This window comes from Cryptomeria japonica, chromosome 2, assembly GCF_030272615.1.
Source record: "Cryptomeria japonica chromosome 2, Sugi_1.0, whole genome shotgun sequence".
Taxonomy (NCBI): Eukaryota; Viridiplantae; Streptophyta; class Pinopsida; order Cupressales; family Cupressaceae; genus Cryptomeria; species Cryptomeria japonica.
In genome coordinates, this window is record NC_081406.1 from 587008794 (window position 1) to 587297151 (window position 288358).

Genomic DNA, 288358 nt, shown 5'->3' on the forward strand with positions numbered 1-288358 from the left:
ATATCCATAGACAATTATATCTTGCACAACCAATTATGATGCATAATTGGCTGGAGCCTGAATAGCTACAACCAATTAGGTAGCAAAATTATAGGCCTGCTGGTGCCTCCTATTGATTTTGAAGTGGATTTACACCCTCTCGTACAATATTCAACCAATTATGCATATTTTTATGTGTATATGTGTGTGTGTGTGTGTGTGTGTGTGTGTCATTCTCTCTCTTTATATATATATATATATATATATCATACACACACATAAACATACATATATACACATAAATGTCAAAATATTCAAGCCTCCTGCCCATCTATGCAACACAATCTTTTATTGCTACATGCAAGTAACTCTCATGTTAACAACCTACTTAGTAAACTTGAAAGCTTGAGACAAAAATGAAACAACCTACTTAGTAAACCCAAAAGCTTGAGACAAAATTGAAACATCCTACTTGGTATCCTTGTTGCAATGTGTCGCATTTTTTAGTATTTTGTTTCTATAGTCAACCAATTATGCATATGTTTGTGAGTATATGTGTGTGTTTGTGTGTTTGTCATTCTCTCTCTATATATATCATGCACACACACACACACACACACACACACACACACACACACACACACACACACACACACACACACACACACACACACACACACACACACATAGTCAATTATATCATGGACAACCAATTATGCCACATAATTGGTTAGAGTGTGAGTAGCTACAACCATGCATGTCATCGATACGGGACTACCATTTCAGAGCTAGAATAGTTGTGTCCACGCAATCCCTCATCCCTACATGCAAGTAACTCTCATGTTAACAACCTACTTAGTAAACCCTAATGCTTGAGACAAAAATGAAACAGACTACTTAGTAGCCTTGTCTTTTGTGGAGGCAGCCTACTCTTGCCACCCTTGCAAAGGACATACACATTGTTTGCCATTCTGTTTCTGCCATTGTGGTGTGTATTATGAAACTTTGTTGATTTATTTGATTTGATTTCTATTATGGAAATCAATGCGACTCAATAGGAATCAAAATTCAGCAGGGATGATCCTTTATGCTAACCACCTCACCGAGGCATTGGAAATAAATGACATTCCTATTATATGTAAATCAATCCATCTATAAACAAACACTCTGAAGGTAATGGCCTTGATGAGTATCCTTGTGTTGAAATTTTGGCCTTGTAAGATAATCATTTTAGTTAAAAGCTTCTTAAAAGATAATCATGTAAGTGAAATAAAAGGATAATAAATAAGTTATAGGAAATGATAGAATTTCTGAAGTTAGATGAAAGACATAATATGTGAAGTAGAAACTATCATGTTAACAATAAAGGAATTAAATGATGGGTTCAAAGTTAAAAGAAATGAATAAATGAGGTATCGTGGAATGTTAAGTGCATATATATACCTCCTTGCAATAGTTAGGTTGAGCAATATATAACAACTCTACATTTTACAAAGAAGTGTGTTTAATATCCATTTTATAAAATGAACATAGAAAATATATTAGTCTATTGATAAGTATTAGATAACTTCATCAGTATTTTATTTGTCTATTCCTTGAAATATTGTATCATTTAGATAAATATATATCCATAATTTTCCCCAACATTAATACCCAATGCATCCAACCTTACCTTAAATGAATAAAAGCGAGATTTGATTGGTAATTTAGAGTAGTTTGTGCCCATCCTAGTCTCTTGTAGGAGACCTTGCACTATCTTAAAAAAAGAGAAGATACTTGAAAATTGTTAACGATGTTAGTCTGAATTCTATAGACTAATGATGTTGTGAATGTATATTCAATCTGTATGGTCCAAGGCCCTTGTTTACGCTTTTATGTGATACAATGCAACATTTGTGTATATCGTTTTGGAGCTAGAATAGTTGCATATGATCTCTGTTATTGACTTTCTTGTTGTATGAATAGTGGGAGACAACTGCCTCCCAGACGCGGATAAACTAGCTCAAAAAAGTTCATGTTATGGACTTATTCGGAAAATCAAATCATCAACTTGTTATGTCGATCATGATCAAGGGCTTGCAATTTTTGACTAACACGAAGGTTATGCAAAAATTATACTTTACAAGGGTAACGAGGCAACTTGGGGAATTTCCACTTGATTTAGAATTTGGTTCTTCAAGAAAATATCCCCTCATATATATTTGAATTTATTCTATGTAGTCAACAAATTTTCATGAGTTAATAAAATGGCGGATGGTGGCTACAACAGAAAGGACCTAATGGCTCCCTGGGCGGATATGACCGAATTCATTATGAGGTACATTACGCTTGATGGCAGATATGCCAGTATCTTTTCTTATCATTTTACCATCTTAAATCACTTTAGGCATGGCAAAGTTATTTCGAATCCTTTCTATCTGGTTTCTTCTTTGGAGAATAGTCTAGAAAAACATGTTGAGAATCTTAATAATCTTGTCCTCCATGAAGGGCTTATTGTGCTCATTATGGAGTACGCCAAAGCCCATGAAGTTGGGCCCTCTCTCTCTGAGAAAGGACAAATACCTATTATTGATGTTCAAGATGTCTCTGATATAGATATGGAGATGGAGGATAGTGGGAGCGCCAAACCTCTTGTTGACCCTGATTACAAGCTTGTTGAAGAGGGTGAGATATTGGTAAATCTTGGAATCCATAGTAGCAAGAACCCCCTCATATGGGCTTCAAGGAAATATAAATTGACTAGCAAGATGGTGTCTCAAACTGAGCCTTATTCCAAAAAGAAGAAGTTGGTTGCTAAAGACTATGGTCCCAAGACCTTGGACCAAGAAATCAAACTGGACATTCCTCTTCATGTCCTGAAGGAGAAGTAGGGGACTTAGCCTAAAGATGTGGATAGTGGCTTACAGAAGGAAAGTACTCTGATGAATCTAGTGATGGAAGCAACTAGAAGTTGGCCAAGAAAACTGCTCGAAGTGGGTGGGGATGGAGATTGATACCCTCAAAGAGGGAATTAAGGAGATAATTGGTATCTTCACTGATTCCCCTGAGCCTAACAAAACAAAGAAGCTCATGATCATGACCCAAAAGATCTCCCATGATGTGGACGTTATGAAATGTAATCATGAGCAAAAAATTGAGAAGGTTGAGCAGTTTATGGAGGAGATCAAGAATAACTTTAAGAATCTAGTTGACATAAGCAAAGAGGCCATGAGAAATAGTATGGAGGGGCTAGAAAAGATCAATGCCATGGTGGCGGAGTATAGATCCAATCCTATTGACAGTGATTATCGTGGTGATAGTAACAAAAAAAATAAATGGGAGGTGAAGACTCTGTTGTGGGTGGCAATAAAACTACAGGCCCTAGTTCCAGGAGCAGCAAGAAGGGTACCTCCAGGTTCATTATGGAGGACTTGGAGGAAATCAACAAGGTTACCATCCAGAAGAACAAGGAGCTGGTGCACTCGCTTAATTGAGTGTTTATATGTGCTTTGTTTTGTTTCTTGTTGTTTCTTTTTGCTTTTGAGCTCGGTCTGGGGTGTTCCCCTGTTTTGCTATTGGTTTTTGTTTGGTTGGCTGATGGTCAATTTCTATAAAACTCTTGGTTTTGGGTCCATGTAAAACCCGTTTATCTTTATCAAAAACAATTTTTTTGTGTAAACCTTAGAGGGGTCCCTTGGCTAGCATGAAATTTGATGTTTGGATGGTACCATTGTAAGAACAATGTAATAAGGAGGGTAATATTGGCATATTGCATTCTGTTATATGTGATTATGTAGACAATTATATTTATGCAATTGAAATAACTACATTGCTTATTGTATAAATGTCCCTGCATCTTTGGAATAAGATGAATCAAACATTTACCATCCTCCTCTACATCATACTTTCATTTGGGCCCTTAATTTTAGGTGTGCCCTTTATCTTTTACTCATCCTAATTTATCAAAGATCCTACCCTATTTTAAATCTCAAGACACGTTTCCCTTACCTAAACATTATATATTATCGCACAAAATTAGTTTTGACTTTAGATCCCTATTGTCTTGCATCCCTAAAATAATACACTGAAATTGTCTAGACCCCATCGTAAATGCATTGCAGTCCCCGCTTTTCATCAAATTTTCTGTGGATAATAAGATGTTCCTATCCTATTCAAATCTAGCTCCATGTGAAGAATAACAAGTCTAAGTTGGCTATTCATCAAATCAAGCCTAGAATCTCATATATAAGGGAATTTTTTTCCTCATTTGTGATATCTAGAAAGCATATACAATATTGATGCGAAATTGGAGATATCCTTATGAAGTAACGGTATTTATTTTAGGATAATTCTAGATCTATAACTTATTCATCACCAAATCTTCATCAAACTTCATCGACATTCATCAATCATGGAAGCTTCAAGAGATATTGGAGGATAATAGGGAATTACGACTAATGATTGGCTTGTACCTCTTCCCAAGGAATGGGTATGATTCATGTTTTTCTCATATTTCTAGAATTAAGCTTCAAATCTTACATTTTATTATTCAAATTAAATATGATTCATATGTTGTTACATTGAAATCATATCATTTAAGATTTTTCTCTAACACATTTAGGTAGAGTCTACTTTACATTTATGCATTTTATCTCATAGCAATCTTAGACGCACTTAAGGTTCAAGAGCATATACATTATTCCAATTTCAAAACTAGCTATTGTGGAGGTAGGAAACACCAAAACAAGGAGTTGACCAAGGAAAACCCCTATATACCCACCACCCTACCCTCATTATATTTTTTAAATGCTGTTACAAGTTTCCGTTGGAGATAAGGAGAACTATCTAGGATAATCAACAGAGTGGAATAGATCCACATCTAGAAGTAGAGCTAGAAATGTTAGGACCAAGGCATTATGGGCGACCTGGTCCATGACCAAGGCACTCTGAGCATCCTGGTCCGATAAAATTTGCACCAGATTTGTGCAGGGAAAAGTGCATTGTCTCAAGAAGGTTTAGTTAACTTTGTGTAAATAGGTCAAAGGATCATAACACTCTAGGCCCACTAGTCTACTAAATTCAGCCCCAAATTGTATTCATAAGTGCACCTTTTTATTTTTTATTCATTTCTATGCCTATTACTAAGTTTATGTTTACATATCAATCAATTATAACATTTTTAATTTACATTTACATTGTACCTAGATCTTAATTTGACATGATCTCAAATCGATACACTTTCCAAAGTAGCAAAGGAATAGAAGCCCTAATGTACTATTTGACTCTCTTTGACAATAGTTGAAGTCAAATTGAATCACATCTTTATGGCTTCCAATTCCAATGTTTGTGTGAAATTGGATCTTGGTCCTAATTCTACCTTCCTCCATTTTTTACAGTAAAGACTTATGAAGGATACATGACTATCAAATAGGGACAAAGTGATATTTGCCTAAAGATATAGATAACTTCAAAAAAAGAGGTGATATTTAATAATTATGTCAAGGATACACACTTTCCTTATTTTTTATGAAGAATTGCACGCTTTCAACACTAAGAAGGGATCATCTATAAAGACATAAGCTTTTAATCAAGGAAGAGATCTTGAACAAGAATACACACCTCCAAGCAAAGATAAAAATGCCATGAATGATAAAAAATCTATGCAAGAAAGGATATCCTCGTAAAACATACAACTCTATGAAGGGAAAGTGGATTCTTAGAAAGGAAGGAATTAATTGAAAAAAATACTTGTCCCTCAGTGTATAAACAATAATAATTAATCTATTATATGTGAATCTATCTTGACATGAATCCATGTAATGTGAAACACTCAAATCAAGAACATAATTAGACAATGCACAAGAAAAATCTATTAGGGCCTTTCCGTTTCCTTTCCCATTGCTATCTTCTTCCTTGTTAGAACACTCATGTGAACTATGTTGCTAGTTAAGCATGATTGCACATTAAATTGTACCACCATGAATAAAATTGATCTCCCAAAAGGTAAGGTATTAGTGTCACATAGTCAGGAGAAACATAATAAAGCTAAGGAGTGCTAAGATATTATATGAAAATCTGGGTTTAGAAAACTGGATCAACATTAGATGTTATATGAATGAGAGCTTTATCATATATTTCTAATTTCTTTAAATTCTTTACAAGAAGAAAGAGACCGAGTACAAACATGAGGTATGAAACAAAGTGTTACAATAAATTGGTTCAAAGTTAGACCTATATATATCTTATAAAACAAAAGTAATCTTCCTATCATATTTAAGTCTACAAAAGATTATTTCTGCTAGAGTAGAAGTTCTTTGTGAGATGGGAAGGTTTAGCATTGCTAAGGAAGAATTATGAAATCATATGCATTTTCTAGTGTATTGGGATGAGGGTTCTATCATGACCTTGATTCCTTGTTCCATATGTCCAAGGCCATTTCCATTATATCCTTCTTTAGAAATCATGTCAAAGCCATGTTTATAATAATTTTGTTTTGAATGTGATGTTGAAAGACTTTCATCATAGACCTCTTTGAAATTTCTAGTGTAAGTATACTTTGGAACACAAAAAGGATTAATAGATGAAGGATGGATACTTATAGGACCATATAAAATAAAATTAGCATCATTGATGTCCACTTCATAGGTAAGAGATTACTTTTTCTTTAACTTGTTTGGTTGGGAAGAAGTGTTTTCATTATCTAAATTTTCACTCCTTCTCAATGTAATGTTAGGTGATATATCATTACCGAAATACATAACATAATTTTCCCTCAAAAAAAGATGGTTAAGATAATCTCTAGGAGTATAAGGAGGATCTAAGGTGATAGACATGTTGAGATTTGGATTGCTAATGTCTGAAACATGTCCCTCTTCAACAAAAGTAACCTTAATGCTTTGGATTGAGATGGGGAACCTTTTCACCTCGACAACTTAAACTAGTAATATATGAAATGGTCTCCTCAAAAACCTCAATTTTTATACTTCTGACTTTGACTCTACCATCATTTCAACTATTCATAAATTGGGATGACAACTCCTCAGCCTTTCATTTGATCACCCAAAAGTAATGATTAATCCCTCGCCTCGTGAAAATATCCTAGACCTTTGTGTTCTTCTTAACGGAAACAAATGAATTAGGATCTACTTTCAATTATTGTCCCCCATGGCAACTCTCTTATTGTTTGCAGACATAGATACCATAAAAGAACAGGGTTCTAGAGGAGAAAGACAATAAAAATTGCTTTTAGAAATTTTTTCTAGGACTTTAATATTTAATAAATAATTCAATAATTATGATATCTCTTTTCTTGACACATGAGAAAGATAGATGAAAATCTAATCTATCTTTGTGCTTATATATTTTTCCATTTCCATAAATGTGTTGTCGATTGGGAATTGTCATATCAAAATTGGATTTTTAATGATTAATTTATTGAAATTATCAAGAAGACAATCAATATTACCTTCCCATTTAATATTATTCTTTCCTTCTTCGCTTCTCATGTGCATCCTTTAATTTCCCACTCTTTCTATCCTACTCAACGAAATGATTGTATCTTTATTATAATTAAACAACCCAATACATCTTTATTACCCAAATAGCATGAACACCTTTCTAAATATTTAAAAAATTAATTCCTTGCATAACTAATATATACCACTTGTCTATCTTCAACCAAGATATTCTTGATTAAGAGGAGAATATTCTCATCATTCACCCAGTATTTTTATTCATAAAATTTTAGACCTGTATTAGCTAGGGCATCTGCCAACTTGTTTCCTTATTTGTAAGTATGATTTTTTCTCCGTTGTGGTAAGAGAGTGAGGAGACAACTACTATCCCCAATGAAATTCCTTATTTTCATGGGATGGGAGTCATTGAATTTATAAGGTCAACAATCATTTTAGAAAATTGGGGCTTGTTCTCCAAACTTCGTGACATCTTATCTCTATTTCTCTCTATCTCTCTATACTTTATCATGAGTATAAATTCACACTTCACTAAAGTGGGGTCTAAGTATAGTATAGTAAATTGTAACCCCTTTACAATTTCACAATCCGTTTTGGGCCCTTTATTTAGTGCACCCCTCTCATAGCTCACTTTAAGCTTATTACTAGCCTTATCACAACCAAATTATCCTCATATGCTCATGAGATGACCAAATCCTATGTCCTAGGACCTTCTACTCTAGCAGTTCCATCCTTTTCTACTCTTGTTTTGGATGGACTAGGACACTATCACGACTCTATTTCCTAAATTACAAAATAATTTACATATATTTCATTTATTAGTTTTTCTTTTAATTCTAATATATATATAAAATAAAATATAATTTTTATTTATTTATTTTAAATAAATATTATTATTATAAATCTTTATTAATAATATATTTAGAAAAAAAAAAATAGCTATATATACCAATTAAATATCATTAATTATAAAAAAAATTTAACAAAAAATTCTATTATATTTTCTATTAATCAAAATAATAAAAAAATACACTTTTAGTTTTAAAAAAAACAAAAAACTATCAAATTATCTTTTAAGAAAAAGTAAACTTAGATAGAAAAGTAAGAAGCTTAAAAAGTTATATTAAAATCATATATAGAAAACTTCACTTAAATATGAGAAAGTTTTATTAAGAAAAGCTATCGAATAGCTTTAGGAGAGATAAGAACTTAATATAGAAATATTAAGTTTTGTTACCCGCACTTTCTTTTAAAAAAACTAATATTATCTTGCAATTATCTTGATTTCCATGGAATCGAATTTATTTATTTTATTTCTTTTAAGTATGAGAACTTTGCTTTAAAGCAAGTAAAAAGTGGTTGTTTAATGAGAAGAAACTAATGTTCAAACAGAGCGATGCATGAGATGAGGCAGAGAGAAGAGTGAGCATAGGATGTCTTATAATAGGATGTAGCTTCAAGATTGAAAAAAAGAATTGGACATTATTGTTAGTTATAAGTGAGTAAAGAAAGATTAATACAAAACAGTAGAAAGTTAATAACATAAACACAAAACACAAGTTTAATGTGGTTCATCACTAAGTAGCTACGTCTACCAAAAATGCAGGGAGCTCTTATATTAATCAATAATGCAAATACAACACTCTACAATACATGACTATACATGTCTATATATACATTCACATTCAGGTTTAGAATGAAGAGTCTGGAGAAGACAAAAGGTCGTGACCATTGGACTTCACATCCCAACAATCTCCCCCGTGAAGATCAATCGACACATCCATGCATTATAGCATCCCCTGCTCTCCATTTCGATCCTTACAGAACCAGGCCCATAGAAGATTTTAACTTCGCCAAATGTTGTTCACGAACACTGTGAACAAGCCTTCTCCATGCCGGGTCAGAAATAATAATTCTCTTATCAAAACCATCATCAAATGCTACCTTGCCAAGCACAAACTTGTGCAATAATCCACAGTGTGGAACACCACTTTATGCAGATTCAAGGTATACTATTCCTCCATCCATAACATCCATAAATTCAACAACATCAACCACTTTTACAACCCGATCATCTACACATTTATCATCCTCACCTACACTTTCAACAATGTCATTTATCATATCCCTACATACTCCCTGCTCTAAATCAATGCCAACGTTGATATTGGCAGTAACATGTTCTACATAAAGTGAGGAGGTAATCTCAGTTGCATTTAATCCAACATTTTGAAGTAGAGTCCTTGTAACCATCTCCAACCTCTCATCAAACTTTTTGATTGCATGTTGATCCAATCCTGTCTCTTTGTTTGCAAAGAAATCTAATAAACCCTCAACAAAGGCCACATGACATCCGGAGGCAACACAAAATAGAGTAGTGGTGCCATGAAAACTAGCAGCGTTCTCATTGCCACCGCCTCTAAGTAGGGCCTCCATGCAGCGACCATGCCCTTGTTCTCTATGTAATTGGATGTCACTGGTAATGTGTTCACACAAATCTGGACCTAGCTGAAAGACCTCCAACATTCTCTGCCTCGCCGCTAGCATGCTCTGCTCCACCCCTTTGGCTTCATCCCCAATCTCAGGGGTCGTTGCCTTTGGCGGTTGTGCTACCGCAATATGTAGGGCATTCCACCCATGGGAGTCCTTGAGCTCAGAAACTCTTTCTCTCCTTGGATCTCCCATCGCCAGGCACCACAGTTCCTCCAATCATGATAAATCATCATTCATTCAAGCCTCATTGGAAATCTCCTCACGCTTCTTCTTAGCACGCTTGTGGGTACCAAATTTCTTCTCCTCGCTTGGACAATCTCTACCGCATCTAAAATATTCAAGGGGTTATCAATTTTGGTTCTTATCCTCTTATGGGCTTGTTCATCAATTCCCATTGCTCGATTTTCCCTTAGCAGGTGCTATAACCTCTTCAACTGCCATGACTTCTTGTCTCCACAAAGGGTCCTTCGAATCATTTCCTGACCAACATAGCGGTCAACCAAATTCATTGTTCTGGTCACTCTGCATTTATTCAACTATGGTGATGTTTTACACAACCATCGTTTGGACACCTCACCAGGCTCTAGCACCATTTTCATTGCCAAAACGTTTCTCACATCTGTAGTATGGAATGGCCTCTCTTGAGAAACTTGACACAACGCCACACCATCTGCAAAGCCCTCTGAAGCCTCAATTACTTCTGAGCTCTATGGCTCTGCTCCCTCACTCCAATCTGCATCCTCGTCCTCACCTCGGGAGGCAAAATAAACAACAGATTCGGTTTGGGTCTCCGATGGTGTCCACTCTTCTTCTTCAGCTAAATTTTCTTCATTTCTCCAACCATTAGGGAATCGACCTAGCAACCTCGGCCCTTGACCTGAATGCGACATGCACTTGAATGCATTAACCTTTTCCATTCTATCAAACAACAAAGTCTCACCATGGTCATAAATTCTCACCAAGCCATTATTCCCCGAATCATCACCTCTGCTCATCCCGCCATTAGTAAGACATGCACAATTTTCAACCTTTGTCATATTCATCACTCCACTCGAATCTGTGTCTCTAGTAGTGGAATTTGAAACGTACTAACTCGTGCTCTCTTCCAACTCCCTATCCATGGGAATTTGAATATCCACAACCTCTATTGGCCCTCAAAATTGGCAGGTTTCCTCATTAAGTGGGATTGCTATCTCTATTCCACCTAGCTCCTTGTCAAGTTCTACAATAGATTTCTTTGGGCCATGACTTCTTCCCCTACCACGATGTCCTCTTCCTCTACCACAGAAAATTCTTGAGCCAGAGGCGTGGCCAGGATTCCAACCATTGTGACTCCTTTGCTAAAAGGAAGTATCAGCTGATGCTTGACTAAATCTAGGAGTCATCACCACAATCTTTTGCCCTCTTCTAGGAAAATTCACATGGACAGAACGTTGCTTGGTCTTGAAGCCAAGCCCTCGGGCCTTATCATGCCTTTTGTTCACCTGACTTTCCCTCTCTATTTGTTGTGATTTTTCTGCAAGGACGTCTCTATTGTACTCCATAGAATTATAAGGCCCATCATCTTTTGTCATTGCCACTGTCCAACAATTCTCTTTCTTGTCATCCCCATCTTCGCTTTCTTGTCACTTGTTCGCCTCTTCGACTTCCAAAGTTTTAACTCGGCACAGTTTGTCCTTATCCTCTGTATTCATTTCTACTAGCATGTCCACAGAACCTGAAACATTGTCTAATATGGTAAAAATTGTATTGAGGGCAGCCAATTCCTTTTTCAGCTCTTCATTTCTTTTTTCTACAGAAAACTCCCACTCTCTGGTAAATTTCTCTTTCAATTCTACCATTTCATCTTCCATACAGCATATTCGCTCTACGAGAATAAAATTTTCCTCTCGCAGTTTCTCGATTCATTCGTATACGTAATCTTTCGAGCTATAGGCCTCACCTTGTTTAGGGTCATCTTCATTCACCAGTTCTGAGACTGCATCCTCCTCACCCTGGGAGGCATTTTGCTCATCTTGGAAGGCAAACAAACCAATCTCTTCTTCTTCAAACAACGAATATAACAAACCCTCTTCTTCTTCAGACGAAGTATCCTCCTTTTCCTAGTCATCCCACCAATGTCGTTTGGTTTCAACCTTCACTTGGACATCACTCTCTACTGAGTCTAGACTGCCAAGAAATTTTTCGATGACTGATTCGACTTTATCATCTAAATCGGCTTCATCATCTAAATCTTCAGCCTGTTTGTTGATAACATAAAAGCACCTAGCTCCGGGATCAAACATAAAGCAAGGGCACCCATATCCAAGATCAACTACCTAATCGAATCCCATCTCTGCTCAACATTTCACCATAGCTTTGATACCAATGGTTAGTTATAAATGAGCAAAGACAAATTAATACAAAATAGTAGAAAGCTAATCACATAAACGCAAAACACAAGTTTAACGTGTTTCACCACTAAGTGGCTACATCCACCAGAAACACAGGGAGTTCTCTATTAATCAATAATGCAAATACAACACTCTACAATACATGACTGTACACGTCTATATATACATTCACATTCAGGTTTGGAATGAAGAGTCTGTAGAAGACGAAAGGTTATGACCATTGGGCTTCACATCCCAACAATTATTGGGGAACAAGAGTGTTGACATTATGCAACTGATCGACTTGAGGAAGAAAAATATTGCTAGAGAAATTGTATTGAGCTTAAATCATGTCAAATTCCAAAACAAGAATAAGATTTAAGTATGAACCGATTTTAATTGAGGGAGAGGAATGGATTGCAAAAGGGAGAAAATCCTTAGAGTAAGGATCATATTTGTAGATTTGACTTTCCTCCTCATATGTTATTGTTGGAATACAATGAACCCAAGAACACTAATAGGGGGGATGAATCAGTGTTCTACTGGTAACACAAGATTTTAACCTTTTATAACACACACATATAAACCAGTAAATGAAGAAACATATAACATGACCCAAATAAACCATCCACATGAATGAACACCATTACACATAGAATTTGTATGTGGAAAACTTCAAAGAGGAAAAACCATGGTGGGATTTGTGACCCACAATATCAATTCACTGGCCATATGAAAGATATTATGTAGCATGGGGGCTTGCACATGCAGAAAGGCACACTGCCTAAAGCACACTGCTCAACACAAGAGAGTCTCACTGACTACAAGCTTCTACTGAAATAAAACAATATTGATGAACTCACAAAATACATCTGTAATGCCAAAGAGAGTTCCGATTAAATCTCTGTTATGTACCGGTTCATAAACCCTGAACCTTCTACCGGTATCTCCTTCCTTCCAAGAATGTCTTACAAAACATCTAAAGATCATTGCATGATATTACATTTGCATACAAATGATCTACATACATATACTTCACATATACCCATAATCCTCTTCTCATCTATACCATATCTCTATCATATCATTATGAACTAACAAAATGACCTATATACCCTTTACAAAAAATATGCCTTATGTCGGCTTACAATACAAAAGATATACAATGTCGGCCTTATACAAAAATTACAAAATGATTTTACAAATAAAGCTTTCTTGATGTCGGCTTTCTAGAAGTGCTTAATGTCGGCGTCGGTGTCGATGTTGACCTTGATTTCTCCAATGTCAGTGTCTGCCAGTGAATGCATCCAAATGTTGGTATATGACTTCTATGGAATCTTGTTGCCATATAGAGTCTTGTTGACATCAATGACAACATATGAATCCAATGAGTGTCAATTGCCAACAATCTCCCCCTTTGGCATTGATGTCAACACTCATGTGAAAAATGGATTACCTGTCGGTTCAACTGAATTATGACACATGCTCCCCTTGAGAAATACTTTCTATCTGATATCCTTCTCATATTATCATGTCTGATATTTTTCTGATATTTTTCACATATATAAACTCCCCCATTGGCATCAATGCCAAAGACCGGTGAAAGAATTGAAAGAATCTGTGCAAAAGAATTTACTGGAGCTTGACCAATTTCAAAATTTTTGAGTAAGCCTTGTCCAGCAACTGCAAATATGTATCCCAGCTGGATTTGAAAGTTTTAGATATGGATACTAGTCCACTTAGTAAGTGTCCAAGTTCTTCCTTCTTAAAGACTTATGTCAGTGTGGGCTTAGCAATCATATCCATACATTCTCTCTTATGTACACCTAGTGAATCCAATCGTGGACTCACCAATCCTCTAAGACTCCTTGCTCTCCGAATGATATTTTCTCTCTCCTTTTTAAAAGAAAAAATTTGGTTCTCCAAAGACAAAATTTGACCATCAACAAATGTTGTTAGTGAAGTCAATCCATCAAAATAATTTACAATGTTAGCAATCTTATCATGTAATTCCTTTAATCTGCTATCTACATTTGTTGTAAGAGTTTCAATGTTACAACAAACCTTGTAGATATTTGTACACTGTTTCAAACAATTATCAATAAGAATCAATTTTCCTTCAATTTTCTTCTTCTCTATTTCATAATCTAATCAAAAGAGGCTCTCTTAGCCATAGTAAATCTCTCAAGTTCCTGTCGGTCTAAAATTTGCCTCAAAGATTGAAAGTTGTTAGATATATGCTCAACTAATGCCTTAAGCTTGCCGGAAGGGCTTGCTTCATTTTCAATCTTACAATCAGGAATTAATCTGTGTAAAATTATGATTGAGTAATCTATTATTCCTTTATCTGTCGATTCCTCCTTTATTAGTTTCAGGGTAGCCATCATCATTAACTCAGTGGGACTCATCTCAGTGATTGATTTATTCTCCGCTTGAGAAGTGTCAATTACCAAAACCTTTGTCAGGGAATCAATATTAACTGCCGGTATAGTCTCAGTTCCCTTTACCTTATCCTCCTTAGCACTGGTGGTTTCACCATGCGGTGCAGTATCAATTACTATCGGTGGAGTATTATCTACAATATTCTCAGTAACCTGTGCATTGCCTTGCTCACAAATAGTTTATGCCAGTATAAACTATACACTCTCCTTTACTGCCGGTGGTTTCTGTATACTTAGAGTTATTGTCATTTTATTCAAAATTGGATCTGAACTATCCAAAATACCTTTCCCTTTATATCTGTCCGGGATGGTGGAAGTTGTTGCTTTTACAAATTCTTCTTTGGAGGTGAGAAAGTCAAGATTATTTTGGAAGAATTTGGTCCAACCATCTCTGGTCTCATTTACAACCTCATTAACTCTGTCCATCATTAGGCTTATTTTCCGGGGTTTACTAGGGTAAGTGCACAAAGATGGTGGTGAAAAAGGGGGGCATAAGTGGACACTTTTTTCTAAAATCAAGTGAACCTAAACTTGGAGGCAAAATTTGAAATCATCCACTCAAGATATGATGATAATCAAAGAACAAATATTGTAGTACTCTGAATCTAGTTTCCAAACTACTAAACTTTTTCAAAATTGGATAATATTAGGGGGGTCAAATCTTTCCCGCACAAAAAATAGACCCTGATTTTTTCTGAAAAACATAACATAGTGTTTGATGTGCGCATCAAAAGAGTCATTGTTAGATTTAGTATTTTGACAAATCCTTTGGTAGAAAAATATTTAAGAGTGAGCACTAGAAGATGTGTTTTTTTGTAATTTTTTGTTAAGTATTGTTTTTTTAATGATTTTTCCAATCAAGCACATCCTGAAAATTAAGTACATGTTCGTGCATGAAGCATAAGTTGCACTAAAAAAATCGAAAATACAATTTATTTTTTTTAAATTGTAAAGAATCAAGTGCACTACAATAATATATAAATTTTTTTAAATTTGGATAAGTATATCAAAAGTTATTAAAAAAATGGTGCACCTATGTCTGTGAGAACTATGGAGATACTGGTAAAAGAAATTCAATAATAATATGTTATTGTTGTTCAAATTTTTTTTTAAATATATGGTCCTCCTCCATACCCCTTCCTCCATACCCCATCCCTCTTTCTCTTCTTCTCTCCCTCCCTCCCTCCATACCCCAATGCAACTGTGTCTGCACTTCTATAGAAGTAAGTGAATTTATTTCTTATCTACAACTTCTTCTTTGATTTTTATCATGTATGCTCTCCTAAGAAAATTGACTGATGGATTTGTGTGTGTATATTGAATAAGAAGATTAGGGTTTGAAATTGAACCACAGGTGCATTACCGTGACAAACAAGGAAACCTGCAGCAATATTCTTCTCGAATGTGTTTTTAATGAGCATAGCAGATGTGGAAAATGGTGTCAACAAAGCAACACGATGAGTCAGAGTACCTGCAATATGCTTTTCAGAAGGAAACAATCGGTAGGAAGAGAAAGAGGGAGAGAAACACAAATGATGTCCTGGAGAATAATAGTGGTGGGTATGCAAGAGTTCCCATGTTGTTACACAACGCCTGTCACCTAAAGAAATTAAAGTTTGTTGTATGCATGGCAGTGGTAGTATATGATGATCATCACTTGTTAAACGACTTGGAATGGTACATACCCATGAAATAAATCAAGTGTGTAATTACTAAAGTCACAATTGAGATCAGTCCTATAACCTTGCAAATTTAATAGCATCATATGTTTTAGAACTTAGGCAATACTCTTAGGGTTAGGTTAAGCTCTTACACTTGCTTTCTAGCGAAGCCTTGTTGTTTGTTTTCTTGGAGTCTCTCTTATGTTGATAATGGTCTAACTTGGCTATATCAAAACTAAACTACTGATGTTCTATTGTATGATGTTTTATTCATAGCTTTAAATTTAATATATCATTTTATTAGCCCACCATATGACCCCTTAGGTTTCATTAGAGGTTGTATTGTTTCCTAAGAAGTCATATGGTGTTCTGTGACCCCCTAGTATACCATATGACCCCTTAAGACACCATATGACCCATAACAACACCAAATGGTGTCCTAAGGGGTCATAGGAACATCCTATGACCCCTCGGGACACAAATGACCCATAACAACACTATATGGTATTCTAAAGGGTCACATGGTGTTCTATGACCCCTTAGGACACTATTTGGTATCGTTATAGGTCCTATGGTGTGCTGAGGGATAATATAGTGTCATATGACCCCTTAGGACACCCTATGACCCCTTAGATGTTGTTAGGATCCATACTATGTTTTAAGGGTCATATTGTGTCCTGGATTTGATCTCTCTTCCTCTCCCTCCCCCTTCCTCTCCCTCTCTCCCTCTCCCTCTCCTCTCTCCCATTCTCCTTTCCTCCATACCCCATCCCTCTCTCTCTCTTTCGCTCTCTCCCCTTCTCCCTTCATCCATAACCCATCCCTCTTTCTCTTCTTCTCTCCCTCCTTGTTTCTCTTCTTCGGTAATTCCTATAGTCACAACCAAGATCAATCCTATAACCTTGCAAATTTAATAGTATCATATATTTTAGAACTTAGGCAGTACTCTTAGGGTTAGGTCAAGCTCTTACACTATCTTTCTAGTGAAGCCTCATTTTTGTTCTCTTGGAGCCTCTGTTATGCTGACAATGGTTTAACTTAGCTATATCAAAAATAAACCACTCATGTTCTATTGTATGATGTTCTATTCATAACTTTAAATTTAATATATCATTGTATTATCCCACCATGTGACCCCTTAGGTCTCATTAGAGGTCGTATTGTTTCCTAAGAGGTCATATGGTGTCCTGTGACCCCTTAGGACACCATATGACCCCTTAAGACACCATACGACTCATAACAACACTATATGGTGTCCTAAGGGGTAATAGGATGCCATATGACCCATCAGGACACCAATGACCCATAACAACACCATATGGCCCCCCTCCCCCCTCCTTCTCTCTCTCTCTCTCTCTCTCTCTCTCTCTACCTTCCCTCCCCCTCTTTCTCCCTCTCTCTCCTTCCCTCTCACTCTCTTCCTCTCCCTCCTCCCCTCCTTTCTTTGTCCCTCTCCCTCCTTCCCTCTCTCTCTCTCTCTCTCTTCCTCTCCCTCCCTCCCCACTCTCCTCTCCCTCCCTCCTCCTTCTTCTCTACCTCTCTCCCTCTCTCCCTCCTTCCCTTCCACCCCCCCTCCTCTCTCCCTCACCTCTACTCTCTCTCTCTCTCTCTCTCTCTCTCTCTCTCTCTCTCTCTCTCTCTCTCTCTCTCTCTCTCTCTCTCTCTCTCTCTCTCTCTCCCTCTCCCTTTTCATTCATATTTTTTCTACTACCAATAGCACGTACGGGGTACTGAACCTATTAGTTCACTGCCTTGCCATAAGTTTTTTAAGTTGTAGGAGTGCGTACACAGTACTGAGCCTATTATTCACTACCCTGCAATAACATTTTTTAGGCTTAGGAGCGTGTATGTGCTACTTATTAGTACAAAATGGGAAAAGAATATTGTTGGGCTTGCCAACATTTTATGGACTAACAGCATGTACGCTATTATTAATGTAGCACGTACATGGTACATAGACATAGTTTTAGTTGCCCAAGAGCGTCAACGACCTCAAAAGAAGTTTTTGAGGTCATTGAAGGGCCCAATGGAACTATGTCTTCACTTCTATCACTATTTTATACATAGAAGTAAGTGAATTTTTTGTTTTTACATGATTTCAAATAATTGAATTGTTGCTCTTATTAGTTTTGTCAATGGTATTGTGATTGTTTAATAGTTTGATTCCAAAAAATAGTGATAAGATGCATATTTATGGTTATTTTTTTGTTTATGAACTTTTGCTTACATATATATGTAATATGATTCTATTTAGGACAACCAATATCAACCATGGGAAAGAACAAGCGAGGAACAATGGAACAATAAAAGGTTGAAAAGAAAAGACAAAGGCAACGTATGAAGAAAATACGTGACATAAGAACAATGGGAGAAGAAGATATGTCATCATCAACATCTCAATTCGATTTACCAAATGAACATAATGCACCTAATGCAATTGAAGAAGATACCACATTGAATAATCAGTTAAATGATGAACACACACCTTCTCTATTTGATGAATTGAATGTACATAATACACCGATGTTAATACCCCCTAGAATCATTCATAGGAAACCAAAGTATCTAATTGACATTGATGAGAATATATTGAACCCAATGCCCAATAAAATGAATGAATGAACTTGTACAAGAATGGTTAAAATAATATGGAAAAACTATTTTGAAAACTTAAATCAAACCGCGAGATGTCAATTAATTGTTGAAATGATTAAAAATTTGAATTTTAGAGAGAATGAAAATTCTAGGCATAAGATCATCTAAAAGTAACAGTGAAAGAACTATTGTGAGAAATCTATTTGATGCATATCAAGCTATTGGTTCAAAATCATGTACTAAAGATTCTAATGCTACTCGATGTGTCATTACATCAACCATAATGAGCAAGAAAATAAAAAAAAGATCGTTTGATAAGCAAAACAAGTCATTAAATGCTAGTAGAACAATATTAAGTAAAGCATTCAAGAGGCGGGAAAAAATAGAGGAACCTAACAATAATACTCTTTGGGCATTCTCGAGTAGACTACCACGTAAAGACAGGATTGTTGTTGATGCACTAAAAATATTAATTGAATATTTTTGGCATGACAACACAAGAGTTTCGCCCAACCAAAGAGATGTTGTTAGAAGGCGAATTGGGTCTGCAAATCGTGAGCCACATCCAAAACGCTATCTGGATATGACTCAAACTAAATTTTATTAAAGATTCCTTCAAAAGTTTCCTCAAATAAGAATTTCTCAAAGATTTTTTGAATTGGCAAAAACCTTTTTATATTAAGATTAATCATGTACGCACCACGTGTTGTTGTAGGATGCATATTGAATTTTCCATGCACTATGATATTTTTCATCATATTTGTTCTACTTTGCACACTAACGATGTTTTGCAAGAATGCAATATACAAGCACCTCCTAAGTCTGTAAGAGAATTTATTTCAAGTGTGCTATGTAATAGACATGATGGTTGCATTTATTATAAGACGCCTTGTTTGGAAGGTTCTTGTGCTATATGTGGTGGTTTGCAACGTTTACCAAGATGCGTACATTTGGAGAGCACACATGAAATTGGTATGAAACTAGTTTCTTTCGAAAAATACAAGACAGTTACATATGGAGTTAAAGAAGGAAAAGATTTGAAGATATGTGAGCTAGTGAAAAATGATATATGTTTAGCTGAATTTATGAAAAAATTTCAAGAGAAACTAGTTTATGAGTACATAATACCTACACATAGAGCTCGATGGTTAGATGAGCAATTCAAGTTATGTAAGGACACATTTCCTCTTGGCACCATTGTCTCTATCATTGATTTCACCGAAAATTATACATTACAACCTCAAAATGGAGTGCAATCTATGTATTATCACTCTACACAAGTTTCTATATGTCTACACATAGCATTCATGCATGCAGATGATAGCACAGAGGAGGATAGAAAGGTTGTAAGAGAGTATCACTTCTACATAAGTGATGATCGTACTCATTCATCGAAGTTTGTACAAGGATGCTTTAAAGTTTTACATTGTAGTTTAAGGGAAAGGAACATACGATACAACCAACACTTAATATGGTCAGATAATTGCATTGCACAATTCAAGAATGCAAGGATGTTTTATTGGTTGACAAGGATGCATATGACAAGTGGTGTACAACATTTTTGGAATTTCAATGAGGCTGAACATGGTAAGGGAGAGCACGATGGTGTAGGAGCATGTGTGAAAAGAGCCCTAGCTAGAGAAGAATTGAAGTACGAAGGTGGTGCTGAGTTGATAGATGTAGAAACAATTGTGCGATGGTGTAAGTCTACAATGGGTCTAGGTACATCAATGGTTCATAGATTTTTTTGGTTGATCACTAAATCTAACATTGAAAACTATTTAGATTGTTTTACAGTTGTGGGATCGAGTGGCATTCACTCATTTATGAGTTCAAATTCAAGTTCACTGGTAATTTATACGAGACATATGGTCTTTTTTTTCTCTTCATGCATGTATTGTTTGTGGGAAGAATGTGAATCACAAGAGTGGGTTGAAAAATGATCTTGTAGACCGTTGGTTCCCATTGATTCATATAAAATTCACAAAGCACTACAATTGAGCCAGATGGAGACATAAGTGGATTTTGACCATGTAGCCGACCTAGTGGATTCAGGTGATTTTTTGAGTTAATTTTTTTGCAAGTATTCTTTTTGGTTCATTTTGTTGTACATCATATATTATTTTTGGTATTAATTAACACTATATAAAATGCAGGTCATGTGTGTGTAGTTGTTGCAGAAGAGAACAATGAAGAAGGAACATATTACTATTTGTGTCGTTGTGTTGAGCCAAAAAGAAAATTGACAACCACAATCATTGACGGAGAGGGTATTGAGTACCCAATAGGGTTTGTTGTCATGACAAGAACATGGCTTCAAAGATACCCTATCAAGAATTTTGATGTTTGGTTGTTCGTAGACTTTGAAACACACAGACATATTCTTCATTTCTCTAACCTTATTGTTGCAACAAATATTCATTTGATGAAGTATCGTGGTAGACCTCATAACAAGATTTTATGGAAAATTTGTGAATCTGACCACGAGGCAATACTTGACCCAATACGGGTTAGAGTCGATCCTGAAGGCTCACTTGATTGATTCTACAGTTCAAAGTAGAATGATTTAGAGAATTTTGTATAAATCATCGACGAATTGTTCTATATTCATTTTTTGAATATATAAATGCCCATGAGTTGCTTTTTACATGTTTAGGGGCATAATTTTGTATATTTAAATGGCAATGAGCTTATTTGTACATATGTACATGCCAAATTTTGTATATTAAAATGGCAATGAGATGAATCGCACATATTGTAATGCCAAATTTTGTATAAAAGCCCATGAGATGATTTGTATATTAGAATGGCGATGAGCTAAATCACACATATTGTAATGCCAAATTTTGTATAAAATCCCATGAGATGATTTTTAAGACATTTTTTTGTATAAATCAAATAGCCAAGAGCTAATTTGACCATATTTAGAGGCAACTTTTTTAATAATATGTGACAATATTTTGTGACTATTTTGTGTGTCAATGTTTTGTGACTATGTTTTGAGTATATGTGATGAGTCCTTGGTCAATCATGAGAATTCTTGATTCTTGTATAAACATGGAGAATTATTTGAGTCAATATCGGGTCATAGGGGTCATAGATTGAGACTAGATACAATTTGAGCAAAAATTTCATTGTTGTCAAAAAATTGTCAAGCAATTTTTACATTGCGTCGGTAGGGTATGACTCTTGATGTTTTGATGCTTTGGGATGCACGACAAGGGCATGAATAGCATAAAAATTCCCACCCGGATGCACTCGTGACGTCGGTTTGTGCACACGATGAACCAAATCAATTCTAGCCAATCCTACAACTTTGCATTGCATGCAACTGACGGATTTTGCAATAGCCAAAAAAATGCTACTAATTGAAAATGGCTCCATATCATCAAAAACCGAGATAGGAAATTTTAAAGGAGCCTCACGCAACCCCATAGGTTCAAACGGATTGAACATATGTATCCTGGATTTGAAGAAACAATCTGTCAAATTTTGACATTTTTTTGGACTCATGGTACTTGAGAGATTGCCCCTATACGGTATGACTCTCGATGTTCTGGTGCTTTGGGATACACAAGAGGAGAATGCATAGCATAAAACTTACCACCCGGACGTGCTCATGACGTTGGATTGTGCACACGATGAACCGAATCAATTCTAACCAATCCTACAACTTTGCATTGCATGTAACTGACGGTTTTTGCAGCAGGTGAAAAAATGCTACTAATTAAAAATGGATTTGAGTCATCAAAAACTATATAGGACATTGTAGAGGAGCCTCAAGTGACCCCAGTGGTTCAAACAGATTGACCATATGTATCCTAGATTTGAAGAAACAATCCGCCAAATTTTGACATTTTTTGGACTCATGGCACTTGAGAGATCGCCCCAATACGGTATAACTCTCAACGTTCCAACACTTTGGGATGCACGAGAGGGGCATTCCTAGTGTAAACCAACCCACCCAGACATGCTCGTGACGTCGGTTTGTACACACAATGAACCAAATCAATTCTAGCCAATCATGCAACTTTGCATTGCATGCAACTGACGATTTTTGCAACAATTGAAAATGGCTCCAAGTCATCAAAAAATGAGATAGGCCAATGTAGAGGAGTCTCACCCGACCGCACAAGCTCAAACATACCAACAATATGTGTCCTGGATTGGAAGAAACAGTCTGTCAAATTTTGACAATTTTTTGGATTCATGGCACTTGAGAGATTGCTCCGATATGGTATGACTCTCGATGTTCCCGCGCTTTGAGATACATTATAGGGGCATGCCTAGCGTAAACCCTAGGCATGGACGCACTCATGACGTCGATTTGTGCACACGACGAACCGAATCAATTCTAGCCAATCTTACAACTTTGCATTGCATGCAACTGACGGTTTTTGTAGTAGGCGAAAAAATGCTGCCAATTGAAAATGGCTCTATGTCGTCAAAAACTGAGATAGGCCATTGTAGAGGAGCTTCAGGAAACCCCATGGGTTTAAACAGATTGACCATATGTGTCCAGGATTGGAAGAAACAGTCCGTCAAATTTTGACTTTTTTTTGGACTCATGGCACTTGAGAGATTGCCCCGGTATAGTATGACTCTTGATGTTCCAGTGCTTTGGGATACATGATAGAGGCATGCCTGGTGTAAAACTGCCCACTGAGATGCGCTCATGACATCGGTTTGTGCACACGATGAACCGAAACAATTCTAGTCAATCTTGCAACTTTGCATTGCATGCAATTGACAGTTTTTGCAGTAGGTAAAAAAATGCTACCAATTGAAAATTGCTCCGATTCATCAAAAATCGAGATAGGCCATTGTAGAAGACCCTCACACAACCCCACGTATTCAAACGGATCGACCATATGTGTCCTGGATTTGAAGAAACAGTCCATCAAATTTTGACAATTTTTTGGACTCAAGGCACTTGAGAGATCGGACGGGTATGGTATGACTGTCGATGTTCCGATGCTTTGGGATGCATGATAGGGGCATGCCTAGCATAAACCTACCCACCTGGACGCGCTCGTTATGTCGGTTTGTGCACATGACAAACCAAATCAATTCTATCCAATCTTGCAACTTTGGATTGCATGCAATTGACGGTTTTTGCAACAAGCGAAAAATGCTACCAATTGAAAATGGCTCCAATTTGTCAAAAACTGAGATAGGCCATTGCAGAGGAGCCTCATGCGAACCCATAGGTTCAAATGGATTGACCATATGTCCTGGATTTGAAGAAACAGTCTATCAAATTGTGACAATTTTTTGTACTCAAGGCTCTTGAGAGATCGCACGGGTACAGTATGACTCTTGGCATTCCAACGATTTGGGATGCATGACAGGGGCATGCCTAGCATAAACTTTCCCACCTGAATGCACTCGTGACGTCGGTTTGTGCACATGATGAACCAAATCAATTCTAGCCAATCTTGCAACTTTGCATTACATACAACTGACGGTTTTTGCAATAGGCAAAAAAATCTACCAATTGAAAATGGCTTTGAGTCATCAAAAACAAAGATAGTCCATTGTAGAGGAGCCTCATGTGACCCCACGGGTTCAAACAGATCAACCATATGTGTCCTGGATTTGAAGAAACAGTCCATCAAATTTTGACAATTTTTTGGACTTAGGGCACTTGAGAGATCGCACGAGTACAGTATGACTCTTGACGTTCTGATGCTTTGGGATGCATGATAGGGGCATGTTTAGCATAAATATTCCCACACAAACACGCTCGTGACGTCGGTTTTTGCACACGATGAGCCGAATCAATTATAGCCAATCCTGCAACTTTGCTTTGCATGCAACTAACAGTTTTTGCAACAGGCAAAAAAATGCTACCAATTGAAAATGGCTCCGAGTCGTCAAAAACGGAGATAGGCTATTGTAGAGGAGCCTCACGTGACCCAAAGGGTTCAAACGGATAGACCATATGTGTCCTATATTTGAGGAAATAGTCTGTCAAATTTTGACAATTTTTTGGACTCAAGGAACTTGAGAGATCGCACTGGTATGGTATGACTCTCGACGTTCTGGTACTTTGGGATGCACGACAGGGGCATGCCTAGCATAAACCTGCCCACCCGAACGCACTCGCTATGTTGGTTTGTGCGCACAACGAACAAAATTTGACCATTGCGAGCGTGAGGGTGCTCTCGCACCAAATACATATTGTTGTTTATATTCATATTGTCATTTTTTGTTGTTTATATTCATATTGTTGATTACATGTGCAAATATTCATTTAAATTTATAAAAGGGCAGCCACCAAATACAACGAATACACAATAATGAACTGAATACAAGGAGTTTTGTAGGGTTAATTCAACATTTTAGAAATTTTATCAAATCATATTCCACGATTGCAATTATTTATATCATATATTTTTATTGTTTATATTCATATTGTTGATTACATAGGCAAATGATCAATTAAATTCATAAAAGGATAACCACAAAATACAATGAATACAAAATAATAAACTCAGTACACATTTATTGGATCGAATATCGACATTTATAGATATAAAAAAAGGCATGTCTGCCAAGTCAATACAAGTATTGTAAAAATGTGGCATTTGCCATGTCCAAATCGATATACAATAAAAATGTATAATATATCTACATGTATTGGTCATTCTATGACCAAAAATAACACTATATGATCCTAAAATTGTAGTGGATCATCAAAATCAAGCCTCTTTGATGCAGTACACGACCTTGTAGATGGCTGTAAAACCACAATTCAAAAGCCAAGTTAGAATTCTTTTGTAGACAATAGTTCACAATTAACAACATAACTATGCATTTAACTATAATTCCTTTGCAATTTAAATGTAGATTACCTCATCGACTGATCTAGGAGCTAATGTCTTCGCTCTCCTCTCCTTGTCACTCTTAGGAGTTTTCTTGAAGACATACTTAAATGGATCCACGTTATGACCATACCGCGAAGGGGTCTATTGTAGATTAAATGTACAATTAATACAATGTACTAATATAAATATATCAAAAACACTTAAAAGCTATAATATAGAGAACAATGACGTACCCGTGCCTGAGATGCTTCTCCAATGGACTAAGGATGGCTCACCATCGATGGAGAAATTGTCGCTATTACCTATACAAAAAATGGTCAAAGATTAAATACAGTTAATATAATGATAAGTATTGTAGGTTAAAAACAATTAATTTTACATATCAAACAAAAGTGTATCGGATCCTTAGATGCTTCTCCAATGCACGGAGGAGGGTTTGTCATTGATGAAATAGGTATGGATATTTATTGTATGAAAAAAAAAATAAGATTATAATATATCACAAGTTCACATGTACACTTGCATATAATCATGAAAGCAAGAAAATAAAGTAGAGATACATACCTCCACCCTCTCTTGATCCATGGGCGAATCAAGTGAATTCAACAAATCCACATAGCTCAATGGCCATTGTTCATGTAAAACAGACAAAAAACACTAATCAATCTACAAACCCCAACTAATACTTGATTTCAACATTTTGAAATAGTTGTACAACTAAAAATGTGTTCAATTACCTTCTTCCCACGTTTTGGCATCTTCGAGGAATTCTTTTTCTTAGGACGAGTCCTAGACGCAGAGGGGGTACCCTAAAAAAACAAAATTAACATGAGATATTAGTACAAATAATAAATTAAACATAATTTTAAAAATCTAAAATGAAATGACTTGCATTTTCCATCAAAACAATACATAAAAAGGGTTGTACAAAATATGATACCGTATAGCCTTGTAGGCCAAAATCGGTCGCTAAGAGTGTGATGTCATCAATTTGGGACATTTGGTCCCCTATCAACACCTACAAACCAAAAATTGGACCAAGCATTAAAGATAGTTAGTATATATTATATATTTTTGAGTTCAAAGTGTACTATTCTATTTTAACATGTAACAAAATTTATACCTCAGGCATCAAATTTGCAACTGTAGTAACTGGGGGAGGAGTATGGGATACCACTGCTGCATCTTGAAATGCATATTATTTGTCTCAATTTAAATCGATGTATAAATGAAAATTCATTTATGTAATTACAAATTTAAAGTGACTAATAAATAAAATGCCATGAATTCAAATCAACACACCTGTGTTTGTCGCTCATGGGCAAACACCATGTCCATCAACTCATCTCTCAGCATGAAATCCTTAGCCGTGCGACCCTGACATCTACTCCCACAAATCATGCATAGATGAGATGAGGATCCATCTGCACCGGATGCATCATCTATCCCCGAGCATATCCCCGAGCAACTGACACACATATGTTGGTTGGGCTCTTTGTTGCCACCTGGAGCAACTAATGGCTAATCATCCAATACAATAGGGTGTGCTAACGATGTCCCATGTTGGATGATGGCACCAGTCAACGTTGTGGCCACCTGAAGAGTTTGTATCTCCATCGACTCTTTCAGCTCTATTGGGATAGCTTGATGCACCTTGGGTTTGGGTGCTAGGGGGCAGCGAATCTCTGAGGGCAATCGCCTACGGGCTCCAGGTCTTTCTTGGGAAGAGCCACCACCTCTACCATGGAACTATCTCATGTCAAAATAGTTTGGGCACACATTGAGCACAAACTCACAATATACTTTTCTCAAAAAATATAATGGCACCTCATAATTATTACAAGGTGGATCATCAAAGACCATCCACCACCTCTGCCAAAAAATATTCTTCATCTGCACATTGGTACACCAATGTATGAGAAACCTCTTTGCATTTAGAGGTAATGATTGATCGGTTTTGGGATCAATGAAAAGGGCACATATTTGTTGTTTACTAATATTATTGTTTTTTACTCCCTCGTATGATAGCCCATCAACATAGAATTGACGACACCTATCCCTAAAGCTTCCCCATTCGGTAATTTGTGTGGAAACAACTATGGCACCACTAGCTAATGTTTCTAGGCTAGTGGCGAGGGATTGATGATGCTCAAGTTCGGATGTTTTCAATTTAACAATCAGTCTATTGATTTTAGACGTATTTTGTCCTAACTGTTTAATTAATTGCTCCTATGTTTCAGGTGTGTGGTCAAAAGGAGGAATTTGGGGTGTATCTTGTGGGTTTTTAGGAGGTGCATTTAGTCATTCTTGTTGTGGATTAGAAGAATCTGGTTTTTGAAACAAAAAGTGAAAAAACTAATCAAAATTAATGAAACTAAATTCAAAATGTAAAACAAATTGAACAAATGGGAAAGAAAGAAAAAAATAAACAAAAACTAACCTTCATCCATAGTGTTTGGAGGAGATATATAGCATCCCGTTCGTGGTTTAGGAGAGAAAATGAAGAAAAAATAAATGAAAAACGCGCTATTCACGAAAAAATAAGACCTAGTTTTTTTTTTTAACTTTTTTTGACAGGCACCACGTACACAGTTCTTTTGGGATTATTAGCATGTACGCACTCATTTTCCTATAAGTAGCGTGTATGCGCTCATTTTCCTCGGGGTAGCGCATGCGTGCTACTTTCCCTAAAAGCACTATGTACGCGCTACCTTCTTTAGGCTCGAGAACAACAAACCTAAGCGCGTATGCGGTCATTTCAAATTTTAGAACCACGTACGCACTGCTTGTTTTTCCTTATTTTTTTGGGTGGTGTCCACTTTTCTAACCACCATCTTTGTGCACATACCCACTACTAAAAACTATCATGTTTGCAACATCAATGCATTATTTCATTTCCTCATTGTTTATTGAATCACACATACTCAAAAGTTCTACTTAATTTCTCTATCCCTCTTGACTATGTCAAGTCTTCTAGCATCTAACTTATTGTACAGTGATAGAGGAATTTCCTTTAAAATTTCTACTAAGGCTTTCTTATATAAATCTATGTGTAACAAAATTACCTCTTCAATTTCATTCTGCTCATTACCCTCTAAATCTTCATAATAAATGGATACATTCTTCAAAATTCCATCCTTGGTTATTTCATCAATCAATTCAACATAGGTCATTTTAGCCTTACTAGATTCAGTAGTATCATCACTCTTCTTCTTTTTGCTGGGGGGTGCCAGAGTGGATGGAGCAGGTTGCCTTTTTTGAATAGGTTTACTTGTCAGAGGTGGGGGTGTCATAGATTTTGTTTCCTTTCTTACAAGCTTCCTCCTTGGCTCCACCTTCTTTTCCTCTACCGGAGACTAGTCTACTTTCTTCCTCTGTACCCTTCTTAATACTAGAGGTTGGTTGTCCTCTAGATCAGAATAAGAAGTGATAGGAGAAATGAAAGTTCTAGGCCTCATCTCCTTTGGATCACTAGCTACTATCGGTTCTACTGTCGGTTTGGATCCAGAACCCAATTTTGTGTCTATCCTATGAATTACATTTTGTATCTATGAAAACATCTTATCTATTTTCTTCTCTCTTCTCTTCCTGTTGAAGCCAATCTTGACTTCAAGAGCCTTTTCTTCTACAGTGCCAAAATGTCCAATTTTATCATCCAATGGAGCTTCTAGCAACATCTTTGCATAAAGTTCCAGAATGTTATCATCCACCTCATATCCAAGATCAATGACCCATATGGTCCTAGGTTCTACTGCCTCCATAAGTGTTTCATCAGTCTTTACCATAAAACAGATATTAGTGGAGTATTGTTCCACAATGTGCTTTGATATTCTCTCCCTCTGTCTCATATTTTCCTGAAATGTTTTGAAATAACCCCAAAGTTTTTCATCTCTTCTGGTACCAAGACCAGTGATTGCTTCCTTGATTTGCATACCTACTGGTATGTCATGAGCCCAACGCTTCTTCCCTAGACCGGGTAGCTCATTTATGAAGTAAATCATTAGACAAACAATGAGATTACCAAACCTAAAGGTTCCTTTCTGAACACCCTTAATATTTCAAAGATTCAACATCAGTTCACTTCTCATCCATTCACACAAGTCATATTTACCATCATTCCTTAGCATCGTATGTGCAGCATGGATGCAAGAACTAGCAACAAAATTCAATCGGCTAGATTGAGTTACTTTGTAACTGATTATCATGCTTACAAATTTCACATATGTGTCTTTGATTGTGTCGATCCTCATCGATCTTCCATCATGGGTTGCGTCGGTGAGCTTCTCAATCGCAGTTTTGGAGATCTTCTTACCAGGTTCTTGTCCGAATTTGGGTAAGCAGGTGACTGCTTGAATACCTTCCTTTGTGATCATGTAGGGCTAATCCATCCAGATGAACTCATTATGAACCCTTCTTAGAACATATCTGATTACCTCACCTTTGAATTCCGATATGTATAGGATACTGGTTAACCCTAGATCCTCAATAGATTTTTATTTTGGCTTGATTGTTATAGAGCTTCCCAGTATCACAGATTGATAGATACACTTTATTTCCTCTGTGCCTAGATCCTCCAAGCTGCAATGAATATATGCCCTTACATCTTCAACATACATCACGTCATCGAAACCCTAGAGAATGCTCCCGTAGAGTCTTCCTTCTTAGCTATTTGGGGAACTTCCTTCAAAAATGAGTCTCAACCTATCCTTAACTTCAACAATGGTGGGATTTGCAACGAAAGTAGGAGCAAATGATTCAGATGCCATTGTAAAGAAATAACCAAAAGTAATCGCCGGTTGGAAGATTGAGTGCTTTGGAAATCCTCACAGAATGCTTTTGCTTGCTCTTAATCACCTAAGATTCACCTCTACTTCGCTCTGGATGCTTGAATGATGGGTGAATGAAAATGAATCCATATATCCCTTTTTATCAGTGAGTAAACCCTAATTCTTCACTATCATAAATGCTCCGCGATGAATTCTATCAGATATCAATTTCACAGTCTTCTGTCAGGTAAACCTTCATCAATGATTAACACAAGTTTCTAGATCTCCTCCGGGGAATACACAAGATTTGCAATGAGTTTGCCAACCCCTAAGGCATATGCCTTAGTTACTAGTTGAATTTCCTGTCAGTGCAAGATTGCTCTGGTCTACCGGTGCAGTTACCGGTGTAGTTGCATCTCCACTTGCTTCTTCAGATTTTCTAACCCATCTCTTGGTGTGATCTTGTTGTATTTCATCTACCTTCTTCTTTCCCTTCTCATTTGCTTTATCATTGCTAATCGGTGTAGTTTTGCTTCTGAAGTACTTAACAATATGACCTATCTTGTTGCATGCATAACATGTAACATTGTTCTTTTGAATTTCTTTGACATATCTAGTGTCATTCCTTGAACTACAATGATTAGCCAAATGTCCAAAATTTCCACATGCATGACATTTAACATTCATTCTACAATCTTCTGACTTATGACCATATTTCTTGCAATTTGTACATTGATCGGGAACAAAATTGTAGTTTTGATTTGCTCTATTTTTACAATGTCTAGCCATATGCCCAAATTTATTACACTCAAAACATATACCATTAAATTTATAAGAATTAGATTGCCTTACTGGTTTCCCCTATTCTGATGAGTTCTACATACTGATTGTCTGATCTTCATTTGCAGTAATGGAGCTTTCACCTTGTACAAATCCAAGTCCTCTAGAATCTTCATTCTGTCTTTATCTTCTCAATAAATCATCCAACGGCGTAGTACGAATCTTGAAATTTTCTTTATAATCACTTGCAGTAGTCAGATCATCTCTCAGAGTAGGTATTTGTCTTTCAATCTCTTGTTCATTATTCCGGGAATGTGCCAAATCAGTTCTCAACAGATTATTTTCATGAGTCAATCTTCCACATTCATCAAATTGGTTCTTCAAAGATATAGCAAGATTTACTTCCTTCTTCTTTTTGTCCTTAGTATCTTTTGATAACCTCATAGTCAGGTCTTGCATTTCATTCTTCATAAGCATGTTTGCTTGACTCATTTTTTTGACATTGTTCCTTAAGTGCATTTTTCTCTTCATCATCCTGGTTTTGCAAAAGTTCCTTTCTCTTAGCTTGAGCTGATTATAACCTTTCTTGCAGAATTCAATTCATCTTGCAGTTGCAAGCTCTTCATCCTTTTAGCATCATAGTCCTCAAGTGCCATTTCAAGTTGATTCTCAATAGCCATGTTCAAGGATTTCGGTTCCAGGATCTTCCTCAAGTTATTAAACTTCTTCCGAGATACCAAGCTCTTATACCAATTGTTGGAATACAATGAACCCAAGAACACTGAGAGGGGGGGGGTGTGAATCACTGTTCTACCGGTAACACAAGATTTTAACCTTTTATAACATAGACATATAAACCGGTAAATGAAGAAACATATAACATGAACCAAATAAACCGGCCACATGAATGAACACCATAACACACATAATTTGTATGTGGAAAACCTCAAAGAGGAAAAACCAAGGTCTGATTTGTGACCCACAATATCAATTCATTGGCCATATGAAAGATATTACATAGCATGGGGGCCTGCACATGCAGGAAGACACACTGCTCAACACAAAAGAGTCTCACTGACTACAAGCTTCTACTGAAATAAAATAGTACTGATGAACTCACAAAATGCATCTATAATGCCAAAAAGAGTTCTAGTTAAAGCTATGTTCTATATCGGTTCATAAACCCTGAACCTTCTGTCGGTATCTCTTCCTTCCAAGAATGCCCTACAAAACATCTACAAATCATTTCATGATATAACATTCGCATACAAATGATCTACATACATATCCTTTGCATATACTCATAATCCTCTTCTCATCTATACCATATATCTCTATCATATCATAATGACCTAACTAACTAACCTGTATACCCTTTACAAACAATATGTCTTATGTTGACATACAATACAAAAGATATGCAATGTCGGCCTTATACAATAATTAAAAAATGATTTTACAAATAAAGCTTTCTTGATGTCAGCTTCCCAGAAGTGTTGGATGTCAGTGTCAGTGTTGGTGTCTGTCGGTGAATGCCTCCAAATATCTGTATATGACTTCTATGGAATCTTATTACCATCAATGACAACATATGAATCCAATGAGTGTCAATTGCCAACAGTTTTATAAGTGATTCTCTTCATTCTTCTTTCAAATGTACTATCTTGAAAGTTTAAATATGAAGTGTTTGTTTGTAATGATAGTGCTAGAAAATATGGTTGAAAGAGATATGAATTTGCAGGGCAAGTTATTGTTGACCTCTTGGTAGTAATATGCCATGCATGCAATATTTCCATTATAGAACCCTTCTAGTTATGGGTTTTTATCTTCAATATGAATCTCCTCCTACCATTAATAATATCATGCAAATCATTTTGGTGATGATTTTAACATAACCATGGAAATTGAAAAGCATACCTGAATGGATAGGTTTTCATATTTTACATGCATGTCTACATTGATTTCTAATTTGAGAGCACAGGTCATATACTTGAACATTATAGTCTTGGTGTTCATCGTATAGTTTATACTAGAGTAGATCAAATCTGTTTGCAATAACCAATGTCTAGTTGCATGATTATAGTGTATTCATACAACTATCATAGCCTTAGAATTGGTGCTAATTTAAGTGAAGGTTTGAGTTTATCCTTTGACTTACACTTATATTTTTAACTCTTATATATATTATCTTCACGACTATGGAATGAAGATTTTTTGGTCTAAAGCTTCCTCATGGCTTAGGATAGTTGTTCATACTTCATTTATAGTCCATTAAATTCTTTTGAGTACATACTTGTGTTGTTCTATGTGTGTGTGAAAAGTAGACCTGTATCTGTATCTGGAATACACAACACTTTAATTGAGGCATTAGATGCATGGTTAGTAAATCAATAATCATTGAATAAAAGCGACCCATTGCCTTCTAGTAGATGCGAGTTTAGATTGCTCTCAGATTGCTAAGCTATCTAGCGACTAGAAAACACCTAGACGAAGGATTTTTAAATCTATATGAGCATGAATATGAGCTAAATGGATGCAAGATGTAAGCTAGATATGCAAAATTAATCTAACGTGATTTAAGCAATATATGAATATTTAAACTCAATAATTTAGCAATATGAAATAACTAATATGCAATATCTCAATGCAAATTCTCAATGAACCTAGAGCAAAAACAACACAATAACAATATATTCTCCAAGATCTTTGAATGAGAGATGAGAGCCTGAATTTATAGAAAATTTAGAAAGAAACCAACGGTTGAGATCAAATGATGATGAGTGGTCAATCTTTTCCAAGAGGAAGCACAATCCAGGTGAATTGATGTGATTGGATGTTTTTCTCAGTTTTAAAGGAAAATGAACTAAAATTAAGATAAAATCAGGAAAAACTGATTTATTCTCTCTTTCATTCAATTTTAATATTTAATTGTTTTAATTGCTTTTTTTGAGATTATTTATCAATTTTTAATTTGTTTTTCAAGATTATCTCCAATTGATTTCTTTTCTCAATTTTTAATTTTTTTTTGTTAATTAATTCATTTTTTGATGATTTAATGGCAAATTGAATTATTTAATTAAATATGCTAGGATATTCGATAAAATAAATAGGATAATTGTTTAAAAATGATTTACTTGGAATGATTTAATTAATTAAATAAATATTTAATTAATATTGGTTGATTAATTTGCCATGTGATATTTAATGATTTTAGAAATTAATAATGTGCTCAAGATTGATTTAGTTACCTTTGGTTAGGACCTTGGTGATGTTGTCGAGATTAGGGTATTACATTTTCCCCTCTTTGAATTAATGTGTGACCAGTGCGTTGGTTCAAAGAAAATTTGATGTCTAGGAGATACTAGTTCTGAACTTGATTGATCATGAACCAGATGAAGAGCGAGGTATTCAGCTTGTTTTGAGGCAATGAAACTGAACAGAGTTTGATTAAAGCAAAACTGATCTCGAACTTGATTGAACTAGGATCGATGAAGAACAAAGATACCAAACTTGAACTTGATTGATCAAGAAGCGAATCTTACTAATCTATAACTTGATTGAACTAGACTCAGTGAGCGAAGAGAAAATTGATCTTGAACTTGATTGATCAAGATACGATGAGCGAAGATAAACTATCTAGCTTGATTTGATGCAATGAAACTGAACACCTACTTAGATTGAGTGTGACCAAAGATACTCTTTAAACCCTTTATTAAGTTTAAATGAATAATCAGCTTGATGAAAAGCTATGAAACTGATTAATGTTAAGAGACTGATTCAGACAAACACAATGTTAGCTTGATATGAAGCGATAAAACTCATATGCCCCTAGCGATTGATTTTACGAAGCTTAGCTGCTCGACTTGTAACGAATATTTTTGAAAGAAATTATTGACTTTGAGATCATGAGAATGCCCCCTCGGGAGCGAAATCAAAAGATAGCGAGGGTTGCGCAGTGATTGTAGACAAAAAAAAAAATTGTAGCGATGATAAGTTATTTGAGCACAAATATTAATGTTGAAGATTAAAATCAAAGTAAATGTGAGAATTAAATTGAGATTTAGCATTGATTAACGAGAAATTGAGCGCAAATTGAAGAAGAGAATAAGCAGTTGATGAAAGTGCTAAGTGGTCAACGTCGTGAAATTTTGATGAGAGAATTGATGTCAGATTTTGATTTCGATCCTGAAAATGGACTCGGGATAGTCGATTTACGAGCTCTTAATTTGATTTCATCGTACTTATGTTGATTTATTATGAGATGTTGTTCTATATGATTTATTCTATATGTATGCATATCTTTTCAATATAGATGAATGAATGCAAATGGAATATGAATGTTTATTTTTGTTTCTTTTTATGCAAATAAGTGAGGAGAATGAGTAACTAGTAATGCAAATGTTTATTTTTCTTCGTGCAATAATATGAATGTAAATAAGTATCAAATGAAATGTATGGATCTATATAAGATGCTCATGTATGCAACTAACATCTCAATACACAAGTACTCGATCAAATAAATGATGATGAAAAAGAGACCACTTAGCTGAGAAATGACGATGCTTCAAACTCTCATTCAAAAGATAAAGAGATCATTGTTATCATGCCGAAATTACTTTTAAATGCATAAAATTTAGAATCAATGCAACCTAAACCTAGTCACTGGATTTGGAATGCTTAATTTTCATCACTGAGAATTTTACAAACACAACAAGAAGACTAGAGTTCATTTCTTTGTATATGCAATATTAACTATCTTGTCTATAATGACCCTTTGTTCATTCATATCCTTTGACATATTACGCATGCATTCGGATTGCACATTAAAGAAATTCCCTCAAAATAGATAAAGAAATGACTCCAACCTCCCTATAGCATACAAATAAGCGGAGTCGAGGTATGTGTGGCGATTTCACCTTGATGTGAAGGCACTTATCACAGACACCCAGCTGATTAGATGTTTCCATATCATTGGATTCATTCCTACAAATAGAAAACAAAGAAAAGTATTATGCCCCCAATCCTTGCTCCTCTTAGTCAAGATAGACTTCCTCAAGTTACTCAGAGGGAATAATAAGCAAAAGCCAATGTACAAGATAGCACATAAAGAAAATTTCATGCATATCTCAAAAAATTTAGTGATTGTTTTCAGTAGTCTTGTTTTTCTTATGTACTCAATGATAAAAATCTACAATAGTCAGGACACAGGTGACTAACTCGAAGTGGACAACCGGGTATCACTGACAGAATGATGACTTGGTTGATACTGCTTAGGACATGTAATATGCTTTGTCAATTAACCTAAGACTAGGACATTGATCAGTTTCAACCCATGAGGGTTCCAACAAACCAAGATGTCACAAAAGTGAATGAAATATATGTACAAGCAAAAGCAATTATGCATGAAAATGGGAAATGCCAACATTGCACTGATAGATGGAGTGCTTGAGTACAAGAGGTGCTTGTTTGCCAGGTTTTCACCTACATGGCAAAGATTTTTTTTTTTTTTACCAAGGTACCTGTTTACCAGGTTTTCACCAAGCCATTTTCTCTCTTGTCTTTTCTCTAATTGATTTCTTGATAATTATTTACCAGGTTTTCACCTGCTTGGCAAAGAATTAAAAATTGAGAAAAGAAATCAATTTGAGCTATTCTGTAGTCTTCATCAGTAACAAGACCTTGCAAAGAAACTCTTAAAGATGGTATTTCCACATCAATACGTAATACTACTTCGGACCCATACACCAAAGAAAAAGGTGTAGTCCGAGTAGGTGTTCTAATACTTGTTCTAAAAGCCCACAAGTTAGGATTGAGCTACAGATGCCAATTCTTTCTAGATTTATTTACTGTTTTGTGTAAGATAGTCAACAAATTCTTGTTAGATGCTTCAGCTTGTCCATTACCTTGAGGGTAGTAGTACATAGATGACCAGTCTTATTTTATTTTGAATTTTTCATAGAGTTTATTTAGATCTTTGTTCTTGAACTGTCCTCCATTGTCAGTTATAATGGATGAAGGTATACCATACCTGCAGATGATATAATTAAGGATGAACATAGCTACTTGTTTACTAGTTGCTTTGATGAGCGGAACCGCTTCTACCCACTTAGTGAAGTACTCGGTGGCGGTTATAATAAACTTGTGTCCGTTAGATGATGTAGGATATATTTGGCCAATTAGATCAAACGCCCACTATTGAAAGGACCAATGTGTAACAAAGGGTATGAGATCCCTTGCTGGAGCGTGTATAAGGTTCCCATGTAGCTGACACTTTTCATGGGTTTTAGCAAATTTTATAGCTTCTTTCTCCATATCTGGCCAGTAGTAGCCAACCCTTAGTAGTTTTCGTGCTAAAGTTAGATCGTTTGAATGGGATCCACAATCACCTTCATGAACCTCGGATAATGCACGTTGGGACTCCTCAATTTCTAGGAATCTAAGCAAAGTACTATCTAAACCTCACCTAAATAGGTCATTAGCAATGATGACGTACCGTGACGCATTTCAGATTAGGTTCCTTTTTTCATTTCGGGAAAGATTAGCAGGGACAACTTGGTCACGCAGGTAAGAGTAAATGTGGCTATAGTGAGATGAGTCGTGTCCAATAATAGAACAGACCATCTGGGACTCGGGAGAGTCATAGGTAGGATAATGTAACTCTTCCCCTAGGAATTCAAGGCAAAAATTATATTCTTGTATCTATGGTATAGACGCCAAGGTGGCCATTGCATCCGCTGCTCTATTTGTTGATTTGGGGATCTACTGAAATGATACAAAGGTAAAGTATTTTTTGAGATCATCTATCATTCTCTTATAAGGCACCTATTTCTCATCTCTTGTCTGATATAGATCATTGGTTTGGCTGATGATAAGTTGAGAATCTCCATAGATGTGTAATTCAACAATCTTCCACTCAATGGCCAGCTTGATCCTATTTACCAAAGCTTCATATTCTGCAATGTTGTTTGGGAAAGGGAAGAGAATCTTGTAAGATTTTGGGATTGAACATTTTTGAGGAGTAATAAAAAGTATTCCTGGACCAGAACCATGTTGAGTGAAAGACCCATCAAAGAACATCTTCCATGATTGTTGAGTAAGGTGCATGATTAATTCATCCAGAAATTTTATATGTAGAGGTTGATTGTCTTCAAGTGGAGCATTAGCAAGTTGGTCTGCAATAACCTATCCTTTGATGGATTTACGTTCCACATATTCAATATCAAATTTCGTAAGAAACATGACCCATTTAGCCAGTCTTCCTATAAGTGTTGCTTTACTGAGAAGATATTTGAGTGGATCAATCTTAGCCACCAACTTAATAGACTAGTTGTTGTGCCAGAAGTGCCAGAAGTGCCCCCAGTGAAGTATCTGTAGCTGATATGTATAGAATCAATAGTTTACCTTGAAATGGTGGCATCAATATGGGTGGATTAGAAAGATAATCTTTGTTTTGTTTTAGATGTTGTTCACAATCTTCATCCCAGTTGTATTGAACTCATTTCCTTAATACCTTTGTGAAGGGTTAAGCTTTGTCTGCTAGCTGAGATATAAAGTGCCTTATTGATTGAAGATGTCCTTGTAAACCTCTCATTTGACTGATATTCTTGGGTGGAGGCATTTTCATTATAGCTTGGACCTTTTCAGGGTCAACCTCAATTCCTTTCTTTGAAATTATGTAACCAAGCAATTTTCCTGATGTTACTCCAAATGCACACTTTTTTCAAATTTAGCCAGAGCTTGAATCTTTCCATTCTATCCAGTATGAGGCCTAGCTCTTGAATATGCATAGATCTCTTCATAGTTTCTACTATGGTGTCATCAACATAATCTTCCATGTTTTTGTGCATCATATCATGGAAGATAGTGGTTACTGCTCTCTAGTAAGTTGCTCCTGCATTCTTTAGCCCAAATGGCATAACATTCTAGCAAAAGGATCCCCATGCACATGTGAAGGCTGTCTTTTCTTGATCTTCAGGATCTATCTTGATCTAATTATAACCAGAGAATCTGTCCATTAATGAGTACATCTCATATCCAATAGTCATATCTACTATCATATCAATATTGGGCAATGGAAAATCGTCTTTCAGACATGCTTTGTTGAGATCGCTGAATTCTGTGCAAACTCTAATAGATTTGTCTACCTTTGACACATGTACTATGTTTGATATCCATTCTGCATAGTCTATAGCTTTGATGAATCTAGCTTTTAGCAATTTTTCTAGCTCAACCTTGACTAGAAGTGCCACATGAGGATGCATCTTACAAAGTTTTTGCTTGACTGGCTTAACTCTTGGTGTAATAGAGAGATGATACATGATGAGATCAGGATATAGTCCTGGCATATCAGAGTATCTCCACGCAAAGTTGAACTTCTTTTCTGAAAAGAGGTTGCTGAATTTTTTTAACTCTTCTGTTAATAGTGATTGAGCTAAATGAATCATATGTGGTGTCTCTTGACATCCAATATTGACTGGTTGAGTTGGTTCAATCAATATTGAAGACCTTTCTTGGAAGTGACTTGGCAGCATATCAAGTATCTCATCTTCAGGTGCCTTAGAGAGGTTTTCACCCTTACGTACGTCCTTTATTTTCACTATTTTTTTATTCTGACGCTGCCACAATATGGTTTTCCCCATCAGATCTCTTATTTTTTTATTTTTTATTTTTGTGACCGAGATACTTGATGTCTATTTCAATCATGTTCTTGATTTTCTCACTGGTGCAAGAGTTCATTAGTTCCACTGCATTAAGATAGTAGGCTACTGTGTAGTCATTGGCGAAGATGGGTATATTCAAAGGTTGGTTATAAAGAGTACAGTCAATTAGTTCAGGATATATCAAAGATAAAGTTTGAACAGGTTCAAGGGAGTTCACAGTACTATCATCATGACTTCAGACCAACCAGTCCAGTTCCAAAAGACTACCTTGCGTATGTGTCTCGAGACCAGGAAGAGTTACAACACAATTATCAAAGTTCATGTTATTATTTATTGGACCTAACCCAGCCAACCTACTCCTAGCATCGTCCCCTACTTTATACTGGACTGCATACCATGGTGTGACAGTAACAGGGTCAATAGACAACATCTCAACATTCATGATAGAGTAGTCACAATATGTTGTTGAATAGTTGTTATAAAAAAAGCTTTTGTCTGAGTTATCAGAGTCATAAGATGAAGTTTCCAACTCGTCTTCAATTGATTTAGTATAAGTATGTATAGTATCAATACCTACATCTTTGATGCTACAAGTTCCTTCGTGAGTTAGTTCATTGATCACTTGCATTTGACACACTTGTGGACATAACCTTGATGGTTATGTTAATCCTTGTCATCTTTTCCATGTAGCTTCCTCTGGATTGATGACTGGTCCTGCTTCTGTAGCTTCTAATTCTTCTTTTGTATCTCCATACCTAATTTGTCCTATCTCATTAGAGGGAGAGTTAGTAGGTGAAGAATTTTCTTGTGTCCTTTCTTCCTTCAGTTGTTGTTCATAGTCTTCTTATCTTTTTAGTCTGATTTCTTCTATTTCCTTTTGCATTTTTAAGCGTATCAGGGCTTGTGCGCCATCTGTGATATCACTAGATTCCTCAGGGGCTTCTATAGTAGATGTATTTGAGAGATAGCCTAGACCCTATTCATACTCATTTGAATCAGTTTCTGAATCATCTACTTGTTGTCTACAAGTATATGTGACCGTAATGTTCAGTGGTGCAAACAATTCTCTGATTCTGTCTACTTCTTCTCTCATATCCTTTGGGACTTCTACTTCCTGTAGTGTTATATCTGATACAATCGGAACTTGATTACCATATGCTTTCTCTCTCTGGGTTAGCAATTCTTCTTGTTCATCGTCATAGTCTTTCTGCGTTTGTTGAGTATTAATTTCCTGTGATGTTGAAGGTAGTACCTTTTTCCTCCACTTAGGTTGATGGTGGGAAGTATGTTTCTAATTTGATGACTTTCTTGGATCGTATCCTAGTCCAACTTTATCAATTTCAGACTTAGTTTGTAACCAAATAGGTTCAACAATACCTTATTGACGCTTGCCTAGAGGACCGGTACCTGAATATCCCATGCGTTGTAGTATCTTATAGCCTAGACCATATTATGTCGGGTAAATCTCACAATATCGTATTTCTTTGTTTGCACTATCTTCTTTGAAAAGATATTTGAGAACAACATCTTCTATTTCATCTGCAAGGGAAGTAGAGGACTGTATAAAGAGACCATCATAAATGACTTTTGGAGTTTAAGTTTGTGGCTTCATAACCTCTGATGGTTTTCCCGACTGTCTTGGTGATGGAGGAAGAGACATTAGTAAGAGTATAGGTTCTATTTTGTATCCATCCATGTCAGTGTTTGTGATTTTCAATTTCTTCTCTAAATCTTTTAGCAAAGAATATGAACTTTCAGCTGTAGAGGCTGCTCTATTATGAGGAACAAAAACATCAACACTCTGCGTTAATGCATTGAAAGTATAGCTTGTATCAGCAGGAATACTGACTTCAACTCCATTATAAGGAAATTTCAAGCACTGATGATGCATAGATGGTACTTCTTTCATTTCGTGAATCCATGGCCTGCCCAGTAAGATGTTGTATGAAAGAGGAAGGTCAAGGACCTGAAAGATGACATCTCTTTCCATAGGTCCTACCCTGATTGGTAATAGTACCAGACCTTTAGAGGTTCTTTCTTCTTCATCATAGGATTTGATTATTATTTTCTTTGTTGGATCAATAACATATTTAGAAAATCACAGCTGTGTTAGTAGATTGTAGGTACAGATATTCAACCCAGCGCCTCCATCTATCAAAACATGTTTAACTCGGTGTTTATAGATCATAGCTTCGATGTGTAATGGATGGTTATGCGGGTGGTTCAGTGAGTTATCATCTTCTTCAGAGAAAGTGAGGTAATGAGGCAAAGTCAGGTGACCCACCGTAGATTGAAATCGATCTACGTCTAAATCTTTAGGGACACTAGTGGTGAGCAAAGCCTTGTCCAGGATCTCTCTATGAGAAGAAGAGATCTTAAGCAGTTCCAAAATGGAGATTTGAGTGTTAGTTCTTTTCAATTGTTCGACAATGCTATAACAAGGAGAGGATGATGAAGCCAATTATTTTGGTTTGGCCATGATTGTGTTTGTTTGTATGTTTGAAGGAGTTGGTAGGTTTGATGTTGTTTGAGTGAAAGTTGAGGAACTATCTCCTTGGAGAGTAGCCTTCTTTTGAGCATGGGTCATAGCATTAGTAGTTTGTGCTTGATTTTGTTTATCTTTGATTATGATCACATTGCAATATTCAGGCTGGGAAGATTCAATCATGTTGATCACGTTGTCGTTGTTAGTGTAGGTATAATTGACTCTAGCACCTCCCTTGGATTTTGAGGAATCTCCTTGTTCATAAGTTGGTCAGAGATCTTTAAAGGCCTTATGATTAGCATTAGTCATGTGATTTCCAACAATGATTTTGCCAACGTCAATGAGATCTTGAATTTCATGTTTGAGTTTCATGCAGTTGTTTGTGTTATGTTTCTTATTCTGATGGTAGTCACAGTATTCATTTTCTCTCCACCATTTGGGTTTAATTTCTGGATCATATGGTATAGAATTGTTTGGAAATGTTATCAAATCATTTTCCAATAAAGTTTTAAAAGTTGATTCATATGATTCATCTAGAGGAGTAAAATCACGCTTAGGCTTCGAAATCCAAGGTTTCTCTTTAAACCATTCTCTTGATTTTTTTGGCGGATTTTCTGCTGCAGTTTCAGTTGCCTTGAGTGCTTGCATGCCACTAGCCAAGTTAAATATTGTGGATTTGGTTTTTGCTTTAACAATGTCTACCAGTCCATCATTAACAACGTTTCTATTGTTATATTTGTCGTATTTTGAGTATTTGTTCTTTTCTTTAGAAATAGAACCTTGCGATGTTTCTTTCCAAAGTTATAGGTCTCCCTTTTTTATAAGCACATCTTCCATTCTGAGGGCATTATCTACCATTTTGTTGAATGAAGGATGTACTTGCATGTGGATACTATATTTCAATGCAGGGATTAGGTTGCTGACAAAGATATCCATCTTCTCAAAATCTGGAATAGGTCGTGAATATCCAGAGAACATCTTTCTCCATTGTTGGAGAAAAGTGAGAAAGGGCTCTCATGTTTTTTGTTTGGTATCACAAAGCTCTATCATAGTGACTGGGTGACGAATGTTATAGGAGTATTGTTGTAGAAATAGTTGGATTAATTCTTCAAAAGATTTTATTCCCATAGGTAGACTTGAGAACCATTCCATAGCTTGCCCCCCAAAACTTCTCGGGAAAAGGCGCACGAGATACGTTTGGTCATACATGAACTCCATACATAAAGCACAAAATTATTTGATATGATCTTGAGGATCTGCATTCCCGTCATATTTGTCAAACTTAGGCATTTCTACTTTTGAGGGAAATGGAGGCATGTAAAGTTTTTTGTCAAATGGAAATGGGCATATTGTGTCTAGGGAATATTGTTTTGGTGATTTATCCTTATTTTTCAGTTTTGTGATCTCAGTTCGTAATGCTTGTAATTGTTTGTTTACCATTCCTAATGGTGTCTCTTCCTCTTTCATGTCGAGGGTCTCCACATCATAACCAGTAGGAAGTTTAGCGCCTTGTTTTGCTAGTTCAAGAAAATAGTCTTTTTTTTCTCTAGCCATAATAACCTTCATCATTTTTCAGAAATCTTTATCCTTTTGACATTTATGTATATCAATTTCTAGAGGTTTAGAGGGTTCAGATTCACTTGATGAGGAATCACTGTTGGTATCATGGATATTGATATCGTCATAAGTTTTGTGTTTATCAGCTTGTTTTTCTTGCCTTTCTCCAGACACGGTGGGAGATAGGGGCTGACCAAATATTGGTAGATCATAAACTAGTATTTGTTTCGATGACAGTCTATTTGGGATGAGTTTTTCTACAAAAAATGGATTGTTGTTTGATGAAAAGGATGTTGCTTTTCCTTTGTCTGTTTTGCTGTGAGAACTTCTGGTTTGAATAGGCATTTACAACCGACGGGACCGAGAGCTAGATGTGTTGTAGAATTCAAGATCAAATTGTAGCTAGTTGTTCGTTTAACATAGTGATTGAGTGAAGTAACTAAGATCTGGTCTAGTTTCAGGAATGATCTATCCTGTGTAAGACGTTATGTAAGTTAACTTAGGTTTGATAAGATGTTGATTTAACTAGCTTAGAGATGATCAACAAAATAGTGCAACACAACGGTGGGGGTACACTATCAAGACTGCTTATTCTCAGGAGGATGACAACCAGTTTTATGCTTGCTGTAGACTATTTTAGGCAAGTTTGACTGTTCTGGACTGACAAAATCAAAGATTTGTATGACAGGTTTTACAGTACCAGACGACAGTGTAATAGCTTGAAGATGATAACAATAGTATTTCGTACGAGTTGCTGCCTAAGACCATATGACAGATGGGTATGTCTAAAGCGACAAACTGATAAATGCAATGTTTTATCGTATGACACAGGATTCAAGCTAAAATGACAATTGTCTGAACCAAACAACAGAAAATAAGGGCTCGTACGACACAGGATGAAGGCTCAAACGATAGACTGTTAGGACTGATGGAATATCGTATGACACAAAAAATGAAATAGGACGATAAATCAAAAGACTCATACGACTGTTTATTGGACATAGGCTAAATTCTGCGTTTTCAATGACTGAGTATGACCAGTTTTAAAACAGACTAAATTTTCACTAACTAATGATGACCAGTTTAGAGGCGAACTGAGTTTTTGACAGCTAAGGTATACCAGTTTGTGACACTGATAGAGTTTTGATCACTGAGTTGCTGATTGTTATCTCCAATTTTGGTATTCGAGTTTTAGTTTTAGGGATGAAAACACAAAAATTAAATAATATGAATAATAACTCCAATCACAGCATGCAAACCCTATGGAAATTGGTGAGAGAATAAAACCTTTGCTTGTAGACTCAGGTACACACCCAATAGCTAATTAGAATACGACCGTTGAGTCTCACACAATGGATTCTCAACAGTGTATTAGCCGACTCCAAAAGCTAATGGGGAAATGACAAGTATCTTGGGAGAGTTACTATCTCTCTTGCACAAAGATTATCCCCCTTTCGGAGGTGAACCGGGTAGCTTCTATTTTGAATTGGAACTAGTAAGGGGTCTGTTCGGCACGTCGAGGTATAAACTCAATTAAGAGGTCTCCCAGCCTTGAAAACCAAGGTTTAATATACCCAAAGGTACAGAGGAGAGCTATTCCCGAGCACTGTTGTTGACTTTATTTTCATCAAATCATGTTTTTTTATAGTGGGTTGGAGTACTTGGCGTTTAGCCATTCCCACTTGGGTCGTTCCTCTCTCACTGGTCGTAATGACTATAGAGTTATTAGCTCCTCGGGAGGGCAGGCCCACTAAAGATATACAAATCTCAAACTTAAAGAAAACGCCTCAAGGGTCTGGATTTTTTATTGTCTATACAGACAAGAGCATACTCTCCTACATCTCATAATTTTATTAAAACACGAAATACAAATTTGTTCTTTAACCAGATAGCAAGTTAGGTGCCTAAAAAATGAATTTAATAAATACACAATTTTTTCTCGAATCTCCTCAAGCAACCTGCAAAGATAATGAATCAGTAGTCATATTGTCTTTGTTCTTTGACAAGCGTCAGTGTGATTGATAAATTCTTTGAAAAACGTTCTGCAAGAAACTAGTTAGGCTGTAAAAATTCTTCAGATAAATACATAACCACCCAGGGTTAGCGTCAGTGTAATCAAAATTGAACAGAAAACCTAAAGAATGAAACTTGCTTTTAACCTAACAGAATACAGACTCGTACGACAATTCTCACTGACTCGTACGATAATTAGTACAGCATCGTACTATAATTGTAGTTTGTCATTCTGTCATATAGGAAATGTTGTACGATATTATGCAGAAACTGTACGAAAAAAATCCGAAAAGTCAAAAATCTGAAAATAAAAATAAAATTAAACAGTTAGTCTTGGAGGCCGAAAAAAAAGTAGTCTTATGCCCCACGGTGGGTGCCAAAAATGTGTGTGAAAAGTGGACCTGTATCTGCATCTGTAATACACAACACTTCAATTAAGTCATTAGATGCATGGTTAGTAAATCAATAATCAATAAATAATAAATCATTACAAAGTGACCCATTGCCTTCTAGTAGATGTGAGTTTAGATTGCTCTCAGATTGCTAAGCTATCCAGTGACTAGACAACACCTAAACGAAGGATTTTAAAATCTATATGAGCATGAATATGAGCTAAATGGATGCACGATATAAGCTTGATATGCAAGATTAATCTAACATGATTTAAGCAATATATGAATATTTAAGCTAAATGATATAAGCGATATGAAATAACTAATATGCAATATATAAATTTAAATTCTCAATGAACTTAGAGCAAAAGAAGCATAATAACAGTATATTCTTCAGGATCTTTGAATGAGACATGAGAGCTTGAATTTATAGAAAATTCAGAAAGAAACCAACGGTTGAGATCAAATAATGATGAGCGGTCAAGATTTTCCAAGAGGAAGCACAATCCAGGTGAATTGATGTGATTGGATTCTTTTCTCAGTTTTAAAGGAAATTAAACTAAAATTAAGATAAAATTAGGAAAAACTAATTTATTCTCTCTTTCATTCAATTTTAATATTTAATTGTTTTAATTGTTTTCTTTGAGATTATTTATCAAATTTTAATTTGTTTTTCAAGATTATCTCCAATTGCTTTCTTTTCTGAAATTTCAATTCTTTTTTTGTCAATTAATTCCTTTTTTAATGATTTAATGGCAAATTGATTTATTTAATTAAATATGCTAGGATATACAATAAAATAAATAGGATAATTGTTTTTAAATGATTTACTTGGAATGATTTAATTAATTAAACAAATATTTAATTAATACTGGTTGATTAATTTGCCATGTGACATTTAATGATTTTAGAAATTAATAATGTGCTCAAGATTGATTTAATTGCCTTTAGTTAGGACCTTGGTGATGTTGTCAAGATTAGGGGCCCATGGTTTAGATGACCAATTTTAGGGTATTACACTAGACTATATTTTTTTTATTTTTACCATGTAGTCAAATAGATGATGAGACATGTCTAAATCCAATTTTTTATATGTATTTGTGCAAACTAATTTATATATAAACAACCTAAAGAAAGTGCATGTGTGAATAGATTTCATATTGTTTCATGTCAAATGATTTAGCTTATCCATTTGAAAAAAAAAAAAAAAAAAACATATAAACTTAAAACCAGCAGCCTTATTTAGATACTAATGATTTTGCATAATTCTAATGCCTTGTTTAGAGTGTAACTGAAGAGATATCATTTCAAGTGCTTCATTAAGTAAAGTTGAGTGATATTCATAGTATGAATGTTATTATTTATCTTTTCTTAATGCTTATGGATATAGAGATGAATGAAAACAATTTTAGTTACGAAGATATACAAAAAAAAAGCTGATTTAGAAAGGCAAGATGAATTAATTGTCAAATTATAGAAAATTGAACATTTTCATTGTGTGGCTTTCAATGCATATCGTAGCCTAAGTACTTAAATGTGTGTCATTATTCTAGATGTGTGGACATATTCTTTATTGACTCTTGACTTGATGATAAAGACATCATTTAGAATAATTGATAGTGAAGTTGTTTTAAATTCTTGATAAGTAGGTCAATGTTTATGAATAAACGAAATCATTTATGTCTGATCTTGCAAATATTCTTATATGTTATTTTGTACCTCTTATGCTTATAAATGCATGGTTGCATACATATGTCTTGTTTCATTATGATTGAAAATTAATAAGAAGTCATTACCTCTTTCCTTACAATTGAGATGAGACTAAGATCTTGTCAAGATGTTACATAGATAAGAAAAGGTTGTTTCTCCTATCTTCATAAAAATGTGAAAGCTTGTGGTTCATTATTTGATTAAAATATGTCTTTTATTCAATTAGATATTAAAATATATTTTCTCCTATTTGATTATGTATACACTTATGTGTCTTGCAAGTGTATGTATGCTTTTGCAAGCTTTGTATACATCATAGATTTTCATTGTATAAATATATGCTAGTGTACATGACTGGCTAATGTTTGTGAGTAATTTTTAAATAGGAAATGCATGGATTGATGCTTTGTCTACTATGTATGTTGTATACATGGTGTGTGCCCATGATGTTGTTGCATTAGTGTTAGAATGTGGATATATCATGCTAGTTGCACAAGTTCCATTACTCTTGCCAGTATTGCATTGCTAGCCTACCTCGTGCTGGGTTGGATATCTTTCGTGTCATGAAAGATTCCAGGGAAGTGTAACTACTTCATGGTAGGGTGGAAACGCGCTCCGACAATGTTGTCGCCCATGATGTGCTCGATGGAGAGATGTGTTGGGAGTTCATGTCAGGGTGGTCTTCATGTTTGTACAATATGTATTCATTGTATTTGACCTTGTGGTTTAGTGTAAAGGTATATGTTTCCTTATGTTTATCTTCTTGTCAACCTATGTAATTTGACTTTATATGTTGAAATGTAATTTATTGTCTCTAACCTTGTATATCTAGACACGTGGCAATGATATATTCTTAATTATGTGTATATTATAAATTATGTTATTTCGAAATTATGATGGTCCTTAGAGACACCTAGCACCATAGTTTTAGTGGACTAGGGTGTCTAGCAACATAGTCCTACTTAGGGTTTGACTTAGCCAAGCCCCTATACAACAAAATAATTTTCTTCTTTTCTGTGTGTAGGTTATAGATCTAACAATCGAAAGTTATGTAGTTGAAAAGAGTAGACTAAGACATACAGTTCTAAATTTTAAACAAGCAAAAACAACTAGTATATGCCAATTTGCACATACAGTGACAAATAATTTTTGGTTGAATTTTTAAAGGAGTGATCTACAGAGCATCCCAATTTGAAATTTGAAGTTTTATTTGATGAAAGCACCTCCAAGTCTAGGGCGCCTAGCATACATTATCAACATTTTCAAGCTAAGATTTCAGTGATAGATTCCTCTTTATATCTCATTTCTAGATCTATCCTTCTATGCTTGTTTTATGATCTGTTTATGTTGAATCTTGTCAACTTCCTAACATTTTGCCTAGTTCTTGCATCCTCATATCTAATCAACAAAGAAATAAAACAAAAGAGGAAATACTCATATCCTACTTTCCTTTGGGAGTGAAGCTAGATCTTGTTGATTATCTTCCTTGAATGAAAAGTGGAAATAGTGATTAAATTTCTGAGTAAGCCCTGTCCAACAACTGCAAATTTGTATCCCATATGGATTTGAAGGTTTCAGATATGGAGACCAATCCACTCAATAAGTGTGCAAGTGTTTCCTTCTCTGAGACTTCTGTCGATGTGGTCTTAGCAATCATATCCATACATTCTCTCTTATGTACACCGAGTGAATCCAATCATGGACTCACCAACCCTCTAAGACTCCTTGCTCTCTGAATGATCTTTTCTCTAACCTTTTCAAAAGCAAAAATTTCGTTCTCCAAAGACAAAATTTGACCATCAACAGATGTTGCTAGTGAGGTCAATCCATCAAAAGAATTTGCAATGTTAGCTATCTTATCATGTAATTCCTTTAATCTCCTATCAACATTTATTGTAAGAGTTTCAATGTTACAACAAACGCTGTAGATATTTGTACACTATTTCAAACAATTATCAATAAGAACCAATTTTCCTTCAATTTTCTTCTTCTCTGTTTCAATAATCTGATCAAAAGCGGCTCTCTTAGCCATAGTAAATCTCTCAAGTGCCTGTCGGTCTGAAATTTGCCTCAAAGATTGAAATTTGTTAGATATATGCTCAGTTAATGCCTTAAGCTTGCCAAAAGGGCTTGCTTCATTTTAAATCTTACAATCAGGAATTAATCTATGTAAAACTATGATCGAGTGATCTATTATTCCTTTATCTGTCGATCCCTTCTTTATTAGTTTCTAAGTAGCCATCATCATTAACTCAGTGGGACTCATCTTAATGATTGATTTCTTCTCAACTTTAAAAGTGTCAATTACCAAAACCTTTGCTAGGAAATCAATATTAACTATCTGTATAGTCTCAATTCGCTTTACCTTGTCCTCCTTAGCACCGGTGGCTTCGCCACATGGTGCAGTATCAAGTACTATCGGTGAAGTATTATCCACAATATTCTCAGTGCCTTGTACATTGCCTTGCTCAAAAATAGTTTTTACCAGTATAAACTGTACACTCTTCTTTACTATTGGTGGTGTCTGTATACATATAGTTACTGTCGATTTATTCAAAATTGGAGCTGAACTATCCAAAGTACCTTTTCCTTTAGATCTGTCTGGGATGGTGGAAGTTGTTGCTTTTACAAATTCTTCTTGGGAGGTGAGAAAGTCAAGATTCTTTTGGAAGAATTTGGTCCAACCATCTTTGGTCTCATTTACAAGCTCATTAATTATGCCCATCATTAGGCTTATTTGTCGGGGTTTACTACTAAAAACTATCACGTTTGCAACATCAATGCATCGTTTCATTTCCTCATTATTTATTGAACCATGCATACTCAAAAGTTCTACTTCCTTAATTTCTCTATCCCTCTTGACTACGTCAAGTCTTCTAGCATCTAATTTATTGTACAGTGAGAGGAATTTCCTTCAAAATTTCTACTAAGCCTTTCTTATATATATATCTATGTGTAACAAAATTGCCTCTTCAATCTCATTCTTCTCATTATCCTCTAAATCTTCATAATAAATAGATACATCCTTCAAAATTCCATCATTGGTTATTTCATCAATCAATTCAGCACAGGTCATTTTAGCCTTACCAGATTTAGTAGCATCATCACTCTTCTTCTTTTTGTTGAGGGGTGCCGGAGTGGATGGAGCAGGCTGCCTCTTTTGAATAGGTTTTCTTGCGGGAGGTGGGGATGAAGTAGGTTTTGTTGTCTTTCTTACAAGCTTCCTTCTTGGCTCCACCTTATTTTCCTCTATCGGAGACTGGTCTACTTTCTTCCTCTGTACCCTTATGAATGCTAGATGTTGGTTGTCCTCTGGATCAGAATCAGAAGTGATAGGAGAAACGAAAGTTTCAGGCCTCATATCCTCAGGAGCACTAACTATTGCTGGTTCTGCTGCTAGTTTGGATCCAAAACCCAATTCTATGTTTATCCTATGAATTACATTTTGTATATATGCAGACATCTTATCTATTTTCTTCTCTCTTCTCTTCTCTTCTTGTTGAAGCCAGTCTTGACCAAGATATTCTGGCATGATTAATATATACCACTTGTCTATCTTTGACCAAGATATTCTTGATTAAGAGGAGAATATTATCATCATTCAACCAGTCTTTTTATTCATAAAATTATAGACTTGTATTATCTAGGGCTTCCGCCAACTTGTTTCCTTCTTTGTAAGTATGATTTTCTCTCCATTGTGGTAAGAGAGTGAGGAGACAACTACTATCCCCAATGAAATCCTTTATTTTCATGGGATGGGAGTCATTGAATTTATAAGGTCAACAATAATTTTGGAATATTGGGGCTTCTTCTCCAAACTTGGTGACATCTCTCTCTCTCTCTCTCTCTCTCTCTCTCTCTCTCTCTCTCTCTCTCTCTCTCTCTCTCTCTCTCTCTCTCTCTCTATATATATATATATATATATATATATATATATATATATATATATATATATATATTCACACTTCACTAAAGTGGGGTCTAAGTATAGTATAGTAAATTGTAACCCCTTTACAATTTCACAATACTTTTTGGACCCTTTATTTAGTGTGCCCTCTCATAGCTCACTTTAAGCTTATTACTAGCCTTATCACAACCAAATTATCCCCATATGCTTATGAGATGACCAAATCCTATGTCCTAGGACCTTCTACTCTAGCAGTTCCATCCTTTTCTATTCTTGTTTTGGGTGGACTAGGAAACCTAGCACCATACTCCCTCAAAAAAGAGCCCAAAATCAAACATGTGTGAGTGTTGATTTGTGCCATATGTTATCTAATTTTATTATTTCGATATGGCTATTGAAATTTGGTCTACAATAGGAAATACCTTGAGATACTTATATAAATGCATGATATCTATGTCATTTTATCATCTAGAAAGTTCATGAATTCCAAATCTTTGACAATGGACTTCAGATCTAAGTATTATGGAGAAGCAACCTACAACTTCACGTACATACAAATGTCTTTTCATGATTGATTCTTTTATGTCTTGTCATTCCAAGTTATTACATAAACCCTTGAACGACTTATCCAAAGAGCATTGCATCACCATCATCATCAAGCCTAAGGTGATATCATTTCAACTCAACATTTCCTTAATGTTTTTAACCTCTTCCCTAAGAGGGGTGAGATCTCTTTTAAACATTATTGATGTAGCGAAGGTTAATTACTACTTAGGGTTTGACTTAGCCAAGCCCCTATACAACACAATAATTTTCTTCTTTTTTGTGTCTAGGTTATAGATCGAATAGTCGAAAGTTGTGTAGTTGTAAAGGGTAGACTAAGACATACAATTCCAGATTTTAAACATGCAAAAATAACTAGTCTATGCCAATTTGCACATACAATGACAAATAATTTTTGGTTGAATTTTTAAAGGAGTGATCTACAGAGCATGACTAGCATATATTATCAACATTTTCAAGCTAAGATTTCAATGATAGATTCCTCTCTATATCTCATTTCTAGATCTATACTTCTATGCTTGTTTTATGATCTGTTTATGTTGAATCTTGTCAACTTCCTAACATTTTACCTAATTCTTGCATCCTCACATCCAATCAACAAATAAATAATACAAAAGAGGAAATAATCATATACAACATCCAACTTTCCTTTGGGAGCGGAGTTAGATCTCGTTGATTATCTTCCTTGAACGAAAAGTAGAAATAGTGATTGATTAAATTCTTAGTTTACATTTCTAAGCTAAGACTCTTGTTCCCATTATTTCACGTGTTTTGTTCAAGTGGAGACTAGACATGTCGCTTTCATTAACTTACGCTTAGACTAATGAAACCAATAGATTTATGATTATCAGAAAACCATCCTACAAACATCACTATTATTTTATGGTTTCATCCCTCATTTAAATCACTGTACATAACTAAACTAACATGTCAAAATTGGATCCCCTGAGTGTAACAAAAAAGAGAGAAAAACTTACAAAATCTTCAACTTGAAATCATTTGACGTTCCTTTTACTATTTTATGTTTGTTTTAGTTTCAAACTTTAGCAATTTCTTGCATGCATGCCTTCACCAAAATTCTAACATTTTGTATAATATTTTAGATTTCCCCAATTCCCCAAATTCGCGAGAAATCCTATAAGAAATTCTTGATTAAGAGGAGAATATTCTCATCATTCAGCCAGTCTTTTTATTCGTAAAATTATAGACTTGTATTATCTAGGGCTTCCGCCAACTTGTTTCCTTCTTTGTAAGTATGATTTTCTCTCCGTTGTGGTAAGAGAGTGAGGAGACAACTACTATCCCCAATGAAATTCCTTATTTTCATGAGATGGGAGTCATTGAATTTATAAGGTCAACAATAATTTTGGAATATTGGGGCTTGCTCTCTCTCTCTCTCTCTACTTTATCATGAGTATAAGTTCACACTTCACTAAAGTGGGGTCTAAGTATAGTATAGTAAATTGTAACTCCTTTACAATTTCACAATCCTTTTTAGATCCTTTATTTAGTGTCCCCTCTCATAGCTCACTTTAAGCTTAATACTAGCCTTATCACAACCAAATTATCCCCATATACTGATGAGATGACCAAATCCTATGTCCTAGGACCTTCTACTCTAGTAGTTCCAAATTAAAATAGCTAAAAGGAATATCATATCGATAAGTTCGTGATTTAACGAACTTTCTCAGATGTTGACATGGTTTGTATGTTGTCCATCTTGGCAAAAATGCCACACACCAAAAGCAAGAGAGAGGAAGAAAGAAGATTTAAAAGTGCCCACGTTCTAAATGTCGATAATTCAGAGGAAAGGCGGAGGTCCACTGGATGTTCTTTCCACATTTGTAAATGGCCTGATCAGAATTTGAAATGACATTCTTTTGTAGAACACTGATCAAAGTGACGCCTAAACCATTGACACGATTTCTTCACTATACCTGCAATGGATCAAAAATCGATTGCACCTTTGATGCTCTGCTCTATGGGTATTAAGGACCCAACTGTCCTCATTTTCAGGAGGTAGTTCTCAATTCCAACATAAGACAGACAATGGAGAAATTACCTTCGAAACCTATATTTTACCCTTTCTAAAGATGTTAAAAACTTGCTCAATGCCTTGAAGCTAATAAAAGGTTATTTTATTTTCATCTTTTCTCATCATTCTTGTATGTTCCACATTCTTTCATTTGACGTATGAATGTGTTTTTACTATTTTCTGACAAATCACCATAAGTCATGGTATATCACCATCTTTCCTTTTGCATAATTTTGTTCTACCTTTTCTCTACGAATCATTAGAGTAAGTTCTACCTTTTTCTCTACGAACCTTTAGTTTTAAACTCTGTTCAATTAGATCAACCCATGCTTTTAGACTTGGAAAGGAACCAACCTTCTTTGATAGTCTGATTTCAAGTTAGCAAGGTCTTACACTTGAAAGAACATTTCTATTGTCTTTAAAATATTGAACCGAGTTTAATAAAAATGCATTTTCCAGTGACAACAGCTTCATAATTAACTTAAAAAATGTCATATTTTTAACAAATGAACATATACAAAATCTTAAAAAAAAATAATTTCATCTAATAAAACAAGAACAGCTTCTATATAGATATCAAAAAATATTTGAAACGTTAGGATTATCTATCCATGACCTTTTGGCTCCTCGAGCATTTAAAACTAATTCCTTTATTACATCAAATAGTTGCAATGAAATATGACCACATTGTTTCGTATATAAATAGTTTGGATCACCGCCATCCTTGCAGTACGGTGAGACGGTGCTCCTGCTCAGGTAGACATACCAACGAATGATTTCTGCGAACATTCATACAATTCGATGATAAGTTTCATTTAAGGTGATAGTAAATCTATATGTGCTTTTCATAGACAAAATACCAAGAAAAAGGAATCAAAGTAAATAGGATCCAAAGCAAACAATCAGCACTACATTTGTTAAACTCCAAATAATGGAAGAAAAGAATTTACCTCTGCCATGGTTGTTGAAAGTTTTGCTGCCAAAGGTTGCTAGCTATTCCAGTTGATGGCATTCTAACATTATCATTGACAATTCTCTCTGCATATCTCCGCTCTTCAGAGAGCTGCATCTATAAGGTAGATAATTACATTCTGTAGAATGATAAATACAGTACTAGACGACATTAATTTCTGGACGTACCATTTTGTGTAGTTCATCATTATCTTTTTGCAAGTCATTGGCCTGAATTATTACAGCAGTAAGTCATTAGAGAGTCGATTCACATAGAAGAATTACTTTAACCAATGAATTAACAAAGAAAAAACTAGATTATATATTGCTCGTACCGTCCTTTGGATCTCCTCCACAAGTTGGTTCTGTCACATAGCCTAACAGTTATCAATTAAGCTGAAGAAAGGAAATTCCAGATGCCACAATCGGCATCATGTCTTACATACAATTTCTTATATTTATAGGTGGAATCAAAGTTATTTAATATTTTTCTATTTTTTATTATTTATGTTTATTACTGTAAGAAAAAATATAAGTGTAAACAATTATAGAGAAGAACAATAACACATAATATTCAGATTTATGTAGAAAAATTTGGCAAAATTAGACCAAGAAAAAAACTACGGACAAAATATATATGATATTGATTTTCAGGAATCTACACAGTTACAACAATCTCAAAACTGTACTTCAAAACATGACTTCGAACAGCATAGAACAATTGATTGCAAACTTGTAATTGAAAATAACTTACTAAATATGATAAGTATGAATCGCACAATTACATGTATGACATATATGAGAGTTACTAGATGAGATCCATATTGACTTCACAATCCAACAACCACCACATACAATTCTTTTTACATTAGTACCATTAATTTGTTAAAATTCACTTCTATAACTCAAAAAAAAATCAATATGCAACATGAAAAAGAGTTACCTTTCTCGCTCTTACTCTATTCATTCCTAGTTGAATCTGGCGCTCCACTTGCTCCAAGTCATTAGGACCCAAAGAAGAAAGTTCCTCGCCCTTTAAATTCCTGACAAGAAAAGTAGAACGAAATTGTGTTCTTCGTAAAAATTAGATCATGTAAGATACTAAGACGCTAAGAGACAATACTAGGCATGCAGCCGTTGTAAGCTTACCTAACCATTTTCTCCGTGACCTGTATCTTTTGCATCAATTCTGCCACCTTTTCTGACTGAGATGATGACTACACAATGACAGCAGAATTAAGCACGATCATCTCCATCATACTACAAGAGTAAGCTGGCCAAGGGTGTTTCCCTATCCTTGGCTTAATAGACACATCCAAAATAATTATTTGTTGAACCGATTTGCTTTGAAATGTATAAAGAAGCAACATAGAAAATTTAATTAGAGTTATAATTGTCAGCCTGGTAGAGAGGTCCTAGTTTTCAACCATCTTCTCCAATGTATCAACGTCAGGAGTGCATGTAAATGTCATACAGACGTGTCAAACGAAGGGTGGTCTATGATTAGAAGAAGTTATAGAAGAAAATCACCCCTGAAATCCTAAAAGGAAAAAATTGAAAGACAATTAAAATAGCTATTAAGCCTTTGAGGAATTTAATATGTGAATCTAAGATGTTTAAACTTTGGACAATGGTCTCATTGATTTTGTTGGGCAAGGGTGAGAAGACCAAGCTAATTTTCAGGGTAGTTCCAAAACAATGGGATGAGACAGATTTTAATGTCAATTAAGCTAAAGTCGTATATATATAACTTATTAAGATGTGATTATTAGTTTTCTTTAATTCAAGAGTAATTTTATGGATTTATTTTGACAGTGACATAACTGAACTGGCTTGGATCAACCAATCCTAATTTACAGCATTTTATACTATATTTTTTCTGTCATTTTTTAATCTTAATGTCATTTGAATATTGTTTTTATAAAATAAGACTGATAATTTGATAAAACCTGACCAATACAAAGAAACACAAGACTGCAAAGCAACAACAAACAATGAACACCACATCAAAAGATGCTAAATACATCAGATGCAGGCATAAAATCGAAGGAACAAAAGAGACAAGAAAATTCCATTTCTAGTTGTTGTCTCTCTTTCAATTCCAACTTTAGAATCATAAGAACATAAAGCAATATGAAGCCTCTCTCCCAACTTTTTCTTTTTTTAATTCAGTTGGACAACTTCCCCTTATAATCGAAGGCCTCACTTGAGTCTTCCCCAAACCCCTAGTTTCAACTAGATTCAACTAATTTCTTCTCGATTCTAAAGGTTGCTTTCTCCCATTGCTCATGCACAACCAACAATGAGGCGATTATGGCAAAGTAGTGGGGGAATCCTTATAGACAATCAGTCATACCCTTTTACCTAATTTAAGAGATAAGGTAATCATAGTAGGGAGTGCTTTATCCCCTTCCAATAAAACAATAAATCTGACAAATACAATAGTGTAGGTGATCCACAGGTGATGTGGATCAAGACCTCCTAACATTCCAACAGCAACCCAGGAAGTCCATTAATCGATGCCAAAACATTACCAATGCATTGTGTCTCAAAATAAAAGCTCAATAGCCATTTAAGAGGAGACCCTCCATAATCTTCATTTTTCATGAAAAAATGAAAAGTCATAACACTTCAATATCTAACCTAACCCAATGGAATTTCCAACAAGCAAACTCCCCACCTTTCATGGTACCTAACAACTCCCCAACATTCAAGCTACCCTATCTAAAAATACCATCCACAAAACCAAAGATTATGGAGCAGAAGATTCTTAACATCCACAAAACCAAAGATTATGGAACACCTCCAAACATTTTAAGCTTAACTTCCCATTTAGCTAAAGTTAAAGTGATTAATAAACACTTTGTATTGGCTAATACAAAAGTGAAGCTAGGTCAATTGAACAAATACATTCAATGATGCATGATACTTTTGTTTCCTTCGGCAATTATTTAGGGCATTGTATGTTCTTGAAATTATATTTTACTCATGGAAGATCAATGAATTCAGTCGTAAATCTTACATAATGTTATAATGGAGATGAAGAGCAATTAACTCCCCTCGTTTTTTTCCGTATTAAGTTTCACCAAGATAAATTATTATGTTAATGCTTCATTTTATTCTGATTTTGCATATTTTCATTCTTTACAGCACCTTTATAGATTTTAGTATTGAAAGTGTCAGTATTCAAAAGTATAACAATTGCTTTACAATGTCAACATTCATGATGAGAAATCAGGAACAAGATGCTTATCTTAATTAAAAAGAACCACCACACTCCATGATTAAACCATTTCTGTTGTGAATGAGATACATCACATATTATTGGTAGTGAACGATTGCTTAAAATCAAATTCACATTGTACGAATATATTTAAGAATAGGGATATTGCAAGTTGGGTGAAATATGTGGATTGTTGGTGGGCAGGGACAGAAGAAAAACAATCAATACCAATGTCCTATGGCAAACAATAAAACTGGTTTTTGTATTGCTGGCATAAATATGATTTACAATATGGTTTTATATAATATTATAAAGGCAATAAGAAAACTCTAGAACCTATGAGAGAGCTGACATATACAAAACAAAATAAAAATATATTTACAATAATCCATCATAAGGAATATTCTAGAAACGTAGGCCAACATCTATAGTTGAAATTATATTTATATTTCTAACACTCTCCCCTGATTTCTACTATCAACAACTAATTACATCAATATTTACAATGCCCAATATGTCTCTTAAATACTCAAATAGTTCTTGTGCTAATGCTTTGGTGAATATATCTATAAGTTGCTCTTTTGATCTATAATGTTGTAGGATGATCTCTCCATTGTTCACCAACTCACGAATGAAGTGATATCTAGTGTCGACGTGCTTTGTCCTTTTGTGAAAAACATGATTCTTTGATAGTGCAATGGTGGAATTGTTGTCACAATAGATTGTAGTAGGCTCCTCTTGCTCGAGCATTAGATCATTCAAGATTCTTCACATCAATACTACTTGACATGTTGTCGATGTTCCTGCCACATACTTTTCTTTTGCTGATGAAATTGTTACTATTGGCTTCTTCTTTGATGTCTATGCTACAACACCTATTCCAAGATGAAATGCATATCCAGATGTGCTCTTTCTATCATCAATACTTCTTGCAAAATCACTATTTGTATATCCAACCAACTAAAAATTATTTGAAGTAGAATACAATATCTCATGATTCATAATTCCTACAATATACCTCAATAATCTTTTTCCTACTTGCCAATGTGAATTATTTGGTGCATCCATGAATCTAGAAATGAATCTTTGGCCAAGTTGCAGTGAGATGCATCAAACTACCAACCAGTTTTTTGAATATAATTGAATCAAAATAGGTCTCATTATCTTCTCTACTTATAGTTTTGTGCCTATTGTCACAGGTGTAAGGGTAAAGTACAAATTTGTGTCACACTTTTATAAAGGAAATGGTCAATGTTGATTCAAATTTTTAAAGTAAACCAATCGAAATTGAAATATATGTTTTGAATTTTGAAATGATGTAAACTAATAAAATTTATATTCTTTTGTCTATTTTATGTTTGTAATTTTAACAAAAATATTTGAATGTAGTTTTTTATAAAGTAAACACTATAATTTAGTTGTTGATAAAATGTTGAAATTGAAGTTACACAAGCCACCACACTTTAATTAGTAAATTTTCATTTTTTTCATCAATTTTTTTGTGTATATTGATAACTTGAAACTTTAGTGCATGGATATATTTTTTACTATTTTTTAATAAATTTGAAAAGTTGTGCGAGTTGAAATATAACTCTTTCAAATTCCCACCAACTTTTTTATTAATTATTTATCCAAATTAGAAAAGAATTATATCATCTTGACATAGATTCTTTTCTCTACTGCATCATATTTTTTTCAAATATCTTTAACAAATTTTAGTATTTTTCCTTGACAAGATAATCAACCTTATATTTTAGTGTTGATGACCTACTTTCAATAAAAATGAAATATAAACTATAAAAACTAATTAAAATATTAAAAGATATATATTTTGAAAATTTCACTTATAGATCTATAAAAGGGTATTTTTCCATTTCAAAGAAATTATTATCTATAAGAGTAGGAGTTGTTTTTTATAAAGATAAATGGGTTTTACAAGGACCTGAAACCTAAAGATACAATAGCCGGTCAACAACCAAACCGACAAGAAATAGCAGCAAAACAAGGGACCAACCCCGAACAGAAACTAAAATAAAGGAAACGCAGACAAACAAGCCAAAGCAAAAGAAAAATCTCTCAGTTAAGCGAGAGCACCAGATCCTTATTCTTTTGGATGGAAATCCTGTTGATTTCCTCAAGCTCCTCCATGATGAATCTGGAGGTACCCTTGTTGTTGCTTTTGCTCCTGGTTCTGGAACTGGGTCCAGTGGTTTTGTTATCTCCAGCAGCCATATTATCTCCTCCAAGATCTTTCACTGGATCACTGTGATAGGATCTATAATCAGCAACCATATTATTAATCTTTTCAAGTCCCTCAATGTTATTGTTCTTGAGATTTTTCTCAATCTGAGCCATGGATTGTTCCACCTTATCAATCCTTTGTTCATGGTTGCATTTCATTACCTCAACATTCTCGGAAAGTTTTTGCGTCATGATCATGAGTTTCTCTGGTTTGCTGGGTTCAGGGGAAGCAGTGAAAATGTCAATTATTTCTTTAATAAGAGTAGGAGTTGTTGAAACATCAAGTTTTTTAATTTTTTTTTTTTTTTTACAATTAGATCCAAAGTGGGTATAAAATATACATTTAGTAGACACTTCAAATTGGAAAAGTTATGGTCCATATATAACTTGGCTATAATGAATCTATATAGACCATATGTTTGACTAAAATTAATTTTTAGTTAGAAATACTTAAATTCACTTTTGCTGATAAGTTAGCCTGAAACATGACACAACTTTGTATTTATCTTTTCTTCAAAACATCTTTTGCATATTTACTTTGACAAATGAAAAATGCCCTTATCATTTTGTGTAACTTCAATGCCAATAAAATATTTCATCAAACTCAAATCTGTCATCTCAAATTCTCATAACCTGGTGCCTGCTCCACATAAACTTCTTCTTTCAAATACCCATTTAAAAAAGTTGATTGACGTCCATTTGATAAACCTTCCAATTGTTTTGAGATGCAATAGCTAGTACCATTCTAATAAAATCAAGTCTTGCTACATGTGCAAATGTTTTATTATAATCAACTCAATATTCTTGTGCAAATCCCTTAGCTACTAATCTTGCCTTAAATTTGCCAACTTCTCCATTTGCCTTATACTTAGTTTTATAAACCCATTTTACACCTATGCATTCTTTATCTTTAGGCAAATCAACTAATTCCCATGTATCAATTTTCTCAATTGATTCCATTTCATCATTCATTGCATAATTTATCCAATGTTTTTTCGTAATTGTATCTTCAAAATATATGGGATCTTGAGCAAATAAAGCAAAGTTTGATTGCAAATCTATTGTATCTCCTTGATCATAAATTTCTTGCAAACTTCTAGTCTTCTTGCTTCTAATCTGTGGTCTCACTGATGCAAGTGTAGGATTTGAGTCATTACTTAATTGTGGACTTGATGATTCTCTTTGCTCAACTTGCCTTTGTGATTTTTCTCCTTGTGGACTTCCTCCTTGTTCATTTGATTGTTCTCCTTGTTCTCCTTGGTCTTTTTCTTCTTGTTTATTATATGGTATTGGTGTTGCATCTGTAATTGTCTTGTTTATATGGTCATTCCAAGGTTCTTCTTTGAATACAACATCTCTGCATACAATGACTTTCATGGTTATAGGATTAAACAACTTATATGCCTTAGATTGTTCATCATAGCCAATAAAAATGCATTTTTCACTCTTATCATCCAACTTCCCTCTTGTTTCTTTAGGCACATGTGCATATGCAATACAACCAAATACTCTAAAATGAGAAACCCTATGATGCTCACCATTCCATGCATGTTGTGGAATCATGTCCCTTACAACTTTTTTTGGACTTCTATTCAAAATATAAATTGCAAAAGCAATTGCTTCAGCCCAATACTTATTAGCTAGATTTTTGTCTTTCAACATGCTCCTTGCCATCTCCATTATTGTTTGATTCTTTCTTTTTATAACACCATTCTACTGAGGTGTATAACTTGTAGTGAACTACTTCTTTATTCCATGATACCTGCAATAATCCAAAAACTTATTTGACTTATATTCTTCTCCTCTATCTGATCTCAATATCTTGATGGACAATCCACTATGTTTCTCAATCGGTGCCTTGAACTCCTTGAACTTGTCAAATGTCTCAGATTTATATTTGAGAAAGTAAGCCCGTGTTTTTCTACTAAAATTATCAATAAATGTTAGAAAATAAATTTCCCCCCTAATGATGGTGTTTGCATTGGACCACATAAATCTATATGCACAATTTCTAAAGGTGCCCATGCTCTATATGACATTCCTTTTGGAAAACTTCCTCTATGTTGCTTAGCCAAAATACAACTTTCACATGAACTCATTGGTGCTTCAATGGTGGGTAAATCTCTTACCATATTCTTCCTTTTCAATAAACACAATCCTTTGAAATTTAGATGACCATACCTCTAATGTCGTACCCATGCTTGATCTTGACTATCAATGCTTTCAAAGTTGCTCCAATATCCTCCATCATTTAACTTTTCATGCGAAGTGGGAACATTCTATTATTTGTCATTTCAACTTTTGCAATCACCATGTTACTTGGAGAAATATCAAATATAGTGCAAACATTATTCTCAAAAGCAATCCTATAATATCAAATATAGTGCAAACATTATTCTCAAAAGCAATCCTATAACCCTTTTGAATAAGTTGTCCCACACTTACGAGATTATGCTTCAAACCAGATGCAAAATAAACAACAGGAATAGTTTTCTTACCAAACTTTATTGTCAAATTAATTGCACCTTTGCCCATGACTTAAACAATGTTATCATTACCCAGTTTGATTTTTGATTTGATTGAAGTATCCAGATTCTCAAACAAATCTTTATTTCAAGTCATGTGATTACTACACCCACTATCTAGAAACCAAATATCACTTGAAATTTCTTGAGCTACATGACATGTAATGAATAAAGATCCTGAACTACTACCAAAAAAAAATTGCATTTTGCTTTCCCATATCTACTTGTTTCTTTCGGCATTGATTTGCAAAGCGACCATACTTCTTGCAGTAGTAACATTGGACATTTGATTTGTCATACCTTTGTGATGCTTGATTGTTATTGCATCCCCTTGAACTGAAATTTTGTTTTCTCCTTCCTCCTTGATCTGGACTCCTCCATTCTTCTCTTTGATAATTGTTTCTTCCTCTTCCTCTTCGTCTGCCTCTAACAAATGTCATTTGTGTTTTAAATGCATTCTCCAATGAGGTATTGTCATTCTTGTTCAGTCTATCTTCCTAATTTTTTAAAGAACCAACCAACTCATCTATAAAATATGTAGCCAAATACTTAGACTCCTCATTTACTACAACAATAGCAGCATCAAATTTTCTAGGCAAGCTTCTTAAAACTTTTTCTACAACCTTTTGATCTGTTAGCCCATCACAATTCTGTCTTATTTGATTAACCAAAACTGTAACACGATATGTGAATTGGTCTACTGATTCAGAATCTTACTGTGACAGCGTTCTTCAGCTATCTTTCTGGCAAGCGATCATTTGGTTTTCTTCAAAATTAATTTCTGCATCTTACTTTTAAAATTCTTCCTTCAAACTTTTTCTGTAGATCTCTTCAACTTGAACTCCTCATTGGCTTTGACAGCTTTCTTTATCAACAGCTGCGACTTACCAAAAAAAAAAAAAAAAAATTTACTCTTCATTATCGGCGATCTTATTTGGATTTATTATGACCCTTGGCAGTGATTTGTGTCTTTGAGTGGTGCTTCTTTCTGTCCAGAGAACTATTTTAATCCATGATTTGGTGTCTGAATAGAGTGATCTGAACCAGCGGCAATCTAAACTAACAAATTCTGCTTTCTCTCCATAATCTGCACTGACAATCTATTCTTTTGACTAAGACAATAGCTTTTCAATCTCCTATCAAACCCGCTCTGATACCACTTGTAGGTGGGTAGGGACATAAGAAAAAAAATCAACAACAATGTGCTACGCTACACAATAAAACTGGTTTTGTATTGCTTGCATAAAAATGATTTTCAATATGTCTTTATATAGAAGCAATAAGAAAACTCTAGAATCTATGAGAGAGCCGACATATATAAAACAAAATAAATATATATTTACCATAATCTATCACAAGGAATATTCTAGAATCATAGGCTGACATCTATAGTAGAAATTATATTTATAAATCATGGATATCATCCCATAGGTATATGTATCAATTATAAAATTTCCGTGCTGTATGTTGATTGAAGTAGCATATATAATCACAATCCATGTAATATCACACTGAAATATCCAAGTTAATTTTGGATCAGACAGTATTAGATTATATTTTTCCTTGTATTATATTTTTCCTTGTGATTTTCATAAGGATGTTGCTAGCAATTTTTAGTTTTCTACTGGTACTCTTCCATATTTGGAAACTGACAGGGAAAAGTAGAAAATTGGTGGCACAGTTTAACCATTATAGGGAAAACTATCAAAAGGATTGAGGTGTTAATAAACCAACTCAGACAAAAAGGGAAAAATTAATAACTACGATACAACGCATGTAAAAAAGAAAGTCCAGAATTGCAAGAATTGCAAGATAACCTGCAACATGAATTCGCAAAAGAGATGTTGGAAGAGATCCCAAAATATAACGAGGAAAGAAAACCCTACCGAGCAAAGGAGACTAACCTCTAAATAAATTTGGTCAGTTTATTTAGAAGAACAGTTATAAGATGAGGAACCTTGTAGAAGTTGAGAAAACAATCAATGATTGAATATAAGTTATAATCCATTGACAATCAGTTGATCAAAGAGGGGTGAATAGTTTAATTGGTAGAGTATGCCAGCAGTAACTGAAATGTCTTAGGTTGGATTCCTAACTGATCGATATGAGCTATAGCTCAACATTTGATATCAAAGCCAAGCTAGAAAATCTAAACACCTCAGTGTAACTTAAAGGGTGTTGGAAATAAGCTCCATTCAAAATGATAATGGATTGATCAAAGAGGGGTCAATAGCCTTCTGCAACCCCAAGAACAAATTATATAGGCCTAAAATCTATTGGATTCCTCCCCCTCAAGGGAAATTAAAGTTAAGTTTTGATGGAGTAGTGAAAAACAATCCTAGAAAAGGGAGTTGGTTGCATAATTAGAGATTACAGAGGGGAAATCATTGCTCCAAGAGCCCTAAAATTCCCTGGTGGGACAAACAATCTGATAGAAGCCCATGCTCTTACTCAAGGAATCTTAATGGTTAAAGCCCTCTGTATTTCAAACAACATAATTGAAGGGGATTCTTTGCTCATTATCAATGCCTGCAAAAAGAAGTATGCTCTCAATCGGAGCATTCAATATATTTGACAACATATCTGGTCCCTTTTGGACACTCTAGATAGCTTTGATTTATGCCTTTGTTACAGGGAAGGTAATCGTCTTGCAGATTGGTTGGCGAACAGAGGATGAACACAATCTGAGCCTATTGTCAATTATTCTAAGGATTCTACACCAATTTTTGGGGGGCTTCACATATAATCCAACGTAAAATGACATAATTTTGACTTTAAACATTCTTGTTTTTTTGCAGGGCTGCATTCCTTTTCTCTTTTCCAGTCATGGATTTCCTTCATCTTGGAGGGGGTTGCATGGCCTCGTCTTGGTCCTTCTCTTCCTTGACATGCTGAGTATTGCAATACTCAGTTTATTTCAGCTCATTAGTTGCATATATATCCTCTTTTCACATCTTCAGAATAAATTCAGGGCTCTCTCACTCCTTATAAACCATGAGCCTTGGATGAGGAAACGATCCCTGAGGAGGAAGTGCCCATTCTCCAGTATTGCTCGGCTGTGACTTCAACATTGCCACTTTGCTTGTGTGTCCCAAGGTAAGTCTCCTTCTCACCACATCCAGGTCAAATTCAAGCCTAGTCCAAATGTGGGCAAGGATGATGGCAATGCCATTGATCTTGGCTCCTTCGCGATCCCTTGCAAGATTTGTTGTCTAATTAGTATATAGGGTTGAGCTATGATTCCCTTCTTTATAAAATTGGGACATCATTTCATTAGGAAATAGTTGATTAGGCTTAACTTTAGTCCTTTAGGAAAGCTGAGCACTTTGATCAATTATTTCACTTTTTGATTTGATATGGCCGGTATGATTATGATGAGAAATGATGCAAAATAGACAATAATCATCATAAACAGATAAATATAGAACTAGAAATCAAAATATAATCTCAAATATTGAAATGAGATACAAAGAGGAGCCTGTCACTGTAATTTAAGCCTAAAATGATGGACTATGAAGCTAGGTGTCTTGGTCCTGCAAGTGTCCATGTCAACTCAAGTTCCAAATTTTGAATCATGATTCTCTATAAACTACTTCCTCAAAAAATTCAACCAAGAAGCGTTGGACTAAGATGCTAATTGGATTAGACCTAGGGTTTTGCTTGTTTGAAATCTAGAACTGTGTCTTAGTCTTCTTTGCACAATTTAATCACTTTCAGTTGTCAAAGCTATAAATTGCACAAAGAGAGAGAGAGAGAGAGATGTGTTATATAGGGTCTTGCGTAACTCAAACCCCATGTGGGTATTTCCACTTCCACAATAGCGATGATGGATGAAAGAGAGCTTACCCCTGGTAGGGAAAAGGCTGAAAACCTTAAGAAAATGCTTGAATTGACAAATGATACATTTGATATGAACTTATCGCCATGAAGACTCACACAAAGCTTGATGTTGCTTGATAGGTATTAATGGATGCCTTCACTCATGGAGGAACACATAACTCAATCATAATTGTTGAATTGGAATGCTTAAATGGTTGGCTTCAGATTTCTCCTTAAGTGACTTGAAGATACATGATTGAAATGTACAATTAGATTGATAGGAAAGTGATTTCATAGAGATGGATGTTCAAATGAGGGAAGGAGTTGTATTTATACACAATTTAAACCTTATCAAGATTAAATTATAAAAAAGGCCAACATCGAGGAGGACATTCTTGCTCCTTAAATTATCGATCGTTATGATTTCAAATCTGGGCCCAAATGGTTGGAGTATTATTGTTAGTGCTATAGTCCAAGAGCGTTAAGAGTCATAGTCCTAGCTTTTTGAGCTAAAATCAAGGTCAATGAGCTTAGGATTGTGTTGGGCTTTCCATAAATGGCCATGGACTAAAGGCAATCAAATATGAATCAAGGGCATGAGGGACAACCACCAAAGTGAGCCCAAAACAATTAAAATTGTAGAGGGATACAATTTATGACAATACATTTAGCCCCCACTTTAGCGGGAGTATGACTTTATTCTTGTACTCTTGATAAAGGTTTAGGATAGCATATAAAGAGTTTCACCAACACATTTTGAGAGATAAGACAACACCAAGCCCTTAGGACTTAGGATCTTATCAGTCTAAAATATCAAAATATAAGGAGAAACATGATCAACATAGGTTACACATACACATGGAGCTTTGCAAGAACACATAAGGATATGAAATTGTAGGGCTAGAAAGGAATCCATAGGAAACTTACTAGGCATCATAAGAGAAGAGACATGACATCTAGGTTGGGTAAGGGATGTTGACTAGGAGTTGTGTTAGAAAAAGGGAATCAAACATGTCTAGCAATGGTATTATGCTAGTTGACTCATGCTAAGGAAGATTACAAAACAAAAAATTTGTTTGATAGATAATTTGAAAATGGGTGTTGCAGTGTGCACCAAGCAAATCATGGTGTGTGATCAAAGTGTACTAACCAATATTGTGTTGTGTGCAAAAAATGTAAATTACAATGGAGTGTATGCTCCCACATTAAACTAATTGCATATGCCTTACTAGGAGAAATTGCTTAAAGTAGCATACATACATCCAAAAGACAAGCACATCGCAACAGTGAAATGCTCCCAAACATAGGCAAAGTCAAAGGTGATGACCACAAGACATGAAAGAGCACATAAGGGATTCACTATGTGGGGTTAGTATGAGCAATAGATAAATCATGTATATCAAGTATGATTATTTTGAATTTTCCTCATCTCCCAAATGTAGTACAAGAACAATAAAATAAGAGCACATAAGATAAATAACAAGTATATTTGGGTCAAGATGGAAGAGACCAAAAATATCTCAATGCCACACATTGCCCCCAAAAAGGACAACATAAAAACATATTTACGTTGTTGGGCAAGGTTGGCAAAGGTAATGATCCTCTCCAGGTTTAGAAGATGGCAAGGAAAGCTAAGAAGAAGGGATCAAATCAGCATTTGACTGCTTAGGAGAATTATTACTTTCGGCAGAAAGCTCACAAGACTTACAATGACAACTTCACTATCATTCTCTTACACTTTGATGTTTTTGATTATAATTAAAAGCTTTTATAGGAGGAGGTTGGGATCACTCAACATCGATTCATTTTCTTCCTTTGTTGTAGGAATGAAAGGAGTAATGAAATGAACCTCTAAAGTTTGAGACCTGTAAGAGGTGTCACGTTTTTTTATCTTTATCCTTTATAGGATTATGTAGGTGGTACCGTGGCATATATAGGAGGAATATTAGGTGTAGACAAGATTCTTGATCCAGGATGTGGTTCACTCATTACCTATAGGGGTAAGTGCACCAAGTTGTGGTACCAAAAAGGTGCCACTTCTTACTTTTTCATAAAAATGTGTCATTGGCATGAAAAGGTCGTTCAAACCTACGAGTTGGATGCCCAAGGCAAATTCAACCCAAAGGGTTGGTATTCTCCCAAGTAAACCATTTGGCCAGCGCCAAGTATGGCGCTCGTCAAATGGAAAATTTTGAATTTTCACATTTGGCGCTCGCCAAATGCAAAATTTGAATTTTCACATTTGGCGCATGCCAAATTTGGCGCTCCCCAAATGTGAAAAGTCAATTTTTTGCATTTGGCGAGCACCAAATTTGGTGCACGCACGCCAAATGTTCTGCATTGTCCAATGTGAAGGTTTTGTGAGTGTTTAGATTTTTCAATTTTGACACATGTTAAATCCACCCCCGAAGGAGAATATATACATGAAATATAAAATTTAAGTATAGCTCTATAGGACTTATAATGTAGATTCTAGTTTTTAGAGGATCATATAAAATTTCAAACTTAGTCAAGTTTCAATAATCGACATGTCAAATTTAAGTAATCAACATGATCCCATTAGCATTCTTTAGCTATATATCTCACTCTCTTTATCTTCCCTAAACTCTAGACCTATCTCTCTCCCTCTCTTGTCTCTCTCACTTCCTTATCCTTGACTCTCTCCCTCTCTCTTCTCTCTCACTCCCTTATTGTTTCTCTCCCCTCCCACTCCTTTCTCTTGGTCACTACCTATCCCTTTTATCCTCTCTCTCCCCATATCTAGGGTTATCCCTCCCTCACTATTCACCTCACTGTCTCTCCCTCCCTATATTATTACCCACCTTTCTCTCCCCCTCTAGGTTTCTCACTTATCTAATTGTCCACCCTCTAGTTCTCTCCCGCCCTCTCCACCTTTCTCTCCCTTCTCCTTACCTCTATCTATTTATGAACTCTCTCCCTCTCTTATCTCTCTCTCTCCAAACCTTTCTATCTCCTCATTCTCTAGGTCTCACAGTCCCTCCATGTCTACCTCTCTATCCATCTCCTCTTACTCATCTCTTTGTTCTTCTATCTCTTCTATTCTCCCTCCCTCCCCTCTCCAGGTCTCTACCTTCCTTTCTTCCTCTCTCCCTCTCTATCTCCCTCTCCCACTCTCTCGTCTTCTCTCTTCCTCTCTTATTCTCTATCTTCATTGTCTAGGTCATTACCTCTCCATCCCACCCTATCTCCACTCTGTATGTTTCTCCCTCCCTTCCTCTCCACCTATCTACCTCTGCATATAGGTCGCATTACCCACCTCTCTTTATCCCCCTCTATCTATCTCACTCCTCTCTGGCCATCTAGGTCTCTCACATATATATATGCCCCCTCTATAGTTCTCTTTGTCCCTCTCTACCTCTCTCTTCCTCCTCCTTAACCCTATCCCTTTATGAACTCCCTCCTTTTCTCTTCCTCCCCTAACCTCTTTATCTCCTCTTTCCATAGGTATCTCACTCTCTCCATGTCTACCTCTCCATCCATCCCCTACTCCTCTCTTTGTTCTTCTATCTCTTCTATTCTCCCTCCCTCCCTTCTCTAGGTCTCTCCCTTCATTTCTTCCCCTCTCCCTCTCTACCTCCCCATCCATACATACCCCATATATATCTCACTTCCCCACTTTTTAATTCTCTCTTCCTCTTTTATTCTCTCTCTCTACATTCTAGGTCATCAACTCTCTCTCACCTCTCTAGGTTTACCACTTCCTTCTTCTCCACCTATCTACCTCTGCATCTTGTCTCATTACTCACCTCTCTCTCCCCCCCTCTATCTATCTCATTCCTCTCTCTTGTCATCTAGGTATCTCATCTCTCTTTCCCAATATAGTTCTCTCCCTCTCTCTTCCCCTATATCTCCCTCCTCATTTACCCCTATTTATTTTTAAACTCTCATCCTCTTCTCGCTTTCCCCCCACCTCTGCATCATCTCCTTCCCTAGGTCTTGTAGTCCCTCCATGTCTACCTCTCCCTCAATCCCCTCATACTCTTCTCTCTCTTTATTCTTTCATCTCTCCTCTTATCCCTCCCTCCCATTTATAAGCATCTCTATTATTTTCTTCCCCTCTCCCTCTCTATCTCCCTCCCCCTACTTATCCCATCTCTCTCTCCCTTCCCTACTAATTCTTATTCTCTCTTTATCATCTACATCATCAACTTTCCATCACACCCTCTCTAACCCTCTCTAGGTTTCTCCCTCATTCCCTCTCCACCTCTCTACATCTCCATCCATATCTCATTACCAATCTCTCTCTACCCCCTCCATCTATCTCAACCCTCTCTCTCTCACCCTACCTAGGTCTCTCACGCCTCTCTCCCCCTCTAGGTATCTTATATCTCTATATAACCCATCTGGGTATGTGCAGGAGCATGCTGGGCCATATAACCCTTTAGGAAACCATTACTATCTATCTTAGGAAACCATACGACCTCTTAGGACAACATATGGTGTCGTTACAAGTCATATGGTGTCCTAAGGGGTCATATGGTGTTATCTGACCCCTTAGGATACCATATGATCTCTTAGAACACCATATGAGCCCTAACCACACCATATGGTGTCCTAAGGGGTCATATGGTGTCCTAAGGGGTCATTTGGTGTTACATGACCCCTATGGACATCATATGACCCGTTAGGATACCATATGATCCCTAATGACACCATATGACCCCTAACAACACCATATAGTGTCCTCAGGGGTCATATAGTATCCTATGACCCCTTATGACACCATATGCCCCATAACAACACCATATAGTGTCATTAGGGGTCATATGGTGCCTAAGGGGTCATATGGTGTCGTTAGCGGTCATATGATATCCTAAGGGGTCATATGGTGCCCAAATGGGTCATAGAATACCATATGACCCCTTAAGACACCATATGATCCCTTAGGACACCATATGACCCCTAACGACACCATATTGTGTCTTGAGGGGTCATATGGTGTCACAAGTGGTGATGTCATGTACTAGGATGTTAAAAGGGATCATATGGTGTCCTAGGGGGTCACGGAACACCATATGACCCCTCAAGACACCACATGACCTCTTAAAACACCATATCGTGTCGTTAGGGGTCATATGGTATCGTTAGGGGTCATATGGTGTCCTAAGTGGTCATATGGTATTCTATGACCCATTAGGATGCCATATGACCCCTTAGGACACCATATGACACTATATGGTGTCGTTAGGGGTCATATGGTGTCCTAAGGGTCATATGGTGTCATAAGGGATTATATGGTGTTCTATGACCCCTTAGGACACCATATGACCCCTAAGACCACCATATGGTATCCTGAGGGGTATATGGTGTCGTTAGGAGTCATATGGTGTCATTAGGGATCATATGATGTTCTATGACCCCTTAGGACACCATATGACCCCTAGAAACACCATATGGTGTCCTAAGGGATCATATTGTGTCCTTAGGGGTCATACGGTGTTCTATGACCCCTTGAGACACCGTATGAACCCTTAGGATATGTCATATGATGTCCTAAGGGGTCATATAGTGTTCTAAGGGGTCATATGGTATTCTATGACCCCTTAGGACGCCATATAACCCCTAACATCACCATATGGTGTCTTAAGGGGTCATATGATTTCCTAAGGGGTCATATGGTGTCAGAAGGGGTCATATGTTATTCTATGACCCCTTAGGACACCATATGACCCCATACACCATATAATTCCTAACGCCACCATATAGTGTCCTAAGAGGTCATATGGTGTTCTATGACCCCTTGGGACACCATATGACCCCTAATGACAACATATGGTGTCCTAAGGGATCATATGGTGTTCTATGACCCCTTGGGATGCCATATGAGCCCTCAGGACACCATATGACCCCATACGACACCTTATGACCCCTCACGACACCATATTATGTCCTAAGGGGTCATATGGTATCCTAAGGGGTCATAGAACACCATATCACTCCTTAGGACACTATATGACCCCTAATCATGTCAAATGACCCCTTAATGACCCCTTAAGACACCATATGGTGTTGTTAGGGGTCATATGGTGTCCTAAAGGGTCATAGAACACCATATGACCCCTAACAACACCATATGACCCCTTAGGACACCATATAGTGTTCTTAGAGGTCATATGGTGTCCTAAGGGGTCAGATAGTATCCCAAGGGGTCACAAAACATCATATAACCCCTTAGGACACAATATGGTGTCATGTGGGGTCATGTGGTGTCCTAAGGGGTCATAGAACACCATATGACCCCTTAGGACATCATATGACCCCTTAGGAAACCATATAACCCCTTTGGACACCATATGGTGTAGTTAGGGGTCATATGGTGTTCTAAGGGGTCATAAAACACCATATGACTCTCTCATATATATTCCTTACTCTCTTATTGTCTCTCTCAATTCTCAAGGTCACCATGAACCCCTAGGACACCATATGACCCCTTAGGTATTGTTAGGGATCATATTATGTCCTAAGGGGTCATAGGGTGTCCTATGACCCCTTAGAACACCATATGATCCCATAGGACACCATATGGTGTCTTTATGGGTCATATGGTGTCCTAAGGAGTCATATGGTGTCAAATGAAGGATACCATATGGTGTCCTTTATGGGTCGTATGGTGTGCTAAGGGGTCATATGGTGTTGTATGACCCCTTAGGACACCATATTGTGTTGTTATGGGCTATATAGTGTTTTAAGGGGTCATATGGTGTCCTATGACCCCCTAAAGGGTCGTTAGAGGTCATATTGTGTCCTATGACCCTTTACCATATGACCCCTTAGGATACAATATGGTGATGTTATGAGTCGTATGGTGTCCTAAGGGATCATATGGTGTCCGATGACCCCTTGGGGCACCATATGACCCCTTAGGATACAATATGGTGTCGTTATGGGTCATATGATGTCCTAAGGGGTCATATGGTGTAGGACACAATATGAGCCCTCATATGGTGTTGTTATGGGTCATATGGTGTCCTATTACCCCTTAGGACACCATATGGTGTCATTATGGGTCTTATGGTGTGCTAAGGGGTCATATGATGTTATATGAGCCATTAGGACACTATATGACCCCTTAGGACACCATATGGTGTCATTATAGGTTGTATAGTGTGCTAAGGGGTCATATGGTGTCATATAACCCCTTAAGGGGTTGTTAGGGGTCATATTGTGTCCTAGGGAGTCATATTGTATCCTATGACCCCTTAGGACACCATATGACCCCTTACGACACAATATGGTATTGTTATGCATTGTATTGTGTCCTAAGAGGTCATATGGTGCCCTATGACCCCATACGATACCATATGACCCCTTAAGTGTCATTAGGGATCATATTGTGTAATAATTGGTCATATGGTATCCTATGACCCCTTAAGACACCATATGTTATCGTTATGGGTCGTATGGTGTCCTAAGGGGTCATATGGTGTCCTATGATCCCTTAGGACACCATGTGACCCCTTAGGATACCATATAGTGTCGTTCTAGATTATATGGTGTCCTAAGGGGTCATATAGTGCTCTATGACCCCTTAGGACACCATATAACCCCTTACATGTTGTTAGGGTTCATATTGTGGCCTAAGGGGTCATATGGTGTCCTATGACCCCTTAGGACACCATATGATCCCTTCGGTGTCATTAGGGGTCATATTGTGTTCTAAAGGGTCATATGGTGTCCTATGATCCCTTAGCACACCATATGACCCCTTAGCACACCATATAGTGTCAATATGGGTCATATGGTGTCCGTAGGGATCATCTGGTGTCTTGTGACCCCTTAGGACACCATATGGTGTTGTTATGGGTTATATGGTGTCCTAAGGGGTCATGTGGTGTCCTATGACACCTTAGGACACCATATGGTATCCTTATGGGTTGTATGGTGTCCTAAGAGGTCATATGGTGTCCTATGATCCCTTAGGACACCATATGACCCCTTAGATGTCGTTAAGGGTCATATTATGTCCTAAGGGGTCATATGGTGTCATATGACCCCTTAGGACAACATATGACCCCTTAGGTGTCATTAGGGGTCATATTGTATCCTAAGGAGTCATATGGTGTCCTATGACCATTTAGGACACCATATGACCCCCGAGGACATCATATGGTGTCCTATGACCATTTAGGACACCATATGACCCCCGAGGACATCATATGGTCTCGTTATGGGTTGTATTGTGTCCTAAGGTGTCATATGGTGTGCCCTTAGGGCACCATATGACTCCTTAGGTATTGTCAGGGGTCATATGGTGTCTTATGACCCCTTAGGACACCACTTGGTGTTGTTATGGGTCATATGTTAAGGAAGAGGGGAAGAGAGATAGAGAGGGAGAGAGAGAACTATAGAGGGGACATATAGATAGGCAAGAGACCTAGATTTCAAGAGAGGAGTGAGATAGATAGAGGGGGATAAAGAGAGGTGGGTAACGAGACCTATATGCAAAGGTAGATAGGTGGAGAGGAAGGGAGGGAGAAACCTAGAGAGGGGAGAGAGGGGGGGTTGGAGAGTTAATGAACTAGACAATGAAGAGAGAGAATAAGAGAGATAGAGAGATAATGAGATAGTGGGGGAATGATATATAAATGGAGAGGGGAAGAAAGGAAGGGAGAGATCTAGAGAGGGAAGGGAGAGAGAAGAGAAGAGACAGAAGAAAAAAGATATGAATAAGAGGGGATAGATGGAGAGGTAGAAATGGAGGGAGCGAGATACCTAGAGAATGAGGAGATGGATCTAGGTTTGTAGAGAGAGAAGAGAGGGAGAGTTTTCATAAATAGATAGGGGCAAGGGAAAGGGGGAGAAAGGTGGAGAGGGAGGGAGATAACTAGAGGGTGGACAATTAGATAAGTGAGAAACCTAGAGGGGGAGAGAGAGGTGGGTAATAATATAGGGAGGGAGAGGTAGTGAGGTGAATAGGGAGGGAAGGAGAGCCCTAGATATGGGGAGAGAGAGGATAGAAGGGATCGGTAGTGAACAAGAGAAACGAGTGGGAGGGGAGAGAAATAATAAGAGAGTGAGAGAGAAGAGAGAGGAAGGGAGTCAAGGATATAAATTAGGGTACAAGGAAGGGATGAAAGGTAGAGAGCATAGGATATACCTAGAGAGGGGAGGAAGAAGTGAGAGAGACACAAGAGGGAGAGAGATAGGTGTAGAGTTTAGGGAAGATAAAGATAGTGAGATACGGATCTAACGAGTGCTAATAGGAGAATGTTGATTATTGAAATTTGACTAAGTATGAAAGTCAATATGATCCTCTAAAAACAAGAATATACATTATAACTCCTATAGAGTTGAAACCACTCTCAAACATCCTACCAATATATACATGAAATATAACTTAAAGTGACTTATACTTAAATATTACATTTCATGTATATATTTGCATCACAAAACCTTCAAATTGGATAATGCAAGACATTTGGCGTGCGCCAAATGAAAAAAGTTGACTTTTCTCATTTGGCGAGAGTTGAAACCACTCTCAAACATCCTACCAATATATACATGAAATATAACTTAAAGTGAGTTATACTTAAATATTACATTTCATGTATATATTTGCATCACAAAACCTTCAAATTGGACAATGCGTGCCAAATTTGGCATACGCCAAATGAAAAAAGTTGACTTTTCTCATTTGGCGTGTGCCAAATGGGAAAAGTCAATTTTTTTCATTTGGCGAGCGCCAAATAGGGCAAGAGCCATATTTGGCGCTCGCCAAATGGTCTGCATTGGGAACTACCAACCCTTTGGGTTGGATTGTACTTGGGCATCCAACCCAAAGGGTTGGACGACCATTTCAGCCCTAAGACGTGTATTTAACAGAGGATTAGAAAATTTTCACATATTTTTAGCCGTGCTCTCCATCAAGTTTGCACGTGTTTCAATAAAACTGAAAAAAAATACCATAGAGACCTCGATCTCTCTCTTAGCTATCCAAACATGTAATTTTTTTCACATTTTGATTTCGTTAAGGCTTTCATCTTGTAGCGTCCTAAAGTTGCGACACTTGCAATTTCGACTGCATTTGGGTCTTCACAATGACGACGCAACACTGAACCTGAATGGAGACCCCAAAACTTGTTCATAACACCAAAAACTGCATTTTCCAGCACCCTGGCCTGATCCTCCTTGCACCCTGCTGTCCCTAGAGGTGGGACCATGGCGCCCAGCGCCCTGGTCCTTCACGACTAGGGCGTCCAGCGCCCTGGTCCCCCAGGACCATGGCGCCCAGCGCCCTGGTCCCTGGCCCTATTTTTGGGCCCGGTCTCTTTTGGGTCTCGGGTCTTTATGTTTGCAAATTGGAAAATAATCTTCCCAGGTCGGCCTAAGGTCGAAAAAATCAATCTTTTAACCCTAATTGACAAGTATATAAACTACATTTCCTCTCCCATTTTGGTAAGATGGAAAAAAGGCAGAAACGATATACAAGCAATATTCAAACATTCAAGCATTCAAGCATTCCTTCAAGCAATTGATCATTCTAAGTCTCCATTCAAGGCTAGGTGTTGCATTCAAGACAAGGATTCAACCATTGAAGAGGAGATCACATACCACATACAACATACAACATACAACAACATTTACACCTTCGCATGTAAGAATACAAACATTCTTACAACAAGGTATCAGTACTTGTTTACATTACAAACATTTACATTTACAGCATTCTCATTTCTTGGTTAATTCCAAAACTGGGGTTTGACCTAAAGGCAAACCCCTAATCCCTAACCCCCCAATCGTCCTCTCTTTTCTGTGTGTAGGTTGTAGGTACGCGGCTGTAATTGAAGATCTGGAATCCTTGTGCAGAGACGAACAGATCCCCCTTCGTTTCGTGGATTTTTCGGAGGACCGTGTGCACGCCGGGCGCCATCGTCCTGTCAACTTTCGCCCGAATTTGCAGAACAGTATCATCTTGACATTTTACTGCTAATTCCAGGTCCGCAGCTTCATCCTATATTCCTATCTCTGTTTATAAGCGAATCTTTCTTGCTTCTACATACATTCCTAGTTCAATCTTCTATCTACATTCTTTACAAAAGAGGGTATCCTTGATGTCACAACCCTCGAAACCCATTTAGAATCCAATCTTGCATTGTGTGGGATTGGATCTTGTGGGCTTCAACCCCTCTTTTGAATGTAAAGTCCCTCCTAAGTGAAAACCGTCAATCCTAGTGACCCCCTTTCTCCTTGGAGTGGGGGAGAACACCTAGGGTTCGATTTTCCGCTTTACATTTTGGTGAACCCGACGTGAACATCCTTTCTGATTATTCATGGTTAGATCTGAAAATTTGCTTCCTTAATTACATTTTCATGTTTGATCTTTTGCAAATTTTAGAGGTTAATTGCATAAAAACCCTAAAATTTTCTTTTTAATAATTGAGCTTGCGAAATGTTTAATTGTTAATGCTTGTTTCAGATCTACCCTTCTACTGCAAATTATCAAATCATATATGTGCTTTAATTTTGAAAATTAAGTGGTTAAGTGTCAAAACCCTAATTTTTAAAACCCTCTTGATTCAGCCTTTGACTGATGATTTCACTGATTAAAACATCTCCAAATCAGCTGTAACTTTGGATTCCGCAACAAAATCATAATATCTTTCATCCCTGAAAATTTGGAAAAAAGTTGCGAGGACCGTGTGCACCCCGAGCGCCATCGTCCCCGACATTTTTTCCGAAATTTTGGGAGCTAGATCTTACTGTATTTTTCTGCTAAAATCCAGAATCTTGGCTGATTTCATCAATTCTAACACTTTCAAAATTAAGGTCAAAGTTGGTCTAGGGATTGCTTGGATTAAGGCTTCTAATCATTCAAAAATTGTTGAAATTAAAATTCATGTCAAAATTGTGTTTCTTACTATCCTAAATCTGAAAAGTGTGTTGGCATTCATTCGAAATTTCAGTGCTTTATTCAAATTTTTGCAATTTGTGACTTTTGAAATTAAATGTTTAATTACAACAACCTTGATTTCCACTTTCAAAATTGAATTTTGCGTGAAATTGAGTCAATTTTTTAATTTCAAAACCTGCATTGCTTTTAGTATTCCCTATATAAACATAAAATTCAAAATTTCAGTTTCCCTCTCTTTTTCAAAATTCAAAATTTTGCATTTTTCGACAATCTTGGTAGGGTTCAATTTTGAGATTGCAACTTTAATTTGGCCTATCTACAGATCGTAAAATCACTCAATTTTTTTAGGTTATCTGTAAAATCATCATAACTTTCATCCTTGAAAATTTCGAAAAAAGTTGTGAGGACCGTGTGCACTCCGTTCACCACGGTCCCGGACATTTTTTCCGAAATTTCGGGAGATTGTCCTGATTGTATTCAAAAGCTTAAATCTAGGAGATTGGCTGATTTTACTGAAATTTGCTACCTCTAAAATTCAAAATCTTCTCTCTCTCTTTAGTGCATGAGTTTTACAACAATAAGCCCTACTTACACTATTCCCGTTAGACGAAGCCTTAGAATTAAGTCTTTCCAAGGTTTAATTACTGAGGAGATGGAACCTAATTTGAATGGCCTTTTTAACGAGGACATGGGTAATTCCTCTAATCCTCCTAATGATGAAGAAGCTCTCCATGAGGTTTCTGAAGAACAACTTTCGAAATTGGATAACCAATTTGATGATTTTCGACAATGGATGTCTCAAGAATACCCCGATAGTCAAGCTCTTCCTTTAATTGAGGGTCTAAAACGAATGCTTCAAAGTGATAAGAATGGAATTGATATTTTGCGTGGTATTGCACACATTGTGGATTCAAATGTGATGCCTATGAAGAGTTGTGCTGAAACTTTGGGTTATACACAACCTCCTACTCAAGTCAATCATTCTATTCCTTTGACAACTTCTATTGCTAGTATACCTACTTTTACATCAAACATAATGACTACTTCAATACAAGACATTCCACCTATGATCACTAGTCATGGGAGCAATCCTTCTTCTTCAATTAACCCTCTTCCTTCATTCAATCCGACTTCTTCATTCATTCCTTCAATAAGTGTTCCTATTGCATCTCCGCAAATGAACCTAGCGCAAGGGGGCAATTCATTTAATCATTCCATTCCCCCTTGTAGTGTTCCTCCTTTCCAATCATCTCCTATGACTAACTATCATAGTGTCCCACCACCTTACTCTCAATCAATACCTTCTTTCAATAACATAATACCTCCAACACAATCTAACACGTCTAATATGAACTCTCCGACTGAAGCGACCATTAACAATCTTGCACAAACTGTCTCTTCTTTACAGCAACAAATTGCCTCTATGAATCAATCTAAGTTTAGTGTGCCCACATTTGATGTTGCGAGCCCACTTTCTCTTGACATTGTTCGAGCTATTCCCCCTAAACATGTTGAAATTCCGCATTTGGAGCTTTACAATGGTAAAGGTGATCCTCTAACACATGTTAAGACTTTTCAAACAATATGTACTGATTTTGCTTATGACCAAAGGTTGCTTGCAAAACTGTTTAGTAGAATATTAAGAGACAAAGCCCTACAATGGTATTGCTCGTTGCCTTCTTATTCTATTACTTCTTTCGAACAACTTGCAAATGCTTTCATTCAACAATTTCAAAACAATATAAGTCCTAAAGTTACTTTGATTGATTTAATGCATTGTAAACAAGGTGTTAAAGAAAAAGTGACTGATTTCATTGGTAGATATAAGCATTTGTATGCTCAAATTTCTTTTCCAGTGCCTGACAATGATATTCAAAGAATCTTTATTGCTAATTTACAAAAAGACATTAGAGAAAAACTCCTGTTTTCTGAGTTTACTTCTTTCCACCAGTTGTGTGCAACTCTTCACATTTATCAACTGACTGTGAGTCAAATGGAACAAGCAAATCCTATGGCTCCGAGTGATAAGGGTGATAGTAGTCAACAACCATTTGGGAAGTTTAAACCGAACAGAGAGTCCATTAAATTCAATGAAAACATCATCAACAACAATGTGAATGCAGCATCAGGTCTGCCTCCTATTTCTAAGTTTTTCAAGAAAGAAAGAAAGTTTACTCCTTTGAATGAATCATTGCATAGTATTATGAATAAGTTATTAGAACAAAATGTGCTTACTCTTCCTCCTATAAGGCAAATAGATCCTACAAAGATTAATTCACCCTATTTTGATAACAAATCTTTTTGTCAATTTCATCGTCAACCTGGGCATGATACTGAAAAATGTTTTGCTTTAAAGGGTAAAATTCAAGATTTGATTGATAATAATACTATCTTTGTTTCTGGTATGAATGATAAAGGCAATACATCTGTAGCTCCTCCTAATCAAAATCTTCAGATTTTCACTGATCCATTACCTTCTCATACCTCTAATGCGATTGATACTAATGATTCCTCTGTCTCACCTGATGATCTTGTGTCTATGACTCTGAATGTGATTAACTTTGTAGAGCAATAGAAAATCCCTAAAGAACCTTCCATCACCTTTGATTCCAGTGAAACTATCAGGGCACCTGATGGTCCTTTATATATAGTTGCAAAAGTCAAGAATACACCTTGTCGTGGAGTGCTTATTGATCCTTCTTGCATGGTTAATATCATTACCGAAGAATTTATTTTTACTTTGCAATTAAATCAAGTGATCTATGACGAAACAAATGTGGTTGTGAAACTATTTGATGCATTTTCTTCTCCTGCAATTGGTTCTATTACATTACCTATTGAGGTCCATAACAAATCCCTTGATGTGAACTTTGCTATTATTCCTTCATCTGAACAATTTCGTGTGAAGCTTGGCTATCCTTGGCTATCTTCCATGAAAGCTATTGCTTCTCCTATTCATAAGTGTTTGAAATTTCCCCATAATGGTGAAGTTGTTACTGTCAATCATAGTCTCTTGAAACCGGCTGAAAGAACTTCTAGCGTTCCTATTGATTATTTCTGGCCTAAACAATTCCAATCTCTTCCTCCGCGAAGTGATCATCTTTTCAAATCTTATCAAAAGTGGAAAAAAGATATGATCCTATCTCTAAGTGAACCTAGAACACCCAAACTTGATATTCCTATCATTCTTGAGAAGGAAGTTCTTCCTTTGAAAGATAAAACTAATGTCTTTCCTCAAGAAGATTCCCAACCCATCCCCATGGATGTGACTATGTCTATGCCTAATAAACTTTCTAAAAGTAGACCTATACCTACTCGTCATGATGGACTTGGTCTCCTTCCTAAACCAAATATTCTTCCTTTATATGGAGCAGTTCCTCCTCCTTCTTTTTATAGAGAGAAGAGACCTTCTTCTTCTCCTATTATCCAACCTAAGAGACCACAACCTAAACACCCAAGTGATAAGGATGAGAACATTCCTCCTCCTCAATCTTCTCAACTTCCTACTAAGACTAGACGAAATCGTTCTGCACGTGAACGCCGACGAAAGCGTCGTCTTAGAGCTCAGGCAACTGCTTCTCAAACTTTGCAATCCCCAAAAACACCTTCAGCTAGCATTATTCCATTTTCTCCTCAACCAGAAATTGAGCCAAAATCTCCTAAACATAAGATGCATGATGGTCTTGATCCTGTGCGAGTTAAAGATCCTATTTTTATAAATCTTGATGATGATATAGATGAAAATGTTATTCATGATGAAAATGTTACTTCTTTTCATTCTGATAGTGAACATGAATATGTCGATGTTGATAACCATTTATCTAATGAATTTTCTAAAGCACTTATCCTAGCTCCTAGACAAGAACAACGTGGCTTGGAACATGAACATAGCCCTTGTTTGGACCTTGTGATAGCTCCATCTGCTATGTTGGATGTTCCTCCTCTAGCGTGTTCCCTACCTTCCCGAAACATTGATCAACAAGATTGGGGGGTAGATGACGTGCTAGACTAGTTTCATTAGCATAGCAGACTCTTTCCTCCTCTCTTTTGTTACTTCTTCTATGTGTTATTTTCATTCTTCTATTTGTTGTCCTTAGTGTTGTCTACTTGAGGATGATGTAAAGCATTGAGATCTCTTTTGGTCTCTCTCATGTTGACTCAAAAGACACATGTGTTCCCTTCTTCTAGGTGACCTTCCTTGATTGGGGAATGAAGAACAATTATGCATACATACATATGATTTACATGAATTATCATACAGCATACTGACCTCAAGGAAAGCGAAGTCACCTTGTGCTTTGTGTTTTGTGTCTATTATCCTTGGGCTTATCTCACACTTGGGGGCTAAATCCTTGTGATAACGTGCTCCTTTCCTTCTCATTTCCTATATGTATCACTACCTTAAAGCAATCACCCCTGATAAGGCGTGTGCGATCGCTTTAACGTAGGGGGGCATACACTCTGTTCATATCTCTTCAAGATACTTGAAAATTTCTTGACAAATTTAGCTTTGCCTTGAAAATTTTTGATATTTTTCTTGCATGACTCATAGTGAGGGAACCTTACTACTGACAATCATGGTTCTCCCTCGTGATCTTCCCTTTTACTTTGTCAATCGAAGTCATAAGATCCTTAGTCCACTGGGGGCTTGGTATATCTTGCCTTCTTGACATGGTGAAAGTCTTTCAATGTTGTTTCCTTGTACTTTACCAGAAGTATTGGCATATGCTTATACTCTCGCTAAAGTAGGGGCTAAATGTAGCGTCCTAAAATTGCGACACTTGCAATTTCGACTGCATTTGGGTCTTCACGATGGCGACGCAACACTGAACCTGAATGGAGACCCCGAAACTTGTTCATAACACCAAAAACTGCATTTTCCAGCACCCTGGCCTGATCCTCCTTGCACCCTGCTGTCCCTGGAGGTGGGACCATGGCGCCCAGCGCCCTGGTCCTTCAGGACTAGGGCGCCCAGCGCCCTGGTCCCCCAAGACCATGGCGCCCAACGCCCTGGTCCCTGGCCCTATTTTTGGGCCCGGTCTCTTTTGGGTCTCGGGTCTTTATGTTTGCAAATTGGAAAATAATCTTCCCAAGTTGGCCTAAGGTCGGAAAAATCAGTCTTTTAACCCTAATTGACAAGTATATAAACTACATTTCCTCTCCCATTTTGGTAAGATGGAAAAAAGGCGGAAACGATATACAAGCAATATTCAAACATTCAAGCATTCAAGCATTCCTTCAAGCAATTGATCATTCTAAGTCTCCATTCAAGGCTAGGTGTTGCATTCAAGACAAGGATTCAACCATTGAAGAGGAGATCACATACCACATACAACATACAACATACAACAACATTTACACCTTCGCATGTAAGAATACAAACATTCTTACAACAAGGTATCAGTACTTGTTTACATTACAAACATTTACATTTACAGCATTCTCATTTCTTGGTTAATTCCAAAACCGGGGTTTGACCTAAAAGCAAACCCCTAATCCCTAACCCCCCAATCGTCCTCTCTTTTCTGTGTGTAGGTTGCAGGTACACAGCTGTAATTAAAGATCTGGAATCCTTGTGCAGAGACGAACAGATCCCCCTTCGTTTCACGGATTTTTCGGAGGACCGTGTGCACGCCGGGCACCATCGTCCCGTCAACTTTCGCCCGAATTTGCAGAACAGCATCATCTCGACATTTTACTGCTAATTCCAGGTCTGCAGCTTCATCCTATATTCCTATCTCTGTTTATAAGCGAATCTTTCTTGCTTCTACATACATTCCTAGTTCAATCTTCTATCTACATTCTTTACAAAAGAGGGTATCCTTGATGTCACAACCCTTGAAACCCATTTAGAATCCAATCTTGCATTGTGTGGGATTGGATCTTGTGGGCTTCAACCCCTCTTTTGAATGTAAAGTCCCTCCTAAGTGAAAACCGTCAATCCTAGTGACCCCCTTTCTCCTTGGAGTGGGGGAGAACACCTAGGGTTCGATTTTCCGCTTTACACATCTATAATTTCTTTTGTTAGTGTGTTCATTTTTTGTCAAAAACCAACATGCACTATTTTGGGTATAGTTTTTTACATGTTCATCGGATTTTGAAGAAACTTACATTTTTAGAAACTAGACTCCATTCTACACAATTTTTAAAAAAAAGTTTTAAAAAATTTTCATTTTTTATTAGTTATCAATGATTTTAGGGGGGAGCACACTCAAATTTCTGTTTTTCAGGATGTGTCCACTTCAAAAATTAGTAAAAAAATCATATACTCATTAAAAAATTAGCTGAAAAATCTGGCATAAACTACAAGGTGTTAGCTAATTTCTCACTGAAACGATTTTAAAATTTCAAAAAAAAAGTTAACATTTTATGGTAGCCACAACAGATGCTATGTTATGTTTTTTGCATAAAAACAGGACCACTTTTTGTGGCCCCCCTTTTTGAAGCCCTCAATCTCCACCATTTTAAAAAAAAATTAGTAGTTTAGAAAGTAGACTCAAAGCACTCTGACTCTTGTTCTTGTTGCATCTTCAAATTTGGAGTCTAACTATCTTCAATTTGTCGTTGAATTTCAAACTTTGTTGATTTCAGAAAAAAGTGGCATCTTAAGACCCCCTTTTGGTACCACAACTTGGTGCACATACCCATAGGGTAAGAAGAGCTTCTTCTATATCCATAAATGATGAAAGATCCTTAGGGTAGTAGTTGAAGCAGACCCCAAAGGATTACCTAAGGATAAGTTAGTTATCCTATAGGCTTTTAAATTTTGATTGGAAAGCAATATGATATCTTATATTAAGCTAAGGGTGACCAAACTTCACACAAAATTTCTTTGTAGTAGGGATAATGGTAAAAGGAACATCCAAGCACATGGAGCCAACTTCAATAGGAACTATGATAAAACGCAGTGTAGGAATAGTGAAACCATCAAGCACCTTAATCAAGACTTTAGATTTATTATGTGCCTTAATATAATTCATGTGTATATAGATATTTCTTTGTAATCACATTCACCATACATACCATATCAATAATCACTACACATAAGAGTTTATTTTTTATTTTTGCAGTAATGTGTAATGGATCATCAGGTGCATTTGTGATATTATGTGATTTAAAAATGATATTAGGATCATGATGAGGCTTATCTTTCTATTGGTCTATCAAATTCACAACATTGTTTTGGTCAAGTAAGTCATTAGTAGTTATATGGCTATCATCTTTAAGCTCGATGTATTTGTGGAATGCGGAGGCAAAGGATTGGTAATGATTTACAAGTTTTGATTAGATGATGCTACAAATTTATTACCTTTATCATTCATGCACTATCCACCAGAATAACATTAGAGTTAGTGAGGTCTTGTATTTCATTTTTTAGACAAATACATCTCTCTATGTCACATATGGGTTGACGATGAGATTGACAAGCATCTTTTGAATTAAAGGAAGGAGGTGAAGGTTTTGAGATATCTATGGATTGGATAGGGGGAAGCTTAATCAAGTTATTGTTAATCAATTAAAGGATAATGGTGTGCAAGGACTCAAAAATTAGTGTGAAGTTGTGATGTTTGAATGGTTTAGAAAAAAAGTGAGCTATAATAGGAGTTGTTGTGGCTCCAACTTGAGTATCAATATTGTTGGACGAATTGTTGTTGGCTATCTTAATGAAGTTTTTGTTTTATTTTATAAAGCCTTGGTAAGTCTGATGAGCATCTTCAAACTTATCAACTAGAGTCAAAGATGAAGAACCTTCATATGCCTGACCTAAAGTTGATATTCATGAACTGCCATGCACAAGTGTGTGAAAGATTGGTATTTCAAAAGAAAAATCTTTTCTCTAATATGTGGTTGTAAATTATCAATACAAACTCTTTGAATATTAGCATCAAGAAAATCATAAGTAATTTTTTAATACAAATGTTTATATCTACTAATTAAATCAATCTATTTTTCCTTAACACTTGGTTTGCAATGCAATAAATTAGTCAATATAACTTGTGGCCTAATGATGTTTTCAATTTTTTCCAATAATGCATCTACCAATCGTTAGAAGGATTTGAGAGGGGTTTTGTAAGGAAAATGAAAATATTATTGGGTTTTTTTTGTTTTGTTTTTTTGTCTTGGAGAGGGGGGCGCTGCAACTTTCTGGGAAAAAAAGCTTTGGGAGAAGGATTTGAGAGGGTTTTTGTAAGGAAAATCTTGCTTGTTGAGTGCGGATTTTGGAGGGCTTCGTGGTGATTGATTTAGCATGTTGGATTGAGGATTGGTTGGAGTTTTGATTGTTGATGCTGGTTGGAATTTCTTGCCATTCGTGGGAGTGATTTTGTACAATCTTCATCCTTCTTTCTCCTTCATTCATCTTGTTTTCGCAAGATTTCAGGTAGGGTTTATCACCTTGGAATTTCTTCTTGCCATTCGTGGGAGTCATTTTGTACAATCTTCATCCTTCTTTCTCCTTCATTCTCCTTGTTTTCACAAGATTTGAGGTAGGGTTTATCACCCTCTTTGTTTGAACCTTTCTGAAATGGAAAAATGTTGTATTTAGTGTCTTTGCCTGCCAACCAAAGTGAAGTATGCGCATTTTGGCGACTTGTATTGAAATAAGGTATTTGTGGAAGGAAGAAATGGCGGCATTACCCATTTGATTGAGTCAAGTGAGGAATGAAAGCACAGACAGATGGTGGGAGGGCACTATTACTACTCTAAGTGATCTAACTCTATATAAACTAACTACCATATAGTTTGACAGTGCATTGATTGAAAGCGTCATACGAGAACAGGTTGGTAGATCAAAGCTGACTTCTTAGTCAAGCAATTTGTCCTTTTTCTTGCGTATCTATCTCAGCCCCCAACATTTGTATCTCAGCCTCGACTATTCACCTCGTGTAGTTCATCGGAAGCAACCGCTTCGGTGAAGCAGAGGCCAGATCAATTAAAAAGGCAAGCACATAGGCAACAAAGGCACCAAGAGTCAAGGTATCACCACCATTTCTCTCTACATCCCTTTAAGGTTGCCTGAAGCCTTAAAAACTAGTCCCGCCAGAAGCAATTGATGGGAATAAGGTCTCCCATCCACAACCCATGAATAGTTCCCATCTCGAGAGCCACGATGAAGGCCACCAGTTCGAAGGTTTCAATTGCTCGAGTCTATGACGCATACAAGCCTGCCTATTTACCTTGTTTCAGTCCCATCCCCGATGAACTACCGTAGCGGAGTATTTAGTGCCCCCCCCGGGCTCAATTGTAATAGGCCCAAGTAAAACTCTTTATCTGCACCCCGATCTTTTGTTCGCCCCATAGAATTGTAGGGGCTCCAATCGGATATGGAACGGGAAAAAATTCTAGGCATGGCTAATAAACTGGAAAGCATCTCGATCTGGATGAACCTGCAGGGTAGCAAACTGCCTTTGTCTCTACAGGAACTATAACTCCCACCTTATTCTAGTGTGTGTGGGGGACTAAAGGGAAGCAGGCAAATTAATTCACTAATTAACTAACCATATTATTCCAAGGGCCCTACTATTCCAATGGGCTCCTGCCCATGCAATAATAAGAGGGAGAGGGGGGCCGCTTCCTTTGGTGGGTCCACTGCGAGATGAACCATGGTTCCCTTCCTTTCTTGGTTGGCTCTGCAATTAAGATGGTAGGAGATCCTTAAAGGGATTTTACTAATATGCTCGCTTCAGTGCTAGAACCAGTCGATTTTGTTGATTGGGCCTAATTACTAATCATAAATGTTCTTCGACCTTTCGGATCATTATTACTGCAATAGCGGCAATTGGAATGATATTAACTCTCATTTATTTGTTATCTATGTTACGCCAAATGTTCTATGGATATAAGGTTTTGAATGTCCCGAATCCTTACGGGACCACGCGAACTTTTTATTTTGATCTGTCTCTTTCTACCAATCATAAGTATTGGTCTTTACCCCGATCTAGTTCTTATTTTATATAATGCTAAGGTAGAAGCTATTTTCTCTCAATCTTTCTATTAAGAAATAATCATTTTTTTTTTACTTTCCAGATGGATTGGAAACTATCTAATAGGCCTAGTTATGCCCTTTTCTTTACGAGAAATAAATAGAATGAAATAGAGAAAATTGCTCTCTAGTTTGAGTTATTTCAAGTAGTTTTTCGATAGTAAGTTTTTATCTCTGGTGGTAGGAAATTAAGTTTTGATCATACACTTTGAAAAAAATCTATAGTTATAATAAGTTTCAGCTGTTGAACTTATATGATTGCCTAGGCTTGTAAAATGTTAGTCGTCGCTCAAATGTACTGTTCCTTGATATATTTTTCTGAATGTTGAACATATTAAGTTAGAAAGGGGGTCTTCAGTAGGATATTTGAATAGGCCGGTGCCGTTTGAATGAGATTAGATTGCGGGGAGGTCTTCAATGGGCAATTTGAAATGACAGGGTTGTTGTATGAGGAGTCGTGATACAACTGATGACTTTGACCAATGATATGAGTGATGATTGATATCATGTCACATAGGGAATGGATGATGCCACCATCTATATAGTAGATATAACATGGCCCCGTTACAAAGGTGCATAGCTAGTTATAAGTTATAGGGTAGGGCTAGCAACTAGAATTGTTATTCTCATTGGGATTTGGAAATGGTTTTAATTTTTGGTTATGTATGTTAAGTTATACGTTGAAACGCTATCTTTTTCTTTGTATTTTTGGGGGTTGTTTTTAGGGTTTCAAGTCTTGTTTTCCATTTCTAAGACTTGGGATTGAATTGATGGGTGTTTTGGTAACGAAATAGGCACCCCTCAAATGGTTCCTCATCTGATTTTTCTTTTGGGGCCCAATTGATGCTCGATTGGATGTCCTCTCAATTTCATAGCTTTAGCTCTCAATTGCACAACTTTAGCTCTCAATTACACAACTTCATCTTTCAAATGCGTAGCTTAAGCCCTCAATTGCGCAGGACTCAAGTCAATTACGCAGTTATTGTTTTTTGGCCTTATTTGACCTAGTTTGCTTAGTTAGGGTTCCTAAGGGTGTTCTAGAGGCTTCAGTTGAGTTTGTACCCCATTGATTCAGAATTTTGGGGTATGTATGGTATGATTTGGATTAAATCATGTTTACATATGATCCTTTATGCTTATATGTGAAAGAACCCTATTGTTATTGCATTGGGAATAGTTTCATTGATGAATCCCTTATGGTTAAGGTCTAGAGAGGCCTTGTGTATGATTATGATTCGGTTTTCAAATTATAGATTCATGTATGATTCATTTGAGATATCTATGCTATTGATTCTTTTGTGTTGGGAAAATGGTGTCTCAACCTTGCATTTACATAAGGTTACTATTTATAGTAATTTTTCATTTGGGCACAAAATGGTACAAAATTCTCCCCAAAGCTTCTGGTTGGCTAGATAAGCATTTTGGTAAAGTAACGTCGCAACATCATAGCTAGTTTTGAAGCTATTAAATTTTCCATTTTGGAGAGGTCCAATGAAAGGTTTAAATTTAATTTTGAGGAATTTGTAAGCCCCGACACACCCTGAAAAATGGGCATAAACAGTGTAGTGGTTTACAAGGCAATAGAGCACTTTGTGAGTTTTCCGGTTCTTCAAACGACTCATCAATCAAACACACAGTTCACAAGTTATGGCCTTCGGAAGTTTGTACTCTTGAAATAGGAAATACAAAATGCATCGAACACATAAATGAGCTATAAAAGGAAGGGACGCGTGTTGATGTGTGTTTTAACATGTCATGGGGCATCTAGAAGGGAGATAAGGTTGGCTACACCTTATTGGGTGGTTTTAGCCCATGGTTTTGTAATACCGTTTGGTAGTTTCTTGTATTCTATCTCCTTTATATGAGGTGAATGAAATAGAGCTTGTGTGTAAAAGTCTTATGGCTATTGAGTTACCTCTGAATCTCTGATTAGTGGTACTCTTGCGAAGAGCTTTCTCTGCAAGTATATTGTAATTTGTTTTTTTAAATTGTTGAATAATATATTGGGCATCTTTTGGAGTGTCGGGTTTTTCTCCCGAAAGGGTTTTCCCCACGTAAATCACCGTGTTATGGTTTGAATGTTATTATATCTATTTCTGTTTTCTGTAATTGTTGTGATCTTTATAAGTTTTTGCATTATCCTCCTCTCAAGGTTAGTGTAGGAACTTGTTCTGCTACTTAACTTCCTTACAAGTGGTATCAAAGTTTGATCACCTTTGGTTTTAGTTGTGGATTGTTGGGTTTTTTGAACTAATCCAGATTTGACTGGGAGATTGTCCAGAAGACATTTTTTGATCTTGTTGCAGGAATTTTCAAATGGCAAGTTCATCAGGGAAAATAGAGGTGGAGAAATTTAAAGGAACGAATTTTGAGATGTGGAAGCTGAAGATGGAAGATTTGTTAATAGATCGAGATCTATGGGATGTTGTTGATGCGAATGTCCAAAGGCCCTCAAATCCTATTGCAACGACTCAATATGATGTTATTGGCAGAAAAGTCTAGGTTCTAATCAAACTATGCCTAACAGACTCTGTTTAGATAAATGTCCACGAAGAAAACAATGCAAAGAAGCTATGGACTAAGATTGGTGAAATACATCAAGCAAAATCTTCATTAAATAAGATTTTCTTGAAGAAGAAATTGTATTCCTTGAAGATGGAAGAGGGTGGAAGAATTGCAAACCACTTGGAAGCATTCAATATGTTGGTGGCTCAATTAGTATTTGTCGGTGTTAAGATGAAAAAAGTGGAGAAATGTTAGATCTTGCTTTTTTCTTTGCTTGATTTGTGGGAATCTCTCATTATGGCTATCGGTAGTACTTCTATTGTTTTGAAGTCTGAAGATGTGGTGGGTGCTCTACTTGGCAAAGAGATGCGAAGGAAGGTATCCCTCAATTCAAAGGAAGTCCTAAGTGTTCGTGGAAGACCTAAAGAGAAAAGCAAGAAGAATGAGAAGCGTGATAAGTCCAAATCAAGAGGGAGATCAAAATCTCCTAGAAAGTCCACAGTCATTTGTTGGAATTGAGGTAAACAAGGTCACATCCGCAAGGACTGCAAAGAAGAAAAGAAGAAATTGAAGAAGTTTGATTATGATTCTAAGTCTGAGAAGGAATATGGAAATGCATTTATTGCAGCTTTGGCGACTCATGCAGGTAAGGATGTTTGGTTAATTGACTCAGGTGCATCTTTTCATATGACTCTCAATAGAGATTGGTTTTATAAATATGAAGAATTTAATGGAGATAAGTTGTACTTGGGTGATAATTCACATTTAGACATTGTTGATCGAGGTAAAGTTAGAATTAGGTTTTCTGATGGTAGAATAAAAAGGATTAATGGTGTGCTTCATATCCCTTGATTAAAATGAAATCTGGTATTTGTGACCAAACTGATAGACGCAGGTGTGCAATTAGTCTTTTCTGAAGCAAGATGTAAGATGATTAAGGGTGTTATGGTAACTGCTAGAGGTGTTAGTTTTGACACTTTGTATAAGCTATATGCATACACTATTGAGTGTAATAGCAATTGTGTAAAAATTATATATGTGGAAGATTTGAGGGTTTCACCTTCAGTAGATGGAAATGGCTTTTGGGTGCCTAAGGGTGCCCTTTCTTTTGAAGGAAAGTTACCTGCAGAGAAGAATATGTTATGGTACCAGAGGCTTGGCTACATTGGAGTTGTTGAAGGTTTGAATGATTGTAATCTTGACTTTGATTTATGTGGGCATTGCATTTATGGAAAACAAAACCACGTTCAGTTTTACTCGAGTTCTCATAAAACTTATGGTGTTTTGGATCTTATTCATTCCGATGTGTTTGGTTTTGTAGATGTTCCTTCGATTGGAAAATCCACATATTTTGTTTCATTTATTGATGATTTTAGTAGAAGGACATGGGTATATTTTCTAAAGAGTAAATCTTAAGTTTTTAATCGATTTAAAGAATTTAAAACAATGGTTGAGTTGTAGACTAGAAAGAAAATTAAATGTTTGAAGACAGATAATGGCGGTGAATTTTACTCTAATGATTTTGATAGATTATGTAAAAATTGTGGCATTAACAGACAAAAGACAAATCCATATTCTTGATAGTAGAATGGAGTTACAGAAAGAATGAATGGAACACTCATGGATAAGGCTAGGAGTACGCTGAGTGGTGTTGGTCTAGAACAAAAGTTTTGGGCTAAAGTTATTGCCACTGCTTGCTACTTGATTAGCAGGTCTCCTACATCAACCCTTGTTGATAATATGCCTATGGAAGCATGGTCAGGTCACAAGCCTTCATTGAGACATCTTAGAGTTTTTGGTTGTGAGGCATATGCAAATGTGCCAAAGGAGAAGCAGACGAAGTTGGAGAACAAGGTTCTGAAATGTATCTTCATCGGGTATAGTTATGGTGTGAAAGGATACAAGCTTTGGGACCCTGTTGCACAAAAGGTAATTCATAGGAGAAGTGTTATTTTCAGAGAAATTAAGTCTCCTTATGTTACATTGCAGCTAGAACATACTAAAAAGGAAGATGTGATTCAATCTCCTTATACAACTGAAAGAGTTGAATCAAGACCCCTAGATAGGCAAGAAGTTGAGGAGATTTTGTCTAGCTTTGAATCTTCAAAAGAGGAGGAAGAACCTCCAACTCAGCTTGTTCGAGGGTGTACAAGACATAGACAACCACCTGAAAGGTATTCACTTGATGATTGGAAATGTATTTTTGCTTTGAATACTATTGTGGATGAACTGAAATCTTTAGAAGAGGCATTAGGTATGAATGATGCAAAATCCTAGAAGATTGTTATGGAAGAAGAAATGGCAACTTTAAGAAAGAATGACACATGAGATCTTTTACCATTGCTTGAAGGATAGAAACCTGTTGGTTGTAAATGGGTGTTCAAGAAAAAGATTGGTTCAGATGGGAGCATTGAGAAGAATAAAGAGAGCTTGGTTGCAAAAGGCTACTCTCCGGTTGAGGTGGTTGATTATGGTGAGATATTTTCCCCTGTTGCAAAAATGACATTCATTAGATTTTTGCTTTCTATTGTTGCTGCTTATGATTTAGAGGTTGACCAAATGGATGTGAAAACTGCTTTCCTTCATAGTGATTTGGAGGAGGATATTTATATGACACATCCAAAGCACTATGCAGTGAAAGGTAAAGGTAATTTAGTCTGTAAATTAAAGAAATCTTTGTATGGCCTCAAACAGAGTCCTAGGATGTGGTACCAGAAATTTGATACATGTGTTAGTTTTGGATTTGAGCATTCTCAATCAGATCACTGTGTTTATTATAAATCTAATGGTGATCATTTCCTGTACATTGCATTGTATGTTGATGATATGTTATTGATTGGTAAAGGGAAAGGTATGATTTCAGAACTAAAGTCTCAGGTTGCTACTAAATTTGAAATGAAAGATCTTGGTGTAGCGAAACACATTCTTGGGATGGAAATTAGAAGAGATAAAGTGAACAGAATGCTATGGCTAGGCAGAGTAAGTATGTGAATTTAGTGTTACAGAGGTTCAACATGTAGGTTTGTGGACCATTGTGTGTTCCTTTTACAGTTAGAACGAAATTATCTATTGCAAATTGTCCAACATCCCCATCGAAGATGAAAGACATGAGCAGAGTGACTTACCAAAGTGAAGTTGGAAGTTTTATGTATTCTATGGTCTGTACTAGACCAAACATTGCCCAAGCAGTGGGAGTTTTCTCCAAATATATGTCTAATCCTGGTAGAGTTCATTGGGATGCAGTCAAAAGAGTCTTTAGATATTTGAAGAGTACCTCAGAGTATTCTTTGGGTTATCATGGTAATTTAGTTGGAGACATGATTTCCCTTAATATTCATAATTATGTGGATTCATACTAGGTAGGTGATATTGATAGCAGAAGATCCACCAGTGCTTATGTGTTTACTTTATTTGGTGGTGCAATTAGTTGGATGACTAAGCAACAAGTTGTGGTTGCTTTGTTCACTACTGAAGCAAAGTATATAACAGCTACTCATGCTTGTAAAGAATCCATTTGTCTTAAGAGACTGTGTTCAGACATTGGAATAAAACATGGAGCCGTGATAGTTTATTGTGACAGTCAGAGTGTAATCTGCCTAGCTAAGAACCTGACATTTCATGCCCAGACCAAGCACATTGATGTTCAGTATCATTTTGTCAGAGATATGGTCGAAGATGGAAGGGTGAAGCTGGTTAAGGTAGAAACTTTGATGAATGTTGCACATACTTTAACTAAGGTGTGAGCACAGAGAAGTTAAGATGGTGTTCGAAGTCTATTGGCCTTATGGACCCTAGCAATTGATTTATTATGTTGAAACTCCATTTTCTCTTGCAAGGTGTTCGACAAGTGGGAGATTTGTTGGGAAAACGGTGTCTCAACCTTGCATTTACATAAGGTTATTATTTATAGTAATTTTTCATTTGGGCATGAAATGGTGTGAAATTCTCGTCGAAGCTTCTGTTGGCTAGATAAGCATTTCGGTAAAGTTGCGTTGCAAGATCACAACTAATCTTGAAGATATTAAATTTTATGTTTTGGAGGGGTCCAATGAAAGGTTTAAATTTGATTTTCAAGACTTTAGAGGCCCTTAAATGCACTGAAAAGTAGGCATTAACAGTGTAGTAGTTTTCTAGGCAATAGAAAACTTCGTGAGCTTTATGATGCTTCAAATGGTTTGTCAATCAAACACACGGTTCACAAGTTATGGCCTCTGAAAGTTTGTACTTCTGAAATAGAAAATGCAAAATACATCGAACACATAAATGAGCTAAAAAAGGAAGGGACATGCATTGATGTGTGTTTTAACACGTCATAGGGCATCTAGAAGGGAGATATACATCTTATTGGGTGGTTTTAGCCCATGGTTTTGTAATACCTTTTGACAGTTTCTTGTATTTTATCTCCTTTATATGAGGTGTGTGAGATAGAGGTCATGTGTAAGAGTCTTATGGCTATTGAGTTACCTTTGAATCTCTGATTAGTAGTGCTCCTGCGAAGAGCTTTCTCTGCAAGTATGTTGTAATTTGTTTTTTATTGTTGAATAATATGTTGGGTGGTTTTTGGAGTGTGGGGTTTTTCTCCTAAAAGGGTTTTCCCCATGTAAATCATTGTGTTATAGTTTGAATGTTATTATATCTATTTATGTTTTTTGTAACTGTTGTGACAATCTGTAAAAGTTTTTGCATTACCCTCCTCTCAAGGTTAGTGTAGAAAGTTGTTCTGCTACTTAACTTCCTTACATTTTGATTCCTTGGAATTGAACCCTAGGTTAGAGGTGTCTAGGTGCAATTTAAGGGGAGTGGCTCTCAATGGGGGTAGAGGCCCTAAAGAGGCTACCAAGGTAACTCATTGTGATTTTATTAATCAAGTGATAGCCAGATAACTAAATTGGGGTAGAACACACATTAACAAGATAATTTGATACCCCATCCATATCCTTGAGTGCTCATATAGACTAAGGACGACATTGGAAAGAATCGGTTGTCCTAGGGGTGTTGATCTAGCATGATTGAACCTCCTTGTCTTCATGAAAGGATTGTTCGGTTACACATGAGCCGTCAAATGGGGGTCGAGGCATAGAAAAGTTGCTAGGCTAACCCATAAATGAAAAGATCATAAACTGAAGACAATACCATATCAAGCAATAAAATAAGATGTCATTAAAGAAAAAAACCATGCCAAACCATGCCTCCTAAAATAATATTTCCCTTTGAAGAGATACAATACATTTACCAAGAGTCATCCCATGTGCCATCTAAATCACAAAGAGTTTCAACAAATAATATATTGGAACAAATAAGTGAGAATTGATTTAGAAAAAAAAAAATTATGTGAGACTGATAAATACTTGAGAATGGATTCTTTGATATACAACTATTTTGATATAAAGGAAGTAACAAAAAAATTAATAAATCACAAACCACATTTGCAACAAAATGAGGATCATTTATGTATGTAGCCATGCCTTTGGCTTGAAGAATAAACTAGTTGTATGAAAAAACGTCATGGTCTACATATTTAAATATTATATTCATAATTTCTTGTAAGTCTACCTAAATAATTGGATAGTCTATGGGTTACTAAAATACCATGTCCAGGCACTTCAGCTAATGTTAGAGAAATGCAAAAAATTTCAAATCTTATTGAACGTAAAGAATGTGTCTTTTTAGCGTCATTTGGAACAATATTAGGACACATCATTTGCAAAGAGAGGCTCATAGTGGAACCCTTAAAAATAGAACTCGTTATGAGCTTGATGCCTCCCAAGACAACTTTAGATGTGAAAAAATTCTTGGGTTATACCAAAATTATCATAGAAAATTTATTAGAATTTATGCCACAATTGTTGCTCAAATAGAAAAGCTAATGAAAAGAAAGTGACTAAGACAATTAATTGGACCAACTAGTGCCAACAGACTTTTGACACACTAAAACAAGAAATAGTAGAAGCACCAACCTTTATATTCCATTATTGGACTATACCATTCCATGTACATGTAGATCCTTCAGGAACCACAATAGGAGTAATCCTATCCCAACCAAGAGGAAAAAATAACCATCAAATCAGTTCTGCCAATCACCAAATTTCTGAAGAACAAAATAATTACACAACTATATCTCACAAAAAAGGTAAAGAGATCAAAAGATAGATTTATCGCACTGGGGTAGAATTTCTCACAAAATGGGCAAAGACATAAATAAATAAGAATTAAATTTCCAAAACCATAACAAAGTACATTGATACCAATATTATAACAATAATTGGCTACCCATTAAGTATGACCAGTAGTTAAGGAAAATATTTTGTGAATAAAATGATTAAAGAACTATTGAGAAGCTTTATGATCATTGTGACACTTTGCCAAGATCAAGGGCACAATGAAAAGTATAAAAGAGAGACAAAAGAATGACAAGAACAAACTGTATTCTCATCAATATGCAAATGATTAACTGGATTAACCAATACAATGATAATGGGCCTGCTTATATAGGCAAGGCCATATGGATGTACAAGCACACAATCATGACATGTGGCTCAATGAGAAATAAGGGTAGGTAAGAAATACTAGGGGTAGGTAGGAAAAATAATATAATATTCCACAAGAGGTGGATGATCCACCGAATGTGGAGTGTAATAGAAAAATAAGACCACAAAAGGTGGAATTTATCCTACAAGCTATATCCCTATGTGCACACTTCCCTAAGTGTCTCAAATCCAAACTATGAAGAGATGCATTATCCTAAGCTAACCTAAGTAAAGTGTAATAATATCCATAATGAATATTTATTTACACCAACACCCCCCTTAAGTGCAACTTAGGAGAATGAAGACTCAAGTCAACAATGCAAGATGGGTTCCAACTACTAGGCCATGATAGGTACCCATGTACAATATTCAAATGCAAGCAAAACTATGCAATGCAATCTCTCACAAACGGAGAAAGGGAGAAAATCCAATGAGAAAAAACTCTCCCCCAAAAGAGAGATGAATGTACAAGAGACTCCCAAAGAAGAAGGACAAAACCTCAAAGAGGAAAAAGTCCCCCCCCCCCCAATAAGAAAGGAAGGAGAAGTCAGCTGACCCCCCCTAATGAGACATCCCGCACCCCCAAGAGAGCTCGCAACTGCTAGAACTTACTCTCGGTGAAAGGTATGGTGAATATGTCAGCAACCTACTCCATCATAGGACAATACTGCAAATCAATGACCTACTCCTGAATCAGCTCTCGGATATAGTGCATATGGATCTCAATGTGTTTGGTCTGTTGGTACTGGACCGGGATCTTTGAGATGGCAAGAGCACTTTGATTGTCACAATGTAGAACTGTCGGTCGAGGAGTGGTGAACCCAAACTCTATGAGAATATACTGAAGCCAAATGGTCTCAATCGTTGCGTTAGCAACTCCTTGATACTCAGCTTCGGTCGAAGAGAGAGAAATAGCATGCTACTTCTTACTCTACCAAAAACTGGGGCTTGAACCAACGTGAAAACTATAACCTGAAGTAGACTTACGATCATCAAGATCACCAGCCCAATCGGAGTCTGTGTAACCAACCAAGCGAAGTCCTGTCCCTGTTGCATAGTGAAACCCATAATGATGTGTACCCTGGATGTAATGAAGGATGTGTTTGACAGCTTTCCAATGAAGCTCATGTGGTTCCTACATGAAGCGGGAAACCATGCCAACTGCAGATGAAATATCAGGGCGTGTGTGAGTCAAGTAAATGAGACCACCCACAAGTTGACGATACAATGTGGCATCAACTGGTGGAGAAGAACACTGAACCTCAAGCTTGACTCCTGAAAAAAAGGGAGTCGGTGCACGCTTACAATCAGCCATATGAAAGCGTGTAAGTAGATCAAGAGCATACTTGGGCTAAGATAGTGTAATCCCGGAAGGTGACTGTGAAATCTCTATCTCGAGGAAGTAGTGCAAAAGACCCAAGTTAGTCATAGCAAATCTATCATGCAAAGCAGATTTGACCCTGCTAATGATGGATGTGGTGCTCCCTGTAATGATCAAATCATCAACATAAAGCACAAGTATCAAGTGAGAATCATCCTGTCACAAAATGTAGACATTCGAATCGGAATAACACCTGGTGAACCCTACTGAGAGAAGAAAGGAATCCATCTTGGTGTACCAGGCCCTGGGGGCCTGCTTGAGGCCATAGAGAGATTTCCTTAGTCTGCAAACCAAGGAAGTATCCTGGATGAAACCTTGTGGCTGCTCCATATAAATCTCCTCATCAAGATCACCTTGAAGAAAAGCACTGTTCACATCCATCTGATGTACATCCCAACCATGAGTTGCAGCAATAACAAGTGTCAAGCGAATGGAGTTCATCTTGGCTACGGGCGCAAAGGTCTTAGTATAGTCAACACCTGGAACCTGAGAGAAACCTTTCGCAACAAGTCGTGCCTTATACTTATCCACACTACCATCCGCTGCAAACTTGGTTCGATAGATACACTTACATCGAATCATCTTTCTCCCCTTAGGGAGATGGACTAAATCCCATGTGTTGTTCCTCATCAAGGAACTATACTCTTCCTCCATAGATTGGTCCCACTCAGGAACCCCCCGATGCTTCCCAAAATGTCTGTGGATTGGAAGCGGTAGCAATGAAAGCATGTGGAAGATACTGATGTTGTGATCGAGTCCCCTGTGTATCTAAGGATCCCCAAAAAGAGAACTCACGAACTCAAGTGTCTGTCGAGCCCAACAAGGTCTAAGTGGAGGTGGAGAACGAGGCTCCTCAACTACAAGTGGACCCTGCGGAGGTGTAACCCTACGAGTCGGAGTTGAAGGAGTCTCATCATCTGAATCACTAGCATCACTATCCACAATGGAGGAAGGTGGAGGAGGTAGAGAAGCTAAGCTAAGAGAGCTTTCCTCAAAGTGAACACTCCTCTTAATGAGAACCTAATGTGTCTCAGGATCCATCAATCTATATGCCTTAACACTCTCAGGATATCCAACAAAAATGCAAGGCCTACTATAAGGTTCCAATGCCTTGCGTTTCTGTAGAGGTATGCAAGCCCATGCTGGACACCCAAAGATGTTGAAATGTCTCACTATCGGTTTCCTACCAGCCTAGGCCTCTAAGGAGTAATACCTTGCAAAGCTTTGTGAGGAACTCAATTCTAGATGTGTGTGGCACAACTGATAGCCTTTGCCCAAAAGGCAGGATCAAGAGAATGTGCATGTATCATACAACTAGCCATTTCTTTGAGAGTTCTATTCTTGTGTTATGCAACTCCATTCTATTGTGAAGTGTATGCAACAGAATGCTGAAGATAAATCCCCTCAAATATACAAAAATCCTCAAGTCTTTTGTTCACATATTCCCTTCTATTATCTGTACGAAGAATCTTGACCACTTTCCCGGATTGCTTCTCCACACAAGTCTTGAAGTCCTGAAATCTGTCAAATACTTCACTCTTATAAATGAGAAAGTAGACCCAAGTGAATCGGGAGTAGTCATCAATGAAAGTGAGGACATAGCAGGCCTTGCTAAATGAAGGTGTTGGAAATGAACCTGCTACATCGTTGTGAACAAGTTGAAGAACTTCCAAAGCTCTCCAAGCTTTCCCCTTATCAAACTTCTCCTCGGGATGCTTGCCCATGGAACAACCTGAACAGACACACTCTAAAAAACTGATTCGAGGTAGACCCATGACCATGTCTTTAGTGCTGAGTTGTTGAAGATAGTGGTAGTTGAGGTGACCAAACCGCTCATGCCATAGCTTACTTTCTGAATTTGAATGAGTAAGCAAGGCCCTAGAAGGAGAACTTGGCACAAACTGGAAGAATGAATAAAGCCTTTAGTTGTCATTGACTTGTCCCACTGCTACCAAGGCATCATCATCAAGTTCCTTTACCACAACTAAATCTGGTGTAAACTCAACCTTTTTCCCATTCCCATAGTGAGTGATTTGGTAGATAGAGAGAAGGTTAGTAGACAAGTTAGGAACATAAAGAACATTCTCAAATGTTCCATCATGCATGTCAACTGAACCTTTCCCTTCAACCTCTACTTGTGTATCATCACCTATGTAAATGTGAGGTACTTTAGATGGCTCCAATGAAGAAAACTGCTCCTTTGTAGAACCCATGTGATAAGAGGCACCTGAGTCAAGTATCCACTGTTGTGAAGAACCTGTTGTAGCCACAAATGCTTGCCCTTTTCCCTTAGACTGTGAGGAAGAGGAAGGAGATGAATCCTTCTTTGTGTAGGCAAATGGCAAGTTGATGTTGTTTTTCTTAAGAAGATTTGTCAACTCATCAACTTGCTTGGTGTTGTATCGATGCTCATCATGACCATACTTCTTGAAATATGCACAAGTTGGTTTATCCTTCTTAGGTGGAGTCCCCTTCTTGGAAGAGGATGAAAAATCGCCTTGTGATGGAGAGAATGATTGCCCTTTTTCCTATTGTGGCTTTGACTTAGATTTCTTCTTCTTGTTGTTGGAATCTTTGCCTTGACTCCCTTGACTCCCTTGATTAGCCACCAAGGCCTTGGACTTTGAAGACTTGAGAAGCCCCATGTTCAACAACTTAGATTGTTCCAATATTAACATTTCGGTGAAAGCATCAAATGAAGGCATAATATAGGAACTCCCCACTGTCAAACGATGAGTTTGGAAGGTAGACACAAACGTTACATATTCTGGTGCAAGCTTGTCCAACAAGTTGAATATCAACTGAGCATCCTTTTTGTCAATTCCACAATCCTTAAGCTTTGCTCTTAGCTTATTTGCTTTGGTGACATAATCTTGGATTGTATCAAAACTCTTGGGATCTAAGTTGGTGAGCTCATTGTCAATCTTGTAACCTCTGATTTCATGAACTTGACCATACAATTTCAAAACCATATCCCAATCATCTTTGATTGTAGTACACTTCTCAATATGAAAGATGAGGTCATCTGATACATACTTACGCAAAGTTCCAAGAGCCATGCAATTCTTAGTGAGCCATTCTAAGTGAGCATTAGGATCAGCCTTAGGATCAGGTGGTGTTGCTTTAATTCCATCTATGTAATGCGTGAGACCTTTTTCCATTAATTTGCTCCATACTTTAATTTTTCATGATGCATAATTATGTGGAGTTAAAGGTGGAAATTTATGAGGACTCATTGCAACAAAAATGAAAGAGAATAAGGAAAGAGAGGCAAAATCACACAAGACACCCCCCCCCCAAATTCACTCAATCAAAAAACCCCCCACAAAATGATAATTTGGCACTTTATACTTAGTATGTGTACAATGGGCCACTTGCAAAAAATGGCAAAGTGGACTTTTGATTTCAACTTTGCAACTACCTCAATAAGGCCAAAAGAGACTCAAACTAATAATGCAAGAGATCTAAACTAAGATCCAAGCAATTTTACAAGTACCAAATAGGTCAAATAAGACCAATATCTAAAATTACAATTTCCACTCAAATTCTCTAAAACGGATCAAAGATTATGAAAGTAGACAAAAAAACATGCACTTTCAAAAAAAACAGCACCTGAAAAGGAGGTCGTATGAGCTCAAATGAAGTCTTTGAAGTTGCAAAATTGAGGATTGGACAGGTACAGCTGAGAGAATCCAAAATTTTTGAAAAACCTATGCACCAAAATCAGAAAATACAAACACCACTGCGAAGAGCACGAAAAATTGGCCCAAATCAAAAACAATTACACCCAAAAAGGAGCAAAATTGAGCAAGTTATGAGCCTCCAAAGTTGACTCAAAAAATCAAACTGCTAAACTGAGAGGGGTCTAGAAAATTTCCAAAAAACGCTGACTAGGCGCTAACTGGGCAAATCTGCTGACATGGTAGGTGATTGGACATGTTGCTGATGTGTCAGGCAGAGGTGGCAAGCGGTGGGCCCAGCTGCCTGCGTGGCACTCGGAGGTGGGCCCGGTGCTGACTGGGGGGGCAGGTCCGGCTGTCGGGTGACGTAGCTTGCCAGTGGCAAGCTGAGCTGGCGAGTCGGACGGCGGGCTGGGCCAGCTGGCCGAGCAGTGGTGTTGTCGACGAGCCGGTCGGCGGTGTTGGCCTGGCAGTCCTGCCAGCGAGCGAGGCAGCGAAGGCGCTGGCAGTGTAGCAGCAGTCGAGGGGGTCTGCAAAGAACGCCAGAGGGGCAACACTACACGAGGTTGTTGCTGCTAGAGGTGGCGTGACAGCTGCGACCGCTAGAGGAGGTTGTGGAGACCGCTGGAGGGGGCTGCTAGTGGCAAAGCGGGGAGTTGTCGGTGGCCGACAACATGCAACCTGCAAGTACGGTGGGGCAGGGGGGCGAGTCTATGAACCCCAAAAAAAACCTCTTTATTTTTTTTTCTTTTTTCTTTTTTTTGAAAAATAAAACCCCCCTTTCTCAAAAAAAATAAATTTCTTTCTAAATTTTCTTTTTTAAACTGAAAAAAGAAGAAATTTTCAGAAATTTTCAGAAATTTTGAAAAAATCCTCTAACACCCAAAAATCAATTTCCGCCAAAATAGGTTGAGTTTATACTTGATTTTTATGGAAACGGCCTCCCGAACGCAATGGTGAGGTCGAAAATGCTCTAAGATACCTCCAAAAAGCATTGTTTCTCAGATCCGAAAATAGAAGCCTTCCAAAATGTCTCCCAAAAACCAATGAATGAAGCCCCAATGGCTCTAATACCATGCGATATTTTGCCAAGATCAAAGGCATAATGAAAAGTATAAAAGAGAGACAAAAGAATGACAAGAACAAACCATATTCTCATCAATATGCAAATGATCAACTAGATTAACCAATACAATTAATATGGGTCTGCTTATATAAGCAAGGCCATATGGATGTATGAGCACACAATCATGACATTTGGCTTAATGTTAAACAAGGGTAGGTAAGAGATACTAGGGGTAGGTAGGAGAAATAATATAATATTCCACAAGAGGTGGATGATCCACCGAATGTGGAGTGTAACAGCAAAATAAGACCACAAAAGATGGAATTTCTCCTACAAGCTATATCTCTATGTGCACACTTCCCTAAGTGTCTCAAATCTAAACTACAAAGAGATGCATTATCCTAAGTTAACTTAAGTAAAGTGTAATAATATCCATAATGAATATTTATTTACACCAACAATCACTCATAAAGAAAGCACTCTATATGATCATCCATAGGAAAATAAAGCCAATAAATCTCTAAATAAACTTATAGGTACCATTCTTGTAAGGAAGTTAAGATAGCAAACTTCTTGCTCTAATGAAAATTCATTTTAGATTTTTACAATAAGGCTATAAATTAAACAAAAATAAACACAAATATCATGCATACCACAACATAGTGATTTACGTGGGGAAAATCGTTTCGAGATTAAAAATCCACACTCCAAAAGCCACATAATATATTCCTCAGAAATCACAAAGATTATAATATACTTTCAGAGCGAGCTTCTCGTAGGATTGTCACCAACCAAAGATCTAGATGCAACTTAAAACAGCTATCGCACTCTTATAATACATAACAATACCTAGCCATAGTACAATGCCCTCATAAAATAGGGTTTCCTTCTAGGGAAAACAAAGACAACATAATATCTACTATCACATATGTGAACTTATGATAAGTAATCAAGATATACAATGATAAATTATACACACATTGTGGCTTTTGGGGGCATTGCCCCTAAAACCCCATTAGGGAACACAACCCAAACCCCTTCACTAGTTGGATAAGCCACTTAGACCTCGCATGGGGGTATAACCTATCCTAGACCCCCTTGCACTAACCTATTAACACTAACCTTTATTTATTGCAAGGTTGAGACACCATTTCTTAACAATGCTAACAAAGATGTATAGTAGAAATATATCGAATTGTGATTTCAAAATACATGCAATACTACAAGCCTATATGACCACCTACAAAAGAGATGGGCCAATGTACATCCTGAGTTGGCCTCGTGGTGGATAACTTGTGCTCTTGAAAGAGAGGTCACAAGTTCAAATCCCACAAGGGGGTAAGGCATGTACGCCTTGTTTGTAGTGCAGTTAGGCACCTCAATCCCATAGGACTCTAACCCATTTGTAGACCCATACATAGATGGCTGACATCGTGAACTATAACAGACACTTTACACTTTACTACCAATGAAGCTCATTATATAAAATTTAAGAATGCTTTGTGGTTCATCATTTTGATTCGGCAAACTTTATATCCATGGGCCTTAATTATTTAGGCATTCAAATATGCCATGAGGTGAGCCACGTGGCAGAACAACATGGTTTCTAGTGAGACTATCGATAGAAATTACGCTAAACTTCTACTTTGAATAGCGGAAAAGGAAACCACAATTAAAAGAAAAGAGCTTTCATCTAAACAAAGGGTAGGAATATTAATGATACAAAACCAAATATAGAAATCCAACTCAAACATTCCATATAATCATTTGAAATATGGATTCAACAACATAAGATACCAATGGAACTTTCAAACATTCTAAATAGATATGAAATCAAGTGAATCAAATAAATTGACAATCGAGATGTCAAAACGGGTTCCATATTTTCGACTTTAGAATTCATTGAGACCTTTGCATCAGTTGCAAAGATGAACTCCATCTTAAATCCAACTTTTTATTGCCACAACGTCAAGAGTTCTTTTCTTCAAGGTGTAAGATAAAATTTAAAATTATTTTATGTTTTAATATTATATTAAGATGAGCTGGAATAAAAATGTTAATTTATTAGAAATCTACACATTAGAAGATCAAGAACACTATCCACTGGGATCATATATCTTCAACACATTCTCACCAAGTTTTTTGTCTAGCTTCATTAGTACATTTGACAAAGTGCTAATAATGTTTACCATAAACAAACCAAGCATATAGAGATTTATATGCACTATTTTAGTGATATTATCCACAGATAGATCATTTCTCTCCACTACTACAAAAGTACCAAGTAGATCATTGACATCTTCACTAAATGAAACTTATAGAAAGAAAGTTTTTCATCTTAAGAGTGTAGGAGGATACTTCATATGGGAATACCTAGTTATCTCTCTACTTGAAGTAATACCCTCTCTCTCCCCTCTTCATTTAAGGAGCTTCTTATTTATGAGGGATTAATATCTATACGATACTTTAATATGTCTTCATTTGTCAAGGTCCATCTCTTCACGCACATTAATTACACTTGATGAACTATTTTGTAGGGTTTTGTTTCATTTCATTTAATTATTGCATACATTTCCTACACTTAGTTTTATCTTGCATATTTTATTAAAAGTGTCCCCTCTCTTTCTCTTTCTTTGGAACTTCTTATTTATGAAGTAATGAATATTTATATGATTATTTAATACATCTTCATTTGTAAAGGACCATCTCCTCACCCACATAAGTTACACACGAGAGGGTATTTTATAAGTTTCTATTTCATCTCATTGCATACGTTTCCTACACTCAGATTTAGCTTGCATAGTATATTAAAAGTAGTTCATAGAATGAGTTGATAGTATGTTTGATAGGAGTTACTCCTTCCCACTTTATCATATTTACAAGTTACATTTTCATTGAGCATATCTACCACTTACATGATTTTAAATAATATTGTGACATTTTTATTTAATTAGATTGTTTTTTTCACTATTATCTTATAAGCATTGGCATATTATATCTTATTCACAGTAATATTTTATTCTATTATTTTAACATAATCATTTGTCAAATAATTTCTTGAGTCTATTTCATAGACTAAGTATTGATTCTTCTTATTTTTTAAATAATCTAACAAAGATGAAACTTTGCATAATAAAAAGAAACTGGACTGCTAACAGAATTAAAACAGATTATATGTGATATATGTGGCTCTTATTGAATCCGAATGTGATATAAACCAATCCTTTCTAAACCATGGGAAAGAGGCCATACCTGGACTTTGGGTGGCAATTTACCCCTTCTTTTAACATGCTCATGATATTCTTGAATGACCACATTCATGTCCCTACCCACAAAATTCCATGACCATTAGGTCGTGATAGTTGTGACTATATTATTTAATATATGCTAAGAGGACAAAATATATATTTTATTTAAGTTACTCTAACCTTAGAGCTATTTAGAAGAAAAAATTAGCAAGATTCTTGCATCATTCATTACTATATACTTATATTGAAAAACATTCAATTTGTATTCATTTATGATGAAGGATATTTCACGAATTATTCACATTCTTCAAACATTAAAGGAATAATAATTAGAGGAACATTTCAACTGATGCACTAGAAATAATTTTTATTAGAATTATCATATGAATGCAAAGTTACTTATTACGTAGCAATCTTTAGTATAGATCTATAAAAATTGGTATCTAAGATTTTAACCTAGGAGAACATGTCACTATGATTTAACAACCTCCTTAAGGTATTTCTAAATACCACAAATCATTTAAACCTTTAAGGGCCATATATTTTGATAAAGTAGAAAGCAAAATTGCACAACTGCAAGGATCAAATATATGGACCACAAAATAAATATATTCTTATTGGACTAACTTTGATCTAGAGATTTGTCATAAAAATGTCAAGGTTCTACACAAAACTTAAAACAAAAGATATTCATAACATCTATTTTTATGTATAAAATTACCAAAATTATCCATACCATCTATTTTTATATACAAAATTATCGTAGTACCTTATCATCAAGTTCACTCACTCACATCAGCTCTAGAGTTATGTCCTTATTTTACTTTGTAATTACTTTTCTAGTTTAGAAGTTAAATAAAAATTATCACTATTGAAAGTGTGATTTATCAATCTAAGTTAATATTTGCTCATGTGTATATATCTATTTTATTTAACTTAGATTAGGGTAATGAAACGTTTTTATATTTACATTTTGATGTACCCACCCATTCTTACATGTGACCTAGTTTGTAAGGCCACCTAGCCCAATCCCTATAGTACATCTAAGGATCTCCTTGTATGTGGTAGCAATGTAGCATAGATCTCATATTCCCATGGTACAAATGAGTATAGTTATGTGAAGCTTACTTCCCATTTGTAACTCGTAATGTTGTCAAAAAACATTATAAATGGACAATATATGATCAAGTCATAGTTCATCTTAATGATACTTTTCAACATTTGACTCTAAGAGTGAATTATATAAATTTGTAATGTGATTTCTTTTGTATAATAATGTTGGTTATTAAAAGGCCCCAAAGTTTATAATTTAAGAGATACTTGATCTTATTAGAACTAGCTAACACTAGTGCAAGTATTTGATGTTTATTTATGCCTAAGAATCATGTCAAACACTTTGTCAACAATTCCTAGCAACATGCTCAATAATGAAGTTATAGGGGTATAATAAGTGCATGTATAAATTTTGCAATTATTATGATGCATATATATTATGGTTATTTTATATATATAAAGGAATGGACAGGAAGTCACTAAGGGTGTGTAGACACCTAAAAATATCTCATTAATCACATACTAATTATTCCTCTAATTAATTAAATAATTATTTAATTATTTAATTAATCTTATTCTTCTAAATTCATATTCCTTCATCATCTTACTAATTATTCTATTTCTATTTCTATTTCTAGTCATTTAATCATTAACCCTTTTTTAAATATTAATTATGTAATTAATTGTGATTTTATTCCTTCAATTTAAATAATCTTTATTATTTAATTAAATTCAATTTATAAATAATTAAATAATTTCTTTAAATTATTTAATTAACTAATTTATTCTTCTAATTCAAATTCAAATTTCAAATCCTCAAATTTTAATTTCATTCAAATTCTTATTCTTCTTATTTCATTTAATTCTTCTAATTTCATTCAAATTCATATTTCTTCTAATTTCCTCTAATTTTAAATACATGTGCATGATTTCAAAAATCAAATTGAAAATCAAAGTTAAATTCTAAATATATTCAAATACCAAATTGAATTTAAAATAAATTCAATATTTGAATTAAATATTATGCAAAGATTAAATTGAAAATCAAAGTAAAAAAGAAAGCACATGCTTAATTAAGTAATTAATTAAATCATTATCTTTTCAATCTCTATTTCTATCTTCCACTTTGCTTTTATCCAAAAAAAATTTCAATCAGTTAACTATTCAATCTATTTTAAGTGATTATTTCAATTAATTGATTAGTTACATCATTCTTTAATTATTCTCCAGTCATTCTTTTTCATCTTTCAATCAGTTAACTCAATTAACAATTCAATCTATTTTGTTCCATCTCCAAATGAGCAGTTTAACTATCAATCAACATGTGAGCTCATGTGAGTTCCACCTCTCAATCAATCCTCTCTAAAAATCTATAAATTGAGCATTCAATCTCCATTTTCAACAATCATGATATAATCACAAACAATCGATAGAATCACGACCTTCAAATCTTTGTGTCACTTGCAAGTTACCAATGCGATATCTGAGAGTCATCACACCACAGAGAAGTGACGAACACTAAAAGCCATATGCAATCATAGAATGGGGAGTTTTGATTGAATATTTAATATTCTTATTACTTTGTTTTGCATTATTTCATTGGTTTATTTAGTATTCTTTGGTTAGATAAGGATTTGTGATTTCCCTTTGATTCTAATTAAATAATGATGAATTTTACATACAATATTTTGTTGAACTCGACGTGAATCAATAACACTCTTATTTAGAATTTTATGTATGCCTGCAGGCATAGGTATTGGATCTTGCAACTACACCTCTCTTTTAAATTCATATTCTGAGAGGTTTTCTAATTTTAATTGGTGTTTTATTCAAAAATTTCAAGACTAACATTGTGCAAATCAGGGTCCAAACAAGATTGTAGGTTGTTCAAAAAATTTATCATATCTTCCAAAACATTAAGAATTAGCCTTAGATCGTAATTTTTTAGTGAGATATGGTATTTTTTATATTTTTCATAAATCTTTGATTTTTGGTGCAAATAAATGAATTTCTGTGAGATTTGTTTGCAACAGGTTAAGGATCTTGAGACACACCTACAATAAAAAAAAATTGGATTTGTACCATTTGTTTGGCCGAGATATGATCATTTTAATTTTTTTAATAAATTCTAAATTCTAGGCACAAACTAAAAAAAAAAAAAATCTTACATTTCTCGAAATCTATTGAAATTTCACAGGGGGTATCTTCTTTACACTTTTGATTTTGATGTCAAATAATTAACGTAAAGCTAGATTTTAAAAAATTCATGTTTTTCCATAAATCTCCTCTCTAAAGTGCAAATTAATGTCTTTTTCTAAAATTATTACATTTTTGGAAAGCTCTCAGAAATTTATCAGGGGCATCTTCTTTGTAATTTTATTTTGGGGTTGAAAAAAAAAAAAACAAACCTTTTTAGTGTTGTCATTTTGATTTCTGATACAAATTGTTTGTAAAATTACAGAGAAGGCTTGATCATCCTAGACTATTTTGAGATTACTGATAATTTGATTGCAGGATCCTTTAGGGTTAACTCACTTTAGATTTTGGGTTTAAAATTGACATGCATGATCTCATACTTCATTTTGGTGCTTAAAATTGATTTTGGGTTTAAAATTGACATGCATGATCTCACACTTCAGCTTGGTGCTTAAAATTGATTTTGGGATTAAAATTGACATGCATGATCTCACACTTCAGCTTGGTGCTTTAAAATAGACATGCACATGTGTATTTCACACCCCAGTTTGGGCATTAAAATGAACATGAATCTTCCTTATGAATAAAATAAATCACACATTGTAATATATAAGGGAAAAAATAATTTTTTTTGTGGCTTGGGTGGAACTATTATTGCATTAAGTACCTTTCCACCCGCCTTCGGGGTCTTGGGAGAGAGGGAAAGGTGATAATGACACCCACTTTTTCTTTTCAGTAGTGAGGGGTATCTTTGACTGGGGATTTCATCACCCCACAGAGGTACTTCAAATTGGGATGTGTTGGGGATATCATCTCTCCCAGTGTACTCTCGAGTGGGTTTTCAAGCCGCTATATAAATATACTGGTCAGACGGCTAGAGTGTTGAGTGAATTCGACGTATGTGGGGGCCTTCCCTGCACCGATAACCTTAACTAAAGCCTTAAGTGGCTTTCTCTATGAATCCCTGGCTAGATCGGGACCCCTTGAAATTTACAATAAGAACCACAACTTAGTAGCCCAAATCTCACATTCATTGATTCCGGGAGTACGGATCTGAAGCAAACACCGGTGAGGAGAGACCTCAAAGAGATCAATCAGGACCGGTCAGTAAGAGTAAATACAATGGAAACACAGAGATATGATGGAGGCAATGCATAACAGATTATTTTATTGCATAAAATTTGATTATATCCAACCGGGTTACAACATATCGGCACACAGGCCTGATAGAATTGGTCACAATTAGGACCTTGAATTGAAAGATCTATTTTCTATGCATACTCTAGCTACTTGATTCTCCGATTCGTTAGATTCTAATGCATCATTACAAATATATATATCGATCCGAAGGATCCAATCGGCCCAAAAGGGATCAAAACCCAAAGAACTAGACCTAACATGAAAATAACAAGGTCGGCTTCCGCCAAGAGATTCCTCCGAAAAATCCAAAGGATGAAACGTAGATCACAGGAAAAGGTCGATCACACGCCAAGGAACATTGAAATCAACACCCAAGGCTCGACAAGCTTCAGAATGGATTCTGGTAGATCACCAAAATAGGTCCAAGCAACAGGTAACAAAGGAAACCGGTAACTGGAAATTGTCATGAAAACCGGTAGTGATATCTTATCGGGAAGTGATCCAAATGAGATGCAGTTTGGAACCAAGAAAGACGATCAAGTCTTCAAGTATAATCCAACTCCACAAGATTCAGTGAGCCAAAATCAGAACACACAGAAAGCAAAACTAAAAATACAAACAAAAAACAAAACAGAAAGGAAAATGTTTTTTTTTTTAATGCAAGATTGCAAAGAACCGGGGATGCTCCTGCATCAGACATCTGGGGTTATTGAAAAAGTGAGCCTCTCACTTTGCTGGGGTCAGAGGGAAACCAAGGCGGTCTAACTCTGCTTGAGAAATCCAAGATGAATCTTTAACTGGTTTGTCATTTCACTTCACAAGATATTCCTTATACTGATTGCTACGGGTACTACACTCAATCCTACTCTCCAAAATCTCTTCAATTTGATCGGGTTCCTTCCGGGGCAACTGTTTCTCCAAGTCGTCAACACTGTCCTCACTGAATTCTAGTTCATGATACTCATGAAGATCTGCAATGTTGAATATAGGTGAAATACTTAGACTATCCGGTAACTCCACTTCATATGCATTTCCAGAACCGAACTTCCTCAAAATCTTGCAAGGTCCAAACTTGTTCATCTCCAACTTATTATAAGTTCCAACTGAGAATCTCTCTTTCCTCAGATATACCATCACTTCATAGTAAACTTCAAATTCCTTGTCTCCTCTTCTCATCTTCCTTCTCCATATACTTGTTGTTCATGTCTTCCAAATGTTGTTGCACTATCCCACATTAATGGTTCCCACTTTTTCCAACAAAAAAAATTGGCGAATGTGGAGAATTTTGTTTTGGGGGGGTTTGAGCGAAGTGGGGGAGTTTGAACAAACTACCCTTTGGGGTTCGAGCAAAGCCCCCACTTCGCTCGAACCCCCTCTTTCGAGCGAAGCACCTTTAATTCTTGTTTATGTCATTTTTCAATTATATTGGGGAGCTTTGATCGAACCCCCCTAAAAATGGGGGGTTCGCTCGAACCCCCCTTCGTTCGAACTCCTTTTTTAACACTTCTCTGAAGCTTTCTATATTTTTTTGCAGATTTTTTACCTTCAAACCTCTGGTTGAAGGCTCAAATGGAATGATCTTGACAACCCAAAATGTAGTATTGTAGTCCTCGAATCAAGATTTCCAATTACTATAATTTTATTACATATTGAGTTTATTATGAACTTGTTTTTTTAATTTTACCAAACATAGTTTTTCTCCGAACAAGAATTTCTCTATTCAATGCACTGGGAAAAATAGTAAACTAATTCAAAAAAATTCTGAAAAATATCTGTCCTAAGTATTGATGTCTTCTTTCTAACAAAAAAAAAATTGAATTTCGATATATATAGAACAAGTTATGTGTTCAAACGTACACCTATGTCTAAAATATAATTAGTCGGACTTCAAAACTTAATAAAGTAAAAAATATTTAACATATCACTATCAAACCCACTGCAAGCTCTGGATATTGATGTTACAAACCAAAATTTGAAAGAATTGAGTTTTTATCATTTATAAAAAAAGTTATGTGTTTCGAGAGGCACATCATTCTTAAAAAATGTAATTTTCTGGAAAAAACTACTTTTCGAGGGAGATGAAAAAATTTAAAAAAAAATCCTTTAAAAAATATATATAGAATCTACAGACAAAATGCTACAAATCAGTAATTTACATCATCTTCAAATTCTTAATAGTTTAAAAGTTAGAATTATCGAAAGTTGAAGAATATTTTAAAGTTGTGCATCTTAGTGTCAAAAGTGGCAAAAAAGTGGGAACCATTATTGTGAGTTCACCCTGTTTAACCTGAATATGCAATGCTGCCATGTGGTCTACAAAGTCTTCTGCTTCTGAACTTCTCTGGTCTTCACTGCTAATGTTTCTCAATTTTGATATACCTCTAGGATGCACACTGGTAACAATCTCAAAAAGTGTTTTTCTGGTACTTCTATTCACTGAATTGTTGTAGGCAACCTTTGCTTGTGCAAGGATCAAATCTCAACTTCTGGTTTTATCTCCCACTAAACATCTCAAAAATTTTCCCAACGATTTTCCCAAGCTCCGATTAACAGAGTTTGTCTATCCATCAATCTGGGGATGAAAAGTAGAACTGAACTTCAAATCTGTTTTCATCTTCTTCCAAAACATTTTTTTTCCAAAAATAGCCAACAAACTTAGTATCTTTGTCTTAAACTATGCTCTTAGGTAATCCATTTAATCTCACTTCTTTGAATCCTTCCCTCTCAGTGCCTTAGGCAATCCAAGTACAAAATCCATGCTTATATCCTCCCAAGGTCTTACCGATACTATCAAACGTTTATACAAGATCCCACATTCTGACTACTACCTTTTGCAACTTGACAAACTCTACAACTTTGCACATATCTCTTAACATCCTTATGAACCTGGGGCTAAAAGTATTGCTCACTCACCAATGAAATTGTTTTGTCAATGCCAAACTGTCCACCTAGTCCTCCATTGTCTTTCCTCTTTATCTGATTCTCCCTCATAGAACTCTTAGGTATGCACAACTGAACTCCTTTGAATAACATCCCATCCTGAATGAAGTAATCCAACCATTTGCTTCTATCAACCATAATCAGTTCTCTACATGCTTTCCAAGTTTCTGCAAAATCTGGGTCTTCATCACACAAGGTCTTCAAATATTCAAATCCTAATACTATCACTCTCATCTTTGTCAGCAAATTCCTTCTCCTATTCAATGCATCAACAACTTTGTTAAATTTCCCACTTCTATGCTTCAACACAAAAGTGTAACTCTGCAAGAATTCTACCCATCTCATATGTCTCTAATTCAACTTACTCTGACTGTTCAAATATTGCAAAGTTTGATGATCTGTATACAACACAAACTCCTTAGGCAATGAGTAATGTCTCCACTTCTTCAAGGCTTGAACTATGGCATAAAATTCTTGATCATACACGAAATATCTCCTCCGGGCATCATTCAATTTCTCACTGAAATAGGCTACTGCTCTCCCTTCTTGACTCAAGACTACTTCTATTTCTCTTCCACTTGCATCACAATCCACTTGAAATACTTAATTGAAATTCGGTAAATATAATACAGGCTGCTCAGCCACTTTCTGCTTCAACAGTTCAAAACTTTTGTTTTCTCTAATGGTCCACTTGAATTCCTTCGAATCTCCTCTCATGGTCTCAGTCATAGGGTTACAAACTGAACTGAAATTTTTGATAAACTTCCGATAAAAACTAGCCAATCCATGAAATGATCTTACCTCTCAAATGCTTTTCAGTGCAGGCCACTCAACAATTGCTTTCACTTTCTCGAGGTCCATCTTCAAACCATCCGCATTTATCACAAATCCCAAATAGACTAACTCATCCTTCATGAAAGTACACTTCTTGATATTGATCAACTTCTCTTCTCTCAATCTTTGCAAAATTTGTCTTACCTGCAAGAAATGCTCTTTTGTCTTACTAAAAATATGAATGTCATCCAAATATATAATAAAAAACCTACCCAAGAAATTATTCCATACCTCATTCATCAGCCTCATGAAAGTACTTGGTGCATTAGTCAATCCAAAAGGCATCACCAACCATTCATGCAGTCCTTCATTTGTCTTGAATGTTGTCTTCCACTCCTCACCTTCTCTAATTTTAATATGATGATATCCACTCTTCAAATATATCTTTGTAAAGTATTTTGCTCCACTCAAACAGTCTATTATGTCATCCATATTAGGCAAAGGAAACTGGTATTTCACTATGATCTTGTTTATTGCTCTTGAATCGGTACACATTCTCCACTCTCCATTCATCTTAGGTACTAATTCTATTAGTATTGCACAAGGGCTCATACTCTCCTTGATCAAACCTTTCTTCAACAGCTCATGCACTTGTCTATTCAGTTATTCATTCTCTGCCAATGTCAACCAGTGTGCAGCTTTGTTACGAAAACTAGCTCCGAGAGCCAAGTCCATGCAATGATTGATACTTCTCACACGTGGCAATCCATCAGGTACATTATCTGAAATGATGTCCTCATATTCTGTCAACAAATCTCTTATCTTTTTCGGGTTCTCTCCTTCTGGTTCCAGTCTCTTAGTCTTCTTAGGATTTAAGGCAAAACACACATTCTCATGTCTCAGTCCATCCATGAATTTCCTTCCATCTACCAAACAGATTCTAGCATTCGTACAAACTTCAATCTTCAAAAGTTACTCCAAAGGTAACAAGGTTTGCTTCACTCCATTGGCCACAATAGTGTATGTATTCTTCCTCCCATCATGTACTTCCTGTCTATCAAACTACCAAGGTCTACCCAACAAAAGATGACAAATATCCATAGGCATAATATCACACAAAACTTCATCATGATAATTCTAAATTTTCAATTTCACCAAAAATTGTTCACTCACTAACAACTTTGTTCATCTTGAATCCATGCTATTTGATAAGGCTTAAGGTGTTTCAATCTCTCTAATTTCAACTTATTCACCATTTCTTCTGAAATAACATTATCTGAACTACCGCTATCAATAACAACTTTACAACACTTATCGGATACCTTACATTTGGTCTTGAACAGATTCTTCCTCTGCAAGGGCTCTTCATCTCCTCCGATATGACACAAAGCTCTCCTCATCATCAACAGTTCTCCATCTTCCAGTTTATTGTCAGATCCAGTGGGGTTTTATTCCACCACTGCTACTCTTCTGGTATTCTTTTCCTTCTTACACTCGAATGCACGATGTCCTTCTCCTCTACACTTATAGTAAGTTCCTCTAAATATCCTCTTGTCTTGTCTTCCAAAGTTCTCATTCCGGTAACCATCCAGTTCTCTCCTTCGGTAGGGATTTCTATCATCCTTAAGGTATGCATTACCATCTTTAGTCACTTCCTTGTCCTTGTTCTAATCTGTGCTGGTTCCTCTTCTTCCGATATATCAGATTCCTCCTTGAAATATTCCTCCAGTAAACCTTCCACCTCTACCTCTATGTCTCTGCTCATGTCTTTTATTTAACTTATCTTCTTCCTTTAGGGCATACTAGTAAGCCTCTTCAAAAATCCCTAATTTGATCATACTCAATTCACCTTGTATAGATATCCGCAATCAATTCAAATATCTTGCAACTTGCTCAACCTCATCATCAACATGTCTGGAACTGATGTTCATCTTGTAAAATGCTTCGGTGTACTCCTTCACACTAGATTCCTTCTGCCTCAAATTTTGCAATTTCCGAAACAAATCCACTTGATAATTCGTCGACACAAACTTCTATTTTAACTTAGCAATCATTTGATCCCATATCTTAATTATTTATTTACCTCTTCTTTATATATCAACCTACAAATGTTCCCACCAAAGAGATGCATGACCTTTGAACCGAGTACATGAATACTTCACCTTCCTCTCTTCTGTGGTATTTTCAAAATCAAAATACTTCTCCATCTCCGAGATCCAATCCATCAATTCATATGAATCTAATTTCCCATCATATTTCGGTGGAGTAAAATGAGGTTTAGTGTTCGCCCTACTCAAAACCCTTAAAAACCTTTCCTCATCTAGATCGACCGCTGGTAGGTTTGCTTGTTCTGTCGGGGCTTCTTCTCCTTCATCTTCACTTGCATATTCAATGTGTCGGCCTCTTCTCTGGGCTGTCTCCACATCTTCTAATCGGGCTACTATTCCTTGTAACATATCCATCACAGCAGGGCCTACATTCCCACGCGCTCCACCATTCCTACTTTCTATTTGCACCATTGTTCACGCTAGTCCTCTGCAGCTACAGATCGGATCCGCAATCCGCCAACCTACAAAAAAAATTCAGGACACGAAACCTAGCTTTGATACCACTTCAAGTAGTCACTGGTGAGGAGGGACCTCAAAGAGATCAATCCAAATTGGTCAGCAAGAGTAAACACAACAGAAACACATAGATATGATGGAGGCAATGCATAATAGATTATTTTATTCCATGAAATTTGATTACATCCAATTGGTAACAACCAGGTTACAACATACTGACACACAAGCCTGGTAGAATAGGTCACAACCGAGACCTTGAATCGAAAGATCTATCTTCTATGCACAGTCTAGCTACTTGATTCGCTAATTCATTACATTCTAATACATCATTACAAATATATATCGATCCAAAAGATCCAGTCGGCCCAGAAGGGATCAAAACCCGAAGAACAAGACCTAACATGAAAATTACAAGGTTGGCCTCTGCCAAGAGATTCCTTTGGAAAATCCAAAGGATGAAATGTAGATCATGGGAAAACGTTGGCCACATGCCAAGGAACATCATAATCAACGTCCAAGGCTTCACAAGCTTCAGAATAGATTATAGTAGATCACCAAAATAGGTCCATGCCACTAGTAACAAAGGAAACCGGTAACAAGCAACTGTCATGGAAACCGGTAGTGATATCTTTTCAGAAAGTGATCTAAATGTGATGCATTCTGGAAGAAAGAAAGATGATCAAGTCTTCAAGTACAATCCAACTCCACAGGATCCAGTGAGCCAAAACTAGGACACACAGAAAGGAAAACTGAAACTGCAAATAGAAAACAAAACAGAAAGGAAAATGTTTTTGGTTGATGCAAGATTGCAAATAATCGGGGATGCTCCTACATCAGGATCGTATCCCATAGATACCCTTCATGTACCTTGCTTTATGAGACAGAAATCCCTCGGTGATAAGATCTTTGTATCATCGAGGTACGAGAGATTGGCATGTCCGAAAAGTGTGTGTCGTGGAGTGGAGCCAGTGTTGCCAGACTCTCTAATTGTTCATCTTGTTTCCGTATTTTATTGTAAGGGCCTCTTTGAATGGTTTCCAATATCCAGCCTAAGATTGTTTTCTTTGTTTTTGTATGTATCATTGTGCTAGACCAGTATTGAGTGAGTATTTGAGTTATTTTAGGCCCTACCTTGCATGGATCTGAATTATCGTAGTTCGTCAAAACACAACTCATCCAACTATACTTATCTTCAGATAGTGTTCTTAGAATTGAAAAACATACTTGTACCACAAACAAAGTTACTTGAAACAAAGTCTATCTTGAAACATCAGACAGTCCAACAAAGTCCAAAATTTTGCATACTTGTGACCATAGGTTTTCTTAGAGTCCTTAGGGTTTGCATCATCCTCATTATAGTCCTCATTTACATAAGTCCTTCCATCGTCCTAATTATAGTCCTCATTTACGTCCTTACTTTTCATAAGTCCTTGCATAGTCCTCATTATCATCCTTATTATAGTCCCCATTTACGTCCTTAATTTGTATAAGTCTTTGCATAGTCCTCATTATTGTCCCCATTTATGTCCTTTCTTTGCAAAAGTCCTTGCATAGTCCTCATTATCATCCTCATTATCGTCCCCATTTAAGTCCTTACTTTGCATAAGTCCTTGCATAGTCTCCATATACGTCCTTATAGAGTTCCCATATACATCATCATAATCTTCACATAAGTCCTTGCATTGTCTCTCATAGTCCTTATACAGTCCTCATTTACATCCCATTAGCGTCCTCATAATCTTTGCATCGGTCCTTGCATTATAGTCCCCATTTATGTCCTTACATTGCATCAACACTTGCATTATAGTCCTTGCATAGTCCTCATTATCGTCCTTATTATAGTCTTCATTTACGTCCTTACTTTGCATAGGTCCTTGCATAGTCTTCATCTGCGTCCCCATAAAGTTCCCCTATACGTCGTCATAATCTTCACATAAGTCCTTACATTGTCTTGCATAGTTCTTATAAAATCCTCATTTGTATCCCATTAGTGTCCTCATAATATTTGCATATAGTCCTTGCACAGTCATCATAATATTCACATAACTCCTTGCATAGTCATCATAATTTTTACATATAGTCCTTCCATAGTCATCATAATCTTCACATAACTCCTTGCATAGTCGTTTTAATCTTTGCATAGGTCCTTGCACAATCGTCATAATCCCATTTTTTAGTCATTGCATAGTCTTGATCCTCATAAGACATAGGGTCAAATCATTGTCTCTATTTTGCATTATCTTCAAAATTAGGGCGTTCCCTAATCCAAGTCCAAAGTTGCATTGTCATTCTTTAGGATTTCATCTTGTTATTCCTTAATCCAATTTGTCGAAAAATTCAAAAACATAGGTTGCATTTGTCATCCTCAGTTGCATTTGTCCGTTTTCAAAATTCTCAAAATTCTCAAAATTAGGTTTGTACTTTCATCCCTTAGTTGCATTGCATTTCATCCCTAAACTTCAAAAATCCCCCCCCCCCCCCAAAAAAAAAAAATGGCATATAGTGCAATGGTTGAAACAATCTCTCAAACTTCTAGGAGACAACATTATCCTTATCAAATTTCCAACTTTCGTGGGACCATGTCATTGCAACCAAACAATTAATCATCTCAATCCAACATTTACATGTCTCAAAACATGCATCAAACTTATCAGGAATAAACAAGTGTCATACCTATTTCTCCACCACTTCAAGAGAAACTAGCTCGAGAAATAGATATATTGGAACAAAATGTTAAAAAAAGTGAAGAGAGTAGATCCCAGATGTTCAAACTATTTCTAAAATTCGGATATCCCAATATGAACTTAGAGCCAATTGATGTGCAAGCTCTTATTATGAGATTAGACATACCAGCTATTCCCACACAAATAAACATGAGAAACCAATATCAATAGCAAACACATCCAAAGATACAAATCCAACAACCAATACAACAAACAACACAACTCTCAACACCACAAATTGTGTAAACAAGTCAACCACTACCAAGGTCACACATAATCACACATTCAATTTTGTCTTTAGTCGCATCACATGTCTGTGAATATCCTCCTATATCTTCAAATACACCACCAAGGGTGTCCCAAATGAATGCAAGTGTATTTACAAACATGTCACCCTTTGGACATCAATTGAACATGGTCAATGTGTCACCTATCATGTAACAAGGTCATCTGCCCATGTCTAGCAATGACTATTCCCATCAAGACTTTGCACCTCAAGTAGCCTCCATATCTTCAATCATTTCCTTATACCCTGAAGTCACACAAGAGAAGTTCACAATATCTTTATCCAATAACACAACCTCCCAAGGGCTATCCATAATACAAATCCAATCTAATCCAAGTCATGATGCTAGTCCTTCCCATGCTTCAAAAATTCAGGACCCAATCACATCATATACTCCTATTATAGAGTCTCATTCAAAATCCTTTCTCATCAGGCCAAAGGGTTGAAACCCTCCAAAAATGTCCCATGCGTATCCAAACTCCTTCCCCGTGTCAAGAGGATGATCCAAAATCAGAAGAAATGAGTTCTAAAACATATAAAGATCAAGAACAAACCCTTCCATCCTACCCAAATTTTGATCAATATCCCACCAACCAAGAATCTTATGATGATCCCCTCGCTCTCTTCTATCCCATTCATAATGATACCCTTTTATTTCAAGAACAAAGTGTCCTTTCAAGTCCCATCCAACATCCACCTCCTAAGCAAGATCCCATTATTTCTCCAAATCCTGATCAAGATCCCTTCATCCCTTCATCTCCATGCCATAATCCTCCATGTTTCTCACAAGATTCCCTCTCAAATGAACTTACCATTTCTCCTAGTCCCCTCATGATCCCAATCGCTCTACACAAGTTTTTCATGAACCCCTTATCAATTAAATCACCAATCTTGATCATACTGCAGAGAACAACTTGTCAACAATTTTATGTGCATCATCATCAAATGCCAATGTAGTGACAAAAACAAGCATAATTCCAGCTAATGAGATCAAGACATAGTTGATTTCATCATCATCTTCAAGTGCATCAATAAAAACAAACATAACACCCACTCATGTCACAACTTCGAAACTCGAATCTATTTGCCTCATATACCTGCACTTGAAAGAATGGGGGCAAGAAGATCTATCACAATTGAATTGGTTTGAAAATGATGAGGCTATAACTGAATTCATGGGTTCCAGAGTTGGATTTCCCTTTGATGATCCACATAATCCAAAAACTAAGGAAATCAGCATTGGAGATGTCGAACATGTACACTCAGTTGAGTCCTTATATCCTATTGGAAAAGACATTTTTATCTGACTCTTCAAACAAAGACCAATGAACTACCTACACAAAACTCACTGACCGTATGAACAACATGAACCTTAAACAATACTATATCTAAGGGATGGGTTAGTTTAGGTTTTTCTTTCCGCATTACATCTCATTTTATTCAAAGCACTGCATCACATATAGTTTCTTTTTCAAATGCATCACATTCGCAAAAATTTTGCATTGGCATATATCAGCATCAATAAAACAAGGCAATTGTCCAAGTTTATCATTTGTTTGCATTCAAGATAAACAAATGACGTCTCCTTTCTTAGATATTCAGACATGAAGTATTTGAGATCCTAAGGTCATTCATTTTTAAGATTACCCTATGACAACACTTTACTTATGGTTGGGTAGTGATTTCACTATTTGAAACTTGTTAACCCAAAATCTATCAATTGCTATATCTCAAACGCATTAACAAAATCTCTAATTCATTCGAGACACCTAGTTGATCATATGACTAGTGAAAAATCTAAAATTCTACTTCAGCACCACTGTAATTGTCACACCCAAGTAAGTTTCATTACTTACAAGTCAAGACAAGAAAATAAAAAAGATAAAGTGTTATGCCAAATATTCATTTCAAGGCAAAAGAACAATGATATATAACTGAATATCATGCATACAAAGTGCGACAAAATATTGACTAGGGGAACATACGAGTAACTCCATCAGGGCTATGGACGCCTGCTAGAAATGAAGCGATATTCGAGAAATTACAGTCTATAACCTTGTTGGATGGTGCAGGAGCACCTAGTTTTGCTTATACTCTCCATTTTTGGTATTTTTCACGCTTAAGTGTCTTGTTAGTTTCAAAATGTTTTCATAGGTTGTGTTTAGTCATTTCATAAGTGTTTGATCTCATTTTGTGCTTGAGAGATCAAGTTTTGCTTCTTGGGGCTTGAATTTTCAATTTTGTGCTTCTAGGCCAAAATGGCTAAAAAGTGGAAAATTGCCTTAAAGGCTTAACCATGCTTTGAAAATCATTTAAACATGTTTAGAAAGTGTTTTTAATTAGTCCTAGGTGGTTTTGGAAGGTTGGTTGAGTTAGGTTGCTCAAATTGTCACTTGGAGCAACAAAAATTGTCATTTTTGCTTGTAAAAGTTGTCATTTTGGACACTTTTTGTAAAAAGAAGACAAAAAAATGTCTTTTGTCCATACAGGACTTGATAACCACTTTTCAAATGCTATATATATGCCTCCCTCTTGTTGTTATAGGGTTGTCTTTTGTACTTTCTATCATAATTAATAAAAAGGGCAGCAATTTTTTTATTTTTCTCATGTTTTGGGCTTCATTTGTACAGCAGTCCGTATTGTAGCTTATCATTTATGTACTGTACCTTTTAGGCAGTGATCTTGGTGTATATTCAATAAATTTTATGTAATTTCTTTGCAAGTTGTGCATTTTGAAGTTGGTTTTATAAAATTGTTTCATTTTTGCTCTTTGGCTGCCTTGTCAAGGGTTTTGGCCTTCAAAATGCATCAACTTGTCTAATCCAAGTTTGGGCTCCCATGGATGGACTTAGACAAGTTGTATTGCTCATGTACAATGTAAATAATTCATCTTTTGATCAAGGTTGTGCAAAATAAATGCTCTTGAGCATATGCTAGGCAAGTTGGATATGGATTTGGCTAGCAATATGAATAAAACTCAAACTTGTTTGTGCTCAAAGACCAATTTGAATGAGAAAACTTGAGGCAGAGGTCTACTCTAGTCTTCTTGGAGTTGTAGATGTATTTAGAGCTCCAAACAATGTGCATTTCATCTTGCAAATGTGTTGTAGTTGTGGCTGGCAACACGTACCCAGTTTTGGGAAATTAATGTCTTTTGAATCCAAAAATTGTTTTATGGAAGTGTTCATGCTTGGGGATCTTATAACAGGTGCTAACAATGTTATTTAGAGTTTTATACATGCATTGGTGAAGTTTCCATGAAATTCTAACCTTCCAAATTGCAGAAAAATAGTGAATTAGCAGTGAAAGTGAATAAAACAGTCATGTTTTAGTTTGCAAACCAAGTGTTTGATGAAATGTCATGCAGGGATGTGTTGAGGAAGTGTTCTACAAGATGTGGCAGAGGTCCTACAAGAGTTTAGAAACTTGGTGTGGAGTTTAGAAGTGGTCTCCTTTGTTACATGGACAAAACCCTCTCAAAACCCTACTTATTTGCCTAAAAACATGGACAATCATTATTCCAACTTCTCAGGGGCTAAAACCATGAAAATCCTTGAGTTTATACCTTGGTTACACCTCCTAATTCAAGTTTCATGATGGCTATGATCATCATTTCCCTATGCAAGCAAAACTCACTCAATTAGGCCTTCACGGGCTAGTAGCCTTTTAGCCCTGTTTTCCTCAAAAAGTTGAACCCGATTGCCTAAATGATGCTATAACCTTCCAAACTTGTGTAAAATAGTTGAAATACACACAAAGGGCCTAATTAAACCAATAATGACAGTCAAGACACCATTTTGGAGTTTGGACCTCTAGTGGAGGACTTGAGTAACTTGAGGAACCAAGCTAGAACAAAGTTGTATAACACATAATGGGGTGGTTGTTTGAGAAGAGGTGTGGGTGTTGAAGTTTGTCATTGCAAACACTAATTGAAAACAAAGAAAAAAAACATATCCTTGGGTCCACTTGAAAAATTAAACCAATTTAGGCTTATTGAGTAACTTCTCATTCAATCTCCCTATCATTGGAGCTCTAAAAGATTGCTGGCAGCGACTCTATTTGGGATGTTTTTGAAGTTAGAATAATCCACGTAGCTATTCATATACGATGCTAAGGATCATTAGTGAATACGAGCAGGAATTAACTCATTTGCACACACATGGGAAAAAGACGATCAAAGTTTCAAGAACCAATGGGAAAATTTGTCACGTCTCCATTTGTAAATCCTAGTCACTAAGTGTGTTAAATTGGATCTTTTAACGGACCTTAAGGATCGATTGATCGCTTATCTATGAAATATTCTATACCTCTAATTCAATTGGTGTATTATAAAATGCTAAACAAACACAGTCATCCTTGTTCGAATAGGAAATGCATCTTCATCATGTCTATTGCATTAATATAGGTCATGTCAAAAATTCATTGTCTCCACATGTATTTCTATAGATCATCATGTCATATAGGTCTCCATACTAGGGGCTTAATTAAAAAATCTCAAAAAGCATATAAAGTCTTGAAAAAATATCAAAAAAATTGAAAAAAAAATAAATCCAAAAACATTGAAAAACACATAATCCTAAAAATCATATAAAGTCTTGAAAAAATTCAAAAAAAAAAACATTGAAATAAAACAAAATCAACCAAAAACATCCATATACGATCTTGAAAAAATCAACCAAAAATATTTAAATATCAATCCACAAAATCCAAAAATAATTAATAATCAATCAAAAAAAACTTGCAATAAAATATCTCGCAAGAATCAAACACCCTAGCAAATATCAAGCAAACACTTCGCATGAAGTTAAAAAAGGATACAACTATCTAATAAAAAATCTACAATCAAACCGATCAAGTTGTCTTATCAATCGTCAAACAACCATATCAAGTGATCATTATCTTGTCTTAAATAGAAGAGGATACACTCGAAATCAGACAGGTCAGTCTTAAACGGGGTCCAAACTTTTTAAGATCAGACATTATCAACTATCACATCAAGCAATCAAAATGAAGACACATACTAGTATGGCTGCTGAATTTTATCTTAGTTAGTCTTTATATTTTATCATTTTGCGACATATTATGTTCCTATGCTACTCAAGGATGTCCACAAGTGACTAGAGGAGCCATGATGGGCATCATCTTTTTCTTTGCTTGTTGGTTGTGGTGTGAACCAATGAAGTTTTGAGGCAATAGTTTCAGTGGGTATCTGTGATTGGTACGTTCATTCGAAAAGTATCCCATGAAGGATAACTATGCTTGTGACTATCGCACATACCTTGACCCTTGACATTATTCCCAGAATGGAGGATTCACTCCTTGTCTGCTACATGTTTGTTTCTTCAAAGATACATTTTGGTTCCTTACCTGATGTGCAAAGCTCCATTGCTACATAATAAGGCTCAGTGATGAATATATATTACGCTATGAATAAAGGCACAAAAGTTCGTGAAAGCCATCATCTTCATTTTAAGTCTATCGTTATCAATCTATCATCTCATATCAATCATCCTCAATTGCTTCTAATTCTCATCTTTCACTCTATTTCATTCTAAGGTTCATTCTCTCATTTTATCTCAATATCATCTTCACATCACCTATCTCTATCTCTTATCAACTAACTATTCTTCTATCTCACATTCTTCTTCTTTCGAGAGATCATTCATACCTTTAATGCATAAACAATCTCTCGATGGGGCATCCTACCTCCATCTCTCCATATATTTACACGTTAAGCATTACTAGGACAATTTTTTTTTTGTTTTCTTTGAAACATCGTTTTGACATTGTCTCAAAGAGGGGCAAATGTAGATACCTAAAAAATGTATCATTAATCGCATACTAATCATTCCTCTAATTAATTAAATAATTATTTAATTATTCAATTACTTTAATTAATCTTATTCTTCTAAATTCATATTCCTTCATCATCTTACTAATTATTCAATTTCTATTTCTATTAATAATCATTTAATCATTAACCATTTTCTAAATATTATTTATTTAATTAATTGTGATTTTAATCCTTCAATTTAAATAATTTTTATTATTTAATTAAATTCAATTTCTATATAATTAAATAATGTATTTCAATTATTTAATTAACTAATTTATTCTTCTAATTCAAATTCAAATTCCAAATCCCCAAATTCTAATTTCATTCAAATTCATATTCTTCTAATTTTATTTAATTCTTCTAATTTCATTCAAACTCATATTTCTTCTAATTTCATTAAAATTTGTATTTCTTCTAATTTCTTCTAGTTTCTAATACATGTGCATGATTTCAAAAATCAAATTGAAAATCAAAGTCAAGTTCTAAATATATTCAAATAACAAATTGAATTTAAAATAAATTCGATATTTAAATTAAATCTCATGTAAAGATTAAATTGAAAATCAAAGTCAAAATGCACGCACATGCTAAATTAATTAATTCAATTAATTAATTAACTCAATCATTATCTTTTCAATCTCTATGTCTATCTTCTACTTTGTTTTTTTCCAAAAAAACTTTCAATCAGTTAACTATTCCATCTATTTTAAGTGATTATTTCAATTAATTGATTAATTACATCATTCTTTAATTATTCTCCAATCATTCTTTTTCATCTTTCGGTCAGTTTTTTTCTCAATCAATTAACTCAATTAACAATTCAATCTATTCTGTTTCATCTCCCAATCAACAGTTTAACTATCAATCAGCATGTAAGCTCACCTGTGTTCCACTTTTTAATCATTTTGTTCCACCTCTCAATCAGTCCTCTCCAAAAAACTATAAATTGAGCATTCAATATCCATTTTCAACAATCACAACACAATCACGAACAATCGGTACAATCACAAACTTTGAATCTTTGTGTCACTTGCAGGTTACCAGAGCGATATTTGAGAGCCATCATACCATAGAGAAGAGAACAACAATGGAAGCCATATACGATCATGGAATAAGTAGTTCGGTCAGTTTTTTTCTCAATCAATTAACTCAATTAACAATTCAATCTATTCTGTTTCATCTCCCAATCAACAGTTTAACTATCAATCAGCATGTAAGCTCACCTGTGTTCCACTTTTTAATCATTTTGTTCCACCTCTCAATCAGTCCTCTCCAAAAAACTATAAATTGAGCATTCAATATCCATTTTCAACAATCACAACACAATCACGAACAATCGGTACAATCACAAACTTTGAATCTTTGTGTCACTTGCAGGTTACCAGAGCGATATTTGAGAGCCATCATACCATAGAGAAGAGAACAACAATGGAAGCCATATACGATCATGGAATAAGTAGTTTTAATTTAATATTTTATATTCTTATTACTTTGTTTTGCATTATTTCATTGGTTTATTTAAAATTCTTTGGTTACATAGGGATTCATGATTTCCCTTTGATTCTAATTAAATAATGATGAATTTTACATACGACAGGGTGTATAAAGGGTTACACAATATGTCAATGGGTGTTTTTGGTAACTTTGATTAGTGGGATTTGTATTAGAAGTGGGGTTTCATTTCTACTCTTTATGTAACTAGAGATAGAGATTTGAAGGGTATAAACTTTTTTATCAATTTCCAGACGTCAACTGCATTTTTTTCATACTTACAAGTGATATGGGTCCTCCTAAAAAGGGCATGTTAAAGTCAATATATTCGAAATAAAATATTTATAAAGAAGAGTAGAGCATAACGTTTCTATGATATCTATGGAGAATTTATTATCTACTTCTACTTGAAATTTATGCCTTATCGATACACCTTTGGCATCTCTTTCTCCTATGAATATAATACATCATGATAATTTTTATACACAATATTATGTAGCTTCTCTATTATTGTCATATTCGAATCTTTGTGTGTATGTTTTAATTTTCAGGAAAAAACTATCATCAACTGCGAAGCTGATTCAGAAAATCGAGGTTGCTATTTCAGAAATAGCAATGGCATCTCTTTTGCTCAATTCCAATAAGGAAGACTTTCACATCATGGGATAATCTCATTTTGGAATCCTAGAGTTTGTTGTGGCATCCACCTAATCTAGGTTCATGTGTTGTTTCAAACAAAAAGACTCTTAAGGTTGTAGAGCTCATGGAAACCACCTCTTCCATCCTTCATAAAGCTCAATTTTGATGGAGCCTCAAGGCGAAATCTTGGAAAATCTGGGAATATACGGAGCAGTGGGTGTGCTATGCAATGATAAATGTCAGATTATGGGTTCAGTCTATAGCATTTATCTGAAGGCTCGAATAACATAGTTGAAATCTCTGCATTGTTACTGGGTATTCAACTGGCATTGAAGAAAGGCATCAATAAAATCTAGATCGAAGGAGACTTGATGGTGGTAATTAACATATTAGCTAAGAGAAGTGTGACCAATTGGTTCCTTAATTATCACTTCCGGCACGTGAATTTGTTGTTGAATAAATTTCAAGAGTTTGAAACCATGCACTATTGATAACAATGTACAGAATGCAGAGTATGATGAGGTGGATCTTAAAAGATTATTAGGATAAGTAAATATTCATGTGTAATGAGGTTGTCATAAAAAAAGGTGCATTGGGTTTAAAAAGATCAAATCCTGATAAAAATATTTAAACACGGCGGTAGTCAAGGACTTCAGGCGTGGGAGATAATGTGTCATAGTTTGCCATTTGCATCCAAATCTGTGTTAATCTCACACCACATCTTTCCTTTCATCATGGTTGCGTTGGATTGACTCTACAGGGTGATGTGGTGAGATTTTGTGCGATGGAAACGAGTCGACCTTGGACTCCTCAGCCTGAAGTCTGATGAGATGATTAAGGATTTTCATAGCAAGTATATAGTGGATCAGATCATTTCTATGGATAAACTTGAAGTCGCTTTGGCCAATTTCATTTCCCTATCTGGGGTGAATTTGGCGGTGGGTATTTTTCCAGCAAAGTTTGTTTGTTCTTCCCCAGGTATCAAATGTCTCTTCAATGGGTTCTATGCAAGTTTGGACACTGATTGCCCAATGGTTTACATGAATTCTCTGCTCAACCATGAGGATGAAATTGATGACTGGATACTTCTCAGGGCTAATGGATTTTACAAAGCCATGAAGGTGGTGATCAAACACACTCCTCCAGTCCCTGTCCAACTGGATTTGAACAAGTCGAACATCACACTGGTGTGCGATGAGTTCGGTGACGAGGAAGATACAATGGTTATAAGTGGAGAGGGCACTAACTCACCACCATCCTCTCTGACAGTGGAATAATGGAACGGCTTAATTCACATATATTTAGCTTACATTTCTATGCTTAAAAGTGTTAAACACTCAAAGTTGACTAACATTCTTTAGACTTAATATGTTGCTTAGTGAGTGTGATTTAAAGCTGGCCTTTTGATTATGACAGGGGCTTATGCGAATGACTTTATAAGTTGCTCCTTTTTGTTTGAGATTACTTGTAGTTTCATCATTGAAACCCTGATTTCCAAATTTGAACCATTACAAAGATGTAGTGAAGTTACCAATTCAGTGAATTGGAATGTCTACAAGCTTCTAGTATGTTCAAAGAGTCACCCTCTATATAGATTTTTTTATTCTTTCATGTTTTACTAGATGTAGTTTTGCAAGTAGTACAAGAGCTTAGAGCTTATGCCTATTTGTTGGTACTTTCTTACAGTTTAATAGCAAGGGCTGATATAATTTGGCTTGAGTGATCACCTATGATACACCCTGCCCCCGAGGGTCTTAGGTTGCCTTGGGAGGTTCCATCAAAGTTGAGTTTATAATCTCGTTGAGGGGAGGGGCCCAGATAAAAGGGGAGTTGTTAACTTTATTTTTGGGTTATCATGAACTCGCTTCTAGTGGATGAAGTAATTTCCAATTCTGAAGGCAAATGGAGTCCCAATTTATGAAAGATTTGCTAGAGTCTTGCCTTATGACTTTGGCCATGACCACCTCTGAAATTGATCTCTCAATCTTGGTAACAATTTCTAAGGTGTGAAGATTTTTATTTCTGAAGATGTATCTATTCCTTTCCCACCATATGTTCCAATTAGGACGGACGATCTGACTATGTATTTTGCAGAGAACATGGCTTCATTGTGGAGGTGTGCCTATGAGTTAAACATTTACTTCAATGTCCTTAGAAGTGTTGAATGTCATTCTAGTCTGTTTTGTAGCCAGGCCCAACATCGCTGAGAAGAATTACATGTTAGGAGGAGATGATATGTTGACTCTTCTTGCATCCCACACATTGGAAAATTAAAAGGATTGGCTATGTCTAGTTTGGTTACTGTTTCACTTGTGAGTATGTGATTATTGATGGCTACCTAGGCAAAAGTACCTATTTTTTTTGTAGGATGCTTCATCCCAACATAGTTTATAAGGCCACTGTTCTGTCGAAATTGAATTTGTCCTATGAGTTAAGGATACATAACTTATTTTGACAGTGTATTTGCCCCAATTTATAAGGAGCCCAAGCTAGAGTGTCTAGTTGTTGAGACATGAAAACTTTCCTTTGACTGATATATTGTGTGAGGAGGGATATCTGACTTTCTGGGAGATTGCAATCCCTCATACTTCTTATTTGGGCTCTGAAAAGAACGTGATCCAACTGAAAAAAATAGTCTTCGACTTTAGAGCTTCGATGTTGTTTGAGGTATGTACGAGTTTTTTTGTAAGACCTACTTTTTCAAGGAGTGGGAAGTCATCACATGAGGATTTATTATTTCTCTACAAATTACTCTGAAGTCCCACATTTTTTAACTATTTGGGGTATTTGATATTGTGAAACTTAGCTTGTAGCATACATACCCATTTGGATGATGATATGTCATACGTGTTTGATGCTAATTTGGCACCCAATGTTAGATTCCACATATCCAAATCCTCTAGAACTCTAGAATACTCCAAGGATAACTACCCCCAATCCCCAACTCTCCATCGAACCATCTACTCAAAAGCCCATCTAGCCAAACAATTTGCCACCTTATTTCATTTCCAAGGAATGTAGCAAAGCACAACAAATTCCAAGGAACTGCAAAATCTTAAAATGTGTCTTGCCACTAGGGCCAATTGCTAGCTCACTCCCTCCAACTATTGTCTATTTAACACATCAATAATAATCTGCGAATCAGATTCCCAGATGATACTTCTCCACCCCAAAGAACAACATCTCTCTAGCGCATAAAGAATCGCAAGAGCCTCCATAAATTTATTAGTATGGTGACCTTTATACATAGAGAAAAAGAACTAAACTACTCTAGAATTGTCTCTACCAACTCCCCCAATTCCAACATGCCCAAGATTTCCTCTAAATGAACCATCAATATTTATCTTCAAAACACAAGGAGGAGGGTGTGACCAGAATCCTTCCTGTCAAACCTTAGCCCTGAAACAAACACCTCCCTTTGAAGAGGAAGGCCTCTGCTGACACCCTTCCAAACCAAGTCTCTAGATAACAACTTGATCACTATGATCCACATGGGATGACAAATCACATTCCGTTAATAATATCTCCTGCAAGCCACTAATAATGTGCATCCAAAGTTAGTGACTAAACATTCTCTTGTCATGGAAGATCCTTCAATTCCTCTCTAATCAAATTTGCCAGAGAAAGAAGGATGGGCCAATGTCCCAAGCAATGTGGAGAAAAGGACTCTTGGTGAGAGAATTCCCCACACGATCATAGAACTAAACTAATGGGGAAACATGGATGCAAGCCTTTGATGCAGGAGCATCCCTGGTCTATGAGCAATCTTGCATCAACCAAAAAACAATTTCCTTTCAATTTAATTCTTGTTCAATTCATTGTGCAGTTTTATGAGTTCATGCCGGTAGGTGTCGGTAGTTGCTTGCTTTTCATTCTAGACCTTATTTTCAGTTTCCAGCTTGGTCCATGTGCTTAATTCCAAAATTTCAATCCATTTGGGTTATTTTCTGACTAGTTATCGCTCTCGGTTGACTATTTCTAGGTTCTGGGACAGTTCTTGTGCTTACCAGTTGGTTTTCCTTCATTTCCGAAGCGGTTTCTTGGCGTGTGGATCTATTTGGGGTCTTGTCCGATGTTTCGCGTGTGGCCGACCTTCTGGCTGATCCACACTTCTTGGTTGATATTTTCTAGAAGAATTTCTTTCATTCTTAGGGCCGACCTAGTTACACATTTCATTTTCCTGCATTAGTAAATGTAATCTTTTGTGGCCGACCCGGATATGTTCCGAAGGATACATATAGGGTATTATGTAATAATTTGTAAGACATAGGAGGTACAAATCAAAATAAAGATTTAGATCGGTGATTAGTGATGCGGTTGATTCTGAGAGTCCCGGATGGATTGTATGTGGCTTGTAGCCTACATGTAACTGATTAACTGTCGGATGTTCTATGATGACTATATGATGATAACCGGTTGGTTGCCGGAAGTTCTAAGACAATAATATGATCTATTTTTGTAAACTTGCTATGTTTTCTTATTGCTTTCGTTGTGTTACTCTTGCTGCATAAGCTGATCAGTTCTCTTTTGAGGGTTTACCAGTTATGGCTGCATCAGCTTTACTCCAAACACCCCACCAATAGTGCCAAATTTTCTTGGTGAAAGGACAGTCAAAGAAAATATGAGAAAACTCTCCTTACATTGATTGCACAAAACACACATAGAAGGGCCTTGAAATCCGTGCTTCTTCAAATTATCCCAAGTAAGACTCTAATTCTGAACAACTAACCACATAAAAAAGTTGCATTTAGGCCAAGCTTGAACTTATTCTACACCTACTTCCACCAAGAAACTCCAACTAGCCCATGGACTTGTCTATTTAACACCGAATAACCCAAGGCCACCGAAAATTTACCTTTTGGGTTAGTTCCCCAATCAAGAGTATCTCCCTCTTCCAAAGTACTGCAAGGTCTGCTAGATAAAATATTGCTAAGCTCCTAGTGATCATGAAATGATCCACTCGGGGGCCACTTGTGAGGTTCTTTCCATCTAAACACTTCTACCTGGCCACTTGCAACGAGGAAGCTTTTAAATCTTGCACTTTTCTCCACCTAGCGTCTAATAAAATATTACATAAGGAACACAAATGTGGATATAAAGAAATGATAGGAGAGACTACATCCCGTGAATCAAACGAAAATAGAGCCTCTAAACCTCTATTGTATGTCCAAAATAATTTATAATTAAATTGGCTAGTCTTTTTAGGGTATTCCCAGATTATAGAACCCTTGCCCTCCAGGTTACATGTAGAAACATCATTAAACTTTACTCCATTTAGGTACTTCGCATTGAGAATTCTGGCCCAGTCTTTATCTTGATGACAACATCACCTCCAATAGAACTTAGTTGCTAAAGCTTGACCATTAAGACTTGTATGTGGAAGGCCAAAACCCCCTTCTTGCTTCGGTTTACAAACTATGTCCTACTTAACTAGGCTCCATTTCTTTGATACCAAATTACCCGCCCATAAGAATTGACAAGACAAAGAATCAAACTCCTAGATGAAACTGAATGGGGCAACTTGAATAAAATATATGTAAAGAGGAAGAGCCTAAATCACTAACTTAAGGAGAATCACCCTCCCAACTGAAGACAACCACCTATTTGTCCAATGAGAAACTCTCCTATGAAGCCTATCCAAGACATCCTACCAGAAAGTGTTAGGTAAAGAGCCTATAACAATATGAATACCAAGATGAACTAGAGGAAGGGCACCAATCTGAACTCTGAGAATTCTAGCAATCTTGATCTGAATAGACTTGGGGGTGTTGAAAAAAAAAATTGAGGACTTGTCCTCATTGATCCTTTGACCCGAAGAAGCCAAATAAGTATCCAAGGATTAACACAAATTAATTGCTTCATTGACTCTAGCTAGACTCATCAAGGCAGTGTCATCAACAAATTGAAAATGCAAATGAGGGAGGACTTGGTTTCCCTAATTCTAGCCTTGAATAAGCCTCTGCCTTACATAAGAAGTTATAAATATCCCCAACCATTTAGCCATTAGAATGAAAAGATAAGGGGATAAACGATCACCTTGGTGAAGACCCTAGGAGACCCCAAAAAGCTCAAATGGCTCACCACTGATAAGAACTAAAGAAGAGGAAGAGGTAACACAACTCATAACCCCACCTGGTCCATTCTTTAACGAAACCAAAGGCTTCCAAAACCGTAATCAAAAAGGTCTAGTTGACTCGATCATAAGCTTTGGTCATATCAAGATTGATAAACATAGCTTTCTCCTAAGAAGTAGCCATGGAATGTATAGCCTCTATTGCCACAACTACCCCATCAAATATGTGTCTACTAGCATCAAAACCTCCTTGTTCCTCTAATATAAGAAGGCTAAGACAGCCCTCAAGTCTCTCAGTAATCAACTTAGTAATAATTTTATAGACTACATTGCATAAAGCTATAGACCTAAAAAGATCTAAAGTGTCAGCTCCTTCTCGTTTTGGAATGAGAGCTAGGAAAGTAGCATTCATGGATTTCAGCATCTATTTATTTCTTTGAGATTTCACTGCCATCTCCAAGAGATCCATCTTAACAATTTCCAGGAATTCCTAAAAAAGCTTAATTGGAAAGCCATCAAGACCAAGAGCCTTCCCTTTCTTCATTTGAAACACAATCCTGTCTAACTCATCCAGGGTAACAAGCTTAATTAACAAATCATTCATTTCGTTATAAATCAAAGGAGGAATGTAGTCAATAATAAGAGCCTCGTCCAACTTAGCAACATGGTTATCTGTAAATAGAGAAGAAGAATAACAAGTAATCTCTCTTGAATTCATCTTGAGAGAGAATAGTTGGCTCCCATCAGAGGACCTAACATAAGTAATGGAATTCCCTTGCGTCCTATCCAGAGTTGAGTGATGAAAAAAAATAGTATTTTTATCTCCTTACAACCAATCAACCGAGATTTCTACTTCCAAAATACTTCCTCCCTTAATTCCCATTCTTCCATATTTTGAGATCATGCTCTCAATAATCCTCATTGAGAGCATGATCTTGAATATCGCAAGTGATGTCATTTGCTAGGTGCAATTGGGCTACACTCTTAGCTAAGAAAATAGTGCCAAAACACTATCTATTCCACCTTTTCAAATGATACTTAACAAATTGAAGCTACTTAGTAAAGGAGAACATTACAATCCCAAATGTAGGCTTCCCTTTAAGCCACCATTTAGCAATCAAAATTTGTAATAGGAGTCACTAAAGCCACATTGGTTGAAACTTGAATGGAGGATTTTTGGAGGTTTTGAAAGGGAGAGCAAAGAGTTTGATCAGCCAATGATCTGACCCTCCCCAATCAAGAATCTCTAAACAAGTGGTCCAATTATCACGAACCCAATAACTAGACACCAGGAATCTATCAAGCCTCTGAGAGATAGCATCTTCACCCCACCTCCTATTGTTCCAAGTGAACCTTCCATTTCCTGGTTTAATGTCCACCAAGTTTAGAAGACCAATATGTTCCCTCAAGAGCCTAGATGAATTCTCAAGCCTAATAGAATCACCCCTCCTCTCATCCATACTTGAGATAGCATTAAAATATCTTGCAAGGATCCAAGGAAGAAGTAGGGAAAGAAAACAAATCATCCTAATATGAGACCAAAGCAAAGACTTTCCCTATGAGATCAGCTGGGGCATACACATTAGAAAGAAGATACACTTCCCCTGATTCCAAACTTGGTGCAACCACTAACAATGAGCATCTACTAGTAATCCATCATAGAGGTACAATCCTTCTAGGGTCCCAAAGGCAAGCCACACCACTTCAGTTGCCTTGATCCCCAATACACTAACACTGGCCTCTAGTCCAAATTCTAGGAAACCAAACCAAGCATACCTTCCACAAACATTTTGATCTCCTGAATGAAAATAATATCAACATTATGAGCCCAAATCAACTCTCAAATAGTCTTTTATCTAGGGATTATATTCAACCCCCTTACATTCCATGAAACCACAATCATTTCAAAGAGGGAGAAAAGTAGGAGTCAACAGTTTTTACAACACCAGACTCCACCAATGTCTCACTAATCATTTTCACCTTCACCTGATCCTTATTCCTACCCTTAGGAAGCTTCTCAAGCCCCAACTTTTTTAGGGCCTTTTTATGCACCCCCAAGACAAGCTAAGAACCCTTACTTTTACCATTATCCTAGGAGTTGTTCTCCTAAGCAGTCACTAAATCAATCAAATCTAGGGAATTATTCCCTTCTTCTCCCACACAAGGAACCACCTCACCTGTAGGAAGAGACAAAGAATTTGTATCCATCTAAACAGATTTGCTTCCAATAAGTGGAATAACATGAGGATTATTATCTATCCCATCGATAGTTTGCCCAAAAGGCCTAAGATCTTGTCTTGAAGGTAGCCCGACAAGTGCCTTATCCACCTTATCTAAATTATCTAGAGCATCAAATCTGTTAAATACCTCATCAATTTGTCTATCTTTAAGAACTCTTTTGTCCCCTTCCCTTGTTTTTATTTCTAACGGGGATAAAGCCCTCTTTGTCCTTCATCATAGGAGCTTTCCATTTATCCTACTTGGGGGGAGGCTTGACTAACCCTTTATTAGAATACTTTGCATGGTTATATTTTGGGCACGTTCTTTGCAAATGAACATATTCATGACAAATTTGATATCTAAAAGGGAGCATTTCATAATCAATTTATTGAATCCAAGACCAAGTTGGATTTCATAATCAAGTTATTGAATCCAAGACCAAGGTAGCACCCAATTGGATTTCCAAAGAATCTAGAAGAGGCTTGCTCAAATCAATTTCAACACACACATGGGCATATGAAATTACCTTCTTGTCCATAGTACAATCCAACAAGCTTGCCAAGAAGCAGAGAAATTGAATAAAAAATGTCTTGTCTCCTGAATTCTAACATGAACCAAGTCACACCCACACCAAAACCCTTAAGAACATCTCTTCCGTAGAGTTGAACCCAACATGTCATGGCTTAATGAAAAGCCCAACTTGGTTGTAAATATAAGGCCCTCCTTTGAAAGACTTGTTTCTATCCATTGTGCTAGAGAAAATCACCATAAAATAGTTGTTAGCAGCTACCAATACCTCCATTTCACCCTTTAGGTTCCATGTACGTTGGGCCCATGATTCTAAATAGGGTAAAAAGACCCAAATACCCATGAATTTGAAAATCAAGGCATGATTTATCCTGTAGTTGATATCCTCTTCCACAATGGCCTACTGAACCACAAGCATGGGCTTGTGTGCGCTTCTTGCAAGACACCCATTTACCCTTGGGGGTCAAAAACCACCCTTTTGGGAAGATCCAACACCAAAACCAATATTATTAAACCCCATAGAAGACGTCGTTTGCATGCATGGAGAGGGCATTCCCCCCAATCACCGCGTCCTTGAAAGGAAGACTCTGGCAAAAGGAATCACCTCCATGCAAGGCCATGCAAACCTAAAAGAGAGAAAAGCACAAAGAAAAAAACCAAAACCCTACCATAAGCTGCAAAGAACAAGACCAAACCACCACAAACCACTAAAACACCAAGAAGCCAAGCACCAAGAAATAGCCCTAGAAGAAACCACCCACCCACGGCCCAACACAAACCCAAAAGGGGTTGTAGTAGGAAAACACAGCCAAACAATAGGAACAAGGAAGGAGAGACCGCTATCTCCACGTGCAGCACCCTACAAAACCCAAGAGACACCTCCGAACAAACACCCATAGCCACTAGAGAGAAAAAGAAGACACGACTAGTGCACGAAAGCCCTAGCCCAAACGTAGATTGCAGAGCTCCATCATTCACACATCTTATCCTAGGAGATTAATGATATTTTATTTTTATTTTGGAGCCCCATGTTATCTTGCCATAGGAATTTCCTAAGTCCTATTCAATGCTCTGTTAAACTAAGGATGGAATCCTGAGGACTGACATTATGTCATTCGAGATGACTGATATTAGTTCTTTGATCATGGCATCTTGCCTACTAGTGTTAGCTATCTACCTTCCCATGAACTAATTCTCCTTTGAATTTGATTTAGGACTTTGTTCCAAAATTCCACTTTGTTAGAGCCTTAGAAAAAGGGGATAACTAGGTACTAACTAGAAAGGTGTCCTATTTTGAAGTCAAGGAGTGACTCAATTTGATTTAGCACTTTTCGAGTTGTATTGAAGAAAAAGATGTTCTATTTACTAGCATTAATTTTTTTGCCTAATGGCAAAGAGTAATCATTTAGGACTTGCTTGATAGTTTTTTCTTTTGAAATTGAGGCCTTTCCTAAGAGAAGTGTGTCATTTGAAGGAAATGAGTCATTAACAACCTTGTGCTTGGAATCTGAACACCCAACCATAAATCTTGATTACAGTGACCAATGATGATTCTTCTCAAAGATTCAACCATTATGAATAAATAAGAATGGAGATAACAGGTCCCCTTCCCTTACTTCCTAAGATGTAGCAAAGAATCCTTAAGTTGTGTCATTTACTAGCACTAAGAACTTGGTCTAAGATATATAGGATTTGATCCATTTACACCACTTTTGATCAAACCCTAGTTTGTTGAGGATTCTGATAAAAAATTCTCACTAAAGTTTGTCATGAGCCTTCATCATATCCAATTTGATGACCCTTGCAGGGATTTTTTTTCATAGATGAAATGAATAGTTTCATGTGCAAGTATAACTACCTCATATGTTTCTTTTCCAAGAACGAAACCACCCTTCTCTTTTGAAATTATCTAAGTTGGTATTATGTTTGCAAGTCTTAGGGCCACTACCTTTGAGAAGATTTTGTAAATAGTATTGCATAGTGATATTGGCTTCAAATCTATGAATATTGAGGGGTCTTGCTTTTTAGTAATGAGTGCAATAAAAGATTTATTGATCTCTTTAATGATGTTAGTGTTTCGTCTTGATTCAAGAGCTAACTAAATTTCTTTGCCCATTAAATCCCAACCTCTCTAGAAGAACATTGCAGTGAAAGCATTAGGATTGGGGGCTTTCTCTGGAGGCATAGTAAAAACCACCTACTTAACCTCTTCCATTGAAAAAGGTTGAAGTAAGAGGTTATTATCCTCAGTAACCAGAGGACGCGTAAAATTTAGCAATTTATCCACTACCTCGTCCTAGCAAGGAAGGTGGTGTGGACACCTGAAGAGACTTGAGAAAGAATTAACTGCCTCTTGCCCTATTTGTTTTTCATGATGAAGGTTCTCTATATTTGATGATTGGATGGAGAAAACTGCATTCCCTTGCTATTTGATTTTAGCTGAGAGGTGGAACAATTTTGTGTTTTTTCACCCTCTTTTAACCAAAGCTCTCTTGATTTTTGTCTTCAAAAGACTTCTTCCCTTGAAAGAACCTCATGCAATTCTTTTTGAAGCTTAGACTATAAGTTTAGGATAGAGCTATGCATTCCTGATTTGGTTATCTAGTTATTGACATCATCCAAATTAGACTGAATTTTAACTTTTTCGAGAAAGATGTTCTTAAAGTGATTGGCATTCCATTGTTTAATTGTTTGTTCCATAAACACCAACTATTTTTCCAATTGGAACATCCTGGAACTTGATACAAAAGGTGCATTTTCCCACCAAATTCTCAACAGGGCAAGAATTCTAGATCTCTAAACCATATTTCTTGGAATTTGAATGATGATTTGGTGTGAAAAGGTTGTTCGTTGAATTCTAATTGTATGGGGGAATTATCTAAACCTGAGAAGGACAAAATTTTGGATTGGGAGAGATTTTAGTTGACCAATCCTCTTTTAAGAGGAATCTCTCTAGACTTTCTACAAGAGGAAGTGTCGTTCCTTGGCCATATTGTTGGATGTGGTCAGATCCGCCCAAATCCGGAGAAGTTGCAAGCCATTCGAGATTAGGAGCCACTTTGTAATGTTCACGAGGTAAGGCAGTTCCTCGGCCTGTCCAACTACTACAGGAAGTTCGTTGCAGGCTATTCCAGTATCTCAAGTCCCCTCACTGATTTGCTGAAGAAAGACAGAAGTTAGAATGGGGGGAGAAGCAACAGAGTGCATTTGATTCATTGAAGGAGAAGCTGACTAAGGAGCCAGTCTTAGCCTTGCCAAAATATGACAAACCATTTGAAGTCCAAACTGATGCGTCCAACTACGCTATGGGAGGTGTCCTTATGTAGTATGGACATTCGATTGCCTTCGAGTCTAGGAAGCTCAATGACAGAGAGAGGAACTACCCAGCGCATGAGAAGGAGACAACTGCTATTGTGCATTGTTTGAGAACTTGGAGACATTACTTGTTGGGCTTCCTGTTTGTGGTCAAAACAAATAATGTCAGGTCAACTTACTTCAAGACCCAGTCAAAGCTTCATATTATCTTATTATTATATTATCTTCTATTATCTTTATTATAATACATATAACAATTAATATATTATATTTTATTAAATTATTATTATTATTTCTATTATATTTTACAATGGTAGTAAGGGGTGGAGTGAAATGGTGTGAGTGTGTTAATGTTAACTTTTCTCTTTTAGTTTAAATTTGACAACCATCCACATGTCAAAATATTAATATTAACAATAAACTTAATATTTTAAAAATAAACACCATATAAAAGAAAATATACTCTCATCAAAATTATAAGTTTTAGATAGATACATAAACATAAATCGACCATTTCATAATTAAAATATTCCTTTAAAAAATATATATTTAATTAATTTTTATGTTTATTGATTTTTTTGAAAAATGATAAGAATTTAAAATTTAAATATAAAAAATTATATTTCAAAAATAATTTTAAGGTAAATAAAATAATTTCAATTGATCTTTATCCGCATTTCTTTAGATAGATGTATTTAAGATATCTTTACTAGTTATATTATCATTAATATTATCTTATTACTATATTATTTTATATATTTTTAGCTTTTTGTCCCCCAAAAAATTAATACTTTTATTATATTATAATAAACATAATTTTTTATTATATATTATATTGACATTTTTATTTTTTATTTTTTACGAGTGAAAGCACTAGGGGTTTTAGCCTAGCCCTAGCTCCAAGTGAGTCCACAGGGGCCTCATCCCTAGCATTAACAATCTGTCGTCCACCACTAGCACGTCCTTCTCTTACATATCCCTTATATCTTCTGTCACTAGCAATACGTCCCCAATGATAATTTATAACTAGCATGAACTTCGTGTGAGCCAAACAGAGATTTCAACTTTGGTTGCACCATTAAACCACTTAACCAGACTCCAAATATTTTAATATTATTATTATATAATTAATATTATAAAATTATTATTCTACCTTTAATTATTAGAATTTAACCTAGCTTTTATAGGTTTTATGCTTTAAACAAATTATTGGAATGGATTGTAATATAAATATAAAGTAAGAGGTGAACATTCATATTATTTGTTGTTATTTTAAAAAATTACAAAATTTAAAAAATAATTATTAAAATTTAAACTATTTGAAAATTAATTTGTAATAATAAATGATAAGAAAATTTATAAAATTATTTGTTTTATTACAATATGTGAAATACCATTTTTATGAATTGAATTACCTACAATCCTTAATCTAAATTTTCAAATTTTCCCAATCCTCTCCACTGCTTCTCGGTGTTCACTCTCTGCTTTCTTTTCTCTAGTGGCTTCTTCGATTCTGGTGACAACTTCTCAAGTGAGGATTTTTCATTAGGGTTAGGATTAAAGTTAACGTAAACTTATGGTGTTCACTCTCTACGCTTTCTTTTCTCCAATTTGATCCATAACTCCATCCACATTCCATTTTCATGCATCCTATCATAGATTCATTTTTCAATTCTTTGTTCCAACACATTTTTTCACAATGATTCTTCAATCCACATAAAGTACAAAGATGTAGATTCCAAAATATATCTTCTTATGCCCTTTTGTGTTACAATGAGAACGCTGCACTCCTTGAACAAATTTCATTGAACCCGTAACACCTATATCATTATTTCCTTTATTTGAGACATACCCAAGAATTTCATGCTTTGGCCTTGTAACTAGCTGAATTGAATTTCTTATTCCTTATTCATACTTCCCGAAACCTTTTCCTTCATAACCCACTTTTTTCGTTATCTTGAAACCAACATGTTTTGGACTTCTTGAGTCATTATTATCACAGCTTGTAATATTTACTGATTCATACAAATTAACATCTTCTTTCTTAAATCTTTACCAAAATAAGCTTCACTTATATCACACAAGTCATTTTTGTCAAATGAAACATTATGAAGTACAAGCTTCAACCTTAAACTATTTTCTTCTTCCAATTTCTTCATCTTTTCTTCTAAATCTTCATTCATCTTTTTAACCTTATCAAACAACTTCAACTTAAATCTTCTAATTCTTCCTTTTTTCTCTTAAAACCATTTCATTTTTTTTGAAATCTTTATTATTATTGTTAATCTTTAATAGTTGTTTTCAAAAATATCATTTTCACGTAAATTTAATAAACATCCTTTCCTAGCTCTTTTATCTTTTCAATCAATTCTGAATTACACTTTTTAAATTTTATTGATTCATCTTTTGAAAAACCCTTTTTCATATATTAAACTTGCATTTTCTTTCTTTCACCTTTGTACCAATGAAATACTTCTTCTGCACTTGACTGTGATTATCTCTGCTAGAGTGATCTTCCTCGATTATCGCAGCTGACAGCTTCTCTAATTGCTGCAATCTATCCTCTGAGGGATTACTTTCTTCAATCCCTTCCTCCAAATTCTGCTGTGGTGGTCTTTCTCTATAGATTTGCAATCTCCAAGCCAATTTAACTTTATAAACAGGCCAATTTGAAAACAGAGAAGAATATTTGTTACAGCAAACAATAAAACTGAAAACGATTTTTCTTTTTTTTTTGTATTCGATCCCCTTTAACTTGTTAGTGTTAATTCCTAACATGCAACTCCAGTCTTACCGTGATTTACAACAATCCTTCAATTGCATGCTTTATCCGCTCCATGCAATAATCTAACTAATGCAACAAGATGTTAGGCTAGTTATTACCGCCTCCCTTCACTTTAATTTCAGTTTATGCGGTGGCCAACATTGTATTTATAATCATGCAATCATTGTAATTTTATATAGAAGAGAAATTTAATTTTCATTCTTTGCAGCTCTGATTTTCTTCTGTGTTATATTATCTGCAAGTTTTGTTTTTCTTCTTTTGTAGCTAAATCCTTGTGCAGTACTCTGTTTGCAGGTTATGGTATCAGAGCTTGGAAGCTAGAAGGAAGGAGCACAACAATTATTTTGTTACAGGTATTGAAGATCTGAGCTATTTTAGAATGGAATTCTCATTGCTTCGGGGTGCCTATTAGTGTTTTTGTATTAAAAATGAACTGAAATAAAGCTCCAAAACGGGGTAGTCTAGTCTAAAATGGGAATTAGATATCATCCATCTGTCATCATTTTGGAAGAAGGAAATTACATGTCCTGGTGTAATGGAATCCTAAAGCATTGTCGGTGGATTCATCTTTTGCCTCATTTATATGGACTTATTCCCAAACCAAGTACTTGTTGGTAGAAATCTACATGTGAAGTAGAAATGATCATGTTTTAGGATTAATTGGTTTAACTGTTGGGGACTATACATCATGTGCTCTATCACGCATTGAGTGCCCTTGCACTCTTTGGGCCACTTTAAGGGAAATGTATGGAGATCCCAATGAACCTCCATTTCCAGATATAGATATGCTTCTCTCCCTTGAAAATGATGACATGATCCTATCCATAACGATGACACTGAAGAGGAAATTGATTTTTGGAAGTCTTGATTGTCTTGATTTCACAGAGACATCTCCTCCTACTTCTCCTCTTTCCACACCTCCAACATTGGCAACTATTCAGTCACCTCCAACTACCAATTTGATAGAGATCTTGGCTTCTCTGAATGCTACTTCAGATTCTCTTCAACAGGTTCATTCTTATCCTCTTTATGAGCGAGATATGATCCTATCAGACATTTATCATTTGTTTGTTGAATCTCTCCTTGATCATGATGACAATATTGAGGACACATGTCTTCTCTCCAATGTTAGCTCACATCAGGTTGCATCTTCTTTTGGTTTGGATTCTCTTGTTCTCTCTTAGCCACTCCATGCTACTATCTTGACACATTCTGATTCACATCCGAACAAATCTCACACTTCAGTGGTCACTGTGTTGGAACCCTATATGGTAGAGTCACAGTTCAGCATCGGATTGGAGAAACATGAGTATTTTTCAAAACCATTCATCTTGATTCCTTCATACATTTCACTTGAGTGGGAATTCAACAATTTGACAGCTCGAGGTTTCTATCTTCCAAAAAGAAGAGGCCTCATTTGTTGCAAAGGAACAAGCATTCCCTATGCTACATTTTGTATTGACATTCTTTCTCTTCTTTGTGGAAGCACAAATATGCACTTTCTATGAGATCTCTTTGGTTGAAGAACACTGTAGCATATTAAGTGTCATGTAGAGTTAGTATATTTTTTGAGGGAGGTTTTGTTACCACTGGCGTTTCCCTCTTTCCTCATTCCTATCATTAGCCTTGTCTCCTTAGTTAGACTTTAGGGGGGTGTTAGCATTAATTCCTAACATCCAACTCCAGTCTTACCGTGATTTATGGCAATCCTTAAATTGCATGCTTTATCCGCTCCATGCAATAATCTAACTAATGCAACAAGATGTTAGGCTAGTTATTACCGTCTCCCTTTACCGTATTTTCAGTTTATGCGGTGGCCAACATTGTATTTATATTCATGCAATCATTGTAATTTTATATACACTTGACTGAGCGAATTTTTTGCATTAGAAAAAACAAAAGGATCCACATTCTTTCGGCTGACTTCTACCAGATCTGCAGATTCAAAACAGAGATCGCACCTCTATTGACATTTCACATTTGGGCAGCTACTTCAAAACAAACAATCTCTCAATCTCATGATTTCTCTCTGCAATAACAATGATCTCTAATCTCCTTGATTATCCCTGGATCTTCCTGCAAACACCATTGACCTGCTTTGACAACTATTTGAAAACAGAGCAGAAAATGTTTGCTACAGCAAACAATTAAAACTGAAGATTGTTTTCTATTCAATTAAACAGGTGTGTGGAATTTGCCATTACGCCTGCCAAGAGCATTTGCTAGGGGCGAGGATGTTAACAAAGCTTGTGAAGTCGGCTTTGCACCTGCCAATTGGAGGAAGGCTATAGCAAATCTATATCATGTGTTGCGATATTCTTATTTTTCTGATTCTTTCCTAAACTGTCTTCTGATTTTTCCTTAACTGTTTTCGGATACTTTCCTATCCTGTAGATAGTGTAGCTGTATGCATAACGCACACAGCATGATTGTAGGATCTAGAGATGTATCTGAACCTGTACAGATTCATTGTAATAAACAAGAATGAAAAATATTCTTCTTAGTTTCTGTTTTTAAGTTGGTATCAGAGCTTCGAAATTTGAATCATTTGTTTCCCCTTCATTGAACCATGGGCGATTCAGATTCGGAAGTATTTCAGCCCAAATCTGCTCCCATTATTATTCAATCCGAAGGTTCATCCTTCAATGCAGGGATTGTACTCGATGAAACAAACTATGATTTGTGGTCTCAAATCATGGAGATGCATATTGCTGAGAAGGAGAAACTCTCTTTCATTCGTGGTAATTCACAGCCACCTACCGAGAAGGATGATGGATATGAGAAGTGGTATGCAGACAATCAAAAGGTCAAGAGATGGCTGTTGATGTCTATGTCCCCAGAAATTATGAAGCGATACATTCGCTTACCCACTGCTCGAGATATTTGGAAAGCCCTTTCTAAGGCCTTTTATGATGGAGCAGATGAACTGCAGGTATTTGTCTTGAATCAGAGGGCTTTCTCTGCCAAACAGAATGGCAGAACACTCTCTGTGTATTATGGAGAATTAACCGAGATTTTTGGTGAGTTGGATCATCGTGATAAGGTGATCATGGAAAGTGAGAACGATGTTGAATCTTACCGAAAATCAGTTCAGCGACAAAGGGTGCATATTTTTCTTGCTGGATTAGATGGTGACTTCGAACAAGTCCGCGGTGAAATTTTGAGAAAGGATCCTATTCCTGAATTAGAAGCATGTTATGCATTGGTTCGCCGTGAATCTGTTTGACGTACAACGATGATTGGAGAACCAGAAAAGGCTGAAGCTTCAGCCATGGTGACCCAAAACCGATCTAATCAAAACCGGCCTTCTCAAAGCACGCCTAAGATCACTAATGGTGCCGATAAATCCACCTACAAATGCACCCATTGCAATCAAACTGGTCATACCAAAAGTCACTGCTTTGAACTTGTGGGGTATCCAGAATGGTGGGATCGTAGCCGTGATTCACGGAAGAAGAATTCCAAAAAGACCTCCAGTGCTACGTTTGTTGAAACAAAGACAGAGGATGATGTTGCTGGACAGATCTCAGCATTAGCAACAGTGGCAGGTAATGGTGGTAAGTTTTTAAATATGTCTGCACTTGTTTCTAATAGTGCATGGATAATTGATTCCGGTGCTACAGATCATATGATGTTTGATTCTAGACAGGTCTCATCTCTTAAACCGTCCTCACAAAAATTTGTTTCCACTGCCAATGGCTCTTCAGCCCCAATTATCAGAGAAGGACCCTTACCTCTCACTGATACTTTGAATCTAGATTCTGTTTTAGTTGTTCCATCTTTGGATTACAATTTGTTGTCAGTTTCCCAAATCACCGCTGCTTTACTTTGTGTTGTGATTTTCTGGCCTGATTTTTGTGTGTTTAAGGACATCCGAACGAGGCAAATGATTGGTTGTGGTGTTAGGCGAGGAAAGTTGTATTACTTGGACTTGGTGTCAAAGAGTTCAGACAAGCTGCGTCAAGCTCTAATGGTGGATAGCTCTGAGGGGGAGAAGCATAAATCTGAAATCTGGTTATGGCATCGATGTCTGGGGCATGCTTCCTTTGGTTACCTGAAGAAATTATTTCCTAGTTTATTTGCAAAATTTGTTGTTTCTTGCTTCCGGTGTGAAGTTTGTGAACTTGCAAAAAGCCATCGTACTTCTTTTCCATTAACTTTGAATAAAAGTCTAGTTCCTTTTATGGTCATACATTCTGATGTTTGGGGTCCGTCCAAAGTCACTACATTGGGTGGATCACGTTGGTTTGTTACTTTTATTGACGATTGTACCAGAATGACTTGGGTTTGCTTAATGAAGTCTAAAAGTGAAGTGAACTTGTTATTTCAAAAAATTTATAACATGGTTCATACTCAGTACAATGCACAAGTTCAGGTTCTCCGTAGTGACAATGGAGGTGAATATTTGAGTTCTGAACTTCAGCAGTATCTGGAAGCACACGGAATTATACATCAAACTACTTGTTCCAATACACCTCAGCAGAACGGAGTGGCTGAGAGAAAAAATCGTCACTTGTTGGAGGTTGTCTGTGCTTCATTGATAGAAGCCCATATGCCATTGTCTTATTGGGGCGAAGCACTTACCTCTGCAACATATTTGATTAACCGGGTACCCTCCAACACTATTGATTTCCAAACACCATCCCAGGTTCTCGCTGAGGCGGTTGTTGCTCTAGCTGTCCCAAATTTATCTCCTCGCGTCTTTGGTTGTGTAGCATTTGTACACCTCCATAAGCATTAGCGCAACAAGTTATCTCCTCGAGCACTGCGATGTGTCTTTCTAGGATATGCTGCTTATCAAAAGGGGTACCGATGCTATCATCCTCCAACCCAACGAATGTTTATTACATTGGATGTAGTTTTTCATGAAGACTCGATGTATTTTTCCTCTGAGCCTGAACTTCAGGGGGAGTACCAGAAGGAAATTCAGACTCTACACTATGATGATCACATCTCTGAAGATGTTGATGTTCACATCTCTGAGGATGTGGGTAACTTAGACATCTCTAAAGAAGTGGAACTCTCTGAACCTATTAATCAAGAAGTGGGTGAATTGGAGGTGTATGATATAACTTTGGATCAAAATAGTGATGAACACCCAGAAACAGAAGTTGTGGCTCCACCTTCGTCCGAGTCCCTCACCCCACAGGCAGCCAATACACCACACCAATCGCTTACTGAGGATGTTCCTGAACCATCTAGAAAACAGCTACCACAGCGTCTCACCAGAGGTATCCCTAAACCCACATATGAACCCGAACTTTCTAGTAAAGTTAGATATCCCATGAGTCATTATGTGTCTAACCATCGTTTGTCAGAATCAAATCAGTCATTTGTAAATCAATTATCTACTGTATCTATTCCTAACAATGTGCAAGAAGCCTTAGCTGACCCAAGATGGAAAGCCGCTATGAATGAGGAGATGAAATCATTGCAGGAAAATAAAACCTGGGAACTTGTTGACCGTCCACCAGGAAAGAAACCAGTTGGATGTCGTGGGTTTATACTGTGAAGTACAAAGCAAATGGTACAATTGAACGCTTTAAGGCGAGACTGGTGGCAAAAGGGTACACCCAAACCTATGGGATCGATTATACAGAGACATTTGCACCTGTAGCTAAAATCAATACAGTACGTGTCTTGTTGTCTCTAGCTGCGAACTTGGATTGGCCAATACAACAGTTTGATGTGAAGAACACCTTTCTACATGGAGAGTTGTCTGAAGAAGTCTACATGGAACTCCCACCCAGATGCATGATACCAGAAATACATAGTTAGAAGGTGTGCAGATTACAAAAGTCACTATATGGATTGAAACAATCTCCGAGGGCGTGGTTTGGAAGATTCACAAAGTCTATGAAAGCCTTTGGTTACCGTCAAAGCAATTCAGACCACACTTTATTCCTAAAGAAACAACAGGGTAAGATCACTGCACTTATTGTGTATGTGGATGACATGGTGGTTACAGGAAATGATCCTGAAGAAAGGAAGGCTCTATAGGTTTACTTGTCCAGAGAATTCGAAATGAAAGACCTCGGTCCCTTAAAATATTTCCTTGGGATCGAAGTGTCTCGATCTGATAAAGGGATCTTTCTGTCTCAAAGAAAGTATGCCTTAGACTTGTTACGGGAAACCGGTATGTCAGCATGTCAACCAGCTGATACACCAGTGGAAGAAAGATTGAAGTTATGTATTGAGTCTAATCAGGTACCAGTTGATAAAGGAAGATACCAGAGACTTGCAGGAAGATTGATGTACTTAGCACACACAAGGCCGGACCTTGCCTATGCATTGAGTATTGTTAGCCAGTTTATGCATAATCCTGGAGAGCAACATATGAATGCAGTTATGCGCATTTTGAGGTATTTGAAGTCTGCTCCTGGAAAAGGAATTTTATTCACTAAAAGGGAGGATTATCAAAATGTGGATGCATTTACTGATGCTGACTGGGCTGGAGCAGTAAATGACAGGCGTTCTACCTCAATTTATTTCACCTTTGTAGGAGGTAATCTCGTTACATGGAGAAGCAAAAAATAGAATGTTGTTGCACGATCAAGTGCAAAGGCAGAATTTAGAGGTATGGCACTTGGAGTATGTGAAGCGTTGTGGCTAAGACTTCTCCTAATAGATTTGGGCTATCCGCCTAGGCGGCCAATTCAACTATATTGTGACAATAAAGCAGCTTGTGATATTGCTCATAATCCGGTTCAACATGATCGTACAAAGCATGTGGAGGTAGACAAATTCTTCATTAAAGAGAAGTTAGATGAGAAGATTGTGGAGCTGCCTACGATTCGATCAGAGGATCAATTGGCCGATATTCTCACCAAAGCAGTTTCAAGTCGAGTGTTCTCGACATTTTTGGGCAAGCTGGGCATGTGTGACATCTATGCACCAACTTGAGGGGGAGTGTTGCGATATTCTTATTTTTCTGATTCTTTCCTAAACTGTCTTCTGATTTTTCCTTAATTGTTTTCGGATACTTTCCTATCTTGTAGATAGTGTAGCTGTATGCATAACGCACACAGCATGATTGTAGGATCTAGAGATGTATATGAACCTGTACAGATTCATTGTAATAAACAAGAATAAAAAATATTCTTCTTAGTTTCTGTTTTTAAGTTCATGGTAGACTTCATAATGGTTTTTTAATATTATTTAGTTATATCGAATAACAAACCCACTTCTAAAGTATCTTGCAATCATGGTATTCTATGAGACCAAATTTCATCATAGCTTTTTGATCAAATGGTCTTGCATCTGGTCCCTTCGTCTACATATTTCATGCATGCTTACATGATCAAATGGTCTTGCATCTGGAACCTTGGGGAAGGGATATGTGAGGCTGTTGTGCAACTACACCTATGTGTGGTGACTTCTTTTTTTTCTTTTTTCTTTTCTTTTTTTTTGGGGGGGAGGCTAACCACCTTACATAAATAAGGGGTAGGCACTGTGGTCTTGTATGAATGGTCTCACTGTATATGTGTGGTCTAACACCATCAAGCCATTAAGTGAGAGTTATGGATTATGGATCCTAGATTTTAAGCGATAGTTTTGGATGCTCTTTGTGACCGAACATGGGTTTTTGGATGTTCTTTGTGACCGAACATGGGTTTGTGTCCGGAGAGCTATGCCCGCTTTTGTAGCCTTGCGATGTGTACTTTCAGGTGATGTAAATGAGTATGTATATGTACATTGTTTGTATGAAATGCTTATCAATTCATGTGTTAGTTGTATATAGATGCTCAAAATGTATTATGTTGCTTGAAAGGTGTAAGTTTATTGTGTTTATTATGTCTTATGGATGCCTATATTGTTATGAAATTCTATAATAAGGAATTTAATCATGCTAGAATGTTTATAACAAGTGATGGTATATTGAATGAAATTGAGTGAATTGGAGTGTTACTATATTTGAACGGGTAAAGAAGAATGTATCTTATTGTTCTATATGAATAATGTATAGAATTTTAATATTTAATGAATGGAAGAATTATTTCTTTTCTAGCTTGCTTGAAACTGAAAGTCTAGGAAATGAATGGATTTGGATGCTTGTACATGTTGGCTAACCGTTTTTATGAGTAGCTTAGCTATAGCTATATTTGTTGTATATATCCAAGAAAAGGATGCATATTTGTGAAAAGGACACACATATCGTCTCTCTCCCTCTCCCTCTTTTTAGGCCTCTATATCTATATCTCTTCCCCTCTCCATATTTCTTTCATCTAATAGACTCTATTTCTATCTAATTATCTATCTCTCTCTACTATATATATCTCCCTCTTTATATATATCACTTCCTATCTCTATCTTTATCTTTTTATCTCTCCCTTTCCAATTGTATACGAGGAAGCAGATGCAGGAAACCTTGAGGATGGGGGTATGTGAGGTTGTTGTCCAACTACCATCCACTACCCACCTATGTGTGATGATTATCTCTTGAAAGCTAACCACCTTACATAGAACAAGGGGTAGGTACCATGGTCTTGTATGGACTGTTTCATTGTATATGTGTGTGGCCTAACATCATCAAGCCACTAAGTGAGAGTTATGGATTATGGATCTCGGACTTTAGGCAATGGTTTTGGATGTTCTTTGTGACCGAGCGTGGATTTGTGTTCGGAGAGCTATGCCTGCTTTCGTAGCCTTGTGATGTGTACTTCCTAGTGATGTATATGAGTATGTATATGTATATTGTTTGTGTGAAATGCTTATATATTCATGTAATAGTTGTATATAGATGTTCCAAATGTATTGTCTTGCTTTAAAGGTGTAAGTTTATTGTGCTTATTATGTCTTATGGATGCCTATATTACTATGAAATTCTATAGTAAGAAGTTTAATCATGCTAGAATGTTTATACAAGTGATGGTATATCGAATGGAATTGAGTGAATTGGAGTATTACTATATTTGAATGGGTAAAGGAGAATGTATCTTATTGTTCTATATGAGTACTATATAGATTTTTAATATTTAATGAATGGAAGACTTGTATAAAATTTATATCGCATAAAAGTGTATACGAGGAAGTAGACACATGGAACCTTGAGGACGGGGGTATGTGAGGCTATTGTGCAAATAGGATCCACTATCCACCAATGTGGGTAAGTGCACCAAGTTGCGGTAAAGGTGCCACTTTTTACGTTTTCATAAAAATGCATCATTAGCATGAAAAGGCTGTCCAAACCTACGGGTTGGATGCCCAAGGCAAATCCAACCCAAAGGGTTGGTATTCTCCCAAGCAAACCATTTAGCGAGCGCCAAATATGGCGCTCACCCTATTTGGCTCGCCAAATGCAAAATTTTAAATTTTCACATTTGGTGCTCACCAAATGCAAAATTTTGAATTTTCACATTTGGCGTTGGCCAAATGTGAAAAGTCAATTTTTTGCATTTGGCGAGCGCCCAATGTTCTGCATTGTCTAATGTTAAGGTTTTGTGAGTGTGTAGATTTTTCAATCTGGGCACAAGTTATATCCACCCCCGAAGGAGAATATATACATGAAATATAACATTTAAGTATAACTCTATAGGACTGATAATGTAGATTCTAGTTTTTAGAGGATCATATAAAATTTCAGACAGTCAAATTTCAATAATCAACATGCTCCTATTAGCATTCTTTCGCTATGTATCTCACTCTCTTTATCTTCCCCAAACTCTAGACCTATCTCTGTCCCTCTCTTGTCTCTCTCACTTCTCTATCCTTGACTCTCTCTCTCTCTTCTCTCACTCTCTTATTGTTTCTCTCCCCTCCCACTCCTTTCTCTTGGTCACAACCTATCCCTTTTATCCTCTCTCTCCCATATCTAGGGTTGTCCCTCCCTCACCATTCACCTCACTGTATCTCCCTCCCTATATTATTACCCACCTTTCTCTCCCCCTCTAGGTTTCTCATTTATCTAATTGTCCACCCTCTAGTTCTCTCCCTCCCTCTCCACTTTTCTCTCCCTTCTCCTTACCTCTATCTATTTATGAACTCTCTCTCTCTCTCTCTCTCTCTCTCTCTCTCTCTCTCTCTCTCTCTCTCTCTCTCTCTCTCTCTCTCTCTCTCTCCAAACCTATATATCTCCTCATTCTCTAGGTCTCTCACTCCCTCCATGTCTACCTCTCTATCCATCTCCTCTTACTCATCTCTTTGTTCTTCTATCTCTTCTATTCTCCCTCCCTCCCCTCTCCAGGTCTTTACCTTCCTTTCTTCCTCTCTCCCTCTCTATCTCCCTCTCCCACTCTCTCGTCTTCTCTCTTCCTCTCTTATTCTCTATCTTCATTGTTTAGGTCATTACCTCTCCATCCCACCCTCTCTCCCCTCTCTATATTTATCCCTCCCTTCCTCTCCACCTATCTACCTCTACATATAGGTCTCGTTACCCACCTCTCTTTATCCCCCTCTATCTATCTCACTCCTCTCTGGCCATCTTGGTCTCTCACCTATCTATATGCCCCCTCTATAGTTCTCTATGTCCCTCTCTACCTCTCTCTCCCTCCTCCTTAACCCTATCCCTTTATGAACTCCCTCCTTTTATCTTCCTCCCCTGACCTCTTTATCTCCTTCCATAGGCCTCTCACTCCCTCCATGTCTACCTCTCCATCGATCCCCTCTTACTCTCTTTGTTCTTCTATCTCTTATCTTCTCCCTCCCTCCCCTCTCTAGGTCTCTCCCTTCATTTCTTCCCCTCTCACTCTCTCCCTCCCCATCCATAAATACCCCCATATATATCTCACTCCCCCACTTTTTTATCCTCTCTTCCTCTTTTATTCTCTCTCTCTACATTCTAGGTCATCAACTCTCTCTCACCTCTCTAGGTTTATCACTTCCTTCTTCTCCACCTATCTACCTCTGCATCTTGTCTCATTACTCACCTCTCTCTCCCCCCTCTATCTACCTCATTCCTCTCTCTTGTCATCTAGGTCTCTCATCTCTCTTTCCCAATATAATTCTCTCACCTATCTATTTGTCCCCTCTCTAGTTCTCTCCCTCTCTCTTCCCCTCTATCCCCCTCCCCCTTTACCCCTATTTATTTTTGAACTCTCTCCTCCTCTTCTCGCTTTCCCCCCACCTCTCTATCTTCTCCTTCCCTAGGTCTTGTTATCCCTCCATGTCTACCTCTTCCTCAATCCCTTCATACTCTTCTCTCTCTTTATTCTTTCATCTCTCCTCTTATCCCTCCCTCCCATTTATAGGCATCTCCATTCTTTTCTTCCCCTCTCCCTCTCTATCTCCCTCTCCCTCCTTATCCCCATCTCTCTATCCCTTCCCTACTAATTATTATTATCTCTTTACCGTCTACATCATCAGCTTTCCATCACACCCTCTCTACCCCTCTCTAGGTTTCTCCTTCATTCCCTCTCCACCTCTCTACATCTCCATCCATATCTCATTACCAACCTCTCTTTATGCCCCTCCATCTATCTCAACCCTCTCTCTCTCACCCTATCTAGGTCTCTCATGCCTCTCTCCCCCTCTAGGTATCTTATATCTCTATATAACCCATCTGGGTATGTGCAGGAGCATGGTGGGCCATATGACCCCTTAAGAAACCATTACTATCTATCTTAGGACACCATATGACCTCTTAGGACAACATATGGTGTCCTAAGGGGTCATATGCTATCGTTATAGTCATTTGGTGTCCTAAGGGGTCATATGGTGTCTTATGACCCCTTAGGATACCATATGATCTCTTAGAATGCCATATGAGCCCTAACAACACCATATGGTGTCCTAAGGGATATGAACCCTAACAACACCATATGGTGTCCTAAGGGGTCATTTGGTGTTTTCTTATCCCTAAGGACACAATATGACCCCTAAGGACACCATATAGTGCCCTAAGGGGTCATATGGTGTCATAGGTCATATGGTATTCTATGACCCCTTATGACATCATATGACCCCTAACGACATCATATGGTGTCATATGGTGTTCTAAGGGGTCATATGGTGTCATTAGGGGTCATATGGTGTCCTAAGCGGTCATAGAATACCAAATGATCCCTTAGGACACCATATGATCTCTAATGATACCATATGACCCCTTAGGACACCATATGACCCCTAACGATACCATATTGTGTCTTGAGGGGTCATATGGTGTCACAAGTGGTCATGTCATGTACTAGGATGTTAAAAGGGTTCATATGGTGTCTTAAGGGGTCATAGAACACCATATGACCCCTCAGGACACCATATGACCTCTTAAGACACCATATGGTGTCGTTAGGGGTCATATGGTATTCTATGACCCATTAGGATGTCATATGACCCCTTATGACACCATATGACCCCTAACGACACCATTTGACCCCTTAGGACACCATATGGTGTTGTTAGGGGTCATATGGTGTTTTATGACCCCTTAGGACCCCATATGACCCCTAAGACCACCATATGGTGTCGTTAGGGGTCATATGGTGTTGTCAGAGGTCATATTGTGTCTTAAGGGGTCATATGGTGTTCTATGACCCCTTTATGACACCATATTACCCCTAACACCACCATATGGTGTCCTAAGGGGACGTATGGTGTCCTTAGGGGTCATATGGTGTTCTATGACCCCTTGAGACACCATATGACCCCTTAAGACATGTCATATGGTGTCCTAAGGGGTCATATAGTATCCTAAGGGGTCTTATAATATTCTATGACCCCTTTGGACACCATATGAGCTCTAACGTCACCATATGGTGTCCTAAGGGGTCATTTGATTTCCTAAGGGATCATATGATATTCTATGACCCCTTAGGACACCATATGACCCCATATAATCCCTAACAACACCATTGGTGTCCTAAGGGGTCATATGGTGTTTTATGACCCCTTGGGACACCATATGACCTCTAATGACAACATATGGTGTCCTAAGGGGTCATATGCTTTTCTATGACCCCTTGGGATGCCATATGAGCCCTCAGGACACCATATGACCCCTAAAAACACCATATGGTGTCTTAAGGGGTCATATAGTGTTCTATATCCCCTTAGGACCCCATACGACACCATATGACACCATATGACCCCTCACAATACCATATGGTGTCTTAAAGGGTCATAGAACACCATATAACTCCTTAGGATACCATATGACCCCTAACAACATCAGATGACCCCTTAGGACACAATATGGCGTCGTTAGGGGTCATATGGTGTCCTAAGGGAGCAGAGAACACCATATGACCCCTTAGGACACCATGTGACCACTTAGGACATCATATAGTGTCCTTAGGGGTCATATGGTGTCCTAAGGGGTCATAGAACATCATATAACCCCTTAAGACATTGTATGATCCCTTAGGACACCATATGACCCTTAACGACACCATATAGTGTCCCAAGGGGTCATATGGTGTCCTAAGGGGTCATATGGTGCCCTAAGGGGTCATAGAACACCATATAACCCCTTAAGACATTGTATGATCCCTTAGAACACCATATGACCCTTAACGACACCATATATGGTGTCGTTAAGGAGTTATATGGTGTCCTAATGGGTCATAGAATACCATACGACCCCTTAGGACACTATATGACCCCTAACGACACTATATGGCATGTCCTAAGGGGTAATATGGTGTCTTAAGGGGTCATAGAACACTATATGACCCCTAAGGACACCACATGATCTTCTAAAAACTACAATCTACATTATAACTCCTATAGAGTTGAAACCACTCTCAAACATCCTGCCAATATATACATGAAATGTAACTTAAAGTGACTTATACTTAAATGTCATATTTCATGTATGTATTCTCCTCTCAGGTTGGTATAATTTGTGCCCAAGTTGAAAAATTTGCATCACAAAACCTTCAAATTGGACAATGTAGGACATTTGGCACTCGCCAAATAAAAAAGTCGACTTTTCTCATTTGGTGCACGCCAAATTTGGCGCGCGCCAAATGGGAAAAGTCATTTTTTTTCATTTGGCGAGCGCCAGATATTAGAAACCACTAACCCTTTGGGTTGGATTGTACTTGGGCATCCAACCCAAAGGGTTGGACGATCATTTCAGGCCTGAGGCATGTTTTAACAGAAGATTAGAAAATTTTCATATATTTTTGGTCGTGCTCTCCATCAGGTTTGCACGTGTTTCAATAAAACTAAAAAAAATATTATAGAGACCTCAATCTCTCTCTTAGCTATCCAAGCATGTAATTCTTTTCACATTTTGATTTCGTTAAGGCTTTCATCTATAATTTCTTTTGTTAGTGTGTTCGTTTTTTTGTCAAAAACCAACATGCACTATTTTGGGTATAGTTTTTTACACATTCATCGGATTTTGAAAAAACTTACATTTTTAGAAATTGGACTCCATTCTACACAATTTTAAAAAAAAGTTTTCATTTTTGATTAGTTATCAATGATTTTAGGGGGGAGCACGCTCAAATTTCTATTTTTCAAGATGTGTCCATTTCAAATATTAGTAAAAAATCATATACTCATTAAACAATTAGCTGAAAAATCTGGCATAAACTACAAGGTGTAAGCTAATTTCTTACAAAAGCAATTTCAAAAATTCAAAAAAAAAAGTTAACATTTTAGGGGGGCCACAACAGACGCTATGTTATGTTTTTTGCATAAAAATCAGGACCACTTTTTGTGGCCCCCATTTTTGAAGCCCTTAATCTCCACCATTTTCAAAACAAATTAGTAGTTTAGAAAGTAGACTCGAAGCACTCTGGCTCTTGTTCTTGTTGCATCTTCAAATTTGGAGTGTAACTATCTTCAATTTGTCGTCGAAGTTCAAACTTTGTTGATTTTAGAAGGAAAAAAAAAGTGGCATCTTAAGACCCCCTTTTGGTACCACAACTTGGTGCACATACCCTGGTGTGGTGACTATCTCTTAGAGGCTAACCACCTTCTGTAAACAAGGGGTAGGCATTGTGGTCTTATATGCGTATGTTAAGGTGGTTTCTAGAGGCATTGATTCAGTAAGTGAACACATTGAGCCCATTGATAATGAACTTGATTATCTTTTTGGTTCAAATGTTTTATTTTAGTTATAATTGGATCATTGTAAGTGGATGCATGATTGAATTGAATCAATCACTTCTTTGTTCAGCCATTTGTTGCACACACAACATAATTTTCTAATTGGTCTACTAATTGACCTCATGTACACAAATTCATGCAATAACTAGACATTTTTTTCTCTAATTGACCATCCACGACTCTTCAACATACCCATTGCACGCCAAGGTGCAATTACTAGTATTAATAATTTTTAATAATGACTTTTAATGTCATAAAAAAATATAAATAACTAAAATAAATTTTGAACTTAATGAAAAAGTAATGCTTGAAAGAAAAAGAAGAAAAATAATTAGAATAAAGCTAATTGTTTAATTGTTAATAATTTTTTCTTTTTCTTTTTTAATATTTTTTTGTTTAGAAACTTAAAAAAATAAGATAGAGTATCTTAATATTAAAAGAAATAATATTAAAATATTTTTTTATCAAAAGAATATAATAACTAAAAATAGATTTTTAAAATTTTTAATTAATAATATCAAAATATATTTTTTAAATTTATCTATTGAGATTTTTTTTTTTTAATTTTAAAATCAATATAAATGTAAGCATACACTTTCGATTAATTATAATTGTTGCATCCTTCTCCTCAATTTTGAATCATTGATTTCAAAAAATGGATGTTCCACTTCATATATGGAATGTCTTTAGCATAAAAATATAACTTATATTCAACATAGATAAATTAATAATTAAAAACTAAATTTTTTACTATCGTTCACACTACTCACCTTTTATATTTTTTCATTCTCTACTATTTTACCATTTAAAAGAACACAATTTTAAAAAAAAAAAAAATCTTTTTTTTTGGACATAAAAATGTTTAAATAGGAATACCTAACAATCAAATATATAAGGTAAGGGATTCCTTGACCAAATTAGGGGAAGAGCACCAGTAGTTGAGCATGTACCAATTGTTGTGAGGGTTGTTGATACCTTTTGTTCCAAAAATTGAACAAAGAAAACCTAGTGTTTGAAACAAAAAATATCATTTTTTGTTAGGAAATGTACCAACAGTTGTTAAGAAATGTACCAATAGTTGTTAAGAAATGTACTAATATTGTAAAAGTAACCAATCAAGTGATGCCATATCAGCTACACAACTATTGGGGTCTCTTTTGCATGCCTATTGGTCTCACTTTTTATTGTGGTTGTTTTGGACACTTGAGCAAAAAACATGCTGATGCGACATCATATTTGATGATGTGGCCTGAAATTTTAGTTATAAGTAAGGGACTTGCGAAGTAAGATGCTGTAAAAAAATCGGAGTGATTTGAAATTTCTAAGTAAGATTTTGAGAAGCACGAAGTTAGGATGCACAACTAGTTAAGATGCACCAACAAAAAATTTGAGCTTCTTTAGGCTAATTCTACTTTGAATCATAACTTCCTATTGAAGTGACTAAACTAACTCTTTGTGGTACGGTGAACCTAAAGTGTCCCGTCAACCTCTTTTGGTACTTTGAATCATAATTTCCTATTGAATTTGACGTACACTGTTAATAGTTATTTGTGCTAATTTTCTCTGAACGCCTCGCCTCTAAATACTGTTTGGCGTACGATACATCATGTCCACAATTCATCTCCCAAAGACCATGTTCCCCACATGATTGTCAGCTATTTAGGTCACTTGCATCTATTTCTAGCTATTTAGGTCATTTGCAGTGAACTGATATGTTATCTGTAGCGCCACTGGTTGCATTAAATATGACCCAACATAAAGTTTAATGGCTCTTTAACCCTAACATACAGTTTATTCGATATTTACAAAGCACTACCCTCTACCTTTGTTGTCCATGCATACTCTTCAAAATGATCGTCTCTCTTAATTTTTTCTTTAAGCAAAGCCTCGTCTTACTGAAAACAGGAATGATGGCGACGAAAGATACCAATGAAGAAAATTCAGAAGTAAAAGAATTGGGTGGTGACAACTGGGCAGATGCAGTGGGCGTAGGAGCTCACTGTCTTCTGCGATGTTTTTTCACCTAAAGTCCGTGCAACCATTGATTGTGGCAGCTTGATATTGTACAAGTTGTAATGGAAGGACACAAAAGGAAAAAGGGTCAGAGACAAAACGTTTTCCATGGTCCGTCTTATGTGCCAAAACCTTAGGTATAATATTTGGCATGAATAAATGAATTACAAATCTGATAAAGGAAGCATATCAGTAGTCGTTATAGTTAACTTCGTGCATCCACAGATTCTAAACGGTATATCGGATTTTGACGATTTTTTTCGTTGTGTCTGCATGCAACTTAACTGCTCATAGCTATTGTTTTGCCTTTGCATGTTGTGGGATCCCTTATGCATGCAAGGGTCAAAAAATACACTTTTCAAAGTGTTGCCCAATACCTGTCTAAAGATGCTCCAATAACTATGCACTTAAAATTGCCAATACTAATACACAAATGCCCTTGTGTGCTATGTGTACCAATATAAGTGCACAGCTATTGGAACACGAATGGTAGCTGGTACTCGATTGTGTACAAGAAATTTTGCTGAAGGATTTTTGTGTCCTAAATGGGAATAAATGATCCGTCTACATTTCTATGTATTTATGATAATGAAGAAAATGGTGTATTTTTGTGTAGTGTTTTTTTTTTTATATTCACTCGTGTATAGAAATATTGTTGAAGGGTTTTTGTGTCCTAAATGAGAATAAATGATCTGTCTACAATTCTATATATTCATGATAATGAATAAGACGATGCATTTTTGTGTAGTGTTTTCTTTGATATTCACTCATGTATATTTTGTAGAATTTCTAACCTAAATGTTGTATCTGAAAGCTAAAGAAATGAACTTTAGATCCATAATAATTAAATATACAAGTTGCAATGGAAGGATACAAAAGGAAAAAGGGTCAGAGACAAAACGTCTTCCATAGCCTTGTCTTATGTGCCAAAACCCTAGGTATAACTTTTGAAATGAACAAATGAATTACAAATCTGATATTCGATTGTTCAGATGAAACTTTGTTGAAGGTGTTTTTTTCTCCCAAAGGGAAACAAATGATCCATCTATGTTTCTATGTATTTACTAATATGAAACTTTGTTGGAAGGTATTTTTTTCTCCTAAAGGGAAACAAATGATCCATCTACATTTCTATGTATTTACTAATATTGAATAAGACGGTATATTTTTATGTGGTGTTTTCTTTGATATTCACTAATCGATATTTTATAGAATTTCTAACCAAAACGTTGTATCTGAAAACCAAATGAAATGATCTTTAGATCGATAATCATTAAATATAAAATTATATCGAATATTAAAAATACATCGTAAGGATCCCTGTGTTTAGATCCATGTGAATTAGAAGGATATTATCTATTTTTCCTCTCATGGGAGAGCTTAGCAAAATTTTCTAAGCAAGTATGGCTGAAAGAAATGACAATATATACCACAAATTTAGCTTAGAAGTCCTTAACCTTAATGGTTGTTGTCCATGGTATATTTTAGTTGCTATGTTTCTTCTCATTTCACTGTTTGGTGTTTTGCTAGGCCTTAAGGTATCTCTGGTGTTGAGCATTGTTATATAAAAGTCATTATAGATTGGCACATTTTGCTGTAAGTTTGATGAATGGTTTTGGAATGAATCTACACTATAAATACTTGACTTTATTAGTCATAAGATGTTTGGTATTGGATGTTGATAGGTAAAAACATTTTTTTATTAATAAAATATTTGTTTATTTTTATTAAATATATTTTGTCATATTTAGTTGATAGGGTTGTTTATATATGTGTCTATTGAACATCTTATAATATTTTCAGGTGTAGTAGTTTATAATAATATAATTGGTTCAACAATATAAGAGATTTTGATTAATACATTAAAATAAATTACTTTTAATGTATCATAACTTATTAATATAAACTATTTTTACTAAATTTATTAATTGAATAAGGTAAAACAAAGCATGTATGCTTTTCATATGAGGCTAGAAACTCATGTTAATGGCTCTACTCAAGTTGGAGGACCCTCTTCTAGCTCTAGTGTTCCACATGGGACTTGCTTTGTCTTAATGGGAAGCTTTGGTAAAGGAAAAAAATAGGTATAATGGTACCTTGACCTGTCTTGATCTCATCTTTTCAAATCCCTTGTGATGCTAGATGCCAAAACTCTCATGTCTCAATCAACTAAATGGACTATTGAATTTTCTCATATATAATTAATTCTACTATTGAGAGACTCATTGCTAAGATGGATTGTGTGCTTGTGATGAAGTTTTTTTTGGAAGGAAACCAAATATTAACACTATTTGGAAACTAATGACTTTGAGGTTGAGAATAAAAGGATACCTAGAGTCAGCCACCTTTTCCAAATACATTTTCCTTTCCCTCATGGAAGATTGTATTAGGATCTTGGTAACACGCCCTTAGTTTCTAGGGAGAACCATTTTATTTTTATGCAAATGGAAAGCTTGGTTTTAACCCAAATGTAGTTCTTTATGTGATGGCCAAAAGTTGGATAAATATTGGGACAAGGAGATAATTGTAGGGATTCCCAACTCCTTTAGCCAATTCATCACCCTAGACAATGTTACAAAAAGGGAAAAAATGGTTTTACTCAATATTATTTTAATGTGACTATCAACAACATTATTCATGTTAGTGTTAGCAAGTTTCCTCCTCCTAATGCAAACTTTCTTAGGTAGATTTTCTCAATCACTCTTGGGTGCACTAAGTTGCATGCTTCATTCTAAATAGCAATTGTTATTCTAGTCAACTGTGCTTATCACTATTCAACCATGCAAGAAGAAGTTGCTAGTCAAAAATACAGGTGCCACTAGTCTAAAGAACTGATCATACTCAGAAACAAAACCGAAGGAAACATTAGCACGAACAGTAGAAAAAACTCCATCACAATATGACAAAGGAGAGGCATGACAGGTCCACTAAAATGTGTCACAAAGGAGAAGATGAAGACGATGTCGGTGCATAAAGAGCATGACCTTGGCATGCATCTAGAAACACAAGTTTACATCCGCTTCCATGGTGATGGTAATCTTTAGAAATCTACCTGCAAATAATTGTGTTTAGCTTCTTCTTCTTAGCTCCCAGACTTTGATACCATGTTAAATTTTCTGCATAGTAGTATACAGATCTAGCTGAAAAGAAGAAACGAAACTGAAATTACTGTGGAATCATAAATTAGAGGATATGCATGAAGAGGTAAACCGAAGTTACAAGGAAGACACAGAGTTTAACAACGCACTCCTTGGTTAACTTACGCATATCTAGCAATGCATGAGTACTTGTTATGGTGGAACAAAAGTTTCCCGTAAATCATGGGCACCAAACTGTTGCATGTGCTAACAGATTTGATTAAGCAAAAGCAATATATGGAGGCTCCAATTTTGTCTTTAGATGATCTATAAACAAGCTTCGAGTCTTGTTTTTTGCAAGTGTATGAGATGGTAAATTATGATCCCGAATGGAGGACATTTTATTGTTTCATTCGATGCTGATTTCAATGCGTATTCTATTGTACGTAGAGTGATTTGTTTTCTATTGTTTTGATAAATGTTGATTTCTTCGCATATAATCTTCTTTCTTCTTTTTAAAATCAGTAACTTCCAAAATTGTAAAATTTTGAAATAGGAATCAATATGATTAAGTAGTAAATCAATTTAAAGTTCAAATCTAGAGGGCTAGTTCATGCGCTAAAATAAAGTGTCAATCTAGGTGAGTTTGTTTTTCGTGTTCTTGAAAACTGTAAAAATTCACCTATGGCATCATTATTTATGGAGGACAGGTGAATGGAAGCCCAACATGAATCACATGGGCGGCTCAAAGGCACTGGCTATGCAGCAATGTAAACCGCACCTACATGGCACTGGCTATCCAGGGGAAAATTTGCACCGCCTGGATAGCCATGCTTCCTCGGTCCGTGCCCCTCCGCGTTCGTGTCTGCCCGCCTGCGTGAAAGGTGCCCATGAAAGGACGTCGCCTCAAACCGCTCGCCACACCTCTGCCGGTCCGGATTTCCCTTTTTCCTGCGGATTCCGGATTTGATGCTATATTAGTTATATTTTTTATTTTTTTAGTGTTAAAAATAGTTTTTGAATGATAGAATTATAATTTTGTTAAATTTAAGAGAGTGAAAAATACTTTTGTAAGATAATTTGTTTTATTTAAAAGTACATTGATATGGAAAAATATTAATTAAAATTTCATATCCTTGTAATCAAAGTATTTATGTTCTTCAAATATTATTTTTTGGATTGTTATTGCTTCAGGTTCTTTTGTATTTCATTGATGAATGGTAATTTTCCCTCTAATGACCCTTTGCCTTCACTAAGCTTTCTTTGTTTTTCTGTTAACTATCCTATAATTATATTTATAATTTTAATCAAAGTATGTGATTATAGTTAAAATTTTGTTTTTTGGAATAATAATATTTCAAGTTCTTTTGTATTTCTTTTGTAATATATGAAGTTCAAGATATGTTAAAATTTGTGTTTTTTAGTAGTTTCTTGTATTCCATAACTTTGCATGTATTCCAATTATTCCAATTATTTCCAATCTCAATGTAACTTAAAATTCTGACTAGGATTGAAGGTTGGGTTGAATTGAGAAATCAAGATCAACTAATTTGGATTTATTTCTCAAAAGGGTTTTCCCCAAATAAATCACGATGTTGTAGCATGAATGGTATTTATATTTATTTTATTTAACTTATGTAACTGTTGTAAAGAAGAAGAAAAAATTCATAACCCTTCTCTCAAGATTATTATAAGAATTTATTTCTCTATCTTAGCTTTCTTACAAGTAGTAGGTATTCTCACAAAGAAAGGTATGGTCACCAAGGGTCATATAATGCTAATATATCAATATAACACCAACTTTCTATGTTTTCCTAATTCTCTACTTAAAGCCACTTGTATCAATGCTAGAATCCTCAAATTGGCTCTTAATAGGGTTTATAAATATAAGTAACCACACACGTGTGACTCCTCAATATTTGTAGCTATGCTCACTATCGAAGTGAACAAATTATATCACCTAACTAATTTACCTCTTAGGTCATATTCCCACTAGTTTAGTTAGGCTTAATTTGGGCATTACCACTTTATGTATCAAGTCATAAGATTAAAATATGTCATAATCTTTATGTTGTTTGTGTAGATCATATTTTCCTATATAACCAATGAGTTCCCATTCTAACCCCTAGCCATCATATTAAATCATGTTCATATACACAAGTTGTGTATTTTCATCCTTTGTTAGAATAGAATTATCCTCTCATGGTTGGTATATATTTTGTTTCATTGATTTTTCTAGATCTTGGATGGCTATATTAATAGTCAAATCTTTAATAATTAGAGCATTTAATGCCAACTCTTACACATAAAACTCAAGGACGGATAGATAGTATGTCAAACCCATGGATACACAAATCATGCACAAAGTGTTCACAACACAACACATATACATTCATAATAAGGTAGTCACATCCACAAAGGAACACAACACAATTCATTTTTTCATTCATTACTGTGTTTTACACAAATCATGTACAATGTTTTCACAACACCACACATATACACTCATAATAAGGTAATCACATCCACAAAGGAACACAACAATTCATTTTTTCATTCATTACTTTGTGTTTTACACAAATCATGTACAAAGTGTTCACAACACAACACATATACACTCGTAATAAGGAATCACATCCACAAAGTAACACATCACAATTCATTTTTTCATTAATTACTTTGTGTTTTAAACAACTTCCTTAAATACATTATAATACAATATAATTGTCACAAGGTTTTCTAAGTTCACCAAAAATTCAATTGAAATTAACTTTTGAACTTTATTTAAATAGAATTCAATCATAATCATGCATTCAAAACAATCACAATTCATCTAAATAAGTGCACCGACACACTAGTACTTACTAGGCCATAATTAATTCAAGTTCAACAACAATCACACATCATAATACAATACACAATATTGAGTCTTCTATTGTCCAACATTGTCCTAGAAATACACCAACTTACGATATCATTATTCATTCAATGACCACCACACATTAATAAGACCTATTGTCCAACATTGTCCTAGAAATACACCAAGTTACGATAATCATATTCATTCAATGACCACCACACATTAATAAGAATTCAACTAAGGACTTTTTTTTACCCAAACATTCTATCATGTCAATGTGAAGCACTTTTTCCACATGATGATAATACATAATGAGTAATAAGATGCTCGCTTAATTATTAGTAGAAAATATAAAATTTGTATAATGTAAAAGATGCTCAAATGATCAATATGAATAATACATAGGATTGCAAAGTAAATGAAACCTTAATATGTATTTGTGCTATCCATCTTATAATAAATTTCAATTATAAAAAATTACAATAAAAAAATAAAACCATAACTCTTTTTTATGAAAGTGAAAATAAAATAACTTTAAACTATGACTAAAATAGGTTTATTTAAATTTATGCCTTGCCCAAGTTGAAAAAGACATAAATTTATATTTGTTAATTGTGGTTTAATTGTACTTTATACTACACTATTTAATTCATTGAGCCACAAATTTTCAATATGAACATGTCATAAAAAGTACAATAAAATGAACAATTAATACAAGTGTCTTAATAGCAAATTAATGTCAATTTTATGTAACTTTCCACCATTGATATTTAATCTTAATTGAAAATAACATTTGATATAAAATGTACTTTTAAATAAAACAAATTATCTTACAAAAGTATTTTTCACTCTCTTAAATTTAACAAAATTATAATTCTATCATTCAAGAACTATTTTTAACACTAAAAAAATAAAAAATATAACTAATATAGCATCAAATCCGGAATCCGCAGGAAAAAGGGAAATCCGGACCGGCAGAGGTGTGGCGAGCGGTTTGAGGCGACGTCCTTTCACGGGCACCTTTCACACGGGCGGGCAGACACGAACGTGGAGGGGCACGGACCGAGGAAGCACGGCTATCCAGGCGGTGCAAATTTTCCCCTGGATAGCCAGTGCCTAAAAAGTTTGCCTGGTCTCGTCGGAAATATTTCCTGTGCAAGGCATGGGCCCTACTAAAAGGCCAGCGGGAGCACAGGAAATATTTCCGACGAGACCAGTGAAACTTTTTAGGGGGGCGTGAAAACTGGACGGTGTACTTCATTCAGATGCTGCAGTTATTGTATACGGAGGCATAGAAATTAGGATTTAATATATATTATTTATTATTTAATATAATACATTTTTAATTATATTTTTAATATATTTTATATATCATTTTTTAATATTTTTTTATTTTTAATTTATTATTTTTAACTATATTTTTTAATATATGTTTTTAATTTTTTAATGTATTTTATCTATTATTTATTTGTTAATATATATAATTTTTAATAAATTTTTAATTTTAAATATTTTTATTTAATCAATTTTCATTATATTTATGGCAAATGTTGAATATATTAATTTTATAGAATAATTTATTATAGAATCATTTACTATTGATTAAGAAAAAATATATTTAGAAGGTAATTCTATAATTTTTAACTTTTAAGAGTTAGACAATTACCTTCTAACTCTTAACTCTCTTAATTATGCTGAAAATAGGTTAGAAATATATGTTTCATGAAGTGTAAAAATGAAACATAGAGAATTACCATCTAGTTTTTAACTATGTTGATTCAAAGTTAAGAAATTTTCACAAAAATTAAAAGTTAAAAATTAAGTGTTAAAAATTCAAGAGAATTAAATTTCATAATATTTAAATATGGATCAATAACTTATATCTAGTCTAGTATAATACTATGTCATATTGCATAATTTTTTATGTTTATAGTAAAAATAAAAATAAAAATGAAATAAGAACATCAATAATTGATCAATAATGCTTATCTTTTTATTTCATGAATAATTTATAATAATTTTCCAATTTATTGACTCAAAAAAGTGGGACATAACTACTTAAGATAGATTGTGCTGATCCAAATTGACATGAAGTGCTGATATAATTATAATAAATTATATGCATAAATAAATTCCATTAAAAAATAAAGCAAATACATTAAAAATATATATATAAATTAAATATATTAAAAAATTAAAAAAATAGATTAAATACATTAAAAACTTAAAAAAATATATTAAAAAAAAATTATAAATAATAAATAAATAAAATACATAAAAAAAATATTAAAAAATGATATATAAAATTTATTGAAAATATAATTAAAAATGTATTATATAAAATATAATAAATAATAAATAATACATATTAAAAGTATATATAGTTTTTTTAAGAGGCATCCGCACTAAAAGGCCAGCGAGTGCACAGGAAAAACTGGCCGGTGTACTTCATTCACCCGCCCCATGCGATTTTTTAATGTTAATTTTTTATTTGTTCATTTTTATATCAAGTTTTTTATATGTTTATATCATCATTTTATTTGTTTTTTTATATGAATTTTTAAATGTTTATATTATTGTATTGTTTAATATTTTTTTAATAAATACTATATAAAAGAATTTCATATGTTATTTTTTTATTGCTTTATAAACATGTATAATTTTTTTAATTTAATTATATATAATATTTTATTGTCATAAAATTTACTTAAAATTATAATGCTAAAATTTTAACTAAATCTATAAAATTATAATGTTTAAATTTTAAGTATCATTATAAAACTAATTTTAAGTAAATTTTTATAGTAATTTAATTAAAGTAGGGTTATATTTTAATTAAAGTAAGAGTTCAATTAGAGTTTAATTGTGATTCAAGTTAGGATTACCATTATTTGATAAATCTTAGGGTTATGGTCAATTTTAGGGTTCGAATAGAATTAGAGTTATAATATTTTTTTTCATGATTGTTTATTAAATTTCAAAGATGTTTTATCCTAATTGAATCATAAGTAAAATTGAACTCTAATTTTAATTAAAATTTAACCCTACTTGAATTTAATTAAAATATAACCCTAGTAAACTTATAAGTTAAGTAAATTTTAAAATTATTTCTTTAATAAATTACTATTATAATTTTAAGTAAATTTTTGTAGTAATATTATAAGTTAAGTAAATTTTAAAATTATTTCTTTAATAAATTACTATTATAATTTTAAGTAAATTTTATAACAAAAAAATTTATCAAAATAAATATATTGATTTTAACCTAAGAATAATTAAGTGGTTTTAACATAGAAAATAAAAATTACTTGACATAGAAAATAAAAATTACTTAACATAGAAAATAAAAAATTACTTAACATGAGAAATAACCAAGTGAACATAAAATTTCCTCACTTTGCATCTTTAAAACTCAAAAAAAAAATTGATTAGATCAAATTAAAAAAAAAATGTAAACCTCAATTCCTTTTTCCAATATATAAATCATTTAATTATTTCTTATATTAAAATGACTTAATTATTTTAATTTAAAAAGAAAACATTTTTATATAAAAGAAACTAATATTCTTATATATATTTAAAAAGTTAAAAAAATAATATTATTAAAATTTATATATAATATATATCTTACATTTATTATAATATAATTATTATTAAAAAAAATTGAGTATATAATTTATTAATAATTTATATCCAATATATAAATCATTTAATTATTTCTTATATTAAAATGATTTAATTATTTTAATTTAAAAAGAAAACATTTTTATATAAAAGAAACTAATATTCTATATATATTTAAAAAGTTAAAAAAATAATATTATTAAAATTTATATATAATATATATCTTACATTTATTATAATATAATTGTTATTTAAAAAAAATTGAATATATAATTTATTAATAATTTATAACATTTATTATTTTACTCATTGTAACTTTCAAAAAATAAAAACACAGATCCACCACAATCAACTTGTCAGCACGTGTACGGTTTGATTGGACGATTATAGCTGCAGAGAACATCGTGATTGGCATCAGACATGAGAGGCATGGAGAAGGCATGGCATGGGGCGGACCATTTTGTCCGCTGCGTAGCCATTGCCGGCCTAGACTATGCAGGTGCGGTTTACATTGCTGCATAACCAGTGCCCGGCTCAAATACCAATTTTCACGAGTGCCATATGATCGGTGGTGGAAATTAATACGTACCAATAGATAGCCACGGGTCTCCTTGAGGGTGTAGGCATGGTTGCAACTAGAAGATCCTAGTCCAGTGGATCTGAACCGCCAAGTTCCAGAGATAATGCGGCCCACAAAGGATGGATGGTCTCGGTCTTCTGGACAAACATTTGCATGGTTTCTTCCATAATAGATGGAAGGTGGAGAGGGAGGATACTGAACGGTTTCCATTACTTCTAACGGTACGTATTTGTATGGCTATCCTCTGTAGCGAAAAAAGAATAAACTTCGCATGAATTATTTTCGTAAAAAGAAAAACTAAAAATTCTGAAAAAATGTGAGGATTCAATAATTTACCCACTGGTTCTGGACCATTTGAAAATATACAAAGTTGGCTAAAAAAAATCATAAGCAGCTAAGCGACTACAGGTGCTACGTCATCATGTGGATCCAATAGAAGGAAATGGAAAAAATAATATAGTAACATTTTGCAAAAGACAATCACAGTGGAGCTCTCCTGTTGTGCGACGCCAGTAGTAACATTTTGCCGGTCTGAAAGAAGAAAATGAGGTCCATTCTCACAACACGGAGAGATCTCCTGCGCTTTTCTCGCCTTCTGCAAAATGCTACACTCTTTTATTTTGTTCCCCATCATCTTCACTTGAATCCTTTCTCACAAATATTAAACAAGTATCAAAATCCCTTTTGGTGATCTGGTTGCTTACAACATTAATTGGCAATCGATTGCCTCTGATACAGACAGAGACCGGCTGTGTTTCAAACAGTAAAATAAAATTAAAATAAAGAAGACATAAAACTGTCAAATCCCTCCCGTAGATGAGTAATCTATAATGACATTCCGTTTTTATCTGTACAAAATATTATCTTCACACTTCCCATTTATATCTAAAAAATTTGAAACACTGCAGAATTTTTACCAAACATTTGTATGTATCTTGAGATATAGTTAAGGAAAAGAATTCAGTAGTTGAGTAGGTTTCAATTCTTGTGATAGAAGTTGATTTAATACCTTCCTACTTGGTGATTTAATGTTCAATTTTTGTATAATATTTGTGACTTTAAAGTAGTTATTGTTGATGATAAGTACCAAATAAAATATATACTTTGTTGTGAAAAGTAACCAATCATGTGATGTCACACCAGCTACACAAATATTGGTCATTTTTGCAAGTCTATTTGTTTCACTTGTTTTAGGTTGTTTTGGACACTTTGACAAAAAAGATGCTAATATGACATTACTTATAAGAAGGGGACTTCCCAAATAAATTGCTGTAAAAAAATTGAAAGTGATTTGAAATTTACACGAAAAAATTTGAAAAGGACGAAATTAAGGTGAACAAGAAGTGAGTCCTCTTCCCTATTAAACACAAAAAATGTGCCAATGAAACGCTGTTTTAATCAATTTCAGAAAGTAGAAAGAAGCGCGGATCTCTTCTTTTGAAGAGCTCCATTTGCTCTTCGTCTCATAGGCTCATGGTTTTATATTCCTTGTAATTCTCTTTTCCGAACAAGTGGTCAGAATCTAAATCTATTAACTAGTATAAAAGCAAGCTAGTCTAATGAAAGCTGCCTGGTATGAACTTTTGTGAGAGAATTAGAATAAGATTATTACGGCCCAGCTCAACTTGTTCATCACCCAAGCTCAAATTCTTAAAATCTCTAATCTATGCTACATATCGATCTAATACAATACGACTTTTATAATAGCAACCTAATACAATGAAAGCTACCTGGTAAGAGACTTAGAAGCAGATTGTGTACCTGGGGCTGGAGAAATGAGAGAGTTTGCCGGTTTGAGAAAAGATAACGAGACCCACTTGGGCCTCACACATCAAGGAAAGCTCCCGCGCCTTCTTCATTAGACCAGTTCGCCTCTTACAGAATGTCACCACTCTATTCTTTTTGTCCTCAATTTTCTTCACTTCGATCTTTCCTCGCCCCATCATATCCTTTTTCAATGATGTTGTTCTACCAGAGAAGGAAACATTCCTGGAATTGAACATATCGTTTTTAGCAATATGAAAGGACTGGAACGCAGTGGGTAGGTGCTCTTTCCCAACAGAATTCAATCCTCCTCATAATCACATCACCAACACCACGCATAAAAGGTACGAGAATTCAATGGGGGAGGACAATACAGCTCTAAATAGGTTGATAGGAATGAGCTCTCAAAAACATAACTTATTCGACAGCGAGGACATAAATATTAATAATAAAAGTAGCCTATATAGTTGGGCCGCGGCTATTCTATATAGTTGTGCACACTGAAACTGGTTTAAATAGCTGAAATGGGTCTGCTCAACGATCAGAAATGGCAGAAAATGGCAGAATTGCCGCAACTTGCAGTCATCCCAATTAATATAAAAAATAAATATGAAAAACAAATCAATCGGTAGCAAACATAACATGTTGAAATAAACTAGCAATTGCGTCTTGGTGTGCAATGGGTATGCCAAAGAGGTTTGGAAGGTCAATAATGGAAATTTTGGTTTATTTTTTGCATACATTTTTATTCACTATAGGATGTCAATCAGTATGTCATTTAATGAACAATGTTGTTTGTGCAACAAAGGTCTAAATTGAGAAGTGATAGCTTGAAATCAACTATGCATCCACTTATAAGGATTCAAGCATGACTAAACCAAAACCTTTGAATCAAGAAGATAGCTAGACTCCATGACCAACAGACAAATGTTATGTTTGTAGAGATATGGATAGGAAGAGGGAGAGACATAAAGGGGTAAAGAGAGATAGAGTTAGAGATGGAGATGGAGATGATGAAGAAGGAGAGGGATATGGAGAGGAGAAGGAGAGATAGAGAGAGGAGAGAGGGATAGATAGAGACAAAAGAGATAAATATTTAGAGAGGAACAGAAAGGGAGTGATAGAAAGGCAAAGATAGAAATAAGAAGTGATGGATGGAGAGAGGTAGAGGGGGAGAGTTATATGGGATCAAAGCGGTGGAGAGATAGAAATAAAGAGGCAAAGAGATATAGATATAGAGATATAAGAAGAGGGGGAGGGGAGAGAGAGGGAGACAAATAGATAGAGAGATAGATACAAGACATGAAGGGAGTGAGGAAGTGAGAAATGTAGATAGATAGAAAGAGGGGAGATAGAGATGGGGGAGAGAGAGAAGAGGGGGAGAGAGGAAGAGAGAGAGGTAGAGAGGCATAGAGACAAGATGGGTGAGAGACAAAGATATAGATCAATATAGAGAGAGGGAGAGGGAAAGGGAGATATATAAATATATAAGGTGATATGGACAGATAAAGAGGGATAGGGATATATATATATATATATATATATATATATATATATATATATATATATATATATATATATATATATATATATATATATATTGTGTGTGTGTGTGTGTGTGAGAGAGAGAGAGAGAGGTGTAATTACAAAGGTCGAGGAAGAGATATAGGAAAAGAGTTGGATGAATATAGAGAGATCTATATGTTTGGATATAGATGGAGAGAGAAGAAGATATAGGTATCTAGATGAAGATAGAGTTAGAGAGGAAGAGGGACATAAATAGATAGAGATTGAGAGAGGTAAATGTGTGTGTGTGTGTGTGTGTGTGTGTGTGTGTGTGTGAGAGAGAGAGAGAGAGAGAGAGGTGTAATTACAAAGGTCGAGGAAGAGATATAGGAAAAGAGTTGGATGAATATAGAGAGATCTATATGTTTGGATATAGATGGAGAGAGAAGAAGATATAGGTATCTAGATGAAGATAGAGTTAGAGAGGAAGAGGGACATAAATAGATAGAGATTGAGAGAGGTAAATGTGTGTGTGTGTGTGTGTGTGTGTGTGTGTGTGTGAGAGAGAGAGAGAGAGAGAGAGGTGTAATTACAAAGGTCGAGGAAGAGATATAGGAAAAGAGTTGGATGAATATAGAGAGATCTATATGTTTGGATATAGATGGAGAGAGAAGAAGATATAGGTATCTAGATGAAGATAGAGTTAGAGAGGAAGAGGGACATAAATAGATAGAGATTGAGAGAGGTAAATGGAGATACAAAGTTAGAGAGACTGGGAGATAGAAAGGGAGTGATAAAGATAAAGAGAGATAGGGAGTGATAAAGAGGAAGAGATGAAGATAAAGAGAGATAGGGAGTGATAAAGAGGAAGAGATAGAGAGATGTAGAGAGATATATATGGTGAGATTAAGTGATAAAGATATATAGATATAGAGAGATAAATCTTTAACTATTTCTCTGCATCTAATATACTATGCCCATGTGGAAGCACGAGCTCACCAACGTGGCATTATCTGTGAGAAATTTGTGGCTGGAATTGCACGAGGAGTTTAAGGAGAATGGCAACATGTGTTTAGGTATGTTGTGTCCAAGTATTTTAAAGTGATATATGTTAGAACGGATCTACTTCAACCCTTACCAGTAATCAGGCCGTACTCCATATTCATTTGAAAATTTGAAATAAAAACGTTAGCGAATCAAAATGAGTGTATAAATTTAACCTAAAGTTTTGAGGGATCTTGATGTTATTCATTCCATAGTCCGCGTGCCTTTAATAAGCTTCGACAGTTTGTATACTCGTTGAGACGTGGCAAGCACTATGTAAAAAATAGCTATGTTCTCTTTTTAAGCCTCTCTTGTAGACATTTTTTTGGATTTGCATTTTTTGCACTCGCTGAGTTGGTAGCTTCTTCAATTTTATTTGATCTTGCCTTGCCCAAAAATCTCAAAATGTATTGCTTGAATTTCAGGTTGCCTCTTTAACCCTTGCAAACATGTATCACAGGTTATTTTGTTTTGCAATCCATGGTCTATTTTGGTATTGTGAATGTTAATAAGATTTTTCTTCTAAATCAAATTAAATCACCACTTATTTTTTCAAAAACATATCTCATACCCTATGCATTGTTGCTCAGATTTTTCTTTAAATTCACCTTGCAAGCAAATGTCCAAATAGCAACAGAAATCAGCAAGCTACCACACAAGTTCTAATGTATTATACACGATCTCTAATGTTGTTTACAAATCGGAGCTACCCGTCTCTTTGAAAATTTGGATTGTCATTCATACTTGAAAAATGGTCTGTGGGATTCAAATTTCAGTCCTTGCCACATTGTGTTACCCTTTTTCAACAAAGAGATTTAGACCACTCTGTTTTGAGTCTTCTTCAGTATTGTATTCTGAATTTTTGTATTTTTGTATGGGCTCTTTCTCTATTTCTTTTGAATTTGTTAAACATTTTCATGTCTGTATATTTCGATGGGAATATTTCTATTAATTTAATTTTACACAGATTTGTTTATGTTTTCAATCTCAATAATCTTATGCCTCAATGATGCAGTCACTACTTACATGGTTACTCTTTGAGGCAAGGCTTAATTGACCACTTATTCTAACTTACTTCTATAATACAAACTATCTCTCTGAGTACCACTCCAAAATTTTAGAAAATTAATGATTCTGAATTTCCATCTCGATAGAGGGAGGCTCAAATATGGTTGTAGCTATTCTGGCTCCAAAATGGCATGCCTCCATATGATGCCGAAGGCATACCATTCAAGTACGGCAGGTCCATGAGAGCGACGTTCCTGGGACCCACAGATGACATGGAATTCCTCACGGCTGTGATGACATGGATGATGTTGTCGTTTTGCGTTTGACGGAAAAGCTTGCTCGCAGTTAACACTTTCCCGGCCGTTGTCATCGCGATGTGACGGTTACATCGGGCGAGGCGGTTAACAGACCGTCAGCCAAGCGTTTTACATTTTCGGTGACCGCCAATTTCGATTTTGCCACGTGGCAATTTTTTTGGCTAACCCGCTTTATTGCGTCGATGAGTCAACTAACATGACTAACATCGGGCGGTGGTCACGTGTTACAGGCACAGTTTTCAAATTTTTTTAATAAATTTTGAATGAAATCTTGATTTCGCGAAAATTGAAAATATATTTCGTCTGGTAGCTGCATGCAGAAAGCAGTGGTGGAGGCGAAACAAAATATTTGATCGTGGAAATTCAGGCTATAAATTCATGTGCCCGGTTGAATCACTGAGCGAAGGAGTTGCGCTTCAATTGTAGTTATAGGTATGCATTCTTAAAATATGTGTGGCTCCGAAGGGGAGGAGAAAAGTCGACCGCATGCATAACCCAAGTTGTCTGGGTATATTGTTAGTCGTATTGTTATCGCCTGTTAACACGCAGGTTTTTTTTCATGTGTAGGGAGGAGGTATCGAAGTGTACAGGGGGTGGTATGATTGAAGATTGTTGTGTAGGGTTATGGCGACATCGGTAAATTCAAACCCCAACAGATAAAGATAGTTTTATGATTCCTTCGTCAACCTAGTGTTTGAAATTGTAAATTTTTATATCATTTTTGTATCGCAAAGGTGGTTGTGAGTGTGCCCTCAAGAGGTGTGAAGAGGACAACGATTTGGGTGGAGGCTTAGGCGGCTGCGGTAATTTGAAACCCTAAGACATTCAATAATTTTTTATTTATTTCCTATGTCATTTTGTGTTATGTCTGTGTAAATTAGGCATCATTTTGCAGCATGGTCGTGTCAGGATACCAAGGTTTCCTGTTTGATTGTTGACAGTTGATTTTTGGGATTTTGTTGAAAACCGTCAGGGTTTGCATTGTTTGTTTGCAGTTTGGTGTGTGTTAGTATATATATATATATATATATGAAGCAATACACACACACACACTTGCAGAGAGAGAGACACACACACACAAACATGTCCTCTACAATACAGAGGAAAACAACAGAATAAAACATAGATAAAAGAAACTATGGAAATATTATGCTTTGTTTCCATTATTCTTAGGTGCTCATTAGATTAAAAAAAAGAAAACCTATAGTCCCATAAATCCCCCTTCAACAATGAGCCGGAATAGACGGAGGCTGCTTCAACAAGGAGCCCTTCAACAATAATGTTTTCGTTTGCGCATTAGTCTTACTTTTTCCACGTTAGGCAAATAAAAAAGGCGCCATGTTTGCTATCATCAAACAAACAACAGATCAACTCCTAAACAAGAGCAAGTCAAACACAGTCAAGGAATGGTTGCATCAACCAGTCAACAACCTAATTTTGAGGAGTCCGTTTGCATCAAAAGGCAAACCATAACATGTAAACGAGGTCAAGACCAAGTAAATGAAGCTCAATTTGAAACAAAACATTTTACCTCACTTTGTCTTTCATGTAGCTATTAGGTGCCTGCCACTTGTATTTGCATATATATATTTATTCTCGGACATGTATGTTGATGCATGTCATTGGTACGATATGTCCTTTTTGGAGCCAGAACATGTATGTCAATTCATGTCGTTGTTACAATCTCATTTTGAAGCCAGAATAGACATGTCTGACACAAGTTGGAAGCACCTAATCACACTCGAAAAGTGCAGAATAAACATATATGCATATATATGTGGGAGGCTATCTGTATTATGGCTCGACAGTGGACGTATCATACCAACAACATGCATTGACATATATTTCCAAGACATGCATACCATGCCAACTTCTCGTGGTGCTCCGCCCCATGGTATGTGATGTGGAGTTGTTGTCGAGTTCTCGGTTTCAGTCCTCGGCGCCCATGCAAAATTATGTGGAAATGTCGGAGGATGGTTGCGGCATGCTTTGTGGTTACTGTCGGTTTATTGTGCATAACATGCACATTAAAAGCTTGTGAATGAAGGAATCGCATTTGGAGGGCATCTTGGCAGGAAGAAGAGGCCGCGGGATGCAAAAACTTGGTACTTTTGTCAGAGAAAACACTAGCATGAAACTCAAGTTACTCTTGCAGTGGGACGCCTCTATTGTGGCTGCAAAAAACAAAATGGGGGGACTAACACCCCATGTTTGTGGCAGGTTTTTAATCGTAGGTTTTGCATTTGATGGTTGCTTTTGTCTAACACAATGTTGTTAGTCTGTATGATTTTTCTATTTTAGAACCAGAAGAGACACAACCTCTCGGACCAATGTTCATGTACGAGTTGTGATTTGATGCAGCTAACAGTGGTAAAGCCAAAGGCTAACACGCGATGCAATTTACCATAGGAGATGGAGTTAGTCAATAACAAGGCTTGAGAATAGACAAATGGTACTGCGTGTTAGTGACATGTTATCCAATTGCATCCATTGAATGTAAAATATAGTGTTAGTCATATTGTTATCATCTGTTAACACGTAGGTTATTTTTCATGTGCAGGGAGGAGGTATCGTAACGTTGATTTCGAGTCTAAGCTGCGTGTTAGTCAGACCATAGCATTGATTTCGAGTCTAAGCTACGTGTTAGTTAGACCATAGCGTTGATTTCAAGTCGAAATAGAGGTGTCTGTCCTTGAGCGCACAACAATAGTACAAAAATAGGTGGTTGATATAGACAACTCTTGTACAGCTTTGGTACTATGGCAAGTTGACATATATAATTTAGGTGATATAAATTAGTTAGTGGTAGTTTATATTGGATGTTAAACTGCAATTTCATATATGAACATGTAGATTCCTTTTATGTCTTTTGAAATGCATGTACTTCCCAATGTAGACTACCAGTAACATTAGTTATCCATGTAGGTTGTTGATTTTCAAGGACTATTGAGTAGTCCCCCGGCAAACGTCCAGATGTTCCCAGGTTGTTGCTATGTCTCCCTTGTTTAATTCTACTTACACTATAATGTCCCCTTATTAATAATCTTTGGGCTTGTGCAACTTTTTGAAAGGCGCTTGTTATATATATATATATATATATATAGTTTGTTGTATATAATTTTTTTTATGCGGTACAAATGTATGTATAAATTTCAGTTCTTGATCATGTAATATTAATGTCCTTACTTTTACTGAATTTGATAATAATGAAAATGAACAATGCAATTGACTGATGCATTTTATTATATGCTATAGATGCACCATATTAGACAATAAGATATAATTTTTGAACCTGAACGCAGTACGATTGTTAATTATGGATCTTCAAGTCATGAAACTAGTGTTGAATATATGAACCACAAATCCTGATTCTTGCGAACTATGTGTTATAAATTTGTATATATTCTATTGATTTGCATGAGAGTGTTAATGTTCATCGTAGTGTATTTGTATTTCTAGATTATTGATGTTCGTGATGTTTGAGAAGTACATGTGTTTGATGATCCAACTCCAATCTGAAATGTGATTTGGGCTTCTGTTTGAGGTGTCTCGGGTTGGCATGACGAACTCCTCACGTGTCTATCCTTCAAAGTGTTTTTTTCTTTTTTCTTTTCGTAACTTAAGAGTACATTTTTAATAAATAGTACTATTCACATGTCAACAAAGAGATGGAAGCTCTAGAATAGACACTCGTTTCAAAAGACTTGTGTCTTTCAAAAAATGAATTGGAGGTCTCTATACCCATTAATTATCGTGAAAGACTTTGTTAATGGCAATGAATCGTTGTTTATTCTCTGACATAGATTGACCATCTTAATTGTTGCACACTCATTTTACAGCATCGATTTTGCAATTAGTGGCTACGATTGACTAACCTGTCGATAACACATTGTAGGAAAGGTCCGTTTTGGAGCCAAAATAGACACAGCCGGTCCATTAAGCGTGTTTTGCATCCTTCTTTATCAATCCTTAAGAAAGTCTAGTTTTTGTGTTGTATTTTGGATGGGGAGAACACAAGAAGCCTTTTTAACAGCATTGGCGATGGATCATAGTCATTATTTCGTTGCAATTTCAACCAAATATGTTTTAGAGCGGAATGTCATGGATAGTTTATGGCTAAACTATTAGTTGGGTTGTACATAACATAGCGACATGCTGACTTTGTATTGGAATGTGGGCATAATCGGTTGTGTGTTGGCTGTGTCATTTGTACTGAACGTGTGGTGTTATTGATAGTGTGATGAATATGAATTGCATTTTTTTTATGTTTCAGTTCAATCATGTCAATTGCGTTGCGAAAAAGGTTGAGGGAAAATGTTGATCTTGATTATGGGTTGCTGGAGCTAAAGGTAGATGATCTCATGGGAGTTGGCCGCGTTCACTTCCCAGTGACACGTGACATCGGCCTGCCTGTAAGCTAAGTAGTTTTAATGGATTATGTAACATGTAGTATTGTTTGGTGTTGTAACTGTTTAATGCTTGTGATTGGAGAACTAATTTGTATACCTAGGAGAGAGGTGGGCTCTCGTATGCGGGAAGAGTTCGACATTCATATCTGAAAGATTCAGGAGTTGGGCTTTCACATCTGGGGGTAGTTGAGGATTCAAATCTGAAAGAGTCGGGAGTTGGGCTTTCAGATGCGCGACCAGTTGGAGATTCAAATCTTAAAGTTTCAAGAGCCGAGCTTTCGTATCCAGGACTAGTTGAGGATTCAAATCTGAAAGGGTCAGGAGTTGGGCTTTCAGATGCACGACAAGTTGGGGATTCAAATCTGAAAGATTCAGGAGTTGGACTTTCACATCCACGAGTAGTTGAGGATTCAAATCTGAAAGACTCAGGAGTTGGGCTTTCAGATGCACGACAAGTTGGGGATTCAAATCTGAAAGATTCAAGAGTTGGACTTTCACATCCACGAGTAGTTGAGGATTCAAATCTGAAAGACTCAGGAGTTGGGCTTTCAAATGCAGGACTAGCTGGGGATCCAAATCCGAAAGAGTTAGGGGATGGGCCTTCAGGTTAGGGACTAGTTGGGGATTCAAATCTGAATGAGTCACCAGTCGGGTCTCCAATTTTGAACCCATTGTCAAGTCGCCTTCTCAGCGACTGCACAACCACACTGGTAATTATTTCTCATTGCATTATATATTTTTTCCATCATTGCATGGCATGGTTGGTGGAAGTTGGGATTTATAAGTGGAAATGTAGATATATACACGAGCATAAAATGGATCGATGATGTGTGCTATTTTATTGAATAGCATTATGATAGTGGTTGTGTTGGTGAGGAAGATGAGGCCAGTGGAAGTGTAGATGAGGCTGATTATACTGATGCTCGAGGCGGTGAGAGTGAAAAAGGGGACGTTTGTAGCGAGCATGAGGTGAGCATAGAGTAGGAGGCTGAACGGCAACATGATTCTGTCAGCGGTCGTGAACAGGAACAAGGAGGGGCGAGTAATAAGGAGGTCCACTATTAGTCATTATATGTTGGATTATCTTTATAATGCTTGATTAGTGCAAAATTGAATGTGACTCTTTGTCTCTGTTGGTTGTGTCCAGCAACAGGTCGATCACAAAAGAGAACATATTAATGGCAGGTTGCACTACTTTTGTCTCTTCCGTTATTGTTCCGAAAATGGAGGTCATCAGTTTTGGGATCTGGGGAGGCTTAATATGCATAGAGCCAGAGAACATCAACTACCATTTTTGGGGATTGCATGACGCAGTCGTCAACAGTGTGGAAGTGGAAAGCGCAGTGCGGATCATAGGAAGAAATCGTCGTTGGAGTTGAAAAAGAGGGAGTCTAATATTGAATACCAAATGGGCGTACGACGCAGTATGCAAAAAAAATGTGTCACTGACCGGGTCTGTATGAAATATGGCAAGAAAACATGTGATGAGCTTCTTATCGAAGGGAAGGAAGAGATAAAGGAAGCAATGCGAGTGTACGACAACAGTCCAATTAGGGAGGCGAGAAGGAAGAAGGTTTTAGAGTTACTGCAAAGAAAGAATATTGCAACAGAGGTAATTTTTTAGTGATCGTATTTTTTTGCAGTTTACTAAATTCCTTTAAACATGTGAAGAATGACTTATTGAGGTATCCTATTCTAGTGCCTAGATTTTAAGTGATAGTGCAGGCCATGGTGAGGAGGTTCTGTCATCGAAGGCTAATCGCGAAACAAATGTGCCAGTGAATGAGGCTGCATCTGTTTCATTGGGGAAGCAAAAAAAGAGGAATGTTGCGAAAAAATCAAGGCGGGCTTCAGGTCATTAAACAAAAGAGGATGCACATGTTTTGTTGGGGAAGCAAAAAAAGAAGAATGATGCAGAAAAAAGAAGGCGGACTTCACATCCCGAAACAAACGTGCCAGCCAATGAGCCTGCATGTGATTCATCGAGGAAGCAAGAAAAGAAGAATATTGCAAAAAAAACAAGTCTAACTTCAGATGACGCGACACGTTTGTCATCGAAGGTGACTGTCTGTTGGCTTGTCCATATGCGTGTTTTCATTGCATGGTATGCTTTGCACTGCACTGTGTAGTATGCTGACTATTTTGTCCATGTCATTGTAGGCCGATGGGGTCCGTGGAGGGAGCATGGACTGTCCCGTGGTATTGGATGACACAGAATGCAGTGTGCGAAAAAAATTAAGTCAAAAACCTTGAGCGTTTGTTATGTATAAGTTTGTTTCGTCAAAGAAGCTGAAGGAGACGTAGAATGAAAAATTGGGTGCATGCAGTGTCGAGAAGATTGTGGAGCAGTCTCGTGACTTGGGCCAGACGATGGACGATACGAGCAAAGAACAGTTAATGCAGTTGCCTGATGACACTGTGTGTACTTGTAGTGTTCCTGAAAAACCAAGTCCAAAATCTCGGACGTCTGTTAGGAGGAAGAAGGTGAAGGAGACGACGATTGAAAAACCGAGTGCATGTAGTGGTGAGACGATTGCAGAGCACTCTCCTCAACTGGGGCAGAGGTTGGAGGATAGCTACAAAGATGAACAGGTAATGCGGTGCTATTGTGCATGACATGTAGTGCTATATCATGACATGGTGTGTTATACTATACATTAACTCTTTTTTTATGCAGTTGGCCGCGATATTGGACAAGAAACTTCAGAAGTCTATTTCGAGGGAGAAACTGAAGGAGACGGTGAATGGAAATTTGAGTGCATGCAGTGGCGAGAAGATTGCAGAGGAGTCCACTCAATTGGGCCAGACATTGGAGGATAAGAGAAGAGATGAACAGGTATTGTGCTCTTCTTTTGGATAACAGGCGGTGAGGGGCAGTGTTATACTGGAGCATTTTTTATGATGTTGTGGTTTGTGTCCATTATCTGTGTTCTTGTTTTTGCCTTAGTCATGTAAAATTCATCGGCCTTGGTCTAGTACTATTCGTAGGCATATGGGTTTAATGTGTACTTACACTCCTGTACAATGTGTCACGTTTTGTAGCATAATTCGATAGAAACAAGCATTGAGAAAGGGTCTGGGGGAAAGGATGATGGATGTACAAATGCAGACCGTGACCGCGATGGGGGCAACGGGCCGAGAGAGACAGCTACTCTGATACTGTTGTACTGCATTGGCATGAATTCATTTGACTATGTTTGATCCAGATGTATAAAGAATTTTATTTAAGCGACCGTGTCCACTCGTTACTGATGCAGGCAACCGTGGAAGACAAAGAAGAGTGCGCCAATGAAGATGCTCACGCTGTTGCTGTTGGAGTTGAAGTCCACCTACTTCTAGATGGGGCAGTGGTTGGGGAAGGCATTGTTGATGGCCTGGGGAAGGGTGTAATGTGTCATACTATTCCACTCCCATGACATTGTGCTAAAGTTCACATCGTGAAATTCTTTGATGAAAATGCCCAGCTGCCTTTCCCAGGTCCTTTCACTGATGTCTTGTCGGATTCCCTAAACTCATGGGCGGTGTGGCCCATTGAAGACGTGGTCTGTTCCCCACTCTTGGTAAGTTTTGAAGATGACAAGATCCCTTCCTCCATCTTCTCATTCCATCCTTTACCTTGTTTCAATGGAATGAAATAGGCAGCACTCATATGATGTCATTTGTATGTGGTAGGATAAAGTTGGCGAAACTATCTAGCCACAAAAAGAGGATGTTAAACACGGCCCTATGATCAGACGGGTAAGTCACAAGCTGCGATCACTTGGCATCACCCCTCCCGAGTTGCATAAGAATGAGAAGAAGCGTAAAGCATTTTATGGTGTCATCAACTCCATTGCGCAATCCAGACAGCAGAGGCGATAATATTCTTTGATCATAGTTGTTGTTCCTCTTTCCAAATATTTAGAGTGAGATACTGTGGTGGAATTTTAGTCTTCATAGACTTTATTCAGATGGGATTTGGAGATGTTATATTGACATGGCTTTTACCTTAGCATAGTTTAAACCCTCTGAATTATTGTTTGTCTTAGATGAATTGTACATTATTATTCAACCTTTCCTGCTATTTTAAGCACCTTTCCTGTTATTTTAAGCAAAATAACTGTAAAGGCTTGATTTCTTGGACTCTTTCATGGTGATCTTGCACCATCAACTACCCTTTAATAGCTTCACAAACCTTTCTTTGGTGCGCAACATTTTTAATAATGATAGTGGATGGTACAATAAAGTCGATGATAGTCATTTATTGTTCAAGTTTTGTTCAAGGTCTCTTATATGTTGCATATGCATAGGTTTTGTTATTGTGTACCAATTGGGTCCCTGCAACTCTTTTACGTATACAAATGAAGCGGAATGTTTGATTGAAATTGTGAACCATGTGCTCTTTCCACTGTAGCTTACAACAGTTGAATATACCATTTTTATTGTTTGTTTTTTAACATTGAATCTGAAATGAATTAACAACAAAAAAATAACCAAAAAAAAAAAAAACTATTAAAATACACCAGACTTCCGTTATAGTTTCATGGCATATGTGTAATAAGTTGGATGCAGGACGAGGAGTCCTGACTGATGGAGTTATCTTCCCAAAACATGGATTCCCAATTGGCAGGTAACCTGGCACCCAAGTGCCCAGTTTAGTGAACATGTCAACTTTATCGAACATGTTAACTTTTTGTATCGTGCATAATGGTATTCATTCCAAAAAATGCAACAGATAGCAGTTCCTTTCTTGTTGGCATAAACTATTGTTTCTTGCATTTTTTATGTTGTCTTGCCCACCTGTCTACAGATACTTCTTTTTGGCATTGTTTGTAGGGATGGCAATGGGAAGACCACAGACAAGAAAAAGAAAGGGTGTGGAAACATCTGTTCCGCAGAACGGAACGCCTGCTACGAATTCAAAGGCGAATGGGATGACCGATGTTCTCACCTCTGACGGCAGTTTAGGGAAGTCTGCAAGACAACCACCACCGCCCTTTGCAGATTGGAACGATGGGATGGACATAATGAAGTTTGACACCATGCAAGTAGAACTGCTAACCCAGAAGGTCAAAATTGCCCATGCTGAAAATGAAAGGCTGAAGGGGATTGTTTCTGATCTTGAATGGAGACTCACTAAAGTGAAAAGGAGATGCACTCAACTCAATAAGAAATGCACTGAACTCAATAAGAAATGCATGGAACTCAATAACAAGGTCATGGACTTGGACGATAAGAATACGGACCTTGAGCTGGAAGTGTGTGGTTTGCAGATGGTGAATGAGAGACAGGAGGTAGTTCGTGAAGCGTGTGCTAAAAATAGCAAAATCATATGTGACCAGATGCAGGGGATGCTAGATGTTTATGCGCAACGCGCTCAGTACGGGAAATAGAGGTACACGAAGGTGTTTGCCTCTGTAACCGATGAAGATGATGGGAATGATGTGCCTCCCCTTACTTCGACCACTGGGGGAAACAAAAGTCATTTAAATACTCAACCTCTGCCTCTATAACAAGCTTGCACTGTTACAAAAGTTTTCCACTTCAATAAAACATCAGTAGTGGTGCAGACTTTTTGTCATCAGACATATTCTTTCATTTAGGAAGACACTTTGTATGCTTCATGAATGGTTATTTTCAATAAACTTGATTGACCGAAGTTTTTCTTTTTGGTTCTTTTCTTCGCGAGCCCTTCTTGAACCAGTCCCTTGAACCAGTTGTAAAAATATATTAAGTGGCCTTGGCACCTTGTCAAAAAAAAATAAAAAATAAATAAATGTGATTGACTTCACTTAAACATCAATGGTTAATGATTGGTTTGTTGTACACTTTTTCATGCTTTCTGAATGGTTCTATGTGGCTTCTATGATGAATGGACTTCTCTTAATAAGTTAATATGACTTCCCAATCAGTGTTCGCAAACCAAGGCGGGTGAATCTATACCTGAAACGTAACTTTAGGTTAAAAGTTTTTTTATAGCGGATTTAAAAGAATCACTAATTGTATGATGGCAATTTTTTTTTATAGGCTAAAAAAATGCTTATTTATAAATGATGGATAAACTGAATCACAAGTACATAAGATAGACTGCTCAATGACTATTATTCTTCATAAATATTAAATAGAAATCAATGAGTATTAACTATTAAAGCTTTACGACACGAAAGGTTTGTAACTATTAATCTTGCTTGCAGTCTTTGCTTGTCTTCATCACTTTTAATATAGATCAATGAGTATTAACTATTAAAGCTTTACGACACGAAAGGTCTGTAACTATTAATCTTGCTTGCAATCTTTGCTTGTCTTTATCACTTTTTTTCATATAGCCTCTTATATGTAGAGTCCTCCCTCAACAGAAACTCTATTTGATCTTCATTCAGTTTAGCCACATCTAAGTTTAGTTTGCTAGTGATTCTACGGTCAGTCTTTCCAACTTGTTGTATCATCAAATGTCCAAAAGCTTATTCTCTGTCAACCAATGTGGGTGTGTATCTTGGCTTTAGGATAGATAGCCCATTGTAGAAGGGATGCGTCTATTCTGCCTCAAAAAACACGCGTGTTAGTCACGCATTTTACACCTCGTTTTTGCAGTTAACGGCTGTGATTGACTAACATGTCGCGTGTTAGTCATGCGTTTTACATCGTCGATTTTGCAATAAACAACTGTGATTGACTAACCTATCGCTAACATGTTCTATGAAAGATCTATTTTGGAGGCAGAATAGCTTCAGTCGTTAGCGAAAAGTTACTCAGTCGCAGCCATTAATTGCAATATCGACGGTGTAGAACGCACGACTAACACGCATGTTCGTCAATCCATACTATCATTTTAGAGCCAGCCAGTGCTGGACTCACAACCGTTAGTCTCGCTTGTTAGCTAGAGGTTAGTCAATCAAAACCGTAAATGTCGTGTGTTTGTGCACGGTTAGTCAATCGCAGCCGTAAGTTTCGCATGTTTGTGATAGGTTAGTCAATCGCAACAATAAATTTTGCGTGTTTGTGACAGGTTAGTCAATCGCAGCAGTAAATTTTGCGTGTTTGTGACAGGTTAGTCAATCGCAGCAGTAAATTTCGCTTGTTTGTGACAGGTTAGTCAATCACAGCAGTAAATTTCGCGCGTGTTTGTGACAGGTTAGTCAATCGCAGCAGTTAGTTTCGCGTGTTTGTTACAGGTTAGTCAATTGTAGCAGTTAGTTTCAATGGCGTGTTAGTCTAGCTCGCCATTTTGCGTGGCAAAAGGAAAAGTCCACCAGCCACTAGTCGAATTGCAACCGTTAGTCAACCGCAGTCGTTAGTTTCGTGTTTTTTGGTAGGTTAGTCAACCGCAACCGTTAATATCATGTTTGTGTGATAGGTTAGTCAATCGCAACCGTTAGTTTCGCTTTTTTGTGATAGGTTAGTCAATCACACCAGTTAGTTTCACGTGTTAGTGAGAGGTTAGTAATCGGCCTTCATGACCGTTATTGCAAAATTGACGGTGTAAAACACGCGACTAACTTTTTTGGAGCCAGAATAGACGCGTGTTGTTTAGAGAAAGGATTATTTTTATTAGATTTAAATTAACATATAAAGTGTATTGCTTTGTAGATAGAGTGCATATAGACAAACATATAAATTGTAAACATAACCGAGACAAACATATAAATGGTAAACATTCGAGACAAACGACGTTCAAAGATTGGCTATGTAACCATAGAAATTAACTGTTTTATAAATAATAGCATAGTCATACAGAACAAGTTATACAGTTTTAATTAGAGGACCTCCTTTGTGATGGGAATCTACTCTGTATCCTCACAAACCTCCCTGCTGGTCATGGACTACCATAACCCGTGAAAATGGGGGTGTAGTCCATAATAAGTAGGTTCCATGGAAATAATGTCGTGACATCCTCGATACTGTCATCAGAGTAAGGCACCAGGGACCGTCCACGTCTCCAATGGGGTCTGTCAGCACAGATTATGTGAATCCGAGGGAGAGTGACTGGCCAGTACGCAAGGGCAAAATACACTGGCCATAGTCGCCTATACAAAGCGACCATCAATGGAGTCGACAATCTGGCGAAGGAGATCACGTCTTCTATGTGGACCATGTACATATTATCATCGGTATAATATCTTCCCATTCGAATGGTCCACTCAGCGGCCTGTCTGGGAGTTATTGTTCGGATAATATCTGAAACAACGATATCCGGGAGGCATTGAAATAAGGCAGACTCCTCGTCGTTCTCTGCCAATCTCTCTAGCAGTCTATAGATACATACAATAAGAGTGTTAGTAATATAAGTATAGCATTCAAGAAATGTAAGACATAAGAGTATCAAGCACTCAAAAAATGCAAAACATAATCACACCATAAGAGTACTAATTATTTAACTAGAGCATTCAATAAATTGAAGACATAAAAGCGTAATACTAAAAATTAAGTTGCATAAAACATGCGCCTGTCGCCCGACGTGTATGTGAACGCCATTTAGTGATAAAACAGGGCGAAAAAACAACGGACCTGCATACAAAGATACATTATAAAAGATGGTTAGGGACAGTTATAGTAAACATTACAACGCAACTACAATAAACAAAGTTGTTCCATATTACGCAACAGGTTGAATGAAGAATGGCTAAACATCAAGGGACATCAAGCACATATATGACATAGTTACAAACAGAAAGCTTGATCTGAACAAATACTACCAAAATTAGTATCAGCGAGGATCACTGTGTGATCCCTCTCCACGTAAAAGACCATCAAAAGCTAATTGTCAACGAGGAGTCCTATGGCCAGGTGTTGAGGGGGTGCCAAACACTGTCACAGATAAGTGTGTATCACTTTCACCGACTACAAGACACAATGACTAAATAAATGCGTGCAACATTCACATGTTTAAGAACCACTTATAGGTGACACTAGAGTACCAACCTGTATCAGAGACAACCGATGCAGTGGCAAGGACATGCAGTTCCCATTCTTGGTCCAATTGCCTCTTTCCCCTTCTCCTCCTAGAAGTCTCAAAGGGAAACTCAAAGGTGAGAGGTTGTTGAACATCATGATAGATCTCACTCCTACTACTATGCCTATGTTGCCGCCAATTGCGACGACGGAGCCGACTTGCATTGAACCAAGGCTGCATACGTTTGGTGGTTGTATTGGCTAGATCGGTAGACGGTCTAAAATCAAATGACATGGCACCAGCATTCTGAAGATCAGCCATGAACTTATCCAGACAGCCTACAAATGCCATTAGTTTATCGCCTGAAGCCGACATTGTTTGCGACAATATTTTTAACTTTCTGTTTGCTTCGTTCCACATTACGGTGTCCACATCCTCTAAATTTGTATGTGCATTATAAATGGTGTTGACGACAGGTTCAGGTGTTGGTTTTTCATTAGTATTAGCAGATGTTGGAGTCGACATATGAATAGGATCTGTATGAAACAAGATCTTAGGGTGAAGTACACATCTTTTAAGTTAGCAAAAATCAACATTCACAAACATCCACTTACCCAGAACATGTGAATCGTGGAATGAATTGTTCATCATTGCAACAACCTTCAATGCATGCTTGCACATGTTTCCTCGTAAACTCCATGGACATTCACAGATGTAGAAGTGATCCCCAAATTTCTTAACCACATACCAGTTGCACGAGGACTGACTTTTCACCCAGTACCATCCAGGAGTAGTGTCATCTGGAACACAATCGGCATCAGGAATTGTCTTTGCCCTCTCCATACTAGTTTGAAAATGTGTCAACCTGTAGTTTTTGATAAATCCAAAATGCTGCAATTCTCGCTTATGCTGGTAGAATGGTTCCACTTTATACACAAGTATAAAATACAGATTGTCCATCCTCCTCGAGCACATCTTTTTATCATCTCTTAGGTGCATTGACTTCAATTTACCATGGTATGATTCGATGGCATTATTTGTGTCCTGGTTAGCATGAGCGAAATTCCTGAAGTTTTTCGCCCACATAGCTGGCCAAAAAAAAAAAATTGAAATAAAGAAATTAAAAATAGGAGTAGGATGTCAACTACCAAATGACAACCAAAACGAGTAACAAGTCATAAAGCCACCACTCGAATGTAATGTCAAACTCACCGATACGGCCTTCTCCTTGACACCATGTGCTGTAGAAGTACTCTAGAAAACGTGGCTGATCACTAAATTCGGCAAAGAAAGTGTGCAACTCCTCCACCATGCTCTCTTCACTTTCATGCATTGGCATCATTATCGCCCCTAGACGGTGAAAAATGTCCATTTCTCTTTCCTTCATTGCATACTTGTATACGTTCTTCAACCATGCTCGATGCACGTGCCAAATACAAAGTATGACACGGCATTCAAAAATAGTCTTGTTATGAACAAAACGTTTAATTGGGCTGAGGCGGGAGCATGATCATTTAAAATAAAATGTAAAGCAATGCACCATACTGTTTGATTTCATGTAGCCAAAATATCGCTCTTGCACTTACTGTATGGCTTGAATCTCTGCACTTGCATCATCCATGATAAATGCATTGATCCTCCAATCAGTCCTCTTTTCCTTTCCTCGTCTCCGCAACTCCATCAACCACACTTGGATATCCTCGATCTTGTTCCTTGATGTCACAACCCATGCAACAGGCACCCTCGATTGCTGCTCGTCAAAGACGAGACACGAATACAATTGATCCCGTTTAAACAACAAACAAGAAGATCATGATCATCCAGGGATCAAATGGGCTGCATGAAAATAGGTTAAGTTCAAAGAGACATACCCCATATTTGTTTGTTGCGAATGTCGAATCCATTGAGATGATTGAGTCATGCAAGAATCATACCATCATGTCAAGAATCCAAGCCGTTTGTATTTCCATAACGAAAGGTCTGTCGGCACCTTGTGGCTGCTGGAAAAAAAAGAAATTTGCCTCATCCTATTTTTTCCATTCTAAGATGCTAGTGGCATCATGCACATGCTTTCGTGACTGAATAGAACAGACCCTCATTGCCGCGTTGATAACATCCTTGCACATCACGAATGAATCTCTCTTCTTCAACATGTCATGAAAAATGGGATCATCAAGATGTCGGTCCATAATAGCATCAATGCTCACATCCATCAGCAACAACCTCTCTATATATGCTTTGCATTCATCAGAAAAGTTTGGTGCAAATTGAGAGCGCAACTCATTGCTAGTATCATCGATGCCATGAAAAGCTTCACCATTGTTGTCTACATGCAACGGTTGCTTGAATATCAAGATGGGCACATCTGGCCTACCATATAACACCTTAACAATGAAGTGGCATGTACAAACTCTTTTTTTCTGATATGTCCACACGTGCTTCTTATTCGGTGACTTCTTCCTGTTGTCTTGTGGTCCATATGAACACCAATACCTTCAAAAAACATCTCTCCTATTATCAACAACAGTTGTTATGTCATTAAACGTAGACAAAGAATATGAAAGAATGTGTCTACGAACCTGCTATACATCTTTGTTGTGTGTGTGTTGTGCAGAGCACTATCGTTCTCACTGTGCTTCTTTTGGAGGAATTGGGTTTCAACACCTTCACGCAACGATTCCCCTCTCATGAATGCATCCAATCTATCTAGTGGAATTGCTGCACACAGGTTTGTCGTTGAATCATTTTTGACACAAATTGGCGTCCACTGAATATCCCTTGAACAGAAATGATGCAAACCTTCACCGCCATCTTGAACTTCCAATACCATAATGTCCTTCCATTTCTGGTGTTTTCCCATTCTCGTCCTGCACATATCGGAGAAAGAAAGAGATATCGTAAACAGCCACAGTGATTATATCTTCAGTGTGATATAGTTTTGAGATATTGGTTGATGTCAAATGTGTTTGTCATGATATTGGTCGCTTCGCACAAATGACCAAATCTACTTTACTATTAGACCTTCATCCTACCCATCCTGTTAGCACATTTATTTACAAAATAGTTTTGTGCTATATGTGGACACTTTTAGTTTCATCATAAGAGCATTTAGTGGTGGATTGTATGTACAAGTGATATCTTGCAGTATCTTCATGAAAAGAATCACTTCGAAATATTGAAGGGAATGTTGAGTGTTCGACAAGTTTGATTTGGAGCTACAGTAGCCGAGGCCGTTTGAAATATCCCTCCAATTCACTTGACCTTTCTTCATACTCATTGGTTTAAATCTAACCGATGAAACAGTGTGAAGAAAATCTACGATCTCTATCAGCAGGCACAACCTCTATCAGTTGAAGGTGGATGGTTCATTTATTCAAAAATGCAAAATTTTAATTATTGGCATAAGTACTCTCCATGAAACAGCACTGGGAAGCAAAATATAGAATATCGGCATAACATGTACCAATAAATCAGAGGGCGGATTCATTGGGAAGAGGCACTTATGAACCTATCATTGTAACTTGTAAGGATAAGGCAATGCAGATCATGGAGTTATAGCCTCGACAGATCGGAAGTAATGAGAAAAGTCTATCCCGATACCTGATGACTGAAGGGAACCAAAGGCGGGCCCATCGGAGAAAAAGACCATATCGGGATAGTGCAAAAAATAATTAGATCTATTCTCGATGACATGGAGAATTGGAAGGTGAAACCATCGGTATTACCTAAAGTGATTAATCAAACTCCGAAGCATAAAGCATAAAAGTGCATTAGAGACTCATCGGGACTTCGGGAGGAATAGGAAAATGCTATTCCAACCCCCTATGAAGATAAAAGCACCTGCGGGGATATCAGTGTAAATTATATCGATAAAGTAAACATGCATTAGGACTCATCAGGACATCGGAAGAATAAATTTTATGCTATGCCGAGTCCTGATAGGACTATTAAGGCGGATGTAGAGTTGCTAGGAATTCTTCGGAGTGATTTATGCCAATAACGCGGGCGACTTGGTCACAATGCGGACTGGTATATTGAGATCATCGGGGCATTGGAGGGACATAAATTGAACTATGCCGATACACGATGGGACATATCGGACTATGTTTCGGCTATCGGGAGGGGTCGGACGAGGCTATTCTAGCTCCAAAAGCTCCAAAAAGGCAGTACAGAGGGACTAACACGCTTGTTAGTCACGCATTTTTCACTTTTGATTTTGCATTTAATGGTCGTGATTGACTAACCTGTCACTAACACGCTATATGAAAGGTCTGTTTGGGAGCCAAAATAGCCGCGGCCCTCCAAAACAGACCTGTTGCACAACGTGTTAGTGAGATGTTAGTCAATCACAACCATTAACTACAAAATCCACGGTGAAAAACGTGCTACTAACACATGTGTTAGTCAATCCATATCTGTCTGGGCTGTGTCTATTATGAAGGTTTAGGGTTTTTTGAAGTTTACCCTTTTTATGTTTTGAAAAAAGAGTGGTGGGCCCGGAATGAAGGTTAATGAACGATATCTTCCAGTTGATCCAATGACCCGCGTTGTTTCGTAAAGGAAAGATGGTCGAAGTTTATCTTTCGTGAAGCAGCAAAAGGGAAGTGGGCCCAGTGGGAGGACGACATGGAAAGTAAAGAAGGTGCATCTTGAAAAGGATCCGACGGTCTGCATTAGTTCGGTGGGCGAAATAGCATGGAGTTTATCTTTCGCGAATCGGCGAAAGGATGGTGGGCCCGACAGATTGGACTAGTGCTAGTTTTTAAAGGTTTTACTTCTCGAAATAGATCCAACGATGAGCGTTGTTTCGCAGCCCGGAGATGCAAGCTTTTTAAACTTCGCGAAACAGCGAAAACCCTTTGCGGTGAGGACTTCATATGATTAGTGAAAAGGGTTTGCGCTCACCATGGAGAGTACAGATTGAGCGAATGCGCGGTTTTTAATCTTTGCGAAACAACGATAAGCCAGGACAATGCGATTTCCTTTGTGGTCCGTTAGAGTTTTCTTAAATTCAATTGCGAATTCATTGGCGAAGCCTATAGATTAATGTCGCAATTCAATGCTCTGTTTCCCTATTAAGCCTCACATCAACAGAATTTTAGTATCAATTCATGTAATTTTGCAGAGGAAGCATTGCACAGAGCGAATTTCTTCAGGCAACAAGTAAGTTCTGCACTCATTTTGAAAGTTACAGTTCAAATTGGTTTCATCGGGTGTTTAGATTCTAAGAGGTTTGTTTGAGTTTTAAATTGAAATACCTACAGGTGTTTAGATTCTGAGAGGTTTGTTTGAGTTTTAAATTGAAATACCTACAGGTGTTTAGATTCTGAGAGGTTTGTTTGAGTTTTAAATTGAAATACCTATAATTCAAGATGGCACCACGAAGAGATTTCACAGGGAAAGTGAATTATCAGGATAGAGCTATATGTGATGATTTCTTGGAACAATTAACCATGTCTACAAATGTCGCTGCTAAGATCAAAGAATTAGTGCCCAAGGCCCCCCGTTCAATAATTGGAGATGGTTTGTATGACAAAGGGAACTGGTTGAGGGATTCACAGACAGGGCTATCAGGGCTGGGACTTTTCAAGGTGGGTTTTGGCCAAAGACATTCCTCTGCTCCAATGAATAGTCTGTGGGAATTAGATGTGGGAAAGCTCATAGTCCCTAGGGTTTTTATGGATGTAGATTTATTAACCCAGGTTGCAAATAATTATGACCCTGTTGCTAAATGCGTGAGAAATGTGAATGGGGGAGCCTTAATTGAGATTAATGATGATGAATTTAGGAAGGTGTTTAAGCGCAGTGAGGTATCAAACTACTTAGAGCCAATCAATTTTGATACACTTGCACAGGTCTACAATGTCTAGAGAGATCATCTTAGGAGCGGTCCTTTGAAAGAATTTTTTGTCAAAATAGGAGGGTTAACTTTTGTAGGCCCTAGTACCATGGAGCCCTTCTTTGTGAATTTGTTTACTCTGAGGGCTAAAGGCATGTATTGGTCACTTTGTCAGATTTTTGGGGAAGATGCCCAAACCAGTATGCCAACTCACTATATGCTAATGATAACACAGATCTTAAACCCCTCTTTGGCAGTAACTTTTGATTATGCATCTTATCTCACTGATGCAATCCATGCAGGGCTGATAGGGATTAAAAATGGTAAGGTAGACAGACCTTTTGGGTGGTATTCTCTTCTCATGCATATGTTTTTGTTTAAAGGTGCTGATTACTTTGCTAATGGAATGGATCTGGTTAAGGAAAAGGATGGTGAAGAGATGCCTGTGCAATTATGGAGCACAATTTTGTCTTGGGATAGAGAGGATGCCAATTACTTGAAGTTTGATAGATGCTTTGCATCTAGGCTTCGGATTCTCTTGTGCCAAATAAATCCTAGGATCCCTAAGGCCCTCATAGAGTTCCTTAGGCCTAAAGAATTTGCTGAAGGTATCAAGATTGTGCACAACTGGGGTGATGTATATTTATACCCTGTCTCTACGGTGTTTAGAGTTTATGGATTCGAAGGAACTTCATATTTTCTTCCTTATCAAGTCCCATTGAAGATAGGAATAGCAGAGATCCTAAGGCAAATCAGGGGTCTCCAAGAGGCAGAGTTAACAAATAGGGGAAAAGGGACCATTTTCCCTACCATCACCATTGCTCATCAATTTGTAATTACCAAGGGTGGCTAGAAACACTTTGATGATTTCTTTCAACCATATAGGTTGCCTACTGCAGTATCAAGATTTGCTAACCCTGAAAATTTCTTCAATGGTATGTTCAGAAAGAGAGCAATACGTAAAGGTAGACCACATCAGTTCCGTTTTCCTGAGGATCTGATTAGAAATGAATTCAATCTAGATGAGAAAGAATTGAGGAAAGAAAAATGGGTAGCATACAAGAAGGCTCTTGATTTTATTCACCAATTTGATGGTGGTTATGATCCTCTGTCTAGTTTTACTCCCTTTCAGGAGAAAATTAAATTCTTAATTCTTCATTTTGAACACCTAATGCAGACATTGAAGGAGAAGAGGGAGGTTATAATGAGGAACTATCCTCAAAGGGATAAGTTGGTTTTAGCCAAGCCTGCCTTTGCTAAGGCCATCCCTCCGGGTGATTATGTAATGCATAAGAAGCGAAGGTATAGTGTACTAGTGTCGATAACTGGTGAGCCCTCTATTTCAAAAGGAAAGAGAGCAATAGGAGATGTCACTGACATCCAAAACTCCCCTAAAAGGCAAAGGGAAGGCAAAGAGGTGCAAACAGGTGAACCTCTGTACTCTCCCTCCCAATCCCCTATCCATGTGGGAGATGAACTGGCAGCCACAAACCAATTGTTGCAGTTAGGAAGTCTCAATGAGATTGCCTACACTTATGAGGAAACACAAGAGGGAATGCTCGAAGAGCCACCGACTGCTGAGATGAATTTAACTGCAAATGAGTTCAATAGAATGGAGCTAGACCCTGCTATCAAACAAGCCAGTGATGAGTTCATGGCTGATAATAATTTTGTTACAACAGGGTCCTTTATGCAATTTGTTTGGAAACAAAACATTGAGAAATATAAGGCAAGATGTGAGAAGAGAAAGAATGAGCAACCCCAGAAAGATGCAAATATAGTGGATGAAGAGGTGAAGCAAGAAATGATGGCAGAATTCAAAGCCATTACTCCTCAAAAGGGGAGAGAAATGGTGTCAAAGGTTGGTGTTTTAATCCTTCCTGAATGGACGCGTCCGTGTTAGCGATGGGTTAGTCAATCGCAGTTGTTAATTGCAAAATTGATGGTGTAAAATGCATGACTAATATGCGTGTTAGTCAATACGTACTGTCATTTTGGAGCCAGAATAATGCGTCCCACACTTAGCATGGTCCTATCGGGTCTCGGCGTAACATAAAAGTTCTTCTTCTGACATCCCGATGAATCCTCATTTGATGCACTCTTTATCGGTATAACTCACACCGATACTCCAGCCAATGCTTCTATCTTCATCGGGGGTCAGAATAGCCCTTTTTATTCCTCCCAAAATCCCGATGAATTCTCGATGCACTTTTTGTGTTATATGCTTCCGAGTTCTTTTATCAATATAGGTAATACTGATGGCTCGAAATTCCGATTCTCCATATCATTGGGGATCGGTATAGCAATTTTCGCACTACTCCGATATGAATCTTCTTTCCGATGGTGTCGCCTTCAGTTTCCTTTAGTCATCGGGTATCGGGATAAAACTTTCTTATTACTTCCGATCTCCTGGTACTATGATATAATCTTGGCCATTTTGTTACAAGTTATACTAATGCTTTCATAGGTCATGGATATAGCAATTTATATGCTTTGCCGATAAGCCGATGCAAACCGATAGAAAGAAACCGCCTACTTCCTCATCGGAACAAGATTTATCGATGGAACGATCTTTCAAAAAGTGCGCACCGAGTTGAGTATTTTTTAATGTGCTCCAATGAGTGCGCGCTCTGTTTCATCAGTATAAGTGTTGTCAATAATCCTCTTTTGGCTTGCCAATGTGGTTTCATCTGGAGCTTCGTTTTAGCTAGACGTAGGCTAGCCATACCTTAGTGGAAGGACAAACCGGAGACCACGATGATTTTTCATGCGCTTTGGCAGATTCGCATCAGGCCTCAGATAAAATACGTAGGAGCAGGGAACTTGATGGCTAGTTCTCATAATAGTAAAGATATGTTGTTCGGACGAACCTTGATTGAAATTCGGGCCTCTTCTAGTCGGTATGTAGACTTCTCTAGAAAGTTTGAAACTTTATATAAGGAATGGTTCAGATTGCAGTCTTAAGCCTGGAAGTCTTGATCTGAATTGATGGTGCATCATTTTGGTGTCAATTGCCTGTGTAGGAGGAATCGATCCAGGCCCAATGTAGCTGGCTATTTCAAGCAAACGATGTGCTCTGGAATGTTGTATGGTGGGTGGCTAATGGTATATTGGATGCTAATCGACACTGGTGTGATGGGTTTGTTTATGAGGCTGTCATTTGCCCTATGGTTGACATATTCGATTCAAAGGAAGCAACCATACAGAGGATCGACAGCTTTGTCTTCCCGTCTGATGGGCAGGCCCTAGGAAATGCCATTCTAGAGTTGGATTTTGATTGTTGGGTAAGCACCCTCTGCATCTATTTTAGCCACACCAACTACATATCCTCTGAATCGGAGGAGTCAGACACTAAAAATGAGGAAATTGCCCAAAAAAGGGCAGCACGGGAAAGGAGGAAGAACTTCATCCATGAGGCATGGGAGGTGTATAGGGTGGGGGTGAGGAATGGGAATCTAGATCCCTTCTGTAGACTACTGAACTCCGATGATAATTGGCTCTCGGCACCAGCCGCTGTCAAAGTAATGGAGATTGGAGAGAACATGGGTGTCATACTCCAATACACTTCTATGAGCCTATTGTAGACAATAGGATTAATTTTGTAAAATTAGCAGTAGCACTATTTTAGGTAGTTACCGGATAAGTTATAAAACATCTTGTCATGGTAAATAGGAGAAAGTGTCAGCATTGTAGGTGCATGGAGCGCCTTCGATGGTCATTTTGCAGCCAATATTTTTATGTTTAAAGATGTCATTTTCATCTACATGTACTGATGAGGGATGGCTGGTGGACATTACAATTTGTAAAGAACCAATGCTTCTTACACACTACTGCCAATTTTTTAACACAATGTTTGTTAAGTATTGATGTATTCAAATACAAATTTTTTGTCACATGAAGTATTGATCTATAGTTGTTAGTTTTTCCTTTTCTGTACTTTAATATTGCTTCAATCTCTCTGTTAGCTTCAAACTATTATTGCAAAATAATTTGCAATAAACGATTGCGATTGACTAACCTGTCACTACCACACCGCACGAAGGGTCTGTTTTGGAGCCAGAATAACTATAGCCCTAAAGGATTACTATATTGGTATAACTTTCATCGATATCCCCGCAGGCGGTTTTATCTTAATCATGGGTTGGAGTTGCATTTTTCTAATCCTCCCGATCTCCCCATGACTAACACGCATGTTAATAGTCCGTTTTACACCGTCGAATGGGCATTTCGTACCGTGTCTTGGCAACAGGTTAGTCAATCGCAAACACGTGTTACCGATAGGTTAGACAATCATAGAATGTTGGTCCCAATATGGACGGTGTAAAACAGACTACTAACACGCCTATGTAGTGCTATCGAGACTCGACATGGCATAAAATTGCTTCTTTCGATGTCCTGATGAGTCGTAATGCATGTTTACTTTATCGGTATAGTTTACACCGATATCCCCGCAGGTGCTTTTATCTTCATCGGGGGTCGGAATAGCATTTTTCTATTCCTCCCAAAGTCCCGATTAGTCTCTAATGCACTTTTATGCCTAATGCTTCGGAGTTTGTTTTATCGGTATAGGTAATACCGATGGTTCTGCCTTCCCCATTCTCCATGTCATACAGTGTCTTAGCGACAGGTTAGTCAATCTCAACCGCGCGTTAGCAACAGGTTAGGCAATCGCAGAATGTTGGTCGCATTATGGACGGTGTTACTCATTACTAACCGGGTATTGGTATAGCAGACCGAGACCGCTCCCGATAGCTGAAACATAGACCGATATGTCCCATCGGGTATCAGCATAGTTTAATTTATGTCTCTCCAATGCCCTAATGAGTCCGCATTGTGAGCAAGTCCCCCGCGTTATCGGCATAAATCACCCCGAAGAACTCCTAGCAACTCTCCATCGACCTACATAGTCCAATCGGGACTCGACATAGCACAAAATTGCTTCTTCTAATGTCCCGATGAGTCGTAATGCATGTTTACTTTATCGGTATAGTTTACACTGATATCCCTGCAGGTGCTTTTATCTTCATCGGGGGTCGGAATAGCCTTTTTCTATTCCTCCCGAAGTCCCAATATGTCTCTGATGCACTTTTATGCTTAATGCTTCGGAGTTTGTTTTATCGGTATAGGTAATACTGATGGTTCCGCCTTCCCCATTCTCCATGTCATCGGGGATCGATATAACTATTTTTGCACTATCCCGATATGGTCTTTTTCTCCAATATGGCCATTTTTTAAAAAAAGAAGGACTAGTCTGATATGCCAAGCCCACCATCCTTTCGTTGCTTCGCGAAAGATAAACTCCACGCTATTTCACCCAACGAAATAACGTAGACCATCAGATCCTTTTCAAGATACACCTTCTTTACTTTCCACATCATCCTCATGTTGGGCCCACTTCCCTTTCGCTGGTTCGCGAAAGATAAACTCCAACCATCTTTCCTTTATGAAACAACGCTAGCCATTGGATCAAGCGGAAGATATCGTCTGCTCATATATTGAGATCATCAGAGTATCGGAGGGACAAGAAATAAACTATGCCCACACCAAATGACTCAAGTAAAAAGAAACCAAAGGCGAATGCATCGAAGAGAGCTATGCCGATGGAGCGGTAAAACAAAAGGCAAGGAGGAGACTGAAGTGATGCCCATCGCAATGAAATGAACCATCGGCATAAAAAAATAAAAAAAAAGGTATTTCAAGACCTGATAAGTGGGTCGGGGTAGTTTGTTCCGATCAGAAAGCAAAAAGTGGTAAAGTAATAACAGACAACCGGTGGCAAACATTTGAATCATCGAGAGGAGTGTCATCGATTAGCCGTTGGTTTTTGTCATGAGAAGAACTGACCATGAAAACATAGTTTCCATTAAATGCAGAAATTGAGTACGAAGCAAATCTGTCAAATATTGCAATAATCAATTACAAAGATTGCAAGCAAATCTGTCCCAAATAGCCGGTATTGCAGAGGGAGAAGCATTTCTCATGAAGTAATTGCAGAAAGATATTAAGTGCTTACTGAGAAAATTTCTGAGTTACTGACTACAGAGTGAAATAATTTGCAGAAATGGAGGGGTCAAGCTCAAAAGGGAAGCGAAAAGTTGTCGAAGTATCGAGTACCGCAACAAAGAAATCGGGTAGAAAGCTGAATCAGGACATGATAGACCAAATGGGATCTCCAGGAGCTAGGTCACGCAGAGTTAAGACAAATTTGCCTATCCGCGAGTAGTTAGAGGACAGATACAGAGGGATTGGGGATATATTCACCACAGTGTGAGGGCATGAGTTGTTCCTTTACCATTACTTCTGTAGGGATAACCCCACACCAATTTCGAACCCATGGAAAACGGGTCTCGGTAAACTTGTAGTACCTAATGTGTTTGTGAACATTGATTTGTTGAAGCTTTTAGTAAGAAATTATAATGCAAATAAGTGATGCATTATGTTGCCTGATGGGACTGCTCTAGTACATTTTGCAAAGGCTACGATTAAGAAAGTTTTTGCAGTAGATTTGGAGGCGGAATTGCCTTTGTCTTTTGTAGATTTGGAAGAAGAGTACAGGAAGATGGACACTACATACCAGGGCTGGAACCTCGTTGTCCATAAAGCAGAGAAGGGGAGGCTAATAGACGAAGAAGATCCTCCATATGACATGACTATTTTTAAGAAGTATCTGCAATATACATATATGGCTTGTGGTCAGGTGGGAGGAGTTGAAGCTTCTGATGTGGCAAACATTGGACCACTTATTCTAGCAGCAGAAGTGCAGAGGCATGAGCCTAGGGCATTTGACTTCACTTCTTACCTGGTAGACAGATTGCATGAAGGTTTCTTAAACCTAAAAGACAATCCAGACAAATATTTCAAGCACTACTCACTGTTAATGCACATCATTTTATTTTATGGGAGACTTAGAGGGTTATGGCCGAAAGAATTGAATGTGAATACAATTGGGAAAGATCCTTGCCAAAGCTCACCAAATAGGATTGCCTTCTTGGAAATTGTAAGGCAGTTAAGTGTGTCTAATGCCAAACATTTCGGAGGAGCACACAAGCAAGCTTTCCTCCCTGGCACACTTCACTTTCAAGATTTTAAAATTGTATCAACTAGGGCATACGAGGCCATTGACAGGAAGCTAGTGGATGAATACAATTTGTTTCGGCATGTATCTAGAGCACACTATGATCCTGAGGGTTACATCCATTCAAGTAGGAAAAGACAGGATTTGGGAGACTAACTCCATGAGGAGGATGAATTTGAAGACATGTGCAGGAATAAGGAGGTGGAAGAGCTTGCAGGAGTTATGGAGACCTTGGAGAAGAAGCTAGAGGAAAGAAGGTAGATACTAGAAAATATGGAGGGAGAACTAGCCCAAAGTGATTCAGGGGAAAATGAAGTAGTCTCCAAGCTTCGTGCATCTGAGAAGGAGAAGGATTCAGAGGCAGAAGATAGGCTTATTGTTTCTCTAAATGCAGAGACAGATGAAAGAATGACAGAACATGTTTCTTTTGTATCTGATGATCACTTCATAAAGTCTAAGGAATTCAAATCATTCATGTACCACTTCAAGGGTAAGAAATTGAGGTAAGCAGTGCCAAATGTGACCCCTGGTAATGAAGCAGAAATGATGATGAGGTTGAAGGAAGACATTGACAGAGAAGTTGAGACTATGGCCCCGGAAAGGGGTAGGCAATTGCTAGTAGATGCAGGAATAATTGTGTTTCTAGGATGGGACCTGAGTGCTTCATTTATTTTTGATTCTTTGTTACATTCAGATAATAAGGATATGAAGTTAAACATCCAAGGAGTGCAAGATATTTTTATTGGATCAAGATATGATACAAAGGAGGAAGAAATGTTATTGTGGGCCTTATATCCTCCTAATAAGAGGCCAAAAATCATTGATGTAGATAAAGCTTTTGGTCACATGATGACCTTGAAGATTGGAGAAGTAGATCCTATAGTCACAGTTGACATGGGTATCAATATTTCAAAGTTTAATAAGGCCCAAATGAAACATGAGATAGCAGAGAAGAATAAGTATAAGGCTTTGTATGAAGAGACCCTTAAGAGGAGTGGGCACCCTATTCCCCAAATTACAAATTCAAGAGGCGAATGGAAGAAAAAATTTGAAAAGCTATCTTATGAACATAACAAGTTGAAAAAATAGATGAAGAGCATTAGGGCCAATACCGCTTGCATGTTGCTAAGTAGGAGGTATGACAATATGGAGAAAGCATTGAATGATTTCTGGGGTGAATATCAGAGGAACATGGACAATATGATTTCACACACTAGAATTTGAGATAGACTCAACATGATGTTACAGGATGCAAGGACGAAAGAGAAAGAAAAAAAGAAGCTGCAGGGTCTACTTGTTACACATGACGGAGTTACAGAGGCATTGAAGTCTGAATTTGATGAATTCCAGATTCCAGCAGATTGTTGAGCATGGGGTTCCTAGTCTGGTAGATGATGCAGGTGTGATCAAAGACAAAATTGTATGGATCGCTAAGTGCAAGTCTATGCTTAATGTAGCCCAAGCCATTGCCAGAGTAGATGTCCTTGACATGAATGACACGGTCAATCAATTGGAAAAAATTTATGCGATTGAGGATGCAGCCAAGGATGCCATCTTCAACGCTACAACATATAAGGATCCGGCCTACTTGGGGCATATTAAAAAATGTGGATGGCGGCTGGATCAAAAGTCCTAGTGTGGTGTTTGACTTTATGTAATCTAATTGATATCTTGGTTAGGCATTTTAATTTCTATTCACTTAGTTGTTAAGATAATGAAAGGGTGTGTCCTTTCATTCCTATCTTTCAACATTTTTATTTGTATTGAGTCATCTTGCGTAACAAAGGGAGTTTTTTTGGGAGGGGTTTTGGAACATCATTGATGTAAGGACTGAAAGTCATATGTATTATGAAATTTTATAGGAAGCAGAAGTGTCATTTTGTGTAAGCAAATTGCAATGAAGTATCTCCAAGTGGGTAGCTTCTGTGTACTGTCATTTCTCAGACATTAATATACAAGATTCACTGTTTCTACTTCAAATGTACTGATTACTTTCTTTGTTGATGATACATGTTTTGTCCTCTTCATAAATCTATTTAAGAATATGTTGTAATGTGAATCACATTCCGTTGCATTAAATGTGAGATTGGGTTCTTATTGTTTATGTGAGACATACTGAAGCATTATAGTGATTATTCATATTGTCTCTTGAGTTGATAATGTTATCTGTCCACAAAGTATCATTATATTCTGAGATAGAGGCACTGCTCTGTTGTTAATTCTTTGAGATCCTGATTTAATATGTATTAGCTCCTTGACAGATAAGTATTATTCTGAAACCTGGGTTTAGTGGAGTTTAAAGTGCAAAAGGAATTGGTCTTCAACCATCCCTATTCGTTGCCCAACGCCGATCACACTACTTCATGGTTAGGAAACTATTTACCATTTTATATGCATTTTCCACATTTTGAGCTGATGATCCATATTTTGGATTAGGTGTTTGAATAGTGGAATACTCAGAGCTCCACATGTGTGTTTGATAGTCATTTCAAGGATGATTGTCCCCTAGGTTGCTACTTTTGTCAGATCTGGCCTATGAGCCCTTGTAAGCCCCAAAAAGCATAAATTTGCATTATGATCAAAAATGACTTCTAAAGCCTCATTAGGCATTTAGGCATATCGGTTTAATGTTAGGAAGTCATGCTAGGAGGTTCAGTATAAGTAAAAATGTATAAAAGGCAAAAATGCACATTTGACCAAAAGTTGTCATTGTTGCTTGACAACTTTTTGCAACTTTTTGAGAAACTTTGCAATTTTTTAGCAAATCGGTGGTTGGGCAATCGATGAAGTATTGGTTATGATCAAAATGGCATATAAAATGCTCTGAGAATGACCAAAATGACCAGAATAGAAACTCAATTGTCCTACAAGAATTTAATTGTATTTGTAGTCATATATATTGAAATGCTTGACTTTGATGTTATACAACAATTTCATGCACATACAATAAAAAACATTTATTTTTCCACCATATATAATAAAATGTTAACAACAATTTCAAAAAAGAGAAGATAAGAGTACCAGTTGGTGTCAACAAAGTTTTTATTTGTTCGGTAAAGCTATATTTTATAGTAATTCTGAAAATGTTTACATTCTTCAAGAGAAACCTCGATGGCTAGCCGACTAGACCATCGAAGTCGGTGGACGATATACATAACGGTCCATACATAACACATTCAGAAACATTTAAAAAAAAAAACACAGTCCTTGCTTCAAAAAGGGTTGTATGTGCCATCTCGCTACACCACATGAACAGTGACCATGCCCTCTTCCACGTTTAGCACTTCCATGTGCCTAACTTGGTTAATTTCTATCTCCCTGCTAGAGCCTTCACCGAATTGCAGCACATGACCCTTCTTAGTTGTTCTTCCACAAGGTCGACCCCGTCATTTTGTGCGTGCAGGAACTGTTCGTTGCACAAGTGCTCTATATTCCAACCAAGGTCCCCATTTTGCCATCTCCACACGTGCTTCCCAGACATCGACCGTCTCAAGGTATTGCACAATACCATACATCCCAGCCTATGCTACACTTCTTCTGGCCTCTTTAGCAAATGTCACACTCCAGAGCAAGAACGGTCGCAAGGGAGGACTGAATTCACTCACGTGAATCCACGCTCCGCCCACACTTTCAAAGCCGTCCATGTCTCGTGCCAATCCTAATAAGGCTTCCATTCCGCCTAGCCATTCCTTCTTCACACACCTGTTCATGATTTCTCTGACTTTCAGAACAGGTCAGAGCTCGAGATACCATGCCATAAACAAAGACACTATGTCCGCATTCATTCTGTACTTCCATCCACCTTCTACGTACTCAGACCCAAGGATCAACTTCACCGCGGACAAGAATGAGGTGTCTTCATAAATAAACAAGTTCATCAACCTCTCATCGCTTATTCGTCCCCAAAATGCGACCTGTGTTTTGGTTATCTCTAAAGAAAAGTTGGCCTCCATGTTCAAAATCAAGATACCTGTTATTCCAAAATGGACATGCAAATATGTCAGACTAACAACAACGTCTATAAATTATTTCAATTTTTATCAACCAATGCCTTAATTTTTTAGTGCTTTCTAATAACTAAGTTCATCCACCACATGTTCCATGTTATTCTACAATCTAAATTTTTGCACAATAGTCTGTGGACATTTTTTTAGACTTACACATTTCCATATGATGCACACAGCTAATCAAAAGTTTCTTCGATTAACAGGAAGTGATTGACTAGCACTACAGATTGACTAACAGTCATGTTAGTCGCGCGTGTTACACCGTTGATTTTGTAATAAATTGTTTGCAATTAACTAACCTGTCGCTAACATGTTGTCCAAAAGGTCTATTTTGAAGCCAGAATAGCTTCAGCCATATTGCCTCTGGAAGGGATGGCTATTCTAGCTCCAAAACAGAACTGTAGTACAACGTGTTAGTTAGAGGTTAGACAATCGCAACCGTTAACTGCAAAATCGACGGTGTAAAACGTGAGACTAACACGCGTGTCAGTCAATCCATACTATCTATCTGAAGGTTTAAGGTTTTTGAAATTTACCATATCGGGATAGTGCAAAAATAGTTATATCGATCCCCAATGACATGGAGAATGGGGAAGGTGGAACCATCGGTATTACCTGTACCGATAAAACAAACTCCGAAGCTTTAAGCATAAAAGTGCATCGAAGACTGATCGGGACTTCGAGAGGAATGGAAAAATGCTATTCCGACCCCCGATGAAGATAAAAGCATATGCGGGGATATCGGTGTAAACTATACCAATAAAGTAAACATACATTAGGACTCATCGAGACACTGGAAGAAGCAGTTTTATGCTATGTCGAGTCCCGATAGGACTATTAAGGCATGTTAGTAGTGCGTTTTACACTGTCCATAATGCGACCAACGTTCTGCGATTGTCTAACCTGTCGGTAACGCGCGGTTGAGATTGACTAACCTGTCGCTAAGACACTGTATGACACGGAGAATGGGGAAGGCAGAACCATCAGTATTACCTATCCCGCTAAAACACACTCAGAAGCATTAATCATAAAAGTGCATCGGAGACTGATCGGGACTTCGGGAGGAATGGAAAAATGCTATTCCGACCCCCGATGAAGATAAAATCTCCTGCGGGGATATCGGTGTAAACTATACCGATAAATAAACATGCATTAAGACTCATCGGGAGATCGGAAGAAGCACTTTTATGCTATGCCGAGTCCCGATAGGACTATTAAGGCATGTTAGTAGTGCGTTTTACACCGTCCATAATGCGACCAACATTCTGCGATTGTCTAACCTGTCGGTAACACATGGTTGAGATTGACTAACCTGTCGCTAAGACATTGTATGACATGGAAAAGGGGGAAGGCGAAACGATCGGTATTACCTATCTCGATAAAACAAACTCGGAAGCATTAAGCATAAAAGTGCATCGGAGATTGATCGGGACTTCGAGAGGAATGGAAAAATGCTATTCCGACCCCCGATGAAGATAAAAGCTCTTGTAGGGATATCGGTGTAAACTATACCAATAAAGTAAACATGCATTACGACTCATCGGGAGATCGTAAGAAGCTCTTTTATGCTATGCCGAGTCCTGATAGGACTATTAAGGCGTGTTAGTAGTGCATTTTACACCGTCCATAATGCGACCAACATTCTGCGATTGTCTAACCTGTCGGTAACGTGCGGTTGAGATTGACTAACCTGTCGCTAAGACACTGTATGACATGGAGAATGGGGAAGGTGGAACCATCGGTATTACCTATACTGATAAAACAAACTCAGAAGCATTAAGCATAAAAGTGCATCGGAGACTGATCGAGACTTCGAGAGGAATGGAAAAATGCTATTCCGACCCCCGATGAAGATAAAAGCTCCTGCGGGGATATCGGTGTAAACTATACCGATAAAGTAAACATGCATTAGGACTCATCGGGACATCGGAAGAAGCACTTTTATGCTATGTCGAGTCCTAATAGGACTATTAAGGCATGTTAGTTGTCCATTTTACACCGTCCATAATGCGACCAACATTCTGCGATTGTCCAACCTGTCGGTAACGCGTGGTTGAGATTGACTAACCTGTCGCTAAGACACTATATGACATGGAGAATGGGGAAGGCGAAACCATCGGTATTACCTATATCGATAAAACAAACTCGGAAGCATTAAGCATAAAAGTGCATCGGAGACTGATCGGAACTTCGGGAGGAATAGAAAAATGCTATTACAATCCCCGATGAAGATAAAAGCTCCTGTGGGGATATCGGTGTGAACTATACCGATAAAGTAAACATGCATTAGGACTCACCGGGAGATCCGAAGAAGCAATGTTATGCTATGTCGAGTCCCGATAGGACTATTAAGGCGTGTTAGTAGTCTGTTTTACACCGTCCATATTGCCACCAACATTCTGCGATTGTCTAACCTATTGGTAACGCACGGTTGAGATTGACTAACCTATCACTAAGACACTATATGACATGGAGAATGGGGAAGGCGGAACCATCGGTATTACCTATATCGATAAAACAAACTCCGAAGCATTAAGCATAAAAGTGCATCGGAGACATATCGGGACTTCGGGAGGAATAGAAAAAGGCTATTCCAACCCCCGATGAAGATAAAAGCCCCTGCGGGGATATCGGTGTAAACTATATCGATAAAGTAAACATGCATTAGGACTCATCGGGACATCAGAAGAAGCAATTTTGTGTTATGCTGAGTCCTGATAGGACTATGTAGGCCGATGGAGAGTTGCTAGGAGTTCTTCGGGGTGATTTATGTCGATAACACGAGGGCCTTGGTCACAATGAAGACTCATCGAGGCATTGGAGGGACATAAATTGAACTATGTCGATACCCGATGGGACATATCGGTCTATGTTTCAGCTATCGGGAGCGGTCTCGGTCAGCTATACCGATACCCGGTCAGTAATGAGTAACACGCATGTTAGTCGTGCATTTTACACCGTCGATTCTGCATTTAGTGGTTGCGATTGACTAACCTATCGCGAAGTAGTGAAAGGAAAGGGAAGTGGGTCCAGCGCGAGGATGATGTGGAAAGTAAAGAAGGTGCATCTTGAAAAGGATCTGACGGTCTGCGTTATTTCGTTGGGTGAAATAGCGTGGAGTTTATCTTTCGCGAAGCAGGGAAAGGATGGTGGGCCCGACATATCATACTAGTCCTGCTTTTTTTAAAAAAACGGCCATATCGGAGAAAAAGACCATATCAGGATAGTGCAAAAATAGTTATATCGATCCTTGATGACATGGAGAATGGGGAAGGCGGAACCATTGGTATTACCTATACCGATAAAACAAACTCTGAAGCATTAAGCATAAAAGTGCAACGGAGACATATCGGGACTTCGGGTGGAATAGAAAAAGGCTATTCTGACCCTCAATGAAGATAAAAGCACCTGCGGGGATATCAGTGTAAATTATATTGATAAAGTAAACATGCATTAGGACTCATCAAGACATCGGAAGAAGCAATTTTTTGCTATGTTGAGTCCCGATAGGACTATTAAGGCGGATGAAGAGTTGCTAGGAGTTCTTCGGGGTGATTTATGTCGATAACACGGGGGACTTGGTCACAATGCGGACTCATCGGGGCATTGGAGGGACATAAATTGAACTATGCTGATACCCGATGGGACATATCGGTCTATGTTTCGGCTATTGGGAGGGAAACAAGGACCAAAAATAGCGTGTTAGCGATAGGTTACGCGTTCGGCCACAGCTCCAAAACAAACATTTTTTTTGCTATTTTAGACTATTTTATGCAATAAATAGTAAATTATATTTAAAAAAGCAGACAAAAATCCCTATGTAAAATTAACTACAAATGTATATGGGTATTTCTACATATTCATTTGAATCATTTGAAGATAATTTCAATATTACTGTTAATTGTTAATCGCCCAAGGAGTAACATGCCTAATCGCGTGTTACTCAGTGCGTACGGCAGAGTCGGCAAGGCTACGACTATTGCGCGACTAACAACGCATGGAAATCCATCGGAGAAGCGACAAAATCGATAACAACGCTTGGAAATCCAAGGTCAGACCTATCGACATTACTCTCGCTGATTAAATTAATAAGGCAACGACGGTTACATCGGAGAACTGACAAAAACATAATATTGTCTTGCCAATAACCGAAAAGCGCTACAGAAATGACAAACCAAAATGATAGTACAGAGATACTAACAGACACCAAAAACCCAGGAAAATGATAGTATAGACATACTAACATGCGTTTTACAGCGGCTTTTTTTAGCCAGCAAACACACATCGAGCCCTAATTTCAACCTACAGAAAAACAAGAATAACCAAAGCAAAAACAAGACAATATAATTTTCACACAACGTATACAAATCTTAAAAAACAGCTACTCAAAAAAATAATAAAACATGCAAATTTTCCAACTATAACTCAACATACCTGTTAACCTTCACAAATGAACACAGGCTGCCCTTGAAAACTAAGTCCTCGCTACCTCCTTCAAACCCTTCTTTTCCTTCAAAAACGTCTTCAAAAATGCCTTCAAAAATAACATTCAAAAACGCCTTCAAAAACAACATAACACTTGAACAAATGAGGGCTTTGGACTTTATCTAATCCCGCATTAGTCCGTCCCTTTATGCTTGTCGCCCCTTTTTTCCACAACACGTAGAAAATGGTGGGAGGTCCGGTTGTATGGTCCACCTAACACGCGGAGCCCTAACACGCATGTTTTTCCACATGAGGCTGCAGAGCCACAAAAAATGGTGGGACGCATCTATTCTGGCTCCAAAAAGACAGTACAGATTGACTAACACGTGTTTGTCTCGCATTTTACACCATCGATTTTGCAGTTAATGGTTGCGATTGACTAACCTGTTACGGACTAACACGCTATACGAAAGGTCTGTTTTGGAGCTATGGCGTCGGTTTTCACTGAACGACTGCGATTGACGGATTGACTGAGTAAGGACCCACCTGTCAGTAGCACGTACGAGACAACCACCGCGGTTTGGAAGCCCGCGGCCTCTTTTTCCTGTCGTTTTGGGGTTCGAACGCAATCATCAACACTTGCCACCGGATGTTTGTTTTCTATGGCTTTTAATGTGCGTGTTAGGCACAACACATCGGCACGAGCCGCGACCCACGATCCGTCGTTTTCTTGCATGTCCACGTAGTTTCGTGTGGGCCCCGACGTTTGAAACAACCGACTCCAGGACAACTCCATGTCATTTCGGTGGGTCTGACCCCTGCGCCAAATGAGCATGGTATGCATGGGCCATGCATGTCTCGAACATGTCCGTCGATGCATGTCGTTGGTACGACAGGTCACTTTTGGAGCCAGAATAGACGCTTCCCTCAAATATCTATCAGATCTTGTGAAATTCCAAATGGCCAAGTCCTTGTGGAGAGCAAATGTATGAACAATTTGAATGCTTGATGAAAGGTACTTGACATTGGATTATTTCCCTCTGTACATTGTTTTTTTCTCTGTACTATCCAATCAATTTAGTCATTCATGCTTCAGATTTCAACCCTCAAGAATCTTTTCAAGTCCCACAGAATGACATCATTTATACCTGGACTGAATACATAGAGGCTTGAATGAGTTGATTATGTTGAACAATGGTAACGATATGCCCTTGTTAGAAAAGAGAGCGATTTGATCCTATCAAAATGCACTACAAACAAATTCAATTTAACCAAAATCGAGGTAATAAAGGCTGTCAGTAGTGTACGATTTTGTTATCAAAATGAAGTTAAAAGGCGATGAAAGACGTTGAAAGGAGTCATTCACGGAGCAGAACCGTACACAGGTGAATGACGGAGCAGAACCGTACATTTTTCTCTGTACTATCCAATCAATTTAGTCATTAATGCTTCAGATTTCAACCCTCAAGAATCTTTTCAAGTCCCAAAGAATGACATCATTTATACCTGGACTGAATACATAGAGGCTTGAATGAGTTGATTATGTTGAACAATGGTAACGATATGCCCTTGTTAGAAAAGAGAGCGATTTGATCCTATCAAAATGCACTACAAACAAATTCAATTTAACCAAAATCGAGGTAATAAAGGCTGTCAGTAGTGTACGATTTTGTTATCAAAATGAAGTTAAAAGGCGATGAAAGACGTTGAAAGAAGTCATTCACGGAGCAGAACCGTACACAGGTGAATGACGGAGCAGAACCGTACATGGATGGTGAAACAGGGCATAGAGTTGAGATGGTGAAACAAGGCATAGAGCTGAGATGGTGGACATATTCTCAATCGTCTTGCACTGTTTTTCCATAGCTGTCAACCGTATATTGCATAGAACAACTTCGGTGTAAAAACTGTATTCAGGTCCACTATGGCAGTTGACAAATTATGCACCGAACCACACTGGTTAGCTCACAATAAAATCAAGTCTTTTTTGCTGCACTTATTCCAAAAGATGTAAAAACCCTTTGACTCATATGTGGGAAAGCTGTGTGTTTTGAAATAATATTTGATAAAATATATCTCTTCCACTCTCACACACAATCCTCTCTCTCTCTATATATATACCTCTACCTCTCTGTATTTATCAACTCCTATATCCTTATTATTTATCCATCTCCTCCCTTTGTCCATGTTCCACTCTCTCCTATTTAATTTATCTCGTTATTTTTATCTCTCTTATTCATTTCATCTCTCTCTATATGCCACTTCTTATATCTTTATCTTTATATCTCACATATCTCTCTCTCACTTATACACAAACACTCTATGTTTCTCCCTCGGGTCTATCTCAATCTCTCTACCTTAACCCCTCTTTATCTCTATCTCACTTGCCTCTATTACTAGTCTCTTGTCTCTATCACCTTGTTTCTATCACTCTAGCCTCATCTATCTCTATCTCCTTATCTGTCCCCCATCTCTCTTTCTATCTCCCCCCATCCCTTCATACCACCTATATCAAGCTCTCCATTTCTACCTCCTTCTTCATCTTCCTCTCCCTTTCTCCTTTTGTCTCTCTCTATATATCTCTATCTCACCCTATTTGTCTCTCCCTCTATCCATCTCTATCACACTATATGTCTCTCTATCTCTCTTCCCCCCCTCTTTGTATATCCTCATGTCTCTATATCTCTATCTCTATCTCACCATCTACATCTCTACTTATCTTTCCTTGTCCCTCTTCCTCTATATATCTTTCTTTCTATCTATATGTTTATCCCTTCCATCTCTATCTATTCCTTTATGCTCTCTCTCTTTATCTCTTCCTCTCCTTATCTCCATATCTATCTCCTTCTCCATCTAAGATTCTATCCATAGACTCTTTGAAAAGAGATGCAAGATGATGAATATGATCCTCACCATTCATAATCATTATGCCTTTATTATGCACGATATGAGTCATCATGGGTGTTTAATATTCAAATGTGCATCTCATATGCTATAAAGACGTCACCTATAGATTCCAAGAAAAGAAAATATTAAAATCAATACCATTAAATATGGTTTCCTTCAGGAAGATCCATTCCAATAGTTTAAAATATAAATTATATTATTACTATATAATCTATTTTATACCTCATTATCTTTATATCTATTAGTCCATCTCTTCTGGTCTATATTTGTATCTATATATTTCTCAATCTCCCTCTTACTCCTCTCCCTCTCTCTCTATCTCAAGTTTGTCTCTATTTATCTCCCTCACTCCTATCTCTTTATATCCATATCTTTGTCTATCTCTATATCCCTATCTCTCTATATAATGACCCATCTCTCCCTCCCTCCCTCTCCCTCCCTTTTCCTTACTAGATATTCATCTATACCCATCTCTCCCTCTCTCACTTCTCTCTATCCCCCTTATCTATCTGTATATTTATACCTCTCTCTATCCCTTTATCTTTCCATATGTATCCATGCCACTCTCTCTCTCTCTCTCTCTCTCTCTCTCTCTCTCTCTCTCTCTCTCTATATATATATATATATATATATATCTTTCTTCTCTATCTATCCCTCTATTCTCTCGAGCCTTATATATTCCTCCTGTCCCCATATCCCTCTCCTACATCTCCATTTTTATCTTTATCTCCTTTCCCCTCTCTCTCTCTCCTCCTATTTATCTCTCTTTCTATCCCTATCTCTCCCTATTCAAAGGTTTTATTTCAAAAATGTTTGCATCCTTATAAGTGGATTCATAGTTCATTTGAAGCTATCACTTCCAAGAAAGCATGTACTTCATTCGTTACATTCTAATTGATGAAATGAGCTTCATTGGTCCAAAGTTGATACAATGCATTGATATGAGGTTAGGTGAGGCATTCCCTACCCACAACTAAATCCCATTTGGAGGATGCTCAACCATGCTCTTTAGTGACTTGGGCTAACTACCACATGTCAAGGACATTCCAATGTATGCTTCAACTTCTTTTGGATGGACACCATGGCATAGCTTCACAACAATTATAACATTGAATAAAATATTTCATCAAATTGGAGAGCAACCTGCCCAAATTGCTTTTCGTGCACTTCTCTCAAATTTACAAAATACAAAACCTACAATTTCAGACTAACAACTTCTAATGTCTCGGTCAAGTTCATCGCTCACCTCTACAAAACACTCTATTTTCTTACCATCAAAACATCTATTTGCAACAAATGAAATGGCGTCATTGCATAATAAACACATGTTGTTGTCTTTAGCAAAGCCTATTGCCCTATCTACTACAAAACAACTCAGGGGATTGCCATGCTAAAATCTAGATGAAGAACAACTCCAATCTAAGATCTTCTTATGTATTGGCCAAGAGGTTATGTTATGTACAAATATATGGGTGGAAACACGACTAGTCAATGGAGCACTTGGACAATTCAAACAAATTGTATACAATGATAGTGAAAAACCACCTCAACTTCCCTTATTTGTTGTTATTCAGTTCTAAAATTACATAGGGTCGGCTTGGGATCACAACAACCCAAAAAATATCCCTCTAACACCAATAAGTCGTGGTCTCCGACAACAAATACCACTAAAAATGGCATGGGGCTTAACAATACACAAATCATAGGGACTCGTTGTTGAAAGAGCAACAGTTGACATCGGCAACATCAACCAACAAGGGTTGACATTCACAACTATTTCTAGATTTCATGGACATACAAGTCTTTGCATTCACCATGCCTTCACATTCCAAAGATATGCACAGATGCAACAGAGCCCACATGTGAATCGACATAAAAAAGAGGAGGCACGCTTGAAAACATTATCAGATGCAAATACTTGAAGCTATCGACTGTAACTACAAACATATGAGGTTTGTTCCATCTTTTCTTAGTTCAATATTTATACTATGTGTACTATTCAATTTGATCATATAGCTCAAATAAAAGTACTTTATTTGACAAATTACAAGTGTTTTCTAGCAATGTGTGACGTTAACAAAAGAATGGTTTTGATTTTGATCTCTAAATGGTAAATTATTAAACTCATTCAAGTTATACAAATTCACTTTGACAAATATTGTTTTACCCATTATTATTCTTTATAGTTTTATATCAATTGTGCAACTATGTATCCTCTTACAGGGATTGAAATACAATTGGAGCAAAACCTTTAAATGAAGAAGATATGCAAACATTTTTAGGACATCCTCTTTCAATGTTTAAAGTGCATTTTCCTGAAACAATGATTCAAATGTAAACCATATGTTCAATTCCATAATGTTTAAAATTATATTGTGCATTTTGTACTTATTTTTTCAAAACGCTATTAGTCATTAAAAATATTTTTAGGTTTATATATACTACAAATTAAAAAATTTCAATATTTCTTTCCTTCACTCTAATGACCAAAAATTATGTCTATATGATAAATTGTTCAACTTGTTTAACTTATTAAAGAAACAAGAACTATTATATTTCAATTTATCTTTTTGAAAAAGCAGTTATTCTCCCATTTCCCCTTTTTATTGCTTTTTCCAATGTTTTTGTATTCGGCGTATACATTGCACCCCAAGGTGCAATTGCTAGTTTTATTTAAGGTCGAAAGATTATGGGATTTTCCAGATAATCAATTATGTAGAGAAGTATAAAAGTTTAAAACATTAAAATCATCAACACATCTATTTGATCTTGGCCATTTTCTTTTGGATCCTAGAAATTTTCTCTTATGTATCTTGATCAAGTAATCTTTATTTTTACACTGAAGGCGTTTGTTTATTTGAAGCTCATGACCTTGTTAGATGTTAATCGATGACTAAGAGGGGGGGTGAATCAATAAAAACAGTTTATATATAATTAAACTTTCAAACTAACCGGTCTGCAACTACCATTTTCAAATTAACTTTAAACATTGCATTAATCATGAAGACAAGAACATTGAAGGAAATAGATTTACATGCATCAAATAAAAATTACATAACACCAACAATTATACATGGAAACCCTCAGTTAGAGGGAGAAAACCACGGTGGGGATAACCCACAATCTCTTTTACTACAGTGAAAAAGAGTGCCCGGTTAAGAGCTTACAATCATGTTCCTTCTGAGAACATCACCCTGTTAAAGATGGTTGGTATCCTATTAAGAATAGCTTGGAATCTGTTAGGATTCACCTTGCAAAAAATTTTTACACTTCCTCTATGGAGTGACCCTGTTAGGGGATTTTACAAATAGATCTAGTTAAGGTTCACCCTGTTAAGGGATTTAACCTGCTACAATTATTAAAGAGAAACAAATCATTGATCGGATGATGACACCCTTTTGTCGAATAGATTCATTCTGTATATGCTTCAATCTCTGCTCGGTGATGACTTCACTGATTCATGAGGAACTCTTCTGCTCTTCATTTATTCTTCACCTTACTCCGATTTTCAACCTCAATCCACTAACAACTCCATCAACACTTCAAATTCAAGATGAAAAACATGTATATAGTTGTCTTCAATCTTGGTGCAAACTTTCCCTCCAAAAATCAAACTCAAAATAATTATTCTATGTGCCAATCTGTTCGTTCCTCAAATCTCGCTAATTATATCAGTGGGACTAACCGTTCATGCCACAAATCTCTCTGGTTCTCTATCAAGCACTCCAACTTCAACTGGAACTTTCTAAATTGATTCAGATCTATATTTCACCATTATGATCTGCTACCGGTTGTTTTCTTTATATCGGCAAACCTACTTTACTCAGCTCAACTATCGATTGCTTCCTGTAAAGCGGTCTCCGCTCACCGGTGGAAGCTTTTAGTCCCCTGTTCCTTACCAGTCCACTACAATCCTTTTTCGATCGGCTATGATGATATTAGAACCAGTATTGCCATCAACGACAACTTCTTAAGTACCTCAAACTTCATCATGCCCAACATGATGCCAACAATATCCCCCTTTGGCATTGGTGGCAAAACATCTAGTTGGATTGAATTAGATCTCCTCCTGTTCTAATATCTTCTATTCCTGCTAATTCTCCACCTGTTCTCAGCCTTCTCTGTCGATATTGCCTTTTCTGCCAATACTAATCTACCACTCTACCAGTACTACTCTGCCTCTCTACCGGTACTACTTTGCCTCTTTGTTGGTACTGCCTTTTCTGCCAGTATTGCTCTGCCACTCTATCGGTACTGCTATGCCTCTCTACCAGTACTACTCTGTCGATATACATTGTCTCTATAGTCCTTCCTCCTCATATGTCCAATCCACTATACATTCACTCTCCCCCTTTTTGCAACAATGACAAAGAATAAAGGAATGAAAGTATACAAAATGATTTATGAGAGTAAGTAAAAAAATTCTTTGAAATTGACCTTAACAGCCTCCAAAGAAGATTACCATGTAGGCTTCACCTGTTTCATAGTGATAATTTGTCCATGTAGGTGTGTGACAAAATCCTCCATGTCATCCACTGTCTTGCAGTCGGGTGGACTCATGAGGCCTTCTACTTGTTTCACATTGCCTTGCAATAAATCAATGAAAGGGGCAAGATAGCATTGTATCTCTAATAGATTTAGAGCTTGTTTGTCCTGTTCCTCTTTTAGCTTGTTGATTTCATGAGTCAACTATTTGACTTTTCCATTGAAATTTGCTACTGAGCTTGTAAGAGGATCAAAAGAACCTAGCAGATCTTGAATTTCCTTTTGAGTCTAAACTCTTTTGTCTTCAAGATCTTTGATGAAATCGAGGAAGTTTGAGAATCTGACCAATAATTGGTCAACTTCCTTTAAGATTGATTTCACCTCTTCAGTGCTGGTAGAGAGAGCAAATTTTTCAACTGATATTTGTTCTATTAATTTCTCACCTCTTCTAGTTTCATACTGCCTTGCTGCAACCTTCTCCAGATCGATTGCCTTTGAACCGATTGCTTTGACAATAGTGCCCAATTGATCGATGATAGGTGCATTCTCATCAACAACAATATCAGGAATGAGATTAGACAAGATTGTCTTCACAGTATTAAGAATTCTTGCCTTAATTTTCTTTGCCTTAAGTTTGGCCTTTTCATCTTGAATTCTCAATTTTTCTAAAACTTTAATTAACTGTTTGGGGGTCATCTTCTTGATATCAATTACCGAGCCTTCCCCTTCTTCCTCCTCTGCTTCTCCTTCTTCAGCTTCTACCTCAGAGCTGGCTAAGGTGGGGATTTTAGCTTTCTTTTTCTCAGTTTCCTTTTCTAAAACTAACTTCCTCTTTGTCAGAGGAGTTTCCACCATTGTTTTCTGACCACCTTTAGGTTGACCGGATGAAGAATCTTCTATCTTCTTCTCTTGTTTTGGTTCCTTGGTCCCCCCTAGACCAATATTGGTTGTTCTTGTTTCCTTCCTTTCTATTTTCTTTTCCTTTGTTTCCTTCATCTCTTTGTTCTTCTTTTTTGCTTCCTTCTCCTATGTTTCATCAATAGATGGTATTGATGAATCTATCATCTTGGGGTTTTCTCCCTCTGCACCTTTTTTTGGAAAATGAGGTTTGTTGCCAGTAGGGTGTGATGTGGGAATATTTATCATCATTGGATTCCTTTGAGGTTTTTCCTCATGAGGGTTGTTCTCAACTGTAACTTCATCATCTTCAGTATGCTTAGTTTGATCGGTTCCCTTTGTTGGTGTATCATCAATATCAATAGTTTCAACAGTTGATTTTTGTTCAACCGATGGCTCTGCATCCTTTGTCTGATTAAGAATATCTGACACAACATCACCTATGATATCTTCAACTATAAATTCATCAAACCCATCAATGGTGTCCTTTTCTTTTCCTTTTCTCTTTTCTTGAGTAGCTATATCTTGTCCTTGTTTCACTTCTTTTTCTATTTCCTCCTCAGCTTCCTTTTGCTGGCTCAAAATTGTTTTCCACATGTCAACGCCCTCATCATGCACACCTTGAATGTCTCCTATGGCCACTCTCCCTATTTTGTTCCTTATTTTGAAACGTTGTAGACATGCTTCGACCACTAAAGTTGCTTGATTATAATCCAATTCATGTTGCACTTCCATGAGTGCCTTTATGCTGTGTTCCTTCTCAATTGTCAGGGCAGTTTTCCATCTCCCTTCAATGAGATTTTGTAAATCTGATGGAATTATTCCATGTAGTTCACTGGGAGTTCTGCAAAAATTATGTAAGTTTCATATGAGTGCATCTTCAATTTTTCTTTTGTCTTCCTCATTGTAGAGGGGATACTTTCTCCCAACACCATCTAATCCTCCATACTCTTTGACCTCATGGACCAATTCATCAACAATTGGAGCTACATTCCTACCACTTCTTCTGACTTCTTTAATTACCACATCAGATTGGGTGTCAGAGTTATCATCCTCCTTTTCATCTTTCTTGGGCTTCTTCTTAGCCTTTGTGTCAATTGTCCTTTCATTCTTTTTCTTTATTGCATATGTGACTCCTACCGATCCACCTCTACCTTGGGAAGATGTAGGAGTATTTGAGTCCTTTTCTTTCATGTATGCTGGATGCAGCACCCTTGGATCTTGTCTTGGACATTTTCTTATTTTCTTCTGTTTGCTCTTCATTTTTGCTTGATTTTGTCCTTGTTTGCTCACTTGTATTGGTGGAAGCAGTGGCACCGGATGCTTCACCTCCATATTTCTTGTCTAAGGTGTCAATCATTTTCCTAACTTTCTTTTGAATGATAGGCTCCTTGAGTTCCTTCTTAATTTTAGAGCTTGCATCCTCATAAGTTCCAAATCTCTTAGCTTTTTGTCTACCGGTTTAGATAGTAACATGTTTGCATATATTTTGGAAATGTCTTCCCAGATCTCATAACCCATAGAGGGTACCCAGAAAGTTCTAGGTTCAACCGCTTGAATAATGCAACAATTAGTATCAACAAGAAAGCAAATAGTGTCCTTGTACTTTTGAACTATATCAATCGGGATGCTTTCTCTTTGAGGCATTCTAGTTTGGAATTCTTTAAAATAACCCCAAATTGTCTCTCCAAACTTATCACCTAAGTCTCTAATCATTTCACCTATCTGAGCTGTGATAGGTTTATCTGTAGACCATACTACATTGCCCTTACCAGAAAACAAATTTTGCACATAGAAGAAGATACATACCGATATTGAACCAAACTTGAATGATTTATTTTTGTCCTTCTTAATTTGGTCCATGTTCACCAGGAATTGACTCCTTATCATCTCATAAATATCATCTGTTGCATCCTCTTTGATGATCCGGTAAGCTGCATGGATAGCACCACTTGACACACTGTTCATGTGGCTTGATTAGTACACTCTATAAGCTATCATTACAGATGCAAACCTTACTTCTGCATCCTCAATGTGAGTGGCTATCAATTCTCTCTTGTCATATCGGGATTGAGTCAACTAAGTGACCTCACCGGATGATATTGTCCTTAGGGTTAGTGCTTCACCTATTTCATTGAACCCTATTACTCTTTGGATCACATCCTTTGTGATTTTGATTGGTGCTTCAGCTTCCAACCATAGAAACTAGTCATGCACTCTACTTAGCATGTACTTGATCCAATCGACATGGAATTGGTTTGGAATATCAACAACATACGACAAACCCTTGGTCTTCAAATGCATATGTTCTACCTTCAATAGACCATTGTCGCAAAACCTTTTGAATTTATCTTGAATGAATTTGTCTCCAAGATCTTCAAGCTTGCAGTGGATGAAGGAATAGACATCTTCAACCAGTAACACACCAGAGGGCACAAATGATATGGCACCGGTCATATCGATCTCTCTGGCCTTCATAAGATGCAACTTGAATTTGGGTTGTGGTTCCTTAACTACCTCAACCAACACATGAGTCGACATGGAAGCTACCATGATGAATTTGAACATAATTTACATATTGACTTCTTCTAACGTTTCTGCTAGGGCTTCTGATCACTGAAACTTCACGGCTTGATCTCCAAACTCTCTTTGCACAAAATGCACTTGACAGATTTAGAAAAGTTTTGATTGCACTTTGAGCTCACGAATGCACAAATGAAATCAAGATAGACAAAATGAGCTTTTATTTCCTTATTTTTTTCCTAAGTTGTTTGGTGCACTTATACAATGGTTAAGTCGTACGATCTCAAACGGTAATAATTTATGGTTTACTGGTGTCACTTCCTTGCCGGTAACAATACAACCGATGAGGAGTTACAAACAATATGCCAACTTTTCTGCATCTAACTAATGCAAATAAGAGTCACCTCACTTTGGTTATGGGAAATCAGCCATGATTTTTCAATAAGTGCTCCCCTTGAGCATCAGTTCGCTTAGTTTGAAGAAGAATTGTCATCACCGGTGGATGATGAATTAGTTTCAGACTTCTTCTCTTCTTCTTTTCTTTCTTCCTTCTTAGTCCACATCCTTTTCATTTCATTCTTCACCTCTTCAATTGTCTTCTTTCCTTTCAAATGATTTGGTCCTTTCTTCTTGCTAAACTGGTTCCTATCTTCAGATCGGTTGTAGGATCGGTTCCTACACTCTCTGGCCAAATGTCTGATCTTATGGCAGTCAAAACATGACATGCCATTTGTCTTCCATGGTCCTGCATTATTTCTCTGACCATTTCTCATCTTGCAATTCGCTGCAACATGACCAAAGTTGCCACAAGTAGAACACGTGGCATTGAGCTGATTACTCTTTCTATTAGGCCTAACCAGTTTGGATGGAGATCTTGATGCATTTTTCTTGAACATGCATTCTTCATCTTTGTGTCCATATATATTGCATGTAAAGCAATATCCATTAAAGCTTCTTCTACTAGACATGCTACTTGATTGAGGTCTACACTCATAAGCAACGTGTCCATACTTATGATAGTTATATCAATAACCATCAAAGGTAAATGGCTTCTTGTGACTGACCAGTCGATTTCTACAGACATCATAATTATGACCCGGTTTACCACAATAGTTGCAAGAGGATTTAGAAAACTTCATACCTTTCATTCCTAATTTGTTCCTTTTATCACCCTTCATCCTTTTGGGATTAGATGATTCTCCAGTTTCCATTGGACCTGTACCGGAGTAACCAAGACCGGTTGTCTCCTTTGTTCTCCTCTGAGCTTTTAATTGTTCATCTATCTTCTCAAAGCTTTCATTAAATTTTCTCATCTTTTCATTTCTCTCATCTGCAGTTTTCAACTCATTTTTGAGTTATTCAATCTCCTTCATCATCTTCTCATTTTCCTTTTTTTTTTCCATGCAGATGCTCATACATAACTGTATTCTCTTGAGTAAGAATTCAAATTTCTTCATCCTTTTCAATTATGATTGTATCATTCTCTCTTAGGGATTCTTTAGCAAGCCTTTTGGCTCTTTCATCTTTTGACAGTGCTTCATCTGCATTTCTCTTTCTTTCTTTTGCTATCATGTTGGCTTCAAGTATTTCAGTCATTCTCAGGGCCTAACTTTCATGCTCTCTTTTTAGATTTGTGATTTCTTCAGCCAACTTCTTGTTCTTTTCCATTAGCTCTGAGACTTCCTCTTCTGCTTCTTCAAATCCACTCTGATCAGAGAGTTTATCTATGATATCCCGACTCTTATTAAGTTGTAGAGAGAGTTCCTTCCTTTTAGCAACTAATTTTTCAGTCTCTCCTTCAGCTGAGCAATCATCTCATTAGCTTCATCAAGCTGCTTCTGATACCAGTATTCCTCCATGATCTTATCCTCAAGTTGTTACACTTTTTCTTCAGAGGACCAAGGCTCTGATACCAATTGTTAGATATTAACCGGTGACTGGGAGGGAGGGTGAATTAGTCAAAATAGTTTATATATAATTAAACTTTCAAATTAACCGATCTCCAACTACCATTTTTAAATTAGATTTAAACATTGCATTAATGATGAAGACAAGAACATTGAAGGAAAGATATTTACATGCATCAAATAAACATCACATTACACTTGCAATTATACATGGAAACCCTCAGTTAGTGGGAGAAACCATGGTGGGCATAACCCACAATCTCTTTTACTGCAGTGAAAAAGAGTGCATGTTTAAGAGCTTACAATCATGTTCCTTTTGAGAACATCACCCTGTTAAAGATTACTGGTATCCTATTAAGAATACCTTGGAATATGTTAGGATTCACCTTGCAAAAGGATTTTACACTTCCTCTATAGAGTTATCCTATTAGGGGATTTTACAAACAGAATCGGTTAAAGTTCACCCTATTAAGGGATTTAACCTACTATAATTATTAGAGAGAAACAAATCATTGATTTGATGATGACACCCTTTTGTTGAATAGATTCATTATGTATCTGCTTCAATCTCTACTTGGTGATGACTTCACCGATTCATGAGGAACCCTTCTACTCTCTGTTTATTCTTCACCTTACTCTTATTTTCAACCTCAATCCACTAACAACTCCATCAACACTTCAAATTCAAGATGAAAAACATGTATATAGTTGTCTTCAATCTTGGCACAAACTTTCCCTCCAAAAATCTAACTCAAAAAAAAAAAATTATTCGCCAATCTATTCGTTCCTCAAATCTCATCGATTATATCGGTGGGACTAATCGTTCATGGCACAAATCTCGCCGATTCTCTATCAAGCACTCCATCTTCAATTGGCACTTTCTAAATTGATCAGATCTACATTTCACCATTGTGATTTGCTACCAGTTGTTTTCTATATATTGGTGAGCCTGCTTTACTCAACTCAACTACCAATTGCTTCCTTTAAACTAGTCTCTGCTCACCAGTGGAAGCTTTTAGTCCCCTGTTCCTTACTAGTCCACTATAATCATTTTTCGTTCGGTTATGATGGTATTAGAACGGGTATTGCCATCAATGACAACTTCTTAAGTACCTCAAACTTCATCATGCCCAACATGATGCCAACAAACCTGATATGATCAATCAATGGCAGATACTCTTTCCAAAGGAATGCAAGATGATTGACATGATCCTAGCCGTTCATTGTTTCAATGTCTTTTAGTGCCAGTGGTATGAGGGTCCCATGGGTGTTGAAGCTATTTATTGAAAGTTGAATAAATAGTGGTCAACAACCACTAAAGAAGAATGATGTGCCCCTATTTTTTATAATTAAAATCGATGTCCCTTTTAAGTGGTCTTTGAATTGCCACAATCACCTTTTCTTTTGTTGCAGCTTCTCTTCTAAAATCGATCCCCCTTGTTTCTTTTGGTTTGCAATATTTTTATTTTCCTTTAACTAAACACTGTAATCTCCTTTCATTCAAATGCATGCTGAATTATTTTTGTTTTGGAGCAGATACTACACAAATGACTCAAAAAAATTCTCAAACGCCTTCCTTTTTTTTTGCGAGTTGTAGTTTTTCTTAAAAAAAATAAATAGTTTATTCATCTCCATGATCATTGCATGTTGTAGTGACAATATTTAGTGGTGGTAGTTTCAATCTGGTAAATTTAATCTTTCTTTAATGATATTAACAAATTACAAGTGGATCGTGGGAGAGTTCAGATTACCAGATCCATAGTTTTCAACATATCCATTATGCCAAAGTAATGAAGTAAATTTCTAGGCTAATAAATTAGTTAAGGGATGTTTTCTTATCAATGGTGTGTCTGATAGCTAAGATGAACCTAAAACAAATTTTAAAGCCCAAGATATCAAATTCTAGGCATTTCATAGTCAATGACAAGATTGCAACCACAATAAATATGTGGCCAAACATAAAGCTTAAAATAGTATCACCAAGACTACACCTACAATACCCATTTGACATGAGGAAATCCAAAATAATCCCTTTAAGAAGTTGTTTGTATATTCACTAATACATTTGGTCTAGAATTCCAACAGAGAAGGTATATTGTGACCAAATTTGATTTTTTTTTAAATGCCTGAATTCATCCAAATTTCAACGATAATTTCACATTTGCTTTCGATGGAAAAGGCATTAGTAATGTTTTTTATTTTTTTTTTAAAGTGCTCGTGTTCGTTGAAATTCCCACGACAATGGGCATTACTAAAAAAAAAAAAAAAGAGGGCAAGTCATTTGTGCAATCAATCTCGCACAGGCTTCGTCGACCTCTGGAAACCCCTGGCAAGATCAAATGGTACTCACCATAGAGATACTTTCACATGTTCCAAATCAAACGACACTCACCATTCGAGGTAGAATCTTCACCTTCTTTTGTAACCCCTTGTCCTTGGATTTTTTTGTACTTTTTTCCCAAAGTCTGAGTCATTTGCATATTCTTCTTCATAGGTCTCTCTATTAAATGGCTACAACTATGGGATTGTGGCTAGACTTGATTTGGGTTTTATTATTGGTAGCCTAGACAACATTTATTGTAGAAAATGCATCCACTTGTAATGGCATGTCTACTAAAATTTGCTTTGAACCTACAAATACTATAATGGCTTATGGTCGAATTTCAATGCCTCCACTCTTGAATCCCTAATGAATAGGGAATGGAAGCGATATAAACATGTTCACAGAGCTGCATGCTTATTCATCAATGCACCTGGGTAAATGGAAAAGACTTGTGGTTATACACCTTTCTTTTTCTTTCTCCTGGCAATCTAAGGCGGGGAAGCACTTGAATTGGTATATCCGATTGGCTGAGCTTGGTTAGCCATACCTGGGCCTAATTGTTTTTCTCGAGCAGCTCGTACTGCTCAAGAAATATTTTGAGTTTAGGAATTAGGGGGACTAGGCGGGGCACATGTGAACAATTGTCTCCCTACCTAGTAGATAGTGTTTTGATTTCTTGATTGTACGTATTAGTGCACAAATCTTTCAGTCATACAGTTGATGACCTCTCACGACTGAAGTGAACACTAGTTTACCACCCTATAATGAGCTTGTCTCTTTCTATGCAAGTGTAGTGACTAGTATATTTGCAGCTCTGCAACCTCCAAGGTAATCAACCAATTCATCTGTAGGGCCTCCTATAGTACTCACATTCATAGGTCTCTTTGATGATCTACCAAATTATATAAGATGTTCATCAATCCCTCTTCTTGAGGTAGAAGTTCATCAATTGGTGTGTGCTTCCTGTCATGTATCTTCCCCCTGTCCACTGCTAAAAATATGTGCTTTCCCTCGTCCTTGCTACCAATATGTGGTTCCATCGCCATCTAAACAAACAACACCAATTACAAAGGTAACAATATAAGCGCTACCAACAGCTCCAGTTGCAGTTGATCCGGAACCACTAGTAGATATATTTTATGGTATATTTAAAAGTAATCTACATGACCCAAAAATTTACAAATGGTTTTATTTTTTGGAAATAAGAAACACTTGGACCAAAAATGGACTAGCAAAAAAGGGGTTAGAAGCTTAGTCATAGATCACATTCTAACAACAAATAGAAGGTCATAGCTTGGAAACCTAACTAGTCCATGAGTAGTAGCTCAAAATGTTATCAAAGCTAGGTTAGGTTAGGAGCCCCAAGAACTTATAATGTGTCTTATAATGGGTGTTGAAAATAATCTACACTCAAGCCAACAATGGAATGGTAAGAAAGGGGGTAGTAGCTCAATGGTAGAGAAATTTATTAACAAATAGAAGGCCTTGTTATTACTGTTTACAAATTGGGTATTCTTGTCCCATAATTGGCTAAGTCTATGAAAATTTTGAGTCTAGTATGGCCTTGTTATCTCTAGTTGCTTTAGGTCCAAAGGGGGTTTAGGGTTTAAGTCTTAATCGCTCTAGTGTCTGAGAAAAACCCTCTCTTTCTAATTTTGTGTTACTTTATTCACTTAAAGAAGGGTCCATTTGTCATGAGAAGTGTTCCCTCCCTTCTTATTTCTTCCTAGGCGGGTCTAGCAGCGCATTATTTTTCTAATCTTTTCCTAAAGTTCTTAATTTTTAATCGGGTTTCCTAACCAGTGAGCAGGTTCCTTTTAATCTAAAGGCGTGTGTGATTTCGCAGCCCTAAGATGCCCATGAGTTACCATTCGCGAAGTGGCAAAAGGCGGAAGTGGGTCCGGCATCCAGGTTTTCACTAAAGATAAAGACTGATCGAGTTTTATTTGATCGGATGGCCCGCGCGGTTTCGCAAGATAAAGGTGACTGAGATTTAACCTTCGCGAAATGGCGAAAAGGAAATTGGCTCTGGCATCCAGGCAAAGACTAAGGTAAAGACTGATCAAGTTCCTTTTGATCAAACAGCTCGCATGGTTTTGCTGGGTGAAGGTGCGCGGGTTTTAGGCTTCATGAAGTGGCGAAAAGGAAAATGGATCCACGAGGCAGTAAAAACTGAAGGTAAATACCGATCAAGTTCCTTTTGATCAGACGGTCGGCACTATTTTGCAGCCCTAAGGTGCTTGAGATTTAACCTTCGTGAAGTAGCGAAGTGACATGGTAGCCACTTGGTCGATGTCGTGGCAGAACAGATGGATTAGACCGCTGATGAAAAGACAAGTTGTCAGATACACATGGTGGACCTGAAGTGGATCCCATGGAAGTTGTTCGATGAATAAAAGATTGACACGTTGGTTTCCTTTGCCAGTAGGTTGCTAGGTCAGATGGTACTGAGTCAGAGGGCCCACTTCTACCGGTTAAGTTTGTTAAAGGGCAGGTATCTCAAGAAGGATCCTACAGTGGGTGCTATTTCACAGCCCGAAGATGCAAGGTAATTACCATTCGTGAAACAGCGAAAACTGCTAGCCTTAAACGCTTGGTGCATGATTAGTGGGGTTAGCCACCAGTCATAGGACGAGATAAAGACAGATCAATTTCCTTTTGATTGGACGGCTCGTGCGGTTTCACTGGGTGAATGTGCACGATGTTTAGCTTTCGCGAAATGGCGAAAGAGATCTAAGCCTGTCGCCGGATGAAGAATAGTCAATAAAGTAAAAGTCGTGCAAGTTTCGCTGGATCTAATGGTTGGTGTGATTTTGCTTGATGAAGAAGCATGGATTTTAGGCTTCGCAAAATGGCGAAACAAGAAAGTGATAGAAACACAGACATTTTGTGATCCGTTGGAGCGAAATTTTTTAATTCATTTGTGAATTCAATTTTGAGGTGATTGCTGAAGCATGTGGTGTTAATGTCGCAGTTAAGAACCTGATTACCATATATATGCTCACATCAATTGAATGTAGGCATCATTTCAAAGAGTTGTTACAGAAAAGTTGGTGCAGAGTAGAGTTCTTCAGGCCGAAAAAGGTTTTCTTGTATCTTGCTTACTAGTTACTTGAAAGTTTGATTGAATTGTGGTTTTGTTCTGTTAAAGAATTGCTATGATTAGTAATTGAATTACTTGCATATCATTGAGATGGCACCCAGAAGGGACTTCATAGGAAAAGTTAATTACCAGGAGAGAGCAATTTGTGATGATTTCCTGGAACAATTGTCTATGTCCACAAACGTAGCAGCTAAGGTTAAAGAATTAGTGCCCAAGGCTCCTTTCTTGAGATTAGGAGAAGGATTGTATGACAAGGGTAATTAGCTGAGAGACCCATAAATAGGGCTGTCTGGTTTGGGTTTATTCAAGGTTGAATTTGGTATGAGACACTCCACAGCCCCAATGAACAATATTTGGGAGTTGGATGTAGGTAAATTGGTGGTCCCTGGAGTGTTCATGAATGTGGATCTCCTAACTCAGATTGCACACAACTATGACCATATTACCAAAAGTGTTAGGGATATAAATGGAAAAACCCTCATTGAAATAAATGATGATGAGTTCAGAAATGTATTTGGGCTCAGTGAGGTGTCTAATTATTTGGAGCCCATTAATTTTAAATCATTGGCTCAGGTGTACAATGCATAGAGGAATCATCTTAGAAATGGGCTTCTTAAAGAATTCTTTGTTAAAATAGGTGGATTGACTGTTGTAGGACCTAATACCATGGAGCCTTTATCCTTGAATTTGTTCACTCTTAGAGCCAAAGGATTATACTGGTCACTCTTCTAGATTTTTGGAGAGGATTCTGAAGTGAACATGCCAACTCATTACATGTTAATGATAGCTCAAATTTTAAATCCTTCTCTGGCAGTCACATTTGATTATGCCCCCTATATTACTGATGCAATCCATGAAGGCTTGATAGGGATACAAAATGGTAAGGTGGATAGGCCTTTTGGATGATACTCCCTTCTCATGCATCTGTTTCTATTCAAGGGTGGTAACTACTTTGCCAATGAAATGGATCTGGTGAAAGAAAAGGATGGGGAGAAAATGCCAGTTCAATTATGGAGCATAGTGTTGTCATGGGACAAGGAAGATGCTAGCTACCTAAAGTTTGATAAGTGCTTTGCATCCAAGATCAGAATTATTTTATGCTCAGAGAATCCAAGGGTCACTAAATCTCTTTTGGAGTTTCTTAGGCCAAAGGAGTTTGTTGAAGAAATCAAAATTGTCCACAATTGGGGTGACATGTACTTGTACCCCGTTTCCATAGTTTTCAGAGTGTATGGTTTCAGAGGCACTCCATTTTTGTTGCCATATCAGGTCCCACTGAAAGTAGGAATTGCAGAAGTCCTCGGGCAGATTGGGAGTGTGCAAGAGGAAAAGCTATCTAACAGAGGAAAAGGGACCATTTTCCCTACAGTAACAATAGCACATCAATTTTTGATTACTAAAGGTGGGTGGAAATGTTTTAAGGAGTTCTTTCAACCACACCAGCTATCCACTACAGTGTCAAGGTTTTCTGACCCTGAAGACTTCTTTAACAGTATGCAAAGGAAGACCTCACCAATTCCAATTCCCTGAAGACCTCATTCGAAATGAGTTTGATTTGGATGAGCAGGAGCTAAGGAAAGAAAAATGGGTGGCCTACAAGAAGGCTCTAGATTTTGTGCACCAATTTGACACTAGCTATGACCCTTTGTCCAGTTTTCACCCCTCTGAGGAAAAAGCAAAATTCCTAATTCTTTTCTTTGAAGATGTAATGCAAACATTGAAGGAGAAGAGGGTAGTAGTGATTAAAAACAACCCTAAGAAGGCAAGACTAGTTCTAGCTAGGTCTACATCTGCTAAAGCGATCCCTCCTGGTGACCATGTATTGCATAGAAAATCCAAGTATAGTGTGTTAGTGCCAACAACAAGGGATCCTTCTACTTCAAGAGGGAAGAGGAAAATAAAAGATGTCATTGACATTTAGGACTCCCCAAAGAAGCAAAGGGTGGGAAAGGAAGTGCAGTCTAATAAGCCCTTGTATTCCCCATCTCAATCCCCCTTTCATATAGGAGATGAGCAGGCAGCAACTGAGCAATTGTTGCAGTTAGGGAGTCTTGGGGAGATAGCCTATGCCTATGATGAAATAGAAGATTGAATGCCTCAAGAGCTAGAAGATGCTGAGATGAACATAACCACCAATGAGTTCAAAGGCCAGGAACTGGATCCTCCCATTAAACAGGACAGTGAGGAATTCTTAGCTGATAGAAACTTTGTTACCTCAGGAGCTTTCATGCAATTTGTGTGGAAGTAGAATATTGATAAGTTTAATGCCAGATGTGAGAAGAGGAAGAGTGAGCAGCCCCACAAGGATGCAACTACCATGGAGGAAGAAATAAAGGAAGAAATGGTCACTGAGTTTAAGACCATCACTCCTGAGAAAGGAAAGGAAATGGTAGCAAAGGCTGGTGTACTCATCCTCCCTGAATGGGATATAGCAGATACCTTGGTTCTAGAGGTAGTAAGGAAAGAGACCAATCCTATGGAAGGAGTAACCTTCAACAAGGATGATATTGCCCTGGTCATGTGGTCTCTGAAAAGAGATGAAAATAGAAAGAGAAAGGATACCCCAGAGTCCAGCTACCTTGGAGGCATGATAGTAAAGAGGGTACAAAGTACTAGAGTGGTGGAGGCTGCTAGCACAGTCTTAGGGACTACAAAATTCAGTGTTGCAGTGGTAGAGAAAGAAGCAAAAGAAAAGGCAGATCTCCAGGAAAAGCTAGAGACAGTCTTGAAAGCCTACAATGAGGCCAAAGGAGAGGTAATGAGCCGAGATAACATTATTGCTAAGTTGAAAATCCAATTGGCAGGACAATACCATCAAGGTGAGTCCTCAACATTGATGTTTGCTTCTTCTCCTGCACAGCCTCCATCTACTAGCCCTATCATTGAATTCCCACCTTCTCCTGCACCTTTTAGTTCCCAATCAGTTGAGATCACTCCTCAAGAGTTGGAGAAGCTAAAACAGGCTCAAACCCTGTTTGCAAATAAATATGAAGAGAGAGTGAGGGCCACAATTTTGAGTTTTTCTAACATTGTAGGATCATCATTGGTGTATAACAATATGAGTAAATTTTTGGATATGTGGAATGAGCTCAATGGATACAATGTTGTTCTAATGCCTATTTTGGACAAGTGGAAGCCTAGGGAGGAGGACCTAGAACTTATATGTGTATCTTATGATAAGGCAGGGGCTGACCCCATTATCAAATCCACTTGTGACATGACAAAGGATCTGGCAAAGTTAGCAAAAGGAGTAGATAATGCAGAGAGGAAGATCAACTTGTATAAGAAAGAGTACACTGAGGAAGTATTTGAATTATTCCCAGGGGGTTTTGCGAGTCCAACTCAATTGAAGGACAAACAAATATGGCTTAATGAATTAGGAGCCAACCTATAATTAAGGATAAAGGGAATCATTAATATAGATGATACTTCCCTATTTGTCAGAACGGTTGAGGAGATAGAGAAGATTAAATCACGCTATGGTTTCCTAAATTCAGAGGTCAATAAAATGAGGAACTCTTGGAAGAGATTAGCCAAGACAAAAGGGAAAATTTTTAACTTCTCATCGCCTACTGATGACGTGTACTAGGAGTGGACAAGAAAGTATGTTGTGCTGGATGCAGAGGTTCAAGAAGAAGCTGCAAAATGACAACTGCGGGAAAGGGGTCGTTAGAAAGTGGAAAAGATTTGCCACTTCTTGTTCAAACAAGAAGTTTGTTGTAACAAACCTTTTGAAAAGATCCGAAGCTTTTATGCATCCATACTATTATAAATGGATACCAGGACTAATTAGAAATTATCACAAGAATTTGTAAAGAAACTCTGCAGAAATTTATCTAGGTTTTTTCTAAATTTACAGAGAATATTCTGAGTTTTGTAAGATTTTTTCAAAATGAATTTCAATATACAGACCATAAAATTTCGAGCCTAGAACTTGTGTTGTCTTCTGGTGTGCTTTTAATAATTTAATGGTTTCATTTGGGTAATCTAGGGTTATTCAATTGAACATGGATTGTAATGCAATCTTTATAGATATGTTTCTTAGCTTTCTTCTTTAGGAGGGGAATTAAATACGCAAGAAATATCTTTGTCAGTATGTTATTTTGTTCGAGACTATGAATCTAATGAACATTGTCTAGTCTAAGAAGGAAAGATTCTTATATATGTCAGGCATGTATGGGGTTGAGATAAGCCGAAGTGATGATATGTATGGAGATATTTGATTTGAGATCCTTGTTTAATTTAGATGACTCTATGGCCTGGATAAGGCACTGGTATCAGTTGTAGCTCTCTTTCTACATTTCTTGTAGATCAATACTGGACATGAGCATAAGCTTTCTTTTATTGTTTCAGTTTGTGTTTGAGGCGATAAGATTCAGTGGTTTTGGATTGGTTTACTGTGGATCTATTTTAAGAGTGTGAATTTATTCACAAGAGGTATACCCGCCTGAACTTTGGATAAGTTTGAAGTGTAGAAGGTTCTTGAAACCTTGTCATATGTTGCTCTAAGGTTATTTTTCCTTGATCTCTCTATTTGTAGAGAAAGTTATTAATTTCTTATAGGGGATAAAAGGGGAATCAAAATTTGAGAACAACAGGCCTTAAGTTGGATTCCTAGCTATTTTATGAGTATTAACTTAACATTTTCATGCGTAAATAACATCTACTCCCACCTCTACTATAGATCCAACTTCCACCATTTCTCCTTGCACAACCTCTAGTCACCTTCATGTACCAAAGCCACTAGTGCCACACCTTTAGTACTTACATGCTCCACTTATTATCCACCATATGGCATATTCATCAAATGTATTTCTTCTACATGTAAAAGCCATATGCACAAGATGGAATGACATTTGGTAGATGTAAAAGCCATATTTCACAAGCTTTGCTAATATCATTTTTGCCATTGCTAAAATGTGAGGTTTGTAATAGGATGCGACATCCATCAAAGCATAATAGAGAGGAGATTTCTAACAAGATGACAAATCAAATAATGTAGGAAATCATCGATTAAAAACAAGATTGCAGTTTATAGAGTTTAGTAAAAGGGGCAATGAACAAACATAACACTACTTTGGAAGGCTGCAAAGATGATGCGTGACGCAATATAGAGATAGGCTATGCTAGAAACAAGAATAGAAAAGATGCAAGGTTGAGCCATAGAGTAGGGTATGATATCCATCAAAGCGTAAAGGCTTTTGAAACTCTACCATAAATATAATTGCCATGTGTTTGATCAAATCAATAACTATCTAAAAAATTGAAACGCTAGGGAGAGACATTAAATGTGAAGAGGATTGATGTGCATAGAGATTGTTAATTGAATATTTGAATAAATATTTTGTTGTAATCTTTATGTCAATTCAATTTGTGTGCAAATAATCTATACATTTGTGATAACTATTATTTAGTTTCTAAGTTAGGTAGAGGAATATTTATGCTCTTGCATCAAATGGTATAAGATATTGAGATCTTGAGTGTGTAGATAACATCGAATATCACAACTTATATTTTCCAAATTTCCTAACAAAGCCCTACAAATAGACCTAGGTGAATCTTTTTCGAAGGTCTTAGGAGATTTGATCTACACAAAAATATCGAGAGATATATACATGCACCATTGGAGGAAATCAACCACAATAGCTTTTAGCCACTCTGAGGAGAGCTCTTGAAGAGAAATAATGAGTATAAACCAGAATATGGAAGGGTTGCAGAGAAGAAGCTTGATATCTTTAAGTATTGCTTGGACTTCACCCAAGAACATGAGTGAGTCCGCTTGTTTCTAAGCCACCTACATGATAAATTCCTATACCTAGACAAACCATAGAATATCACAAAGAAATATAGTCAAGAGATCATTGGGTTGACTATAGGAATTGTTGTTGGCTCTACTCAAACAACAACAAGTAACCCACAAAGGGAGTTTCAACTATTTTTTCTACAATAACATATTAGTACACAAAAACACTCTTCATAATAAAAACCATAAAATTACAACACATGATGAAGATCTTTTATCAGCACCTTTGAAGATATTTTAATCAGGTTACACATGGATGCAACACTATTCATAAACCTTGCATAAATATTGTTAAGATACCAAACACCTCATGTACAGTATTTGAATTTGTTTGTATACTTTTGCCCACGGTTTAGGTTGTCATCTATTGCAAATCTCCAAGGGTTGCACTGTACTTACCACTATATCCCTGACTACTGTTGGCTTCAAAGCAATCAATATTTTGTCACAAATGCATTGTCTTAGGTTTAGTTATAATGCCTTTAATCATGCATGTTCTTGATACCATGCAATGTGACTTATGCCTTGCTAACATGACTGCTCGTTGCTTACAAAATCACTATCCAATAGCTACTCTTTTTCAGACCTGCACTCTTGACCCTACACCTACACCTTAATGCCTATACAAAATCTAAACATGCACATGGATACTATAATGTCCTTGCTTGGACAGTAAAAATTTGAAAAGACTACTCCTTATTCTTGATTTCATGATGAATGAAATGGTTGTGCTCTTTCAATTTTATGTATGGGTGATCCCAAGAACATTGCCTTATCACATTTGCATATTTAGATGGTTGTTTATATATTGTACTATAGACTGTTTAAATTTCACTGTATTGACAGTCACTGTGCCACTTTTTTAATTGTTTCTAATATTCTCTATTGGACTTGGTTGATCTTGAATGCTCTATCTTTTTTGGCCTCAAACTGTTATTTGATGCTTTAACTTGCTTTATATGATTGTCAAAGGGATGTTAACACTGTCTATTTATTGTTTGAAACTAGTGGTAATTCCATATCATGCTCTCAATTTACTCACTATTATATGCCATGAAGAAAAAATCTTTCACTATTTTGAATTTCTCTTTATCATGAAGCTTGAAATACCATAGCTTAAAGTGGAAGTGGTGTTTCAATGTAGAAAACATCTCAAGTACTCATTATCCTCATTATCCATACCTCATGCTTTACCCTCTTTGGAAGTTGTCATACCATTTGTACATTTTTTCTCCTTATATTGTCTCAGTGTTATATCTCATGAACATCTATTATAAATCCCCTTAAAAAAACCCTACATAGTTCTCTCACCTTATGTTTTAATATGTTGTTAACTTATGTTTTAATATGTAGAGGTTCTTTTAATATGTGAGAGGTTCCCTCTTAGAATTATTACATTTATACATATGTAAATACCAATTCCCCAACCTAATATTTTTAATCTTTATTTTGAAAATCACCACATTGTTTATGATTATTAGTGTTCTCTTTCAAGTCTTGTAAGTTTTGAGTAATTATTGCATATGCCTAAAACTTCTTCGTTCCATATCATACTCAACTTCGTCTATGGTGCAGGAGCACCCTCGGGGCCTAGGTTTGGCCAATAAGGTCAAAATTTGATTTTCTTGTTTATTTTGTGTTCTTTTTTGAAAATAAGGCCATTTGAGGCCATTTTGATGTATTGGGACCTAATTGTGAAAGTTTGAGGTCCATTGGGCAAAAAGTTGTCATTTTGTCATGACAACTTTTGCATTTCTTGTAGCAACTTCTTAAAAATATGGTTGGAAATTTAGTTTATGGTGGTTTGAGGTTGTAACCCATTTGGATGGGCATAAATAGGCCTTTGGCATGCCATCCAAGAGTTTTGCTTAATGAAATTGGGGTTTTCTATGCATTTTTGGATGTTTCAGTCTGATTCTCTTCATTTTTCATTGTGAAAATCATCATAATTTGATGGGAAGTCAATTGAACGCGGTAGAGAAGTGAGTTAAATTCATTTGTTCTTTTTGTGGCATTGAATTTCATTGTGTTTTAAAGAAGATATCATAGTTTTTCCAAAAATTGTCAAAACCCTGCCTAGGGTTTACTGAGAGGAGTAAACAATGTATAGTTTGGTTTTCCATGCATATAAATTCACCCAAATGTGTGGCAAGACCTTTTTTCATGCTATGTATCAAATTATGTTGTGTGCAGAGATCAAAATTATATTTGGTACGTATTTGGGCATGAGGACAGTCTAATATCTCTATGTATCAAACAGTAAAAGGTAGTAAGAGTGAAGAATTTGGTGGGAAGACCAAGCGATTGGTATTTTGAAGTGTTTGATGACAAAGAGAGGGGTGAGGGGACCCTATGAAACCTTCGAAAGGGTTTGTGGATCAAAACCAAAGAAAATAGATTAAATTTCTATGACTGTCCTAAGGGTATTAACTATCACAGTCATAGTTTTACTAGTGATATTGTTTTTGTTTTGACAGAGTTGTGTTTGTAAACCCAAGTGTGGAGATGTAATGGAGTCATGAGATGTCTTAAGACTACATCAATACTTAACAACAACTTGATAATTTGATTCAAAAGGGTCATATTGACCAACTAATTTTTCTTTGTGGAAGCCCATTTTGTACTTTCCAAGAAGAAGATGGGACATGGTGATTGAAATAGACTATTGGGTCCTAATCAAGACCACTATGAAGAACAAGCTTTTTGATCCCTCAAATTGCTGACCTCTTGAACCAGCTCCAAGGAGATGAATATTTCAACAAGATTGATTTGAAATCAGGGAACCATCAATTCCTTGTTGAGCTAATTAACATTTGGAAGACTTTCTTTGAGTCCAAGAAGGGTTTGTTTGAGTGGTTATTGATGCACTTTGGCATAATCACTACACCAACAACATTCATTTGGATGATGAATTATGTACCTAGATTCTTCATAGGTTGTTTGTGGTTGTCTACTTGGATGACATTCTTATGTTCAAAAAGATATGGGAATAACACGTGACAAGTTCTTTCCAACTTGCATCAGCTTAAGATTTATGCCAATATAGAGAAAAAATCTTTTAGCATGGATAGGATCTAGTACTTCAAGTACATTGTTGATGAAGATGGTGTATATGTTGACCTAGAGAAGATCTTGATATATAAAGAATATATTGTTCCTAGGATTCTCATAAAACTCTTGAGTTTCTTGGGGCCAACCAAATTCCACATTAGGCTTTTGCTCACATTTATTCACATTGCATTGCCTCTAAACATGCAAAAAAAGGGGGGACTAAGAAAAGTTCATATGAATAGGGACACAACAACAAGCATTCACTCAAATGAAATAGAAGTTTTGTTCAGTACCACTCTTTGTTTTGTCTGATTTGTAGCAATCTTTTGAGATCAAAATATATGCCTTAGAGCATGTATGGGGAGCAATCTTGGTAGGTTCTTTATTTTCACATAGAAAATGAGCTCCTATGCTACATGAGACACATTTGTATTCTCACTAAGGAACCACCAAAGATGATTTGGGACTTTCACTATAGTTGGGTGAAAAGATAATGTTACTGCTAATTTTACAAAATTATTCCTATTTGTTTGCAATAGGGTCATAGAAGTGTAGTTTCAAGTGACATATGCAAAACAAGAAATTGTAGATAAAGAGAAAAACAAATGACTAGGGCTAGCCTCCTCCTCTTAGTTGTCTTGTTATAATTATTTTTTGTTTTGAGCCATTGTCTTGTTTGGACTTTGGGATGTGACTGTAGCTAGGAAATAGGAATCATCAAAGCATATAAAAATACTAATCATTAGCTCAATCACAAAAGCAAATTGCAATGATCTATCCTAAACACATTCAATAGAGACATAAAGATAAAACATTCAAAAAGATTATGCAAACCAGATGTAAATCCAAATGTTTCCTTCATGCGGCTCCATTGTTCTTCTTTCTTCTCCAAATAGTTTTATTGTAGATCTCACCTTCAAGTGCATAAACCTAATTGTGAAAGCAAGATTGACATTGACACAAGAATACTCGAAGCGTGATTGATTAGAAATTCGATAATCTGATTCTGTAATTATGTGATTGCAAAAGTGATTACCAATTATTCTTGATTGATGAAGATCATCCAATTTATAGAAAAATTGGAGAAAAGACAAATTAGCATGAAATGGATATTGGAAGCAATTAATTTCAAAAATGGCACAATTGAGTGGAAAGAAGAAGGTTATGACACCTTCTATGTCATGAATTATGACATATTGCCAATGCAAAGACTAGAGAACTAGAACCTTATGACATCTTGCTATGCCAAGAGTATGACGCATGAAGCACAAAAATAGGGAGAACTAGAGACAAGTTAATTAGGTGGAAATTGCAATTAGGAAAATTAGAAAATAGGTGGAAATTAGGAATTAGGAAATTTAGAAAATTAGAAATTAGGTAAATTAATTAATAATTTGTCATTTATTAATTAATTCACAAAGAGGAATAATTAGCCAATTAAATGAACATTTAATTGCAATGAGAAGACTTTAGGATAAATAAATAAATTATTTAACCTAGAGGAAGAAATGACAAACAAGGTTAAATGATTAAATCATGAAACCCTAGAAGATGAATTAGGTCTTGATGAAAGATAATTGACTCGATTCGATCATGATTTTGAATTAATAAATGACCAGTGTTGATAAATGATTTGATTGAGATTGGTTGACAAAAATCAATGACAAATTGACCAAATTGACATGATTGAAAAGGACAAGGATCGATGATGAATCGATCGCAATATGACAAGATTGACAAGGACAAAGATCAACCAAAATCATGACTGAAGATTGCTATCGACAAGACCTAATTCGAAAGCGAGACAAATGAAGGATGCAGAAGAAAGACTCGATGCTCGCAAATGATAAAGACCAAGTGCGTAACATAGGAGAAATGTTAATGCGACGCAAAAACCTAAAATAAGGCAATGCGCAAATGTTAAAGTATGACTCTGCAAGCATTGACCATTTTTAGGTGTCTACATTTTGCCCCTCTTTGAGACAATGCGATTCTAAGCGTTGTTTCAAAGAAAAATAATGAAAATGCCCCAGACAATAACAATGACATATGCATGCCCCCTCGAGGAATTGGCCGGAAACATGCAGAAAAGAGGCCAATTGATCGATAAAAATGATAGGATCGAACGGACTGACAATCAAATACCGGATGCATGAAGGACAAGAAATATAAGATGCAAAAGACCACGACCAACATAAGATGGATAGGGTGCACGTCCATCTATGCACTGACAAAGATCTATAAATGAAACCAAGAGAGTGAAAATTGCTCATTTGCACTAGCCCAAGAGGAGAATTTGTTGATCTGGACAAGGACACTTGTAGAAAGATGGTGAACATTCCAATGGTAGATCACCTCGGGGAACATGTATGCACATTCAGATGACCAGACGATGCGGGAGCAACGGTATGTATCTCAAAAACCCATGTTTTCAATTTCATGACTTGTGAGTGCTTGCGGGACATTGCGGGGCCCACACAGGATGCAAAAACTGACTCCTGCGCTTGTGTAGGGCGAATCCTGCGCTTGTGTAGGGTTTTCTGTGCTTGTGTAGGAAAACACAAGCGCAGGCTACCTGACACAGGCGCAATTGTGCAAGGCAAACCCTAATTTTGGTCAAAATAACATGCAAATGATCCGGAAAAAGGGGATAAGGGTAGGATAGGTCAGATTAGATGAAAAACACCCTGATTTGGACATGAAAATGAGGAAATGCAACCTGTAGGAGCAAACCCTAAAACTGACAAAATATGCCCCAATTGTGATGCAGAGTCTACAGTATCCGTTGATTACGCAGGAGAACCGACCAGATTTCTTCATGCTACGACATAGACTTAGGAGCATAGAGAGAGATACTTTAGCAGGACTGGGGATATACTATGTCACATTCATGCCCGAGATTAGGGCAAACACAGGACTGCTTACCGCATTGGCCGAGCGATGGCATTCAGAGACCTCCTCATTCCATCTGGCGACTAGAGAGGCGACGGTGACACTGGAGGATGTATGGCGTATCCTCTGCATTTCGATTCATGGAGAGATGATAGAGTATGACCCAGTGATAGGGAAAGACGCATTGTGCAGACTGTTTGAGTGCGACGCAGATGATTTGGATATTGTCGAGAGGGAGATTGGCTGGGAGACTATGGCATCAGAGTATGATCGACGATATGTGGTGATAGCTGTGGTGATAGCATGTCTACTAGCAGGAGATAGACGAGGACATGGATTCCCTATTGGATGGGGAAGAGTGCTAGAGAGGATGGCGATAGAGGGGACAGTGTACGCATGGGGACCATGTGTACTGGCTATGCTCTATTTTCAGTTGCATCAGATAGCATATCAGGGAGTTCAGACTTTGAGCTGTGGAGTCACATTACTACAGGTATGGGCATTTGAGCACATAGCTATATGTCGACCGATGACAGAGAGACAGGTAGTACCACACCGACCATATGTGTATTGCTATGGTGGAGCACTGAGACAGGGTCATTTTGGATACATATTATATTGGCGACATGAGCTAGACAGACTGAGAGAGTTCATATGGAGGCCATATCGTGATTGCCCTAGATGGTCAGATGACAGTGATGAGCTACCGTGTTGTAGACAGGAGAGGTACTTGATAGGGCGACCGATGAATCACCAGAGAGTGATTGAGATGTACCTGCCAGAGAGAGTCAGACAATAGTTTGGAGAGAGGCAGGATGTACCTAGGAGGACTGCACACTTTGCCCAATTGCACAGAGAGACGAGTCAGTGGGGGAGTATGATTCAGCCACACATAGCATATGCTGACTTCTCACAGCTACAACAGAGACCATGGGATTGGAGATTAGATGTGGTGGACGTCAAGACGACAGATGAGTATGATAGATGGTTTGCACAATGACGACTAGTGCCATTGACAGATCCGGATATTCCAGTACCGAGGTGACAGGAGGACTTCCCACTCACAGGAGAGGAGGAGGGAGATGAGGAGGACGAGGAGGATGAGGGTGGGGATGAGGATGATGGGGATGATGAGGATAGAGATGCGGATGGTGGGGATGATGAGGATGGAGATGACGATGACGGAGATGAGGATGGGGAGCAGGAGACATGGCAGGACATACCCATAGAGCCAGAGACAGCTAGGACAGAGGAAATGGAGATGTGCAGGGCTATCATAGCGAGTCAGCAGGATCACATTACGACTTTAGAGAGAGAGCATGAGCAGTTCAGAGCGGAGATAGCTAGACTCACAGTGGCTCGGGATACAGCTATAGCGCAGGCACAACGAGAAGAACAGAGAGTCACTGAGTATATTGGGTCGATTCGGGATGCCAGTGTACGGGAGCTAGGATAGATGCTGGTAGAGACCGGAGAGGAGATACGCCATTGGAGGACACTATATGAGAGTGCAGTTCCACCAGAACAGAGAGCACCTTCATATCAGGCACGATCAAGGATAGAGAGCAGGGCACGCTCTCGGAGGTCATTGAGCAGCATGGGGGTGAGTGGACCTATGAGACCGCCACAGCCAAGACCAGGAGGGACATCATCCACGAGACATGGCAGGGATGAGGAGGATAGAGGGAGCACCCAGTGACAGAGGTACATGCTCCTTATGATGGATAGTGGACATGATGTAGTTTGACATTTTGTAGTCAGCCTGCGGGCCATACTTAGGACAGACAGTCCAATTTTGTACTCCGATATTATGTGGATATATGATATGATATGCATCAATATGATAGGATGCAATATGTTATGACTCATGTTAGTTTCCATGCATGGATGACTTATGCACTGTTTATGTACCATTGTGGAACATGTATGGATGCATTTTTTTTGTGTTTTTGATGCATTTATAATATGAAATGGATAAAATGCTTGATATGATGCTTGATATAATGCAGATGTACTAACCAAATGGATGCAGGATGCAGCATGTATGTTTGGATATCGGAGCACTAGACCAAACTGACTATCCGACCGGACGGAAGAAATGTTAGTAAGAAGAAAATGAAATAGAGGACAGTTAGAGATGAAGAAAAACTTGCTTTCAGTAATGCACTTTGTAGGTGAGAACCTTTATTTTTATGTAGCAAAATGGATGCGTAGCATCATGGCATTGAAGGCCAGAGCTGAAATGCAACCCTATTTGCGAAAGACAGACACATCATAGACAAGCAACAATCACAATCAAAAAAGAAAAGAAAACCATGAACCATCCCGGTCACTCTAAATCACTTAGTGACATCATCGAGCAACATAGGAACATGATTGAAGATAAATCAATAAAAAGATAAGATGCACAAATTCCAACAAATCAAACAAACATCTTGATCTTCATTGTCAAAAGTTGAAAGCGTTGATAGGACGATCATGCTGTCTGGTTTCAGGACATGCGGTACCCCATCTAAGACAGGACACAGTCTGGTTTCGAGTATACCACACCCTGTATAAGACCCATGATAGTAGAGACAAGGACAAATGATTTTGAGGTTGATTGATATGACAATTGTGATCAGTTTGAATGTTTGATTTGATCGAAAAAGTTCATCTGTTAACACATGATTTCGTTAAAGCACAGTGTTGGATTGATTGCCATTGGATGTATACTCAGTGAGCTGTCTATGCACAGAGGGGATCATTTATTGCAAAAATGCTTGTTTTTCGAGATTTTACAATTTTTTTGTTCATTTTTCAAGACTTTATTTGATTTTTTTTGGATTATTTCAAGATATTTTTTAATTTTTTTGTTTTTTTAGGACATTTTTCAATTTTTTAAATTTTTTTGTATTTTTGCCCCCAGTGTCTAGCAAGGCAAGGAATATGACAAGTGAATAAATAGGCTTGCTGAAATGTTGGTGGATAGAGGGAAGACAAAGGCCTTTTATTATGGAGACAATACAGATGCAATTTTCAAGGGCTATGGCGTGATGGGACAAGAGACTGGATATGACAATGTAAAGCAGGAACATGGCATGAGGGACATGTCAAGAGGTTTTTGAAACTATGTTTAAATTTTATGTCCTTATGTCAGATCAAGATCAAGGAATGAAAAAGAGTCTATGGATAGTGATAAGATATGGATAGGATAAGAAAGACCAAGAATGGATAAGGGACATGGACTGAAGGTCGAGGTAGGCTAAGGGATAGTGGCAGAAAGTTGCAAAAAGCTAGGGAATATGGATGAAAGGTTATAATAAGCAAATGGATAAAGACCAAAAGCTATGATAGACTGAAAGCTGTGAACAAGATGCATGATGCTCATGAAGATCCTCAGCCTTGTCAAGATCAAATGTGGAAAAAGGAAATGGACATGAGGGACAATAGGATAATGGAGGAGTAATAGGACATGAAGGAGGAAACCTGCCCCCAAGTGTGGTGTGCAAGAAGTTCATAGATTACGCATGACGCCTGTTTGCCAGGTTTTCATCACGGTACTTGCCCAAGGCGCCTGTTTACCAGGTTTTCACTAGTGGACAAATTTTTATTTTTTTTGGATTTTGACTTTTTCAATAGAAGATGGACACATGATAGGGGATGGAAGAAGGACTAAAGCGTCATTTTTTTTTGGATAGTAGCCTTGAAAAAAATGGACCATGACCTTTAAAAGCATGCTCAAAGACGTTGGTAGGATAAGGACATGGAAAAAGAGATGAAACTAAGGTGAGGATTTATGAAAAGGATTGGATCAAAGGGATGGAAGGATGGAAAATATGCATTGGATAATAGGTAGGGTATTGGAAGAATTGTGCTTGAGTGGATGGAAATGTTGGCAAGATTGACATTGGCACACACCTTGAGGGGTGATGGACTGATGGAGGAAAAATGGATTTTGGATATGGAGATTTTGATGAAGGAATAGCTTGGGATTTTGGGACATAAGGGCCCAAAACAGATGAAGAAGGTGGTGGAGAAATAGACTCGGAAGGTTTGGATGGAGGAACAACAATTTTGGATGCCAAGTTGGATGTTTCTTTAGGCTTTTGTGCTTCAAGGAGCTGCTTAGGGATCCACATGGTTTTTGATTTTTCATGCTTTTGTGGTTCCTTGGAGTGCATTGCTAACACAAGGGATTTAGGAACCCATATATATTTTGACTTTGCTTTATTTTGCTCAGTGGGCCTTTGTGGCCTTTTGTATATTTCTTTTTCTTTATAGATCATATTGTTCTTTGTTTTGACATGTCGATTATATTGGACATGTTGATCCTTGAATACATGTGGATTTCTAGACTTATGACTTTTATACTTGGCATCCAAATTGCTTGGAGGAGGAAAGGAATGTCGGTGTGGATGGGAATGAAATGGACTTCTTTTGGATGGATGAAATTTACTCAAGGATGTGTGCCTTTGCTGACCTTGCATAGAGGACAAAGGGATATAAAGACCTAAGATGGATGGAAGGGATGATGGGGAAGGGATATGTTTGGATTGTGATGGAGGGATACCAACGTCTTGAGAGTGACTTGTGTAGACATGACCCTTAAGATCTTCTTTGATATAGAGGGATTCTTGCTTATGAAGGTCTACTCCTTTGCCTTTATGAATATCTTGACTTGTAGGATACTCTTTTCTTTGGGAAGAAGACGCGAGTCCATTATGAGGTGGATATGATATGAGAGAAATAATGAGATCTTGAAGTGGATCGGATTTCACCAAAGTAGAAGAACCCATTATGCATGTCGAGGGTTCATGAACATCTTGCACTGACACTTTAGAATCATGAGGGGGATTAGGATCATGAGGGGGACTAGGATTGTGTAGTGGACATGGTTCAATGACAGGCTCTTCAAGAGATGGAATGGGAGAAATAATGGGATCATCAAAAGAAATGCGATCTTGGAGTGTATATGGAGCATTTAGACAAGGAGATGGAGGAACAAGTGGATCTTGTGGAGGATCTGAAGGAATAATTTGATCTTGACAAGGAGGAAGATCATTGGAATCTTCTTTAAAGGTGCTTTGCTCTTGACTTTTAATGGGATCATCATAAAGGATGGAAAGGATATCTTGATCTTTCTTAGGAAGTGGAATGTCAATGGGATTTGAAAGGACATTATGTTCATGAAATGGAAGGGGATCATTTGGGATTGGATGAACTGGGATATCTTGATCTTCCTCAGGGAATGGAGTGTCAATAGGACTTTGGATAGGATGGACAAGAATAGGGGAATCATCGTGAGTGTCTGGGAAGATGGGGTCCTGGTCAACAATTGGATGGGATGATAAGGTTTCAGGACCTTGATCTTGATCTGTTTTAAGACATGTTTCTTCATGCTCTAATTTATCCTCTTGACATGGGGTTAGACTTTGGATATGCATGGGGGATTCTGATAAGGGATCAATGGTTTGGCATGAAGGAAATGCACTTTGAACATTTGTGATGGATTCTGGCAAGGAATCAATGCTTGAACATGAGGAAGAGGGACTTCGAATGGGGTCCTCTAAAATAGGTAATGGCAATAAAATGCATGGTGGCATTGGGTCTTGTATTTTTGAAACATGACAAGGATGTGCATCATGAATTGGATTATCATGGCAATCAATTATGGATAGCCCTTGGGTAATTGTGTTCTTGGGTGTTTTGTTTGATGAGGACAATATGGAAGGTTCTTGTGAAACTTCTAAAGGTGTAGGGATAGATGCCACTGGAGAGTCAATTTGCTTGCGAGGGGATGAGGCATCACTAGGCATAAGTGTATTATTTTGATCTTCCTCAAAGAATTCACTTGGTAGTTTCCTTAAGAGCATTGCAATAAAGCCACCTTTCTTTCGAGGTTTTGACATAGTTGTATCTGGAATTTGAACTTGTTTGGAAAGAATTTGGTTCTGATCTAATGTCATGTTTTGATATTGGACTTGGTTCAATTGTTCTGACATGTTTGAAACTTGGGTTGGTGTGTGCTGCAACCTTTGTTTTTGAATGTTTGGTTGCGGTTCTTGACATTGATATGTTGATTAAACTTGTTGATATTCCACCATTGGTTGAACTATTTGTGGACATTGTATAGTTGGTTGGACATATTGTTGAAATTGGACCATTGGTTGTATTGGTTGTATATGTTGAACAATTGGTTGAACCATTGGTTGTATTGGTTGAAAATCTGATTGATAGTAAACACCTTCTTGTTCTTGTTGTGGAGGCACATAATGTTGAAATTGATGTTGTCTCCTTTCTTGAAATTGTTTCATCATCTCTATTTGGGAGAGGAGAGCTGGTATGTCTGATCGTTTAAGAAGAGATCTTAAATCAATTGGCTCAACCTTTGGATTTTCACCTGGAAATTTTTGAAACATTTTGGACATTTGTGATCTATTCTTCTCAATGTTTTTCACTCTTTGTTCCAATATCTCCTCTTCTTGAGCTAGTTTCTCCTCTAGTTTTTGTATTTGGACATTTACATCATCATGAAAAGTTTGGCCAATATTGCCTTGTTGTTGGGCTGGATATAATTGTGATTGCCTTGGATTAAAATTAGATTGCATTGTCGGTTGATACGTCAAACTTTGTTGCATCATTGGTGCTTGGAACCTTGTTTCAATAGACATGTCACTATGCAAATGCAATATTTTTTGAATTTTTTAAGGATAATGTATGATATGCAACTAAATGAAAACTAGATAAATGAGAATGCAATCTATGGCAAGAGTGCAACCTATGTTTTTGGTTATTTTTCAAGATTTTGACAAACTTCTGAAATGCAAATCTAAAAAGAGACCCTTAGGAAACTGAAATGATGTCTAGACCTCAAAGGACAAAAGGACTAAGTGACAAAGGACAAGATGACAATGTCTCCCCTATATGCTTGGATACTAAGCTAGGTTTGACGAAATGACATTGATGACAAAAGGACAAAAGGTTTGATAAGGTCTAGACTTCTTAACAATGACTTAGGGTTGTATCAAAGATTTGCATTACTCAAGTATGACAAAACCTAGTTTTGACACTATATGCTAAGGGACAATTACTATGCAAGGGACCCTAATATGATATGATAATGACCTAAGCTTTAATGAAGGGACCTAGGGTATGCAAATGCAAATGTATGACAATGGTATTACCCTAATGCAAGAGGACACATGCAAAATGGATGACTCTTATTGATATGCAAAGGAGTATGACTTAGGTGAAACCTAACCTTGGTACTTGACAATGAACTTTGCAAAATGCAACCTAGGATGAACCTAAATGTAAGTGACATGAATGTTAAGACAAGATTTTGAACAATGTTTGATAACCATGTTTGAAGGTGTTTTGAAGTTTGTTGAACTTTTGTTGGATGAATGTCTCTTGTGTTTATCTTATGTTGGATCAATTTACCTTGTTCTTGAAATGAGATATAATTCAACTTTTGACAAGCAAAGAAGACAAGATATTTCAACTTAGACTCAAGACAATCATGCTCATTCCCACATTTCTTATGGTAGGCAAGGACATTAGGTACTTGAGAGGTAGACTCATTATGGGATTCAAGGAGAATACATAGATGCTTGACCCCACGGGCTCCCCTCCATGGCACTCACTTCTCAAGGCAACCAAGCATCAGTCCCCATGGAAATCTCCCCATGGCGAACTTAGTATCTCTTCCAAGTATCCGAACTTGTCCTTCTCAAGCAACTAGAAGGGTTTTTGGCCTCTAAAAACAAGGTGTTTAGTAAGGATTTCTGGTAAGCGTTACTCCTTGATGTCACACAAGCGTGATTGAGACATTAAGCCCATCAAGATACCAAACAAATGTAGTCGCGCAAGCACGATTTAGACCAAGAGGCCCTACTTAGATGTTGATATGAGAAAGAGTTCAAGGGTCATCACTTCCCAAGTAACTGCAATTCCCACGTAACCCTTCCTTCAAAGCTTTCGCTCATTAGGTATTTGTTTATAGTGAGTTAGAATGCCAAGGTATTCTAGCCGTACTCACTTTGGGTCGTTCCCTTCTCACGATTATCACTTGCTTGCAAAAGCAAAGTGGTCGGGAAGGCAGGCCCTCTAATGGTGACACACAATCAAAAACATGAGCATGGTATTGAAGATCTGGATTTCTGATCACCCTAAGAAGGATGAGAGCATACTCTCCTACTCCAATGTCACACCCAACAATCAAAGCAAAAACATGTTCATTCCATCCTATTTAGAAATCACTAGGTGCCTAAAAATTAATTACAAACACAAAGTTTAGTTGTAGTCCAAGGCAACCTGCAAAACCCAAGTCAAAAGTTTGATATGCTTGGTCTTTGACTAGCGAACTTGCAAACAATTCATTAGTAGTTTGTGAAATAATTCTTTGTCAAGCGTTTCGCCACAAAGCTACCAACAATGTTAGAGAATCAAGAGAAATGAATCACCATCAAAATTAATCCATAAAAGTTGTGATTCTTTGTCCTCTTAGATTAATCTATGTAAAATTTATCAAATTTACCATCCTAGATTAATCTAGATAAAATTTGTATGAATGCATGATTAATTTGCCAAGCTAAATTAATCTAGATGAAGGTTGCATGATTTTGTTTTTGAAAATTTTGACCATTTACAGTAGTATAATTAAAAATGTCATAACTTCCTCAATATTTATCCAAATCACAAACCGTAAGATGATCTGGAAAGGTAAAAACGTGATCTAATATACCCAGAAATCGTTCATTTTAATTCTTCATGAAATATTTTACGTGATCAATTGATTATGACTATTTTTTTTTTTAGAAGAAAAATCTGCAATTTCTCCACAAAAAAATCTCCAACTTAACAAAACATTCAAAAAAAAATATTAGATCCAAGCATGTTCACGTCGGGTTCACCAATTAATGTAGCTAGGAAATAGGAATCATCAAAGCATATAAAAATACTAATCATTAGCTCAATCACAAAAGCAAATTGCAATGATCTATCCTAAACACATTCAATAGAGACATAAAGATAAAACATTCAAAAAGATTATGCAAACCAGATGTAAATCCAAATGTTTCCTTCATGTGGCTCCATTGTTCTTCTTTCTTCTCCAAATAGTTTTATTGTAGATCTCACCTTCAAGTGCATAAACCTAATTGTGAAAGCAAGATTGACATTGACACAAGAATACTCGAAGCGTGATTGATTAGAAATTCGATAATCTGATTCTGTAATTATGTGATTGCAAAAGTGATTACCAATTATTCTTGATTGATGAAGATCATCAATTTATAGAAAAATTGGAGAAAAGACAAATTAGCATGAAATGGATATTGGAAGCAATTAATTTCAAAAATGGCACAATTGAGTGGAAAGAAGAAGGTTATGACACCTTCTATGTCATGAATTATGACATATTGCCAATGCAAAGACTAGAGAACTAGAACCTTATGACATCTTGCTATGCCAAGAGTATGACGCATGAAGCACAAAAATAGGGAGAACTAGAGACAAGTTAATTAGGTGGAAATTGCAATTAGGAAAATTAGAAAATAGGTGGAAATTAGGAATTAGGAAATTTAGAAAATTAGAAATTAGGTAAATTAATTAATAATTTGTCATTTATTAATTAATTCACAAAGAGGAATAATTAGCCAATTAAATGAACATTTAATTGCAATGAGAAGACTTTAGGATAAATAAATAAATTATTTAACCTAGAGGAAGAAATGACAAACAAGGTTAAATGATTAAATCATGAAACCCTAGAAGATGAATTAGGTCTTGATGAAAGATAATTGACTCGATTCGATCATGATTTTAAATTAATAAATGACCAGTGTTGATAAATGATTTGATTGAGATTGGTTGACAAAAATCAATGACAAATTGACCAAATTGACATGATTGAAAAGGACAAGGATCGATGACGAATCGATCGCAATATGACAAGATTGACAAGGACAAAGATCGACCAAAATCATGACTGAAGATTGCTATCGACAAGACCTAATTCGAAAGCGAGACAAATGAAGAATGCAGAAGAAAGACTCGATGCTCGCAAATGATAAATACCAAGTGCGTAACATAGGAGAAATGTTAATGCGACGCAAAAACCTAAAATAAGGCAATGCGCAAATGTTAAAGTATGACTCCGCAAGCGTTGACCATTTTTAGGTGTCTACAGTGACTATTTCCACTTACCTTTCCTTTTGTGAATATGCATAACACTATTTTGGAAATGATAATATAGATCCTCATCCATTAAAAAATAATTATAATGGTAAAATTCATAGACCTTGTGTAGGGTCCTCCAAGCCTAGAGTAAGGAGTTTGAAGCCTATATACATTGATTTGGCCTTGTCATGGCCATCAATGAGTGTGAACCCTTTCTTCACAAATTATGATCAGTTTCCATGATACTTGACCCTATCCTCATGGTGTTGGCTCAATTCATATTAGTTTTCCCAAGCCTAGAAGCCAAGTAATGTATCCAAGGGTGTCTAGAAGAATGGACTGTATGATCATTGACTTTGTATGTTGAAACCATTATGCATGCCCCTACCTCTGCATCATACACATGAGTCAATGATGATTGTGCGGTGTGAAAACATCCTATATGGATAGGACACAAGAATCTGTACCAGATAGTGTTAGGTGAAATGCATTTAATATCTTATACTTACAAGGACATATGGTGAAGTTTGTGTGTGTAATGATTCCGTGAAATGTCTAATATCCCTATGTATCAGACTGAGAAAACCAGTGAAAAACAAAAAAAAATGCATTGAGAAGGCAAAATGTTGAATTTCCTAATGTTTGGTGTTGAAGTGATGTGTGGGGACCCTGCCAAGTCAAATACCTTGTTGTAGTTTCAAAGGGTGGAAAAAGAAAAAGCATTTTATTTACTGTCCTAATAGACCATCCATCATAACAATGATTACCAATGATGTGTGTGTTGCAAACAAAGTTCTAGAGGAAGTCTCTTTCTATTGTAATACCAAGTGATTGTTCATAGACTCTGTGTAGGGTCCTCCAAGCCTAGAGTAAGGAGTTTGAATCCTAGATACATTGATTTGGCCTTGCGGGCATCAATGAGTGTTGACCCAATAGGAGAAGTCTTGAGACTGACAATTTTGGAAGTGTGGCATTGTTGAAATCCAACACATACGCGTCAACCTCGTCTTCATGTATTATGATCAGTTTCCATGATACTTGACCCTATCCTCATGGTTTTGGCTCAATTCATATTAGTTTTCCCAAGCCTAGAAGCCAAGTAATGTATCCAAGGGTGTCTAGAAGAATGGACTGTATGATCATTGAATTTGTATGTTGAAACCATTATACATACCCCTCCATTGAGGGTATTGAGAAAGATTGGGATCAGAATAGTGTGTTTTGTTGAAGAAACATGATGTGAGAAGTTTGATGCAGAGGAAAGGGTAGAAGTCAGTATTTCATATTAAGACAACAACCACATTGATTAGGCAAGTCAAATAAGGTCTCTCCAATGTTTAGGATACACAAGAGAAACATTAGTCATGTAAGTATGCATGAGCATGGGAATGGATAATTAATTTCCTTTTAGACTAATTTGGACAATATTGAGAGGATCCTATAAGGATGACTATCACCATACTCTCGATGACTTCACAACATTGATAATGAATTCACATCAGACACTCATGGATTACCCCATTTAGACATTAGTCAATTTAAGATATGATACAAGGATTGCATACCACAAAGTCATTAGCATATCACCTGCTCTAAATCACCACAAAGCCATTAGATATGTTTTGAGATGAAAAAGAAGAGTTAAATGGTTTTGGTTCAATTTCCATTATTTCTATGTTCAAGTAATTTAATTTGGTATATTATACTGGAACGTGATTTCATAACTAACATTTCAACTTCTATATAACTAATTTTAGAGCCCGATTTTTTTGCCTGCGAAGAAAGACCATGTCAGACAATATCAACGAACAACAAAATAAGGAGACAATTGTTATATTGTGGTCTAACTTGAAAATAAAAGGTGATGGAAAATGTTATTGTCCCTACAAAATTTGTAAGGGTTCAAAGACTAGAAGACTTATAATCAAAATAACTAAGAAACATTGTAGGTTGCATGGTCACATTGAAGGGGGACATGATTATCATCCATTGGTAAGTTTTTCATTATATCATTTTAACAATTTTTATACATAAGAAATCACCTGATGATGAGATCATGATCATGGTTTATTTATGTTTGTCATTTTTATATAGGTCGAGCACCCTAGAGCACATGATATGGATCAACACAACCCAGAGAATATGATTTTCAAAGTGGAGGAACATGGAGGTGTGAATATCTAAGCTGAAGATAATGATCCCATGGAAGATGGCGATCATGAGCCACAAAACACAATTGAAGATGATGGTACAAATACATTGATCCATGACACATTTAGTATTGAAGCATCTGATCATGATGATGAAGATGATCGTGATGTTGTTCATGATTTACCTCTACTTGAGAAGGCATATGAGGCCCTTTGCAAAGGCTCCCAAACAACTCTTCTCTATGTTGTATTGTTGTTGGTATACTTAAAGGTTATGAATGGTTTATCCAACATAACAATCTCATGTATGTTAAGGTATGTCATATATGTCATTATAGTTAATAAATGGCGAATCATGTACCATTAGTATTCTTTATATTAAAATTATATTTTTTTGTTGTAGATTGATAGGTGAGTTTTTCTTACCACCATCAAATATTCTACCTTTCTCATGGTGATAATTATATGCCATTATGAAAGATATTGGAATGGACTATCAAGCAATAGATGCTTGTCCCAATGATCATATTGTATATCACAAACAACATGAATTTCGAACTGAATGCCTTGAATGTCATATCAGTAGATATTGAATAGATCAAATAACAAAAAAGGTGTCTCACAAGGTTCTTCGTTATATTCACATTATTTCATGTATGAAACGATTATTCAAGTGCACTAGCTTGGCACAATTTATGGATTACCATGCATGCAATAGAAGTCGAGATGACATTATTTGAATGCCTACGGATGGTTCAACATTTATGGACATAGAGGAAAAGTGGCCACACTTTAAAGAAGAACCTCGTAATCTCAGGTTTTCATTGGCAGCGGACAATGTCAATCCATTTGGAGAGCTGAGATCTATTTACTCAGTGTGGCCTATTTTTTTATCGACAATAACATTCTTCCATGGATGTCAATAAAGAGGGACCACATAATGTTGGAAATGATTGTTCCAGGTATTTTATCATTTAATAGTCGTCTACATTTAATTATAAATATTGCAGTAAAATGGTCATAATAATTATGTAATGTTTTTGTTCATTCGATTAGGTAAGTACCAAGTTAAAGATATGAATGTATATATTGAGCCTCTTATCGACGAGCTGCTAGAGTTATGGAATGGAGTCACTATGTATGACGTCTCTAGACCAATAGGACAAAGACAATTTCAATTCCATGCGATGCTTGTATGGACAATACACGATGCCCCAGGGCTAACACATTTTTGTGGTATGTTATAGTGTTCAAGTTTCGCATGATAATTATAATTAAAAAAATTAACATATTTAATCCAATTATACATTATCTTGTAGGTTTGCAAACAAAGGGAAAATTTGCATGTCCAGTTTGTGGTCCAAAGATGAAATCTCGTCATTCAAAAAGTTTATGAAAACAAGTGTTTGATGAGTATAGACATTTCTCCACAAAAATCATAAGTATCGAAATATTGAAAAACATCTTTTCAATGGGAAAGAAGATAATACATCAAAGCCACAAAGAATGACACCTCACCTGTGGAAGTTGGAATATAATAGAATTAATTGTCAGACTAAAGTCATTCCATTTAATGGTTTATGTCATAAAACATCTATTCTATTGTGTTTTGTTTACTGATGATGTGATTGATGATCATGAAGGTCATCAAGGCATTAATGACCACCTTCTTAAGGGACTAAAAATTTATCCCTGACAATTTAGTAGGTTGCCTTACTATGAGCAGTTATAAATTGTGTAGTTGTTTGATACTATGCATATTGGAAAGAATATAGCAAAGACATTATGGAAAATATTGGATGAAAGGCGTGACAAAGAAAAAATAGTCAAAATTTGTAGTGACATTCAGGAATCCAATCATGCAATGAAAAATGTCATTCAAACAAATAGCCATGGAGATCGGATTAATATAAGTGAGCTTCCTTGGTTATTAACGGACCAACAAAGCAATGCTATAAAAGAAGTCATACACAAAATTTAATTTGCCACAAGATTTGTTGTGAACATAAACAATCTCATATCAAAGAAAAGTGAATTTGGGCCAGGGATGAAAATGCATGATTGACATACCATCATTAAGGTAATTCATGTTCTTGTGTATTTACTATATATTTGTATATTGCACATGTACTTTTCATTGTATTATGTTAGAAAAAGTTGAAAATAATTTTATAATTGTTGCAGTGCGTTCTACCTCTATCTCTCCCAGATCACTTCGACAATAATGTCAAGCAAGTCATATATGATCTTGGAAAATACACGAGGTAAGTAGTGATATTTGTTCAATTCCTTATATAGATATTATATTTGCGATTTGTTTTACTTGTTATGTAATTCATATTTTTGTGTCTTGAATATCTTGTAGGTGGTTGTCATGTAAAGAAATCCATAAAGAAGATATAAATGTTGCAAGAGAAAAATCCCTCATCTAATGTGTGAAATGCAAAAGTGTCTACTTTAAGCTTTTTTTAATGCACAAGAACACTACCTCATACTCCAAGTTGAGGAGATTGAATTGTGTGGACCTGTACACACTAGGTCAATGTGGATAGTTGAGAGGCACTTGAAATTTTTCAAGGATTTGGTTCGACAAAGAGAACAACGTGAGGGTTCTATTATGGAGGGATATATGGTATAGCAAACTATGTTGTACATTTCTGAATATCTTCCTAAGTTTGCAGCAAAGATCCACGTGGATCACATTTGGGATCCCAACCCCATTAACAAATTTGAAGGGGAGTACATGACGAGGAAAGGTAGATTGAGGAAAGTGAGAGGTAATTATAAGATGTTATTGTAGTTAATTAATTCTTAAATTGCAAAATAAATCGGTTGTAAGACATCTATTTATTTTTTGTATAGTTGGTCGAGAGTGGGATGCACTACATTTGTATATTGCAAATAATCTTGATTGGATGATGGTATGGATTGAACATTGTCAACATTCTAGTTTCACATTAACATGGGAAGGTGTGGATTCATTGGTTAAAAAAGCTCATCGTAATGGAGATTCCAATGTTACACAAAGGGAAATTGATTTAGCATATGGTTTAAGAGATAAACAGGTATGTATAAATTTATTAATCACCCATATGTTTATCAACTCACGATGCAATAATTTTTACATGTTTAACATATTGTAGGTCAAACACCACAATGCTATGTGTTGCAATGGTCATAAATTTCACATCAAAAAGTTGGATGACATGAAGAAAACTTGTGATTCTAGGATAATTGTTGTCTTTGAGGTGACAAATATTTCATCGAGAAATGACATACATCCTCAAGAGTCTCAAAATCGATACCATGGCATTTTGGATGATATGCTTGAGTGTGATTTTAATTCCTTCAAATTATTTTTGTTCATCGTCAAATGGTACAGGCTACAACTGAATAAAAATGATCCTGATAGAACTGTTATTGAACATGATAATGGTTTTACAATGGTTAAAACAAGGTTGTTTGAACCAGTTGGGTTGAGCCCTATGTTTTTCCAAGCCAATGTGAGCAGGTATTTTACTCAGAGGTTCCACATAAACTGGGTTGGTCCTTTGTTGTTAGACATGGTCCAAGAGGAAGGCTGATAAAGTATAATGTGATGGAAGAAGAAGATACTGAAGAAGTAGAAGATGATGTAGATGATGATCATGATCGACAGTTACTCGATGATTATGAAGAAGAAGAAGAAGAGGAAGAAGAAGAAGAAGAAGAAGAAGAAGAAGAAGATGATGATGATGATGATGATGATGATGATGATGATGATGATGATGATGATGATGTTGATGGTGATGGTGATGAAGATGATGATGGTGGTGGTGGTGGTGGTGGTGATGATGATGACGATGATCATGATCATGATGGTCATGATGATGAGTTGGATGAAGAAGAAGATCAATGACATAAATGAAATGTATGAGGTATGTGATTAGTATATTATTTATTTAATATTGATTTCTTGATAGATATTTATTTCACTTATATGGTTACATAATTAATTCATTATTTTTAAAATTCTAATGTCATTACATAATTAATTGATGATGCATCTTTTAATGTTTTTAATTCATGTTCCACCTCTAGCAAGTCCTAATAGTAGAACTATGCCAACCCGAGGAGATGGAGATAGGGAGAGTGACTATTTATGTGACATTTTTTAAACTTTGTGTTTATTTATGGAATTTGGACTGTTTATTAGCTATGTGATGGATGTTGATTTAAAATACATATGTGGTGGATTACATGTTTATGATGATACATGTGACATTTTTTGAACTTTGTGTTTATTTATAGAATGTGGATTGTTTATTACCTATGTGATGGATTACATGTTTATGATGACACATGTGATGCTTATGACGCTTAATTACATATATGATGATAGATATGTGATGCTTATGATACATATGTATTTATTGTTTATCAACTTACAAATGCAATGCTTATGATGCTCAATTGATGGTGTTGATTTCATGTATATATTTTGTGTGATGCTATCACCCTTGGTGGAAACGGGTAGTTAACTACAGACATCGTCAACCCTTTAGTTGAGGATCCTGCATAGTCTACATAAAGTAAAGGTAAGGAATTAAAAAATTTACAATGATTATTATGACAACATTTTTTATTTTTTTAATACTCTTCTTGTCTACAAAGTTCATGTTGTTCATGTTGTGTACTATGTAATTTTTAGTATACGTATCATGTATTTTTTAGCTAACATAAAATGATTGAATTAAATGTGAAGAAACCCGAACCCCTTTGATGAGGATCTTGCACAGTCTCATGGATCGACAAGTATAAGTCAACACACCCTATAGAAATAGTTTTTTTTTTTTAAATTACTTAGAAAACAAACTTCCTCAATTTTTCAAACCTTGACATTAGCATCAAATCTAATACAATTATCAACACTTGAGGCCCTAGTTGGACCTATTCAAATTTTAATTTCAACGTCAACTTTAGGGCCGACTTCTTCATCAACATTACCCTCATTGCAAAATATCTCTCTCATTACCAACTAACTCTCTTAGTTGATGGAGTGCAGGTAGCACCAAATAGGTATTTGTCAGATGTGTCTTCCTCGAGTGATGGAAATGTAGGAATAGGAAACGAAAGTGAGACATGTAGTATGTCTATAATAGGGAGATCAACGAGAAGTCAAAATATTAGAAGAAAATTCAATAAATACATGGAATTTTTCCTTGCTCAAGGGGGGTCATGTTCTTCTGATGATGAGGCCAAAGGCGACATTGAGGTACCCTTGAGGTACAAACATCTACAAAAATGATGGGTACCCAAGGAACTTCCTCCAATCAACATCAATTTTTGTGTTAATGATAGGATATATCGCATAACACCTTCGTCGTTACATGGTTTGGGCCTATTTTCCATGGACGATATAAAGGTCTGTTACAAAAAAGTTGTTGAATTGATGAAGTTTGTCAGGCCTTGTTACAATTACAATAATTGGATGCACAATGTTCGATATAAAAAAATATGCGTAGGTATGCACTGTCAGTAAATTACATACAACATAAATATAATGATCAAAGTAAATGAGTGGTTGTATACATTGATGGAAGGCCAAAAGCAATAAGGAATATTGCAGGTTTTATAAATAGTTCGCGACTTGGGTCAACTAATAAGCATTCCAATTGCAAATTTTAGGTGCGCGAGGGAAATCATGTATTCGTATGTGTGATAAAATCAATTAGTGCAGGGGAAGAGCTACTAATCGATTACAATTTGAATCCTATAGATACAAACAAAGGTATTATCATGGGGGTGGTACGTACTATATACCATTTAAATTAACCAACCTCCAATTAATGACTCCAATATACCATTTTATTATTAAGTTTTTTTTCTAAGTCTGTTGGTTTCATTTCGCTAACCTTTTTTATATTTTTTCTTTGTCACGAGGCGACATGGATCCATCACATAGCACAGACAGGGATGTAGGTCATGACACTTCTACCGAGCAGGTAAACCTCATTGTAATTGTACAAATTAGATAGAAGGAAATTGTTACATTATTATGTTCTTTTCTTGAGTGTTTTGGAGTAATTTTGATAGTGTTAATAATATTATGCGATGATGACATCACAGTATTATGCGATGATGACATCACATTAACCACAAACCTTATAGAAATGATGAAAAAGTCTGTTAGAAAAATTAATAGAGAGATTATTGCTTTGACATCCATGAGCCATCAGATCAATGAAATAAAAGAGAGGGTGCAAAATTTGACGCGGACAACACAAAACTTGCAAGTAAGCAATAATGAAACCTTTAATTATAACAAAAGTTCAATAATGGTTATATTTTATTTTCTTTTATGTCATTAACTAAAATATGTACGTGTTGTTTTTACAAGATTTTATGCGTCCTCATCAACCTGGTGGCCATCATCAAGGTATTGTAGGTAGTTCAAGTGATGACGATTTTTTTGGCTTATCACTTGCTTGGCTTATCACATTGAGTAACCAAAACAAATCATACTTGATACTGTCAATGTTCATAATAAAGGTTCATCCTTGTTTACAATTCTTGCAGTTTCCATATATTTAATGTTTTATATATATAATATATTATTCTTTAGGTGTTGTCAATGTTCATGTACAAATGCCGCGTCCTTAGAGGTTAGCCCCACCTATATTTCCAACTGCAATGTCAACAACATGTAGCATGCAAACATCCTCTACTGCACGTCATGTTGGCCCGCCCACTATTGGTAGATCCCTATTTTGTTCTATCTTTTTTTATGTGTTTATTTCCCTTCAAGGGTTCTTTCTTGGGATCATTTCACAGTGGATTCATTTTCTGCAGTAAGAGATGCACACGAGGATGCACCAGAGGCGACTACTACCGATAACATACCACCATTTCCTGGATCTTATCATATTGCTAGTACAGGAACGTTGTAGGCCACATTGGTGGTGAGCGATGAAGAATTGATTCCCTTAAAGATATAGAAGGTTCCAGGTACTTTAAAATGATTATTATATATAGTCTAATTGTAATTTACTTATTGATCACTCATTTTGGACTAATGATCCCATGAATTTTTGTAGGAAATGATATTTTTTTATAAAATTATTAATGACATTGCATTGTATATATTTGGGCTCACCATACGTAAAAGGTGAAACATCATATGTGAACTAACCCTAATCCACTATTTTGATTTCATATCATTGCTAGAATAGTTTTCCTTTGATCAATTTCTTGAACTATAATAAAGGTAGCTTTAGTTCATTTATGAATCTAACTGGTTTGTTTTTGCTTTACAAGGTGGAATGACCAAGAAAAAAGGTTAAAAGATGAATTGACAAACCATATAGTTGAGTTGCTCAAAAATGACACATTTCACAAAACCAAGCTCCTTGAAAAAGTTGGCACATATCTAGAGTATGTGAGAAACCAATACAGGACCCATTTAGAGAAAAACGTAAAGTACGAGTGTCCCCCCATGATTCCAAAGAGGGAGTGGAAGGACCTGATTTTGGATGCCAAGGAGAGAATTGAAAGAAAAAAAGGAAATACACCAGCAGACGCCAAAAGAAGGTATGGGATACCATTAAGAATGTAATTATGTACTAATTAATTACTCTTTATATTTATATAATCTAACATATTTCAAACTTCTCATAGACTGAGTGACACGTCAAAGGAAACCAAGGCAAGACAAGAAAAGAACGGGCAACACAAACTCGACTTTGGTGGTTATATGAAACTTGCCGCATGAATTGTAAGTATTTGTAAATGAAATATCGCATCAAAATATTTATAAATTGCAAACGATTTTTTTTTATCAAACAATGCAAGCAAAATTCATGATACCAAGCAAAAATGTCGAGCTCTGAATTCAATAGAGCGCCCACAAAAGATGACAAGAGAATTGCCTACCAACAAGGCTATACAACTGTGGCTGACAAGCTATGAGAATTGAGTGGGAAAACACAAGATTCTGGTGCATCTGTCACACAGGTAAATAAGCTAAATGAAAAATGTTTCAAATTGAATACTTTACCAATAATCTAATTGATGTTGAGTTCCAACATAAAGTGACTATATTTGTTTTAAATAAACAAGCAATGATAACAATGCACATGACATTGGAATGCAGCCTGATGATCGTGAAACACAACCTGCACATGAAGGTCCAGATGTGCATCCCAGTAGTGGAGGTATTCATTTTATATTCAAATTTATTTATGTAATTATTAATACAATTAAATATCTTAAATTGTGATTAGTGTAGTAATTAATGTAACCTTTTTTGTTAATATTTTAGAGCATGTAGTCGGTCGTGACCAAGTGGAGCATGATCCGGGTACACAACATCAGGAACGTGATGTTCCCCAATCAGGTAAAGAGGACCATTGTTATTCCTTTAAACAAATTTAATTGCAATTTGTGTTCAACATTAATGTAACCTTTAGTATTTCAACTCCAGAGGATCTAGAGGGTGTTCAACATGTTGAGATTGAGGCTAGACAAAATTATGTGGCCCCATCAGGTAAAGAGCGCCACGGTTATGTTTTTTAAATTAATGAAATACTTGTAATGATAATAAAAAATGTTTTGAATTTAACCCATTTCTTTGTTATTGTAGAGGACCCCCCTTCACTTCAATGTCCTCATCCTCAGTATAGGACTAGGCATACATCGAGATCACGAGCAGAGGGTAGAACAATTGAAGAGGGGGGAAATGATGAAGAAAATGATGCTCCACTTATTCTTTACATAACTTCAAATAAAATAAATGATTGTAATCTACCTTATTTGATAATGACTAATTTTTATGTGTTAATGAATGTAATTATGTGCAAATGAATGATTATGAATGATATGTGTTAATTAATATTGATGAATGTTGCGTGTTAATTAATGTTAATCAATGTTATGTGTTAATGAACGTTATGTGATATTAATAAATGAATGTTATATTTTATTAATGGTAGAAATAATGAATGAATGTTAGATGTTAACAGGGAATTTAGAGTGATGTTAGGGGGGGGAGGGGCCAAATGAGTTTCCACCTTCATGTGGTTGGCCCTGTTAAGTACATAATATTAAACTATTCTCAAAACCAAGCGAAGCTCAATAAGATAACACACTTTTCAATATTTCATTATGTTGCATAGTTAATCTTCTTGAATAATGTATATTGAATCTTAATTATAGGGTCCAACAGAGCCAACACGAACAACAACACCACAAGTTGTTGGGTATAATGAGCTCCCGTATTGTCATGTATGTACACTAACAGTATGAGTTGCTTCTAGTGTTGATATCCATGGCAGGACTACAAAAGTTATGAATATGCTTCATCCTTGTAATTTTTTTTATTAGTTGACATTTTCTTTAGCATTTTTAAAATTTCCTTATCATTTTAAGTCTAACCACTTTTATATGGAATTTATTTCTCTAGTTTTTTACTATCTGCCAGACATTATTGATACAAGGACTTGCATTGCATGCATTTTTTAAATTAGGCATTATAAAGGGTAGGTTGTATTTGTAAATGTCTCTTTGAGTTCATCCAAATTTTATCATTGTTACCTCACATCTCGTTATTGCAGCAACAAGGATTATGACCATCATAGGCTACGATTGCAACCTCTCAGCGCCATAGAATCTCTTTGCTCTTAATATTGTACCGTACTGTCAGGTACATTCCCTCTTTTGCATTCCAAATTTTAGCAGTCAATGCACATGACCAAATTTCATTTGACATCTAGAGCATAGTATTATCTTTTAAGTAATAGGGGGAGGGATCAAGTATTCAAATTGGTACCAAGTGATATAATATTACTACTACTTCTATCTTTCTTTTTTGCTTCATGGTTTAAACTATCCATTTGTTCTTTTTTGCTTCGTGTTTTGAACTATTCATTCAACAACTTATTATCTTTTTCTTTAGTTCTATATACTTTTTTTATGCATCTTGGATTTGCAAGTGCATCATAACTCACATCCTCTAATGGATTTTGCTACTACTTGCATCCTTGAAAGTGCATGCAACTTTGAAAATGAATCACTATTTTTCCACCACCAAAATGAATTGCCACATTGGAGTTATGTGCCTCCAAAAGTAGAAACCATGCCTTGGACACATTCAATTTTGCTCGCCTATATAGTACTACTTTCTTGCTATTTGTATTCCCCATAGTTTGAGTCTTTCTCATACTATTTTTTATACGCTTTCTCATTGCCTATAATAATGCATAAAGTTCTATCATAAGTTAGATAGTCCCTCATTTCTCAAAAGAAAGCCTTTGAATAGTAGCATACTATTTTACCATCTTATAACAAGATGGCTCCCATGACATCCTCAGTAGCATTTGTGTAAGATTCAATGAGCAACAAAGAATTAGGTAAGGTCAACATTGGAGCATTGTGATGTAGAGCATCCACCAATCTCAATCAATTAGGGAGATCTTTCTCCCAACTCACCTATTCAATAGGGGACAAACCCCAAGCCCTCACTAGGCTACTAGCCCCTCAAGTTGCTTCAACACCCCAAAGACTCACTCCTACTCCCTAGTCCCATACATCCACTGACAAACATCACCCTAGGAATTCTCACATTTCCCAAATCTATCTTGAGGTCTTCCAACCCTTGAATCACACCAACTCACAAAATCTTGCTCCCTCAAACCCTTCTCTAATTAGGACTCCTAATGGCTTTTGGAAACAACTCCTAATGCCAAGTAGGCACACATAAACCCAAGGGTACTCAAAGACATATCAATGAATCTCTCTCATAACCAAAACAACATGATTCACCTTCCCATTCACCCTAAAGACATAAGATACCCCGATGTGGGAGCACTATTCAAAGTTACAAATAGGTGTCATTAAGGACAGTCAACAAAACCCTGACATTTTGGCTTATTCAAAGGTTTTCAAACCTTGAAACAAATGTGTAGTACCCTATCACTCCCTTATAAACCCTCTATAGCCCTCCAAGACCCTTTATTTACATTCGACCCTTCCAAACCACCTCTTTGTTGTCTCATTCTAACTGAGACTTAGAAAACAATGATTTCTCCACACCTTTTGCACATGCCTTTCTTGATATGGAGCCCTGCAGAGATTTGGACATCAATATTTTGGCTTTGGTTTCATCCAATTTGATTTTGTTTTGAAAAAGATATTCCAATTTTTGTAAAGAACTACCAAAACCTTTCCTAGGGTTAACAACAACCATAAATAATGTAATGCATCATTGGTAGCCATAGGAAAACCACAAAAACTGGTGGGAACTTGTCAAATATCGTGCCTTTTCATATTTGGTGTTTGCAAGGGATCATGATTAATTTTGGCATGTTCTAGTTGAATGCAAGGGACTAATTTCTGAGACACAGTCTAAAACACAGCGATTTCATGGAGTTTGAAGTGGTGTGAATGCATCACTAGTTCTTGGGGAGCCTAGTGAAGGGAAATAGGAATGTGTGAGGGCTCCATTGACAAGAGCAAGGGTCACCAAGTTGTAGAACCAATAACTAAGAAAACCTTTGTCTGTCCTAAGTTAACAGTGACTGTGACTATCTTAGCAAAACTAGTGAGACAATAATTTCTTGTTTGCCAAATAGGGTGTGATGGGAAGTTTAGTGGTTGGAGTTTGGGAAGGTTGGTACGTGGACCCTATAGAGTTCTAGAAGCCTTTTGGAGGCATTGAGGAGAGGGGAGGAAGGCCATGTTCATGATTGTCCCAAGCCTACACGACTGACACAAAAGGAAAACAGTGTAACAATAAGACTTCCTTTGTACTTTGGTTGGTTGGTGGAGTAGAGACCCCTTTTGTGTATGTTGAGAATCCTCCTTGGGATGCCTATGAAGTATATGTGTTGGGTTTATTCATTGTATGCTCTAAATGGGGATTGGAAGTCCTAATTGAGCATGTACTAGGGTGAGTGACTAGTGTAAGGTCTTATGGTGTTGGAGTGCTAGAGGACATGGGGTTTGGATTCATACATGTTGGAGAGGTCTATGTGACCATATTCCAATGAGTGAAAGAGGGCTAATAAGAATGAGTGTGGTTTTGGATATATTTTAATTTGTGAGTATTATCACTACCTCTTATCTTCATCTCAAATAACAAAAGGAATACAATGAAAAACACAATAAAGGAATTATTAGAAGTACGTTCAACCTAGATTTCACCCTTTTTCTTGGTGGTCTTGGTAAGTAAGAAGCACGACATGATGAGAGTGTGCATTAAATACAAAATACTAAATAGGTATCTACAATAATAAATTGGTACCTAAGCCCTAGAATTGATAAGCTAATAAACAAATTCCATGGAGTAATCTATTTTTAAAAAATAGTCCTTCAATTGGGTCACCATCAAACCCATATCTGAGAGGAGGATATATATAAGACAACTTTAGATGCAACTATATGCACTATGAATAGTTATCATTTTATTTTGCTTGAAAAATGTGCCTACAACATTATGCTCTTGTATATATGGATTATAATTTTTTGAGGAAATTTGTCCACATTTTCTTTGATGACATTATCATTTACAGAGAGACATTGGAAGTGCGCCTAAGGTACATATATGAAGTGTTGGGGTTTTTGGATTCCTAGAATGTTTTTGATAAAGAGTCTAAATATGGAGTTTCTATGGCATAAATTACATATTTAGAGCACATCATCAGTGTAAAGGGAGTGCAAGTAGACTGGGAAAAGATCAAGGTGGTTGTGGGTTTTCCTCTACCCCTTGGCCTATAGAGTTAGTACAAAATATTTTATAAAGGTTTTTCATAACTAACCACTCCCTTAACCAACCTAACATAGGAAGGATCCTTCGAGTGGATGAAAGTGAAACAATAGAATTTTGACAAGCTAAAGGTGGTAATGAGGTCATGTCCTCTATTAGCTATTACTAAATTTTTTCTTCCATTTATTTTGGAGAGGGAATCAAATTCACACTCATGCTAAAGCACCCCATTGCCTTTCAAAGTTATAAATCCAAGTAGGAAAAAAGTATATTCTCAATCTATGATAAAGATATTTTGGCCCTCATGCAAATATTGTCAAATTTCAAGATCAAGATGGACCATGAAATCTTGAAATATTTCCTCAACCAAAAATATTTGAATGAGAAACAACAAAAAATCGTAAACAAAACTTCAAGCATTTTATTTTGATCTCAAGTATGTGAAGGGAAAAATAAATAGTGTTGTTAATTTTTTATCTATGAGAGCAACCTTGAACTTAATGTCCAACATCTCCACAAATTGGAAGACTAATGTGACACATAATACACAAAGAATACATTAAATATTCACGTTCTAGAAGTGAAATAACAAATTAAAAGTACTTAATATCCAATGACCTCATGCTCTAAAGGACAAGATTATAGGAATCTAATATTAAGACAAAATTTCTAAGGGTAATCCATTACTTTCTTTTTGTGAGCCACTAGTAGTATTTTAAAATTGATAAGAAAATCAAAGATAGGTACACTTGGAAGGGACTCCAAGGTGACATCCTCTAATAGGTGAAGGATTTTTTTATTTTCAAATGAAACAAAATAAATTAGTCATTTCCAATAAGATTGTTTCATACCTTGCCAATTATTAAGAAAAATGGCTGAGTGCCTCGAGGAATTAATTGTAGGACTCCTCAAGGTCCAAGTCAAGGATTGTGTATACATGGTTGTGGAAAAATCTATTAAGGCACCATAGGTTGCTAAAGTGTTCTTCAGGGAAGTGTTTATGCTTCATGGACCACCTAAGAGAATTATGAGTGACTTACATACTCAATCCTTGAGCATATAGAAAATGCTCTTTTGTTTGGTGGGAACCAAATTCACGCCCAAAACTAACAATTACCTTCAAATGGATGAATAAATTAAGATAGTAAATAAATGGGTGGAATGCAATAAAAAACTATGCAATGGACTAGCAAAACACATGGATAAAATGGCTCCCCTTGGGGAAGTACGACTATAATACAACTCATCATATTGTCATTGAGTTGAACCCCTTGATGATATTATATGGGTATGAAGAATAAAAATTTTGTTGACCCTGTTTATTTTGATAATAGGTTCCAAGGAGAAAGTGACTTGATCCTACAAGGCTAATACATTTTGAAGTCACTCAGAAATAATCTCCAACAACCATAAAATCAATAAAAATATGTGTGTTGATTTCCATCATATGGATGAAACATTTGAAATAGGAGAGTTGGTATTTTTTTCATTGTAGCCTTGCAAGCAGTCATTTGTAAAGGCAATCAAATATGAAAAACTCGGTCCTCACTTTTAGAGGCCATATAAGGTCCAAAAGTAGGTAGTTGAGGTAGCGTATGAGTTGTAATTACTAGATGAAATTAAAATGCATAATGTGTTTTATATATTCTAATTGAATAGGGCACTAGAAAAACATATTGAACCTGCCTCAAAGATACCTCCTCATCTTGGTCTCTAAGACAATCATAGAGACCAAAAAAAGGAAATTCAAGAGAAAAACCATAACCAAGTACTTAATTAGATGGAATAATATTCTTACTAAGGATGCAACATGGGAAGGCCCACACTTTCTTGAATATCCAAGCTTTGAATTGCTCGAGGGAAAGATAAATTGGTTAGGTTAGACTTGTCATGTCCCCTTTTCTTGTAACTCATGTCATGGATTGAAATCCACATTTTTTGACTTTAAAACTTTTCTTGATATCACTTTCATGTAGATCCTTCCCCTTTATCTTCCAAGTGTTGGGCTAAGTCCCCTAAAGGTCAAAGTATGAAAGCATAGTAAATCACATGAGTTTGTGTAAGAAATTAAAGTGACAAAGTTAACCTTCCGAAAATGACTCCCTTCACAATTTTACTTCTCTCTCTATCCCCATCAAGGTATTTAACCTTCCCTTACCACACCTCCCAACCATTACTTTCTTTCACTCATCTCTTCATTGGTACTTTAGAGTTGTACATTCCATCATTGATCCCTTTTGCCAACCCCTACCTTCAAACTGCATTCCTGTCATTTTTTATTACCCCTCTCAACCTACCACCCTTGGCATTATAAATACCATTAATGGATAAAATATCAATGTGGCTTCATGTGGGATTCCAAATGGCATTGAAATTCATCCCAATATACTTGAAATTGAACTACTTGGGTCCATCTAGTAGGAAATGCTAAAAGGCAATTAACAAACACCATTATAATTAGCATGAGTATTATTTAAAAAAAATAAAATTAAATCACCATCAGAATTTTGACATCTACCAAAATTTACACCGACGACCAAACTGTTGGACAAACAGCATCCTCGTCGGTGCATAGTTCCTGATTGGTGTTGAAATTTTGATGCTAATCGACGAAACATCCAATGAGGATGCTATATGTCCGATGACACTCTATTGTGGTCGTAATCCTCATCAGTGCAAGTTCCCTATAGGTGTCAAAATTCTGACGTCCATCCAACGACGATGCTCTACGCCTGACATCCTTCTCTCGCCGGATGAGCAGTCATGGCTGTCGTCGGAAGAGTTCAGAGTGTCATCAGAATTCTGACGCTAGTTAGCACCGTCAGAATGTTTGATGATGAGTTTTCGACGGGTTTGTTTGTCGGTAGTCCGACGAAAAAATAGTCAAAATTCCGACAATAGGCCGTTGGAAATGAGCCCCAAATGAACTAGTGATTGGACACATTTGACATCGATCTTGATCAACATTCCTCTTTCCAAACACATGATAACACTCTCTCCTGTCATGCCACCGTTAATTTTAGATAATGTTGTTGGGTGGCAATGCCCTTAATCATCATGTAGTAGCTTTGTAATAAAGAATGCATCAACCAAATTGGTTTAGAAAACTCTTATAAGTGATATTTGTTTGTGATGAAAGCATTAGCTATGAATAATTTTCCTATCTAACTTTGCATTGATGTAACAACTCAAAATGAAACTTGTAATACTGAAACGTGTCTATTCTCTCTATAATTATCACCAACTATAATGGAATGGAATGCCATTTTTTACACTTTTCACTTTTGGTTCAAAGTAGCAGCTAAATTGAAGGCTTTAGTTTTTACTAAAACTATTAAGGATAGATTATCTTCAAAGAAATAAATAATTTTTAAAGGTATCTTATACCCATTAATAAATACATATTTATTTGTTTATCTCTATTTGCAAGCTAAGTCTATGATTTAAGCTCTCCATATAAACATGCAACAAGAAACTCGCTATTATCATTGTTGGCATTATGGATGAATTGATTATGTGTTGCATTGATGTCAACACTAGCTGTTATGGTTGGTTACCAATAGATAGGTTTTGGTTACCAGTAGAAGATCTAGTGTTACCGGCAGAAGAGAGACCATTTGTTGGACACTTCTAGCATGTTTGGGTGTTTGGAATGTGATTGGTTACATGCGGTATGTTCTTCTAGAGAATGTCTTGGTCATATGGTATTGACTTGGTAATCAGATGCTATCATACACTCTGGGAAACCCTTACCGACATTGGCTTAAGGTTTTACCGACGAAGCTCTCACTGAGGAATCTTGACAGGATGCATAATTGATGTTGGTGCAGCTTCTAGATGGATTTCAGGATGCTGAAGATGTTCTTTGATCATGTTCAATTGATTTAAGACATTTCTTTGGCGTGGTGGACCCATAATAGGTCTGGTACCTATCTATGTTATGGATCAGTATCATGTTAATGTGTACTCTACACGTTATCAAAATGTTTCAGGATGTTCTATTGATTGGTTATTATTGTTTTGGTCTTAAGCCGACATGGCATATCATTGTAATATGGATTTATGCAATGATCTTATTGTAATATCTTTTAGGTGGCCAACCTAATTTGTTTAGGCCTTAGGGTTGATATAAAATGATGTAAGATCTCATTGTACATCATGGTGAAGTAATTCATGGTCGTGTAATGTAATATCATATGTGAAGGAGATTTGGTTGATCGTAGGTGATCGAATTGGGATTAAGGAAGAGGTCAAAGGCCTCTGGTATTGAGCTTAATTGGGATTGTAATCAGGCATGGTAGATGCTATCACAGGTAGTTCATTATTCTAGATTATTGTCCATTTATCTTGAGGTGGTTTTAACCTCTGTAGTCAGTGAGACTCTTTTGTAATGAGCAGTATGCTCTAGGCAGTGTGCCTTCCTGCATGTGCAGGCCCCTCATTGTATCACATACTTTTTGTAGAAGTATCATCTGACTGTGGGTAGGCTTCCCACTATGGTTTTTCCCTTTTCGGGTTTTCCATGTACAAATCATGGTGTTATGTGGTATGGTTGCTTTGCATTGATTATTTATTTAATTGTTAAGTTGTTTTGTTTACCGGTATCTGTTCCTATCGGCATCTGTATGTGCTTTACCGCTACTTAATCTGTTAAAGGTTATTAAGTGGATTTAATGTTATAATCTGTTAACAACTGATTCAACCCCCCCCCCCCCCCCCTCTCAGTTGTTCACCGGTTATCCTAACAATCATAAGTAAGTGCTATGAAATATATCACATATAAAGAGAACTAAGATGATTATGAGTGTATAATGGGTACATTCTAGTGTTGAGTTTCTACCAATGCCACAATATAGGGGCTAACGTTTACATTTGAAAAAACATAAGAAGAGTCCTTGAAAGAAATGATTTGTTGGGACAACAAGAAGTATGGTATTATAAGAAATATAGTATTTTTGTGGAATTAAAATGTGTCTAAATTGGTATAGGATAGTACTAAGTGATATGCCCCTAATATCACTATCAAATAGAGGATTCTAATGGACTATAGATTTTTTGAGATCAAGCAATCATTATATTTTTTTCCTTTGTCACCTTCTTTCTTTCTCACTTTATCTTACTCTATCTCTATCTCAATATCTCTCTTCCTCCTCTCTATTTGTATCTCACTATCTCTACCTCTCTTATTTACTCCATCTCTCATGCTCTATATCTCTATCTCTATTTCTCCTTATCTCCCTCTCAATGTTTCTCTCTCTACCTCTTTCTATCCATATCTCTCTACATCTATATCTCTATCTTTCACTCCAACCCTCTCTATTTCTCTATATATGTCACTATTTATATCACTCTCTCTCTCTCTCTCTATCTATTGAGATATCTCCCCCTCCCCCTCCTCCCCCTCTCTCTCACACTCACACACATTCACTCCATCCCTTCCTCCATATCTCTTGGTTTATATCTTTATCTCTAAATATTTATCTCTCTCTACACCCATCTCCCCTAATAACACCATTTCTTTCCTTAGCGCTTTCTATTTCTCTATATCTCCCTCTATCTATATATCTTCATGTATATGTCTCCCTCTCCCCTCATCTCATATTTTCCTAATCCCACGTCTCTATCTCTATCTTCCTATCTATCTAGATCTCTTGCTCGGTCTTCCCCTGTATATCTCTCCCTATTACAAACATAACATGAGACTATAGATAATGGATATTGATTATCTTCTTGATTTAGATGTTTTATTTCAATCATGTTTTGATCCCTATAAGAGTATGCATAATTGATTTGAAGCTATTACTTAACTCCATAATGAAATTTGTCATAATACATAAATATGGCTCTCTCTCTCTCTCTCTCTCTCTCTCTCTCTCTCTCTCTCTCTCTCTCTCTCTCTCTCTCTCACACACACACACACACACACACACACACACACACACACACACACTCACTCACTCACTCACTCAAAATTTCTCTATTTCTCTATCCCTATCTTGCTTTCTCAATACATCCTTATATGTCTATCTCAGTATGATCATATCTCACCATCTATATCACTACCTATCTTTCCCTTTCCCTCTTGCTCCATATCTCTCTCTTCCACACTATCTCTCCCTCTCTATCTATATATTTATCTCTTTCATCTCTATCTCTCCCTCTTCTTGTTGTTTATCTCTATATCTCCTTCTCTCTATATCCATCTCCTCTATCTCCATCTCCATCTTTATCCGTCTTCCTCTCTATCTATATCTCCTTTCACTTTCTCTCCATATATCTTTTCCCCTCTCTATTTCTCCCTCTTTCAATCTGTAGACCACTAATTTTCCTAATTCAAAGGGTATTTTTTGTCATGTTTGGAAGGATGCATATTTGATTTGATGCTATCCCTTCTCCACTGAGACCTTTGTTCCCAAAACAACATCATTGCAAAAATGGCCGATCACTTGACCTCATGTACTGCACAAATGTTTGTAACTAATAGAACACTTATTTTCCTAATTAAGCTTTCAAACCTCTTCGGCATACCCATTGCACACCAGGGTGCAATTGCTAGTTGTTATTCTTTCTTCTTCAAATAGGTTACTCATGGAGTCCACAATTTAAATCTCCCATAATTGGCATGAATATTCATGTAAGTCTAACACTCCATGATGTAGTGTCATTTTGTCTCCACCAACTCCAAATTAAGAAACAACATATTCTACCTACCCACTCTTTTTTAGAAATCATCCACCTTTCGATTTCACACAAGTTTACATTAGTGCAAACTGGTACTTAGTAAAATTGTTGGTAACTGATGCAAATAAATCAGTTTCAAAGCCTACAAAAACCATGTGTTGTTTCTAATTTGTTAATCAATTTTCAGTAATATGTTTTTTAATTTCAAAATTCTAAGTTTCCATGCCTACAAAACCATGTTGTTTCTAATTTGTTAATCAATTTTCATTAGTATGTCTTTTTTTTGCTGATGCAATGAACTACTTTTTTTTAGGTTGAAAAGTGCCTTCCCATAGACAGGTTTACTAATGCATTCATTGAGCACAATTTTTTCTTTTAGTTGACTAATCATGCTATTTAATTTTTAAAAAAATGTGTGCCGTTCCGTCAGAGTTTGAAAAGCATATGCGGGCGTTAATCTTGTGGCATGCTTAGAATCTTAGCTACCAAATTTTATTGATTTTATTAATTTAGTGTATTTAACGTGGACGGTGCGATAACATTTCCACGAGTGGGGAGTCGGTGTACACCGTCGATTTGAGCACGGAAGTCAATGTCCCCTAGTTATCACTGTTTTAGCAACGTACGAAAAAAGATATATAACATATTTTAATAATAATAATAATAATAATAAAAATGATGTTTGTGGGTCAGCCGTCCATTCAATAGAGAGATGTGGTCCTTACTTCCGGCTATAGCTGTTTTTGCTCCAAAACGGCAATGCCTCTTCATAATATCGCATGCGAGAACAGATGTCATGAGACTGACGACGTTGTGGGACCCATCGATGGCATGGAGGCATCTTGTCGTTCGATGATGTGGAGGCATGTTGTCATTTTTTGTTCGATGGAAAAGCTTGCACGCGGCTAACATTTTCCGTTTGACGGAAAAGCTTCCACGCGGCTAACATTTTGCGTTTCACTCTCATGGTTACGGGCATGGCTACACGTGTTAAAAAAAGCCCAATTGTTTTTTTTTTGAAATTTTAGACAAAACAAATAAAAAGAATCAATAACCCAACAGTTTGATTTTTTTTCGAATTGTTTCGTATGGGAGCTGAATGGGCGAGAAAGGGCGAGAGAGAGCTGAAATAATTTGATGAGAGGCGAAATAATTCTAGAAAATATCGATTGTTTTGGTTGAATCATAGAGCGAGGGAGCTGCACATCTGGTCGAGGTATATACATTGTATGAATATATGTATATTTTTTAAAATCTCGTTGGGGTTTTTGTGAGCTGACATGTCCCCCCATAGTTTTGTGTTTGTCCATTGTATCATAGAGTGTGCCAGAGGTGCGAAAATTGGACATGGGGTTTGTGGTTGCGAAGGTGAGGTCAAAGCCACATGCATAATGTGAGTTGCATGGGTTTATTGTTATCACCTGCTAACATGTGGGTTTTTTATGTGTAGGGAGGAGGGATTATCGCGTAGAGGTGGGTGGGAGGTGTTAAGATTGGTGTGGAGGGTTTGGCAGTAATGGTAAGTTCAAACCGCAATAGATGACATGATAGGTTTTTTAATTTCCTCTAACATTTACTAGTTGTTTTCCATTGTGATTTTTTTTTAATCATTTTTGTAGTGCAGAGGTGGGTGGGAGGTGTTAAGAGGACTAAGATTTGTGTCGAGGGTTTGGCGGTAGTGGTAAGTTCAAACCCTAACACATAGCACGATTTTTTTTTTGGTAACATTTACTCCTTTGATTGTGAATTTTATTTATCATTTGCAACATTCAAGTGGATGCATTAAGAAACCAAGGTTTTTTGTTTGTGTGGTGGCTGAAGAGTATAAAGGTATGTATATTTGCCTAATCATATATGCTAGTTTTCCATAGTGAGCAGAGTTGTGAAAGATGAAATGTCAATTTTCTTCGCTCTATGTATGTAAAAATTGAAATTGTTTGAAAGCGTCCACTGTTTTCTTGGGCCAACGAAACACAATTGTGTTGTTTTATGTGTTGAAAGGTTGAGTGATAGGGCCCAATATGTTAAGAGTTAGAAAATATGGTGGGTTGCTTGTTTTCTATAACTTTTTAATTGTTGCAATGTGTCACATTTTTTAGTGTTCTATTTTTGTAGTCATCTAATTATGCATATGTCTATGTGTATATGTGTCTGTGTGTATATATGTTTGTGTGTATGTCATTCTGTGTCTATATATATCACACACACACACACACACACACACACACACACACACACAAACATGCATATATCCATAGACAATTATATCTTGCACAACCAATTATGCTGCATAATTGGTTGGAGCTTGAATAGCTACAACCAAATATGTAGCCAAATTATAGGCCCGCTGGAGCCTCCTATTGATTTTGCACTGGATGTACACCATCCCATACAATAGTCAACCAATTATGCATATGTTTGTGTGTATATGTGCGTGTGTCTATCATTCTCTCTTTATATATATATATATATATATATATATATATATATATCACACACACACACACGCACACACACACACACACACACATAAATGTCAAAATATTCAAGCCTCATGCCCATCTATGCAACACAATCCCTTGTTGCTACATGCAAGTAACTCATGTTAACAACCTACTTAGTAAATCCGAAAGCTTTGAGACAAAAATGAAACAACCTACTCAGTAAGCCCAAAATCTTGAGACAAAAATGAAACAACCTACTTAGTAGCCTTGTTGCAATGTGTCACATTTTTTAGTATTTTGTATCTGTAGTCAACCAATTATGCATGTGTGTGTGTGTGTGTGTGTGTGTGTGTGTGTGTGTGTGTGTGTGTGTGTCATTCTCTCTCTCTATATATATCATCCACACACATACACATAAACATTCATATATATGTATAGTCAATTATATCTTGGACAACCAATTATGCTACATAATTGGCTGGAGTGTGAGTAGCTACAACCATGCATGTATTCCCATGTATTCCATGCATGTCATCAGTACGGGACTACCATTTCAGAGCTAGAATAGTTGCGTCCACACAATCCCTCATCCCTACATGCAAGTAACTCTCATGTTAACAACTTACCTAGTAAACCCTAAAGCTTGAGACAAAAATGAAACAACCTACTTAGTAGCCTTGTATTTTGTGGAGGCAACCTTCTCTTGTTACCCTTGCAACTGACATACACATTGTCTGCCATTCTTTCTCTATCATTGTGGTGTGTGTTATGAACCTCTGTTGATTTCTTTTATTTGATTTCTGTTATAGAAATCAATGTGACCCAATAGGAATCAAAATTTAGCAGGGATCATCCTTTATGCTAACCACCTCACCGAGGCATTGGAAATAAATATCATTCCTATGATATGTAAATCCATCCATCTATCAACAAACACTTTGAAGGTAATGGCCTTGATGAGTATACTTGTGTTGAAATTTTGGCCTTGTAAGATAATCATTTTAGTTAAAAGCTTCTTTACTTGTTCTCAATGTAAGTGAAATAAAATAATAATAAATAAGTTATAGGAAATGATAGCATTTATGAAGTTAGATGAAAGATATAATATGTGAAGTAGAAACTATCATGTTAACATTAAAGGAATTAAATGATAGGTTAAAAGTTAAAAGAAATAAATAAATGAGGTATCGTGGAATGTTAAGTGCATATATACACCTTCATGCAATAGTTGGGTCGAGCAATATATAACAACTCTACATTTTGCAAAGAAGTGTGTTTAATATCTATTTTATAAAATGAACATGGAAAATATATTAGTCCATCGATAAGTATTAGATAACTTCATCAGTATTTTATTTGTCTATTCCCTGAAATATTGTATCTTTTAGATAAATACATATCCATAATTTTCCCCAACATTAATACCCAATGCATCCAACCTTACCTTAAAAATGAATAGAAGTGAGATTTGATTGGTAATCTAGAGTAGTTTGTGCCCATCCTAGTCTCTTGTAGGAGACCTTGCACTATCTTAAAAAAAGAGAGAAGATACTTGAAAATTGTTAGCGATGTTAGTCTGAATTCTATAGACTAATGATGTCGTGAATGTATATTCAATCTATACGGTCCAAGGCCCTTGTTTACACTTTGATGCGAGACAATGCAGCATTTGTGTATACCCTTTTGGAGCTAGAATAGTTGCATCTGAGCTCTGTTATTGACTTTCTTGTTATACGAACAATGGGAGACAACTGCCTCTCGAACGCAGCTAAATTTTCTCTCGAACGCAGCTAAACTGACTCCAAAAATTCCATGTTATTAACATTCAAAAAATCAAATCATCAGCTTGTTCTGTCGAGCACGATCAAGGTCTATAATTTTTTGACTAACATGAAGGTTATGCATAAATTATACTTTTGGAACCAGTTTAGCCACAGTCATTGCCTCCCACTGTCCTTTCCCACCTTTGGGATACTAAACAAGCCCCTAACTGGAATGGGAGGCAACTGTCTTCCACTATCTGTATAAGAGGAAAGTAAATAACAGAGGTCAATAGACTTGCATAGCACAAAAGAGAAGTTAGTGCAAACGCGTGTATGTGACTAGATCTCTCCACTGCAACTCTTCATTGTTGAGGATGTGCATGGCTTGTGGCAAAAGTATTGTCAAGAGAAAACAATACTTCCACCACAAGCAATGCACGCCCTCAACAATGAAGAGTTACGGTGGAGAGATCTAGGCACATACATGTGTTTGCATAGATGTAGCTATTGTGGCTCCAAAATGGTGGTGTCATACCAATAACATGCATGGAATACATGAGAATACATGCATACCCATTCCCACTTGCAGAAGGTCTGGACGCATGGGCTCTGATGACACAGACATGGAGGAGGCGCAAGTTGTGACGACATGGACACGTCCAAGGCAATGTCCACACCACGTCATGCCATTGGACTTAAATGCATGCATAACACGTTTTCAAAATTGGCAAACTACTATTGGTCCATGCAAATCGCAGAACCAAGGCTGGAATTTGCGGTTAGGTGGGAAACTACAATGGGAGGTCCCTGTAGACACCTAAAAATGGTCAACGCTTGCGGAATCATACTTTAACATTTGCGCATTGCCTCATTTTAGGTTTTTGCATCGCATTAACATTTCTCCTATGTCACGCACTTGGTTTTTATCATTTGCGAGCATCGAGTCATTCTTCTACATTCTTCATTCGTCTCGCTCTCAAATTTGGTCTTGTCGACAACACTATCCAATCATGATTTTGATCAATCTTATCCTATCGCATCAATGTGCGTGCTAATTTGTTATCATTTTGGACATCGTCAATCCTAATTAGGGTTTTGTCCTCTTATCAATCTTATCGATTTGTCATCAATCTTTATCATTTTTCAATCTTGTCGTTTTGTGATCAATTTGTCATCGATCGTTGTCATGTTCGATCTTGTCATTTTGCGATCGATTTGTCATCGATCGTGGTCATTTTTAACCTTGTCGTCTTGCAATCTATTTTGTCATCGACCCTTGTCCGCTTGTCAATTTTGTCATTTTGCGATCATTTCGCTATCAATTGTTGTCTGTCTCAATTGTGTCAATTTGGATCAATTTGTCATTGTTCCTCGTCAATTGGCGCATTTTCTCAATCAAATCATTTATCACATTGGTCATTTATCAATCCAAAATCAAATCAAATCGAGTCAATTATCTTTCAAGACCTAATTCGTCTTCTAGGGTTTCGTGATTTAATCATTTAACCTTGTGTGTGTCATTTCTTCCTTTAGGATTAATAAATTGTTTATTTATCCTAAGTCTTCTTATTACAATTAAATGTTCATTTAATTGGCTAATTATTCCTCTTTGTGAATTAATTAATAAATGACAAATTATTAATTAATTTACCTAATTTCTAATTTTCTTCAATTCCTAATTTCTTAATTCCTCTTTTTCTAATTTTCTAATTTCTTAATTCCTAATTTCAATTCTCTCCTATTTTTCTCCTAATTTCATGGGAATGACATAGAAATTTGTCATAATTGACAATTAATCAATTCTTGACATAGAAATTTGTCATAAATTGTCATAAAATTCTTGACATAGAATTTGTCATAAATTGTCATAAACCCTTGCATAGCAATTTGTCATAGACATGTCATAATTTTGCTATTCTTGATTTGAATTTCCATTCGAATCGCTATCATGCTAATCTTGTCATTTCTCCAATTTGTCTATAAATTGGATGAATTTCTTCAATCAAGGCTAATAATTGATAATCAGACTATTGAATTTACGCTTCTAGTACTCTTGATCAATAATCAATGTCAATCTTGCTTTCAATTATGTGTGTGCACTCGTAGGTGAGATCCACAACCAAACCATTTGAAGAGGAAAGAAGAACAATGGAGCCGCATGAAGGAGCATTCAAATCGTACCTTTGGTTTGCTTAATTTATAGTTTTGAATGTTTTTATTTCATGTCTCTATTGAGTGTTGTTTAGGATAGATTCATTGCATTCTAGCTTTTTGTGATTGGGCTAGGATTAATTAGTATTTTGATTTGCTTGTGATGATTCCTAATTTCCTATGCTACAGTCCCAATTGTCTCCCAGTGTATGTATAACAAGAAGTCAATAACCTTTGGAGACTTTGACTTGAAGAAAGGAGTGAATAACAACATGTTACTAACCTCTGGGCATAATTCGATGGCAAGGAAGATAACATACTGGAAGCGCATGTAGGTGATTCTTTTGATCTCCCATCTATCCCATGATCGATATTTTGGCTTTTTCTTTATGATTCTTTTGAGCTGGCCATTTTTTAACGATTTGTGACCTCCATTTCTCTGTATCGAGAGTCACAAAATTTGGTTTTATTGGGTTCAAACTATAAGGGAGGTTTCAAGAAAGGTCGAGTCATTCGTGTTGGGGGTCAGAGGTGCATAGTAAAAACTGTTAGTGCGGAAAAGGGAACGAAGGCCAGACGAGGTAGATGTGTATGTGAGTGGCAAGTGCAGAAAGACAATTGGTCCGAGTGCAGACACATTTACAAGAAAGCATCAGATATTTCATTTTTTTCTCATGCATTAGGGTTTATGAAATATTGCGCTAACATGAGAGATATTTGTGTGTAGGAACGAGGGTTTTTGAGGTGGTTGGACTAGGGTTTGGTCGTAGCAGCATGGGGTGAACTAGAATTTGTTGGCAGCTGCATGATAACTGTTATGCACTATCCATATAACACAAATAAAACGAAAGGAATTTTTTTGTATAAAATGTATATATGAATATTTATATATATTTTTATATATGTATATGAGTGTGGATATCTCTATCTCTCTCTCTATATATATCCAAATGCATATAAGTGTGTATAGAATGTGATTGTTTGTGCATATTCTCTCTCTGTGCAGCAAGGCTCCATTTATAGAAGACAACATGTCAATGGTAGGCTGCACTATTTTTGTCTATTTGGTGAATGTTCCTATTGAGGAGTTTGTAAATTTTGGGATCTAGTGAAGCTAAATGTGCATAGATTGTCAATGCAGAAGCTTCCTTAATTGCAGGAGCAAAGGACTACCTGCATTGCATGTGGGAAAGAAAAATGCAAGATGGCCTAGATATAGAGAGTTTTAGTTTTGTTATGTTTGTCTTTAGTTTTTTTGTTGTTGTATTCATTCTTCATAGACTAATAATGTTTGTCTTTTCATTGTAAGCTTATTAAGACACATTAGAATTGAATTATGTTTCAAGTGAATACTTATACCAAACACATTTGTACACTTTCTTTGTCACAACTCTGGCATTATGCTAAATTTACACATATAATTTAGGTGATATAAATTACTTAGTGTTAGTTTATATTGGATGTTAAACTGCAATTTCATATCTGAAAATGTATGTTCATTCTATGTGTTTTTAAATGCATTTACTTCCCAATGTAGACTACCACTATAATTAGTTATCCATGCAAGTTGTTGATTTCCAAGGATGATTGAGTAGTCCCCCGCAACGTCCAAAAATTTCCAGGTTTTTGCTCCCTCTCCCTACTTTAATATTATTTGCACTGTAATGTCCCCTTATTAATAATGTTTAGGCCTTGTCTAATTTCTTATAAGAGGCTTATATATATATATATATATATATATATATATATATATATATATATATATATATATATATATATATATATATATATATATATATATATATATATATAGCGTCCTAAAATTGTGACACTTGCAATTTCGACTGCATTTGGGTCTTCACGATGGCGGCGCAACGTTGAACCTGAATGGAGACCCCGAAACTTGCTTATGACACCAAAAACTGCATTTTTCAGCACCCTGGCCTGATCCTCCTTGCACCCTGCTGTCCCTGGAGGTGGGACCATGGCGCCCAGCGCCCTGGTCCCCCAAGACCATGGTGCCCAGCGCCCTGGTCCCTGGCCCTATTTTGGGCCCGGTCTCTTTTGGGCATCGGATCTTTAAGTTTGCAAATTGGAAAATATTGTTTCCTGGCCGGCCCAAGGTCGGAAAAATCAGTCTTTCAACCCTAATTGGCAAGTATATAAACTACATTTCCTCTCCCATTTTGAGGAGGGAGGACATATGTGTACAAGACGCAGAAGCGACATTCAAGCATTCAAGCATTCAAGCATTCAAGCATTCCTTCAAGCAATTGATCATTCTAAGTCTCCATTCAAGGCTAAGTGTTGCATTCTAGACAAGGATTCAACCATTGAAGAGGAGATCACATACCACATACAACATACAACAACATTTACACCTTCGCATGTAAGAATACAAACATTCTTACAACAAGGTATCAGTACTTGTTTACATTACAAACATTTACATTTACAACATTCTCATTTCTTGGTTAATTCCAAAACCGAGGTTTGACCTAAAGGCAAACCCCTAATTCCTAACCCCCCAATCGTCCTCTCTTTTCTGTGTGTAGGTTGCAGGTACACGGTTGTAATTGAAGATCTGGAATCCCTGTGCAGAGACGAACAGATCCCCCTTCATTTCGAGGATTTTTCGGAGGACCGTGTGCACGTCGAGCGCCATCGTCCTGTCAAATTTCACTTGAATTTGCAGAACAACATCATCTCGACATTTTACTACTAATTCCAGGTCCGCAGCTTCATCCCGTATCCCTATCTCTGTTTATAAGCGAATCTTTCTTACTTTACATGCATTCCGAGTTCAATCTTTCTATCTACATTCTTTACAAAAGAGGGTATCCTTGATGTCTGAACCCTTGAAACTCATTTAGAATCCAATCCTGCATTGTGTGGGATTGGATCTTGTGGGTTTCAACCCCTCTTTTGAATGTAAAGTCCCTCCTAAGTGAAAACCGTCAATCCTAGTGACCCCCTTTCTCCTTGGAGTGGGGGAGAACACCTAGGGTTTGATTTTCCGCTTTACAATATATATATATATATATATATATATATATATATATATATATATATATATATATATAATTTTATTTGATATAAATGTTTGTATAAAAATCCGTTCTTTATCATGTAATATTAATGTCTAAAAATTTGAAATGCTTGTGTAAACTAAAGAAAAAGCCTCGTTTTGGAGCCAAAATAGTTGCATCTGGCAAGGGAGAGCCGAAAGGTTGAGAGAAATAATCTGGAGGTGGAGGTTTTGGTTAAATCATAGAGTGAGAAGAGTTGTGGTTGCCGCGAGAAGGGCTTGTTATCGAGTCAAGGTATGTTTAACATGTGCATTGTATGAAATATTTTTATTGTTTGAATTCCTTGGGGTTTTCCCGAGTCTGCTAACATGCCTTCAGTTTTGTGTGTAGGGAGGAGGGATTGTATCACAAAGGTGTGTGAGAGGCATCAAAATTGGACATGAGGGTTTGTGGTTGCAAAGGTGAGGCTAAACCCACATGCATAATGTGAGCGGTATGGGTTTATTGATATCACCTACCAACATGAGGGTTTTTTTGGTGTAAGGAGGAGGGATTATAGCGCAGAAGTCGGCGGGAGATGTTAGCTGGTTCTTCCAAGCATTACCAAGATCTATAATTTTTGACTAACCTCTACCTCTGAATTATTCCTCTCGACCTTTCGTATCTCCCTCGCTAGATATAACTATTCTGTCTCCAAAACGATGCTATTTCTTTATTTTATGCGGGCATTTCAATCTATAATTTTTGACTAACCTTCGTGTTATGCAGAAATCGTGACTTTTTGGAGCCAGTTTAGCCACAACTAGATTGGAGTGTAGGGTTGGTGGAAGTGGTAAGTTCAAACCCTAATGCATAACACAAAATTTATTTTTTGTATTTATGTGTTAATCTAGTTTGTCATATTTTGTATTTATGAAATGTACATAAAAAATAAAATGAATTACTATTACAAGCATACAATTTGTTGTTAGTCTCTGCATTATAGGTATATAATCTTTCCCCCCTTTTTAGATGTATTTAATATTTGTATTCTATCCCAAGAAGTGCAATTTGTTGTAAAATGTAGGGTATTTAAATTTAAATGTAGGCTTAATCTATTCAAAGTAAGGGGGAATTTTCTCTAACGTTTACTATTTTCACCCTAATTACACCAGAAAGATTAGTCTTATTGAGTTATACACGAGGGCTAATAGTGTAGGCTTAATCTATTCAAATGATCGTAGTCCACCTTGATTACCTCATTGTGAGTTTTGAAATTTAAGTTTTTAAAAACATAATGTTAAGGGTTTAATGGAAAGTTCGCAGTATGTAAGAAGAAATAAATTACAAGAAGTAGTGGATGAGTTCATCTTATTTAAATAAGACAAGTTCATCTTTAAATAAGGGTTTAATCTACAGTCCACAGTGCTAGAAAAATAGAGACCCCCTTGTTTCACAATTGAGGTTGAGTTCTCCTATGTTTTGGGTAGATTGATTTAATAAACTAGTGGAATCTCCCCAAAATCAACACTTACTCCTTGATTTTATATTATTTGGATATAACTCAATGCGATGATGGATAATAGAGTGGTGTGTTTTTAACTATCAAATTTGTTTATCATTTGTAGTGTTTAAGTGGATGCGTCATGAAACCAAGGTTTGTTGTTAGTGTGGTGGATGGGTGAAGAAGAGTCAATAGGTATGTATATTTATCACAATTCCCCCTTAAATTCTTTATCGCTATCATATTTAGTTTGAAAAGTTATTTGGATATATCTGAATGCTAAAAAAATGAAAACTAGTTTGGGAAAATTTGAGTAATGTTACCCCATCAAGTTTTTAATTTGATTCATTATAGACCAAATGCCAATGAGCTTCAGTATGATATTGTCCTTTTTGAAACGTCTAATATAGGATTCAAAAGACTATTCAAAATATTCAAAATTGAAATTTTCATGTTGGTATCAAAATTCACATTAAATACAAAAATCTTACACAATTTTAGAGGTTCAAAATCCTCTACAATTTTCTTTCTCACCTCCTAAAAAATCTTCATAGATCTCAACTCTTGTTAGCATTAAGCATCAACTAGGTAATCTTGGTATTTACCTTTCCTTCATTTTCTCGTCCCTTCACTCCACCTCTTTCCTAATTCTACTTTTGCATCTCATTACTTCCTTTGTGAACTTTTTATTCTATTACCATTCACCACTTTCTCTAATTTTTTACAAATTGTCATTTTATCAATTATGTATTGAGTAAATTTTTTAATAAATTATTTCATTTTTTTTTTTACATTAATATTTTGGATCACACTTCATAATGTTCATCTTATTAATAAATTGGATGATATAATTTATAAGGAGAATGTGAATGTGATTCTACACAAAGAGGATACTAAAAAACTAACATGTTGGATGTTGAACCTAAGCCAAAAGTTGCAATCTTTGGCAAGCTACACCCCCATTAAATTAGCATTATTTTATTGTGGAGTTAAATATGTTGCTAGTACTTGGAAAGAAGACAAAACCCTTTGTTAATGAATGCATAAATTCTTAACCAAAAGATCAAACTATGGTCTTTGGCAAGGTACTTGTTCACATATTAGTCTAGTGCTTGTATATTTAATGCCGACATTTGCACCCACATAGACAAATACAATGAAAAATAATTGTTACAAATAAATTATTCAAATTATTCTTACATTTTTTTCTACCCATAATCATTATAATCAGGGGTCTCCATCACACTCTTGCCTTGAATAACAACTGTTGAATGTAGGCTTGACAAATTTGTTGCTGACTTTATCTTATTGATGCAAGTAAAGAAGCTAATGAATATCATTCATGACTACCATAAATACATGGCTATGATGAACCTTTAGGTATTTCATTTTTTTCTCCATAATATTCATGAGTATCAATTGATTTGAGCAGTTTGTTATTTAAAATGATAATTTCCACAACTGCAAAGTTGTATTTTATTAAATTTATTTCAATATTGAAGAGATTGTGAGTTTGTGGAAGTGGACCTGATGAAACTTGTACTTTAATTTAGTTTTATTGTCTTTGATATTGCCATGACCTTAATTATGAACTTTTAAACTTTAAGTGAATTTATTTCACCTTTTTCTAATATAATTGTTTTATTGTATTATATTAGTTTATCTGGGACTCCTTGACCATCCCTTCTTGTTGAAAACAATAACTATATAACTTTTCTACAAAATCATTTTTTATATTAGTTTTTACTTGCATTGACATGGATATATATTGGTAGAAGAGGAATGGAAGATTGTTAAATACAAAGTCATAGTTAACCATGTTGAAAAATTGCTTCCTATAGTCTACACACCCACTATTGGTGAAGCTTGCCAAAGATTCGGTACTATTTTCAGGCATCCATAGGGTCTTTCTATAAGCTTGAAAGAAAAGTATGTATATCTATGTCATCCTCAATTTATTTTTTTAGTATTGGGATCATGTAGTTGCATTTATTACTAACTAGGATCATGTAGTTGTATGGTATGTGCATTCAATCCATATCTGAAATTTTCTTTTCAATTTTTGGTCAACTCTTGTTTTTATACAGTTGTTACCAGGATATTTTTTTGTTTGAGGAACACTTCTAAGGATTGTCTGAGTTGGGGTGCCTAATTTATTGCCATCTATCATTTTGTGGATAGTTAATAGTAGAGTGCCTTGTAACTTGCAATCAACAACTCTGTAGGCACTAACATGTTCCTTCATTGAATAATGTGTTGTCTTTCATAATAAATATATCATATATATGTTACAAAGTTGGATAATATTTTTTGGTTTCTTGTTCACATATGAAAGGACTATCACTTCTCTCTAGGATCTAATTTAGAGGTAATTGAAATTGGCTGGGGAAAGGTCCTTGACGTTTTGAAGAACTATTGAATAGAACATCAAGGCTGTTGTTGTCACTGATGGTGAACATATTCTGGGACTTGGAGATCTTGGATGCTAGGTAAGTTTCATGCAAAGAATTTGACTTTTCATGTGTTAATAATTCTACTATCTGGAATATAAAGGGTGCATCTTGTAATTTCTTTATTCTTATATTTATTTTCTTTCCACCATGTTACATTTGTTTCTTATGTTATGACTATTGGAATTTGTGTTATTTCATCTGACATGTCTGTTATGAACAATTATTATCAGGGAATATGAATTCATGTTGGAAAACTTTCTCTATATACAACATTTGGGGGAGTTCGTCCTTCAAAGGTATTCAACCCTTGCAATAATAGATCTTGTTTTAAAGTAGTTGTCAGATTTTAGGATGTTACCCATTTATTTCATTGGTCAGTGATTACTAATTAATAATATCAAATGATCTTGTAGCTATTAGTGGTAACTTATTTCTGGTTGATTCTAGAAAAATGGTATAGAATAAAACTTGAATTAGCATTTTATTAAGTTGCATAGACCACCTTGGATTTTAGCTAGTAAGATACCATGTAAAAGGTATCATTATTTTCCCCTTTTCTTGTGTATGTTTTGAAAGGTTGGCAGTAAGTTCTAAAATGAAATGCATTTTGGGTCATGGGGATTTGAATTATGTTACATGATATCCATTTATGACATGAGTCTGATTTGACAACTTGTATGTGAGATGTGTCTTCTAGTAACTATTGATGTTGAGATAAAAAAGGAAACATTACCAAATGATGAATTCTACATAGGGCTTAGAGAGAGACATGCTACAGGCCAGGTTTTGTTCTTGACTAGAAAATCTTTCATATTTACTTTTCTAATTTTTCCTATGGCCCAATTATACACAGTAAAAGTTTGTAACTATATTATGTGATCAAGAAATATGGTGACCTCCTTCACGAGTTCATGTTTGTTGTCAAACAAGCTTATGGAGAGAAATTTCTTATCCAGGTCAGGAGGCCCTGCTTTTAATCAAAATGTATCTTTAACTTGACATTCCTTTTTCAAATTAGGGTAAGGATATGTTTTAAGTTTTACCTTTCCCAACAGTAACTAATAGTGAATACCTAACACAATTTTTTTGTAACAATGGTATCTTCAATTAATACCTAATTTACCATGTTTAGATGTTTGGAAAAATAATGCATGCAGAATAAAAAATTATGCAAAATTTAGATTGTCTTCTTTTGTTGAAATTGTTAAATATATGCCAACATAGAAGAATTATTAGAAGTCAAATGTTGATTTTACTATTTAGACCGTCTTATTAGCATTGCAGGGGCTCATTGTGAAGACCAGAATGGAGTCCCTTCAACACTTCAAAAGTCATGGGCACATTAGAATGAATATTGTAAAAGATTACTAGGTGTCGTAAAGGTTGAAAAGGTTGAATATTTGAGTACCACCACTGACAAGAGAATTTATATATTTTTAATACACAACTTCAGATGCAAATGAATGGAGGAATTTGATTGTTAGAAGTTGAATAAAGGTTCTATTAATCAAAGCATAAGGAGACACCAAATAAAGAGAAATAGAACACCCCAACTTTATCTTTGCAGCTTGAATTAGTGATATGATATGATATAGGACCCTATTGAAAATTGATGACTTTTGTGGAATAAAACCTCAGTAATGATGCAGACTGTTACCAATAAGACATTGAATAGTTATTGAATTGTTATTTTCAATAAAACAGATTGAATGGTTATGGGTAAGT

At 36.5% G+C, this 288358-nt stretch overlaps 1 protein-coding gene across 2 annotated transcripts; it reads right to left on the reverse strand.

The window, feature by feature from the left end:
- Positions 1 to 55237: 55237 nt before the first annotated feature.
- LOC131051865 (truncated transcription factor CAULIFLOWER A) lies at positions 55238 to 173426 on the reverse strand. Of its 2 annotated transcripts, none has more exons than XM_057986469.2 (8): positions 173184 to 173426; positions 107716 to 107788; positions 56792 to 56859; positions 56586 to 56685; positions 55978 to 56007; positions 55832 to 55873; positions 55642 to 55754; positions 55238 to 55470 (listed from the first exon to the last, which is right to left on the reverse strand). In XM_057986469.2, the coding sequence occupies exons 1-8, from the start codon at positions 173423 to 173425 to the stop codon at positions 55404 to 55406; spliced, it is 735 nt and encodes a 244-aa protein (XP_057842452.2). In that variant the 5' UTR covers position 173426; the 3' UTR covers positions 55238 to 55403. The 2 variants fall into 2 exon arrangements, with proteins under 2 accessions (XP_057842452.2, XP_057842451.2); XM_057986468.2 differs by having other exon boundaries at positions 55642 to 55760.
- Positions 173427 to 288358: the final 114932 nt, after the last annotated feature.

Excerpts from the sequence above, each read along its gene's own strand:
- LOC131051865 (XM_057986468.2), bottom strand. The coding sequence starts at position 173,425 with ATGTTCAATTCCAGGAATGTTTCCTTCTCTGGTAGAACAACATCATTG. Across the intron at positions 107,789-173,183 it reads TCTCATTTCTCCAGCCCCAG|GGACATGAATGTGGTCATTC; the intron begins GTACACAATCTG and ends TTTTGTGGGTAG. Across the intron at positions 55,471-55,641 it reads TTTCAACAACCATGGCAGAG|AAATCATTCGTTGGTATGTC; the intron begins GTAAATTCTTTT and ends GAATGTTCGCAG.